Consider the following 227,759-nt stretch of genomic DNA (forward strand, 5'->3'; position numbering starts at 1 on the left):
TGCATAGCACAGGGAATTATATTCAATATCCTGTGATAAACCATAATGGAAAAGAATATGAAAAGGAATATATATATATATATGTATAACTGAACCATTTTGTTGTACAGCAGAAATTAATTCAACATTGTGAATCAACTGTACTTCAATAACATTTAAAAAAAATAGCCACCAGCAGTAGAAGTGCATGCATGCTCAGTCGTGTCTGACTCTTTGTGACTCCATGGAGCCCACTTGGCTCCTGTGTCCATGGAAATTTCCAGGCAAGAATACTGGAGCAGGTTGCCACTTCCTCCTCCAGTGAATCTTCCTGACCCCAGGCTTGAACCCATGTCTTCTGCACAGATTTTTTACCACTATGCCACCTGGGAAGCCCAACCACCAGCAGAAGAATGTCTAAAGAACTCTGTATGGTCACACAATGAAATACTACACAACAATGAATACAAAGCAGTTGGAACTGCACCACAATATAAACAAATCTCTAATACACTCATCAAAAGCAAGCAAATCACAGGAAGAAAAGTTAGTGTAACTCTATCACAGAATACTTTAAAACACATTAAGCAAATACATATTAGGGATAAATGCAAGTGGCAAATATATAAAAACTCATCTATATGGATACTACTCAAAGCAGTCTACAGATTCAATGCAATACCTATGAAAATACCAATGATGTTTTTTTCCTTCAGAAATGGCAATGCTAATCCTCAATGCTAATCCTATATAGAATTGCAGAGGACTCTGAATAGTCACAATAATCTTGAAAAGGAAAAATAAAGTTGGAAGACTAACATTTCCCAATTTCAAAACTTACTACAAACCAACAGTAATCAAAACACTGTGATCATAGCATAAGAGCAAACATATAGATCAATGGAATAGAAATGAGAACCCAAAATAAACCCAGATAGCTATGATCTATAGATTGACAAGGGTACCAATGCCATTCAGTGAAACAAGAACAGTCTCTTCAGCAAATGGCGCTGGGACTGGATTTTCACATGCAAAAGAATGAAATTGGCCCCTGGGTGCAGGCACGCTCAGTCATGTCTGACTCTGCAACTCCATGGACTGTAGCCTGCCAGGGATTCAAACCCACGTCTCCTGTGTCTCCTGCATTGCCAGGCAGATTCTGACCACTACCTCCACCTGGGGAGTCAAATTGGACCATACCTCACACCACGTATGAAAAGTAACTCAAAATGCATCAAAGAGGGCTTCCCTGGTGGTCTATCTTCCTGCCAAGGTAGGGAACGTGGGTTTGATCCCTGGTCCAGGAGGATTTCACATACTGCAAATCAACTAAGCCCGTGTGCCACAACTACTGAGCCCACATGCTGTAACTACCAGAGCCCAAGCACCTAGAGCCCATGCTCTGCAACAAGAAGTCACGGCCATGAGAAGTCCACAAATTGCAGTTAGAGAGTAGCCCCCACTCTCCACAACTAGAGAAAGCCCGCACTCAGCGACGAAGACTCAGTGCAGCCAAAAACAAATCAATTAGTCTTAAAGAAAATTTAATTATTAAAGAGTTAAAACTATAAAACTCTTAGAAAAACTCATCTCTAAACAAATTCTGGATAACTGTTCCCTCTGGGTAGGAATAAGGGGAACGCATTCAGCAAAAGGCACACATGTAAATCCAGCTCAATATGTGTTTTAATTTTTAACTTGGGTGTTAAGGATATAGTGTTCATTATATCACTTTTATGTATCTGAAATGAGAAAATAAGAAATCAATCCATGGGGAAAAAAAGAGATAAAGCCCCAAAGCTTTTGATTTAAAAAAAAATAAGTAAATATTCCATAATTTGATAAAGTAACTTGACAACACTGAAATTTTAGAACAAAAGTTGGCAAAAATATTTCAGGCTTTGCAGGCCAGAAGGTCTTGGTTGCAACTCCTCAGCTAACCCACTACAGCACCTAAGCAACCATAGACAAAGCACATGGGCATGGCTGTGTTTCAATAAAACTTTATTTACAAAAACAGGTAGTAAACTGGATTTGGCCCACAGGCTATAGTGAGCCAGTCTCTGCTCTAGAATCACATCCAGTGAATTCAGAAATGACACAAGGAATGTCCATGATGATAACAATCATTTCATGTAATACTAGGGACCCCAGCCAATGCAACAAGAACAAGAAATGACATACAAGTGAAAAGAAGACAAATATTTCATTATCATAAGAGATAGGACTGCCTACCAGATAACTCGAACAAATCATCTTAAACTGGCCTGTAAGTAAGAGGAAACTCCAACAAAGTGCCAGTTACAAAGCCACCATGAAAAGTCATTGGCCTATTTCTGAGGTTGGTGCGGCTCAACTAAAAACATTTTCAGCCATGAAAGGCTCTGATCCAATTTCTTATCAACTGCTCAACACTCTCATATTTAAACCTTTATGACTAGAGATTCACAAGCCAGAAGAAATGCAATTTTCCACACAAAGGAGAGGTCTGCCACTCTCTCACACTTTGCACTCGAACCTGACTCTCTCTCTCCCCCCCAACAAAGTCAGGCAGAGTTCATTTTCTTTCCTCTACCCTTTGTGAAGCCAGAGTTAGTTAGATTTCTCTCTCTGGGTTACAAATACTTGTTTGAGGGGCAGGATTTTAAAAGTCTATTTTTGTATCACTAAGATATGCACAAGTATTACCTGGCATAAGTTAGCTATGAAAATACATATTTCAGAAAAGAAAACAAGCAAAAAAGGAAGAAAATACTAAATAATAAAGTTAATGGATGAAAAAACAGGATATTTGCATAGTCTCTAAGTATCTCCATACAAGATACTTTTTAATTACAAAGGGGAAAACAGGAACTTTACCATAGAGAAACCTGGCTAGTAGGACATTAACCAAGTGATCAAGGTCAGAACCCCCACAGATGAGACATACCAACATCATTTGTCTCCTGATATATTGACTCAGAAGGACACAACATCACTTTTGTGATATTCTTGCCCCAAAATGCACCACATCTGTATAATCATGAGTAAACAGAAAAACTCAGCTTGAGGGACTTGCTACAAAATAACTGACCCATACTCTTTAAGGTACCCAAGAACATAAGAGAAAAAGAATAAGAATCTTATCTATAGGGACTTCCCTGGTGGTCCAGTGGTTAAGAAATCTGCCTGCCAATGCAGGAGCCAGGGGTTTGATTCCTGGTCCTGGAAGATCCCACTTGCCGAGAGGCAACCAAGCCTGCATGCCACAACTGGAACACGTGCTCCGCAACCAGAGAAGCCATCACAACGTGAAGCCTGCACACAACGAAGCGTAGCCCCTGCTCACCCCAACTAGACAAACCCTATGTGCAGCAATGAAGACTCGGCACAGCCAAAAAAAAATTAAATAAAAAAAAAAAACCTCTAATCCATCATTTAGGAGATGTGATGACGAAATGCAACATGGGGTCCTAGCTTGATTCTGGACCAGAAAAAGGACTTGAGAGGCAAAACTGTTTACATGTATTTAAATAAGTTCTGTAGTTAGTTGCTATTACTGTATCAGTGTTATTTCCTGGTTTCAGTAAATGTACCACAGTTGTGTAGGTGAAGCTGGATGAAGGATACACAGGAACTCTGTATTATTTTTGCAACATCTCTGTGGGTCTAAAATTATTCAAAATAAAAAGTTATAATGATGTTTCTAAAAGTCATCAGCAAGTTGTACTATCACCAAGAATGAATTAGAAATTGTAAATAAGGATTTCCCTGGTGCTACAGTGGGTAAGAATCAGCCTGCCAATGCAGGGGACACAGGTTCTATTTCTGATCCGGGAAGATTCCACATGCCCCAGAGTCACTAAGCCTGTGAGCCACAACTACTGAGCCTGAGTGCTGCAACTACTAAAGCCTGCACGCCCTAGAGTCTGTGCTCTGCTACAAGAGAAGCCACAACAGTGAGTAGCCCCTGCTAACCAGAACTAGAGAAAGCCTGCGCAAAGCAATGAAGACCCAGCACAACCAAACAAAAGTCAATTTAGAAAAGGAAATTATAATTTAAAAAGCCATCATGTCATAATGATGCTTCCCAGGGTTGGGAGGCAGAGAGGATGGGGAGTTAGTATTGAATTGGGTCAGACCTTCAGATTTCCAAGATGAACAGAGGTATGGGGATGGATGGTGGGGTTGGTTGCACAATAATGTGGATCAACACCACCAAGCTGCACGTTCTTTTTGAGCCATGCACTTAAAAATTGTTACCATAGTGGGGCTTCCCTGGCGGCCCGGTGGTTAAGACTCCAGGCTTCCGGTACAGGTTCAATCCTTGGCTGGAGAACTAAGATCCCATGTGCCACACAGCACAGTCAAAAAAAATTTTTTTTTTTTGACTTTTCTTTATTTTATTTATTTATTTTTTTAATAAATTTATTTATTTTAGTTGGGGGCTAATTACTTTACAATATTGTAATAGTTTTTGCCATACATTGACATGAATCAGCCATGGGTTTACATGTTTTTTTAGTTAAATAAAATCATTACACTGGTAAATTTCATGTTATTTTAACACAATCAAAAAAGATTATAAATGTATCCACCTCAGAAAAAAAAAGACACTAGATCTTTTCTTGGGGACACATACATGATTGTAAATACATAGGAAAGGGAGATTGGAAAGCTATATGTCTAAACTGACAACATACCTCTGGTGAAGTACAGCTGTTTTAAAACACGATCACAAAGTTTTTGACATGGAGAGGTGGGGTCAACGTCCCCTCCCCCTGAAGCTGGTTGTCACTGATTCTATAGCATATAGGGGAAGTGGTACTGGTGGTCCTCAAGGTTAGGGCATACGGGACTGTCAGCTCCCCCCGGTTCCCTAGAGACATTCACTTCTTAGAAACATCTTCTCAGGACACGCTCTTGGATCCCTGCCGTGTTGTGAGGAAGTTCAAGCCACACAGAGAGGCCACATATAGGTGCCCTGGTCTGCGGTTCCAGCCTCCAAGTTCAGGCCCCCGACATCATGTCATGGAAGGAAGTCATCGCCACCACATTTGGTCCAAATGACTGACCCACAATCACAACAAAAGGACTGGTGCTTACAACAGGAGGTCTGGGGTAGAGGTTGTGCTCAGTCATGTCCAACTCTTTTGCGACCCCATGGACTGTAGCCAGCCAGGTCCTCTGTCCATGAGATTTTCCAGACAAGAATACTGGAGTGGGTTGCCATTTCCTACTCCAGGGGAATCTTCCCAACCCAGGGATCGAACCCACATCTCCTGGCAGGCAGATTCTTTACCACTGGGGTAGAGGTTGTAAAGCAATATAAAGTAGAACAGAGGGCAAAGACCAGACCAGGATGAAAGATGAGTGAAAGAGAGCTTTAGTTCTTATAGTCATATTTCTGTTCTTATGATGGAAAATGTATTTATACAATAATTGTGATTAAAGTGAATTATAAAAAATAGAGCCCTTCCAGGGACTTTCCTGGTGGTCCAGAGGTTAAGACTCTGTGCTTCCTATGCAAGGGACAAAGGTTTAATCCCTGGTCAGGGAACTAAGATCCCACATGCCTCTTGTCAGTGCAGTCAAAAAAATTTTTTAAATAAAAAAAGAGATTAAAAATTATTTAAATAAATAAAGTCCTTCCATTCACTATCAGGTATTAGAGACTTAGCTCATTTTGAGCAGACAGCAGCATCTTGCAAGCACAAGAACACAGCTAAATTTTGTTAACTATGCCATCTTCCCCAGGGAAGCCCTGTCACACACACAAAAAATAGCTCCTGTTTATTGAGTGGTAACTGGGGTGTTTTTATACCAGTGTGATAAAGTAGAATCGTCACCTCCATTGTGCAGATGAAAAAATTGAGGCACAAGGAGATTAAGTAACTTGCCCAAGGTCACACAGCCTGAAAATGGCAGAGCCGAAAATTGAACACTTGTATGGGGAACTGGATATTTAACAGTGCACAAGACGTAGCCCCTGCCTTGGTGGGCTGGGGAGTGGGGAAGACAGACTCACAAATGGAGATTTCTATTCTCTTCTGCTGGGTGAGATACATGGGGCCAATAGGTTCATAGGTGGGAGGGTCATCAAGAATGGCTTCCCAGGCGACTTCCTTGGTGGTCCAGTGGGTAAGACTCTGTACTCCCAATACAGGGGGCCTGGGTTCAATCCCTGGTCGGGGAACTAGATCCCACAAGCCGCAACTAAAGATTCTGCATGCCACAACAACACCCTGGCGTTGCCAAATAAATACTTAAAAAAAAAAAGACTACAATACAGACACACACAGAGGGATGACCATATGAGGATACAGGGAGGAGACGGCCACCTGGAAGCCACTGAGAGAAGCCTCAGGAGGAACCAATCATGCCGACACGATCTTGGACTTCCAGCCTCCACACTGTGAGATGATAAATGTCTATTGTTTAAGCTGCCCCATCAGTGGGGCTTTGTTACAGCAGACCAAGCAAGCATGGTTTCCCAAGTTTGGGAATCAAAGCGTAGAAGAGAACTTAGACTCTACAGGAAAAGGGATGACTTTAGATGGCCCAGGGAATGCAACTAAATAACTCTGAACTGAAAATAAGGATATGCTAACACTCACTTAATTCTTCTGTTCAGCTCCAGGCAAAAAGATTTGGGTGACAGTTATTTATCAACCACCACCCACCTTTTGTTAACTTCCTCCTACCTTTTCATTTTTATTTATTTATTTTTGGCCCTGCTACACAGCGTGTGGGATCTTAGTTCCCTGACCATGCCCCCTGCAGTGGAAGGTGGATTCTGGGTTTTTTTTTTCTTTTTTTATATATAACTTATTTATTTTGGCTATGCTGGGTCTTCGTTGCTGTGCCAGCTTTCCTACAGTTGTGGAGAGCAGGGACCCCTCCCCAGTTGCTGTGTGAGGGCTTCTCACTGCGATGGCCTCTTGTTGTGGAGTACTGGCTCTAGGGCTCTCAGACTTCAGTAGTTGTAACACGTGGGCTCAGCAGCTGCCATTCCTGGGCTCTAGAGCACAGGCTCAATAGTTGTGGCACACGGGCTCAGTTGCCCTGTGGCATGTGGGATCTTTCCAGATCAGGGATCAAACCTGCATCCCCTGCATTGGCAGGTGGACTCTTTATCACTGAGCCACCAGGGAAACCTTGGAAGGCAGGTTCTTAACCATTGGACCACCAGGGAAGTCCCTCTCCTACCTTTTTAAAAAACGGAGGTTTAATTTACATGTCATCAAAGTCCAAATATGAAGTGTAAAGATGGATGAATTTTTTACATCTACCTACCCACCCAGATCAAGATAATAGAATGTTTCTGGCTTGCTATAGTCTATATGTGTCACCCCCTTTTTATGTTAAACTCTACCCCAGTGTGGTGCTACATGGAGGTGGAGCCTTTGGGAGGATCTTAGGTCATGAGGGTGGAGCCCTCATGAATGGGATTAGTGCCCTTATAAAGGAGACCCCCCAGAGAGCCCCTCACCCCTTCCCCCATATAAGGACACAGTGAGAGGATGGCATTCTATGAATCAGAAAGTAAGTTCTCACCAGACGCCAATTCAGTCACTGCCTTGATCTTGGACTTCTAGTCTTTTCTCTGGACCATGACCAGGGAATCCCATCTCTCTTGTCACCCTCATACCTAGTCCCTCACCACATCCTTCACACCATGATTCTTCATTTCCACTCCTCGCTGGGAACTGCCCTGATTCCTGTTCCCAGCCTCTACCTCCTCCCATATTTTTTACATGCAAAAAACGAAATGATCTTTTATGAACTGATCATAGGGCTTTCTAGGTGGCTCAGTGGTAAAGAATCCACCTGCCAATGCAGGAGAAATGGGTTTGATCACTGGTCTGAGAAGATCCCACATGTCTGTGGAGCAACTAAACCCGTGTACCACAACTACTGAGCCTGCACTCTAGAGCCTCAACTACTGAGCCCATACACCTAGAACCCATACTCTACAAGAGAAGCCACTGCAGTGAGAAATCCATACACCACAACTAGAGAGTAGACCCCACTCACTGCAACTAGAAAAAAGCCAGCACAGCAATCAAGACTCAGCACAGCCAAAAATAAATAATAATTAAATTAATTAATTAAAAAAACTGATCATATTTCTCTGGAATGTCAGTTTCAGGAGCGTAGGGATCTTGCTCTGATTTGATCACTGCTAGATATCAAGTGCCTGGTATATTAGTAAGTGCCTTGATCTTAGACTTCCAACCTCTAGAACTTTGAGGAATAAATGTCTGTTGTTTATAAGCCACCCAGCCTTTGGTTTTCTGCTGCAGCAGCTCAACCAGTATGGCACCAGCCCCAAGAAAGCTCCCTTGTAACCTCTCTGAGGCAATGCTCACACTCGAGGGAGAATGGCTGTTCTGATTTATATCACCATAAATTAGTCTTGCCTGTTTTTTGAGATTCATAGAAATGAAATCATGTAGCACATTCTTCTTGGGGTCTGGTTTCTGTCTCCATGTTTGTTTTAAAATAATTTTTATTTATTTATTTGGCTGTACTGGGTCTTAGTTGGCAGCATGCAAGATCTTCGAACCTTATTGCAGCATGCAAACTCTTAGTTGTGACATTTGCGTTTTAGTTCCCTGACCAGGGATCGAACCTGGGCCCCCTTGCTTTGGGACCTTGGAGTATGAACCATTGGGCCACCAGAGAAGTGGCTGGTGGACATTTTAACAATATTAACTTTGTGTCTTCAGTTTTTTTTCATCAATGGTTTAGTCTTCAGTGCACAGATCTTTCACCTCCTTGGTTCAACTTATTCCTCAGTATTTTATTCTTTTTGATGATCTTATAGATGGGATGTTCTCTTAATTTTAAAAAACAGTGCATTGTTGGTGTGCAGAAGCCAAAGTGATTTCTGTGTATTGATTATGGATCCTGCAAGTGTACTGAGTTCACTTATTAGTTCTAACAGTTTGGGGTAGAATCTTTGGAATTTTCTATATAAATGATCATGTCCTCTGCAACAGATAATTCTACTTTTTCCTCTCCGATTTAGAAGCCTTTCGTTTCTTTTTTTGCCTGATTGCTCTGGCTAGGACTTCCAGGACCATGTTGAGCAGAGATGTCTTGCTCTTCATCTTGGAGGAGGAGCTTTCAGCTTGTCAACACTGAGTCTGAAGTGACCTTATTGTTGAATTTTAAATGTTCTTTGCATATTCTGGATAACAGCACTTGATAGGCCATGCCTTTCACAAATGCGTCCTCCCATGTATTTATTTTCCTGATGGTCTGTCTCATAAACAGGTGATGCTTTAAGTATGGCTTGTGAATCAGAAGGAGACGTGAGTCAGTGGATCAAGAAAGCGCTGCCCAGACCCCTCAACTTTGGGAGAACATTGTGCCAAGTGAAGCTGAACGCAAGGACCAGCCTGGCAACAAAGAAAATCGTCCTTTTGAAAAAACATCTCAAAAGCCCGTTTTCTTCACCTGCTCTGCCCATAACTGCCGAATTCATTAAAATCCAGAAGAAAGAAGGGCAAAGAAGCTGGTGAATTCTAATTTTCTCTTTGCATTTCAATCAGGGCAAACAATGGGCGCCCGCAGCCCGAGGGCTTCAGGCGAGGGTGCCTCCCCACCCCTTCAGGCCCCCAAACTGAGAGCAGAGCTGGACCCTACAAAGGAGGAATGGAGGCCGCTCCAGCTCCGAGCTTTGTTTGTGAGCCCCAGCCTGGCCTCCTCCCTCTCTGACCCTTTTAGAAAGGGGCTCCAGCTGAATAAGCCTCCTGAATAGTGAACCTTGCTATCGTGGGGCCCTGCTAATGGTTGCCAGTCCTGAGAGGACCTGGTTGGCTTAACCCCCTCCTTCTCACCCTCACAATGGGCACTCGGCAGGAAAGCACCAGGAAGCTGGGGGCAGTTGTAAGTTTCATCCTTTTCCAGAATCTCGCTGGCTTTATTTATGTATTCATTCATTCATTCACTTACTTATCTATTTATCTAATTGTGGCATGTGGGATCTTTAGTTGCAGCACTAGAATCCTTATTTGCAACATGTGAGGTTCTAGTTCCCTGACCAGGGATCAAACCCAGGCCCCCTGTGTAGGGAGCTCGGAGTCTTAGCCACTGGACCACCAGGGAAGTCCCTTAAATCCCACCGGCTTCATTAACTAGATCTGAACTCTCTCTCTCTGCAGTGACTTCCTACCACCAGTGTCCCTCCAGCTTATAACTCATGAGAAAAGCAATGGTTTTTCTAGTAGTCATGTACAGATGTGAGTTGGACTACAAAGAAGGCTGAGCACTGAAGAACTGATGTTTTGGAATTGTGGTGCTGGAGAAGACTCTTGAGAGTCCCTTGGACTGCAAGAAGATCAAACCAGTCAGTCCTAAGGGAAATCAATGCTGAACATTCATTGGAAAGACCAATGCTGAAGCTGAAGCTCCAATACACTGGCCACCTGATGCGAAGAGCTGACTCATTGGAAAAGACCCAGATGCTGGGAAAGACTGAAGACAGCAGGAGAAGGGGTGACAGAAGAAGAGATGATTTTGGATGGCATCACCAACTAAATGGACATGAGTTTGGGCAAACTTCGGGAGATAGTGAAGGACAGGGAAGCCTGGCATGCTGCAGTCCATGGGGTTGCAAAGAGTTGGACACAACAGTGATTGAACAACAAAAACCAAAGTGAGTTTACCGCACAATACTTACACTAGAATGACTAACCTAATAAATAAATAAATACAATAACAAGCAGTGACAAAGACGGGGAGAAATTGGAAACTTCAAAAACTACTGGTGGGATATTTAAAAGGTGTGGCCACTTAGGAAAAGAGTTTAGAAGTTCCTCCAAAAGTTAAACATAGAATCATCATAGAATCCAACGATTTCATGCCTACGTATCTACCCAAGAGAACAGAAAATGTATGTCTGCACAAAAACTTGTATGGAAATGTGTATAGCAGCATGATTCACAATAGCCAAAAGGTGGAAATAACCCAATATCCATCAATGCCAAACAGATAAAACAAAATGAGGATAACCATAGAGATCCCCTGGAGGAGGGTACATACGGCAACCCACTCCAGTATTCTTGCCTGAAGAATCGCATGGACAGAGGAGCCTGGTGGGCTTCAGTCCATAGGGTCGCCAGGAGTGGGACACAACTGAGGCAACTGAGCATGCATGCGGACAATGCAGCATTATTCAGCTACAAAAAGGAGAGAAGCACTGATACTCGCTACCACATGGATGAACCTTGAAAACACGACGCTCAGTGAGAGAAGCCAGACATACAGGGTGTGCTTCCGTTGATGGGAAACATCCCGAACAGTCAAGTCCAGAGCCACAGAGAGTGGACGAGAGGTCGCTCGGGGCTGGGGAGGGGGAATGGGGACAGAGTTTCCTCTCAGGGAGATGAGAATGCTCTGAAATTAGACTAGTGATAGCTGCACAACTCTGACTATACTAAAAACCACTGAATTATACACTTTAAAGTAGCGAGTTTTGGGTTATGTAATTAACTCAGTTTAAAAACCTAAAAAAGACGTACCATATGATATCCCTTACATGTGAAAGCTAAAGTATGACACAAATGAACTTACCTATGAAACAGAAACGGACTCACAGACCCAGAGAACAGACTTGTGGTTGGCAAGGGTGCAAGGGGGTAGGGAGGGAAGGATTGGGAGTTTGGGATTAGCAGATGCAAACTATCATATATAGGATGGATAAACAAAAAGGTCCCACTGTATAGCACAGGGAACTGTATTCCATGTCCTGTGATAAACTATAATGGGAAAGACTATGAAAAAGAATCTGCATGTGTATAACTGAGTCACTTTGCTGTACAGCAGAAATTAATACAACATTGTACATCAACTATACTTCGATAAAACTTAAAAAAGAAAGAAAAGGAAAAGGGGAACTTCGCTGGTGGTCCAGTGGTTAAGATGCTGAGCTTCCAAAGCAAGGGGTGAGGATTTGATCCCTGGTCAGGGAACTAAGTTCCTACATGCTGTGCAGTGTGGCCAAAACAATAATTAAAAAAAAAATTGTTTTTGCCTTCAAGGCCTTCTGAGGCAAACTCCTCATACTCAGCCTACCTCCAGCCCTGTCCCACCTCTACCTGTCCCACCTCAGTGCCTTTGCCCAGGCTGTTCCCTCTGCCTGGCACACTTCTCTCTGCCCTGTTCCCCCTCAACCCATATCTCCCCTGCATCCTTCAGCTCCCAGCTCAGACTTCTTCCAGAAGTCTTCACAGATCCCCCAGACCAGGTCCATCCCCCTTCAAGCATCTTCCTAGCCCCCTGCTCCTTCCTAGAGGTGACCACAGTTGTGATTTCCTATTTCAGTGTGGGGTTATGCATTGAACATTGGTCTCCCCTCACTAGATTGTGAGGTCTCTAATGGGAGGGATCTTGTCTCTCTTGATCACTGCAGGGTCCCCAGCACCCAGCAGAGGCTTGGCACGTTATAGTTGCACATGAAGTATGTGTTCACAAACCTAGACAGTGTATTAAAAAGCAGAGATATCACTTCACCGACAAAGATCCGTCTAGTCAAAGCTATGGTTTTTCCAGTAGTCACGTACGGATGTGAGTTGGACCATAAAGAAGGCTGAGCACCAAAGAATTGATGCTTTCAAATTGTGGTGTTGGAGAAGATTCCAGAGAGTCCCCATGGACAGCAAGGAGATCAAACCAGTCAATCCTAAAGGAAATCAATTCTGAATATTCATTGGAAGGACTGATGCTTAAGTTGAAGCTCCAATACTCTGGGCACCTGATGCAAAGAGCCAAATCACTGGAAAAGACCCTGATGCTGGGAAGATTGAAGGCATGAGGAGAAGGGGACAATGGAGGATGAGATGGTTGGATGGCATCACGGACTCATTGGGCTTGAATTTGAGCGAACTCTGGGAGATAGCGGAGGACAGGGAGCCTGGCGTGCTGTAGTCCATGGGGTTGCAAAGAATCGGACACAACTTAGCAAATGAACAACAACAAGTACACGTTAAATAGGTAAATGAACTGTCACTGAAATGACTTTGGGTCTGCTCACCCACACGCAGCAAATCCAGTCTACTGGGTTTTGGTTGAAATTGAGCAGGACTCTGCAGGGCCCTCCTGAGTACACAAGCCCCTCTGTGTTCTCTTTTTCTTTGTAGATTAATTTTTATTGGAGTATAGTAGCTTTACAATGTTGTGTTAGTTTCTACTGTACAGCAAAGTGAACCAGCTATATGTATACATATATCCCCTCTTTTGGGGGATTTCCTTCCTATTTAGGCCACCACAGAGCATTGAGTAGAGTTCCCTGTGCTACACAGCAGGTTCTCACTAGTTATCTATTTTATATGTAGTATCAATACTGTTTATGTGTCAAGCCCAATCTCCCAACTCATTACACATCCCCCTCCCCTTCACCCTTGGTGTCCATAAGTTTGACCTCTACATCTGTGTCTCTCTGCTTTGCAAATAAGATCATCTATACCATTTTTCTAGATTCCACTCATATGCATTAATACACGGTATTTTCCTCTTTCCAACTTACTTCACTCTTTATGACAGACCCTAGGTCCATCTTCCCCTGCTTATTGTTTGTAGAGAAAGCTCTGGTCTCATTAACTAGGGAAGTGAGAGGGGTACAGAAACAAAGGAAGAACAGTCAAGTAAGAAAAGTCATAACAGGACATCCCTGGTGGTCCCATGGATAAGAATCCACCTGCTAATACAGGGGATTCAGGTTCCATCCCTGATCCGAGGAGATTCCACATGCTGTGGAGCAACTAAGCCTGTGTGCCACAACTACTGAAGTTCGCGTGCCCTAGAGCCCAGGAGCCACAACAAGAGAAGCCCCTGCAATGAAAAGCCCAAGCTCCGCAACTAGAGAGTAGCCGACACGTGCTGAACTAGAGAAAGCTCCTGCACAGCAACAAAGATCCAGCATAGCCAAAAATAAGGAAATTTTAAAAAAATTGTTAGTGGTTTTGATTGCACCTGTCATTGTGGCCGTGATGGGCCCACTTCTAAGGAGCAGATGTGCTGACTAGGGATTGCACACACACACCCCTTGCCACAACACTGTTTTCAAACAGGCTGTGGCAATTCCCACAGCAGAGTCATCACTGGGGACCCGAGCAGTCATGTTTAATTGCAGCTGGCTTCTGTTTCCGGGAGGCTCTCATTGCATGTAGTTTTGGGGTGTCATGATGTCCTCCTTCGATGGAGGACCTAGTCCTCCCATGACCCCATGCGAAGGGGTGTGAGAGGCCATCCTGGGTTGAGGCTGGGCCACCTTCTCCTGGGGCTTTGAAACGGTGACAAGAGGGGAGGGAGTTAGCATGAGGCCATGGAGCAAACCTGACTGCCCTCCTATTTCCATTCTGTAAACCCCCTTTGGTATCCCACTGCTCAGACCCAGCTCTTCCAAGACAGCGGAAGTGGTTTCTATCACTTGCCACCAAATAACTCTGTGAGATACAAGTCCGTCCTGACCCCAGGGCTCAGTGACAAGGAGACAGAAGCCAAGTGGACCCCAAATATTCCTGCACCGTGGGGCTGCAAGGGGCTCTGAGGGAGGCGTGTATGCATGCTGTTATGTCAGACTCTTGGTGACCCCATGGACTGTAGCCCACCAAGCTCCTCTGTCCATAGGATTTTGCAGACAAGAAAACTGGAGTAGGTTGCCATTTTCTTCTCCAGGGTATCTTCCCGACCCAGGGATTGAACCTGCATCTTCTGCATTGGCAGGTGGGTTCTTTACCACTGAGCCACCATGGAAGCCCCTGAGAGAGGTGGGGGGGGAGTCCTAAATGACCCAGAAGAAAGGACATCTCTGTCCTAAAGGACCCAGAGAAGAAAGGACATCTCTGGGGGCAGCACCAGTCCTAGTCCAGCAGGCTGGCTCAGGAAAGAACTGGACACAGTCTCCTGCTCTTATGCTACATTTTCTCATCTTGAACCCTCCTCCTTCACCTTCCTACACTTATTTTTTTTTCTAAATTGACATTACTACTACACCAGGATAAAAAAGACCCCCCAATGGCAGCCAGGTTTTTTTTAATAATCTAAATGATGTTTAGGATTTTTTTTTTTAAGTGGGAAGCAAAAACTAATTACATCTTTGAGGGAGGAAAATAGTAAATCACAGAGTTACAGTGAGAACACAGGCGACTCAGGCCAGGCCCACAAGACGGCGACAACTCCTTATCTCATTACCGTTTAATTAAGAATTATGTTGGAGCATCTTCTGTTTCATTATCATCGGGCCCAGCTGACTTCTAATCTTTTTTTTTTTTTTAACCCGGCATACAGGAGGGTCTGGTCCAAGATGCGTGCTAATGAATTTACAATTCCCTCTTTGGGGAACTTTAATAAAATTAGCCCGTGCAGAAGATGAACACAGATAGGGTAAACTTCTGGAGGGAACATTTGCTTTCAATTACAGGAGTTCTGGAATAAAGGGCCAGGGGGGTCCCCAGGGGGACCATGGAAGCAGCAGAAAAGATGCCAGTGGGCTCTGCTCTGTGATCCGAGCCACACTGCAGTCTCCTGGCAGGGGAAGGTCTGCCCTTATGAGTTCCCCTATAGATTGAGCATCTGCTGCATACCAGGCCCCAGGATGGATGCCCCAGATATGGGGGCACCTTTAGGGGAGCAGGCAGATGAGACAAACCCTAAATTGTGTACAAATAATTGTCTAAATATGGCTATGAGAATTTCTTCAAAGGTGAGCACACAGGAAGGTGTGGGAAGCTGGAACTGGGGACTTGAACTGGATGGGGGCATCAGGGAAGGCTTCCTGGAGGAGATGGTGTTAAAGTTGTAAATGATGAATAGGCGTTGGCCAGGAGAACGGAGGGGTGAAGACTGCTCCAGGGAATAGCCTGGGGAAAGGCCTGCAAGGAGGTGCAAGGGGCTTGGTGCCTTTGAGGAGTTTGGGGTTGGAGAGTGTAATGTGGAACAAGGTTCAAGAGGTGAAGGCAAGGGAGGCTGGACCTTGCAACTCATACTGAGGAGTCTGTCCTAAGAAGAATGGGGGAAGACTTCCCTGGTGGTCCAGTGGTTAAGAATACACCTGTCAATGCAGGGCACAGTGGTTCGACCACTGGTCCAGGAAGATTCCACATGCCTCAGAGCAACTAAGCCCATAAGCCATAACTACTGAGCCTGTGCTCCGCAACAAGAGAAGCCACTGCAGTAAGACGACTGAGTACCGCAACTAGTGAGTAGCTCAGGCTCCCCACAACTAGATAAAGCCTGTATACAGTAATGAAGATCCAGTGTAGCCAAAAATTAATAAATATTTTTTTTAAAAAAGAAGGAAAATGGGGTCCCTGGAAAATGTCCATGACCTTGTGCTCATCTCAACACACTGAAGGCTCCTGAATGCAAAACCCCGACTCTGCTGTAGGATTTTCCTCTGTGCAGGGTGAGCCTGGGGCTTCCCTGGTGGCTCAGTGGTCAAGAACCCACCTGCCAATGCAGGAGATGCAGGTTCAATCCCTGGGTTGGGAAGATCCCCTGGAGAAGGAAGTGGCAACCTACTCCAGGATTCTTGTCTGGGAAATCCCATGGACAGAGGAGCTTGGCGGGTTACAGTCCATAGAGTCTCAAAGAGTCAGACAAGACTTAAGAGACTAAACAGCAACAAGATGCCCCAACCTGAAGCTTGCCTCTCACTTACCCCTCACTCACAAGGACAGCAGAATTTGGGAGATCAATTCCCCAGCTCCTTCATTCTTCAGGTAGGACAACTAAGGTTGTGCTCTGGACTGTCAGCAAGAGTCCCGGTGAACTGAGCCCCAGTTATCCATAACTGTCACCTAACTTGGGTGTGCATTCTGCATTAACTTCATTCCTTCCCATCTATCTTCTCCACCCCCACCCAGGGCTTCCTGGGATCATCTCCCACATAAACTACTTGCTCCCAAATCTCTATTTCAGGGTCTCCTTCTATGGAACCCAAACTGAGTATTAGTAAATACTGGACTAATAATGGCTCAAACAAGATAAAGATGATATCTGGAGGTGAGTAATTCTGGGCTGGTTGGCACATCCATGGTCATAAGCATCCCAGGCTTCCTCTTTCTCCTCTCTCTACTCTTCTCAGACTCAACTCAGGATCCAAAGTGGCTGCCAGAGCACCAGCCATCAGTCTTACATTCCAAACAGCAGGAAGGAGAAAGGGGGAGGAGGATAAAATGATTTAGTTTCCATCTAAATCACCTTCTTTTAAAGGAGCCTCCCCAGAAATCCCAGGCAAACTTCTGCTAGGATCTCACTGGCTAGAATTTAGTCACAAAATTACATCTGGCTGTAAAGGAGGCTGATGCTTTTAGTTGATGCTTTGGTGCCCTAAATAATACCAAGATGCTGTGACCAAAGAAGATGGGAAGAGGGATGGCTATTGGGTGGCCATCCATGATCTCTGTTGTAATGGTCCTAAGTCATTTCTTCATTAAACAAGCATTTATGGAGCACCTACTGTATACCAGGGACTTGACATCCAGTAGTGATCAAATCAAAGGAAGATCATCACCCTCCTGAAGCTGAAATTCTAGCAATGGACAAACATGATCAGATTTATGTTTTGAAAAGATCATTCTGGCTTTTGCATGGAGGAAATATGGGAGGAGGTGGAAACTGGAAGCAAGAAGTGGGGGGCCAGTTCCCAGGAATGGGTGGGGATGGAGAGGGAGAGTAATGGGATGAAGGATGTGGTGAGAGACTAGATATGGGGGCAACAAGAGAGATGGGGGTCCTGATCATGGTCCAAAGGAAAGTTGGGGGCATGCCCATGAATTTGTCCCCTTCCCCCTACACTGCAGCCAAGCACAGCTGGTGCTCCATGAAGACCTAATGAAGAGTCACCAACTCTGGTCCCTCCTATGAAAAAGGCTGTCATCCAGGGTTCTTGAATCCAGCACTGGAGGGGGACTTCCCTGGCAGTCCAGCGGCTGAAACTTCATGCTCTAATGCAGGGGTCCAGGGTTCAATTCCTGGTAGGGGAACTAGCTCCTACATGCTGCAACTGAGAGCTCACATGCCACAACTAAGACCCAGCACAAACAAATAAAAATTATTATAAAATAAAACAAGATGCTTAAAAAAAAAAAAGAGGGGTTTAAAAAACAATACTGAGAAATAAAAATTAAAGCTATATAAACAAAAAGAAAAGACAACTCTCAGAATGGAAAAAAAATTTGCAAACAATGTGACCGACAAGGGTTTAATTTCCAAAACACACAAACAGTTCATACAGCTCAATATAAAAAAAAGAAAAACCAACTGAAAAATGAACCTAAATAGACATTTCTCTGAAGATGACATCCAGATGGCCAACAGGCACATAAAAAGGTGCCCACATCACTAATTATTAGAGAAATGCAAATCAAAACTATAATGATGTACTGCCTCACACAAGTCAGAATGTCCATCATCAAGAAGTCTACAAACAAATGCTGGAGAGGGTGTGGGGAATTACCATCAATGCTTTTGGTGGGAATGTAAACTGTTACAGCCACTGTAGAAAACCATATAGAGGTTCCTTAATAAACTAAAATTTGATTTACCATATGACCCAACAGTCCCACTCCTGGGCATATATTCTGAAAAAATGAAAACTAATTTGAAAAGATACATGTACCCCAATGTTCATAGAAGCATTATTTATAATAGCCAAGATACAGAAATAGCCTAAATGTCTATCGACAGAGGAATGCACAAAGAATATGTGGTATATACATACAATGGAATATTAGCCATAATAAAGAATAAAATAATGTCATTTGCAGCAACATGGATGGACCTAGAGATTTTTGTACTAAGTCAGTCAGTCAGAGAAAGACAAATATATTATGATAGCACCTATATGTGGAATCTAAAAGAATGAAACAAACATTTATGAAACAGGAATAGACTCATAGACATGGAAAACTTTTGTTTAACAAAGGGGAAAGGGGTCCCTGAAGGGATAAACTAGAAGTTTGGAATTAATAGACATACAGTATTGTATATAAAATAGATCAGCAACAAGGACTTACTGTATAGAACAAGGAACTATATTAAATATCTTGTAATAACTTATAATGGAAAAGAAATATATATATGCTGAAATATATATATATTCTGAATATATATATACTGTAAAAGTAAATATATATAATATATATATAACTGAATCACTTTGTTCTACACCAGAAACTAACAACACTGTAAATCAACTATACTTCAATTAAAATAAATTAAAGCCAATGAGATACCTCTGCATACTCACTAGAAAAAGCAGTATTTACTAGAAGTTTCTATGGTGATGGAAATGGTCTCTATCTGTCCTGTTCAATACAGTAGCTTCTAGCTACATGTGGATATTGAACACATGAAATGTGACCAGCAAAAACAAAGAGCTGGATTTTCCATTTTGTTGCATTTAAATTAATTTGAATTTAAATAGTCACGTGAGCACAGAGAATAAAGTCAATAGTTTAATAAAAACTTTGCATGGAATCACTTGGTTGACAAAGGTCCATATACTCAAAGCTATGGTTTTTCCAGTAGTCATGTTCAGATGTGAGAGTTGGACAATAAAGAAGGCTGAGCACCGAAAAATTGATGCTTTCGAATTGTGTTGCTGGAGAAGACTCTTAAGAGTCCTTTGTACTGCAAGGAGACCAAACCAGTCGATCCTAAAGGAAATGAACCCTGAATATTCATTGGAAGGACTGATGTTGAAGCTCCAATACTTTGGCCACCTGATGCAAAGAGACAGCCCACTGGAAAAGACCCTGATGCTGGGAAAGACTGAAGGCAAAAGGAAAAGGGGCAGCAGAGGATGAGATGGTTACATAGCATCACTGATGCAGTGGACATGAATTTGAGCAAACTCTGGGAGATAGTGGAGGACAGAGGAGCCTGCAGTGCTGCCGTCTGTGAGGTCAAAAAGAATTTAGACGTGACTTAGTGACTGAACAACAATGGAATATACTCTATGAAGATGTAAAATTACTATGTTGGACACCTGAAACCAATATAATCTTGTAACTCAACCATATTTCAATTAAAAGTAAATAAACAGGGACTTCCCTGGCAGATCAGTGATTATTAACACTGTGCTTGTGTTGCAAGGAGCACAGGTTCAATCTCTGGTCAGAGAACTGAGATCCCACATGCCATGTGGCATAGCCAAAAAAAACCAAAAAGGTAATCAAATAAATAATCACATGTGGGTAATAGCTACTGCGTTGGACACTGTGGCTCTGGAGTGTCTAAAATTTTAAAAGCCTGACAATGTCAAGCACTGGTGAGGCTAATGAGGCAGTTGAAATACTCAGACATCACTGGTGGGGATGCAAGATGTGGTAAAACCACTTTGGAAAATGGCTTGGTGGATATTTACAAAGTTGATTTGCTTAGTTAGGACACATACATCCTAACCCTAGGTATTTACCCAAGAGAAATGAAAACATATGTTCACACAAGAACCTATATATTAGACTTTCTTGGTGGTTCAATGGTTAAGAATCTGCCTGCCAATGCAGGGGATATGGGTTTGATCCCTGGTCTGGGAAGATCCCACATGTTTTGGAGCAACAAAGCCCATGTGCTGCAACTACTGAGCCCACACTCTAGAGCTCATGCTCTGCAACAAGAAAAGACTCTTCAAAGAGAAACCTGCATACTGTAACTAGAGAAAGCCCACTCACAGCAACAAAGATCCACCACAGCCAGAAAATAAAAATAAATAAATCTTGATAAAAACTAACCTTTAAAAAGTCTTCTCTCTCCCCCTATTTTTCTTTTCCACTTTTCAAAACCTTGATTACCTTGAGCCGACCTGTATAATCCATGAGCATCTCTGTTTTAAGGTTGGCTGACTAGCCAACTTCATTTCACCTGCAAACTTCATGTGACCTGTTGCCATGTAACCTAACATTTTTACAGATTTGGGGACTAGGATGTAGGTATCTTTGGGGGCCTTTATTTTGCATACCACCCAGATCAGATCACTGGATGCTGCCAGGAGGGAGAAAAATAGCTGAGAGAGTGAACGTGGGGGAACCTTCTGTGACCTGTTCTGGCCACGATTTTTATCTTGATCTAGGTGGTGGTTACAATACTCTACACCATTGTAAAAATTCATCAAGATATACCCTGAAGATATGTACTCTTTGCTGTGTGGAAAACCTCATTTATTTTTTGAAAAAGAGAATAATATGATACCAAAAAAAAAAGCACATGAAGAGATGTTCGGCATCATTAGCCATTAGGAAAAGGCCAACTAAAACCACAATGAGATACTATCATACCTATGAGAAGAGCAAAAAACGAAAAATGGTGAAGATACCAGATGTTGGAGAGGCTGTGCAAAAAAACTGGATCTCCCGCATGTTGCCAGTGGTGAGAAAAAATGGTAGAGTCACTGTGGATCACAGATTGGCAGTTTCTTTAAAAACCAAACATGTAACTGCCATAGAACTCAACGAAGGCATTCCTGGGCGTTTATCCCAGAGAAATGAAAACATATGTTCATGCAAAAAAGTGTACACAAATATTCATAACAGCTCCATTCATAAGAGCAAAATACTGGAGACCAAACGTCCTTCAGTGAATGAGTGGGCTGAACAAACGTTGGCCAACCAGTACCTGGAATATTACTCAGACACAAAAAGGAAAAGCTGATTGATACACATAGCAACCTGCACAGACCTCAGGGGCAGTCATGCTGAGTTGCAACAGTAGATTTCAGAAGGTTATGTGCTATCTGATTTCATTTGTACAACATTCTCAAAATGACAAGACTAAGGAGATGGAGAATTGATTAGTGGTTTCCTGGGGCAGGGGTTAATATTAAGAAAGAGCATGAGAATACGATCCAGCAACCCCACTCCTGGACATATACCCAAACAAAACTATAATTTGAAAAGATACATGCACTGCTAAGCTCATAGCAACACTATTCACAACAGCCAAGACATGGAAACAGCCTAAGTGTCCATCACTGATGAATGGATAAAGAAGATGTGGTACAAGTACATCAGGGAATACTATTCAGCCATAAAAAAAGAATGAAATTATGCCTTTCGCAGCAATATGGATGAACCCAGAGATTGTCGTAAGTCAGTCAGAAAGAGAAAGACAAATATGATATGATATCACTAATATATGGAATCTAAAATATGATGCGTATGGCAAAAACTATTACAATATTGTAAAGTAATTAGCCCCCAACTAAAAAAAAAAAATAAAAAATAAAAAAATAAAAAATAAATAAATAAATAAAAAAATAAAAAAAAATAAAATATGACGCGAATGAACTTTTCTGTGAAAGAGAAACTGACTCATAGACATAGAGAATAGACATGAGGTTGCCAAGAGGGAGGGGGAGGGACAGAGTGGGAGGTTGGAGTTAGCAGATATAAACAATTGTACACAGAATGGATAAACAGCAAAGTTCTACTGAGTAGCACAGAGAACTATATTCAATATCCTGGGATAAACCACAATGGAAAAAAAATATGAAAAAGAATGTATATATATGTATAACTGAGTCATTTTTCTGTACAGCAGAAATTAACACAACATTGTAAATCAACTATACTTCAATGAAATTAAACAAAAAAAAGAGAAATAGCACAAGAGAATTGCTTTGTGAAGGTGGAGGAGTGAAGTCCTGGATCCTGAGAGTGCTGGTGGGCACATATGTCTATCCAAGGAATAAAACTACATAGAAACAAATACACACACAAATGCAGGTTAAAAAATAATGACATCTGAATATTGTCCTCTAATTAAGAGTACTAGCCCAATGTCAGTTTCCTGGCTTTGATACTGCCCTATAGTCATAAAAAAATGTCAGCACTGGGAACTTCCCTGGAGGTCCAGTGGTTAAGAGTCCGCACTACCAGTGTAGGGGGGACACGGGTTCCATCCCTGGTTGGAGAACAAAGATCCTGCATACCGCACAGCCAAAAATGTCAGCACTGGGGGAAGCATACTTAGGACTCCATGTACTATTTTTGTAACTTCCTGTCCATCTATAATTATTTTTTTTTAAAAAAGGTTAAAAAGCAAAAGAGACAGAGCTGATTAGCAATGGGTTAAGGGCCAATGAGTTAAGGTGCTCGGCAAAAGAAAAGGAACCTCGGGGGGAGGGAGGTATGTGTGTGTGTGCGCGCTTGCACACACGTGCATAAAGCCCCCATGACTATTAGCACGATAAAATCTAAGAGGCAGAGAGAGGTGGGTGTCATTCCAGGGTGCAATTTGTTGGAAGAAAAAATATGCCCAAATTGTCCCCAACACCTGATGGTTTCTTTTTTTTAATTTGAGGATCCGCATATAGTGGCAAGACTAAACTCTATGGACCACAGGATAAAACCAATTTCATATTTTGCTTTTAAAGATTAAATCCTCAGTGAATGCCTCTGACTCTATGCTTCAAATTCTGGCATCTGCCTTGTGTGGATGTTCTGTCTGGCAGTTGGTAGAATCTTGGATTCTATAAGCTTAGGAAGCCTCAGAGCTCCAGGGGCTGTGAGCTTTCCAACTTGCCCTAGTCGGCTTGAGCTGCCATAACAAAATACCATCGACTGGGTGGCTTAAACAACAAGAATGTATTCCTTACACTTTGGGAGGCTGGAAGTCCGAGATTAGGGTGCCAGCTTGGTCGGGTTCTAGCAAGAGCCCTCTCCCTGGCTTGCAGATGGTCACTTTCTTGCTGTGTCCTCATATGCCCCAGAGAGAGAGAGAGAGACAGCGAGTGTTCTGGCCCCCTCATCCCCTTGCATGCATGCATGCTAAGTCGCTTCAGTTGTGTCTGACTCTGTGCGACACTATGGACTGTAGCCTGCCAGCTATCCATGGGATTCTCCAGGCAAGAATACTGGAGTGGGTTGCCATTTCCTTCTTCCCAACCCAGGGATTGAACCCTCATCTCTTATGCCTCCTGCATTGGCAAGTGGGTTCTTTACCACTAGCACCACTTGGGAACCCCTTATAAAGGCAGTAATCCCATCACAAGGTGCCACCCTCATGACCTATCCAAACCCAATTACTTCTAAAAGGCTCCATCTCCAAACACCATCACTCTGAGTATTAGAGCTTCAAAATCAGGATTCTGGGAGACACACAAACATTCAGTCTATGGCAGAATTCTCCCTGAAATAGAATCACAAGCTTACAAACCCACACCCCTCCCAACTTCCAAGGGCTGTCCCTGGGGCCCAGGAAACTCTCCTCCACTAAAAAAAAAAAAAAAAAACCCTGGGATGTGGGGTTTTCAGGACAAGCCTGAATGGAGATCAGAGCTGCTCTGAGTACAGAGAAACTGGATCACACGCTCTGCTGGTGAGAATGTAAAATGATACAGTCCCCCCGGGACACAGTTTGGCAGTTTCTTAAAACACTAAACACTTACCATAAGATCCAGCAATTGTACTCCTGGGCATGTATCCTAGAGAAATGAAAACTTAGTCGTTGCAAAAACCTGGACATGAGTGTTTGTCGCCGCTTTATTCGTAATAGACAAAAACCTGGAAACAACCTCGATGTCCTGTGATGAGGATTCACCTGTTAAGTACACAAGGGTCCATCCACACCAGGGAATATCACTCAGTCACGAAAAGGAACAGACCACCCATCACTCAACCATTAGGTCAATCTCAAGGGCATTCCTTCAAAAGAAAAAAGCCATCTCAAAGCACAACTGTACTGTACCATTTCCTTTCTACAACATACAGAGATACAGGAGAGATCTTTGTGGGGGTGATGGAACAGATATGCATCCAGATAATAGTTACAAGAGTCAACACGCCTGTGTGATACAATTGCATAGAATGAGACACAGTGTATTCATGTCAGTTTCCTGCTTTGAGGTGGGTTATATAAGATACAGGCTTCCCTGGTGGCTCAGTTGGTAAAGAGTCTGCCTGCAATGTGGGAGACTTGGGTTCAATCCCTGGGTCAGGAAGATCCCCTGGAGAAAGAAATGGCAACCCGCTCCAGTATTCTTGCCTGGAGAATTCCATGGACAGAGGAGCCTGATGGACTACCATACATGGGGTCACAAAGAGTCGGACACGACTGAATGAATAACACTTCACTTTCACATGTTAGATACATATACTCATATACATATATTCTCTTTGTGCTATCTTGGCAACTTTCTATAGATCTAGAAATCATTCCAAAATAAAAAGTTGGGTGTTTTCTTTTCTTTTTTACAGTTTTTTGTTTGTTTTGGCTGCACTTATTGTGAGGCATATGTAATCTTACTTCCCCAACCAGAGATGGAACCTGTGCTCCTTGCAGGGAAAGCGCAGATTCTCAACCACTGGACCACCAGATTGGAGAAGGCAATGGCAACCCACTCCAGTACTCTTGCCTGGAAAATCCCATGGATGGAGGAGCCTGGTAGGCTGCAGTCCATGGGGTCACGAAGAGTCGGACACAATTGAGCGGCTTCACTTTCACTTTTCACTTTCCTGCTTTGGAGAAGGACATGGCAACCCACTCTAGTGTTCTTGCCTGGAGAATCCCATGGAGAGAGGAGCCTGGTGGGCTGCCATCTATGGGGTCGCACAGAGTCAGACACAACTGAAGCAACTTAGTGGCGGCAGCAGCAGGACCACCAGATAAAGCCCACAGAATAAAAAGTTAAAAAAAAAAAAAGAATGGACAGGTCTGTGGTCTTATAAATGACCAATCTTCCCAGCAGCAAAGATGCAAGCTGAAATCATATGACTTCCTGGGAGACCCTAGCACAACGAGTGAGCCAGCTCTGGGACTTCTATAGAAGGCACTATACCACCTGCCCAAAAGGGGGGTGCACAGGAGTCTGAGACATTTAGCACCCAAGCTCTAGCGCCAACTTGGGGGCCTGGTGCCCCCAACCAGGTCCCAGATCAATTGTTGCTTGCCCAAGGGCACCATGAACAACATGTATGTGAACATGCCCACAAACTTCTCCATGCTTAACTGCCAGCAGGCCATCGAGATTGTGCTACATCAGGGGGAGTGCCTGCATTCCCACTTCATGGGGTACACCGTGCAGCCAGACTTGGTGCCCATGACCCCAGTGCACCCATTCTGGGATGGGCTGCAGACAAATCCAGGCCTCCTTCCCTCATACTAACAGTGACCAGAAGATGTACCCAGCAGTGATCGTGTAGCACAGAGTGTGGCTGGGGGCCTGGACCAGACAGAGGTGAGTGGAAACTGTGGACTTGGAAAGGATTCTAGCCTGGAAGTCTGCACCTGTCGGTGGTGTTTATGGCACAGTTCTGTTGGATGGTTTCATTTGCCCCCAACCTGTACGAAAACATCTTTCTCCAAATGAGCATTTCTAGATATGTTTTAAACTTCTCTTGTGGTTCAGCTGGTAAAGAATCCACCTGCAATGCAGGAGACCCCAGTTCGATTCCTGGGTTGGGAAGATCCCCTGAAGAAGGGATAGGCTACCCACTTCAGTATTCTTGGGCTTCCCTGGTGGCTCAATGGTAAAGAACCTGCCAGCAATGTGGGAGACCTGGGTTTGATCCCTGGGTTGGGAAGACACCCTGGAGGAGGACATGGCAACCCACTCCAGTATTCCAGCCTGGAGAATCCCCGGGGACAGAGGAAACTGACAGGCTACAGTCCATGGGGTCGCAAAGAATCAGACACGACTGAGCAACCAAGCACAGCACAGGTGCCTGCATTGCCCATAACCCTGGCAGAGCTGTATGGAAACAATCAGCATTACCAGCTACAACGTGAGCAGAAGCACAATCTATATCACCTGCTGATTGTTTTTTACCATGCTCCGGGCAACAGCAAGCAACCACGAGGTATGTGCATGCAGTATGATGGCAGTGCCGTTCTGGGCCCAGATGCAAGGGGGTGGGGGCGGGGACAACTCCCTGAAAAATCCATTCTGGCAAGTCCAGGCCTTTGCTCAGGCTGGTCCTTCTGCCTGATACCTGTTCTCCTATCCTGCCAAGCCTTTTCTGGCTTCCATCCTGGGCTGCAGGTTCGTCTTCCTCTAAGGATTTCAGCCTACCCCCACATAGTCCATCAACATACCCACAGGTTGAGATCTAAGCAGTGAACACAGCTGTCCTTGGCAACCAGGGCTCACAGAGAGAAAGGTACACAATCCAGCAAAATCATGGGGGCAGGGAGAGCTTCCCAGAGGAGGTGATCTCCAATTGAGAGTCAAAGGATAAACAGGAGAGAGGAAATAGGTAAAGACTGTGGAGTCCTGCCCCAAAGCCACAGAAGTGAAGCTCTTGGAGCCACAGAAGTCAGAGACAAGGTCATCTCCAGAATTGACTGAGCCCCTCTGTGACCGTTGCCCAAAGCCCCCTGATCATCACCAGCAGGCTTCCTGACCCCAAATTAGGCAAAAACACCCACCTGGCTACTCACCCGCTAGTGCCCTAACCCGTTACCTAATGCCACCCTTCCAGCAGGAAGTTTCTGTCTTGAGGCTATAAAAATTGGCTATTAACCCACAGAAAGCATCAGCTCTCCCGGACCCACTGCACTGGCAGTGCCTTCATTATCTCTGCTCCTTGCTCTTAATAAACTCTCTCCCTTCTGAAATGCTCTGTGTCTGGAAATTTCTTTTCCAACCCAAACTTGGACTGCCATGACAAAGATGAGAGGCCCAGCATCCCAGGCAGAGGGAACGGCAAGTTCAAAGGTCCAGAGGAGGTGAGTCTAGGGGCTGCGAGTCTTGCCTGGAGTATAAAAGCAGAGGCACAAGGAGGTGTTGCCAACCAGACAGGTGACCACATCTCACTCCCAACTTCGCTCCACTGTCACAGGAACAACAATGAAAAACTATTTATGGACAAGGCACCGCAGAGTACACCCTAGAATGTGCGGTTAAGGCCAAGCCTCTCTTGTGCCACAAAGGCCAAGACAGGCTGCATGGGAGCACGCCTCCCCCAGCTGGTGCAGCATTCGCTGAGGTGGTTCCCTCCGAACCTCTGGTTCCCCCAATGGGGAAAGAGAGCCCAGGGTGGACATTTAGCTCCCCCAGGGTTGTGGGTCCATTCCTGGGAACCCCCACTTTGGTCTCACCCTACGGGGAGTGCAGGAAGATCTCGGGAGCTTGATCACTAGGAATAGGACCAAGATGGAAGAGTGGGGAAGACCTTGCAATAACCAGCCCTGGGATCCCAGCAGACTGAGTTCCTACCTTCAGCGTCCTAGGAATTGTCGTTTCAGCCAGCAGCTTTGCTCATCTGCAGAGCCAGGATACTGACAGTCTGATCAGGGAACTCGGAGGGGTGCAGATCTGACTGACGGAGGCCCTCAAAAAGAGGAGCCCTGCTGGGGCCCTGGAACTGAGTCTGGCCCCCTCCTGCTCGAGCTGAGATGCTAATTCACAGTCCCGCCCACTTTTAAGAGGCACTCTGGGGCCCAGAAAGCTCGAGTGGTAACAGCTGTGGGACTGTGTAGCCCAGCGAGGCCTGAGGCCAGGGTCTGGCAGGAGGAGTTGATGGTCTGCAGAACAAAGCCAGCAGCCCCTGCACATACTTAAAAAGGAACCCCTATAACACTATAAGTGGATATTTCAACAAAACCTTTTCAAGTCAGGAGAGAATAGGATGCTAGATTCAAAATATTGAAAGAAAAAGAAATTGTCAACCAAGAATTCTGTATCCAGCAAAGCTGTCTTTCAGAAATGGAGAGATAGACTGCCCCAAATGCACAACAGCTGAGGGAGTTATCACCAGGCCATCTGCCTTACAAGAAGTATTACAAGAAGTTCTTTAACTGGCAGCAAAAGGACTCTAATTAACATTATTAAAACATAAGAAGGTAGCATGAGACTCACTGGGAATGGTTAATATATGGTCAGAGAGCCTGTGATAGAGTGAGGCTGTGTGTAATTCACATACAACTCCAATTTAAAAGTTAAAAAGCATGGGTAGTGAAAAAAATCACAACTATAATAATCTGTTATTGGATACACAATATAAAAATATTTAAACTGTAACTTGAAAGGTGAAGAAGAGGAGAGAAGTAAAAGTGAAAACTTAGGAATGCTATCCAGTTTCAGTTATTAGCAGTTTAAAAACAGGTGTTACAATTTGAAGATGTTTTATGTAAGCCTTGTGTCCTGTAGTAATAATGCAAAAGACCCAGATACAGAAATCAAAGCACATTCATACCAAGGCATCAAAACACACAAAAAGGCTGCAGGGATCAAAGTAAGACCTAAAAAAGAGTTAGAGGGCTTCCCTGGGGATCCGGGGGATGAGACTCCACATATCAAGGCAGGGAGCATGGGCTCGATCAGATCTTAAGGAACTAAGATCCCACATACTGTGCACCACGGCCAAAAGATTTTTTAAAAAATTTTTTTAAAGAACTAGAAAACAAAGAACAAAATGTCGACAGTAAGTCCTTATCTGTCAATAATGATTTTAAATGGAAACAGATTGAAAACAGAGTCAGGGCAGGGGTAGTGGGAAGGTCAGTTGGGACCAGACGCCAAAGGCCCTTGTAAGCCACATTCATGATAACTTGGACTTCATCCTGGGAGCAATGGGGAGCCACAGAAGATTATGGAGTGATGGAGGGGCACTGCCAGCTTTGTGATTTAGATGGATCTCTGTCGCTCTTGGTTGTGGTGAATCCTCTTGACAAGGGGTTTGAGATACACTTGTATCTCTGGTGGCTTCAAGCTCTGATCTCCTCACCCCACCTGGCATGGTGGGGTCTCTATCTTTCCTCCCCTCTCCCCAAAAAACTCCTGTCCTCCAAAGCCTGGCTCCATCAGCAACTCCCCAAGCAGCCTTCTGGGGTTCCCACTTCAGCCTGCTCTGGTCTCCCCAAGCTCTGACCCCAAAGGACTACAGATGTCTGGTTCTAGCTCAGTCTGTCCCCATCTGGGGCCCCAGTTCCAACCAGCACAGGAAGGACACAGGGGGACGTGGTTACATATCTGTTGCCTATTATCAAGTGTGAGCCAAGGAAGAGAACATTAGCTGTGTGACCCTGGGCTCAGCTCTTGACCTCTCTGAGCTCAGAGCCTGAAGGAGGCCTGCCCATCAGGCGTTTATAGGGCAGGGGTCAGCAAACATTTTTTTTGGTAAAGGGCCAGAAAATAAATACTTGAGGCTTGACGTGCCAGAGGGACAACTTCTCAGAAATGTCTAAGGCAGCCACAGGCAATATGCAAATGAATGGGCATGGCTGTGTTCCAATAAAACTTTATTCATGGTACAGAAATGGGAATTTTATACAATTGTTATGTGTGGTGAGATATTAGTCTTCTTTTGGTTTTTAAAGATTTTTTTTTTAATGTGGACCAGTTCTCAAGTTTTTATTGAATTTGTTACAATATTGCTTCTGTTTTTTATGTTTTGGTCTCAAAGCCTGTGAGATCTTAACTCCCTGACCTGAGACTGAACTCACACCCCATGCATTGGAAGCTGAAGCCTACACCACTGGACCACCAGGGAAGTTAGTACTCTTGGCTTTTAAAAATTCACTTAAAACATAAAAACATTCTTAGCCCATAAGCCATACAAAAACAGGCAGGGGGCTGGACCTGGCCTGTGGGTCAGGGTTTGTTAACCCCCATTCTATTTTTTGGGCTTCCCCAGTGGCTCAGCTGGTAAATAACCTGCCTGCCAATGCAGGAGATACAAGAGATGTGGGTTTGATCCCTAGGTGGGGAAGGTCCCCTGGAGAAGGAAATGGCAACCCGCTCCAGTATTCTTGCCTGGAGAATCCCACGGACAGAGGAGCCTCGAGGGCTACAGTCCATGGAGTCACAAACAGTTGGACACGACTGAGCACCTATGCATGCATTCTACTTTTTTGGGTAGCATGTCTCTCTCTATGCAAAACTGTCAAGTTGTACTCTTAAGGTTGGATCATCATTTTGTAGTTAAGTTCTAACTTGATTTGTAAGAGCAAAAGGGAAAAATAAATGCAGGTAATTCCATGCAGATTTTCTAGAAAAACAAACAAGGAACACAGCCAAACTTCATTAGAGGTGAGATTTCATCTTTGTGAAAACAGTCACTAGATAGTGAATGTACTCCCTGGAGACGCGTGGACATATGTCAACACATAGAGAATGGTATGCTGGAGGTGTCCCCAAATGCAATGGGGTCTTACCCCAAAGAGGAGGGTCGGGGCTGAGCAAAGAGGAAGGAGGTGAAGAAAGACTAAGCTTTATTTCTAGTTTCCAGTGGCAGATTTGCATTTGATGTGTGCAATTAAAAAAAAACCAAACAAACCCACAGGACTTCCCTGGTGGTCCAGTGGTTAAGAACTGGCCTTGGAATGCAGGAGACAAGGGTTCAATCCCTTGTCTGAGAAGATCCCACATGGCGTGGAGCAACTAAGCCCAATGCCCAACTAAAGAGGCCAAGTGTCACTAAAGACGCCAATCCATCACAGCCAAATCAGTCAGTCAATATTAGAAAAAAAAAAAAACTACATTAAAAATGAATACAGGACTTCCCCGGTGGTCCAGTGGTTAAGACTCTGGGCTTCCAATGTAGGGGGCAAGGGTTTGATCCCTGGCTGGGGAACGAAGGTCCCACATGCTGTGTGGTGTGGCCAAAAAAAATTAAGAAAAAATGAATACAGGGCTTCCCTTGTGGCTCAGTGGTAAAGAATCCACCTGCCAACGCAGGAGATACAGGTTTGATCCCTGATCTGGGAATATTCCACGTGCTGCAGAGCAACTAAGCCCATGCACCACAGCTACTGAGCCTGTACTCTAGAGCCCAGGAGCCACAATTACTGAAGCCAGAGCACCATAGAGCCCCTGTTCATCAACAGGAGAAGCCACTGCAATGAGAAGCCTGCGCACCTCAACTAGAGAGTAGCCCCTGTTCACTGCAACTAGAGAAAAGCCTGCACAACAACAAAGACCCAGCACAGCCAAAAATAAAAAATAAATAAAAATTTAAAAAATGAATACAGATCAAGAGAACTGAAAATATACATCCACTCACAAACTTGTCCAGAAAAAGGAGAGAAGCCCTGACACTCACTACCATGTGGATGGACCCTGAGAACACGATGCTCCGTGAGAGAAGCAGACACACAGGAGGACACACAGGGTGTGATTCCACTGATGGGAATCGTGCAGACCAGGCAGATCCACAGACACAGATTCCCGGTTGTCAGGGATTGGGGAGGGGGTAGGAGTGACTGCTCATGGGGATGGGGTTTCTTTTTTGGGGGGGGATGGCGTTTCTTTCTGGGGTGATGAGAATGTTCTGGAATTAGAGGCAACAGTTGCACAACCTTGTAAATACAATAAAAGCCACTGAACTGTACAATTTAAATGGCTGAACTTGCTGATATGTGACACATCCCCACATAAACTCTAAAAGGAAGACAGTGAAATCAGAATAAGGCTTGTGCCTGAGTTAACTGTATGATGCCAGTTTGGTTTGGATAAGGTAGACCGACTGTGTAAAATAGGATTATAGGGGAGCTTGAGTGAAGGGGATGGGGGACTTCTCTGTGCTATTTCTTGGTAAAACTTCTTGTGTCTTCAGCTATTTCAAAATAAAAAGGTAACAATAACAATTATTATTACAGAAATGGGCTTCCCAGGTGGTTCAGTGGGTAAAGAATCCCCCTGCAAGCCAGGATTGAACTTGGGTTCAATCCCTGGGACAGGAAGATCCCCTGCAGGAGGAAAATGGCAACCCACTCCAGAATTCTTGCCTGGAGAATCCTATGGACTGAGGAGCCTGGTGGGCTACAGTCCAAAAGGTTGCAAAGAGTCAGACACAACTGAAGCAACTGAGCATACACATTATGGAAATAGATCTGAGATTTGACTGTGGACCAGATTTGGCCCTGGGCAGCAAAGTGGGAACCAGAATTAAGAGAGAAAATGGCCCCCCAACCACCACCCACCCCCCTGTCACCTCGCCAACCACACCCTTTGCAAGGAACAGAGGACCCAGGACCTTACAATGGAAACACCCAGGCATGTAGCAAACACCTTTTAATTCAACAGCCCAAATGGCACGAGGAGATTATTAGTTTTCTGTAAGATTTGATTCAATTAATTAGTTCCCAAATATCAGCCTATCCAGGCAAGCAAAAGCAAACAGAGATAAATCCCAGCCTGGTCTTGCTTCATCTTTTAAAGGCAATTAACTCTTCCTTATTAGCTTTTAATTAGGGAATAATAATGGCCTCATTAATACGCTTTTTATACTTGTCACCAGGCAGCTGTTCTGAACAGATTCTATGATCAGATGGCCATGGCCCTGGTGTCAATGCATTGAATCCAGCAGAGGCAGGGGTTCGAGGGCTGTGCCCAGCCTTTCTCCAGGGGATGCAGGGCTGGCCCATTGGCTCCACCTAGTTCTATCCTTGTACCCCTTTCAGGGGGTTCACAAGGTCTCCTGACTCCTTCTCTGGGCCGATTCCCCACTCAGAATCCTCCCAGAGACCCCAGTTCTCTCCGAGCAAAGTGAACAAAGGCCAAGCTCCTCCCTGAGGCCACCTCCCACTCGCCCATCACTCAACCTGGTGGCCATGAACCGCCCCGACCTGCCCATACATTATCCTTCATTTGCTCTACAATTAGATACAAGTGAATCATTGCAACCTTCTTTTGAAGAGCTCCATGCTGGAAACCCCAGCTGGAGAAGATTCAGGAAGAAGCAATGAAAAGCTGAGATTGAAAGCCTCATGAAATACCCACAAGTGGCTGAGGGCATGAATGAATTCACCTGGTTTCACCTGCAATCACAAATGTCCATTGACTGGTGAGCACACAAAGCAAACTGTGGTCCAGCAATGTCGTGGAATACTATAAAGCTGTGAAAAAGGAACTCCATGCTGAAGCACCCAGCAAGGGTGACTCTCAAGTGCATTGTGCTGAGGGAAGGAAGCCAAATACAGATGGTACATTCCTCAGGATTCATCTGTAGAAAGTTCTACAACAGTTAACACTAACCTAGAGGAATAGAAAACAGAATAATGGTTGCCGTGTAGCTTGGAGGGAGATGAAGAAATATTGTGGAGGGAAGGAGATGCTCCATATCATGTTTTACTTGGTGGTTTTTCACGACAATGTGTTTGCCAAACTTACATAACCGCATGACTCAAGATATGTTTATAGACTGTAAATTACAGTTCAGTAAAAAAAAATTAGATGGGTGTTAAAATGTAGACCAAGTATATTTAATGATATGAAAAATGTCCACAGTGTAAGGCTAATTGAGAAACGCAGTTCAAACAGGCACAACCATACTATCCTCATTTTATGGGGAAAATATACTTTTCTGTTTGTATGCTATACTTTCATAAAAAGTTTTATAAAAATTGGATCAGTGGCTTGGAAGTGATTCATTAAAGTGTAAAAGCTATGCTAATACAAGGTAAATACCTAGAAATATGCTGTAAGCATGAGTGGGAGCTACAGATCAGCCCAAATAGGAAACAAAGAATCTGTATGTTCCAGGACTAGTCAAGCTGTGAGCGTGAGGAATTCTCACAACCACTGGAAGGAGTGTGAGTGAAAAATACAGCAATCGATTTGTATTTATCAGCTCTGTGGTCACTTGAGACCTGTTTCTGGTGAGCTAATGATTAGGAAATACTTTTGAAAGATGATGTGGGGCCCCTAGCAATCTGAGCTGTAAAAAAATATCACAGAACGTGATGATATACTTTTCAAACAAAATACACTGGCCTCTACTAAATGTTTTTATTCCGCTCCCAAACCTGAGCAAAATAATGCAATTATTGTTGTGAACTGGTTGTTAAACACAGCCATTATGAAAAATAAAATTATATAAACTTCCAATGAAATTATATTAAAACCAAAGCAATAAATATTCAAAACTTATCACTTGCTGCTTATGTTTACTAACATTTTTCTATCATCTATACTCTTGAGGTATTTTAAAATATTTATTGCATTAATATCTGTCTGATGGAAACATTATATAATGGTGGGCTACTGCGTTTCTTTTTCCAATTCTGCATTTAGTGACATCATGCTGATGGTTTGAAATCATCCATGGTAAGAGTATTTACACCCTGGAAATAAGCAAAAACTACCAACCCAATAAATGAATGAATGATGTAAAAGATATCTAAGCTTCTCTCCTGTGATAGTAAAATGGCTGCCGTGGCTCTGGCCATCATGTCCACATCCTATATGGGAGGAAGAGGTAAGAAGAAGAGCAGCACCAGCCTTGACTGTCCCTTTCATGAGGAAATAAAAAAACTTCTCCAGAATTCCTAACTCTGAGGATAAATTGGGGTTTATTAAGAACATGGAGCTTTTGCACATATGGCTCCATTACCAGAGGTCTGAGCCTTCAGTGATGATTCTTTTCCTGCTGGAGAACAAGATGATGATTCATCATGGGGGTATATTTTAAAACTATATCCCAATGCTTCAGCAGACACAAATGTGGGATTCTTTGCAGCATTAACACAACCAGAGTTGGGGTGTGGAATGTGTGGTCCTTCCCCAAGTGGCAAGGACCAGTTTTCCAGCCCGCAGTGATGGTCAGGGGTCTTTGGCGAGAGATGCCTGTATTTTCCCACTCCTAGTTTGAGCTGATACCCTGCCACCAGCCACTTGCTCTACAGTTATTTATAAGCTTGCTGTTTCTAATTTCACATAATCAAATAAAAGAAGGGTAAGCCTAGGTGCTGGAGAAGGCAATAGCACCCCACTCCAGTACTCTTGTCTGGAAAATCCCATGGACGGAGGAGCCTGGTAGGCTACAGCCCATGGGGTCGCTAAGAGTCGGACACGACTGAGCGACTTCACTTTCACTTTTCCCTTTCATGCACTGGAGAAGGAAATGGCAATCCACTCCAGTGTTCTTGCCTGGAGAATCCCAGGGACGGCGGAGCCTGGTGGGCTGCCGTCTATGGGGTCGCACAGAGTCGGACATGACTGAAGCGACTTTGCAGCAGCAGCAGCAGCAAGCCTAAGTGTGGGGCTTCCCAGAAGAACCTGCCCGCCACTAGGTTAGATCTGTGGGTCTGAAAGATGTCCTGGAGGAGGAAATGGCAACCCACTCCAGTATTTTTGCCTGGAGAATCCCATGGACAGAGGAGCCTGACGGGCTACAGTCCATAGGGTTGCAAAGAGTCAGACATGACTAAAGTGACTTAGCATGCACACACATAAGCCTAGGAGTGGCACCTATCCACAGCTCTGCCAGTGACCTGGAACTGGATGGATACAGCATGGCGAAACATCAAATGTCAAATCAACCCTATTGCTGGCAGGAAATGGTCCTAGGGGAATTTTAAATACTTTGTTTCAAGACTGTCCTGACAAAAGGCTTTTAATCATCCAAAAGAATGCTCAACCTGACTCTCTATAAGAGAAATAAATGTTAAGGTCATGATCAGATGTAGCTTTTTACCAATCCAATAGGTGGGGATCACAGGTTAGGTGGGAGCATTCACCCTAGAAGTTCTGGGGAAGAGAAACCCTCCTCCATCACACCTCGGGGTGCACAAGGAGTTTGGGGGTCACCTGACTGGAGGAATTACAAGTAAAATGACAGAAGCTTCCACCCAGCAATCCTTCCCACCCCACCCCCATTCTTAGGAATTTATTCTAGAGGAACATGCATACGTGAGTACCAGGAAAACTGCCCTGCTGTAGCATGGTTCATAGCTGGGAAAAACTGGAAATAACCTCCAGGTTCATAAATTGATTAAACAAATTAGTCTATCTGTACTAAGGAATATTACTTTTTACCAGAGAACAGGGCAATTCTGCATAAAAATGTGGACCTTTCTCTAACCTGGCACTCATGCCCCTGCTCTACCCTAACTGTCCCCTTTCAGGGTCTGCAGGGACCTCTACACTGCTCAACCCCGAGAATGGTCACTCTGATTCCACCTGGTCCAGCCCCCAACATCACCCATCTGGACAAGCTCAGTTGCCTCCACTGGGGTTCCAGGCTCCTGTCCTGGTCACACACTGTCTGTCCTCCCCACCACAGCCATCAGGGTGTGCCCGTGAACACCTGAGTCAGGGCCCGGTCCTCCTCTGCCCACAGCCCTCCAGGCTCCCACCTCCTTGGGGTAAAAGCCCCAGTGCTCCCTCTGGTGCACAAGGTCCTACAGGATCTGCCCCATCCCCTCCCTGCCCTCCCTTCCACCCTCTCTCCTCCTTGCACACTCCGCTTCAGACACAAGGAGCCACCAGGAGCTCTTTTTTAAATGTACACCTGATTTGTTCCCTAACTTCCTTCAGGTCTTTGCTCAAATGTCACCTTCTCGATGAGACTCTGAACATCCTATATAATAGAACAGTATCAACTCTCTGCCCTCATCTCTCCTCCCTTTGTTTCCATGTAGTATCTACAGTCTTCTAATCTGTTCCACAGTTTGGTTGTTCATCCTGTCTGCCTCTCCTGAGAGGCTGTGAGCGACCATGGACTAAAATGTTCTGTTTTGTTTGGCCTATTTTCTTCCCCTGTGTTCCCTAAGCTCCTGAAATGGAATCAGACAGCAATGGCCCTCTGTCAGAGTTCACTGAGTGACTGAATGTAGACAGTCTGAATGTAAACTTTCACCCCTACACCAATGAATCAGGATTCATCTGTAAGGAAGAGCTGTCCCTTCTCCCTCGGTCCATTTATGTATTAATTCAATTATTTATAGCAGTTTGGATATTTTACTCTATTACATTGTAACCTAATACTACCATTTTTATTATTCAAATTCTTCTAGTGTTGGTTATTGCGAGTGGCTTTGGTTTGGGCTCTGTTTGTGTATACAAATATACACACACACACACATATATCTCCTTACTTTCTGGCAACACAAGATGCTCCAGATTTATCTTGTTTCCCCTGCTCCATGCAGCATAAAGTTAATGATTTCTCCAAGAAGCTCTCGCTCCTTTTATTGGAGAATGGTACTTAGAAACCAAATTGCAGGTGCCAGGCGTGCTCACTGCTGCAAGAGAATCAGACTATCCATGCATACAGACACCTATATTTACTTCCATGTCTACCTGTACTATCTTACTATATCTATCTATCTAATCTTTCTCTATTTATCGAGGACCATGAATTAATACTGGGACTTCTGGTTCCAGCCCAGCACATGGTTTGTTCTAGCTTCCCACCTTCTTGACTTACTTATAATTTCTTTCTCTGACTGAGAGGAACCCGGCTCTCATCACCTACAATTTATTGACTTATTTGTCCAACCCCAGGATTCACATAGGTCTTCCTTGGTAGCTCAGCTGGTAAAGAATCACCTGCAATGCAGGAGACCCTGGTTCAATTCCTGGGTTGGGAAGATCCGCTGAGAAGGGATAGGCTACCCACTCCAGTATTCTTGGGCTTCCCTGGTGGCTCAGCTGGTAAAGAATCCATCTGCAATGTGGGAGACCGGGGTTTGATCCCTGGGTTGGGAAGATCCCCTGGAGGAGTATTCTGGCCTGGAAAATTCCATGGACTATATAGTCCATGGGATTGCAAAGAGTCAGACACAACTGAGCGACTTTCACTATAAGGGAGCTAGGCAGCTTGGCTTACTTGGGAGAACCAGGGTTTCTACTGGAGAACAGGATTGGTGTATAGGTATTTTTGTTTCTAGCCTAACAGTAGCCACTCAAGATACTATTTCGAAAGTTACTTCGATCAGCTCCTTTCTCTCTCCCTCCTTTTCATTTACAGCACAGTTGGGTTCATGTGTTACTGTTTTCCATTTTGGGGTTCCCACCACATTCTGGTTGATTTTAATTAGTTATTGTTTGGGACATGTGAAATAAAGACTGTGATCGTAAGAGTCAGAGCTATTTCAGAAGATATACTCAGAGTGGGTCACCCCCTCTTCACTCCAGATACTGTGTTCCCCCTCTCCCCTAATTATACCCCATCCCACCAGCCCTTGTAGGTCACCAACCTCCTTAAGCTCTCCAGGACCCATCTGCCTGTCAGGCTCTAGGCTGAGCGTGGGGGGTGCCGATGGGGCCAAGACTGTGTCTTTATGCTCACAGGGTTCACAATCATGTAGGGGGTCACTGGGGCTGTGGTGAGGGGAGGAATCTGGAGTGGCTTGCCTGGGGGCTCCCTGCAAAACACGATCATGACCTACTTCCCCTAACTTGTGACTGTGACCCTATTTGGAAAAAGTGTCTCTGCAGCTGTGACTAAGTCAAAGGTTTTGAGATGACGAGCAGGTCCTGGATGATCCAGGTGGGGCCCTAAATCCAATCACTGGTGTCCCTGTACCAGAGAGAGGCTGAGGGATACTGGAGACAGAGGGAAGACAGAGACACACAAAGAGATGGCGTGTGAAGACAGAGACAGAGGGTGGAGGGACGCCTGGGGCCACCAGAAGCTGGAAGAGACAGGAAGCGTTCTCCCTTGGAGTACAGCCTTGTGACACCTCGGTCTCAAGCTTCCGGCCTCCAGGATAGGCAAGGAATGAATGTCTGGTGTTCTAAGCCACCGGTTAATGGGGACTTGAAACTAATATGGGAGCAACAGAGCAGTAAGTGTTCTGGGGCCAGTGGAGGCCACCTAGAAAAGGGGGGAAGGAGGCTGTCTTGGCCTGGAAGGACCCCTGTCCCCTCCCCCAGGAAGCTGCTGGGAAAAGAGCCATCTGTCCCTGTCACCCAGCAGGATGGATGCTGCACCAGGGAGACGCCAGGCACCCAGACACTCATCCCTCCCGGCCTCGCCTCCGCCAGCCGCTGTGTGTCACCCCTTGCGCTGCCTGTGGCAGCAAGTAATTCTTATTTTCTCCATTAAGGGAGCAAAAGTGCTCCGGAAATCTAATCCATAAATAACACTCCCTGGCAATGGTCCCCCAGCCTGGCTGAGAGCCGCAGGGCTCTCTGAGCCTGGCCTCTGGGCCTCTTAGGGTCTGTCTTGGGGAATATTTCTCCCTGTGGTGATCTCGGGACTATGGTTCTATGTCCCTGAGCAGCCTCTCTGGGGTGTGGGTCAGGGCAGCCTGGATGGGTGGCCAGTCGAGGAGGCGGGACAGTTGGTGGTGGGGAGTGGGCACACAAAGATTTCGGCACCAGCATAAAAGCTGTGGCTTCCCTGGTAGCTCAGCTGGTAAAGAACCTGCCTGCAATGCAGTAGACTTTGGTTTGATTCCTGGGTTAGGAAGATCCCCTGGAGAAGGGAATGGCTACCCACTCCAGTATTCTGGCCTGGAGAATTCCATGGACTGTATGGTCCATGAGGTTGCAGAGTCAGACACGACTTTCACTTTCATAAAAGCTGTGAATCATGACAGTGGGGCTTAGAGCCAGGATTTGTGGACCACAGAGGCCAACAGAGGCCCAAACCCACTGTCCCTCTCTGCACTGGCCAAAGGGGGTGACTTGGGGAGGTGGGGGCAGCCCAATGGGTTGGACATGGGGCGTGTTTGGGCTTCCCTTCATCAATCAGCAGGATGAGCAGGGATGCTCCAAATGTGGAGGGTGGAGCCCTCGGTAGATGAATGACAAATGGATGGAGGGGCCCCAGCCAAAGTCTTTCTCTTTCCACCAAGCTCTTTGCAGGGGTGGTCTGGGGTGGATGCCATGGACAGTGAGCCTAATCAGGGGCCTCTGGGAAGCAAGGCAGGTCTGGGCATTGAGGGATGTCCCACAGGAAAGTGATTCTGTCAGAGGCATAGAGCAAGTGTATAGAGGCTACCATTTCTCACTTGCTCTAGGTCTAAAGTGAGCACAACTTTTTCTGTAAAGGGCCAGACAGTGTATGTCTAGCTCTTGGGGCACCAGGCGGTCTCTGCTGCTACCACTCAGCCCTCCCTCGTAGAGCAAAGGCCGCCACAGATGGTACTCAATGAATGGGTGTGCCTATGTGCCAACAAAATTTTATTTATAAAAACCAGAGGAGAGCCGGATTTGACTTGAGGGCTGTAGGTTGCAGGGACCTTGACCTGAGGCTGGGGTATTCAATACCATGTACCACATCCCCCGCCTGAATCTGACCTCCCTTGAGGGATCAGATCTAAATATCACCTCTTTAGGATCCTGACAGGTCTCTGTGACCATGGCTTATCTTCCATCTCTGCTCCCTTTCTTGTCCTTTAGGGCACATGTCAAAGCTGTGTTTATGGTGCCTTATGTTTTCATCACTTGCCTGCTTTCCTGAACTCTATAAAACTCCAGAGAAGCAGTGACCTTGCCCCCCTCTTCCTCAGCCACCTCCCAGGTCCTGGCACAGGGCAGCTGACATTTGCCACCTGATAAATTTATCAGACTCCAGCACTGGGCCCAGTGCCTGGATGCCACAGATCCTGTAGGCTCCATGCGGCTGCACAGTCATGGAGTCAGCCTGGTATCTTGGCCCTGGCCTCAGTCCACGATGGCCTGTCCCAAATTACCTCCCCATTTTACGATGTTTCGGAGAGCATAGAGAACAGAGAGCCATCTGCAACCGTGCTGGACCACCTGGGTCAGCCATTCACGCTGCTGCTGTCTGTGGCCCCCTCCTCACCACTGAGGACCGACCACATCCACCAGGCCCTGGGCAAGGTCAGAGGATGCTGACTCACCTGGTCAGTGTTGCAGAATCCCCTGTAGCAGATGGGGAAACTGAGTCCTAGGGGCTTTGTTGAGGGTGCCGGAGGCAGCATCTCTACAAAGGGGTCTGAGAAGCAGGCTGAGGGTGGCAGTGGCTGGGTGGATACTTCATTGGAGGAAATTTGCTCAGGACACAGCACCCTTAAGGATGCCCGTTCTGCAGAAGAAAAACTCAGGCCCTGAGGGGCGCCCTGTCCACGGCCCCCAGGCCCATCTGCTGATGTCTCCTAAATGCCTTCTATCAGCCCTTGGCCCCATGTCCAGCCATGATAGCCCAGCTCACGTCAAAAGCCATCTTTCAAGATGCTCAGTGTTTCCATTCTGCCCTGGTCCCCAGGCTCCCACCTCACCCCATGGTCTGTCCTCCAATCAGGGGTCAGAGGGCACCAGTGAGCAGAGGTGGAGTCAGGCCCCACCTCTTCTCTGCCCACAACTCTCCCAGGCTCCCACTTCCCTGAGGTAAAGGCTCAAGTCTTCCTGCAGCCCACAAGGCCCTGCATGACCTGTCCCATCCCCTCCCTGCCCTCGTCTCCTCCCTCTCTCTCCCTCCCTCCCTCCCCCTTGATCTGTACTCACATGGGGCCACTCAACTGTTCCTCCAAAATACCAGGCATGGGTACTTCCCTGGTGGTCCAGTGGTTAAGACTTGGTGTTTCCATTGCCAGGGGTCACAGGTTTGATCCCTGGTTGGGGAACTAAGATCCCACAAGCTGTGCAGGAGACGAAAGCCAGGCATGGTACTGCCCCAGGGCCTTTGCACTGACTGTGCCCCAAGATGTCCCCATGCCTCACCTTCTCTTCTCCCTCAGGACCTCCTGTTCTTTACCTGACAACTGACATCCCACTTTACATACCGTCTACCTCTCCCACTGCTGTCACACCTGGGTACTGGCTGAATGAGTGACACATTCATGAATACTGGAGGGGGGACAGCCTCACCCCACGTGGACCCTGCTGTCTCACATATGCCCAATGGCTGCCCACCACAAAATACGATCCTTGGCTCAGGTGTCACAAGAACTGGGAAGAGGCTGGAGGGCAGGGGTAGAGGGGCTCGCCCCAGGGAGACCTGAAAGCCTCGGGGACCAGACGTTTGTGTGGACACAAGCTTCAGATGTCCAGCTCTGTAAGGAAACTTCTTCCATCCTGGAGGCAGAAAGCAGGGGCCGTGGGACCAGGCCATGTGTCACCCTTTGGGGAGGAACCATGCCTGTTCCCTCCTGGAGGGGGCACACAGAGCCCACCCCAGCCTGGAGACCGCTGCCCGCCTCCCTGGCACCCACTCAGAAAAGAAGACAAAAGAAGACGCTGCAACCACCTAGAGCTGTAATTCGCAGTGCTCACGAGCCTTTAATTCATTATGAACCTAGAGGCAGGGGAATTAGGCAAAAATACAGCGCATCCTTAATCTCAGGTGGAAAAAAATCAGGGTGGGTGGGGGTTTTTGTTTCTTGCTTTCACACATAGACATAGATATACCTTCATGGGGAAAGCGCGCTCCCCCTTTGCTGCGCCAATGCCTGTCTGCACAAGTGGTCCAGGAACCCACCATGGATGGGGTGGAACCCAGAGGGACTGGCCATGGGGGTGGCCCACCTGCCCGACCCGGAGCCACAGGGGCGTCTGCCTGCTTCTTTTTATTCTCTTTACAATATAAATAGCATTTTCAAACTACATATGAACACAGGGACAGCGCCCCGGGGCAGGGGCCTGCTGCATGCAGAGGGAACCCCCACATTCCGCTGACTCCCCGCACCTCCCGCCGCCCCGCCCGCCCCTGCAGGGCACCTGCCCTTCCCCCCACCAAGGAAGTTTCTCTCCACTTTCCTTACTTGGTTCTCTCTGGCCTGGCAACTGTTAGACCCTCCTTTTTAAACTTAGAAAATCTTTATACAAGCAAATGACGCTTTCAACCCCTCTGCAGGGGACCAGGGGGTGGCTGAGATGTGGTGGGGGGCACCGTTCCTCCCCTAGACCAGGATGAGGAACATGTTTTTCTGCCTGGTAATTCAGCCCACAAGCCTTCCGGGGCAGATTTCCTCCGAGCTGAAAGCCGTGATTCCCTCTTGAGAGCTTTCTCCCCCAGACACACAAATCCACACGTCACAGAGATCATACAGGATGTACCAGCCCCTCGGGGTTGGGAAAGACCCCCTGTACATGAGTGAGCCGCAGCCAGACCCCTGAGGGCCCCCCCCCACGGTCTCAGCTGGGAGATGGTTCTTCCCAGGGGAAGAAGCAAAAGATGGAGCCACCAGAAGAGAGAGCATTTATTTTGCAAAAGGCCACGCAGAGAAGGGGGAGGCCACCAAAGGAGCTGCCAGCCTCCTCCCACTGGGTGCTGACCGCACGGTGCCAGCCGCCCAGACCTTCTCGAACTCACGACTGGGACAGAGTGAGTGACCTGGCACCACCATCAGGGATGCCCAGGCATCCTGCCCTCACCTCCCAGTGCCCCCAGGCCTCACCGCCGCTACAGCGCATCCCCACCGCTCACAGCGAGCGAGACCAGAAAACACGACAAACAAAAAGCTGAGCTGCTTTTATCTTGGGCAGCTCACCGGGTTCTGAGAAAAAAAGACGTTTTGTTTCATTTTGTTTTGTTTTTAAAGCCACAAATCTAGAAAACAACTTTGGGGTGTGATTTTTCCTTTTCTTTCCTTTTTTTTTTCTTGCATTTTTTTTTTTAAACAATAGGTATTTATAGAAAGAACCTCACAAAGGTGATGTATGTACAGAAGTCACAATCTCCACGGCTGCTCAGGAGGCAGGCAATGCAGTAGCACCTTTTACGAGAAGAAGAGCTTACGTGGTTTACGAATCTGGGTCAAGGGGGTGGCGCGTGCACCCCCGCCAGCCCCCCAGAGCCCGCGTGGCCCTGCTCCCTGAGTCCGGGGGTGCGTGTGGCGTCCTGCTCGCTCCTGTCGCCGAGGTAGCCTCTCGGGCTGGGAGGCGAGGACAGGGATTCACAGCAAGCAAACGCCAGGGCCCGCCGCGCCTGCCTTGCTGGGCCGAGGGCTCATGGGTGGCCGGCGGTCCTAGTAGGGGGTTCCGGGCCAGCACTGCGCCTGCAGCAGGCTCTCCATGAAGGCCGGGTAGTCCGCGTTCCGCCCTGAGTCCTCTGCGGCGCGAGGGGTGCCCACCCGAGGGCGCTTGGCGGCCTTCACCTCCTCTCCAGAGAAGACGCTCTCCTGCGGGGCCCCTGTGCTGACCGACTACAGGGGAGCAGACGGTGTGGGGGTTAGTAGGAAAGGGTACGGTGGGCGGAGATCTGTGTCCCCCAAGGTCCAGTCCTATGCTGAAGTCCCGCCCCACCACAGCACGATGGTGTCAGGGGTGATGAGGTCATGAGAGAGCAGCCCTTGAGAACAGGATCAGTGCCCTTATAAAGGGACCGCTGAGAGCGCCCTCTCTCTCTCCACCACGTGAGGACACAGAAGGCAGGTGTCTGTAAACCAGGGTCTGCCCTCACCAGACCCTGAACCTGCTGGTGCCTTGATCTTGGACTTCCAGCTTCCAGAATCCTGCGAGATTGTTTAAGTTGTCCAGCGTGGTATAGCAGCCAGAATGGACTGAAATACAGGCTGTGCTTGGGGGCCTGGCTGGAAGGCCAATGCCCTTGCTGCCCTGCTGGAGGCCAGTGGTCCTTGGCTGCTGGGGAGGGCCCCTCCTGCCTCTGCCTGAACCCCCATCCTGCAAGTGATTCCCCATGCAGGCAGGGTAGGGGCCTAGCCTCCCAGCCACTGGCCCCCTAGCAGGGTGGGAGCCCTGCCCTCCACAGAACGTGGGAGGCAAGGCCTGGCTGCACACAGGCCGTTGGTCTGCCTGGCAGTTCCTGTTCGTCCCCCAGGGAACCTTGCATCTGGGACCCCCAAAAGCTCTGACTCGGCTCTTCCACCCACAGCCACAGCCACTGATCCTCAAAAGTCTGCCTCTGGGTTAAACCCGAAAGAAAGAAGATGGCGAAAAGTCGTGAGAAAAGGCCAGTTTCTCTTGTTCCCTTTTGCATTGCAACGTGCAGCTGCGATCCACGCTCAGGAGCTGCTGTCTCCTCCTCACTGGCCGGGCCGACCCTCCCACTGCCCCACCTGCCTCAAAACCAGTCAAGGCCAAGGTGGGACGTCAAGGTCGCCTGGACAGGTCACTCCCCAAGGCAGCTGGGCCCCCACCCCCACCCCAACTCTTGGCCACTTACCAGCCGGGACCGGACCCTCTTGGGGAGCTCCTCGTCCAGGGTGAAGATGTCACCACGCTTCACCGTCAGCTGGGACCCGTCCTCGAACTCCACCTGCCAAGGGGATGCAGTTCAGCTCGTGGCCCACCCGGCCCAGCCCCATACCCACCCACTCACGGTCAGCTTGCAGGGTGACCACTGGGTAAACAGCACAGGGTCACCTGCCATTGTCTTTGTCGCTGGGATAGGGGGTGATTTTTCTTCTAAGATTTCACACGTCAATAACTTTTCTTCCACGATCATGAGAAAAAACTCACAACCAACTTGATTGTTTTTAAAAAATCCAGGGCACTGAATTGTACATTTAAAAAATGATGAAAGCAGTAAATTTCGTTAAGTATATTCTACCACACACACACAAAATCGAGAAGACATCTCCAAGGGGGAAAATATGGGACAGTTAGAAGGCCTTCCCGCCTGCACTGACCTCAGAGGCTAACTCCACAGTCCCCAAAGGACCCTGCTGAGGGCCCCACCCCAGCCCATAGCCGGCAAACAGGACCCCCTCACCTGGTAGATGTGACTGGTCACAGAAGAAATGAATTTGGCCCTGTAGAGGTTGCCATCAGTCCACCGGAGCTCCACGAACTCGCCCTCGGGTGGCGGGCCCAACCGGGCACAGTCTCTACTCTGTGGAGGGAAGGATGGGATGGGGTGAGGTGCGCCCTTGGCCTCGGTCACCACGCTGGCCTGGGCTAAGAAAGGTCCCATTTGGTAGAAAGGTCCCAACCAGAAGAAGGCGGTGCTCTCAGCTTAAACTGTCAGGGCGAGCTGTGGGTGGGTGCCCAGGGGTCTGCTGCCACCCTTGCCCTGGGGCCCACCCTCCTGCAGGCAGAACTTTCCAGCAGGAGATTCCCGTGAGGAACTGGGCCACCCCCCAGCATCCTAAGGGCAATGCCTGCCCGGCGCCTGTGCCGCCCCCTGCCCCGCCCCTCACTGCTCACAGTGATGCTCTCTGGATACAGGTTGTCGCTATAGGACCCGTCATCAAAGTTCACTTCATAGAAGGTCTGCGTGGTGGTGCCGATGACGCGGCACCGGTAGTAAAGCCCATTGCGGTTCTTGGTGATGACCACCTGGCCTAAGGACACGGCCCTCATGACCTGGACCTGAGGGTGGAGGGGATGTCAGAACACAGCGGGACAGAGGGGCAGGGGAACAGACTGGGGGGGGCAGGTGGGCACTCACGTTGTGGCCCCCTGACTTGTGCTTGAAGCAGGTGATGGAGACGACGTAGGGCCAGTCGTCCGGCTCCATGAGGACACCGGCGGCATGGGCGCAGGTCACATGGAAGGAGGTGGAGCAGTGCTCGCAGGAGCACTGGATGCAGGCGCCCGACACCTTCTTCATCCGTTTCCGGCAGTACACACATTTCTGTGGGGACACGACAGTGGGAATGGGGCTCTGGCTGGTACCTCTGCCCCCTGGGGCTGGGAGCCCCTGCACTACTGGGCCCCTAGGTCTATCTCCTGGGAGTGACTCTGAAACCTGAAGCTGAAGTGCAGTGGCCTGGCCCCATGGAGGGGTCATCCTGGGAGAGTCTTGACCACCCCAGGCCCACCAACCCAGCCTGCAGCTGGCCCCCAGGAGCATCTTTAGACCTCTTTTCCACCAGCTCCTCCACATAGCTGCCTGAACAGGCACCTTGCTACCACTTAGAGGGACCCTGAAAACGGGACGCTCAGTGAGAGAAGCAGACACAGAAAGACAGTGTGTGATTCCACTGATGGGAAACATCCAGAATAGGCCAATCCACAGAGACAGGCAGTGGGGTTACGGGTTTTCAGGGGCTGGGGAGGGGTTGGCAGTCACCCAATGCAGGGGGGTTTCTTTCTGTGGTGATGGAATGTTCTGGAACTAGCTAGAGATGATGGTTATCTAAATCTGTGAATGTAGTTAAAGCCACTGAAATGGGGATAAAAAAAACACAAAAACATAATGGGAGATTTTATCTTAATTTTGAATGAAAGATGCTGCAGTGTAGCCCTTCATAAGGAGAGGCAGGGAGCCCACACTGTGGGAACACCCGTCTGGGCGACCTGCTCTGCTGGGCATCAGCTCCCAAGCCATCGACACTGTGCCCAGGCCCACACCCTGCCGCCACTCAGCAGCCACCTGCCGATGACTCTGGGCATTTAATAAGCCGGCCTTTATCGCTCTGTAAACCATGTTCAAAAGCCAGAGAAGCCCCACAGCAAGGGTGCTGCAGGAGTTTAGCCCGGTGCCGATCGATGGCAATGAGATCTCATTATTAAACTGTCGATCCCTGATTCTCCAGCTGGCCTGTGGCGGGGGGAGGGAGACACATGACATGGCCCTTGAGAACTGGGCTCCGCACCAGAAGGCAGAAACCCCACAGCCAAGGCCCGGGAGAAATCTGACAGTGTGGCCGGTGGTGGCAGCTCGTTACTCTGAGTCTCCACGTCATGAGGAAAGTGGGCTAGGCCCCCATGGGGCCGTCTGCCAGGGGGTGAACTCAGGGCTGCCTTAAGGGTGAGTCCTGTGTCTGGATCTCCCTCATTGGAGGCTGTGAGGTGGGGGCAGGAGATGGGGGGTGAGGGGATGGTACAGGATGGACCGTGGGAGAAGGCTGAGGGCCACAGCTGGTGTGTCATCAGCCATAGAGGCCGCAAGGCACAGTCTTACGTCTCGGGCCTTTCCCCCCTCAAGCCATTCCTCACCGCCCCTTGCCTTTCTGCCAATTTTGGCAGACATCCACCTTCCCTCCCATCAAGATGTGACACCTCAAGGCACAGCGGAGGAGAAGGACAGAGCTGGTTTGAGCACCTGCCCTGACAGCCTCATTTCTACTGCCCCCTAAGCTAATCTGGGCTGGTGAGGGGGTGAGCCCCAGGCTCAGGCTACCAGCCGGCTGGGGCAGCCACCACTCACCAGGACTAGCAGCCAGAGAATCCTGGGGACAGAAAGATGGGCGGATGACCAGGCGTGACTGTTCCCTAAGCCTGCGGCTGGCATGTGGCCCCAGAAAAGCAGGTGGGCGGCCGGGCAAGCAGGAGTTAACTGCCGGCTTCCTTGTGAGGCTCCATTAGGCAGTACAAGCAAGCTCTCGTGTAAAAAGATTTTTAATTCATCGTTACAAGTGCCGGTAATGAAGAGGCTGCAAGCTGGAAATGTCAGATGATCCATAAAGCGTCTGGGAGGGAGGATCTATCTGGCGCCATGCACCACGCCATCACTCCACCTGAATAATGAGGCCTCTGCCGCCCGCGTTCCTGGAGGAATTACTGCCGCTGTGGCCTCTTCCTAACACCCATCCTAACCAGGCAGCGCTGGCACTGGCCTGAGCCCAGTGTTTCCTGACCAGGCCCCTTCCCCTCCCACATGGCTCCCGCCGGCCACCTACTCTGCCCTGCCCGGAGGCCCCGCACCTAGGGGCTCCAGGGTGGTGCCTCTGAGCCTTCACTTGGGCCTCCTCACCAAGCTCACCAATTGCAGCCCTGTTTCTCTGCCTCCTGCCCGCTGGAGGCCTGGAAGAACCTCTGTACCCAGGCCCTGTCCTAGGCAGCTGGGAAATAAATCAGGCAAGAAGAACAGCCAGAATGCTGTCCATACCCCTGGCCAATGACCCATCTCCTGGGCCATAAGACACATCCCACTCCCCACGTGTCCCCCACAAGGCCACCCTGCAGACTCATAGGTGGTGATGACCTGAGAGCAGGCACTGGTGCTCAGATGGCATGATCAGCACTTCCCGCTGTGGCCCAGTTCATGCTCCCCATGCAGGGATTGTTAGCAGCCCCATTTTATGGAGAAGAAGACTGAGCATGGAGAGGTCAAGGAATCTTTCTGGAGTCACACAGCTGGCTGGTAGCAGAGCTGAGAATGAAAGCCAGTGTTTGCTTACTGACTATGGCCCACTGCCCCAAAGACTCCCCCAGATCAGGGGAGGGTGGGGAGACATCAGCAAGAGCCGGAAGAGTGAAACTTGCAAGACCACTCCTGCCCAAGGATGGCTGTGCTCCTTAGAGGAGCCAGAGACAGTGTTCCCACAGCTCAGGAGCAAAAAAACGCAAAAAAGCCCAGTTTAAAAATGGGCAAAGGATTTGCCTAGACATTTCTCTAAGAAAACATACAGATAGCCAACAGGTATGTAAACAGATGTCAACATCAGTAATTATCTAGGAAGTGCAAACCAAAACCACCTGTTAGAATGGCCACCATCAAGAAGACACGAGATAACAAGTATTGGCAAGGGCAGAGAGAAAAGGGAACCCTCACGCACTGTTGGTCAGAACCCACACTGGTGTAGCTGCTATGGAACAAAGTATGGTGGTTCCTCAAAAAGTTAAAAACAGAACTACCATATGATCTGGCAATTCCACTCATGGGTCTTTTGCTGAAGGAAACAAGGTCACTATCTTGAAAAGATATCTGCACCCCCATGTTCACTGCAGCACCGGTTACAACAGACATGACCTGGAGACAACCTAAGCATCCGTGGAGAGACAACGGATGAAGAAGGCGTAGTGTAGAAACACAATGGAATGTTACTCGGCCATGAAGAAGAAGGAAATCCTGCCATCTGCAGCAACACAGATGGTCACTGAGGACATTATGCTCAGTGAAATAAGCGAGTCACCTGCTGCGAATCTCCATGTCCATGAGGAAGCGAAAACAAACTTACAGAAGCAGAGAGGAGAGGTGGTTTCTGGGGCTGAGGGAGGGGAAACTGGCAGCTGCTATTTAACGTGCGTGAATTTTCAGTTATGCCTGATGAAGACCTTCTTGGCTATTATGTTCTTAAAATTCTATTTGGCCACTGATTGCAAGTTAAGCAAGAAAGAACTGCTCCTTTTCCGGTAAGTGGCCTGAGGTGACCCCTAAAAATGGTGCACTATTCACTCGACCCAGAAAACCCCACAAAATCATGCAAATCAAGAGGTTCAAATCTTCGTGTTCACTTTAAGAACACTCGTGAAACTGCCCAGGCCATAAAGGGTATGCATATCCGAAAAGCCACCAAGTATCTGAAGGATGTCACTTTAAAGAAGCAATGTGTGCCATTCCGTCGTTACAACGGTGGAGTTGGTAGGTGTGCACAGGCCAAACAGTGGGGCTGGACACAGGGTCGGTGGCCCAAAAAGAGTGCTGAATTTTTACTACACATGCTCAAAAATGCAGAGAGTAATGCTGAACTTAAGGGCTTAGATGTAGATTCTCTGGTCATTGAGCACATCCAAGTGAACAAAGCCCCCAAGATGCGGTGCAGGACTTACAGAGCTCACGATCGGATCAACCCCTACATGAGCTCTCCCTGTCACATTGAGATGATCCTTACTGAAAAAGAACAGATTGTTCCTAAACCAGAAGAGGAGGTTGCACAGAAGAAAAAGATATCCCAGAAGAAACTGAAGAAACAAAAACTTATGGCCCAGGAATAAATGGCCGCAAAAAATAAATGCAAATAAAAGTAAAAAAAGAAAAGAAAGAAAGAAAGAACTGGGCAGAGCGCCGGTGGCTTTCTCTGTGTAAAAATAGTAAATGGAGCCACGGAGAGGCACCCCCTGCCTACTCAAAGAGTAACTTGCTGGCCACACTGAAACCGCCTCCTGGCCCCGCGGCAGCTACCCCAACACCCTGGGGGCAGCACTCAAGGGCCCCTACCAGCTTCCACCGCTGCTCGGGAATGCCGCTGATGTCCACGGGGTGGCGCTCCATCACGTTCAGGAACCGCACTTCTGGGACGGCGATGGCGCAGATCACGTGGACCCACCTGGGGGAGGAGCGGAAGGGGTCAGGGGTCACGGGTGCGCCCTGTCCCCTCTAGGGTCATCTCAAAGCCAGGGGCACGGGCCTGCCAAGCTGACAGGACCTCATCTGCTCCTGCCGGTCCTGCCTCTGCCCCGAGTCGCCCCTCAGGTACCCCCGTCCCCTAGAATAAGAGGCCATTCCACCCACCTCCGGTCGGTTGTCATCTGCAGGGCGCCTCCCCGGAGGTTGCACAGGCAGCACTCCTGCGGGGACCAGACAACTCGTTGAGGGGTGTGCAGGGCGGGACCGCCCGCCTGCTGCTCCGGAATCTGCTCCGGCCCCCGCCAGCGGTCCTTACATTTCACTAGCGGCCACCGAAGCGATGGGCTCCACCCGAGACCCAAGGAGGTGAGGCAGCCAGCCCAAGGTCTCCCCGCGGGATCGGGCGAGCCCGGGGCCCAGGCCCGGCTCCCCCACGGGCCGCGCCGGCTTTCAGAGCACCACCCCAGCTGCAGGGGCGAGTTACCGCAGTCCAGGCGTGGGCCGTGCACCGGGAACACGTCCAGCCTTCGTTGACCAGCTCCGGGCGGATGCCGTAACAACCTAGAAGACAGGGCAAGCGCGTCTGTTACCAGGGCTGCGGGCAGGCTGTCAAAGCCCGGCGGGGGAAGGGCGGGGGGGTTCTGGATACAGTAACTGTGCTCACCACCTGCTCGGCCTCAATCCGGACCACTAAACACAGAGCCCCAGAAAGTCTGGAAAGGGATGGGGAAGCACAGCGGGCTCCCCGCCACCCCTGCCGCCAGAGCTCCTCCAGGTTTGGAGGCTCTGCCTGGCCCTTGCCCCCTACCCCGGTCTGGGAGGAGCTGAGAGGGCAGCAAGGGGGCCTTGGGAGTAGGCAGTTCAGAACCCATTGCTTCTGAAAGCACAGTGAGAGGCTCTGGAGTTACCCAGGGAGTTGGCTGTGGGATGTGGCTGGGTTCACAGATAGGGAGGGGGAATGGAGGAGGGGTGGAGGGCCATGCCCCAGGGCCCTGCCTCATCAGCACTGCCACCCAGCAATACTGCAGGGACCCTCAAGCAGCTGGGGCTTGTTGCCCACCAAACAGGGGCTCTGAAGTCTGAAGGGGCCATCAACCAGTACCAACGGGTCCCCAGGGAAACTCCAGGAGAGAGCAGGACAGCAGGAAGGGGGCTCTGTGTCCTCACCGAGGCCCTGAGGGCCAGCAAGGCACCCGACAGGCCCCTGCTCTGTCCCCTGGGCCCTCAGCCGAGGTCAGACCCGGGGTGTGGTCTCAGGTCCTGGAGGAAGTGGGGGCTCCCCCTCTGTCCAGTGCCAGGTCCCAAAGGAGACACCTGTGCTGAGCCTTCTGTCTCCTAAGCCTTCTCTCCACTGACGTAGCTGGGCAGGGCCCCTCGAGGGAAGCAGGGTGGTGGGCTCTGCTGCTGCCACCCGCTGTTGCCCCCCCCAACACCCAGGGAGCATGTCTTATAGCCATACCCCAGCCAGGAGACAAAGCCAGCTCTGGGCAGGCCTTGGCAGGGGCAGGCGCCAGACAGAGATGTATGGCCAGCTTCCTCCACAGGCCACACCAAAATCAAGCATCTCCAGGAAGCTTTCTCCCCATCCTGTACCACAATCTGATGTTCGCCACCCTCTTCCACCCAAGAAGGGAACAGACATCCATCTTCCTGTCTCTGGTAGGTCGGGCTTTCAGGATTTGTGGGGGAGGTGGTGGTGGTGGGGGATCACCGACAGCAGAGATAAATCAGACCCCTGGACCTCTGCAGAATCTCAGCTTTGCCATCAATTCCAGCCTCAGCCCCAAGGCACAGCATTTAAAAGCATCACAGCCCCTGACGGGGACCCAATCTGCTGCCCCCTCAGACCCTGGGAGGGGAGGGCAGGCCACAGTGGAACCTTCCAGAAGGAAGTGTTAGGCAGGCCTACCTTGACTGGGGGGCAGCAGGACGTCTGCCCCCCAAGGCTGGAGACCCTGATCCCATGACACCAGGTCCTGCCATATGCCGGAAGCAGCAGCCAGAGGGAGGGGCGGCCCTGCCCCGCAGACACTCTGCCCCCTGCAGCCCCCCAGGTGTGGCCCAGCACTCACTGGCGTGGACCTGCAGGCAGCACTTGGCACAGGCGATCAGCGGGCTGGTCCCGTCGTCGCCGATGTAGGAGTTAGCGGGGAGTGGCTCCGTGTTCTCCCCGCTGGCCGTAAAACACATCTCGGGGATCAGCGGCCGTGTCTTCAGGCCACTTCTGGAAGGTGGTATGGCCGAGGGGCCCTCCCCGGGGGCGGCCTGGGGAGCCTCCTTCTCAGTCTGCAGGGACTGCAGGAAGGGACGCCTTCAGCAGAGAACCCAGCCTGGGGCAGGCAGGACCTCCAGCCCCAGCGCAGTCCTACCAGGACACCTGTGGCTGCCCCACCACAAGTTTCCCCAGCCCCCAGCCCTGCTTCAGAAGCCCCCTGAGAGATCCTCTTCTAGACGGGCAGATCCTGTCCCACCCACCCGCAAGCTCTCCCACTTAGAGTTATGTCCAGACCCAGCACAGACGCCACCCTGCAGTCCTTGACCGGCTTGCCCCCACTGCCCTGGGCTTGCTCTGCTCCAGCCACAGGGGCCTCCTCGCTGTCCCTCCCCAACACCCCAAATGCCAGGCTGGGTCCTGCCCCAGGGCCTTTGCACGTGCAGTTCCCACTGCCTGGGGTGCTCATCCCTCGCTCACGTGACCAGCAGTCCCCAAGCCTTTGCCCACTGTCAGCCTTGTGGTCCTGACCATCACCTGATGCCATGTTACCTGTGTATCTAAACTTATGACTTGCAGGCCATGACAGCTGTACCCCAGTCCCCCAAGCCCCCTAGATCCAATCAGATGAAGAGCCTGTAATGAAAAATCCAGCAACACTGGGCCTGTCACAGGATGGCAGGGCTCCCAGACGAGCCTCCCCAGCACCCCCAGAGTGAGGGGAAGACTCTGCCCACCTCAAGAAGAAGGAAAGTGGTCACCAGGACCACTGGTCTGATGCACTGTATGTGCGTGTATGGCGGGGGTGAGCCCACCTTGGATGAGGGGACTGGCTAGTTTCCAAACAGGCACAACATCCAGCCACAGCTCTTCCCATGACATGGGACGAGCAGATCCTGGCCCTGATGCTGAGGGCTGTGGCCATGGAGGCCTGCCAGAACCGTGGGCATGATTAAGTTCAGTCACGATGCTTCACTTAGCCACTGGAATTAAGGAGATGCACCTCTTAAGTGGACGTTCCCAGCGCTGATGCTAGCAGCACCGAGGAGGTCACGCCTGGAGAAGATGTCCGATGGTACATCTTACTTGTTTCCACCAGGTGTTGAATCGCTTAGGGATGGCAGGTTCCGGCCGCTCAGAGCAGCAGGGCCCTGGAGACAGGCATGCCACCCCAGCATGGTGCACAGACCTCAGTCAGCCCAACTAATGCATGGAAAACATCTGGCACTAGGCTAGGAGCTGGGGATCACAAAGCAAGTGAGATCTGATTCTGTCCTCCAGGGCTGATAAACAGAGGGCAGGAGCAAAAGCAGAGGTGGGCCCGAGTCAGCCAGGGACAACAGATCCAGGAAGGCTTCCTGGAAGAGATGGCAAGTGGGATGGAACCAAAGAATGTACAGAAATCCATCTGGCCAGGCAGGGGGCTGGGTGGGTACGTGGGAGATGCTGGGGGACGGCACAGGGCATGCTATGTGGGGGTGGGGGCAGATGTCACAGGAGAGGATGGCTGTGGGGCACATGGAGAGGCCGAGGACTGGGCATTTCCATCTGGGCCGTGCGTAGCTGTGGTGAGATGCTAACAGGAAGGGCAGGAGGCAGGCAACAGTCAGGGCCAGGGAGGGACCCAGGGCAGGAAACAGGTGAAGAAGGAAACCTGGCAGCAGAGGGTTCAGGGCAGAATGTGGGGGGAGGCCAGGTTCACGACTTGGGAACTCAGGACAGAGTGGGGGCTATGACTGGGCCAGGCCACACGGGGAGTCTGCCTGGCTCCAGCCCACCGTCACCAGTGCCATGCTGCTCGGGCTTCCAGACCCCTGCTCACCACACAGGCCCTTTCCTGGCTCCACTCCTGGGCCCTGGGGTCAGGCTGAGGGCCTCTCAGAGAACAGCACTCCCTGCATGCGAATCCTCTTTGATGCCTGTGAGTAAGCTGCCTTCTAGTGAAACTCAGACCCCAGACTGTCCCCGTAGCCCTTACTGGGGCTTTAGCTTCACGTCCCGCCAGCCAGACTGTCCCCTGAGCCCACTGTGGCCCCCAAAGCAATGGGTTCTTGGTCCCCAACACCCTCTCTTCAGAGGGCAAGGGCTGGCTTCCGGCGGAGCGCCCACGGGAGCAGGGGGACACTCCTGGCTTGCTGTGGACCTGGGGTCCCACGGTGCCAGCCCACCTGGCTGTACGGGTAGAAAAGAGTGCAGATGGCGCAGTAGGGCTCTGTCAGGGCAGCTGCCGTGTTGAACTTCCTCTCGGCCTGGAAGTTGGATGCCTTGTTCTTCCACTGCAGTGACAGCAACGACCTCAAGGCCTCAGGGTCACCCACGTCCTCGTCCCCAGAGAAAGGGAAGGCTTCTGGAGTAAAGGGGGGTGGGGAGGGGCGTCAGCACTGAGAACCCCACCCTGCCCAGTGGGGACAGGACGCAGGGTGGTAGGACCGTGGCAGGGGGCACCAACCCCTGGAAGTCGAGTGGGGACACCGTCGCCCCCACGTCTTTTAAGACGGAGGCCACCAACAGACGCCCATCCTGCTCAGCCTGCTGTCTGTCCCAGGCAGGCCTCTGCTGGCCGTAGGTCCCGGCTGGCTGTCCCCAAGCCCCCAGGGCCACTCCTGCGTTCCCTGAGGACACTGGGCCACCGTCTACCCTGGTCTGTGTTGGTGGTCCCCAGGGACCCGCCCAAGAAGCAAGGTGCTCATGTATGGGGCCTGGGAGCTGTAGAATAGGCAGGGGACACTTCAGCCCTGAGGCATTTGGGGAGAGGGTCTGATGCTGCGCGGGGCACTGGGGTGGGAATGAGCAGGCTGGATGGGCGGGTGGCAGAGGAAGGCGGGGCAGGGACCCAACAGAGCCAGGGACACCCTCACTCACCCTCGTCACTCGAGGCCTCCTGCTTGACCACGGACAGCGGGGACCGGGTGGGCGGCCTGCCCAGGGGGTGGCGCCGGCTCTTCTTGATCTCCATTTTCAACTTGGAAAAGGTGGACGGATTCTAAAATAGCACAGGAGGGCTCTGAGGGGGCAGCTCTGTGGCCAGAAGCAGGGACTGCTCACTGGGGCTGGAGCCCGGTTCCAAAGGACCCCAGAGTCCCAGCGGGGGCAGGAGACCCCAGAAAAGTGCAGCCCAGATCCGTGGTGGTTGCTAAACCACATCTGTGTCACTGGCCTCCAGGATGGGAACCACAGGGCCCATTTGGGACAAGCGAGGCCATGGTTGGCACAAGGGGGTGGGGGACCCCCCCGGCCAGTATCCACTGCCCCTTTACCTGCCCCTCACTGGCTCTGCTCTCCTCCTCGGGCCCCGTCAGCTCCATGGGAGTGGCCTGTTCCTTCCAGGTGGGGCCTTTCTGGGCAAAGTGCTCTGAGGCCTGCTGGCAGGACACGCGGCCCTTGTTGCCGCTAGGGCCAGGCCGAGGTACCACATACAGCATGGGGATGACAGGGCGCGGCTTTGCCTCTGGCTCCTCGCCGGGGGCCTTGGGGGGCACCACATTGAGGGGTGGTGGCAGGGGGCTCTCCTCGGGGGCCGATCCCGGGATCTGCAGCAAGGGCGCCTCCTCAGTGAACTGGGTGGACAGGGGCGGCGGCAGCAGCGGGTGGAGGGGGTGCGGGGAGCCGTAGCTCTTCTTCTTCCGGTCACTCTTGGCCTTGGCCAGCCGCAGCTTGCCCCTTCCATCCTCTGTGGGGACAGGAGAGAGATGAGTCAAGAGGCAGGGACGGGGAGCATGCCAGGGGTCAGTGGCCAGGAGCCCCCTTCCAGCCCCCTTGCCTGAGACAGGCCACCCTCCCCAACCCTGCCCAAGGAACCTGGGCTTTGGGCAGCCCCACCTGCAACCAGGTCCCCTGCCAGGCAGCCTAGCCGGAAGCAGCGGCACCCTAGCCATGGAGTTCTGCCCCGGGCCCAGGGAACCTTCTGGAAGAGCACCGTGTGGGGTCCTCACACGGGGCACCGAGTCGAGCTGTCGGCGAGTAGCTGGGGAAAGACCCACTCTAAAGGTCCTTCCAAAGGGGAGGGGGCAGAAGCAGGATACGTTTTTTCTATACCTGGGTTTTCCCTATTTCTATGACTAACGCACACAGCTGGTAGAATTTTTTAAAAGCAAAACTTTAAACAAGTGGTTCCATGTGTGGGGGACAGTAGTGTCCTCAGGGCCCAGAACACCCTTTGGCCCCTGAGGGCCAGCACTGGGAGGGCTTCCTGACAGGTGACAGGGTGGGGAGGGAGGTGGGCAGGCAGTGTCTTCAGCAGCATTTTAATTCGGGGCCACAATGGGTATGCAGCTCCTCAAATAAACGGAGCTGAACGGTGTGGTCGGAGGAGTCACAGCCCCCAAGAACACCCACACCATAGCCCCAGGACCTGAGGACGTGGAACCAGACACTGGCAGTGGGGACTCTACAGACACGGTGAGCCGAGGATCCCGAGGTGGACCCCACCTACTAACAGGGATCCTCAAAAGCAGAGGATCCCGCTGTGCTCAAGGAGATGCTGGGCTGCTGGCTGTGAGGATGGAGGGAGAGGCTGTGAGCCAGGGAGGCGGCGTCTCTGGAAAAGGCAGGAGCCGTGCTCCCTGGAGCCTCCGGAGGGACTAGCCCTGCCCACGCCCGGATCTCAGCCCAGTCGGATCCATGTGGGACTCCTGACCCTTAGAAATGTCAGACAAAAAGAGAGTTGCTTCCAGGCACCAAGTCCCTGGTCATATCATCACACAGTCACTGGGGACATGTGCAGGTGGGGGTCTCCACAAGGCCTGCACAGCCTCAGGGACCCCTGCCCACAAGGATCAGCGGCCCCAGCACAGCCCTTGGGCCCCGCCTGCCCACCTGGAGAATGGGCACTGAGTTCAGGCCCTCCCTGCCTGGCCTGTGTCCCCATGGTCTCACGACATTGCATGAGGTGTGACAGCGGTTGATGCCCAGAGGACAAGTTGGTCGTCCTGCTGCTGGTACCTGTGAGCTGTCAGTGCCAACGTGTCACCATCTGGGCCCCCACAAACCAGGCTGGGGAAGTAAGGACTGCTCGAGGGGAAGCACTGGTCTTTCTTCCTGCTAAACCTGTGACCACGGGGTGTGTGACAGGGTCTGGTCAGCCACACGGCATCCACGTTGACCTCATGCTATAAAAACCTGTCCAAATGTTACCCCTGTCCCCAGGCCAAACACGATGGCACAGGTGGGACGATGTTCCCGAGGGCAAGGCCATCATTTAGTCCTTGACCAGCCCGACCCGAGAAGGGGTCAAACAAGAATCTTCTCTCCCTTCCTCCAGGCAGACCCCTGGCCTGAGCACTGGGAGGGAGCCAACTCCCACCAGCGGCCCCCACCAGGTGAGCTCAGAGCCAGCCTGGCCCGCAGTGATGGCAGCCCCTCCGGCCACTGCTCACCACAACCCCGCAGTGATGGTGGGCCAACCCGCAGGTCCTGGGCAGGCAGCCACACTTTTTTAAGAGATGCTCAGAGGAGGGAATGCTCGCCAGTCCCCATGCCCTCTGGCACTGAACCTTCCAAGGGCAAGGACACCAGCAGGATCCCTCATGCCTTCGCCTACCCAGAGGGATCCAAACCACCAGCATCCCAGGAACAGTGATCTGGCCAAGGAACCTGCTTCTCTCAGACAGATGCTGGACTTGGAAGGTCCTGGCAACAGAAGGTCACCCCCCTGTCCCTGGAGATGGGGAGCGTGAGACATGGGGGAGCACTACTTATAGAGCTTGGTGACAGTGGTCGGCCCCAGGAGGCGACGAAGGCTGAGGAGACTGCTGCTGCTGCTGCTAAGTTGCTTCAGTCGTGTTCGACTCTGTGCGACCCCATAGGCGGCAGCCCACCAGGCTCCTCCATGGGATTTTCCAGGCAAGAGTTCTGGAGGGGGGTGCCATCGCCTTCTCCGCTGAGGAGACTGCTGACTTATAAAAATGGCACTGGGGCTGCCTGGACATGCAGCAGGGGCTGTCAGGTGAATGGCTTTGTTTTCTGAGGAAACCACTGTCCCCTCTGTCTCTCAGACAGCGTAGGCACACGGATGTTAGTCTGATGACGGCTCCCACGGCCTCAGGGTAGCAGAGGAGGGGGCACACCCAGAGGACTCTGTGAGGGAACAAAACAAGGCCAAGAGGGACACCACAGGGGGCGGGCTCCGTCCTTACGCCATGGGGACCACTGCAGGCCAAGGGGAGCCGCATGTGGAAAGCCCCTCAGCTGGCCTGCCTGACAGAGCTGGGATGGTGGCTCCAGCACACAATCCCTCTCACGTCCCTGGGTGTTGCAGGAGCAGAATGTAAGGGACCCCTCTGCCGGCAGAGGCGCGGAGGCCCTTCTGGCACTTCTTTTTTTTGCAGGGAGGCACAGGCAGGATCCCCCTGCTGATGGATCCTGCCAGTGTCCAGGGCTCCTGTAACTCCTCTCCCATTGACGTTCTCCCAGGGGAGAGCAGGGGCATGGGGCTGCTACCTGGTTTAGGGGCCCTGCCCCACCTGGCCAGCGCCGTGTCCCTCCTGAGCAGAGCCCAGGCCAAGGTGGCTGCACTGGGTGGAGCTACTGGGCAGCACGTGGTCTGAGTGTGAACGCTCACCCTGCCTGCTGCTCACGGCAGGGCACAGCTGCCTTGGGGTCCTTCCTAAAGCCATCACAGGCTGTTGGGCCTGGAGGAAGGGAAGTGATCCAGGATGGCTGCATGCCCCCTCCCCAGCCCCTGGGCAGGATTCTGCCTGGGAGACAGGACAGCACTGTGGGGGACGGGCAGGGGGGCGGGGCACTACGAGCTCTGGGACCAGCCCTCCTGGAGTCCTGGTGCTGCTCCTGCCACCCCCAGCTCTAGAGCTGCGAGAAGGGACAACGGCCATGCCTGGCCAGAGCTGGCCACACAGCCAGGCAAGAGGAGGGAGCCCGCGTGGTCCCATCAGGCCTGGTGGACACAGGCTGCCTTTCTGCCTTCTGCTCTGGGCTTGGCCCAGGGTCCAGGCTGGGGGCAGAGGAAGCTGATGGAACAGGGTGGGGACACGGGGCAACCAGGAGGGGAAGCAGCCCCCATCCCCAGGCCCAGCAACACACATCAGCCAGCCCGGCTTCTCTTGTCCCATGGTATCCAGGCTCCTCCATCCTGCCCATCCCCTGCCTCCTCTGTCAGGCACCCTCCTGGGTGTGTGTGGCATGCGCTGTCCCGATGCAAACATAGAACAAAGACTATCTTCATGCCCAAGGTGACTGTTACACTCATAGCTTTGGGGGACATTAAGCTGGCATGAAAGGAAGTCTAGAAACCACTTTAAAGTCTTCCACTCATTCCTGGACATGTTTGCTGACACCCCCAGCTGCGAACACTTATTTATCTGATGCGTTCAGAGTGATCTTCCACCAAGGGCTTGAGGGACAGCCACTGATCACAGTGCAGTTCCCAGCTGTGGGAGCCTCCTGCTGTACCCTGAAGGGACCCCTTCCTCTCTCAAGGGGCCTGTGTTTCAGGAGATGCCCCGAAAGTCCAGCTCCTTCTGTTTGGGGACCAGGCTCTGGGTTGGAACAGGGACGGGGTGATGAGTTGGGGAGCAGGGCTGCCTCCCTGGGAATATCCCCACTCTTCTTGGGTCCACAGCCACACAACACAGAGCTCACCAAAGAACGTGGACCCTGAAGCCCTTTGGAGAAGCCCTGGGGCCCTGTGCTGGGGCCCTGGAAGTAGAACAGAGGGAGCACAGAAGCCACGGAGGCGGGCACGCATCCTGCACGGTCCTGTCTACAGCATGTTTTACTCTCAAAGGACACAGAGCCCACCCGCCACATCTCCCACTGTTTAGGTGGCAATCTGCTTAGAACAGGGAAAACCAGAGAGGAACCAGAGTCTCCTCGTGAAAGAGGCCTTGGTGAGCATGGGCATAAGGCCAGCTCTCGGGATCCTGAGACACTGAGGCTGGGGCAGTGTTGCTGCAAGGGGCTGGGGAGGGGGGTGTCCCTTAACAGTCGATGTGATGAATTACTAAGATGAGGTCATCATCAGGGTGGGCCCTCTGCCAGCGTGACCAGTGTCCTTGTGAACGGGCAAGACAGAGACGGGCTCACTGTGTGAGTGTGAAGCTGGCTGTCTCCTAGCCGAGGAGCGAGGCCAGAACAGACCATCCCCCTCGTCCTCAGCAGGAGCAGCCCCGCAGCCACCCTGACCTTGGACTTCCTGCTTCCAGACCGGAGACACTGCGCTGTGGTTCCTGAAGCCCCGACTTGGGGCCTGGGTCAGGGTGGCCGAGCAGACTCGGATGCTCCTTAAACATCCAATGTCTGCCCGGCCTGTTTTCAGAACTTTAAGTAAACTGGGATATGGGCGCGAGTGTTACATACAAGGCTGTGTGTGAAGATCGGCGGCCCTGAGGAGGAGCAGTGGTCTTCACTGGGACAGCTCCTGCCTCCAGTCTTGCAGCCCTGATCTCTCCAGACCTCTCTTCCCTGGGCCTCCATCCCTCTGGCTGCAGTGAAATCAACATCCTCAACCCCTAAGCCGGGGATCCACCTTCACCACCAGGCGTCCTCCTAACATGCGCAGCCCCATTTGTGTTTGGTTCCTCCTTGTCTCTCAAAAATATCTCTGGTTTCCCCCATAAAGGTCTTATTTCTGGAGAGATTTGCTCCAGGCTGCATCACTCTCTGGTTGCTTTTATCACGAGGGATCTTTGTGAAAACCACCTGTTCTGTAAACAAGTGTGATGCGGCTCTGGGTCTATTTCTATGGGGTGATCTCGCCTGCACCCAGATGGTGCCGACGTGCGCTTCCCTCCCCCTGGGCTGCCTGCCTCCCCAGGCTGTCCAGACCCTCCTGGGTGGAGCCGGACTGTTTCACGATGCCCACTGGGTGGGCGGCACACCAGGCTATCTGGGGACATGCACCAGTGCGTCATTTCCCAGGAAACTTTCCAATCTCTCCTATCTCCAACTCAGGAGGCCCCTTGCAGGGACACAACCCCTTCCAGCCAGTGGGAACATCTGGGGTTCATACCTGCCACACACAGAGCCTCGTGGACAGTCACCTCAAACACCATATCATCTGTGACACCAGCCACAGGACCCCGAGGAGAGCCTGACCCCAAGCTGGGCAGAGACCACGCTGGGCTCATAAGCAGCAAGACACAGTCCTGAGGACAAGATGGAGGGCCTGAGTGGAACCCTCCAGCACCCTACAGCCTGTGATGGGGGCCTGAGACAGGGCTGCCTGGAGATCTGCCACCAGCCCCCAGCCTCACCCGGCCCCTTCTTCACACCTGGGGTGGGGGGCAGCTGCTACGTGCAAATGTGAGCAGCTGAATCTGAAAATGAGGAAAATGAAACCAGCTGTGGAAAAGCAAAGCAGCACATAAAATGTGCTTATACATTCAAGGAGTAAAACTCCATGACTAACAGCCTCCAGACGTGTAAAGGGCACAGTTCTGAGACACCCCACCACGGCGCCCAGATACACTTTTCTGTTCAACACCAGCAGGGAGGTGGGGCGGCCCCACCACAGGCACGTCCAGCTAGCAGCAGGCCGCCCTCTTTCCTGACTGTTGGACAGATGACACCTGTTATGGACTCAATGTCTGTCTCCCCAAGTTCACATTGAACTCTATGTCTGAGCGTCACGGGGCTGGGAGGTGACTAAGTCATGAGGGTGGGACCCTGGCGAAGCATCAGGGACCTTAGAGACCAGAAGGCTGAGGACACAGCGACAGAGGGTCACGTGCACACCAGCAGGTAGGCCCTCACCAGCACTGGGCCAGGCCGGCACCCTGAGCTCCAGCCTCCAGGGAGAAAAGCCTATGAATTTGAGCTGCTGGCCTGTGGATTCTGTTCCAGCCACCAGACGGACTAGGACAGCCTCTTTTTGGTTTCTGGGAGGGGAGGGACTTTCCGGAGGCCCCCCAACCCCAGAATGTGCATTTTGAGAAAGCACTGTTCTGCCCATGAGGCACACAAATTGGAGTGTAAGAGCGTGGGGCCTCTAGCGTGGCCAGCGCAGGCAGCCAAGTGGGACTGACCTTCTGAGCCCTCGGCCTCCCGGCCCTGTGGCAGCAGCTGGGCTTCCTCCTCCTCCTCCTCTGGGTCAGCCTCTGGCGCCGCCTCCTCTTTCGCACTGCTTCCTGCCTCCTCCAGGAGGGCTGCCCCGGCTGCCCCCTCTCCAGGAGACCTGGGGTCGTCGGGCTTGGGCTTCTTGGGCTGGCTCCGTTTCCGGTGAGACCTGGAGAGGCAGACGCATCAGAGGGGAGGTGAAATGGTGCAAGGGAGAAACCCTGGGCTGTGCGCTCCGCCCAGAGAGAGACCCCAGACGAGCGCCCCCCCAGGAGGGCAGGGTAAGTGGAGCCCTGGGTGGGGTTGGCTCCTGGGGCCAGGGGCGGTGGAGGGAGAGAGGCCTGGGGGAGGGGAGGATGATGGCGAGGGTGGGCAGTATCAAGCGGGTGCGATGGCAGCTAGCGATGGGATGCAGGGATGGACGACTCTAAGAGCCTCTGTGTGGAGGGCGCGGGGGAGACAGGAGTGTGAACCGGATGGAAATAGCGGCTGGTGGAAAATGCCTGCATGATGGACAAACGGTGCACTTACGAGAGCCCCGGCCTCCTGGTCTGCTCTTTCTTCCTCTCTAGACTGGGTTTTCTTTCCTCCTCAGTCTTTTTCCAGTGTCTGTTTTCCTTCAGACTAATTTGTCTAGAATGTAAACGTCAGGGGGTTTTTCTCTAGGGCTCGTGTTAACCCCAGATGGCTCACTGCAGGGCCTGGCCCCGCCCGGGCTTTCCCTGCGTCTTCTCCACCCATAGGAGCTCTGCGCCCAGAGCCTGCAGTGACCCCTCGACCCCTCATCTAAGCTGCACCCGGTCCCCAACCCCTGCCCCTGCCTCCAGGGACTGAGGGAGGTCCTCGGGCCCCAAGTGAGCATCCCAGATAAGGCTGGGCTGCAGCTTCTTAGTGAAAACCAGGGGGATCAGAGTTAAAAAGAAGAAAGGAAAGCGATAAGGGGGAGCGGGCTGCAGGTTAGTGGCCAGGGCACCTCTGCCGGGCTCGGGGCTGGGGGATGTCCCTGCCAGTTCCCAGAACCTTCAGGGAGGGGACAGAGCAGTTTAGAGACCACGGGAGGTGTGTGACTGGCCCAGGAGTTGGGGCAGAGGTGGGGCGGGGAGAGGCCCTGCCTGAGGCAGGGACAATGGGCCAGCCCAGGCTGTAGGTTAGGGCTTCCCACCTGGGGGAGCGTTCCAGGTGCCCTGGCGGGCTCAGACACCAAGACCTTCCAGGAGTGCCTCTGCACTAACAAGGACCAAGTGCTCACTGAGGAGCCATCTGACTGGGGCTGGGCGGGCGGGGCCCCAAGGGCTCCAGATGCCAGGACCCCCACCTCCTCCTGGGGCATCTGCAGTGGCCCAGCCCTTGACTCTGGCTCCCAGAATGCCTCCTTGTAACTGTCCCCTGATGCTAATCATTGACCACTGCTGGTCCTTTGCTGCTCGCTGCCTGACCCGCAGACCCCTACCCTTGGCTGGCAGCTGCTCTGTGCCCTGAGCCCAGGCATGGCCCAGCATACAACAAGCCCTACTTGATGTTGGCAGCATGGACCACCCCAATGACCACAGGCAGGAGTGGGGAGCATTCCAGGGCGGGTGCGTCATGGGCAGAGCATGGCATCACACACAGCATGGCGTGCAGGGGTGCACGGTGATGGGGAGGGGTGTGGGAGGACAGGCAGGCAAGGGAGGGTGGGAGGGAGCACAAGAGACTCAGGCCCACCGGGGGACACTCTCCACACTGGGTGAAGCCCAGACTCAGAGACAGGCGGGAAGCTGCGGGCTTTTCACTCGCGGTCACCTGGAGGCTTCTCTCAGGGTCTGGGGACGATCCAGGGCCGGGTGCCCAAGCGAACCCCTACCCTGGCCACCACACCCAGAAGGGTGTCCTCCTCCTGCCAACTCACCTGGTCTCTGTGTCCTGAAGCACCTCTGCCCTCCCCCCCAGCACTTCCCCTCCCCCCACCTGGAACTGGTCCCAGAGGCCACTTCTGACCCTGCCCTGCCCACTTTCAAGGTCCCTAGGGAGCCCAGACTCTCCTCAGCCCCCAACCCATCACTGAGGGGCTTCCCCAGTGGCTCAGCGGTAAAGAATTCACCTGCCAATGCAAGAGACACAGATTCAATCCCTGATCTGGGAAGATCTCATATGCCTTGGGGCAACTAAGACTGTGCGCCCCAACCACTGAAGCCCATGCACCCTAAAGCCTGTGCTCCACAAGAGAAGCAACCACAATGAGAAGCCCACGTACCGCAACTGGATAGTAGCCCCTGATTGTTGTAACTAGAGAAAGCCTGAGTAGCAATGAAGACCCAACACAGCCACAAATATATAAATATATAAAATTAGAAAACACACCACTGGGCTCAGAGCTCTGTCCCTAGCACCAACCCCCCCAGCAGCTACTGGGCCTCACTAGTTCGAGGACTCCCCAAGATAAGTGAAACTAGGCACAAAGGTGGAGGCAAAGGGCCGTGCCCTCCTGCAAAGGGAACAGCAAAGTGAACATCGCATGCAAAGAAGAATCTGTTTCATGAGAACATAAGCTGGGAACAGCACTGGGAGGATCTGGGGCTACCTTTCTGATGGCTGGAGGAGGTATGTCACCTCACACACCCTAATCACTGTCTGGCTGCAACAGGATCCCCGGGGCCACCTCCATATTATGTCTTTCTGATCCCATAAATATAGTTCGTCCGTGAACAGCAGATCTGCTTGCGCTGCATTCTTTGCTTTCTCCTCCTGGAGTCAGTAACTGGCCTCCTATCCCTGATGCTTAGTGTTCTTAGTTATCTCCAAGTTCTTGGTGTGGCCTCCTGGGCAGGGGTCACTTGCTTCTAAATGAGAATCCGGGGCCATCCCCTTATCTGAGGCTGCCTTGGACTCTCTTGGATTGGATCCAGTTTCCTCGATCATATGTCTTTCTTGGTTGATGCCCTTGTTTAGCTGGAGCACATCCTCCAGCAGCTTTCTCAGGTAGGAGGGGAAACCTGGGACTTGCTCCCTTCCCACACGTGGTTGGTAATTTGGCTGGGTCCATACTTCTGAGCTGAAATAACTGCTCTCCTGACCTTTGAGGCCCTTGTCCTTTGTCTATCAGCTTGCAGCATCACAATCGCCAAGTTCGATTCCGTTTGGACCCCGTGTTCTTTCTGTTGACCTGTTTATTCGTTACAGAGGCTTAGGTGTCTTCTGTTTAACCCATGTTGTGAAGTGTCTCCCAATCTACCTCTTATAACTCTTTTCTCTCTTAAATGCCCAAGTGCCATCTCTTCTAAAAGTCTTTTTTTTACACAGCAGGTTCTTCCATAAATGTCAAGTCACCCACTCTCTCGGAGAAGAAGTAAGTTTTCTTCTGCTCATTGTCGGCCTCTTCTGTGGGGTCCTGCTTTTTGTTTTTGAGACCCTTTTGCACTGAGTTTCCTCAGAGGTTTAGGGGGCAGCCCATGGTCATGGCCCCTTCTGAGAGGCCAGGAGGTGATGGTAGGGGGAGGGCTCAGGAGCATGGCAGGGTCAGGGTGGCCGGTGGGAGCAAACTGGAGGCACAGTGGTGTACAGTCTGGCCAGGGGATCAGGCGCAGGGAGGAGGGGAGAACAGGCCAGCCCCTCACAGGTCTAGGGGAGGCAGAGGGGGCAGGGATGTCCTCTCTGACTCCTTCTTGTTTCCATGATGAGTGAGGATGGTAGGTAGAGAGGAGGTGGGTGGGAGCTTCAGGGCTGGGTAAGTGAAGTTGGCGGGCTCTTGCCTCCTATGGGGGCAGCTGGAGGTCCCACCAGGGGCAGCAGCAGAGGCTGGGGAGGGACGAGGACCATGTACTCAGAGACGAGCACGCCCCCCCCCCTCCGACCAAGCCTGGCTGCTCAGATGCTCTGTGTGGGGTGCACATGAGGGGCCGGAGGAACATATACCTGCGGCAACATGTGGGCGACACAGCTCTCATTGGAAATAATCAGGAGCCGAGAAGAAAAGACTGTCTACATATGGAGAAGGGCTGCTCAGGCAGGAGTGGGGGCGGGGGAGTGTGGCCAAGACACCAGCTGGGCAGGGCACCAGCAAGGACAAGGTCACGGGTTATGGGTCCTGTTTGTCACAGGGTAGGGTCGGTTCACTAGACAAGATTTAGGCATTAGAAGTAAATCCACGGAGAGCGTCATTTTCTCCCAAAGGGGCCAACACCAGACTGCTCTGCGGTGACATCTGGGGTGTGGTACTGGGAGAGGGGGCAGGAAGGCTGGGCCCTCGGGGGTGGGAGGTGCTGGATGAGCCATCTGAGCAAGGACCGAGGAGCCACTGCAGTGACCCAGAGGAGGTGACAAGGGTACACAGGGACGTGGGGGGCAGGGGGGCCCATAGACAGCAGGTGAGGAGCCCACCCCAATGGGGACGTGTGTGGCTATCACACTGGCGGGGGGCGCGGTGCTCCTGGCATAGAGTGGGTGGAGCCAAGGATGTTGCTCCACCCCTAAAAGAGCCTGGATGGTCCCCTCAGAGGATGTCAGCAGGCCTGGAGGGAGACCCTGGTCTAGGGATAGACCCAGGTTTGTCCCCCTAAATCTGGCCCAAGACAAGGATATTCGGGTGGTACCCCCCACCCCCCCAACCAGCTCTCCAACAAGGGAGGCTCGGGGAGCCAGTGGCCCTGGAGGCCAGGCACAGCTGGGCGAGGGCAGGGCGGCCATGCGGCCAGCAGGGAAGCTCACAAGGGCCTCTGCTGCTAGCGGGGGCCTCAGCACCCAGCTGGGGCTTGGGGCTCCACACCTGAGCCCTTCATCAGTCAACCTCTTCAGAGAATGCCCCCCACCAAGTGGGAGACTCGGCCTTATCTTACATACTAAATGTATCCTTGGGAACATGACCTAATTGGTCATTGAGTCCCAGGCTGGCACACAGAGAGAGAAGGTGGGAAGGAGCCCTGTGCTGTGGGACACATTGGCGGGGGAGGGGGGGCAGGGACGGAGTTCCTCCTCTGGGCAGGCTCCTCTCACAGCCCCTCATCCCTTTCCTCCCTGGAGTGAGCCCTGAGTCGCTCCACTGACCAGTTAGCCTGAGCCACTACCAGCCAACCATCCTGCAACGCTGGATTGGGTTGGGAGCCGGCAGCTAGACAGTCAGCAGGCTCACTTCCCGCTCTTGGGAGAGATGAGCAGCCATCCCGAGGCAGTGGTCTCGGGGAGGAACACACAGGAGAGCGGGAAATCAAAGGGAGAGACAACAGAAGAGATCAGAAGAGAGCCTCCCCTCCACTCAGGCTGTCAGGAGTAGCAGGGAGCGCTGAGACAACGTTCTCAGAGAAGGGGTGAGGGTGGAAACACATGGATGAGAGCACACAGAAAGGAGACCAGCCCCATGGGAGAGAAGGTGCCAGGTGGGTGTGATCACTCAGCCAGGACGATTTCTCCCAGTGTCAGCAGAGTGTGGGGGCGCCACCAAGGAAGCACTGCCCAAGGAATGAAGTGGCCGAGCCCCCCACCCCTCAGGGACCAGGCTCTGGGGAGGCACCATCCATGGCCAGTGGGGACAAGATCTGCCAGCAGTGACCGAGGGCCACAGATGGAAGCCTCGCGGAGGCCCGGATCTGCTCACTTGTCTGTTTTGGTGTCGCCCGTAAACTGGGAATGGTGTTCATGTTTTTTAGTGGTTCAAAAGTTAAAGGATAATAACATTCTGTGCCATGTGGAAATGGTATGAAATTCCCACTCCAGTGTCCGTAAATAAAATTTTATTGAGACACTCCATGCTCACTGTTGATAGACCGTCTACAATCCAGGGTGACCTCCATGGAGCTGAGAGGTCACAGGAGACCCCGCTGGGCATCAAAGCCCAGACACAGACACGTGTGATGCTCTGGGCTGCCCCACCTGCTCTAGCCATGCCCCAAGCCCAATGAGGACCCACTGACCGTTCCTTGGGCACCAGAAAGGAATCTGTTTCAACTCTGTCCACGGGCAGCTCAGGCCCGGAGAGCTGGGATATTCCCTAGAGAAAGAGCACGATGGAGATGGACACTTCTGAGGCTGCACGATGCTGTCTTTCCCTGCCACCCACAACCCCCGGCCAGATGCCAAGCACAGATCCCAGGAGCGGATGGCCACTGTGCCCTCTCCTTCCCCACCTGACACCAGGCAGGAGCAGGGCAGGGACACACATACTGGGTGGAAGGAGGGCTGGGAGGAGGCCTCTGAGGTGGAATGGGGGGTGGAGAGCGTCCAGGGGACAGGTCTGTGTGACCACCCCCGTAACCACGGATGCAAGGAACACATTTCCCGAGGCACCAGAACAAGCAGCCACAGACACGCTGGGGAGGAGTGAGGCTCCCATCAGGGTAAGGGGAGGCCTTAGGCCCACAGCTCCTGTCCTCACTCAAGAGTCAAGAAGGGTCCCGCAGCCCCAAAGCAGAAATGGGGCTCTCGCACCCAAGACAGTGAACCAAAAGCCTGAGACAGACAGTGTGTGGGGCCCTGAGAGGGCAGACAAGGAGTGAGAGGGAGCCCGAGACCTCAACAACAGCGCTGGCAGTGATGCTCTAAGAGTTGGAGGAAGAAGTCAGCCTGAGAATACACTTTGCTTCTGAAGCAGGAGAAATGGTGGAGGAGGGAAGTGGGGGCGGGGGGTAGGAGGAGGAAAGATGAGAAGAGGGAGAATGGGGGACCGCCTGCCTGGAGGAGCAGCAGCTGGGGCGGCCGGGCAGCTCACCTGCGCAGGAGCTTGGCTTTGAGGGAGGCCCGGGAGGCACTCCAGGTACTCAGCTCTGGGCTGCTCAGGGCCGTGGGCCGCGTGTGGTCCAGCACCGTCAGGTCTTTGCCCTGCTTCCACAGCTCGTAGCGCTCCGGCTGCAGAATGCGCACGAAGACGTCCATGGAGATCTTGACCATGTCCTTCCGGCACGTGCACTGCGTTGGGGGGGGAGGAGAGAGACAGCTGAGCCTGAGGGCCTGCAACCCCACACCACCAGAGCGCACTGAGCCCACCCTGTCCTCCCAAGAAGTTCTCTCACAAGACAGGAAAGGGTGTCTTTTCATCCGGATGGGGAGGAGGAGGGGAGGCTGCTGCATGCCCTAGTGGGTGCCTCTGGCCCAACCCCTGGAGTCACACTCCATCTGCACATGGTCCACTGTGGTGCCCAGACCCACTCAGGAGCCCAGAGGCCACGCGGTTTGAGCTTTGGCCACCTGAAGTCACTTCAAACCAAAACCTCCCCCCAGTAAGACGCACGTGCCCCTGACCATGTAAAACGCTCATGCAATGTTTTATAACAGCGGTGATTACAAAGGCTAGGAAGAGGGGAAAGCTGTCATCTCCATGGGGCAAACAAAGAAGTGAAGATGATGTGGAGAAGGTGCTCACATGGCCCAGAGTCCCCGCCGCCGGCTTCAGGGGAGGAAGCTGAGAGTCTGGGAGGCTTGGCACTGGACCCCAGGCGGGCAGGGCTAGCCACAATGCCGGCCTGGCCAGGGGAGCCCCTCGTGCCTGGGCGTGGCAAGCAAGGGGCAAAGAAGCCTGAGGAGGACGGGCTGAGATGGGGCACTTCCGCCCCCTCCTCTGCTGTGTAGACTCTCAACACCCCAACACACACACACCATGTGTTCTGGGAGACTCTCCCTTGTATCGCATTGTCAGAAGTGCCCCGGAACTAGGCCCCAGGCAGGAGGCACTGTGGATGTCTCAGGGAGCTGGGGGCTGGAGAAGCCCTGCAAGGACTGCGGAAGCTGGGCTCAGGACAGTGAGCCTTCAGTCAAGGGAAGGAAGCCAGGCAGCTCTGGTCTCCCACTTACCTGTGGGCCGAGGCCATGGGCAAGATGGTAGGAGGGACAGAGGGGACCACTGGTTTAGGGCAGGGCTGGTGACCTGCCTACAGAGAGTAGAAAGGACCAAAGAGTGGAAGCTTCCAGCCCCATGGGTTACTGAGCTCTGTGACAACCTCTCAGCTCTGTCGTCACTTGGGAAGCAGCAAGACCAACTTATAAACACATGGGGGTAGGCGAGTGCCAATAAAACTACTGCCAAAAAAGGCAGAGGGCTGGATGTGGCACAGGCCATGGTTTGCTCCAGGTGTAGACTCCAGGGCAGGGATCCCCAACCCAATACCGGTCCACAGCTTGTTATGAGCTGCGCAGCCCAGCAGGAGGGGACCAGGAGGCAAAACGGAAACCACCCCCCTTCCCAGGTCCGTGGAAAAATTTCGTCTTCCATGAAACTGGTCCACAGTGCCAAAAAGGTTGGGGACCACTGCTGGAGAGGAAAGGGCAGCTTCAGGGAGAGGCACTTCCTCGGGGCAGACTTGACCTGGGGGGCTGTGCTCGCCTTCCTCTGAAGGGGCACGGTCCTAGCCTCCTTAGGGGGCCATGCCTGTCCCGAGAGTTGCAACAGGAGGCCACGGGGCGGCTGCCCCTGGGGGCACCTGCACTACAGCCTCTGCAGCTCTGCTCCAATGCCCGCCTGTCAGATGAACAAGCACAGGAGATGCTTGTTCCCAAAACCACAGTTTACAAATGTCTCAGGATTTATATTTTCCAGGTTGAGTGTGTGTACACACGACCCCACAGGTATATGCAAGTGTGTGTATGGATGTGTGTATGTACAAATCATTTAGAATTAAATATGCACTTATTTTTCATCCCATACAATTTCAAAAGATGTTATGAATGCGTTTCCATGTTAAATGCGCGTCTTGCCTCCGAGTACAACCGTCTCCATGTACAACCACCTCCGTTACTGCCACTTTCTCAATGGAAATGAAGAGAGCAGAAGGAAAAGACTTAATTGAATGCAGCGATTATGTACCTACCCCGACAAGTCCTTCCCAACCTCCCTCAGCTGGCTCAGAAACAGTGAGATATTTACAACCCGGTAGTCTGAGGATGCTGGGCAGGGAGGTGGGGGGCAAACGTAGCATTTCTTGCAGCCCCTGCTCCCCGACCCTGCCCGCTCCCAGGCCAGATCTGGGAGCTCAGCATGGGGATAGCAATAAGCCAACCACACCAAGTGGGAGGGAATACTTACGACCCAGCGATTTCCAGCAAACTCAATTCATTTAATGAAAAATTGCACAAGAGAGAGAGGCTGGCAGTACAATCTGGCTGCAGAGTGGCAGGGGTCCAGATGGCGCTCGGGTTCCGGGATCCTGGCAGGCTGTGGCCTGGCCGGCGTGGCCACCAGGGATTTGCATCGAGTGGCCATGCAATTGCTTTTCCTTAAGTAATTAATAAAAGCACCTGTGTGCGCCCTCGAGGGGACGGAGCGGACCTGGGGCGTGTCACCATAGCCTATAGCCCGACCAGGGTCAGCGGTGGGAGGAGCAGCCCTCACGTCTCCCTGTGGTCCTTGGTGGGGCAGGGCGGGGCTGGTTGCTGGTGGGCATGGTGGTGTGGGGAGCATGGGCACTGGGGAGGAAGCAGTGGAATGGACAGAGGCAAGGCCCCCACGGGTCCTGGGGGACAGGAGGGACACCTCTGGTTTAGGACAGGGCAACAGTCACCTCCGTGGGCAGAGCAGCTGAGCCCAGGGTTGCAGACACCCATCGTCTTGTTTCAGCTCACAGTTTGGCAGAGGAATCTGCTAAGACCAGTGAAGAGAACTTGCAGGGCTGAGCACGCCAGAGCCCCTCCTCGCCCCCACAGCCCCTACCCCTGCCGTCTCCTCATTTATGACCCCCGCACAGTGGAACTGCCTGCAGCGCTGTTTCATTTGGGCCTGTAAAAAAGGATGGGGCCATGAGCTGCAGGGCTGGCCTAGCAAGGGGGCTCAGGCCACGACCCTCAGGGCAGCCCATCTGCCTCCCAGCCAATCCTGAGGCCCTGCCAGAGCCACTAAAGCTGACTGCATCTTCTACTGTCCCTCCAGTGCCTGTGCGCAGCAGCCCTGTCAGCTAGGACCAGCCAGAGAGCATTCTCCCCGGGTGCCTGCCAGCCATTAGTTCTGATGGAGAGAAGGGCTAGAAGGGGAGGAGGATCGCTGGCCCCCTGTAGCCTGAGTGTACCCCAGGGGCCTCTGTACCTTAAAGACTTGGCCACCAGAGCTGCAGGGCGGGGCTCCTGTTTTGGAGCATCCTGCACCATGCAGCACTTGGGGCAAGGGGACATCTGCAGACAGCAGGAGCAAAGGAAGAGACTGGGACTGGGGTGGACACATGCTGCATTGGGCCTGGGTCCCACGGCCAGGATACAAGACAGGCTGCATTGGCTGTAGGTCCCTGCCTGCCTCCAGGGTGGGCCTGTCCACAGGGGGCTCTGGGCCCCCACTGACTGGGCCCCACCCCAAAATTCTAGGCCTGGAACTGTGGCCTCCCCCCATGTTGAAAGCAGAGGGAGGCAGTGCCCCAACACTCAGAACAAAACAGGCTCAGACGCAGCCTCTCATCAAGGGGGTCTGACAGCCCCACAAAAGCGCAGCTCAGAGAGCCCTTGACCAGCCAAGTTAATTAACCAGCGGGACGCAGAAGGAACAGAGCTGTTTAAAGTGACAGCACAGAGGAGACACAAGGCCTCTGCCCCCACATTCCCCCACCAGAGGAGGAGGGACAAGATGACCCCCCACCTGCCCTGGCAGCAGACACTGGCTACCTACAGAGCGGAAGGCTGGCAACAGTGAGAGTGAGGGCGCAGCTCTGACCAGCTGGAGATGAGGCCTTCCCCCTCCCAGGGATCACACCCAAGGATGTGAAACCCAAAGACTGTCTGCTGCATCACAAAGAGAAAAACGCACACACCAGGTGCACATAAACACACTGTGTGCACACACACACACCACATGTACATACCTCAGGACAACTCTAACCACACCACTCTACACCCGTGGACCAACTGGATAGGTGCGGAGCCGGCAGACAGCCCTGCGGGGGCTGGTGACTAGCCCTGAACACCAGTTCAACTACAGAAATGGTCTCAGGAGGGGTCTGCTGTCATAAGAAATACAGCATGCACAATCACAATTACAGTACAGTCCCAGTTACAACCAAAAATCTTCAGAGAAAGCCAAGGGCATTCGTCAAACCCCAACCACAGTTCTTTTGATGAGAGAATGGGGATTAAATGATTTTGTGGCTTTTTTTATTTCCAAATCTCTTTATTGAGCAGGTACATCATTTAAGCTGGTTGAGAGTTGGCCAGATTATGGAATCTGGCCTGCCACATGTTTTTGTAAATAAAGTTTTATTGGCACATGGCCCTGGCCACAGTCACATTAATACTGATACCAAAGAGTCAAGCAGTCACACAGAGACCAGAAGGCCCCCAAATCCACAAATATTCACTATCTCATCCTTTACAGAAAGTTTGAAAAACCTTGATTGAAGTCACAGAATCCCTTTTACAAGGTATCCTGAAGCCCTGACCCCCTCAATGTGTCTGTACCTACAGAGAAAGAATTAGGAGGTGAAGAAGGTTAAATGAGGTCAAGAGGCTGCGGCCCTAACTCTATAGAAACAGTGTCCTTATAAGAAGAACAGGCTAGACAAACAGGACTCCTGCCCCTGCCACCCCCAGGTGAGGACACAGCAGGAAGCTGGCAGTCCACGTACCAGGATCGGAGTCCCCACCAGGAAGCCAACCCCAGTGGCACCCTGGTCTCAGGCTCCCGGCCTCAGGAAGTGTGAGGGATAAATACCTGCAGTTCAGCCACCCAGTTTTCAGTACCGCGATCCGGCAGCCTGAGTTGATGGAAGACAAGTGTCTATGTGGAAACCTACTACGGGCCCGGTGTTCACTGAGGAGAGTGAGCTGCACACTCCCCACCACCTGCTGCCAGGATCCGGTGCTCACAAGTGCCAGGAAGCACCTAGAACCTGGCATGTGGAGGCCCAGCCCTGGAATCACCTCCTCCAGGCTGCACCTGCCTTCATACCAGCAGCCCGAGCCAGCTGCTCTTGGGAGAACACGCCCCCCCCCACCCCCCAGAGCCCATTGGGACCTTGGTGGGCCTGGGCCAGTGGCGCACACCCCCTAGCTGGGCCTAGACCCCACCCCAAAGGGGACCCAGAGGCTGGACAAAGGGACCGGCCCCATGTAGTCTGGGGGCACCAAGTCTCCTTCTTACAGAGGTGCTAGCTCCTAACCTCAAGCCACAGATCTCACACATTCTGCCAGGCCAGCCCGAGGTTTTCTGCCTTAACAACACCAATGTTCACAAGTGGAGAAACACAGGAATCAAGGTCCCTGAATAACACCTAAAGAATGAAGGGGTCAGACCCTCTGTCACCTCGCCAGGGCCTCTGGCAGAAGACACAAAAGGGTCAGTCTTGGGGATGAGTTTTATTCTATTTCTCATGCTGGTGGGTGTGCAGGTGAGGCCTCTTTTCTTACTGAATCCACCCTAATACACTGCAACCACCAGCAGTCACGTTCTGTTCACACCTCAGAGATGTATCTAAGACAAGGCCCAAGGTCCAGGCTTGGCTCCCTCTCACCTCAAGAGTAGGACGGATACGAACCTTCCTGGAGCTTCAGAACAGTCTGACAAGCACATTCCAAGGCTTCAGTTTCCCGAGGTTTGGATGTTTAAAAAGACAGGCTCTGATCTAAATTAGATTTGGCAGTTGAAGCCGTAAAGTCCCAGAGCCAAGTGGTTTCCCACTTTGAGCTCCCACGCTGGAACTGTCACGCCCTCCTTACTACTCAGACTAAATGGCTGTGGCCCCTCGGCCCAGCGACAGGCCTGGCCCTGCAGCAGCTTCCAAGGAGATGGAGAGAAACTTCCTTAAATACTTGCAGAGGGGGGAAGGAACTCAGGGCCAAGAAGGGCCACATCCCCTGAGGTCCACCTCAGCTACCCCCTTGGCTGCCAGGACCAAGAGCCCACTGTGTGCTCTTCCAGTCCGGCCCCTCCAGTTCTGGGCACTCTGCCCTTTCAAGGCCCTGGCAGGGGGTAGGGGGGCTCCTCCTGTCTCCTCACCCTGCCTAGTTACTGAGCCCCAGGGACTCGCCAGGGTCCCCAAGGACCCCAGTGTACATGTGGCCGGCCTGCTTCAGTTCTGCAGAAGCAAGGGGTTCAGAGAGAGAAGGGGGTGAATGGGGGGAGGGGAGAGGACAGAGGGGCTGGGAGGGAAGGAGGCAGGGAGGATTCAGGGCCATCAAGGCTTCCACACTGGGCAGCACCCTGGCTGCTGGGGCCTGGGCTGTTCCCCACACAGGGTGCCCCCAACAGGGCGCCTCCCACCATGTAAGCACCCACCTGCGTGAACCCCCTACCCCACGCTTGATTCCATCACAGCCTCGTACAAAAGGCTGAGTCTTGCCAACACCCGCCAGAGGCTCAACAAGACGCACAGCTGTCACTTCCAGATGACAAATGGTGGAGAGTTACGACCATGGAGTTCAGGGGCCCTGGGCCTGATCCAAGTGCCCAGCTGGGGGCAGAGGGATTGTCACCCGCGTCGGAAGACTGACACATCAAAGCAGTGACACACGTGCCTGGGGCTCACGGGACCTGCAGCTGAGTTTGAAGAAAATGAGAAAACAGGGTAGGGCAGAGGTTTGCCTCTGGTTATCAGAGCAGGGGAGCCATGCAGGACAAATCGATTTTTTTTTCCTCTCCATAGCTTGAAAAAACAGAAATGAGAATTGTTGTGTGGATCAGAGAGGATGGCCCCTGGGGTCCAGCAGCACTTGGCATGAGCTGTCCAGACAGAGAAGGAGGGGTGCCCCACATGGAGGGTGTGGAGCAGTGGTGCCTCCTGGGGACTCCTGGTTCCTCTGGGGAAGAAAGCTTAGTCTCTGAGCTGCAGGGCCCAAGTAAAGCCAGGCCTCAGTGGGGAGAGGGGAGTGGGGGCCCCCAGCTCCATTCCTCCATCCACCCTCACTCATCTCTGGCCTTGATCCTTGACAAGGTCCAGCTCCACCTGCTGACCCTTCCAGGCCCATGACGTTCTCCCTTGAGCCATCCCACACCCACGGCTGCCGGGCAGGAGGAGGATGCTGGGAGGACAGGCCAGTACCATGACCGATGGTTGGGGTCTAAATGAGCCATTTCCTGCTCTCCTGAAACCACAGCTAAGGGACTCATAAGACAGGTGCACCTGGGGCCGCACGGTGTACCAAAAAAAAGGGATAACTAAAAAATTAAAAGATAAAAGGACTAGACAAAGCACAAAAGAAGTAAGAAAGTATAAAGAAACAAGATCACACAACCTGAAAGTCGACCTGAATAAGAGAGTTTGAAACAAAGAAAACAGATGGAAAACAAAGCCATCAATGAAATAACTGAGGAAAATTTCCCAGAATCATTAGTTTCTAGACCGAAAGGGCCGAAGGAGTGTCAGGTGGCTAAAATCAGACTCACACCAAGGATGTAATAAAGAAACTTCAGAACGCAAAGAAGATTCAAGAAGTTTCTAGAAGGGAGAAACACCTGCCACCCACCCAGGATGCGGGACGGGAAGAGCAGCTGGCTTTCTGCCACAGTAGAGAATAAAAACCACGCGTGAGTCAGACCTCCAAGTTCTGGAGGAAACCATCGCCCACAGAGACTCCACACACAGCCAAACCGTCAGCCCTGTCCTCAGCAGCAACTCCTGGGAGAGCACCTCAGATGCCAGGGTCAGCCTTTCCACTGCGCTGTTTTTCTGCCCTTTTGTTTGCTCCTATTTCCAGAGGCAGAAAGTCTCAGAAAACGTTACTGCTCTGCTCCTTTCTCCGAAGCCCCCAGAGGATGCCTACTTCCAGTGTAAGGTCAGAGCAGGGTGTCTACAGAGAAAGGGAGTAAGGGTTCCTTCCAGCACCCCGGCATCCTACCCTTCCCCAAGGCTTCCCAGGACATGCCTAGCCACTGACAGTGCTGGGGTGGGTCCCACTGAATCCTCAGCAAGCATTTTGTTAAATGTAAAGAAGGCATCAGAAAGCAACATGCCACAAGCTCCGATATGCGCCCTGCACCTTCCTTGGGAGGGTGGCACTGGCTTGCCTTGGAGACAAGGATCTTGTTTTAGGATCATGACGCCCCAGTACTGGGAGCTTTGCTTGTGTGATCTCATTTCCAACCGTGACGGCACGAGGCTGCATATCCTCTCCTCCGCCTCATGCCGTCAGGTTGGAAATGGGATCACGTAAGCAATGTTCCCAGTAGTGGGGCATCCTGATCCTAAAACAAGACCCCTCCAACCCTCCCTCCTCTTCCTCTGGCCCCCTCCCCTCCGGGCCCCCTTCCTCCCATTCATCTGTACCGTGAAAGGCATCTGGGCTGCTCTCTGTCTGGTTCCCCAGCCTGCTACTGCATTCTCAATGCCTAAGGAATCACGCTTTACAAACTGTAATAATCCCCAGCAAAACTGAAATCATATAAAACGATGTGCTTTGGGAAAGTGTAATGAAAGATCAAATGAAAAACCTACTGAAAGCCAGACCTTCCTTTAACACCTCAGCACCAAAGGCAACTCTCCCTCATGTCAAGCCCCACGGCTGGGAGAGGGGTTTCCGCTGACCCTGCTCTCATGTGAGACACCCCCTGACCCCAGCCTGTTCCTGGTGACCCTGAGGGACCCCGTCTGTGGGTCTCCCTGGTCAGGACTTCAGACAAGACCCCCTGAAGGCACTGCCAGGGGCTCTGTATTCATCTCAAGCCGGGGGCTTCTTTGGGGAACACACACACAAAAGCCATCCGTGAAGCCACGGGTTAGACCCAACCATTTGGGCCCTCAGGCCTGAGAGCTAAAGAATGTAGGGGCCCAGGATTCAGGGGGATCCTCACTAGAGGAGAGTGAGGGCTCCCGTCTCCTGGCAGGTGTTCACCAATGCGCCCCTCCCAGGCCCTGTCCCCACACGGAGAGCCCCGAGCTGCACAGAGACGCAGCTCAGGACGGACTAGGGGAACAGCCAGGCCCTCACAGGGTGCAGAGTCTGAGGAACAGAGGGCAGCAGACACTCAGCCCCCCTCCGCTCCCCCACCCCACTCCATCCCCAACCCCGCAGTTCCCACTCCCTCCTTTCAGGCTATCCCCTGCATCCCCACACAAGACAGAGGCATCTTGTCCTCCCAGAGAAGACTCACCCATCACCGTTCCCACATGCCTCCCCCTGGAATCATCACCGTTCCCACATGCCTCCCCCTGGAATGCATGGAGCATGTAACCTGCCCCTCATTCCTCTCAGGGTGCACAGTGTTTCGGTACCTGGATGGACGGCCCATCCACACGTGGGCATCAGGCCGTCTCCAGTCTCCTGCCACATGGTTCAGAACCCACAGGTACTGAGTTAACACAGCCCTGGCCATGGTGACGATTAACTTCTCTCACTTGGCGGACTCTTTGCTAACGGCAACCATCTCCTTGTCTCCTGATGGATGTGACCTGTTTTTTCCTTTCCGTTCTACTTTCTTTACCCCACGTGTTAAGTCCACAGTCTTCAAAGCCCTGATTCTGATAGAAAACCCCCCTTCATGTCCCTACAGCTCTCCCCACATCGGGGTGTCTGCCCTCAGTTCAGGGTTCCCTCGGCCTCTCAGCTGCAGGAGGCATCGCAAAGGGAGAGGAACCTGGGCAGTCACTAACAATCATAGTCACCCCGGACTCCAGGTACACAAATGCCCCAACTCACAGAGGCAGAGGACGAGGTCTGGGGTGGCAGCAGAGGAAAGAAGCCAGAGCTCCCCCACTGAGGGTAAGACCCCTCTGTGCTGTAGGAAGCAGGCAGGAAGGACCCCGGGGGCACTCTGTGAAGAGTCACTGTACCCCCTACAAAAAGCTTGTGAGGGGCACCTGCCCCACCTCCTCCACCAGGGGCCAGAGGCTAGGGAACTGGGGGCCCACTGGAACCTGATCCCTAGGAATGCACACATCCTGCAGCATCTCTGCTGGAGGTGACTGGCCCTCCAGCCCTTGTTGGAGAAGCCCTGCTCCACTCTGAGCAGGGCCAGCAGCATCCTCGGAGGACTCAGGTCACATCACTGCTCCTCTGGTGGATGGAAGCGGTCAAGACTCTGGCGTATTCATGTCACAGAGTGCCATCAACAGGATACAGGGCCTGAAAACCATAGGATGTTGTCCCCGCCCAGCCCTGGAAGCCAGAAATCTGAGATGCAGGTGTGACAGGGCCAGGGTCTTGAACTGTCTCTCCTCCAGAAGCCCCCACTGGCTGATGCTGCCTGTCCCCCACATCGTGCCTTTTGTGGTCTCCCGGAGTCTGAGCATCCCAGGCGTCCAGCCCCCTGTCCGTGTCCCCCTCTGCGCAGCTTCTTTCTGTCTCCCGGCATTTGCAGGGTGACTGCTGCTGAGCAGATGCAGACGGGAGCGACACACATGCTTCCGAGGGAACAATCCCAGGGTGGGGGCAAGGGGCACGTCAGCCCACAAAGCATTAAACACCCAGGGACGGGGGAAGAGCCCCCACTGAGGAGCCGGCATCTGCCAGGCCAGCTCACAGCCTGGCCCCCTGTTTCTGATGTAATCACCCGCATGCTGCAGCAGGAGACTTGATAACAAACCAGTTCATTAGGAAATCCACTGGAAGCCCTCAGAAGCGCTTCATAAACAAAGCCATTAGATGCAGGGCTCCCAACTGGGAAGGCTGCTTCCTGGGGGCTGGGCAAGGTCACAGGTCGAACCTTTGACCCCCAGGATGCTATCCCCACCCCAAGGTCACTCTCTTTCCTCCTCCACACAGAAAAGCCTCATCCGTGTAGCACTGTGGCTGCAGCCCGGCAGCTGAGCTGATCCTCATGTGAGGGTCCCCACCCCTCTCCCCTTCTCAGTTCAGTTCAGTCATTCAGTCATGTCCGACTCTTTGCAACCCCACGGACTGCAGCATGCCAGGCCTCCTTGTCCATCACCAACTACCAGAGGTTGCTCAAACTCATGTCCATGGAGTCAGTAATGCCATACAACCATCTCATCCTCTGTCATTCCCTTCTTCTGCCTTCAATCTTTCCCAGCATCAGGATCTTTTCTAGTGAGTCAGCTCTTCACATCAGGTGGCCAAAGTATTGGAGTTTCAGCTTTAACATCAGTCCTTCCAATGAATATTCAGGACTGATTTCCTTTAGGATTGACTGGTTTGATCTCCTTGCAGTTCAAGGTACACTCAAGAGTCTTCTCCAGCATCACAGTTCAAAAGCATCAATTCTTTGGTACTCATTTTTTTCTATGGTCCAATTCTCACATCTATACTCAACTACTGGAAAAACCATAGCTTTGACTAGATGGACCTTTGTTGGCAAAGGAATGTCTCTGCTTTTTAATATGCTGTCTAGGTTTGTCATAGCTTTCCTTCCTCCCCCTCTACCCAGATGCTAATAAACCAGGCGCTCTGGGCCATGCTTCCCAATGGCGTTCTGCCTGAGGACCCCCCTAGCCTCTCAGCTCTTCCATCACCGCAGCCCTTTACCCACAGCCCCTCTGGTGACCAGGACACCCGGTGGACTTGTCTCCCCCTGTTCTCCAGGCTCCAAGGGGAGCCAGCCCATCTGCCCTCTGTAGAAGCCTCACCATCCCAAGTCGCAGTGTTGACCATGGCCAAGAACCAAATTCTGTCCACAGCAGGACACTAGAAAGGTCCAGGTGCTGGTGTGCCCATGAAGTCCCCTGACCCAGACCACAGCCTGACCTAAGAAAGGCCTCCATGCTTTCCCTGGGCCAGACGCGGCCACTTTTCCCGGAGCAGACCCTCCGGCAGCATCTCTGGGCAACACGGGCTGGATACCTCGGCAGGGCCAAGATGCCCCCCTGAGGAGTCCTGCTGGCCCAGCGCTCTCACACGGGGGATCCAACTGCCCTAGGGGACACTGGGCGGTATCTGGGATGCCTGTGGTTGTCACACTGGGGGGCTCCTGGCGCTGAGTGGGTGAAGGCAGGGGAGGGACGGCCCACAGATGGTGCAGTCCCGTGATTCACAGTGCTGAGGAGCAGAAACTCTGGTCTGTGGATCTGAATCACAAGCTCCCAGTCTTCATGGGAAAACGCAGCAAAGCCACGAGGATGAGGGGCAGCAGGCCCAGTAGGGTGAGCAAGCCTGCAGCGGCCAGCACCTGGGCCAGAGCTGTGTGATCGTGTGCCTGCTGGTGGGGACCACCCAGCGCTGGCAACCCACCAGGGGAACAGTCGGCTGAAGTGGCACTGTGAGGAGCGGGCAGCCCCCAGAGAGACCAGTGCAAGAGTACTCAGTGTGTGTCTCTAGGGCCATCCTCTGAGGGGTGAGCCTGAACACAGCTGCTTGTAACCCAGGCGACAACCCCAGACAGCTGGGCAGGGGGTGGAGGTGGGGGGGTGACGGCGGACAGGAGTGGAAGACAACAGGAGTGGGGGAGGGGGGCTCTGGGTTGCTGGGCGCCAGAATGAACACAAGCCAGGGGAGCAGAGGGGATGCAACAGACTGGTGTGCTCCCTGGGGGAGGGGCTGCAGCTACAATGCATTTGTGATTCTTTGCAACGACTTCCTGAGAAGACAAACAGAAGGCTTCTCAGCTGCAAAGCTGTCTTGGAGGGCCTTGGGGCATGTACGTCCACCAGCCCCCCAGACACAGTAGCAGGGAGTGGGGCAGGGGTGACAGGTGGGTTCTGAAACCTGGGCTGGTGAAGTCCTGCTTGCATATGAGCTGGTAGGGGTGTCTCTTTCTGCCTCCAAGGCTGCTACCCAGACCCGTCATTGGGGGCACACAGTCCTCATGGGGCACACAGTCCCCAGGGGAGAAGACCCCCTCTCAGGGGCAGAAAGGCTTCCCTCTCTGAAAAGATGTGCGGTGTACCCACAGTCAGAACCTCATGGCAGGCACAGAGGACAAAAGTGTCCAAATGGTCTACGGGGGTGGGGTGGTGACAATGGAAAAGATGGCAGAAGAACTGCCCCCGACCCTCCCTCCAGACCAGGCTCTCATCCCTGCCCAGGGGACATCAGGTCACGACCGAGCGGAGGAGGGAGCTCCCGCCCACCCAAGGTCACAGTGACCTAGGGAGACTCTGCCTCAGACCCCCTCCTTCCAAATCAGGTAGCAACTGTTCTAGATGGTCAGAGTTAAAGCCAAAGCCAAAGCGAGCAGGGAGGCAGAGAGGGGGCCGCGCTCTCCGCTCCGTCCTTCCCCACACTGCTGTGTGCATCCTGAGTTCCCAGGGCGGGATATGGCGGGGGACAGGCTTCAAGCTGCTGCAGGGACAGAGTGACAGGAAGCCTAGGGGAGGCTAAGGGGGAGGGAAGCATATTTTATACAGCAATTGACTGCAAACCCTGAGCACTGGCCACCACAGCTCCATAAATCAGGGAGCCAGGGAGGCACAGTGGTGCCCAGGCCGGCACCTCGGATGTGGGTGGGCCAGAGAAGCATCTGTCCGTCTGGGTGGGACAGCCGTGGCTCTGTCCCTAGGCCCTCCTCTGCCCGCCCCCACCTCCCCCTATTCTGTCACCTCCCCTGGTGGGGAGGGGCTCTGGATTAATCACCAAGAGCAAGCCCAGTGTCACCAAACAGAAGGCAGGCGTCCTCAGAGCAGCGGGGACAATTTGGTTCACATTTCACAGCAGTGAAGTTAGAGGTAGCCCAGGTGGGGGGTTTCAGGGGAGGCCCCCCACCTAGATCCAGAAGTGGGGGGATGTGGTCTTCCCGCCCTCCACGCTCAGCAGACACCTTGCCGGGGAGCAAACTTGCCTGGAGGCTGAGCGCTGCCAGGCGGCGGCCCAGACAGCAGACAGAAAACCAGCTAAGCGTGCAGGGCTCCCAGCATTCAAGCTGGGTTCTAAATCTCTCTTGCTCTGTTTAATCCGAAGTCAACTCCTGTGCCTTGTGGGGCGCCCTCGGTGGAGGCAGGAGGCCCTTGTCAGGCTTCACCCAGTGCCACCTACCGCGGGAGCAGCAAGGCCACGCAGCTAATCCAACGTGGTGTGCAGCCTTGTAGGACTAATTCGAGCTCAGACCTAAAAGGCTGATGTGTGCACACTTCATTTTCTGCAGTGAAGACGGAGCAGCCCTCTCATCTTCCCGGTTGGTAATCCCACTACAACGCCTGCCTGGGAAATTCTGTTCTTGGAAATGGGGCACAGGTCTGTGGAGGTGGCCCCTGCAGCCCCAGGCAAGCCCTGGACACCTGCCTGAAGGGGGCAGCCAGCCTGGGAGACACGGAGGTGGGGAAGGTGTCTCCTGGAACGCCGGCAGGCCCAGTCATGAGGCCCAGAGTCAGAGCTTGATGCAGGCAAGATTCATCAGGAAAGCTGGAAAGAGAGATGGGGCTGCAGGAGGGGGGTTGCAGAGCTTGGGGAGGAGGTCAAGGGAAAGGGATAGCTCAAAACCAAAGCAGCAGCACGTAACCTGAGGCAGGACTGGCCGCTGCTGGCTCTGGTCTCAGGCCCTGATGAGTCCTCAAATTCTACCTCGTGGAGGTAACATCGATCAACATTTGGTAAATCTACCCCCCCACCCAACACACACACATGATGGGATTACATATTCATGATCCAAAACCTAGTTTTTCCACACAAAATGCCATGCCCATTTTTCCACGTCAGTAAAGTGAACCATTTTTGTGGCTGCATAATATTCCACAGTCCACCCAATCCCCAAGTCATAGGTATAAATTTTCCTTGGTTAAAATCAATGAGGCAGCAGCTGGGGGCCAACGTGCTGGAGGGAATAGCGCCTCTGATGCTACAGACCCTGGGGGCTGTGGAGGAAAGAGTGAGAGGGACCCTTCAGCCCTGACTGCCTGGAGCCAGGGTGTACACAAAATCGATTCTTTAGACCAGGGGCTGCAAACTCCTGACAAGAGCCAACAGCAAATATTTTCCACTTTGCAGGTGAGATGGTCCTGTTACGACTATTCAGCTCCACACCCGAATGCAAGCAGCCCCTGCACGGCATGTCAATGAGTGGGTGTGCCTGTGCCAATAAAACCTTATTTATCAGGACTTCCCTGGTGGTCCAGTGGTTGAGACTCTGAGCTCCCAATGCAGGGGGCCTGGGTTTGATCCCTAGTCAGGGAACATCCTGCAACTAAGACCTAGCACAGCCAAATACACAAATTAATTAAAAAAAACTTTATCAATGTGAAATGTGAGTTTCATCTAGTTGCCACATGTCACATATAACTTCTTTTGATTTTTTTTCCCCCCAGCTCTTTAAAAACCTAACACTCGGCACTCCCCTGGCGTCCAGTGGTTGAGACTCTGAGCTTCCACTGCAGAGGGTGCAGGTTCAATCCCTGGTTTGGGAAACTAAGATCCCACATGCCATGTGACATGGCCAGAAAAACAAAAACATCTAAGCATCACTCTGTTTGCAGACAGTACCAAAAACAGTCAACCAGCCAGGTTTCATCTATGGGCCCTGTTTGCTGACCCTGATCTGGAAGAAAGAACAGGCACACCTAAAGTTCACACAGGCTGGCGAGCCTGGGCATTTAGCATTTCATGTGTCAACAGAGAGAATGACAGAAATGGGTCGATGTGGGGAGTGTGGGGCTCACTGGGCACCTGAGAAACTAATGAACCAGCAAGTAAAAGGGTCTCTAGAACCTGGGAAGTGAAGTGAACGTTCTCCCCCTTGGCTGTGTCTGAGGAATGTGCTAGAAGGGGAGACAGATGGGGGGGGGGCAGGCACTCAGGCTGCAGGGAGAGGCCCCAGCTCAGTGGGAAGGGGGCTCTGGTTGCCCTTCCACCCCACCCACTCCCTCCCTTTAATCCATAGCCCTAGCACCACAGAACCTGAACAGTCCCCTGCCCCTGATACCTCAGCTTGTTGTCTGCAAGGCCAAGTGCCCAGGCTGCCTCTCCAGCCCGGACTAGTTACAGGGCAGCGGAGTTCGGAGGGTCACCACTAAACAGCCCAGGAGCTGACATCAGGTGGCCATGGATGGGCACCCCAGGGCCAGTGGCCACTCCCGCAGGGGCCCTACCCCAGCTGCCAGGCCCCTGGAACCCCGGGCCGGCACAGAGCACCACACTGACTGGTTCAGTAATTTCATGCTATGCTGCCCAGCAATGTTAAGCGTGCAGCCCCATCTCAGGCTGCACCTCCCAGATGTCACTTGTTTGTGAACACATGGCTGAACCCAAAATTGCTTTTAATATCCGGGTGGTCCCCACTGGCTCCGCGGCAGGGTTGGCTCCGGCAGTGCCTCCAGGAGAAGCCCCCACCTGGCTGACAACTCAATCCAGCACCCGCTGCAGCCAGGCAGCACCGCACACATGGAACTCTCAATGACAACGAGAACACGCCCCGGGAGGTGTAATTATTCCTCTGGATCTAAGCAGACAATCCTGACGTCCCCATCTCTCCTCTTTTAGCCAAGTCAGACTCTCTGCCAAAGACACTCTCACCACGATTTTCTGAATTAAGTCTAAAAGCCCAACGCTTCACATCCCGGGGCGCCTCTCCAGTCTTCCTGGCTGCAAAGCCCGTTTCCTTTTCTCAACTGCACTGACACAGCAAAGTTAGAGAGAGAGATCATTAGAAAAACAGAGATGAGCCAACCCGTCTAGACCGCCAACCCATCTAGACCGCGAACCCGTCTAGATCGCGCTGTGTAGCAGAGATGTGCCACAAGGCCACCCCCAGAGCTTAATTTTCTTAGTCTTTCACCCTCTTCCCCAATAGCTCAGTGGGTAAAGAATCCACCTGCAATGCAGGAGACACAGGAGACGCAGGTTTGACCCTGGGTTGGGAAGATCCCCTGGAGGAGAAAATGGCAACCCACTCCAGGTTTCTTGCCTGGAGAATCCCATGGACAGAGGAGCCTGGAAGGCTATAGTCCATGGGGTTGCAGTGCTGGGCACTACTGAGCAACTAAGCACATACAACCTTTCACCCCATTCAAACATGAAACGAAACAGGAGATGTTCCCTTTCAGAATGGATCTCATTTAACCCTGTCTACTCCCAAGCTCCAGTCTGCGAGCACCCTGAGAACCCTCAGTCTGGGCCTTCCTGCTCTTTGCCACATGCTGCACCTGGATGCCAACTCCCCTCCACATGGGGCCATAGCTCTAGGCCATGATGCCCAATCGTTACAGCCTAGACCCTCTTCTGCAAAGATCTGGGGTCGGGGTGGGCTGACCAAACCAGGATCTGGGCTCGGGGTCCTCCTGGTCCACACCACCCCCACTTCCGTGTCTGGGAGAAACCCACCATGCTCCCTAACCCTAGGCCCTGAGTCTGAACAGCTGAGTGATTCCATGAAAGACCCTCAGGGCTCTGCTGAGGAGGCTGGTAGGAGGCACCCCAGCTTCACTGAACAGGCCCACGCAGGAGGGGCCTCTCCTGTTCCTTGTGCTCAGCGCCAGAGTGAGACATGTGCATGGCTGGGCCCCTTTCTGCGCTGGACAGAAAAAGTTAAAGCAGCTGAAGCCTGAGAGCCGGTGCCGCTGGGCCAGAGCCCAGCCGGATGGGTAGAGCTCACTGGCTTCCTCAGGGCAGTCATGATGCCAGTCCTGGGAGGAAGGTCACTGGTCCCAGCTGCCAAGGAAGGGCTGGGCCTACTGCACACTCAACAGCCCTCCTAGCGGCCTCCCCCTCCCAGACACCTGCCCACTATCCAGCTGCTCCCTGGACACGTCACTGTGGGGCCTCGAGCCCCACTGAGCTGCCCATCAGAACCACAGATGGGTGCATGCAGGGGAAAAAGAAGTTGAGAACAAGAACTCAGTTCAAGCGTCAGGCCTGCGGGCTGATTTTTGTCCCTCTGGGAGCAGGTCAGCAAATTACTGAGGAAAACAAATGAGTCTTCTGGGCTCTGAGTGACCACTGTAGATGACAAGGCAGCAGGAAGCCCTTGGGTTCGAGCACAGAGCCTGCCCTGCCAGGGTTCTGCTCTCTCTTACACACACACACACACACACACACACACACACAAGCCCTTGGCCTTGAGCGCAGGGCCTGCCCTGCCAAGGCGCTGCTCTCTCTTGCAAGCACGCTCACACGCATGTGCACACACACACACTGTAGACTGGTAAAGACAGGCTCTGGGGCCGGAGCAGACCCCACACCTGACCAAGAGGCCCCCTAAGAGTCAACTAACAAGGAACAAATCTTCCCTGGTCCCCAGATGGTAGGAGCATACCTGGGCCTGCCAGGACAGAGGGAGCCCTGAGCAGGCCTGGCCAGGCCCAGGCTGCTGCATACCACCTTATCTGCCCACGCCCTCTTCCCTCCAAGTGAGGAATGAGCTGAGGACATGTTTGCTGAAGATCCATAAAAAGACCTTGATGGAGAGTCTGAGCCCCAGGCTAAATATAAGTGGCTGTCACCTAGGCTCTGGGCTGGGGAAGCAGGTGGGGAGCTAGCACGCACTCACCTGGGTGGCCACCTTGCCGTAATCGATCCACCGCAGTGTGGCAAAGTTGGTAGACTCGGCGCAGTTGAATCCGTGGTTGAAGCCAGCGTGGTAGCCGTAGGGGAACGTGATCATGAACTCCCCCGCCTCCTGTGTGATCTGAGGAGGAAGGGGTGACAGGTGAGGGATGAGGCCCGGCCAGAAGAAACGTCCAACACGGGGCATCACAGGCTGGCAGCAAAGCCACCAGGAGCTACCGAGGGACCCAGCAGGGAGATGTGGGCTCTAGGACATCCCACCAAGTGCGGGGACCTGACTTCAGGAGCCAATGGAGTTGGCCAGGTGAAAGGCCAAGGTTCTACAGGCTGCAGCCTGGTTCTCATGGGGCTAGTAGAGCAGGTGAAGCGAGCAGCTGGGGTGGCTACAACCACCCCCACTGCTCACAGAAGCCCCACCGGGCCCAAGGGGACAGTCTGGACTCTCAGACAGGTGAGTTGCAGCGCTAGGATTCTAGGTGCTTTCTGTTTGGGGCGGGGGGCGGCTTCTGCTTCGGAGGCAGGTGGCCATCACACCTCCTGTCCACTGTGAGATGTTCCCACACAGCACCCGGGCTGGCAAGGTGGGCCAGTCAGCTCTGGGGAAGCTTGGAGCCCTGGGAGCTGAGGACAGGTGTGAGCCTGCAGCACGGCGTCCAGTCCTCGTGCAAGGAAGGAGTAGGCCCACCCATGAAACGGCCCTGGATACTGGCCTGAGTCACCCCACCACTGTGAGCAGGGAGCCTACCCACTAGATCCCAAGACGTGGGTCCTTCCACGTGAGGGTAGAGCGATTGAAGTGACGTATTGGCGGGCTGGGAGGAAGCGTGTCAAGGTCAGAACCCCGCAGGAAGAGCTGATGTTTCTAGGCCTATTCAAAATGGTCCGGCCAGCCAGACTCTGATCCGGCCTCTGCATCAAAGACGCCAAACCCAGGAGCTGGGCATGAGGGATGAGGGACGACAACACCACACAGAGGCGTCCAGTACTGTCGCTTTAAGACTTGGAGGAGGAGGTGGGGACTGCAGCCTTCTCCCCAGGGCCCTCCCCACTGACCACCCCAGCCATCAGCAGTCGTTCCAACAGTAGACTGTTCTGAAAGAGATGAGAAGTAACAGCAGCCAGCATGCCCACTCATGGTGTCCTGCGACGCAAGGTAGGGCTGTTGGAACAGAGGCCATGTGCAGGAGTGACCTCTGGGGTCGGGAGGGCCATCATTTCCTGGATTGAGCTTGGAGCATAGATTAGCTTGTCCAGAATTCCAGGGACTGTGGCCCCAAACACCCCCCCATCCCATCCTCCACGTCTCTCTAGGGTTTCACAGACACTGACCGCACCGTCTGTACTCTGGGTCTGGCCTCTTCCGCTTGGCACATCCTCAGGGTTTATCCATCCCAGTGGGCACTCCGCTGTCTCCTTTTTGTTCCTACAGGGCCTCCTGTCACGAGGACGTGTCCTAGTTGCTCATCTGGCCTACTGCTGACAGGCCTGCGGCTGTTCCCCGGTCGCGACACAGCGAGCAGAGCGCCGGGGCCCGTGGAACCACTTCTCCAGATGGTGCTGGTGCTTCTCCAGAGTAAACAGACACGGAGGGGGAACCAGGGGGCCCCAGGAAACTGCCCGGCGGCTTTCCATGCAGCTGCCCATTTTGCACCAACATGGTGGTGAGGGCGAGACCCCCTGCCCCGTTGGCAGTGTCAGGGGTGTTCGCAGCCCAGGTGGGGGGTACAAGCCCTGCCCCTAGGTTGGTAGGTGCCACCCACCACATCTGGTCCTGGTGTGTCTGGACCCGCCATTGCAGGTGCGTGCCTCCTTTTGCCAAATGTGTCTGTTCAATTCTCCTGTCCCACTTGGAGGCCGTTCACTGCTTTGTCACTGACTGTGGTTCTGTGCCCTGCTAATAACCCCAGAGAGACGAGTAGAAATTGCTGGATTTATCTAAGGAACTGACGAGCAGTCAAACCTCGGCAGGGGAAGGGGAGCGGTGGGAGGTGGTAGGGGGTGAGATGTCCAGAAACCAACCACAGAGTCAAAAATCAATCAAAACTGATGTAGCCTGGAGGAAAGCCAGTCCTTAAGAACACGCTGATATTTTTCTTTTCAAATAATGAATTGCACCAATCAAGGGAAGTCATTGTGCATTAAGTCATATTTTTAAATTCCAGTCCAAGTGACAGCTGTGTGCAGAGATGAAGTGACGGTAGGAGAGAGGTGGGGATGGGGAACATCCCCAGGATCAGTGGCCAGCATCCTCGGTCCTCAGGCAGGGCCCCCTGGGTCAGCTTCTGTCGCAGGACTCAGGAGCTCATGAAACGGTAAATAAACTCGGGTTTGGGGATAGCCCGTTAAACCCAGTTACTGATTTTCTCATTCTACTTGAGCTGATCCTAGAGAGCGCTGTCTCACTCTTCCTCCGATGCCTCTGAGCACGGTTGGTCTGCTCGAGCCTCGGGGAGGCAGTGGGGTCCCTGTCACGGAGCCAGAGCCCCCCACCAGACCCCTCCCATAAATCAAGGCCCAGAAGGGAAGGTGTGCTCATTTGGAATGACAAGAAGATTATGTTCCCGTCAGAAAATCTACATCTCGGTGGCTCCACCTCGGGCCCACGGAAGCTGTCCTCCATGTCGCCGCCATCAACGTTAGACCGACAATAAATAAGAAGGCGTCGGGGATGATGGATCGGCCTTGAGGCGGAGCAGTCGGGAGAGGAGGGAGCGCGGGCCCCGCACGCCAGTCACAGAGGAAGCCCGGAGCTCGGCTGCCCCTCGAGCTCTCGAAGAATGAATGAGGAAGTCTGTGGCAGATCCCAGAAACACACACTTTTAATTATTAAAAAGCTCCACTATTGATCTGCTTTTTCTTCCAGAAGTAAATACCATTACAGAGATTTATAAGTAGAGTGTGGAGTGACTCTTTTACCAGGAATTCAGATGAGGGGCTACACGTGGAGCCCTAAGAGAGGTATCCATCCCTGACTCTGCGGGGCCTGGAGCCTGGTCCCCAGGCCTGCAGCCCATGGAGGGCTCTCTGCTGCCGGACAAGGGCCTGGGTCCCACAGCCTCAGGGTGAAGCTCTGTCCTGGCCCCTGTGGGAGCTGGTGTGGCCGCTGAGCCCAGCCTCTCCTGGGTCACCAGCAGGAGGCCACTGCCTGTGGGTCATGTTAAGATATTTCACATATGAGCTGCAGGACCACACTGGCACCAACCTGGGAGGATGGACAGTGCCCACCAGCCGACTCCCACGACCAGCATCCCTCTCCAGGATGCAGGGCTGTGGAGAATGTTCTTGATAATGCGATGGGAAACAAAGACCTCTCAGTCCCGTGAGCAATGCTGTGATCTGTCTGCAAGGTTCCTGGTAACGAACAACGTTCCAACCAGAAGACAGAGGGAGCAGAGAGAAGAACAGGGACAGCGGCTACCTGAAGAGCATGAGTGGTGGGGGTGGCCCTGGCAGGAAGGCCACACCCCCATCCGCGTGGTGATGCTGCGGCTGCGTGCCTGAAACATCAGAACCAGTTTTCGACTTGCCGATACCCGGGGCCAGAGGCAGGCATGGAAGTCTGCTCGCAGAGCTCACTCTGTGCCTGACAGATCACTCTCTGGGGAGACCTGCAGGAGCTGGGCTGCCTCTGCCCTCAGGGCCATGGCCCACATGCCTTCCAGAAAGTTCCAGGCATGTGCCACTCGCCTGAACCCTTGTGTCCAGGAGGCCTGTCTGTGGGAAGGGACTGGCCTGGTGTGACAACGGCTGGGCCCACTCCCGGGACAGAGGCGCCCAGCCCCAGAACTCAGTCCCTGCTGCCCACCCCACTCTCCCAGGTGGTGGGGTCCCTGCCAACTTAGCCCCCAGTGCAGCCTAACTCTTCACAACCCCATGTGGACACCTTACAGGAAACTGCATGAGATCACAGCTTTCATGCTACGGGAGAGTCAGATGCTTAATTTCTAAACAGGTATTCACTCCCTCTGGAATGAGGCCGTCTGCCCTGGGCATGGGTGGGGTGGGCAGGGGGCTCCCACAAAGGGGGGCCCAGCTCCTCAGCTCTTCTTGTACGGTCGTCAGGAGCTGCCCCAGCCACCCATTCCCCAGTCCGACCCCAGGGCCAGTAGATATTCGGGTCTGGGTTGGGAGGGACCAGGAGGGAAGGCCCTCCTGATACCCACCTCCACCCTCACCACCACTGTGGAGGAGCTGACTGTCCAGCAGTACAGCCCGACCCCAGCCTGCGGCCCTTCTCCAGCGTGAAGACGCTAGTTTCCTGGGGCGCTCATGGTCAGGAGGGCCCGGGCCCAGAAGCCCGTCCACTGGCAGGCTACATACCCGCCCCTACATACCCGGCTGAACGGGATCCCGTACTTCTTGAGGATAATGGGCGAGATGAGGGTCATCTTGTGCCGAAGGAAGGCATCGCAGCCCTGGGAGCTTCCGGGGAAGAAGCCTGGAGCAGACGAGACAGTGTCAGCCGGACGGGGCGGGGTGGCCAGGTGGCCTTGTCCTCCTGTGGCCCCGCAGGAATGAAACACACAGGGGCCCGCCGGGTGGAGTGTACCCACGCACAGCACCACATTCGTGAGTACAGACAAGGTGTGCAGTGGGGGCACAGCTGCCCATAGACTGCCCCCCACTCCGAGTTCCCCTCAAACGAAACCCACTGGGGCCTCCACACGGTCACTCAGCCACGTGAGAGAACAGCCAAGAGACCGGACAGAGGAGCTGCTCTCTAGAGCCTGAAGAGTCATGGGGTGAGGAGTGAGTGGGGCCTCCGCCCCCCCCAACACACACACTGACCAAGTCCACAACAAAGAGGGGGGCTGCCTGAGAGGGTGAGGGCTCTCTACCCACGTGGTCCCGTGATCCACCTGCCTGTGGCCCAGACCCACAGGACATGGGGGAAGAGTGGGCCACCCAGGCCTGCGCCTCTATCTGTGCTCACAGCCCCTCTGCTTTCTGCCCCAGAGTGCGCCATGTAGCTAATTTAAAAGATGATCCATGAGTCCACGGGAGGCCCAGACACCTAGACCCAGACAGCAGGCTTCACCAGCACAGCTCAGCACTGTTCCCACATCACATGTTGGCTGAAACTCAAGTCACTAACAGGCCAGTCTCGTGGTTAAGGAAAAGCCAACCTCAGGTTCTGCCCATGGTGGCTGAGCTTCTCACCCCAAACCGCACAGTGGGCACAGGAGGGCCGCACGGCTCCTCGAGGTGTCCCCAAGGCAGCAGCGTGCACCCCCAAGTGTCCACCTCCCTCCAGGGCTCACCCCCAGGCCCGGGTGGCCCCAGGGCCCTTCCAGTAAGACCAGCCAGCACACACCCTCAATGGGCACGTGTGCACGTGCATGTGTGCATGTGTTTGCATGCGTGCGTGTGTCCGTGTGCAGACATGGCCCCACCCACACGCAGAGGCTGGAGGAGGCTCCTGACGGCAAGGACCCAGTGTGGAGGTTCTGGAAAGAGCCAGGACAACTGAATCCCACACTCTGCTCTGCACTAAAAGCATTTCCATTAGAGTTACGGCTGCTTGCCGCCCGGCCCGCCGGCCTCTCTGCAGTTCCTCTTTTTAATGCACAGTTTAAGTGGCTCTCATTAAAGCTCTAATAAAGGCGCACATTTTAAGTGATTAGCACCAATAATGCGCCAACACATTAACGCTCTCCCCGTGGGCTGCACAACCCTCCCAGCGAGCCCATTCAGAGCGCAGCTATTCATTTTCCGTATTAATTGCAACCCCCTTCCACCCATCTCAACAAAGCCGCCCGGGAGGCATGCCCCCAAAAAGTTTGGAAGGGATGCCCAGGAGGGCAGTGAGTCACCAGCCATGGAGCCTCCTCAGTCTTTCCTCTGAGGGGAGATCAGCCCAAGTGAGGGGCTGTAGAGGAACCATGAGGTCCCCCACCCCTCCTCCGGAGCTGTCGGCCCCTTCCCTGAATTCCAGGTGCGGCCTGACTTCACAAGGGCCGCCTTCCTGCCTGCCCACCCACCCATCCTCTCCCAGCCCTGGCCACTGAACCAAGCCCTCCACAGATGCCCAGGCATCGAGCCAGCATCCAGGTCCAGGCATCAGAAAGGCCCCGGCAGCAGTTCTGGCCGCCTCCAGCTTCTCTAGTTGGCACTCAGATCATCCCACACTTTTCTAGTAGAGAAAGCACATTGAGGGAGAACAGCCAGGGGTGGCTAGCTGCAAACACCCTTGGCCTCCCCACCAAACAGTAAGAGCAGAGATGCTGAAGACAAGGCCCAGGGTCCCCAGAGAGAGAGCACCTGCGCTGATGTTCCTGGCTCTGCAGGTGGGGGACTGAACTGTGGCTCCCCCAAGATGTCCACACCCCGATCCCCGCAGCCCATGTAAGGTCCCCTCCTTGGAGAAAGGGGCTCTGAAGATGCGATCAAGTGCAGGCCCCTGAGATAAGATGGGCCTGGACCCCTGGGGGGGGGGCTGTAACATTCTGAAGGTCCTTCTAAGACAGGGGCAGGGGAGACCTAACCATAGCAGCGGAAGCCATGGGCCAGGGAGACAGAATGAGAGTGACGTGGCCCCGAGTCCAGGATGGGGCGCCCCCAGAAGTCAGAGAAGCCAGAAGTTGGGTTCTGCCCCACCCCACCCCACCAAGGGGGCCTCAGGAAGGAGCCAGCCTGCTGATGCCTGGACCTCGGCCCCAAGAGGCTTGCTGTAGACTTCTGACCTCCACAAGCGTGAGAACACAAATCTGTGGGGGTTTAATTAGGACTTTTTTTTAAAGCGTAGTTTAAGGTTCACAGCAAAATTGAGGGGATCTGTGTTGTTTTAAGCCACTGAATTTGTGATGCATGCGTGCTAAGTTGTGTCTGACTCTTTGTGACACCAAGGACTGTAGCCCGCCAGGCTCCTCTGACCATGGGATTCTCCAGGCAAGAATACTGGAGTGGGTTGCCATTTCTTCTCCAGGGGATCTTCCCCTTCCCCACCCGGATTGAACCCGGGTCTCTTATGTGTCCTGCACTGGCAGGCAGGTTCTTTACCACTAGTGCCCCCTGGGAGTTTGTGGTAATTTTTTACATCAACCAGAAGCTAATACAACAGGAAAAGACATTTTTAATCGGCATTTTAAAAAGTCAGATAATGGGAAAACAATCTAATTTGGCTTTCCCTTTAGATCTTAGGAAGTAAGTGCAATTGGCCTTTGTCAGGACAGCCTGTCCTGGAGTTTCTACCAGGAGAAACATGCTCCCCAGAGTGGGAATGGCACGGAGGCCGGTGGCGGGCCATCAGGGAGCCTTGCCAACACCAAGCCATGGCTTTGGAAGGTTCCACAGCCTGAGGGTACCGGCTGCCTGCTGCTGCCACAGAGGTCAGGGTGGCCAGAGGCCCAGCGCTGTCTGAGAGGCAGACCCCCACCCTCACCTGGATGCAGCCTGTGAAGGAGGGGCCGCTCTTGGGTGTGGAGCAAGGGCTGATGGCTGGGCCAGTCGTCTGTTAACGTCTGTCCAGCACTGACAGCCATCCACCCTCATGACACAAAAGCCTCCGTGGGGACAGGGCAGGGGTATGATGACAGTGACTCAGGGCCATGGCCTGGCCCTCCGTTGGGGCACACAGAGGCCTCAGGGCCTCCCAGCCGGAGTGTATGCTTGTCTCGAAGGATTCTATGCCCTGAGGGCCTTCCTATACCCAAGTGGTCAGTGGCCCCCCATCCAGACACAGCCCAGGACCCTCTCTGAAAAATCCCGTCAGCCCAAGAGGCCCCACCTAGGGCCTCAATCTAGATAGTGGGACATTTGCCGAGGAAGCCTGGGTGATCCAATCCTGCATGGACAGCAGACGGCCCCACAGCCCCCACTTGGCCATGCAGCAGTGTGAGGATCTCCGAACTGAACTTCTCATGTTCAAGACTGAGCAAAGTTCCACAAAGACAAAGGAGTGCGGGATGGAGCCCCAGGAGCTGGGGGGTGGGGGGCGAGAACACTGGCTGCCTCCAGCCTGCAAAGCCTGGGGTCACATCCCAAACTCCGTGCCAAGAGTCTGGAAAACGAGAGTGCTGAAGCACTGACATTCGTGCAGCTTGCGTCAAGTGACAGACCCACAGTGGAGGGACCACGGCCTGACCCAGAGGGAAGGAAGTGGACACCGACACCCAGACAATAGCGGGAAGCCGGGGAGGGTGGGGCTGCCAGCCCGCCGCCCACCCAGCCCCAGGGGGCCCCGGGCACCTACCAATGGCCAGCCGCTCCAGGCGCTTGCCGTGCTCCGGGGGGATGGCATACCTACGAGAGAAGGCAGGCATGTCAGAGTTGAGAGGGTGTGGCCAGGTGGATACCTCCACTTTCAAACAAATGTAGGGTGTGTGGGGACCTTTGTCCAAAGGCGGGGGGGAGGATGGTAAAGGGTCCAACTACAGTTATCAGACCATCTGCCTCCAGACCTGTTGGGAGAAACTCCAGACAGTGGCTCTCAAGCCAAGCGATCCTCCTCCCAGGGGACACCAGGCCAGGTCTGAGACATTTCCAGTTGTCACCACTGGGGGGCGGGGGGAATCCTGGCAGCGAGGGAGTGGGGGCAGGGATACTGCTCCATGCCCCACCCCCACTGAAAGTGGCCTGCCCAAGACCGCAGTGCGGAGGGGGTCTATGCTCCTGAATAAGGGCAACACCTGAAACTCTAGAACAAGACCCTATGAGGGTGCATCCCCCCCGACCCCCCCACCCCCAGAGCAGGAAGCCAAATGGGGGACCACAGGGAACACTGAAGATCGCCCAGACGTGGTAGCCAACTGAACCCACCCCAATGGAGAGGCTTATCACTGCTTTTAATAAAATAAAAGGGGGCGACGGAGGAGATAGGTGAACACTGTGCCGTCTTGTTTATCCAACAGGATAAAAACAATTTCCGAGCATGCTCGGGGCCCTGGAGGCAGTGGCTGTGGCACCTTTAATTCTGCTGTCGTCAGAGAATTTCCCATTATCTGGACAAAGAAGAGGTGACTCTTTTTTTAAATGGCCTTTTATCGCTTACATAAAGATGATCAAAGTTAATCCCAATCCAAGGCACCTTGGTGGGATTAACATCACCCCCCAACAAACAGCAGAATGAAACATTCCATCCCTTCTGGGAAGATGCCCAGGGCCGGGAAGGAACTAATTTACGGCTCCAAGGCTGTGATGATTAATGCAATATCAACGGTCTACAATGCTGCTTTCACTTAATTACCGCCTGTAATTGGGAGTTGTAAAGATAAGATTAATTGAATCTGGTGGATGTTAAAAGTTGAATATGTTGGCATGTGGCTCCTCTGTTATCAGAAAGTACAGACTGCAGGACGCGGGCTGAGTGTTCAGAGGGCAGCCCCTGGAGAAAGGAGAAAGGACTCGTGGACGGAAGCCAGTGGCCATGGGGACGTCTGGACTCTGACAGCCGAGAGCACGCGGCACCTGCCACAGCCAGCAACCACCGGGCAACCCCCTTGGGGTGCTGAGAGGCCCCAGAGTTACTCCCACCCGCCTCCAGGGACCCTGCAGGATGAAAACCTCTGTCTTCAGGGGAGGGCGGGGTGTTAGTCCTGACTACATAAGTGCTGAGCGTGGACCATCCATACAAGGGAGGCAGGGAGGGTGGTTCAGGCTTCATCAGTGCAGCTGTGAAGGCTCCTGGAATTCCACTGGCTGTGGCAATGTAGGTACCCACCGAGCCCCCACCCAGCCACAGCCTTCCCCTCTGGGGCCCCCGAGCAAGGCCCAGGTGAGTGGGCCACAGGACTGGCCTCCCTGCCGAGTAGATATTCACCACTCGGTTTGGAGGAAAGTCCCCAAACCGAGGGGCTTTCGTGGCAGAGCCTCATGGGATCTCCAGCCAGGGCCTGGGTCATGTTAAATCATCACAGCCCCACCCAGTGCCACACCACCAGGTCAGGCTCAACTCTGGGAGGAGAAAAAAGAAAGGAAGAAGGCAGAGAGGGGCGCCTTGGGTTGAGGCGGGCTGCTTACTCACCCTGGAGGTGGCAAGCATCTGTCTGGCTATTAAAGAGCAGGTTCTGGAGCCATAAAACAGAGTCAGCTTTATTGGTCACCAATATGGGGGCAGTCTGTCCTGCTCCCCAGGAACTCTGTCCCCAACACAAGGTCAAACCTCATGGCCAAAATCAATCTGCTCTGCCCGCCTGTGATCCCAGGCAGCTGCTCTCTGGACGTGGCAGCCCTGGTCACCTGGGTGGCAAAGGATGCTTGCCTATTTCGATGGACAAATGGTCTGCCCGGGACCACATCCATCTCACGACTGGGCTGGTGTGAGGTGTCCCAGCTGGCAGGTGGCCCTGTCCCAGCCCACACACAGTCCCCCTGGTTCCCCCATCCTGCTCTCTGCCAGCATAGGCACCCCTCTCCAGCAAGGCTGGTTTCCTGCACGTCTTGCTACACTACAGCCATCTCCCTGGTCCAACAGCCCCTCTCTCCTCCCGGGGGTAGGGTCCAGTCCCAGACGGCCCAGTCACGGCAGAAGAGCCTGGACAGGCCAGATAGGATCAGGCAGCGCCACTCCCAGAATCTGGGGACCACTGGGAGGGAAAACAGACTGGGAGTTTGGGGGCCAGAGTCGAAAATGGGGGAGCTCCATGGAGAAGGCTGCAGAGGGACAGGCCACCCGCAGAGGGGGTCACACTGGTTCCTCCACCCACAGCACAGGGAGCCTCAGTCCTGAGGCCGGCCAGGCAGGTCCCTCTGGACCTTCTCCACATGTTTTCCCAGCCCTTCCTATGCACCCCTCTTCCTCCGCCCTTTCTCTCTGGTGGTGACAGTTCTTACACAAAGTACTTCTGGCCAACACTCAACCAGAAAGTTGTGGAAAATTCAGCGCTCTTGGCTTGGTGGCCCTGGCAACCACGGGCATGGGACCCCGCGAGGCTGCAGCAGGACCAGACAAGCTCCATAACTCCGGGTTTAATGTTGTGGAATAGCCGAGGAGGCTGAGAGAGACGAATTCGGGCATTGTTTGCCAGACGCCTTTTTCAAAAAGGCAGCCGTCTGTAAGTATCAAGGGCTTCAGTGAGAAAATAAAATGTTTTTTGATCGGCTATACAGCTATGGAGGTGATGGGAAAGACCATGCCAGGTCTCTCTGGAGCTGGCTCCCAGATGGGGACACAAGACGTGTGCAAAGCCACATGATAGTGAAGAGACAAGCCCAATCCAGCAGTTTCACTGTTCAAGTGACCAGCTGATGAGGAGAGATGTTTCCGGGAACAATGGTGATCATGGCCTGGATGTTATAATCTAGAAGGAAGTGGCCCCCTGGTCTGGGGAGAGACAGGCAGGCTGCACCACAAGGCGGGTATCTGCCAGCCTCTCCTCCAGGTTCCTCTTTTACAATTGAGGCCTGGAGGAGTGGATACATGCCCCCTGCCCCCAATCACAGCCACTCCCAAAAAGGCAATGCAGAAAGCACACACCTGGTATAGGGTGAGAGGGAGGCCTGGGGCCATGGCTGCCAGCAATCATGTCTGAGACCCACATCCTGACATGGGTGTGGGGGTTTGACGTGCTTACAGGGGGCCAGGGACACACTGAGGCTGGACGCCAGAGGTGGGCATCCCATGGGCCCTGCTGAAACCAGGCCGGAGTCCAGTAAGGGAGCTGGGGCTCCTGGGTGCTGGTGGACAGAGGCCTCAGTCCAGCAGGAGGGTGGCTCTTGAGCCCAGGAACACAGGGCAGTCGAAAGGAAATGCCCTCTGCGGGCAGCTCTCACCTCGGGCCAGGGATGGGCCGCCTGCATTCCTGCCGAGACAGCAGGCCAGGAGTCTTCCCGTCCGCAGCAGAGGATGCTATTAACAGTGTCATTTTCTTGGTGTTTTGTTTATTCCCCTGGAATGGCTTGATGGATGTGAATAATTATCAGACTATAAAAGCCAGCAAATGTGCTATTTTCTATCGCTCTAAATCATCAAACAAATAAAGTGTGAAACAGCATTTTTGAATATAATTTTCCCCTCTAATGGCTTAGAATTATTATCAAGAACAATGAAAATAAATAAGCAAATGCCTTGTGAGTTAAAAATTAAATGAGTGTGTCAGGAAGAGGAGCATGGGCTGTCACGGAGAGTAGGGACCTGTTCAGGGGCCATCGGTTCTGCCGACAGAACAAGTGGCTTCAGGCCACAAGGGTACCCGGGCCTCTCTGGGTGCGGACTCCCACCACCTGGTGCCCTCTGGCCCAGGAGTGGGTGCCTGGGACCACCTCCCAGGAGGGAGGGCTGCACTGGCAGGTGTGCACCACAGTACCTGTGTCCAGCTGACCCCCGGAAGGTCCAGGGAGTCGTGTGCCACTGCCCTGGGATGGCCACATGAGACCTCAGAAGACGAGGCAAGTAGGGGGCTGGCCTCTGCCCCTCCCTCTTCCGGGCCATGGACAGACAATGCCAGGTAGGTACTGCCTCTCAGACCAGCAGGAAAACCTGAGGTCCTGGGACAAATTCTCAGGACAAGGACCGCCCACACCAGTGGAGACAGTGTACCCCCACAGGGCCCACTGGCTCAGCTGGCCGCCCACCCTGGACTGCAGGGCCCGGCAGAGAGGATCGAGTTCCCTGCAAGCAGGGCGTGTTTCCATGGTAACGAGCTAATTCCCACATGCTCCTGCCAGCTGCCAGGGTAACGAGACTTGAGGGGGCCTGCTTCTCATACCCTGTCGCCCATTCCCGAGGCCCCTGGCCTCTGCCCAGGCCTGCAGGACCGTCCTGCTCGGAGCCAGGGTGGAAGCACCGCGACACAGACGGTATCTGTTCCCGGAGATGTGTGCGACTTCACTGGTGACAACAGTGCTTGGGATTTCTTCCATCATTGGCCTGACAGCTCCCCCCAGCATGAGGCTCAACTTCCCCCTTCCTCTCTACCGAGGAACGATAGCCAAGAGCAGGGGTCCAGCCAGGAGCCCTTTGGAAATGTCAGTTCAGCCCAACGCGAGTCAGAGGGCGAGGAAGTTAATTTCACAGTGTATGCACAAGGCCGGGGCAGACAGGCCCCTCGCCGTTTAACAGGCTGTAATTACGGGAACAGAAACAAGACAGCAGAGTCCAGGGAAGTGCCGAGACCACACGTCACACTGCAGGCCACCTGGCACGAGCAAGCCACCCACACGGGCCCTGGGAGACCCCGGCAGCTCCCAACGCCAGCAGCCCCAGAGCCCCATGTTCTGGCCAGACAGAAGAGTTGTGTTTACTGTAATCCTCAAGCACAAAGCCCATCGTGGCCCACATCCTCTCCAGCCACACATCAATGGGACAGTCCCAGCTCGCTGCCCCGTGGTCTGGGTGGGCCAAGCAGAAGAACCTGGTCACAGAGCAGACTTCCCCTCGCACTCCCAGCTGCCCAGCCACCATCTCCACGCTGGTTAGAGATGAGCCCGGCCAGAGCAGCCGCGCTCCACTCCTCTGCAGTGCAGAGTCAAAGGGCCAGAGCAAAAACACAGTTACCCCAAATGTGATTGCCACGGAGACGAGCCATAGAGACTTGCTCTACTGACCCGTTCCTGCGCTTCAGATGACTTTCATTTACGTAAAATTCCAAACCATCCAGTACAAAAAATTCTTAGCTATCTAGAACTAGAAGGGACCTTCCCACGGTCACACTTCACTGGGGTGAGGCAGGAGAGGCACCCCAGAAAGTCGGGGCAAAGTGGTCCACAGTACTGCACTGAAGACGCTGCCAGGTGAAAAGTCAACAAAAAGATATAAGGGGAATAACGGTCAACAGGGAAGAGACAAACTTCTCACATAAAGTAATATAACCTTCTACCTGGGGAAACTAAGAGAACGAGCTGGGAAATTAAGAACTGAATAGTCCAAGGACTTCCCTGGTGTGTCAGTGGTTAAGAATCCGCCTGTTAATGCAGGGGACACAGGTTTGATCCCTGCTCTGGAAGACCTCACATGGCGTGGAGCAACGAAGCCCTGAAGCCACAACTACTGAAGCCAGAGTGCCCTAGAGTCTGTGCTCCATAACAAGAGAAGCCACTGCAGTGAGAAGCCTGTGTACCACAATGAAGAGTAGCCCCTGCCCGCCGCAACTAGAGAAAGCCTCCTTGCAGTAAGAAGACCCAGCACAGCCAAAAAGTAAAGAAAAAAAAATTGAAAATTAAATAAAACATTAAAAAAAAAAAAAAAAAACCTAAACAGTTAAATGAGGGTACAAAATTTTTTAAAAAAAATCAGTGCACAGATAGCCAGGCTTCGTCTGTACCTTCCCAGAAGACTATAAAAACCACTAAGGTAAACCCTCTCCCTTGTCTGGGGCCCAGAAGCAGGAATTCTTGACCACAAACGAGGGCAAACAGAAACCTGGGCAGGTCCCAGCCACTCACAGAATCACCAGTCTGGTCCAGGAGATTGACAAGCTCTCAGCGAGGCCGGCAATGAGCCACGTGGTGTCCCTGCCCGGAGCAGGACAGGGCAACACACACACAGGCAGAGATCAGAGATCTGGCAGGCTTAGTTCCAGGCCACCACGATAAAGTGAACCACGTGAGATTTTGGTTTCCCAGTGCATAAGAAAAGGTACATTTAAACTGTACCCTTCCCGTAGTCTATTAAGTGTGCAGTAAGAGCATTATATCTAAAAAAATACTGCACATACCTTAATTTTAAAATGCTCTCTTACTCTAAAGTGCCAACCATCACTGGACAACACACAGTTGCCACAAACCATCAATCTGTAAAATATCGAAGCATCTACGAAGCACAATAAAACAACGAGAGCCTGTACCACAAAACGCCCCCATGCCCCCAACCTTGTCCTTCAGTAAAGGAGGTATTAACGGATGTGATCATAGCAATAATGACTCCAGAATGCACACAAAGCAGGCTAGTTTGTCAGGTACGAGTGGGGCGGCCGCATTATGATGGTTCAAATGTGAAAGATGCGTTACTAGCAGTCACACTGACAGCAGGGTTAAAGGGGGACAAACGATCACCAGGCACCAGGCAGGAGAAATAAAAGATGTTAGAAAAAGCCGACAGGCTCGCTCGCCCTTGAAACATGAGGGAGTGGGTCTGAAGGCTGGGCAGACGGACAGCCACAGGACTACCGAGATGCCCGGGGTCCCCTGCCTTCCTGGGAGGGGAGGGCAGAAGAGTTGTCACCAACCCCATCTGCCTGGGCAGGTGGGGAGAGCTCCTGCTGGCATGGGGAGCAGGGGACTGAGCCCCTTTCTAAACACTCAGGAGAGCAAGGGAAGTGCACCTCCAGGTCAGGCTCCAGCCCAGGTCGGGGGGGGGTCCCCCCCAGGTCGGGGGGGTCCCCCCCAAGGGACCCCCCTCCTCCCCTACTAGAGCACCACTGTGCAGTCACTAGGCCTGGCGGAGTGGCTCCCTGAGAGTGACTGAAACTGCCTGACAGCGAAAGGAAAGGATGGCGGCCCTGCTTCTATCAGGAGCTCCCATCTCGGACTCTGAGGTGCAGCCTGCACAAGGAGGCCACCCCCCTCATTTGTCCCGAAACTGAGGCCCTTTATGTGACAGATACAGACACTTGCTGGGGAGATAGGATCAGCCAAAGACCTAGGACGATTGTCCCCAAGACAGAACCTTATTGAGCTGCGGGCGGTTTTATCTTTAATGGATCGTTTTACGGGACAATAGACGATGGAATTTGGTATCTCACACCAGCAGTGTCGGTGATTTCAAATAATGACATTTTTATTGAGACAGGCACGAGATAAACAGAGTCCTGGGAGCATCTGCTCAGAGAAAATGGGGAGTCTCAGGTGGGGATGCCAGCCAGGGGGGACGCTCTGCAGGCGGAGGGGCCGCCTAGGCCTCTCAGGGCGCAGGTAGATGGCGCCCTGGCCTCCACACTCACCCTGTGAGCTGCCCCCACCCACCCCCAGGTTCCCAGGGAAACTGGGGGTGAGTCAGCACCTGAATGACCCCCATCTCCAGGGCCCAGTTCACAAGAGCCAGTCACCCACCTTTATTAAGGAGCAGGCTTTACAAGGCAAGTGGTAAAGGCAACTAAACGCTGAATTGGAGGCATCTGATCTCCAGCCCTGGTCTATTTCAGATCTTTGAATTATTTTTGTTAGACAACAGGACCAAAAATGCCGAGTCACATGCAAGCTGGGTTTCGACGTTGCTTTTGAAGCTGTGGGGGCCCTTCTCAGGTGAGGTTTTAAAGGCGAGCCGATCAGTACAGCCTCAGGTCAGAGTGGGGAGAGGGCCTCATGCTGCCAGTGATGGGGGGTCAATTTGTGGGAATACAGTGCCAGTGAGCACCCGATGCCACTGGAAAAGCCACCGCCATCTCCCCCTCAAACTGGCCTCAATTTCTGATCATAAAACCAAGAGGCAGACTGTCAGTGTGCTGGGGCCCATGGCCTCCGCTCCAGTGGGGGACACCCCTCCCTCCTCGATTTATTTCTGCAGAAACACACAGGAAGGTGTGAATAGGAAAGAACAGAGGGAGGTCCACAGAGCGCATGAGCATCCGCAGGGCAGAACTTGGACATCACAGGCCAGGCCAGGTTGTGGGGGGAGCTGGGGGAGTTGGAGATGGTGCCCAGGGGTCCAGGTCTGTCCTCGGGCTGCAAGAGCCAGGGTGGCCTCAACGCAGAGCAGCTCTGGGCCTGTTCATGTGTGAGGACCCTGGTGCTTTGGGAGAGTTAAGGTGGGGAGAGCATACAGACCGAGAGGAGCCGCAGAGAGAGCACCTTCAACTCGTCTCACGCCAGCCACATGCGCCTGCCAGTTGCACAGCCCTGCTCCCGTCTCCTGCTGCTGTGCCACGTGAGGGGAAATTCGTCCTCAGCCAGGTTCGGAAGCAAAGCTAACGAAGACGCCCTCAGCTCAGATTCGCAGGAATCTCCCTTCCGGGGAGCTGAAAGCGGCCAACAGCAGAGAAGTTTGCCATGGAAACGAGACCCAGCACACAGAGCCGGATCTACAGGATGGGTGGGAGGGTGAGCGACTCCTGGGGCCAAGACCCCCGAGGCTTGAATCAACCCCTAATCCAAACACTGCTGGTGGGGGCATCTCAAGATGGACAGATGCCCAGTGACAACACTTCTCTAGAAACAACGGTTTCTTAGGGCAACTAGCCTGGTGCCCCACCCTGGAGTTCTGGGCGCGTGGGGTTGGCCCCTGCTACCCTAAAGCAAAAGCGCAGCGATCACTCAAGCAGCCTGAGCCAGCGCAGCCTTGGCCGTTCCAACCCCAAAACGCCCACTCTGAACAAAAGACTCCAAAATGAAGGGCCATCTGCTCCTGCCAGACCAAGCCAGCAGGCTGTGCGATGGGCCAGCCACGCCTACGGCCATGAGTGACAGACAGATAGGAGATGGCTGTGCCCACAGAGGCAGGCCGGCCTGCCCAGGCAGCAAAGGCTACCCTGACCTGCCAGACCAACCCCCAGGCCCAGGCTCCCAGCCCTCCCTTCCACAGCTAGCATCCCCCTGGCCAGAGGGCTCTTTCTGGAACCGTGGGGTAACTCCCTACTCAGGGCCCTTCCATCTCCCTGCTCCTGGTCTGGCTGCCCGCCCTCCATCAGGGCCCTTCCATGGGCTTCCCAGTGGCCTCTCCTCCCACAAGCCTCAGCCCAGCGGCCTTCCTGCCTCCATCTTGGTGGTCCCAGCTCCTGCCTGCCTCCTGCCTAGCCCTCTATGCCCCACTGGGGGTGGGGGTGGGGGACAGTGGGGCTACACATACAAGCTCCTGCCCTGACAGATGGCATCTGCCCTGGTGTGGTTCACGCTCAGCCCAGAGTGAGCACCTCGTCAGGGCCTGAGCTGATCCATCTCCTCTATAACCTCAAAACCACCTTCGTCCAGCACCCACAGGCGGCAAAGCTATGGCTCACCTGCCCTTTTCCCTCCCTGCACTCCCAACACGCGGTCAGACCATGGCTCCAGGCTCCAGTGCTGGAAGGTGTGGCCCCATGACCCAGCACTGGCCAATGAGATGTGGGCAGAAGCCAGGTACTGACTCCCTAGCCCGCCCATCACCATTTCAGGAACACACATCCCCACAGGAATGACCCCAGGGTGACCTCAGAAGCCATGTGTTTAAGGTGGCAGAGCCTCTGCTGGCCTGGGTCCCAAAGCCCCTGTAGCCTCTCCATCTCTCACAAGGATCCGCAGGCTTTGATTTCAGCTCAGCAGGCCGGATTCAGTGATGTCTGGGGGATTCTGTAAGAAAAGGATCCACTCTCTCCCACACCTCAGAGTTTGGGCCACCTCTGCCAACTGGGACACATCCTGTCCCCATGGGAGCACCTGCCTGGTTTGCAGGATGATGCTTCAAGGGGCAGGGTGGAGCAGTGGTTAGGAATGTGGGCTCACCCCACAGCCTGGGCCCGGCCCCAGCCCCAGCCCTACCACTCCCCAGCCATGGTCTCACCAATCCGGTCCTGTCTGTAAAGGAGCTGCAGGTAAGACAACATGGCTACTACTGTCTCTATTTCTTGTCATGTCACATCGTCACGTACAGTGACTGACTTCTTTACGAGCAGCAGGTAAAAGGTAACACGAAGTTTGGCCAGGCCCCAAACTGGAAACAACCCAAATGTCCACCCACAAGGGAACAGACACACAGATGGAGGCGCGGTCACATGACAGAAAACGTTGCAGCCATGAAAATGGATAGTGTTACCACACGTGGCAGGACACACCCTCACAGACTCAGAGAAGAGACGCACGAGACAAATCAGTCCATGAGGCGGGTGGGGAGGGTTTCAAACCCAGCCAGCACGCAGCCGTGTCCCCCAGGGACTCAGACACATATGGAAAACAGCCCAGAGAAGCAGTGACAAGAAGGCCACCAGAATCGGGAGGATGATCTCAGCTCTGGGGGTGGGGGTGGGGCCGCAAAGGAAGGTGGCCCGGGACAGGGAATGAGGGAGTTCATTTTCCAACATCGTCCTTCCTGGGGGCTTACACAGAGGTGGACAGGGGAGCCATCTGATAAACTGCATGTAATTATCTTTCCTTGGACAAGTACGTATTCCATATGATTTTCTGTTCTGTGTTACGTCTCATGATAAAAACATCCACCGAGAAGGGAACGCACCATGACAGGCACCATTCTCCGGTGCCCCTGCACTCGGTCATTCCGACATCCTTCTCAGTGCTGCTGGGAGGGGACTTGGCTATTACAACTGAGGCCCCAAATCAGCAGATCCTAAAATAGGGAGGTGACCCTGGGTGGGCCTGACCTAATCAGGTGAGCCCTGGAAAGGCACTGGGTCCACCCTAAGTCAGAAGGTCCAAGGGTGAGAGGACCCACAGTGCCAAGTGGACCTTCTCCAGAGCCCCAGGTAGGGGCTTGGCCCACCACCACTTGACTCTGCCTCAGGCCCTGAACTGAGGCCCCGGCAGGCCTGCTCCTGGGTGCCATGAGATGTCCATCTGCGGGATCAGCTATGGAGCAGCGGGGAACGGAGACCGCCCAGCGGGAGGGAGGAAGATAGAGATGAAAGACGTCCAACTGAAGGATGCCCAATCGGCCACATCTGTGCAATCTGGGTATCAGACACTAGGCTGTTCTGTTCATTTTTCTCTTTTCTTTTCTGAAATTTGAGGTATTGAAGAAAAAAAAAAGTAGATTCCAAAGGGAGACAGCATGGGAAGAAGGGAGGAGTGACTCTATAGTGGAGACACCTGGCCAGCATGACCTCAGCCCGGGGACCCAGGTCGACCTCAGCCTGGGGACCCAGGTCAACCCCAGCAGGGAAGAGGCATACTGACGGCAGTCACCCCAAGATGAAGGATGAGAAGGCCCCTCACCTGTGTCCTCTTCCCCACACCCAGCACCCCAGTGCCACCGTGAGAGAAACACCAGACAAACTCCCACAGAGGGAAGTTATACAAAATCTCTGACCCCAGTCCTCCTCAAAATCAAAAGGGCATCAACAACAAGGAAAGTCTGGGAATCCTTCCCCACTGTTAGTGGGAATGCGAGCTGGTGCAGCCACTGTGAAGAACAGCATAAGGGTTCCCCCAAAAAACTACAAATGAGTTAACACAAGACCCAGCAACCTCGCTCCTGGGCGTACATCCAAAGAAAACTATACTTCGAAATGATATATGCACCCCGGTGTTCATTGCAGCACTATTCCAGGACATGGAAACAACCTAACTGTCCATCCACAGATGAATGGATAAAGAAGATATGGTTTATATATACAATGGGATATTACTCAGCCAGTAAAAAGAATGAAATAATGCCATTTGTGGCAACATGGATGAACCTACAGAGGATCGTGCTACATGAAGTAAATCAAACAGAAGGACAAATCCCATATGATAGCACTTAAACAGAATCTAAAATATGACACAAATGAAATTATCTATGAAAAATAAACAGACTCACAGACAGAGAGCAGACTTATGGTTGCCAAGGGGAGAAGGGTAGAGTGGGAGTTTGGGATGAGAAGATGCAAACTATTATGTATAGGATGGATAAACAACAAGGTCCCACTGTAGAGCAGAGGGAGCTATATTCAATACCCTATGGTAAGCCATACCGGAAAAGAGTATGAAAAGTGTGTGTGTGTGTATAATATATATATATATACAACTAAATCCCTCTGCTGTACATACTTCAATAAAATAAATTCCTAAAAAATAAAAAAGAGCAAGGAAAGTCACAAGGACTGTCACAGCCCAGAGGGTCCTGAGGAGACAGGACGTTTGAACGTCACGGGGGTCCTGGGACAGAACAGGACACCAGGGAGACACGAGGCAAGCTGGATGAAGCTGGACTCCAATCAACAAGAATAGCTCCATAAGGTTCATTAACTGCAACAAATGTTCCAGCCTCGTGTAAACTAAGAAGGAGCTGGGTGGTGGGTGCATAGGACTCTGAGCTAGCTTCTCAGTTTTTCTGCAAATCTGAAACAGTTCTGAAAAACAAACTCTTTTAGAAAGAGAGAGGGAGGGAGTATGCCACCAAGACAGTGGGTAAACAGACAAGCTTGTGGCAAACACGGAAGGAACAAGGAAAACAGCCTCTCAGTGGATCGCGAACCACCTGTGCAGGGTACCCTGCGTCACGAGCCCTCATACCCCTGCTCACCAAGAAGCCAATTCCCCAGACCCATGGGCTGGAGTGCCGCCTGGCGGCCCAGGCTCACCACAAGGCATCAGGTCATCGGGAACCTCAGCGGATCGCCCCCCTCAGCCTCACTGGCTCCAGAGGAGAGCATATGGTGAGATTTTCCTCCGCAGAAGGCTGACCTAACTCTGCCTAGCATGATGTGAAAACCACTTTGCATCCCCTGAACAAACACCAACTGTGCCTGTCCCCCCAGCACTGTGAGATTCCAGGAAGCAGCCTCCAGGCTGGATCCCACTGCCAAGCAGGCAGTGGGCGGGCACAGGCCCCCGGGTGCCCAATCCACCCCGAGGTTCCCGCAGCATGGGTTGTCAACTGACACAACTGTCCAGCTCTGCAAGGGTAGCATCAGGCTTCCACAGGGTCAGTGCAAGCAAGGCTGGCAAGCAGTCCCATAACCGGGCTGATCTGTGATTCAAACCATGCTGAGCCACACCACACAAAACCTCTGAAGTTGCTTGCTGTCTCACCCGCCAGCGTTAAGTAGTGATGCCATCCTACCCTTGCAGCCTGATGACACTAGATGCCCTGGTTTGAGACTGGAAGGGCTCTCCAACTTCAGGAGTTAACTTTCTAATGCCAAGGCCAGCTTTTGGTTTTAGAGTTCTGACACAATCCTGACAAGCAGAAAGGCGGGGCTGGCGGCATCAGGGAAGACAGCGTGGTCCGGACAAGAAGGGGCCTAGGGCTTTATGCAGGGAGGAGAAGCGGTTCCGGGGTGAAGGTGGGTAATACAGCTGTGCTTCCCATAAGCCCCGGGGGCTCAGCCCTCCTGGGGTCCTGTTAAACCGCTTCTCCCAGCCCTGTGCCAGCATCCTGTATCTTCGGGGGGCTGCTTAGGGTCTCTCTGCTTGGCTCCACCCAGCATCAGAATTCCCAGTTCTGCCACCGGGGACAACAAAGCCAAGGCCCTCACAGCGGGCCTGGCACTGTGGTCCAGCAGTGCCACCTGCAGGCGGAGCGGGAGCCTGCAGCCTGTGGCCAGGGAGGGAGGCAGGGTGGGGGATGCGCTGGTCCCCTGGAACAGGAGGCGCAGCTGAGCACTGGGCTGCTGCTGCCTGGGCTGGGCCTGCTGGAGGGTCCCCAGGGGCCAGCAGGGCACCCGTCAAGGGGGAGGGAGCAGCCCAGCAGCCTCCTGCCCCCAAATACCGATAGACTTGAGCCCAACTCACAGCTTTTTCCCCAAGCTGCAGCCAGAGGGCAGGGAACACCAGTTGGCCTCCTCCCTGGGCCCCAAGGCAGCGAGTACACACCTTCAAATGTGCCTGTGCACACACAAGCACACCCATGCCCACACATGCACACACACGCACACTCTCACACACACACACACACACTTCCAGAGTACCAAGTGCAGGCTCAGCTGATTGCCTGCTTGGCGTCACATTTCCCAGCAGCAAAAGAAAGCCTGCCTGATCCCTCTCCTGCAGAACTCCCCTGAGCAAAGATGCCAAAGAAAAACTGCAGGTGCCAAAGAGTCAAAAGGAGAAATTCTCACCGTGCCTAGAGCAGCGCTCAGGCTCCTTAAAGGTCAGGGAGAGGGCCAGGCTCCCCACTCCCAGGCTCTGCCACCTGCACCCCCCTTCCACCAACTGTCTGCGGCAATCCGCCCATCACACCCCAAGACTGAGCACAACATGAGACCCTCTCCCCCGTGCCCTAACTCGGGACAGCCTGATGCCCCAGCAAACACAAGCAGCTGGGGAAAACCAACCGCAGAGTCCAAAGTCACGGCCTGGACAATCCCCACAGGGAACACAGTCGGTCCTGCCCTGTCCCCCCACCCCTGCGTGTGGATACATAGCCCTATGTCTGGGCAACAAGCACAGGCAGGTGTGTAACACATTCATCTACGGTTTCTGGCGGCGTGCTGCCCAGGGAGGCTAGGCAGACAGATGGACCCTGAGACACTGACCCGGCACCACCTGCATCCAGGCCCAGCCCAACAGGAGGGGTCCCCGAATCACACAGAACTGCAACGCCCGCCTCCCGCCACCCACGACCTCCTAGCCTTGCTGCCCGACGTCCAGGCTGCGGGAAGGTGAGGTCTATTTTAAATCCTGTCTCTAAAAGGATCTGGAGCCTCAGACCTGCAGGTATTCTTAGCCTCGCTGCCTGAATGAGGCACAGTGCAGGCCTCGCAGAGTAAATTCCACGCCTTTATCGACACCAGGCTGTTCACATCACGCTGACACTCAAATCACACTGCCAAAGTAACAACAGGCTGAGAAAGGCTCAGGAAGACATGCAACCTGAGTAAGCCGACACTTAAAAAAGAGTGCTGCCACTGTAACACTGAAATAGTTGCAATTAAGCTCCTGCAGACACAAGAGCGTGGTGTGATCAGGGAGACAGATGTGGGCGCGCAATCCACTGGGGAACACTCCTCAGGGCTCAGGGGAAGGGCGGGCAGCAGGGCACCGCCCTCCCAGAATCCTGGGTGGCTCCTGAATCCCCAGCCCAGGGACAAGAGGACACCTCGGCAGCCCCTGCCAGCCTGCCCCCAAGGTGATGTCCATGTCGGCCCAGGAGGGAATGTGACCTCCACACGCCATGAACCTTCATGCCCGTGGTGCTCCCAGCTCTCCTGGGAGTCAGAGCCCTCCCCCTCCCATGCAAGGCTGCTGGGGATGGGGACTCAGCGGGGACTGAAGGCCCTGACTCCATAGGGTCCATGTCTGGCAGGGAAAGACTGACACCTGCATCACACACGGCCAGCATGTGGTCACTGAAGGATGAGCATGGGCTGCCATGCCAGCATCTGGGGCCCCCACCCTGTCCAGCTGAACTGGCCACACTAGGCAGCATGAGGGACCCCACGTGCACTCCCATCCCCTCTGAACCAGAAGCCAAGATTCAGGTCCAGTGCCTCCCAGAATGTTCTTTCTTCAGGGAACCAGCGCTGTGGTCAGCACACCCCTCTGCTGCTTCTTAGCACTCAGGAATCAGGCTGGTGGGGGCAGGTGGAGGTGCGGGGGAGACCGCAGAGGCCACCCTGAGCAAACCAGGGGTGCAGCACAGGGGGCAAGATGCTGGGGGCTGTCCTGGGGGACAGGGTGTGTGCGGAGCCAGACACCACCCTGCCCCATCACCCAGGGCTGCTGCCCCTCATGTCCCCAGTGTCCCCTCTCTCAGGGACCTCCCTCGAATCCAGTCCCACTGCCTTCCAACTGCCCTGGACCCCAGTGTACCCGCTCACTCCTCTTGAGGGGTGCCCTCCCTGCTCTGCCCCCCAGCCGCATGTCCCCAGAGAACACACCAGGGCCCCAGTATCCAGGGGTCACCCCCGTCCCCAGGCAGGCCCATGTCTGAAAGCTCCACCTCCCATTCCGAGCACATGCTAGGACCTAGCAGTGGCGGCTTGCTTTTCCTTCTTTCTTTTCTTTTTTTATAAGGAAGAGGTGGGTTTTCTTCCCTTAGGACCCCTCTGGTGAGAGACCCCAACCAAACCCGGGGCTGAGCAGAGCTGAGCGGTCCCACTGCCAGGAGGAAGAGACTCTCCTCCTGCCATTGTTCCCAGGGGGCTGTGGGGGTGAAAGATTGCTGCCCCTACCAGGCAAGGAGTCTAGAAAAAGATGAAAGAACGTGGGAGATTTCCACCGCTGTGCCCGGAGCCACGGCCAGGAGGGAAGGGTAAGAGCGCCATCTAGTGGTCCTTGGGGAGCAGCGTCGGGGCAGGACTGGACAGGTCAGTTCAGTTCAGTTCAGTCGTATACAACTCTTTGCGACCCCATGGAGTGCAGTACGCCAGGCTTCCCTGTCCATCGCCGACTCCCAGAGTTTACTCAAACTCACGTCCATTGAGTCAGTGATGCCATCCAACCATCTCATCCTCTGTCGTCCCCTTCTCCTCCTGCCTTCAATCTTTCCCAGTTATCAGGGTGCTATCAAATGAGTCAGCTCTTCACATCAGGTGGCCAAAGTATTGGAGCTTCAGCTTCAACATCAGTCCTTTCAATGAATATTCAGGACTGATTTCCTTTAGGATGGACTGGTTGGATTTCCCTGCAGTTCAAGGGACCCTCAAGAGTATTCTCCAACACCACAGTTCAAAAGCATCAATTCTTCAGCGCTCAGCTTTCTTTACAGTCCAACTCTCACATCCATACGTGACTACTGGAAAAATCATAGCTTTGACTAGACGGACCTTTGTTGGTAAAGTAATGTCTCTGCTTTTTAATAAGATGTCTAGGTTGGTCATAACTTTTCTTCCAAGGAATAAGCGTCTTTTAATTTCATTTAATTAAAAGGACTGGACACAGCCACTCAAGAGACCCTGGTGGCTGTTCCTCCCTCCACTGACCAGGCCAGGGAGCTGGACCCAGCAGCACACACACAATATACACACACACACAAGTACCTGATACACAGATACACACACACACTTACACTATATATACAGATACCTGACGAACACATACACACATACACCCATGTGTATATGTTCACACTCACACACATATACTCATATACACTAACACACTCATTTGTATACACACAAACACAAATACGCACACAAATACTCACATACATATGTATTCACATATACAGACACACACTCACATGCACACATGCAGCCCCAGCCTGGGTATCTGTCCGCACTCTGCCCACCAGGCCCATGGGGAGCACACTGCCTGTGGGAAATGGCACCAGAACCCCCCTCATCCCCCGAGAAGTGGGCCTGGGCACAACAGGGGCCCCTCCCACCAGGCAGTCCCAGCCCAGTGTTACTGTACAGGGAGTTGTGCTGTCAGGGGGCCTTGGGGGCAGATCTGGGCAGCACCCAGACCAGGAAGACCCCCTGCTCTGTGCAGAGGACCACACCACGGGCGCGAGACTCAGGCCACCATCGTCAACCCCACCAATTTCTCTCCAAATCTCTCCCAAAAACAAATACCCCCAGTGCCTGGAGGCTTCGATGATCGTGGGCTCATGGAAAGCCACAGAAAGGCACACGAGAAGAGACACAGATCGAAGACAGGAAGCCTGTGGAACTGTAACAAGATCCCAGCAACCCACAATGTTGTACAACTGCAAGACCAGAGAGCCCATGGCCAGCAGAAAAACGGCCCTAAAGATGGCCATGGCCTAGTCCCGAGATCTGACGACGTGTCACCTCTCACGGCAGAGGGGATTCTGCAGGAGAGGTTAAGTAGAGGCCCCTGAGATGGGGACGACTCTGCATTCCTAGGGCCCCAGTGTCATCACAGGGTCCTTATAAGAGGGAGGGGGAGGGTCAGAGGCAGAGAGAGACAGGAGATGCTGAGCTTATGGCTGTGAGGATCGACGGAAGGGCCGCAAGCCAGGGATGTGGCGCTTCTAGAATCTAGAAAAGGCAGGAGCTGGTGCTCCCTGGAGCCTTTGAAGGGACCAGCCCTACCCATGCCTGGATTTAGCCCTATGAGGTCCAGGTCAGCCTCCTAACTCCAGAACTCTCAGAGAATGAATGTGCAGGGAGGTAAAGCCACCAGACCTGTAATCCTTGTCACAGCAGCCCTGGGAAACTCACACGTCCCCAGCCTCCCCTGCCTGACTAAGCAGGAACCATGGCCAGACTGGGGGGGCGGGGGTTTCACCCTGTCCACGGCAGAGGCAAGGAGAGGTGGTCACAAGCCAGTGGCCAACAGGGGGGCCTGGCTTTGGGGCCCTCTTCTCAGAGGGCCTGCTCCCCGCCCCTCAGCAAATGGCCCAGGATGTCCTCATGACTTAGGAGTGGGGGATAACCTTCCTCTCAGGGCTCAGTTCCCTGCTGGGATAAGGCAGGGCACCTGGGCCAGGGTCCACCTGGGTCCCTGCTGCCCTTCAACAAAGGCGAGCACAGCTCTCCAGCTGAGCTCCTGAGTGTCTGCCTCTGCTCCCCAGCTCTCGTCCCCCTCTGAGCTGCAACTACTGTGACAACAGAACCAACCTCCTAACAGCTGGGGAGAGGCGAGGAGACGCAGCAGCCCCAGCTCAGGAGTCTCTGCAGGAAACGCAGGGAGCACTGACAGCCGCTCGCCATCCTACCAGCAGAAGCCATGTGTCAGGGGAGTGCTCAGCTTGGAGCTACCAGACCACTGCACTGGACATCTGGCCCAGCCTGTGGGGCCCGGCACTCAAGGAGTGCCTTTCAGGGGCCTGCATGCCCGCCCCTACACTGCAAACAGCAGGTGGATCCTACCCCTCAGAAATCAGGAGGGGCAATACTAACCCCACTCCAACTTGGAGGCCAAGAGGGAGGTACAGGGAGGCTGAAACCCATGGTTCCACGAGCCCCAAGACAACAGCCTCACACAACCCCACGATGCACTATCGGAAGCCTGGCCGCGGGCACATTCAGTGTGAGGCTCTCCGGGTGAAACCACAACCTCTGGGGATCTGGAGCTTGTTTCTGGGGGGCTTGCATGCCCTCGTCTAGTGGGGGCTGGGCTGGCAGAGCCCCACCCAGCACCACAGCCACCTCCCCCCAGCCTGGGGAGCCCCTCGCATCTCCCTGCCTGCCCTCACCAGGACTTGGGCTCCCCGAAGTGCAGGTAATTGATGCTGTACAGGTCCATGTCCTCCGTGTGCCAGGCGAAGGTGGTCTTCCACATGCCGAAGTACAGGTAGGGGGTGTTAACACCCTCGATGATGGTGCCACACTCACGCTCCACCATGTCCAGGATGGTCCGCAGGTTCCCGATGTTCCACTGGGCCACGTCCTGCAGGGCGAGCACACAGTCAGCCCACTGGCCACCCCTGGGCACCCAGCTCCACTGACTCCCGTCCCCAGACGCCGGCAGTGAGACACCCACGTCACTCCCTCTGAGCCCCCCGTGGCAGTGTGACCCCCGCACAGGGACCGAGAGGCAGCAACCGGCCCCACACCCGCCCACTTCACAGCCTCACCCACGCTGGTGTCCAAAACCCACTCTGGGCCGTGCACAGCCCCCGCCCTGGGCCAGATGGTCAGACGCAGCTTCCCCCAATCCCGCACTGAGCTGTGCGTGGTTGTGTGGGAATCGCGGGCAGTGAAGGCCATGCTGCAGAGGCCACGGCAACTGAGGAATCATTCACGTGCCTTGAGCTCACTGACACAGAGGGAGGAAGGACACATCAAGCGGGGCCTCACAGTCATGTGCCAGACAGGCCTTCCTGCACCTTCCCGCCGCAGAGGTGGGGACGATGCTCAGAGCCAGGCAAACGCAGGAGGATCCCCGCCAACCAGGTTCATCCATTCCTAATGCCACAAGCAAACAAGCCCTGTCTTGTCATGAGAGCTCGTAAAACACGCTTCCATCGACTCCCAGTCCTTGGGGAAGCCTCAGGGAGATGCTGAGATGCTGAGCACACAGCAGTGTTCCTTCACGCCCCAGATCCAACCCTGCCACCCGCCGCATCCATGTTCCAGGCCCTGACTTCACAGGGCAGGTGGTAGGTCTCTACAAGGTGAGCTGTGGCTGGAGCCCAGGATGCAGGGGAAGGCCAGGATCAGACCCCCACCATAAGCATGAGAAGCCTGGGGTCACTTCCAGTAGAAGCTGCCTGAGGTCAGGGGGCACTAGCAACCGGTCACCTCCCCAAAGTCCTATGCATTCACCCTGCTGTCAGGCCTACACATCTACAATGTGACTCCCAGGTGGCTCAGCAGTAAAGAATCTGCCTGCCAATGTATGAGATGCAGGTTTGATCCCTGGGTCAGGAAGATCCCCTGGAGAAGGAAAGAGCAACCCACTCTAGTATTCTTGCCTGGAAAATCCCATGGACAGAGGAGCCTGGTGGCCTATACAGTCCATGGGGTCGCAAAGAGTCGGACACAACTGAGCAACTAAACAGTAGCAAACATCTGTTTTAAACGGGTCGTTTGTATGGTATGTGAATTATATCTTAATAATGTTTAAAAAAGCACTGACTCAAATACTCAACAAATAAAGCAACCCAACTGGCACTAACATTCCAAAACTCTATGTGGAAAATGACGGGTCATTTGACCAACATGCGTACAACTCTACACCCACCCTGTACTCAAGCTCATGAACTTCCGTTCTGTCCCATCAGGCTGCTGGGGTCAAATTCCCCTCCAAGAAGTCACGATCCATAAACTGAGCAGCAGAGCAGCAAGCTGGGGCCAGGCTGTTGGGGCGGGGCAGGGAGGCTAACACTGACCACCCGACCCCCACACAGAGGTGCACACCACGGCCAAGTCAGGATGGCAGCTGGCTGGAGGTGCAGAGCACAGGCAGCTGGGGCCACTAGCCAGCCGGCCTGGATTTTAACACTAGCTTGGGACTGGACACAGAGTGGGATGCAGCAAGGTTCCCAGCCATGGAGCCGCAACGTCCCCACTCATAGCTGGGGAATCTCCTGTAAAGACTAAGCGTCCTAAGGGAAAGGGTGCTAGTTACAGAACGGAGGCTCTGTCCTGCCCGGGGAAATCGCCCTCTTTGTGTTTAGAGACCAGACGCGGCCCCAGGGATGCCCACCGCGGTGCTCTGCCAGAGCTGCTCACAGGAGGAGCCATGAACACGATGAAACCAGAGAGAGTTGGGGGAGCCCAGCCCTGATCCTGGCCTCTACAGAGGGTGGCTCAGGGCCTCAGTGGCCTGATGTGGGAAATGGGGGCCTGGAGGTGAAGCCCCTCTCCCTGGGTCCAGAGGCCCTTGAGGTAAGCAGAGAAGCAGGGGCAGCAGTGAATGGACCCCGAGGAGCCCCAGGAAGTGCAAGGCACATGGCCCCACTAGCCCCCCATCAATCTGACACCGGAACCTCTGCACTGGCCCAAGGCCGACCTGGCTGGTGGTACAAAAACACACTGGTGTAACTGCAAAGCTCGCCATCAACAAGGTGACCAATCCTGGTGTTCAGAGGTGCACAGCCAGGAGATGGGGCAAGGTGCATGGGAGGTGCACAGGGCAGGGATATGTGAGGGGGCAGGCATGTGGCGCGGGGGCAGTCACGGGCCTGGGCAGCAGTGCATGCGACAGGGCATCTGTGACCCTGTCCTCCGAGTAGGTACTGCCCTGCTCCCAGAAGCTGTGTGCTTGTCTGGAGGAGGGCTGGACTTGTGGGTCATCTGACTCTGGGGTCAAGGCCAAGAGGACAAGCTTAGGGTCTGGGATACCCCCAATGAGGGGCTCCTTGCACTTGCTGTGCCCCACTTTATTGATGGGGAAACCAAGGCCCAGGAAGGAGGAAGCAGGGGTGAAGGGCAAATTCGGTACTGGACCCAGGATGAGGGTGTCTCCCTGGGTTCTAAGGGACATGGGTGAGCTCACTTGAAGCCTGACCCACGCCTCCCAGGTAACAAACTAATGCCCTTGCCGCCTTGCACCACAAGGCAAACCCGCTAGCAGAAGAGGGAAAAGCCGCAGCAGGTCAGATGGGCTCTGTGAAGCCAAAACACCAGCAGCGACTCAGCTCGGGACCCAAGCAAGGTCACATGTTTCCCATGCTTCTTGGGAAACACAAGCCGCCGGTTCTAACAAGCTCCTCTCCTGGGCGCCGGGGAGGGTCCTGACCCTTCTCTCAGGAGGGACTTTATTCCCACCCTTACCTCCTGACCCGAGACCAGGTGGCCAGCCAGCCGCCCTTAGGGGACCAGGGCTGAGTGGACAAGAGTGTTCTCAGCAGACAGCCTTCAGAGGGACAGAGTGGGGGGCACGCAGGGGGCAGAGGGGGAGTGGAGAGGCCTGGATCCTACCAGTGCAGAACACCTAGGAGAGAGTCAGGCTTCGGAGCCCTGAAATGAACCCCATTAGGTACATCCCAGGGTTATCCGAGGTCCTATAAATATTTATAAACCATCTCCCCAAATATTCGAGGTCCTGTAAATATTTACAAACCATCCCCCCAAAACATGGTCCCACTCTGCTCGACACCAGCCCTGCCCGAGGCCTTGACATCAAGCCTCAGTCAGGGGAGCGGTCTGGTCTCACCCCTTGGACAGGCCTCGGGCAGCACAAGGACTGGACGTGATGCAGCCAGGGGCAGCTCAGCTGGCTGGGAACTCAGCTCCCAGGTCTCCAGGAAGATGGAGTGACAGAAACTCGAGAAGAAAAGCACTCAAATGAGAATTGACAGAGGCCCTGGGAGAAGGTCAAGCCTGAGAACCCTGGCGCAGGCTGCAGTCTGTGGGGTTGCCCGAGTTAGACACGACTGAGAGACTAAACAACAACTGGGACAAGGGATGGAATGCTGGCTCTCGTCTTTTTAAAACTGCCCTGCGGTCAGGCTGCAGGTCAGCGGCCGAGCATGGCATCCGGGCAGGGCTGCGCTCTGACCTGGCAGGAAAGATTCTACAGACTCCAGCCTCCTTCTCTCATCCTGAGCTCGGCACCCACCTATAAGTAGAGCCCCAACAGAAGCCCAGCGGAGCGTCCTGCGTCATCCCTGCCCTGACCATCCAGGAGGGAGCCCACTCGCCCTTCGCCCTCACTGTCCACCCAGACGCCGGGTGGCCTCGGTACTTACATCATCATACAAGGAGCCGCTGATGTCTGCCCCGTAGATGGGTGACACGAATGTCAGGTTCTTCCAGTACTTGCGCTCCAGGTCGTCAAAGTCCTGGTGCCGGGGGGTGCAGTACCTGGGGACAGACCAGGTGTGAGGGGCTCAGCGCACCTACTGGATGAACCAGGGGAGAAGCTCTGCTCAAGCACAGGCCACCCTCGTGTGGGCACAGTCCTGGAGCACGAGGATGAGGTGTGATGACCGTCAGGGGAGGTGGATGCACAGGCGGGCAGTCCAGCCTGGAACAGTGCCCAGTGGTCCCGTCTCACCAGCTCTCTGGGCCCAGGACCCCCAAATAAGACCACAGGCCAGGGGCATGGGAGCTGGAGGAGGCACCTGGGCTCTGACAGTTCTTGTAAGACTACTCCTTGAAGATATAGACGGTATCAATGATGGGCCGGGCACCATGGGGTGGGGGCAGATAATGCCTGCCTCACAGGATGCTTGTTTGAAAGCAAATAAGCAAACACACTGCCAGCAATGCACCAATGGTTTCAGGGAGGCTGGGAGCGCCACAGAAAGGGAGAGTGCCCACATGCCATGAATGCCCACGGATGCGCCCACAAGCTCCTGGAGTGTGCGCCCACGTGGGCCCTGCTGAACCAGGAGCTTGGAGAGACCCTCCCGAGGAGCCTCCCTCTGAGGAAGTGCCGCAGAGCTGAGACATCCCAGGAGGGGCATGCGGGGCGGCACTCCAGGGCCGGGGGACATGGGTGGGCCCTGAAAGGCTGGCCTTCAGCAGTCGGTGTTGAGGGCAACACAGGTGCATGGCGTGGCCCTGGGTCAGGTGAGGGTCCAGATTTCGCTCCCCAAGAACCTGGGGGCTGAGAGCCCAGGCTGCTGAGGCCCACCCGGGGCACACGGGCAGGCTCTGTGGACACTGTGCCTGCGCCACCCCCCACACCAACCCAGCATGCGTACTTCTCACTGTTGGCCAGGCGCCGGTACTCGCCGACCGTCATGGCCTTCTTCTGAATGTTGTACTGTGTGAAGAGGCCCGACTGGCCTGTCACCACCTGCTGGATGGGTGCTGGGATGACCACGTCATCAATGTCGTCGTACGTCTGCCGTGGCTTCCACTCCTTTGGGGGGATAATCTGCAAGACCAGGACAGTGGTCAGCGGCCCCTCCCTGGGCTCAGCCGCTCAGGACCAGGTGCCAGTTGGAGAGAGACCGGGGCACTGGGCACCCCCCCATCCACATCACCGAGCTCCCTGGAGCCCCAGGGCCAGGCCAACCTGGGCACCACCAGCTTGGGCAGTGGGGGGACTGTGCGCAGCTGCCCAGGATCTGTGGGATCACACAGTGAGCAGCCGTGGGCAGGGTGGTCTATGGGTGTTGCCTGGCACAGTGTGCACTCGCTGCGTCCCGGGGGCTCCACTATCATACCCTCTGGCCACCGCGTGCCCAGTTCAGGACTCTGCGTGGATGAGGCCCCAGAACAGAGACGGGGATGCTGCAGTGCACACCCATTCCAGGAGCCCCACTTCAGGGACACCTCCTGAGAAGAGATCACACAGCCCAGGGAACAGGGACATGGGACGAAGGCCAAGCTGGGAGTACAGCTGGGGAGTGGGCAGCTGGGGTACATGTGGAAGGGACCCTGTGAGACTCAAGGGAGGGACCAGCCTCTGCTCCTGGGAACCAGCAGAATCCCAAGCCGTCCTGAAGGTGGCAGGCCTGGTGCTCAGAGGAGCCAGGCCCCACCTGACTCAGGGATGCACTGAGGGCCCTGACCACCCTTAACCTCGGCCCTAGGACCTCAGGCCGTGCCCCCTCCTGACTCCTTCCCCCTCGGCCCTTCCCCAGCAGCCTGAGGGAAGGACCCCAGCTGGGCAGTGGCCCAGAGCACAAGAACAGCTGAGGAATGTGGCTGGTCACCCCGAAAGTCCTACACATACCCAGAGTCCCGCACCCCCAGAGCTCCAGCCCCCCATTCACACTGAGTGCTCACCCCACCCCCACCCAGCTGCCCTGAGCCCAACAGAGCTTTTGTTTGGGTGGGGGTGGGGGTCATCAAACATAGCTTTGATGGAAAAGGAAACCCCAACACCACACACACACCCCAACCCCAGAAGGGCAGTCAAGGCTGGTGAGACTAGAGCGAAGGGGACCTGGCGTCTGCAGAGCTCGCTCAGGCCAGCAAAACACCCAGTCCCTTCTCCAAGGAGGCTGGCAGGGCTGAGGGTTGCATGGGGAAGAAGTGATACGTGGCGTGGCGAGGGGGAGAAGAGGGATGTGGCGGGGTGCCTCCCTGGACCCCCCTGTCCCTGCAGAGGTAGGGAGACCGCTGAGGGCCAGAGGCACCAGCATGCCTTCCCTGAAGATGAGGGCAGGGAGGGCGCACATGCAAGCGTGTGTGTCGGCATAACTGTCCCCACAGCATCTCTCAGTGACAGCAGGGGAGTTCTCCCAGCGGCCATGCCTGCCCCCACCCTGCCCTTTCAGAGAGACCTGCCCGCACCACAGCAAACAGCACAGAAAACACCACCTAAGAGGAGTGGAAAGGAACCTTCAAACAAAGGGCCGAGAGAAAATGCGCCTGAAAACATCTGACGCACAAAAATATCCAGGCTGAGTGGTTTCCCATCGATTTAAGTAAGCTGGCAAAAAGTGGGTCCAGCAGCCTGAAGAGCTAGCTTAGAGCAGAGATGCAGGGCCCAGAGGATGTAGGCTGGCGAGGTCGTGTGCGGAGACTCAGTCACAGCACACAAGGCTGCACCCCAAGTGGCCCCGCGACAGAAAATACTGGAAACAGCCAGAAGTGGGAGCGGGAGGTGACAGCAGAGGACAGAGAGGAGAGGCTGGGGGGAGCGCCAGGTGCTGCCGGCAGAACATTCCATGATGTTAACAAGATTCCTGGCAGAAAGGACGACTGGAATCCAAAAACAGAACTGGAGCCGCATCCCAGCAGACGCGGAACGAGGTCAGGGACAGAAGATATGCCAGATAAAGGGAGGCCCCAGGCCTCAGGAGACCCCCTCCACCCCAGACAGACAGGGCACCTGGGGGAAAGGGGCCCAACAACTGCCACCAGCCAATCTCTCAGCCCCAAACAGAGGCTCTGAACCTAAAAGAACCAGGCCAGGGGCTTCCAGAGCCAGGGACCTTGATGAGAACGTTCTGCTGAGTCTGTGCCATGGAGAGGGGGGTAGGGTGCAAGGAACAGAGATCAAGGAGGGGACTCCCGCAGGCCCACGGCGCTCCTCTCGTTCTCCATGCAGCTGAGACGAAAAGCATGGGTGTGACACAGCCAGCCAAAGCCAGGTGAGGATGAGGGGGCCAGCACACCTGCCCCCTCGCTGCAGACACTGCCTGGGGGACAGACCACCAGGGCCCATGGTCCAGGACCACCCACGACCTGCTTCTGTCCAGCCAGCAAGCTGACGCCGTGTTCTTTTTTTCATTTTTAAATGGTTAGGGGAAAATGACAAAGAAGACTTATTTCAGAACGGGTGAAAATTCTATGAAACCTTCACTTTGATGTCTATACATCAGGTTTTATGGGCACACAGCCAGGCCTGTGGGGATGCGAGTCAACCACAGCTGCAGAGCTGAGAGGTGGTGACAGACAGTCCAGCCCAAGAATCTGAAAATATTTCCTATCTCACCTTTGCAGAAAAGGCTGGGCAACCCCCAGCATCGCTAACAGAGGACTGGGTGTGAGACACAATGACAGGCATATGGGAAGCAACTCGAAGAACCCCAAACAGGTGATGAATCTCCCAGATTATGTGCTGGGCAGAACCATGTATACACAGGCTCACGTGTACACCAAGGAGCTCTCCGAGACCTGTCCCCTGCACAGAGAAGTGTGGGCAGCCATCTATGGCGCACATGCATGCTCACATCCGTGTGTGAAAGGCATGGGAAGAGACACAGGAATTGGTGCCCCACTGCTCCAGGCAGAGGGGCTTGGGTCAGAGGGGGCACTTGTTCTCCCCCTGGACCCCATCACAATGTTTGAACTTGCCCATGTACATGACAGTCTCCCAAAAAACGTGTTTAAGGAGGAATACGAAGGCAGCAAGTCAGCCCTGTTCAGCAGCAACTCCGCGAAGCCCCAGGGAGGTGAGGCGGCTGCGGGTCCCATCGCGATGCGCTGAGTCCCACCCTGCGTCCACACCCTTGGGGATCCCAGTGGCCAAAACAGTGCTGGGCTTGGGGAAAGAACGTACGAGTGTCCTTAATAAATAAGGGGCTCAAGGAGCGGATTAATGGGTGCCTCATGGGCCCCAAATCCCAGGGGAGTATAGGGCAGCAGCCGTGGAAAGTGACTACAGGGCCGGGGGTCACTCACCTTGGCCAGGCCCGCCCTGTGGGCCCCCTGGGACTCGATGTAGGCCACATATTTGTTGAAGTCCTTGAACTCCTCCATGGTTGGGCGGAACGTCATGATCTTACAGCTTGGGTTCTGGGCCCCATGATCCTCAGACCCCATGGCTGCAGCGGAGGGATGGCCACACCTGCAAGGAGACAGAGAACGTCAGCACCACCACTGCCAGCCGGTCCCCTGCCCCCCACAAGGGCCCAAAGCACCCCACCCAAGGACAGAAGCTGTGCAGCTGAATGCGGCCCAGGGAAGCCAGGGCTGCTTCATCTCCCACACAAAAGACCAAATGACTTCAATTAATTACAAAGAGAGTTGGCCTCGTCCTAAGAGCCCCTGCACTGCTGGAGGCCTGAGCCCCCATTTCAAACAAGAGGCCTTGGAAATAAAAATCTTTTCATATCAGGATCACATCCAGATTCACTGACACTGATCGTGGAGCTGGAATCCAGGGGCAGCAGCACGGCACAGGCTGGAAAAGGGAGTAAGGTCATATATGTGTGTGTGTTTCCTGAACAGGAAAGCCCTCCTCGGGCACGGCCACCACAGGCGGGCGGGCGGGCAGGCGAGCAGCGCCTGGGTCCCTCCAGCACTGGGCCGGCTGCTGTCAGTGAACCCAGGCCCCAGCGACCCACAGGAGTGACCCACGGGCTGCCCAAGGCACAACCCGAAATGAGGAGAGCAGAGCCCCATCACCCTGGGCTACAGCCAAGCCTGGACCACACGGCACAGAGGGGGAGAGTCGGTGGAGGAGGACCTCCTCCAGGTGATGAGGCTGCAGGCTAGAGAGGCCTCTCCTGTTCTGAGAGTCACAGAGACCAGCAGGGAGGCTGTGGCCCATCCTAGTCAGGGAGACACTTGAGGGACACACACTGGGGAAGGGTCCCTGTTGGCAGATTAAATTCTCCAAACAAGAGAAAACCAGACTCGCTCCAGGATGTGCACAAGGTCGGAACCCCAGAGCACACGCACCCAGCACTCAGAGGAAAATTCACCAAGTCCACACCCTCGCACAAAGTGAGCGGGGGCGGGGGAGTGGCGGGGGTGAGACGGGCAGGACTCCCGCCAGTCTGGGAAGTGGGGGTGCGGTGTCCATTCACCAAGTCACAGCCACTAGCTCTCCAAAAACACTCCCCGCAGTGGGCACTAGAGGGCAGCACAAGCCCAGGAACAGCCGCCGAGCCGGGCAGCTCCCTGGGACAGACCTGGAGGCCAGGCGCCGGAACCAGGCCCTGCCCTGGGCCACCCCATGCCACACTTGGGCGCACAGGGCAGGGGCGGGGGCAGCAGGCAAGGCCCCACTGTGAAGGTCACACTCACGGATGGCAGGACTGGTACAGACTCTGGGGGTCCTGGCATACACGGGGTCACCTCTGCATCCCCAAGTGGGGAGCCCACCCTTCCTCAGGGACTGCCCCCCATCCCCGCCCCACATTGTTGGTAGGAGATGAGCCCAAGCAGGACACCTGTCTCCCCCCAAGACCAGCCTGTCCTGCGCAGGGTGGGATGGCCCCAGGGTCCTGCCCACCCAAGCACCCTCCGCTTTCACATCGAGAGGTGGGGATGCAAGCAGGTGGAGCTTCCTACAGCTGCACCTGGCAAGAGACCCGGCTTCTCCACCCACCACCGCCATGCAGGTTCAGCTCAGCAGGGAAACGGGTGTGAGGTTTTTCCTCTTATTCGTGCCCTTTGCAATGAAGCTTTCAGTAAGTAAATATGAAGAAGAAAATTAAAACGGTTTATAATCCCAATACACCATAACCCCTGACATGTTTCTTTGAAGGAGGGCAAATGAAAATCATACACGTGCATACTTTAAAAGATAACAAAAGGAATCTGACTGAAATCCAGCCCTGGGCCAACCTTCTGGGAACACAAGGGGACCGAGGATCCCCCATGAGGGAACTCACAGAACAGTCCAGAAAGACGGACACACTCTTGACCAGACCATGCCGTGCCACGACAAGCGGGGTTCTAACAACTCAGTCGTGAACAGACAAATAGCGCAATTAAACAGTGGGCAAAGGACTCGAACAGACATTTTTCCAAAGAGACACGAATGGCCAATAAGCGCATGAAAAGATGCTCGAGGCAGTCAGCCACCAAGGAAAAGCAAATGGAAACCACAGTGAGACACACCTTGCCCACAACAACCAGAGTGAAAAAGCAGATAATGACAAGGGCAGGTGAGGAGGTGGAGAAACAGGAACCCTGACTCCCAGCTGGAAGGAACACAAAATGGCGCCGCCACTGTGGAAAACAGCCCGGCAGTTCCCCCAAAAGTTAAATGTGGCATTGACCACACAAGTCAGCAATCCTACTACTAAATATACACCCAAGAGAAACATATGTCCACACAAAAACTTATACACAGATGTCCACAGCAGCATGATTCACAGCAGCCAAAAGGTGGAATCACCTCAAGTGTCCATCAACAAATGAAGGTACACAAACCAGCCCCTCCACTCAGCAGCACGTCGGGAGTGTCACTCAGCCACAGAATGAAAGGAAGCCTTGACCCTTGCCACAGCGGGATGGACCTCGAAAATGTGATGCTTGGTGAGAGAAGCAGACCCAGAAGGACCCCAGAGGCTAAGGTCAGGTTTCCTTAGGGAGCGATGGAAATGTTCCCCAGTCAACTGTGGGGATGGCTGCAGGACTCTGAACACACACATCAAAATTATGTCTTTTAAATGGAAGAACTGGCTGGTAGGTGGAGTCAATCTCAATAAAGCTGCTACCCCCACCAAAAAAGAAACAGAGGTTGCTGTGGGGGAGAAGAAAAGAAGAAAGTTCTGCACTTGCAAAAATAAATATAACCTCTGGAGCCTGGCAAGATAGGCGACTAGAGCCCTCATCTCTTCAGCCCACAGGAGGGCTCCCCCAAACCTGAGCCCTCACCGCATGAAAGATGGAGGACACCCCCTGGGTCAGCCATGGAGGAGGTGTCTACAGGAGGTGTGAACTCCAGAGACGCTTGGTGGGTCCCCCCACCCCACCCCAGCTCTCAAAGCCCCTAGTAGGAAAGACTGTGCCCCTCTCTCCCCACTCCTCATCCTGAGGCTACGGGCAGAGCATCCATACAGGCCACAACCAGGGAGTTTAACACAAGCTAAATGCATAAACTGTCTGCTCTGTGAATTACTTCTCAATAAAGTGATTATCTCTTTTTAAAGTCATGTGTTCAGGAGACTCTGCATGACTCTACCTTCCTGAGGCCCCCCAGGCCCCCTGCAGCCCACCACCTGGGACGGAGGAGCAGGACCACACAGGAAGGGCATTTCCCGGCCGTCCTGGGCGGCTCCTCCTCACCAAGACACATCTGACAAGAGGGGGCACTGAGTCAGGTTGAAAGGGGATCCCCCACTCTCTAGGTCCCAGTGAGTCCAGCCCAGAGGGGCCCTCCTGTGCTGGCACCTCCCCCCAGTGGCCCTCAAACTTGGGGACTCATGGGCTGGGCCGTGGGGGTACTCTGGCTGCCCCCCATGAAGGTTGCCACCTCACTTGTGCTGCACCGCCCCTCCCAGGAGCAAAAGGCTCTCTGGATCTGGACCCCGGCCTGGGATAGGCACCCCCAGGAGCCCGGGTCAGTAGTGCGCGCTGAGCCTGAGCGCCTCAGGAAGGAGAGAGTGGGTGAGAGACACCCCAAGGGGTGGGCCTCCTGCAGCCAGGCACACTCTGTCCATCTGAGACCCAGGATTCGGACAAGAGATGATTGGCAGAGACGCCGCCTCCCCAGGAGACAGTCTAGTCTTTCTGACCCAGTGGGCCCTGGACTAAGGGTTTCTGAGGCTGATGGCAGATGTTGTCCAGGAACTGGACATTGGGAACCTGCAATTCTGGGCTTTGACAAAAATACAATACTCAGTGTGCGGGAAGGTACGTCCTCTGGAGAAAACGTAACCTCACAACACAGCTAAACCTTGAGGACTGCACTGTCTTTGAAAAAGATTCCGGGGCTCTCTGAGCACAATATGCCCCCACCCCGGAGGTGTCTCTCCCCCAGATCTCTCCCCTCTGCCCCTCCCTCTACCTGCTCCACCTGCTGCCAGGTAAAGCCCCAGCCTTCCTGGGACTTCTGGCCAGCCCTGGGCCTGCCCCCATCTCGGCTCAGCTCCTGCCACCAAAGCCCAGTTCTCAACAGGGGATGACAACCAGGGGCCCCTGAGCAGACTTGGGCCCAGGAGGAATGGCTGCCCCTCCAACAGGAGTCAAGACAAAACCCACCACGGAGGCAGAGCGTTATACTCCCAGCCCTGTTCCGACCCCCAATGGCCCACTGAGTGGGCCTGGCACTCTGTCATGTGTCCCTCGAACCTGCATACAGTTTCCCACTTCAACCTTCTCTGCCTGGAGCACCGACTACCACCTGGGTTCCCTGCACACCAGGCGTGCTCCCTGATCACACAGAGCCTGAAGTCCAGGGGGCACTCGGGGCCACTACCTGCTGCCCTTCCACATCCCCAGCCCATGTCAGAGAAACCTTTGCCCCCTCTGCTCCCTGGCCTGTGCAGCTGGATTGGGGGCGCAGGGTGCCGCCTCCATGCAGCAGGAGCACTAAGATGGGGGAGCACAGGCACCAGGGGCCCCTCAGAGGATGCAAGGACATGGCCTCAACCTGAATCCACCCCATGAAACTAGACTGAACCTGCTACAGGGCTGAGATGGACAAAGCGAGCAGAGCCCAGAGGCAGGAAGGTGGGAGGCCAAGGCCAGACGGGACTTGTGTGGGGACAGGGTGGGGGCGGGGGCCCCGAGCGCCAGGTTGGGTCCATCCTGACATTTATCTGAACGACGTCAAAACTGAAAGGCACAAAGGAAGAATGGCCCACAGCTCTGTGCATGCATTTCTGTCAGCTACCAAACAATCTCCACAAACCTAGGGGCTCCAACAGCGCAAATGTCCCTCCGAGTTGTGAGGGCCAGGAGTCCTGTGCAGATCTCTCATGAGCTGTGTGCCTTCTAGGGGGCTCCTGACTCTCCCAGCTTCTAGAGGCACCACCTCCCTGGCTTGGGCCCCTCCCTCCATCTTCACAGCCAGCAGTGCAGCATCCCCCGTCTCTCAGACTCTTTTCTCTGACCTCTGCCTCCATCACCAGGTCTCCTTCTCTGAACCCATCTCCCTCTTAGAAGGACTCCTGTGATGACGTCAGACAGCTCAGATAACCAGGGCTGAGCACCCATCTCCTGATCTTTAACATCGTCCCAGCCGCTGAGATCCTCTCACTATGTCAAGGAGCATCTTCACAGGTCCCATGGTTATGGCCTGGGCATCTTGGGGGGCACTATTCCATCTCCCTCAAACACCACAAGAAAAATCCATCACATAGGGCTTCCTTGGTAGGTCAGTGGCTAAGAATCTGCCTCGTGATGCAGGCAACACGGGTTGGATCCCTGGTCCTGGAAGATTCCACATGCTTCTGGACAGCTAAGCCCCATGAGACGCAACTACTGAAGTCCATGCACCCACACTCTATGCTCCGCAATGTGAAGCCCACGCTCTGCATCAAAGAGTAGCTCCCGCTCGCCGCAACTAGAGAAAACCATGCGCTCAGCAACCAAGACCCAGCGGGGCCAAAAATAAATTTTTTAAAAAGAGTATTAAAAAAAAATCTATCACAGAAAGAAATAAGTAACAGTCATCACACACCTGCCACCTGGGACTGCGGCTGTGAGGGACGACCTGGAAGGACAAGCACCTCTGCCCACTCGCTCAGACAAAAATTTCTAGAAAACCAGGAAGAGGACCAAGCAATACTCAGTGGTCTGCAATGCCGCACCCCCACCCCCGCTGTCCTCCCAGCACGCAGACACAGACAGCACCCCGGGCACAGAGCCTGGAGTCTCTCTCTGGCTGCAGAGCTGACTCACGGGCACAGCCTGAGGCCCCAGAAAGCCTTGGGAGCTGCTTCCAGCCACTCGTCCCCCACCCAGGTGACCTTGGCCTGCATCTTCACATTGGTACCAGTGCTCCTGCAGGCTGACTCACAGGGTACAAGGTTGTCACCTCATCAGTCCCCCTGCCACTCGGCTGAGCTGTGGGGAGGACTCAGGAAGTGTGAACCATAAGCTGGGCTGTGTGACACCCCAGGCAGAGGTCCTGCCCTGGAGCTCTATCCCCAGGAGGCCAGAGCGAGGGCAGTGCAGCTCTTGGGATCCCTGGTGGCCAGCCTCGGCCCGTCCTCCACGTTCCCAGAGCCCCTTGGCTGATCCCAGACCAAGCATGTACCACCCGGGAACAGCGAGGATCAGGCCCACACACTCAGAAGATGCTGTGGGGCCAGCAGCACTGGTCCACGGAAACCTCAATAAGCCATGTGGGGCAAAGCCCCGTGGATGGCGTGGTCGTGGTCACAACCTTGGGCAACTCAGGCAATAAGGGTGTCCTGGTTCAACACCCAGTCTTTCCACTTAAGCAACCCCCCATAAACTGCAGGCAGCAGGCAAATCAACAGTCACGTGTACCCTGGGGTCGGGGCCTTTGCTCAAAACGACAGGAGCAAACAAGAAACATTTATCTCATTTCTCCACTGAAAAACTTGGGCTAAGACCATCTTCTGCTCCTGATCTTCAGTATCTGTTTGAACTCTGAAAAAAAAAGCTCTCCTTGTCACGACCCTCTCAAGAGGATGTGCCCATCATGAGGCACCATTCAATCCCACCACCGTGAGAAGGGAGACATCAAAGAACAGATGCAGCTATGCACCAATAAAACCTTATTTACAAGAACAGACAGTGGGCCAAGGGGTCCTCAGGCCATACCCCAGACCCAGAGGCCTGACAGCTACCCTTTAAGGAGCAAAGCCTGCACGCCACCCCAAGGAGAGGGGAACCCGAGCTCCAGGGCCCAACTCCTGAGTTCCTAAATCATGGTAGAACACACAAGGCCATGTTCCAGTCCATGCTGGGCCCTCATCAGCCACGAGGCCTTGGTAGGAGCCCCCGGATAAGGTCAACACTGAACACGAGCCTTCCTCACTGTGGTCTGGAGCATGGGGCCACTCGTCCCACCCTGAGTCCTCCCCCCCCGTGGGTGCTGACCACAAGACGCTCAGGCTGCACCCTCTCCTGTCACCTGTGATACCCTCGGGCCACCTTCAGAGGCCACCCTCTGTGAACCCTCTGTCCCTGGTTAACTAGAAAAGTCCGGGAAAAGGTAGAAACCCTGGAGCTGAAACTCAGAAGCAGCTGGGCCACAGGATTCTTTTCAAAGCATTCAAAAAATTATCCTTCATTTTTAGAGACCCTCCCCTCCCCATGACTGGGGTGGGGTGAATATGCTCCTCGGTGAAGCCAGATATGGCATCCCGCCCAGGGACACGACACAGACAAGGCTGCTCGTCCTGAGCAAGCCTGGTGATGTCCCCTGAAACGCATGAGGCTTCTCAGGGCTTCTAGAAGTGAGGGGCCAACGTGCAGACACGGAGCCCATAGATGAACAGACCCACCCAGCAGAACCACCCTGAGGGGTCCGGGCTCCTCTTGGGGCATCAGATCCCTGGACACCCCAGGAACTCAGAACCAAGCAGGGCTGCCTTCTCCACCAGCAGCCCTGGGGACAGAACCACACACCACTTACTTCACGGTTTCTGGTCGGTCGTGGGTAGCGAGGCCACAGAGACAAACAGTCCAGTAAGTGGCTTCTCTTAGGGTTTCTGTTGGGTTTCAGCAATGGCGATGGTTTCTAAAACGCACAGAATAAAAGCACAGTGAACGAAACTGATGGCTGCTGGATCTCAACTCCAAATTATGCACCTCGCAGCTGCGTGTAGCCCGGGCATGCCTGCCTCTGTTTAGACGTTTCCAGGGACATGAAAATCCACAACCATGAGCACCTTCCCCCCAAGCCTCCCAAAAATGGCCCAGTCTACACTCAGCTCCTAAACATCAGCTGAGGACGTGAGGGGCTCCATGAACAATCACATCAGACCCAAGAAGCTTCTGGAAGCCTTAGGGTACAGGTACTCCTGGGAGATGTACACAAAGTCCTGCCTCCTCGGGAACCCCAAAGGCAGGGAAGGTGCCCCAGAAGGAGGACAGTTGTATGGGAACTGTCACGCGGTGACTGCCATCTACACCCCCAGGGGCAGCCGTTGTGCAGCTGAGACCCTCACGGAGCGCAGGGTCCCAATCACAGCACTCACAGCCGGGCTCAGGGACACTTGCTGAATGGACACAGAACAAGACTCCAAACGCGGGGTGTGGCCCCAGGGCCCCCAACAGTCTGGCCTCCCCGCCCCCACTTTCCAGACACCTGGGCTTGGGATCTGCCAGATCCTCCCTGCCACAGTGCCATTGCACATGTTGCCCAAGGCTGGACTGGTCGCTGGGGGCTGACCTTCTGGGCTGGGCAGCTAGGTTCTAGGGCCCTGGGGTCCTGGCTGCATGGAACTAGGTCCCCCGTACTTTCCTCAACTCAGCGGTAGCTTTAAATAGCATGAGTCCCACAAACACCATTTCAATAGACAATGCCTGTTGACGTTTTCTTATTTTAATTGGGTTACTAAAATTATTGGGCACAACCCACTAAATTGATTTCATGGTCTTCTGTATCTTTTTTTCTTGGCTGAGCCACGTGGCATGTAGAATCTTTGTTCCCTAACCAGGGAATGAAACCATGCCCCCTGCACTGGAAGTGTGGAGTCTTAACCACTGGCCTACCAGGGAAGTCCTAATTTAACTGCCTTCTAACAGGTCCCACCTCCGGGGCTGAAAGGCCACACCAAGCTGTGGAATTACCAGCCTCGGGTGCTTGCCGCCTCCTCTGAACCTGCTAAGCCGCCCATGGCAACATGAGATCCCAAGGGCTCCCTGGCCTCTCCTACTTGCCTGGCTGCCACCTGCCCCGCCAGCAACAAGAGCTGGTGTCTGGGGATTCAGTTACTCTGGCATCCCCCTCCCCGCCCCAACGCGGCTGTGCCTGGCGGAACAATGGCCCCCAAGCACACCCCATCCTGGTCCCCGGGAGCTGTGACTGTGCTCTCTTCAGTGGCAACAGACCGCAGACAGGATTAAGCATCTTGACATGGCAGATGCTCCTGGGTTATCGGGGGCCCAGTGTCACCCAAGAGTCCTTCGTAGAGGGAAGTGAGAGGGTCAGAGTCAGCAGAGGTCAGAGCGATGCGCTCTGAAGACAAGGGCCCACCAGCCGAGGATGTGGCGCCTCTTGAAGTTAGAAATGGAGAGGAACCGATTCACCCCTGGGGCCTCCAGGAGGAACACAGCCCTGCCTAGGCCTTGGTCTCAACCCAGTGAGACCCAGGTCAGACTTCCGGCCTCCAGGGAAGTGAGATGACAGACTCGTGTTGTGTTAAGCCACTGTGTCTGTGGTCATTTGTTAGAGCAGCAAAGAGAAACTGACCCGGCGGCTTCCATACACAGCCCCCTGACGATGGAGGAGGGGCCCTTTCACTCCCAGTGCCCACAGGCACCCCCCCCTTCACTCATGTCTAATGGACCATGTGTCTCCCCTGTCACTTGTCACTGTCTCTTGGCACTCTCTCCCCAGAGGACGATGACGACCCAGCAGCACGTTGGCAGTTAGGCAGAGACCACCTGAGCCTGTGGTCCTCGGCTTGACAGACCCCAGTCTATTGCTGCCTATGGCTGCAGGGTCACCGAGACCACGGGTCCTCCTGCCCTCATGCTCTAGGGGATGACAGCATTGACCCCAGGAGAGGAGGCTGGAAGCTCTGGGGCTGAGGACAAGGCTCAGTTCTCAGGCCACAGGCAAGGCAAGGCCTCTGTCCACCTGGACCTCTGTCCACACAGGGCTAGGCTCACCCACCCCTCTTGCTCCTACAATGGCTGAGGACACCGTGGCCAGCCTGTCACCACCAGGGGCTTGGCCTCCTTCCTGGCCACAGCCAACCTGGCAAAGGGGAGCCAGGGCTAAGGGATCAGAGGGGGCTTAAGTGTCGGCTGGGCATGGTGACTTCCTTCCAAAGGGACAGCACGGGAAGAGGGGAGGAGTGACTCTATAGTGGAGACACCTGGCCAGCATGACCTCAGCCCAGGGACCCAGGTCAACCCCAGCAGGAAGAAGCATATTGACGGAAGTCACCCCAAGATGAAGGATGAAACGGCCCCTCACCTGTGTCCTCCTCCCCACACCCAGCGCCCCAGTGTCACCGTGAGAGAAACACCAGACAAACTCCCACAGAGGGAAGTTATACAAAATCTCTGACCCCAGTCCTCCTCAGAGCTGTCAAGGGCATCAACAACAAGGAAAGACTGAGGACCACCAGAGCCCAGAGGAGCCTGAGGAGACGGGACATCTGAACATCGCAGGGGTCCTGATCAGGGTCCTGGGACAGAAGAGGACGCCAGGGAGACACGAGGCAAGCTGGATGAAGCAGGACCCTAGTCAACAAGAAAGTCTCCATAAGGTTCATGGATTGCCACAAACGTACTCACCTCATGTAATACAGGGTAACTGGAGACTGGGTGTTGGGGTCAAGGGTACGGGGAACTCGCCCTACCAGCCTCAATTTCTCTATAAATCTACAACTGTTTAAAAATTAAAGTCTAAGTAATGAAAAACAGAACAGAAAGGCCTGGTGTCTCCCGCTGCACAGGCTGGCAGGGCCAGAAAGCCTGTGCTGAAGACAGAACTCTGGGTAGACGGGGGTGTCCGGTAGGCGGGGGTAAGCAGCAAGGTGACGGGCTAGGCGGCGACCCCAGGCCTCAGACACCACCAGCTCGAAGAGGTGCGATCTGACCATTTCTCCTTTAAAAAGCGTCGTGCGGCGATTAGATGATGTTACTGTTGGAGGCACCCACCAAAGCCCCAGATGCTGATGGCTCCTCCTTCACCTCCTCCTCGCCCTCCGCACACGGCAGGCAGGTGGGGCCGGGAAGAAGCAGCAGCCCAGCTGTCCCTACGGGACCGGAACTGCCGCCGGCTGCTGGCATCTCTGGAGACCCCACAGGGGTACCTGGGCCCCTGGGCCTATACCAACTCTGGGCCACCCAGGGCTGGCCCTCAGGTGGAGCCACCCACACCACCCACATGACCTTGGAGCTGGGCCCAGGGTCTGAGAGACGACAAACGGACCAGCGTCTGTTGCCCAGAAAGGCAGGAACCCTGCGCCTCTGTGTTACCTGACCCAGGAGGGCTCAGGGCCCGATTCAGCCTGCTCCGCCCTCGGCCATGAGCCCTGAGAAGCTCTCAAAAGAGGTCTGGAGCTTCCTGTCACTCAGCCTGGCCTGCAGGGGCTCTGTGTGCCTATCACGGGGCAAGGAGGCCACCCAGAGCCTCCATCATCAAAGCAGCATGAACTCAAGGGCTTTTGAAAAATATACACAGAAAGATACAGAAATAAGCACAGATGTCCCCTATGCAGAGATTCATATTCACAGTTCTAGGCTGTGTGGACCCAAGGGCCCGGGAAGCCATGCCACCCACAGCACTGAACACATCAGCACCTAGATGTCGGCTTTTAAACACCCTCCCGTATAGCAGGAACCAGGGCTCCCTGGAGAAACAGTCAAGTGCAGGGCGGGGGCAGGGAAAATACAGGGTGAGCTAGAGCCCCTTGTGGGGGCAGGGAGGGTGCAAACACTCCTAAAAGATGGGGGCCCCCAACAACAAAAGTGAGGACAAGATGAACAGCTAGCATCCTAGACTGTAACCCACAGGATACTGTAAACACATGCCCATCTTTAGGTATGAAATTCAAAACGTAATGCAAAGGGGAAGAAGGGACAGCTGTCTTCTACAGAAGAATTCTAGTTCATAGGAACTGGAACCTGGTGGTCCAGTGGCTAAGACTCCAGGCTCCCAATCCAGGTGGGCTGGGTTTGATCCCTGGTCAGGGAACTACATCCCACATGCCGCAACTAAAGATCCTGCATGCCACAAGGACAATCGAAAATCTCAAGGGCTGCAACTAAGACCTGGCACAGCCAAGTCAATAAATATTAAAGGAAAAAAAAAGGTGTTCTAGCTCATAAATGCAGAAGGAATGCAGGCAACATAAACGCAATGCACCGTGGGATCCACACAGTGACCACTGCTGCCAGGAAAGTCCACGACGGACGCTGAAGTCGACATGCAAACATTGGATAAGAGACAGGTGCGCTGTCTCGAGGTCCCGGCAGGAAAACCTGAAACTGCACATCAGAGAATCCCGGCCAGGGACACCTTATCCAGGGGGAGAAGGCTGACCCCACAGGCAAGGAGACACATCAGCACATCACCCCAGGGCTGCTGCTGCTAAGTCGCGTCAGTCGTGTCCGACTCTGTGTGCCTCCCGCAAATGCACAACTTTCGTGTAACTGTGAGAAACCAAGCCAAGGTAAGGGATGCTACAAAACCCCCAAGCAGTGCTCTCCGGAAGTGTCAAGGTCACGACAGACAAGCAGACCGAGAAACAGCCTTGGCCCTGAGGAGTCTAAGGAGTCTGACACCTGTACTGCAGGGTCCCGGCTAGGGTCCTGAGCAGAAATGGGGCTGAGAGGTCAAGCCTTGGGATCCTAATCAAATCTGAAGTTATTATTATCACTTCTTCCGGTCATCTTTCTGCTGTTATGTCAGGTGTTAACATCCGGGAAGGGTGGCTGAAAGGAACACAGGGAACTCTCCGTACTGTCTTTGTAACATTTCAATGCCTCTCAAATTATTTCAAAATAAAGTATCAAAAGCACACACACAAAAAAACTTTAAAAACACAACCACCTCTATCTCCTTCCTCTGAAGCTCACTGCACAGCGGGTCTTAGCTGGAAGAGGAGAGCCTGGCTGTCAAAAGATCCAAACCTCTAAGAAAAGCAGAAGCCAGCTGACACCAGCCTGCAGTCCAGTTTCAGGGCCGATTAAAGACCGAACCTGCTGAACACGAGTTTCTGGTGCTTCCTGTTTGACAGACCTGAAAAGCTAGCATTTACATCAGCCTTCACATCCTGGGAAAAGAGCCTCTCATGTACAGATATCTCACCAGATCCTCTGTGTCCTTATGGACAACAAAATGCCCCTGCAGAAGTGGCGATGTCTTAGAGAGGAGGTGGGTCCCCTGGGTTGTCTGGATCCCCACTAGGGAGGCTCTCATCTCATCACCCGGAGGCATAAGAACTGTATTGTTTCTCTTTAACGTCCACCCTTGAGACTAGATGTAAAATAATTTGGGGGATTTCCCTGGTGGTCCAGTGGGCTAAGACTCCACACTCCCAAAGCACCCTGGGCAGCCAAATAAATTAATGATAAAATAAAATAACTTGGGGTGACAATGCCAGCAAATCCGGAAAACTCAGCAGTGGCCACAGGACTGGAAAAGGTCAGTTTTCATTCCAATCCCAAAGAAAGGCAATGCCAAAGAATGCTCAAACTACTGCACAATTGCACTCATCTCACACGCTAGTAAAGTAATGCTCAAAATTCTCCAAGCCAGGCTTCAGCAATACATGAACTGTGAACTTCCAAATGTTCAAGCTGGTTTTAGAAAAGGCAGAGGAACCAGAGATCAAATTGCCAACATCCGCTGGATCATCGAAAAAGCAAGAGAGTTCCAGAAAAACATCTATTTCTGCTTTATTGACTACGCCAAAGCCTTTGACTGTGTAGATCACAATAAACTGTGGAAAATTCTGAAAGAGATAGGAATACCAGACCATCTGATCTGTCTCTTGAGAAACCTGTATGCAGGTCAGGAAGCAACAGTTAGAACTGGACATGGAACAACAGACTGGTTCCAAATAGGAAAAGGAGTACGTCAAGGCTGTATATTATCACCCTGCTTATTTAACTTTTATGCAGAGTACATCAAGAGAAACGCTGGGCTGGAAGAAGCACAAGCTGGAATCAAGATTGCTGGAAGAAATATCAATAACCTCAGATATGCAGATGACACCACACTTATGGCAGAAAGTGAAGAAGAACTAAAGAGCCTCTTGATGAAAGTGAAAGAGGAGAGTCAAAAAGTTGGCTTAAGGCTCAATGTTCAGAAAAATAAGATCATGGCATCTGGTCCCATCACTTCATGGGAAATAGATGGGGAAACAGTGGAAACAGTGTCAGACTTTATTTTTTGGGGCTCCAAAATCACTGCTGATGGTGACTGCAGCCACGAAATTAAAAGACGCTGACTCCTTGGAAGGAAGGTTATGACCAACCTAGATAGCTTATTTAAAAGCAGAGACATTACTTTGCCAACAAAGGTCCGTCTAGTCAAGGCTATGGTTTTTCCAGTGGTCATGTATGGATGTGAGAGTTGGATGGTGAAGAAAGCTGAGCACCAAAGAATTGATGCTTTTGAACTGAGGTGTTGGAGAAGACTCTTGAGAGTCCTTTGGACTGCAAGGAGATCCAACCAGTCCATCCTAAAGGAGATCAGTCCTGGGTGTTCATTGGAAGGACTGATATTGAAGCTGAAACTCCAATACTTTGGCCACCTCATGCAAAGAGTTGACTCATTGGAAAAGACCCTAATGCTGGGAAGGATTGGGGGCAGGAGGAGAAGGGGACAAGAGAGGATGAGATGGTTGGATGGCATCACTAACTCGATGGACATGGGTTTGGGTAAACTCCGAGAGTTGGTGATGGACAGGGAGGCCTGGCATGCTGCGATTCATGGGGTCGCAAAGAGTCGGACACGACTGAGCGACTGAACTGAACTGAACTGGGGTGACAAAGCCACAGTGATTAAGACAATGTGGTCCCAGCCTCAGAATGGACAGAGAACTCAGTGGACGAGAGTGGACAGTCCAAAAATAAACATGTCAAGTTAGCTGGTTTTCAATGAGTTTGCCAAGACTGTCCAAGGGGTGAAGAGCAGTCTTTTCCACGACAGTGCTGGGACAAGTGGATGTCCACGTGCCAAAGAATGAAGCTGGACCCCTACCTCATACCACAGACAGAAACTAACTCAAAATTAACTCACAGGTTTAAATGTTAGCGTGAAAACTCTGAGAAGAAAACACATGAATTAATCTTTGTGACCTGGGATTAGACAATGGTGTCTAGATATAACAGCAAAAGCTGCTGCTAACTGCTGCTAAGTCGCTTCAGTCGTGTCCGACCCTGTGCGACCCCATGGACTGTAGCCTACCAGGCTCCTCCGTCCATGGGATTTTCCAAGCAAGAGTACTGGAGTGGGGTGCCATTGCCTTCTCCGAACAGCAAAAGCACAAGTGACTAAAGAAAAAAATTAACAAACTGACTTTGTGCTTCAAAGGACATAATCAAGGTGAAAACAACCCACAGGAGAGGTGAAGATATCTGCAAACCTTAGATCTCAAAAGGAACTTGCTTGCATCCAGAATATATAAAGCGCTCTTACAGTTCAACAACAAAGACAAATAATCTGATTCACAAGCAGGTAAAGGACTTAAATGGACCCTTCCTGGAAGGAGATCTACAAGCAGCCAACAAGGACCTGAGAAGACGCTAGATGCTACAGCAATGGAGCCAAGGACAAAAAGAAGCTACACCCCAGAGGCGGCCTCTGGAGCCCACTCCTGGGTGGCAGAGCTTCACACAGTTTCACAATCACACTTCCCATGGTACATCCTTCCCTACTCTCTAGAGACCACAGCGGGGCTCTGGGGACCAGCACAGATCCCCAGAGGCCTGGTCCCAACCCATCACATCACCTGGAGCGAGTTCCTAATCCTAAGCTTCAGATTCCTTGTCTCTCAAGTGGGGCACCACGGCCTGCTCATGGTGTTGACCACAGACAGAGGCACCCGAGAATCCTGGCGCAAGGTACACTCTCGTAAATGGCAGCTGTCCTGGGCCATGTCACCTAGGAGCCTCAGCAGGACCAGGAAGGCAGATCCGATGACATGCCCCCAGGACCTCTCCCAAGGGCAGTCTGGCAACATCTCTTTTTTAAAAAAAAATACCCCCACCCTCCTTCCAGCAGGCTGCCCTCAGGCCTTCATGACCTGGACACACGGCCTCCCTGTCCACCCTGGCTCCTCTGCAGGACCGGCCCCAGGAGGGCTGGGAGCTCAAGGGCCTGGTGACTGGGGGTGGGGAGGGTGTTAAAAAACAGACTTCTAAGCGAGCACCAGAGAAGGCAATGGCACCCCACTCCAGTACTCTTGCCTGGAAAATCCCATGGACGGAGGAGCCTGGTAGGCTGCAGTCCATGGGGTCTGAAGAGTCGGACACGACTGAGCGACTTCACTTTCACTTTTCACTTTTGTGCATTGGAGAAGGAAATGGCAACCCACTCCAGTGTTCTTGCCTGGAGAATCCCAGGGATGGAGGAGCCTGGTGGGCTGCTGTCTATGGGGTTGCACAGAATCGGACATGACTAAAGCGACTTAGCAGCAGCAGCAAGCGAGCACCAGGCCCGGATTTCGTGGGCCCAAAACACAGGGAAGTGACCCACCAAGTCCTGAGGGACACACAGCACGTGTGCTGCAGGCCGCAAAGGGAGGTACGTGCAGCTTTCTAGAGGGTGACCTCCTCCGGGGACTAGGGGTGAGGTCACAGGTCAGGTGGCGGGGGAGGCAGGGTGGCATCTCAAAGCACTGGGGAAGGATGGAATTTAAACAATGGGGCTGGGACGGGGGCCCACCACTGGGAAAAGGGTCAAGTCAGATCCACAAGGAATGAGGATCCACACAAGCATGGACAGAAAACACGGAGGAAACCTCACGGAGGAAAAGGCCTTCCAACAACAGCTCAAAATCCAGAGGCAATAGAAGAAAAGATTCAGGTGCCTCCCTGGCAGTCCAATGGTTAAGACTGCACTTCCAATGCAGGGGGCGCGAGTTCAATCCCTGGCTGGGGACCTAAGATCCCACACACCACTCAGTGCAGCCAAAAGAAAAAACAAAAGATTCGTAAATTTTACTATCTCAAAAAAAATTTAAACCACTATTAAAAAGTCAAAATGCACCCAGGAAACTGAGATTACATGTTTGTAATACATGCTACAAAGGGCTAAGACATATTATTACTAAGTTTACAAACTTAGGGGGAAAGGGCACAAATCCAACTGAAAACTGAGTGAAAAGCATCAATAGACTATTCACAGAAAAGATATCAAACTGGCTTTTCACACATTAGGTGATGCTCAACCTCACTCCTCATTTTTGGAAATGCCAATTGAAACTACACGGAGACTCTGGTACTGACGGCTCAGGACAGGTCTGTTCTAAACAGAACAGAGCCCCCTGCTGGTGAGGCTGAGGCCCAGACCCTCTCAGTGCTGCGGGAGGAACAAACCCATCAGCCCTCCTGGGAGGGACCCTGGTGGATGCTAACACCTGTGCTTATCTTTTGACCCAGAGAACCCACTGTGGCACTTTTCATGAATGAGAAAATATACATGGGACTTCCCTGGAGGTCCAATGGTTAGGACTCTGCACTTCCACTGCTGAGGGAGTAGGCTCAATCCCTAGTCAGAGAACTAAGATCCCGCAAGCCATGCTGCATAGCCAAAAAAAAAAAAAAAAAATGTCTGCTCTTCTGAGACATAAGCTAATGAAATGGTTCCTGAGGAGGGAGGGGGGCTGACATCTCTCCAGACACCTTTCTGCACAGTTCTGACTTTGAACCATGCTATGTCTCACATACTGAATGAAAGAGGGAATGAATGAAATCAACAAGAACTGGGGTGGACAGGAATCCTACAGTGAAATACAAACAGAAGAAAATCAAACTGAATTTCAAGCAAATAACACAACCACAAGGATAAGGAAAAGGGATAACTGGCCCATGTGGCTTTTAAACATGGCTTTGGAGCTATATGCCCCTGAGATCAAGATAAAACAAATACTGACTTACTCCAGAGGCTTCTTTTACTCTGGGTGACACAGGGTTCTCAGCAACAGAGTCAGGGGTTATAGAACAGGAAAGGGGAGGTTGGCATGCAGCCTGCACGGATGGCTGGAAGTGCAGGTGTCGGCGTGAACTCATGCGCACTAGTGTGTGTGTGCCAAAGCAGAAATGGATGTGTATATGGCAGAAATGGTATATATACACAGATACACTATGCACGTGTATATTTATTTATATGTGTATTTCCCAGGCGAGAGGGCCCAGAAGCAGAGACATCCCTTTGGCAGTGAGCACCCTAAACACCCAGGTCTTGGTTTCTAAATGCACCACCCACAAGAAGAACCAGGGCTCCTTGGAGAAGCGGTCAAGCCCGGAGCTGAGGCTCCAGAGCAGGGAAGTAAGTGCCCAGAGGCTGTGGGCACCTGCCAGAAGGACACAAGGAGCCACAAGGTGATGAGGCCCTCCCTCTGGGTGGATCTGGGACCACCGAAACCAAGCACAGCCACGGGTTACAACCCACTGAGTCAGGTGAGGATGCACACGGCCTCGCTGATACCAACGAACAAGTCGGGATGAAGAGACAGCTGCTCTTCCCAGGAGAAAGCCGACTAACAAGTGCGGAAGGAAGTGGTGAAATGAGACGACCCCCTACTTTGCAAGAATCAGCTATGACTGCAACTTCCCCAGTGGCTAAGACTCCACACACCCAATGCAAGGGGCTCGGGTTCAAGCGCCCGTCAGGGAACCTGATCCCACATACCACAACTAAGACCCACTAAGACCCGGTGCAGCCCAATTAATAAATTAATTTTTTAAAAAAAGAATCAATGATGGCTACCCAAACAAACAGTGATTGTTCGGGGAACAACAGCGTGTTTACGTGGTCCCCGAGGACCTGCCGCAAGAAACTTATCAATTATAAATGATAAAATTGTGGCTTCATGGTGGGGAAACCTGGCAGACACGCCCTTACCCTAGTGGGCCAGGCTGACGTCAACAGAAGTGGGCTCCAGACACCAAGGACTCCATACCGCTTCCAGGACATTCCTGACAGATGTGTGGGAACCACCAGACACACCCACACTGAGCAATGCCCCACAGGACAACAGGCCTGAACTCTCCCAACGCCCAAGCCATGAGCTTGAAGGGCAGACTTGGAAACTGACCCAGATGAACAGAAATGAAAGCAACGTGACAGATGAAATGCAGTGTGTGAACCTAGACTCTCCTCTGAGAATTCACTTTCTGATTTTGATAATGTGATTAAGAGCATCCCTTGTTCAGAAGAGATGAACACTGAAATGTTCAGAGGTAAAGAGGCGTGTATCTGGAACAGTTCAGGAAAAAAATGTGCAGAGAGAGAGAGACCAAAAAAAAAAAAAAAAAGGAACAATAGCCAACAAATTGAAAGGCGAACTCGTAAAGAACTAGAGAACAGGGTGAAAGGCATCTGGGAATTCTTTGTGCCATTCTTGTGACTTTTCTGAAAAACTGAAATCACATCCCCAAATAATTTGATTCAGAAAAAAAGAGAGAGAGAGAGAAAGAAAGCACTTGGCTTGGAAAGATAAAAATAAAAGGAAGCACGTGGGCAAAAGGCCAGCGAGCCCCAGAGGCAGCCAGCACCTGCTTTCGGGACGTCGTGGACAAGAACACGGCCTACCGGCCCACCTACGTCTTCACTGGGCTCAGGGGGTCAGGGAGGCAGCCTGGGTGAAGGCCACCTGTCCCCCTGGCCCAGAGCCCGGGCAAGGGGCAGGCGCCACACAGAGAGAGGGGTGGATGCCAGCGCCCTGGGAGGGGGCACCCCAGCAAGCCTGCCTGGCCAGAAGGCCACACCTGGCAGATGCTCAAAACACCAGCCCATTCTCTATTTGTGTGTGTAGGTCTTAGACGCTCCATGACTAATCACTTAAACAGTAATCGTTAAGAGAATCATCTTCCTATTTCTCTGCAAATGTGCCTCTAATCTTGTGGGCATTTGTGTAGGCGTGGGGTGAGGCCAGAGGATGAACGTGTACACATGTTCCATGCCCAGAGAGGCCCCTGCCCATCATCCACGACCTCAGGCAAGGACCCTGGATGGGCTCCCTGACCTCCTGAACATCGCTGTCCTTCTACAGTTTGCCTGGGGCTTCCCTCGGAGCTGGTGTGAGGGTCAGGGATAACCAGGAGAGATGAAAAGGCCAACGATGGGGACCCGGGTCACCAGGCACAGGCCAGCTCTAAGCACCAGTCATGTCCAAGCAGCCCCCAAGATCTTCAGAAGCAAGTACTGCTGTCACTGCCCATTTCACAGATGAGCAAGCTGAGGCACGGGGCAGCTGGCATCACACAGCCAGCACCAGGGGAGCCAGCTCGAGATCCCAGTCCTAACAGTGAGCCTCACCAGCCTGCACAGACCAGCCCAGCCAGGAGCCACATGGAAAAATACGCAGCTTAGGCCCCACCTGGTGCCTCCAGACCAGATCCTTCTAAAACCAGAAAAATGGAGGAGAAAAAATGTGTACCAATGTTGTGGTAATCTTAAGGAAGGGAAGACATCTCTGGGTTGGTCACAAGACCAGGCGCTTTAAAGGAAAGGACAAATTTGGCAATAAACTTTAAAATATTCTATGTAACAACACATCAAAAATAAAGTTGGAAGAGAAATGAGAAACTGACAAAAAGTGTATAACACAAAAGATGCTAATGGCCCTAATATAGAAAGGGCCAAAACAGAACACTGGTTCTCAGCCAGAGGCGACCGTCCCCCAGGGGACATTGGTGACATCCAGGGACATCTGTGGTTGTCACGACTGGGGGAGGGAAGAGGCTCCTGGTATGGAGGAGCTGGGGGTCAGGGACGCTGCTCAACACCCCCCAGTGCCCAGAGCAGCCCCCACAGAAGGATCCGGCTTAGACATATCGACGGTGCTGAGGCTGAACATCCCAGTTGTAAGTCAAAACACAGATACCCCAATTTAATATGTGGGTGATGGCTATGAACTGGCAACTCTAAAACAGTTTGAGTTTGACTAGGAGGTGACAGATTAGAAGGAGGGACAAAAGCTGGGGCTGTCACCAGGATGACGAGAGCCCCCAGCTGTTGCAGGAGTGTCCATGTAGACCAGCTTTCTGGGGACAACTGAGAAACACTGTTCAAGGCAGAAAAGGAGCCTGAGCAACAATGCTCATGGAAGTCTACCTCGAGGAGACAGCAGCCAAGGTGTTCACTGCAGTGTTCGAGAGAAAAAACAGAAATAATCTCAGTGCAAGTTAAGAGGAGAAGCAGTGGGACTTCCCTGGTGGTCCAGTGGTTACGACTCTGCACTTCCCGTGCAGGGGGTGCAGGTTCGATCCCTGGTCGGGGAACTAAAATCACGCATACCTTGAGATGCAACCCAAAAAAATTATTAAAAAAAAAAAAGAGAAGAAACAGTAAGACAATCATACCCACTCACACAAAATGAAGGAATGCTGAGTTGATGAACTAGAAAGACGTTTACCAGACACAGAGTGATGACCAGACAGTCGACACCAAGAACAGGTCTCTCTGGGGGGCAGGACCTGGGGACATGTGTAATTCACACAGGCTTCTGTGTCTCTACTGACAACACTTCTGTGTCGCTTCTAAAAAACAAAGACGACTCAGAGCCACCTGGAGGGCTGTGCCAGGGTCCCGTCCCTCCAGCAGCTCCCTGGCTGGTCCATCTGGGTGGACAGGAGCTGACCTCAGGGTAAAGATGCAGAGTGTCTGGGAATAAACCATCACCAAAATGATCATGGTCCCCAACCTAATTCAGATTTAAAACACCAAGCCACACTGGAACCCTCGTCTATGGCTGGTAGGACTGGACCGGGGTGCAGCTGTTTAGGAAGACATTTTGGCAGTTTCTTAAAGCCTCAAACACAGTTTCCATCTGACCCGGCAATTCCACTCCTAGGTGTCTACCCAAGAGAAATCAAACTTGTGTCCACACAGAAACTGGCACATGAATGTATGATGCATCGCAGGCATTATGCACAACAGCCAAACGAAGTGGAAACAGCCCGAATGTTCATCAGTGCGTGAACAGATAAACAAAATGTGGTCTGTTTGTACAGTGGAACATTACGTAGCCAGGAAAGCAGAGAAGCACCGACACTCACTACAACGCAGATCCTCTGAGAACACGAGGCTCAAGAGAGAGAAGCCAGACACCAAAGGCCACACAGCATGTGATTATCTTTATGTAGAGCACCCATAACAGGCTAATTCACAGACAGATAGATCTGTTGGGGGACTCTGTGATTACACAGATGGGAAACGTCCAAAAGAGGCTGATCCAAGGAGATATACAGTGGGTTCATGCTTGCCAGGAAGAGGGGGGAATGGAGAGGGACTGTTTAACAGGTACGGAGTTTCCTTCTGGAGTGATGATCACATTCTAGAATTCGAGGGTGGTGATTGTCACACATCCCTGTATATAAACTAATAACCACTGAACTGCACACTTTAAAAGGGTGGATTGTGTGGATGTGAATAATACTTAATAACCTGCTATTAAACAAAATACCAAAGGACTTCCCTGATGATCCAGTGGTTAACAATCTACTTTGCAGTGCAGAGGACATGGGTTTGATACCTGGTCACAGAACTAAGATGCCACATGCAGCTGGTCAACTAAGCCCATGAGATGCAACAACTGAGCCTGCACAACACTAGACAGTTGCAGCACGGCAACAAAGATCCCGAGGGTACATCGAAGACTCAAATAAATATTTTTTAAAAATGAATAAAAATTAAATTTTAAAAACACCAAGCCAGGAAAAAAAAAAAAAGAAGAAGAAGCGTGAGAGCTCCCCAACATTCTGATCAAAACTCTGATGCTATTATGAAGCTTTAACTGAATGTATCCAGAACTTCGTGGCCGCCCATGATGTCAGTGACCAGAGGTGCCCACTCTATCTGCCCCTGGTTCTCTGCCCAGAGCCATCCTGACCACCACCCGCCAAGCTGCCCACCTGGACTCTCACAGAAAGAGCCACAGTTAACATCCAAGTCACAGCCCTGCCAGCTCGCTGGCCTGCCACAAATTTATCTCGAGGCTGACCTGGGACTCCTTGCACCGGGCACTCCTTAACCCCCAAGATCCACCTACACGTGGGTGTGATACACTGACCCAGATGTGGAATCCCAAGGCAGAATTAGGGCCACAGACCCGTCAGCTTCTATGGGCAGCTTGCCCTGGAGCAATGACTGAGCCCGCATACGACGGAGCCTGTGCCACAACTAGAGAGTCTGTGCGCTGCGATGGGAGATCCCACGTGACGCAACGTAGATTCTGCATGCTGCAACTAAGACTCGACGCACCCAAATACATAAATATTTTTCAAAAAATACTATGAGGTGAATGAAAACAAGGACACAACAAACCAGAACTTATACAGCGCAGCTAAAAGCAGAACTGGGAGGGAAATTTATAGCTGTCATTTGAAGAAAAGACGAAAGCTCTCAAATCAATAATCTAAACTTCTGCCTTAAGGCATTGGAAAGAGAAGAGCAAACTGTACCTAAAGCAAGCAGAAGGAAGGAAATAACAAAGATCAGAGCAGAAATCAACAAAACAGAAATAGAAAACTGAGAAAATGAACTAAACCAAAAGTTGGTTCTTTGAAAAGATCAACAAAACTGACAAATCTTTAGGTAGAAAGATCAAGAGAAAGAAGAGAGAAGACTCAAATTGCCAAAGTCAGGAATGTCAGATGGGACATCACTACTACCACCTACCTTACAGAAATAAAAAGAAAGATAAAAAAATATTGGAGGGGCTTCCCAGGTAGTCCAGTGGTTATGGATCCACCTTCCAATGCAGCGGAAGTGGGTTTGATCCCTGGTCAGGCAATGAAGCCCACATCCTACAATGAAGAACCTACAGCCAAGACCCAACACAGCCAAGTATACAAACAATAAATATTTTTAAAATAATAATACTCGATAATTAGAGTGCTACCGAGCAATGAAAAAGGAATGGAATGTGGTTACACACAACAACTCAGATGGATCTTATATGAAAAAAAGCAATCCCAAAAGGTTACCTACAATTCCCTAAATCTCTTACAGACCTGGAGAACAGACCTGTGGTTGCTGAGGGCTGAGGGTGGGAACTGGGTGGGGAGGTGCTTTAAGGAAGGCGCAAGAGGGAGTTGATCTGTGTTGATAAGACAGCTCTGTAGCTTTTTTTTTTTGACAGCTCTGTATTTTGATTGTGATGATGGCTACACAAATCCACTCAGGTGGTGGTATCACACAGAAACACACAAAAATGAGTTCATGCTAAAATGAGTGAAATCTGAGTAAGGTCTGTAAGTGTTCTGTACCGATGCCAGTTCCTGGGTTTTGACAGTGGATTCTGGTCATGCAAAATGTCACCACCAGGGGGAAAGTACATGAGACCCACCCTGTTCTATGTTTTGCAACTTCTTGGGAGTCTACAATTCTTTTTTTCTTTTTTTGATGCAGACCATTTTTAAAGTCTTTATTGAATTTCTTACAATATTGCTTCTGTTTATGGCTTGGTTTTTTGGTCAGGAGACATGTGGGATCTTATCTTAGCTCCCCAACCAGGGATTGAACCCACACCTCCTGCATTAGAAGGCAAAGTTTTAACCACTGGATCGCCAGGGAAGTCCCCATAATTCTTTAAAAACGAAATGTTTTGGGACTTCCCTGGTGGTCCAGTGGTTAGGACTCTGAGCTTCCACTGCAGGGGGGCATGGTTTCCCTCCCTGGCCGGGGAACTGCTGCTGCTACTGCTGCTAAGTCGCTTCAGTAGTGTCCGACTCTGTGCGACCCCATAGACGGCAGCCCACCAGGCTCCGCCGTCCCTGGGATTCTCCAGGCAAGAACACTGGAGTGGGTTGCCATTTCCTTCTCCAATGCATGAAAGTGAAAAGTGAAAGTGAAGTCGCTCAGTCGTGTCCGACTCTTAGCGACCCTATGGACTGAAGCCTACCAGGCTCCTCCATCCATGGGATTTTCCAGGCAAGAGGACTGGAGTGGAGTGCCATTGCCGGGGAACTAAGATCCCACAATCTGCACGGCACGGTCTAAATACATTTTTTTAAATGTTAAAATAAAAAAATACAGGGGGCTAATCCATCATGGATAGGAGGGCAGGTTGCCACGCAGGTTGATGGTCTGGGGTTGGAGATGAGTGCTCCGGGTTATCTGATTCTATGCACCTTTCTGTGTGTTCAAATTCCTCATAATAAAAAGTCTCAAAAAATAAAACAAAGGGAGCCATAACAACGTTGACCCCTTCCCCATTCAGATTCACGAATCTCCTTCAGAGATGTCCCACCATCAGGACTGCTGCCATCTCATCTGATGTCTTCCCTGAAACACCTACCAGAGTATTTTCACAACATAGATTATAATGAGACACAGGACCGCCATGAAGCACTGCCAGGAAGAACGATAGTGTTAAAAACAGCATCTGAGATGGCGGGAGGGAGCGCCCCGGGTTCTACAAAGGTTTCTCCATTTCAAAATCCCTGCTTCCAGGTAGAAATGATCTGCTCAATAGCAAGGTCTCAATTCTCCCCAAATGAGAAGATTTAAAAGGGAGAACAACAAAGGGACAGCCGGCTGACTCAACCAACAGGACAAGCTAATGTGGCCCAGGAGCCAGTACTGCCCCTGGGCCAGGCACGCTGACCACACCTCGACCTCCCAGGGGAGCTGAGCTTGACACTCCACATGCACTCACTCACTCCCATTCATAGCAGCCTCCCTGGCATTTCCACCTCAGGACCTTTGCACACACTCTGTGCTTCCATGCGGAACTTCCTGTCCCTTCAAGTCATTCAATCTCTGTCCAAATGTTACCTGGGAGGGGCCTTCCCGGTGCACCATGAAGGAAGCACCACCCACAGCTTTAGTGACTAGACCTCTCCCTGGTGCCCATCACACACAGGGCCACTGCTCCCTGCCGGCTCCTGGGGTCCTGGCCTGCAGTACGGATGCGGAGCCAGCCGGCTGACAGCAGAGCCCAGGCCACGGGGACTGTGGGTGCCTGCTGTCCCCTCCACCATAGCCCCCATAAAGTGAAGCTGCAACCAGGGGTGAAAACCAGCACTTATTAATGCACACAACCCGTTTACAGCTCACTATCACCTAACAAGGAGAGCATGTGAGGACACCGGGACCCCAAGTTGGTGGCAGTGACCGGGTTTAGGAGCTCAGGTCACTTTCTGAGCTGCAGCTCAAGACTCCAAACCAAGCACTACCTGGGCCTAAGGCCCAAGAGACCCCTGGAGAAGCTGGTCCCCCCCCCCACAAAGTCCCCTGGCCCTCCTGAGAGCCTGGACAGCTAGGGGGTCTCTGTACAGAGGGGCACTAGGGGACGCCAGCACAGCCCCACTTTCCAAGGAAGACTATTTACAAAGCCCCATCATTCGGGCCATCACTGCCCGCACCCTACCCCCGGCCAAGCTCATCTGAGAGCCACAAGGGAGTGAGCACCCCAGGGTACCACAGCAGCATTTAGGGGACGCTAGCAAGGGCTCTTTACCCCAGCAGAAGGCTGGGGGGCTGCTCTGTGCCCAGGGAGAAAACCCTGGATGCAGATCTACGGGACCAGACAGACGAGGGTTCTGGTAGGTTCCAGAGAGGGCCACTCTCTCCACTCAGGCCCATCTCCATGGCCCTGATCCAAGTTCACGGGAGCCCAGTGAGGCTCAGATGAAACCACAGGTCTGGGGGACAAACATTCTCAGCTAACACTACAGGCAGAAGGGGAGCATGGGTCCAGGCTCTCTCCCCTGTGTGGTGAGTGGGGGGTAGGTCACTTAGCAATGCCCACTCCCTGCCCCTTGACTGGTCCGGAGCACGCTGGGGTCAGGAGCCAAGCCTGTATGCCAAGACCCCTGCCTATCGGTCCCAGGGCCATATCACAGGCCCCACAAGGGGGTCCCTGCCTCCCCAACCACTGCCTGAGCCTCTCGGGGTCACAAGAATATCCTGTCACCCCCCAAGCCAACCACTGGATCCCGGCAACACACAGAGACCCTCAATTCCACACCGCCCCCTGGACACACATCAGGGACTCAGCAGGGACCAAGGGAAGCCTTCACAGACTTGGTTTTACCTCACTGTAACTGCTGATGCCTACATGGGGGAGACAACTATTTTTACAATGACTATCTCTCTTGCAGGCTTATTAGAAAAAGAGCCACTCTGGCTTGGTCAGTCCAAAGTTCTCAGGCCTTCTCTTGGCTAAAGGCTAAACTAACCAACACGGGGAGACCTGGCGCCTCAGGAGCAGGTGCTGGAACCCGAAGCAACAGCTCCAAGTCCCCATCTTGGCAGCCACACCAAGGACGCCTGACCCAGTCCTCCTCCTCACCCGGAGCCCATCTGCAAACCCCACCGTCCAGCCCAGGGGGACACCACTCACCCAGGACCCCCGTCCTCAGCCCAGTGGACCACAGCAAACTCCAAGTCACCAGATGAGGCGTGCAGGACAGGCCAAGGGGCTCTGAGCTCTGGACTGGCTACCTCCAGTCTAGCTGCCCAACGACCACCACCCCAGCTTCCCAGTCCAGAACACCCCAGCCAAACCCTCTCATCCACCCCTTTAACATAAAGAAGTTCCAGGAAGAGAAGAAACCAGCTTGTTTTCAAGGTGTCTTTGAGTAATCTCCGTTGTTCCTGAACTTTCTTCCCTGCACGAATATGGAACAGCAGTGTGAAAACATGGGCTATTCCATTATGGAAAGTGATTTTAGAAACTTCTCTTGCAACGCCTTGAGTCACAGTCAGGGAAAGGCAGAGGCCCAGAGGAAAATCGCTGTTGTCATCTCTGAAGGCTCTCTCTGGGCAAGAGACAGTGGCATCAGAGCCGGTCACTGTCCATGGGGGTCACCCTGGGCCCTAGGGGGCACTGAGCAGTCTTCCTGGCCTTCACCCACTCAATGCCAGAAGCCTATTAGTCATGACAACCCCAGATGTTCCCAGACATCACCCAGTGTCCTTTGGGGACAGGACGGCCCCCAGGGTGGGAACTACTTCACTGAAGGATTTCCATGGATTAACTCAGTTAAATCTCATCCACCCTTGAAGCAGAGCTCTCCACTGTCACCCTCACTTTGGTGATAAGGGCACACACCCAGCAGAGGCGGGATCCAAGCCCAGGCAAGCCAGGCATGTGGGTACCAGCCTCCAGTGGCCGATCCCACTGGCCGTCCTACCTTGAGACCTCAGGACACTTAAGACTATCTGGAGCTCTGGGATGTGACTGCCAAACTCTGCTTGTACATGGGTCTCAGCTTTGCCACAGCCAAAGCAGCACCCCAAGTCCCTACAGTTCTCTTCACAGAACTACCCCAAGCCCCAAGTTGAAAGCCCCCAGGACAGCCAGCACCCATGCCACACACGCACTGCCTTGAACTCTGACCTGGGTGGGACCAGGTTAAAGAGGAGAGGCTGTGTACAACGGTCCATGGGAAGGATCCAGGCCAAGGCCAGGCCACCCTGCCCATGGGGATCGGCCCTCCAGCCGACATCCTACGGGCCAGGCAGCTGCACTCACCCCTAGCTGCTTTCTCCTGGGTCTCTCTGGTCTTCCCAGCTAGAAGCTAACAGATCCAGAACTTCTGACGGACTGAGCAGGCAGGTGGGAATGGGGTGGGGGATGGCCACCCCCATATATAGCATCCCCACCACCCCAGCGCTCAGCTTGCCCAGGGCCAGCGGGAGATGTGAAATGTACACATCTCATGTTGAAAACAGCACCACAAGAAAAGGAGAGGAAAACAGCTCGTTAACAATTTTTATAATGATCACACGTTGGAATGGTAATATTCTGGGGTATACTGGGTTCGATAAAATACATTATTGAAATTAATTTCTCCTGCTTCCCTTCACCTTCGAGAAAACTTTAAAGGACACATGGGGCTCGCTCTGCATCTTTACTGGGTAGCGATGCCTCAGAAAAGCCACTGTTTACACTTTCACCTGTTCCTCTTCTGAGGTTCTGTCATTTCAGTTCTCACATTCAAGCCTGTTTCGGTGCCTGGCGGGGGGCACAGTACAGTCTGCTGTTTCACCCAGTGACATCCCATCAGCGTCCACGCATGTCTCCCACAGGGTCCTCCCGGTGCCACGAGCAGCTAGCTCCTTGGCACTCGGGACCCCCCAGGTCTCCTATATCCTCTGCTGGGGGGGTGGGGGACAGCAAGTCTCTCATACACACGTCACTGTCCCTGTGACTGGTGGGAGGACCGAAGCTAGCTGGCTGGCTGTGCTGTGCGCATCTATGAAGCCACACCCCGTCCAGCCCCTTGCGGTCCCTGGAGAAGCCAGCTGCATTTCCGAATCACCCAGCATGGTGACGGCGCTTTCCCTGGAGGCAAGAGAGCCTGGGCAGGACTCTGCTCGGAGGCTAGTGGGCTTCACGGGGCTCTGTGGGGGCGGTGGGGATATTTACAACCCAGGAGACTGCCTTCTAAGACCCAACCCACAACCCTTTCCCACAACCCTTTCATGGCTGGGGCGAGCAGACCAGGAAAGGGAAGTGGCCCAGGAAGCAGCTTGTGTTCAAACCCACTGGCCATACATGCACAAGATGGGGGGGAACGGGGCGCAGAATCCTGGAAAGGATCGTGCGGGGGGCGGGGGGGCAGAGCACTGGGTGAGCATTCTGAATGCCCAGCCCTGAAACTCTGGAACTCTGAGATAGTTCAGAAAATAAGGGGCAGGAAAAAGTAGAAACTACTAGCTCCCCACAGCAGGTAGTAAACATGCAACGTGTCCACCCACACATGGGAGCATCACCACGCCACAGAGAGGAGAGAAGCCCTGAGACTCACTACCATGTTAATGGACCCTGAGAACATGATGCTCAGTGAGAGAAGCAGACACAAAAGGACACATAGGGTGTGATTCCACTGATGGGAAACATCCAGACCAGGCAGGTCCACAGACACAGAGAGTGGGTTCCTGGTTGCCAAGGAGGAGAGGAACATGGGGAGTGACTATCTAACAAGTATGAGATTTTCTTTTCAGGTGAGGAAAATGTTCTGGAATTGGCTAAAGGTGACGGTTTACAACTCTGTAAATGTTCTAAAAACCACTGAATTGTCCCCTTTAAAAGGACAAATTTCACGGATGAATATCACAATTAAAAACAAATTTTTAAAAAGGCAGGGCAGGTGCATTTGCGGAGTGGCTGTCCTGGAAAACTCGAGGTCTGGTCAGCACACCAGAGCCAGTCACCAGGCAGCCGTCCGTGGCTCGCTCTGTGGCCCCACGTGACTCAAACAACTCCGGTCTGGCCTCACTGACTAGACTCTATGCTCCCTGAGGGCAGACTGCTGCCTCCTCCCTTTAATCCTCGGAACCTGGCATGGGGAGTCCCCAAAGATGCCTAAGGGGCTGGAAGGCTCCCCGCTTCCCTGGCCTCCTCTGGCGGGTCTCACGGGTAGAGCCCCGAGTGCCCCCTCCAAGTCCTCCACCTGGTGCCACTTCGCCCACAACAACAAGGCTCAGCCCAGGTGGCAACTCTTCTGCCACCCGCTGGCCACCACCCTAGCAGCATATGCCGCCCCGGCCCTGTGCTCAGTTTGCATCTGTCTCAGCCACTCTGCATCCCCGGTCCCTGCTGTCCCCGATGATCCCAAGAGCCCAGCTCCAGGCTTCCACTGTGGGCCATGACCCCCATGGGCAGGAGAGAGATGCAGTTTGCCTGGCCATGAGCACACGGGCTGGACCACCGGCTGGGTGACAGCCAAGATGCGGATGGACCCAGGCTCAGCGCACGCCCATTGGCTGTGGGTCTGCTGTAAAGTCAGGCCTGTCGGATCAAGAAATCAAGCTGCTGACCACCAGGCTGAGACCACGTGAAAGGGCTGCTGCGGGGTCCAATTTCGTGTCTTCACCCCGAGGTTGAAGAACAGCACAGCTGGATATTTGCAGAGGCCACTAGGGCCCCGCTCCCCACCCCAGTCAGCCTAGACCTGCCTGTGCCCGCCCCCTCAAGCTCGTCCACCGGCCTTCGGACCACTCTTCCTTCGTGGGGCCCAGCCTGGGGGTCTAGACGTGCTGAGGAGCCCATTTCTCCAGAATGACGCTGCCCCTTGGTCTCCAGCTCAGCCTGGGCTCAGGCCACCAGTGGAGCAGCCAGGAAGCCAAGAGACGAGACGCCTTCCTTCCCAGGAGTGTGTCAGAGCTCGCTTTCCTTGCCGCTCCCTCCTCTTCTTTGGGGAAAGGAGCTGGAGCAGAGCAGTGAATCAGGAGTTTCAGCTCCAGGGCCTTTGCTCACATGCAAGCTGGAGACCAGCAAGGCTCTCTCCTGACTCGTGACCGAGATAATCAGATCCATGCAGGGTAAGGAGCTGGTTGGCGGAGGCCGACCTTTCTGCTGGAGGGGGTTGTAAAGGACAGATGGGGTGAAGAGCAGAGGTCTAAAGATTCTAGGAGCAAGTCCCGGTCCAGCTGCCCAGCCAGGGTCCTCCAGACACCCTGGGGGCAGCTCCCAGGCTGCCGCCTCGCCAGACAGGCTGCCCAGACAGGCTAGGGTCCTGAGCTCTGGCCGCACACACAGCCCCTCTCCAGCCCACTCAAAAGCCCACTGGCTGCTTCAGGCTGGCTCCTGCTCAAAGGAGGCCCCCCAGATCCCTGCTCTCCTTCTGCACAAAGCACCATTCCAGGTCCCCAGCCAGCTCATCCTCCGCGAATCACTTCTCTCCATGTTCTCTCCCCTGAGACCGGGGCCAGCAGCCACGAAACCATCAGCAGCCACGAAACCATGAAAGTGGACCCACCTCCACCCCTACCTGCCCAGAAGGAGCCCTCGCTTGGGTCCAATAGCAAACACAGAAAGGAAGTGGGCCTGGGGACAAACCCTGCCTGCCTACCCCCAGATCGACTCTTCACAGTCCACCCTCCAGGCTTGTCTGAGACCTGGAGCTCCCATCACCAGTGCTGGCAGCTGGGGCCAAACACATTACCTCTGGCTCCGTGCAGCAACCCTCAGAGCCTTGCTTTCTGATTCTTACTCTTTGTCCACTAATCAAACACACACAAGGCCCAGAGGGATCTTGGTTGACCACTGGGAGAACCAGGGGCCGCCCTCGAGGCAAAGACAGCAAGGCAAACTTTTCATCAATGCCCTCGGGGCCACGGGAGCCACAGGAAAAGAAAAGAGAGGCAGGAAGGAAGAAGGAAGAGGGAGATGGTGGAGGGGCAGAGAAAGACATAGACAAGCAGGAAAAAAAGCAACTTTGGGAAGCCAAGAAGTTCTGAGTAACACTCTCCAGGTTGTTTATTTCAATCAGCTGGAGAAGGCATGACCGTAAATTAACGGTATGCTTCCTTGACAAGTCAGAACACTCCTGGGACAGACCCAGATCTAAGCCGCTAATGATCTGTCCGGCTTGGAAATCACTTGTCAGCCTGTCTCCGCTCCCAAAAGTCGTGGTGGGGGAGCAAGGCCATGGGCACTCAACAGATTCAATTCTTCTCCACAGCCATCTCTCGTCTACTTACCCCACAAAGTTCAATTCTCACACTCATAAGCGTCCCCGGGCAGGCGGGCAGCTGGGTGGCTGCAGCCTAGGATCACGTTGTCCTTTCTGAAGGGGCAAGATGTTGGTAAAGAGGGTGGGTCATGTGTGTGTGCTAAGTCGCTTCAGTTGTGTCTGACTCTTTGCAACCTTATGGACTGTAGCCCACCAGGCTCCTCTGTCCCTGGGATTCTCCAGGCAAAAATACTGGAGTGGGTTTCCATGATCTCCTTCAGGGGATTTTCCCAACCCAGGGATCAAAGCCACATCTCCTGCACTGCAGTCAGATTCTTTATCACTGAGCCATCGAGGAAGGCCAAAGGAGGGTGGGTCAAATGCTTACAAAATGATTAGGAAAGAGCCTCTTTCTTTTAAACCCTCAGCCTCTGCGGATCAAAACAGACAGCTTAGGCCAGGTACACTCCTCCCAATCTTCTGCTGAGGGGCTGCAAAAGAAAGGGGACACCCTGGAGAGGTCGGCAAGGCCAACCATGAAATATTAATATTTGCCTTCGTTTACATCCACTTTTTTTTTTTTGGTTGTGCCTTGCGCATGCGGGATCTTAGTTCCCTGACCAGGGATCACACCTGCACCCCCTGCAGTGGAAGCTCAGAGCCCTAACCACTGGACCACCAGAGAAGTCCCTATATCTACTCTTCTCAATTTTGAGATTGTTTTGGTGGATGGGGCCAGAACATTTTCTTATATTCCCTGCTCTTTAAATTTCCTCAAAACCACCCAAGACCCATTTTTAACACATAGAGTACAACTATACTTTGTTGGAGCTTCCCTGGTGGCTTAGATGGTAAAACGTCTGCCTGCAATGCAGGAGACCTGGGTTCAATCCCTGGGTTGGGAAGATTCCCCTGGAGAAGGAAATAGCAACCCACTCCAGTATTCTTGCTTGGAAAGTCCCATGGTCAGAGGAGCCTGATAGGTTACAGCCCATGGGGTCGCAAAGAGTCGGACACGACTAAGCGACTTCACTTTCACTTACATACTTTGTTGTAGGAAAGATGGAAACTTATTCATCCAACAAATGAATGCTTACTGAACACCCACTGTGGGCAGGAACTGTCCAAGATGCTGGGGGTACACACGGTAACCAAGACAGATGTCGTCCCCACAGTGGGAACCTCGCATCCTACTGTGAGTGTGCCTAATCTATGGCCCACAGGTCAAATCCACCCCACCTCTTGTTTCTGTATGGCCCACAAGCCCCAAATGGTTTTAACGGTTTTTTAATGGTTGGGTGGGTGGCAGGATCAACAGAAGAAAGATAGTTCATCATATGTGAGATGTATGTAAAAGTCACATTTCCATGACCACAAATAAAGTTTTATTGCAACAAAGCCACAATCACTGGTTTCTGTACTTTGTATTACAAGGGCAGAGAGGAGCTGTCAGAACGGAGACTGTCCAGCCTGCAAGGCAGAAAATCATTACTCTGCAACCCTTTACAGGAAAAACTTAGGCCCTAGTGGATGAGACAGACAATAAATATGTAAACAGACTGATATGCATCTCTGGTAGTGCTGAATACAAAGAAGGAAAGGCAGGATGGAGAGAAAGGTGGACAAAGGGTGAACTTGGGCAGCGGTGTCAGGGATGGCCTCTCTGACTGAGTCCTGAATGACCAGGAGCCAGCTGGGTAGAGACCTGAGGGAATAGCATCCTGGCAGAGGGAACAGCAAGTGCAAAGGCCCTGAGGCAGGAAGAGAAGGTAGTTAAGGTGGTTTCAACCGAAAGGAGAAGGCATGGGGGCTGGGTGGGAAGTGGAGGGCCCCTCAGAGAGTCTGCAACTTTTTCCAAGGACAACAAGAAGCACTTGGAGGGTCCTGAGCAAAGAAAGATGGTTTTTCAAGTTTATAAAAGCTCTTTGAGGGAGCCGGAGTGGGAACTGACAGATTAGTTGGGACGCCTTGTCCAGCCCACGAGACGCTCCCCGAACACATCAAAACCGGGAGTAAACTCAAAACCAATCCCTCCAACCACACGGTCGATTCACGGATCCCTCAGGCCTTGAGGCGGCACAGAGCTTTGTAAGTAAGTATGGTAGTTCAGTTCATTGTGCAGAAAGCACCTGCAGCTGGCACAGTAACAGTCTCAAAACCACGGGCATCACCCTCAGGAAAAGAGATGACAGGAGTGACTCACCTCAGAGCTGACCTGAAGAAAACAGTCAAAGCCAACAGACAGGTAGGGGTCACACAGCTCTAAACCTGCCCCCTCCCACACACTTCCAGATCCCATGAGTGGGTGGAAGCCTGGGCGGGGGCCCTGTGGGGGTCAGAATACCCCCACTTCACACCTGGCCAGCCCCCTGGTGGGTGCATCTGCAGGCGAGCTCCTCTCCTCTAGGGGGCGAGTCCGCAGAGTGTGGGCGGGACACACTTTGCACATAGGAGCGCCTCCTTTTTGGATGGGGGTAGGGAAGAAAGGGACAAAGGGACTCAGAACTTGAGGTTGATCAGGATCAAGGTTAAGTATTTTGTATGTATCAAGCTGCTGTGAGGTTGAAGATTAAGTGAAAGGGGATCACTTGAGGGGGGCAACTGCGCCCCCTAGAGGGCACTCACCCACGTCTGGGGACATCTGTGGTTGTCACAACTGGGAGGGAGTACTCCTAGTATCACCAGGATGGGGGCCATGGATGCTGCTCAATACCCCAGTGTCCGGGACAGGACCCCTCCCACAAGAGAACCCAGCCCTGAACATGGACAGGGCAGAGCAGGGAGGGACCTAAGGGCATTAAGAAACCAGCGCTGGATTCAGAGCACCCTGGTGCCCTGTGAAGCCCTTCCCTGACTCTCATCCCCTTTGATCCCTGGCATGGGCTCTTATTATACCCATTTTACAGATGAGGAAAGCCAGGCCCAGAGTGATGAAGGGACCTGCCCCAGAGGAGGGCGCTGAACCCAGGTCTTTTAGACTCTGGGCAATGGAGATCAGGGCAGAAATCCAGGAACACCGAAGAGAACACAAGTCAGGAGGGAGTCCAGGGTCAAGCCCTCTGGTGGGTCAGAGCTCTGAGGATAAGGCCCCACTGAGCCTGGGAGCAGGTCTTTGGAACGCAGCCAGGAACCCCGGGGGGAGATGCGAGGGGTGGGGGGACCTCACAGTCCTGCAGTCTGCCCACAGTTCCTTTGTTTTCCACCCCACTCACCATCCCTAACCAGCAGGTTTGGGAAGGTTGGATGACCACCCCTCAGCTTTGTTCTTGAGCAAGTGACCTGTGCAAGGTCTCACAACTCTGAAACTGCCACCTCCCACACACTTCTAGATCCCCAGAAGAGAGTCACCCAGAAATGGTTGTTTGACCATTTCTCAGCCCTCAGCCCTCTCACCCTGTCCTGCCCACTCCTGAGCCGGCGAGGGGTGGGGGTGGGGGGGCAGCGGTGGGCAGTATGCCCACACCTCTGCACATTCTCCCGCCAGACCCAGCACCCCCTGAAGTTAGGGACCCAAGCAACCTGCCCTAGAGCTCAAAACACAACATGCACAGGCCAGGTGAGTGTCAGATGGAACCAAGGAACAGATGGGTTCCCTGGAGCTAAGGTTCTGATGGGCCAGGAAGAGGCGGAGCACAGGAAGGCAGGGGCAAAAAAATGCATAGGAAGTGGGGAAATTCGAGGTCAAGTACAGCAGAGAGGCCAGCGTGGGAGAGATGGGCATGGAGGGCCCCCAACATCACCCCACAGGGACTAGTCTCCACTAGGAGACAGAAAAGTACAACAAAGGCAGGGCGGGGTCCGGGATGACCGATTATCCTATACCTTTAAGCTCTTAACACCTCCTTAGCAGCCCACTCCCCAGAGAGGCAAGAATTAGAAAAGGTGAGAAAACCAATCGTAAGACCTGCATACCTATCATCTTAGTAGCTACACGCACACTCGCTCGCACACACACGCACACGCAGCGCGTGACACAGTATCTGCTTGAATCGCTGCAAAACCTGGAAGCATTTCTCCAACTGCACCTCCGCTCCCCTCGGGGTGACCTCCTCTCAGTGACCTCTCCCCGGGGCGGGGCAGTCTGACCGTGGAAGTGCCCCCTGCACCAGAGGGGAGAGCCAACGTTTGCCAAGCGTCCAATCAGAAACACGGAAAGAGGGCCGGCGAGTTTCAGAACCCCTCCCCTCAGATCATCGCAAGTTGACTCCAGACTCTTACACTCCATCCTTTCGGGGTTCCAAAGAGCAAACTGCAGGACGAAAAGAGGCTGCCCGCTGCTTCTGCAAGGGTGGCGAGGAAAGGCTGACCCGGGAGTTGACAAACCCTCCCGATGCCTCATAAGGAAGCTATTATTTCAGAATTAGGGGAGCCATCAGCTCTTGCACGGCAGCGAGTAAAGCCCAGAGGACTCCTGTAATGAGCCCCTCTTAGGGCTTTCCTCCAGCCTGGGGACATTTGGAGAAATGGCTGCAGAGAGCTGGGGAGAGTAATCTCCGACCCTAAGACAGTGCTGGCACCCAGTGGGACCCGAAGGAGCTTCTGAATCGATGCCGCGGACACAAACACATGGAAAAGGACACACACTACGTATTTACAGGATCGTTCGGCTCCACTTAACAGAACCTTCTCACTAGTTTCATAACTGGGGAAACAGTTCCCAGGTTCACCTGAATTATTAAAACAAGAGATCCTCCCCGGACCAAACAGATGGGACACGCCAGGGCGCAGTCCACGTCTCCCCCGCCCCCGGGGGGAAAAAATCTTTAGTAGAACCTTCCACCTTGGCCTCCGTGGACCTGCACACCATTCTGCCTGGTGTCATCGCGCCCACTGGGTGGAGACCCAGGCCCTGGAAGATCTGGGGCAGGTCCCTTTGGGCAGGAATCCGTCCCCCAGCTCCCAAGGGGCGGCAAAGGGAAGCCCAGGGGGTCCCCGTGAGAGCGACTCCGGGATTTACCTCTACAGAGAAGGGGGTCTTTGAGATGGCGATCGGGCAGAAATGGGTAGGCCCTGGGGGAACGCGTCTGGAAACTGTTCTGTGCATAGCAAGTGGATACATTTTTTTAAATGAGAAATCCAGACTGCATGCTTATTTTAGGGGAAGCTCAGGGAAATGGGGTGAGAGTTTGGAAGCCGCGATGGCACCGCGGATTGACTCGGGCAGTATGGTGAGATGCAATGATGGGACATTTCGGGGGACACCACTGGGAAGCGCCCCGTTTACCCCACCGGTTCCCAAAGGGCCGGAAATGCAGGCGGGTTGATCCCAGGGCCTGGGATCTCTCTCTCTTTATTATTATTTTTTTAATTATTAGGATTCTTGTGAATAATGGAAGAGGAGGGCCCCGCCATGCAGGGCCAGCCGGGCCGGGCCACCCACGCTGTCATCTTTTGTGCGGGGCCGGCGGGGACGCCCCGGCCCAGCCCCCGCACGCCCCCGACCCAGGGAGGGCGCCCCCGCCTCCCGCCCCTGGCCCCGCCATTGTCCAGCCGCACCGCCCCCGCCCGAGGCCAGACGGGCGCCCAGGGCCGGGCGGTTAACGCCCCCAACCGCCTCGCGGGCCCGGACAAAGCGCGGCGGCCGCGGCCCGAGCAGGCCGCGCCCGAGGCCTGGGCCTAGAGTCCCGGGCGCCCGCCCGCAGCCCCGGGCGCGGCGCGGGGGCGGCGGCGGCGGTGGGGCCCGCGCTCGGACGCGGCGGCCGCCTCCCCGCGGGCTCACCTGAGGCGGCGCGCGCGGCTCGGTCCGGAGCAGCGGCGCGCGCTCCCCCGCCCTCGGCGTCGCACCCCCAGGCCCCACTCGGGCCGGGCCCCGCTCGGTCGCTGGCGGCCGAGCCCTCCGCGAGCGCCCCGGGCGGGGCTTATAAGGCCGCGCGCCAGCTCCGCCCCGGCTACCATTGGCCCCCGAGCCCACGCCCGCGCGCCTATTGGCTGTCGCTGACAGCTCCGCCCCTCCCCTCCACCGGGCCCATCAACACTGCACGGCCCGCCCCCCGCGCGCCTCGATTGGGCGGGCGCAGCCACCGGTCTCGCCTCGCCATTGGCCGCCCTTCAGGGACACTCCGGCGCCTACCCACGTGCCCGGTGACCGGCTCGGTTCTCATTGCAGGCTGCGCACGCCAGCTAAGAGGCTGCGACCAACCCGACGGCGCTAGGCCTCGGATTGACAAGGGCGCCTCGGGGACCGCCCAACGACCGCAAGGGGGCAAGAAAGTATTGGCTTATGGGATCAGCCCCAGGCGCGGACTGGCAGGGGCGGGTGCCAATCACGGCCCGAATCCCGCCCCGGTTATCAGGCTGCAGCTGAGTACGTGAGACTCAGCACAGCATCAGCACCGCGCCTGAGAGCTTCGGAGAGGGGGTTCGAGACCCAGAGCCGGAAACGGGGCTCAGCGTTCTCCAATTCGCACAGTCAGGAGGTAGCAAAGATAACTCCAACGGACCAAACAGTCCAGTGGACTTTTACTTCTCCAGTGAGAAAAGAACTGAGAGAACTGGAGAAGTAAAAGTCAAACAGCAAGCGCTCTGCCTCCATTTCTCCTTTCTCCCTCACCACGCAAAAATTCCAAGTTCATTTCCGTCACAATCCACAAAACTTTCCAAAGGCTTTCGGATAAAGCTAGGTGACCTTCCGCGAGATCCCTAAAACGTAAGAGAGGCGAGGGGTTTGGTGCCTCCTGACTTAAGTTCAAAGCTCAGCTGGGCCCACAAGCCTCACGGTGGTCGGCCCCCAGCGAAGTAACCTCGTTGGGCCTCGTTTCCCCTGTGAAATAGATATAAGAGCGATGGAATCTCTCACCGTGTGCCCCTCTCTTGGAAAGTTTAAGTCAAGTGAGAGGAGGCAGGTAAATCGTTTGATGTGACTTAGCAAAGTGAGCGTGTAATTAAGGTTTGCCAGTCATCATCATGATGGTTATTAATTGCATGCCAGGCAGTAGCTGGCCACGCCCCCTTTTAGCTGGCAGAGTATAAATCGGACAACTGGACGTTTCCTAATAACGTGGCTAGGGCATCTACGCTCTATGTCTGGAGGTCCTGGACTCTGAAAAAGGGTGCGGAGTTTGGAGCTTGCCTAGTTAAAGGCTGCTGCTGCAGTTCTGTACTCATTTGTTTCCAGTGTTGTGCTCTAAATATCCACATGTAGATTAGATAAATAACTAATTTTGGAATACTTTTAACTATGTAGCCATTAAAAAGGGGGTAGATTTACATGTACGCGTCAAGGAGTGACTCCCCCCACACCTGTGTGGACAGCTGCAGGATGGTGCAGAGCTCAATACCTTATGGAGAGGAACGCAGGGCTGTGTGGTTTCTAAGGGCCACCTGCCTGTGGCCCCGCGCAGAACAAGGCCTTCCCCAAACTGAGAAAAGTAAATCTTCCGGAGAGGAGGGATCCAGGTTGGTTAAAAAAGGGTAGCTGGGGAGGAGGTTAATCTGCTCTAGGGTGTTTTGTAGCCTCATGGGGGCTATATTCAGATATTACCTTGTGCAGTTAAAATTTAACTTAACAAACAGGAAATAGTAACTGCTCCCAAGGAACTCCCTAACCCGTGGGAAAGACAGAAATATAACCTGGTAGCCTTAATAGGGCCTCAAAAATGCAATCCTAACGGGATTCTCCCCTTCCCACCTGAAGTCTTTTTTTTTTCCTTAGTTTTTTACCCCTTATGACAGTGAATTCCAGGTGTTTGGATTTCACAGACTGATTTTTTTTAAATCGGGGTAACTAAATAGGTTGTCAGCTTTCCAATTTTGCTTAGGGGTACTTAAATTTTTTCTCAAGTTCCTTTTTTTAAAAAAAATTCTAGTGTAGTTGACTTACAATACTGGGTTAGTTTCTGGTGTACAGCAAAGGGATTCAGTTTTTATGTATATTTATCACTTCCTCCACCACCTTTCCCCTTTGGTAACCATGTTTGTTTTCTAAATCTGAGTCTATTTCTGTTTTGTAAATAACTTCGTTTGTATCATATTTGAGATTTCACATGTAAGTGATATGTTGTTTGTCTTTGTCTGGCTTACTTAGTATGAGAATCTCTAGGTCCATCCATGTTGCTGCAAATAGCATGATTTGGTTCTTTTTTATGACTAAGTAATATTCCATTGTGGGCTTCCCAGATGGTTCAGTGGTAAAGAATCCGCCTGCCAGTGCAGGAGTCACAGGTTTGATCCCTGGGTTGGGAAGATCTCCTGGAGAAGGGAATAGCTACCCACTCCAGTACTCCTAACTGGAGAATCCCATGGACAGAGGAGCCTGGCAGGGTACAGTCTATAGGGTTGCAAAAGAGTTGGACATGACTAAGCGACTAAACAATATTACATTGTATGTGTGTAGCACATCTTCTTTATCCATTCCTCTGATGATGGACATTTAGGTTGCTTCCATGCCTAGGCTATTGCAAATAGTGCTTCTGTGAACACTGGGGTGCACATATCTTTTCAAATTAGAGTTTTCTGCAGATATATGTGTAGGAGTGAGATTGCTGGATCATATGGCAACTCTATTTTTAGGTTTTTAAGGAACCTCCATATTGTTCTCCATAGTGGCTGCACCAATTCACAAATTTACATTCCATCAACATCGTAGGAGGGTTCTTAAGGGAACTTTTTAAAATGCCATCTATGTGTCAAAAAAACTCCACAATTGTAGGATCCACACAGGAAGTATATTTGAGAGTTCACCATACAGTCTTTTCAACTTTTCTACATGTGAAAGTTTTCATAACAAAATGTAAGAAAAAGAAAAAAACTATAATCACTGTCCTTTAAGTAAAAGTGTCCTATGCCAAGGAGGAAGGACACAGTCTCAGAATTTTCAAATGGATAAGTTAACTTGGCAACAACTCATAAATCATATTCAAGTCTTTGCAGACAAGTGCGGATCTCACCAAAGGCTAGGTCTGAGAATCACTGGTATGTGTCCCTAAGAAAGGCCAGGAGGCCCTCCAAGTACCGGCCTTCAGATGATGCAAGGCCAGCTCGTTTCTAACTGTTCTTCACCTTCCTCTGCTTTCCCCAAACTCCCCTCCAGCTTCTGCTTATGGGCTGGTTTGATACATAATAGAGATGGATGGAAAAATAGATCACCTTCCTCTGCTTTCCCCAAACTCCCCTCCAACTTCTGCTTATGGGCTAGTTTGATACATAATAGAGATGGATGGAAAAATAGATCCTCTTTTTTTTTGGTTGCACCACAGGGCTTGCAAAATCTTACCTCCCTGACCAGGGATTGAACCCAGGCCCCCTGCATTGGGAGTTCGAAGTCTTTTTTTTTTTTTTTTAAGATTTATTTACTTTTGGTTTTGCTGGGTCTGCGATGCTGCACGTGGACTTTCTAGTTGCTGCAAGCAGGGGGCTACTCTCTGGCTGTGGCTGGAGGGCTCTAGAGTACAGGCTCAGTAGTTGTGGTGCACAGGCTTCGTTGCTCTGAGGCATGTGGGCTCTTCCTGGACCAGGAATCGAGGTCCCCTGCATTGGCAGGCGAATTCCTTACCTCTGAACCACCAGTGAAGCCTGTGAGTTCAGAGTCTTAACCACTGAACCATCAGGGGTGTCCCTGCTGCTGCTGCTGCTGCTAAGTCGCTTCAGTCGTGTCCGACCCTGTGCGACCCCATAGACGGCAGCCCACCAGGCTCCCCCGTCCCTGGGATTCTCCAGGCAAGAACACTGGAGTGGGTTGCCATTTCCTTCTCCAAAGCGTGAAAGTGAAAAGTGAAAGTGAAGTCGCTCAGTCGTATCCGACTCTTCGAGACCCCATGGACTGTAGCCTACCAGGCTCCTCCATCCATGGGATTTTCCAGGCAAGAGTACAGAACCATCAGGGGTGTCCCTAGATTCTCCTATATCTTTAAAATACAAATTTTTAGAAATACATTTGGTGGGGTGGGGGGCCCTCCCTGGTGGTCTAGTGGCTGACTCCGGACTCCCAGAGCAGGAAGCCTGGGTTAGATCCCTGGTCAGGGAACTAGACTCCGTATGCCACAACTAAGACCTGGTGCAGCCAAATAAATAAAAGTAAATATTAAAAGAATAATAAATTTAAAAATAAAAAGCTTTAAAAAACAATGAAAGAAATACATTTGAGGGGTAGAGCCCTGGCAGTCCAGTGGTTAGGATTCAGCACTTTCATTGCCCAGGTTCAATCCCTGGTTGGGACACTAAGATCTTGCAAGCCACACAGTGGGGCCAAAATTTTTAAAAATAAAAATTAAAACAAAATGTTTTTTTCATGTTTAATGAAAAATACATTCGGGGTTGAAATTCTAACATTCCATTTCACACCAAGTATGTATCACTAGACAAACATATAGGATACATCTTTTATGAGCAGATATGCAAATAATGCAAACACCAGACCACACAACGGCTCACGTGGTCGTTTAGGTGCTGGATAAAGTGGCTGCCCCATCAACAGGCACAAGAAAGTACATACACTACTGTCCTAATGTTACTCTTTAAATTTGTATATAAAACAAAGACACAGAGAAACATCTAGAAACAAGTATGTACCCTGGCTTGCCATGTCCTCAGGTAAGTCACTTAACCTGTCTGTCTATGCCTCAGGTGTTCTGAGGTTGAATGTTGCCATACCAATACACATGTACAAATGAAGTCTAAAAACAGTAACCCTCTGGGGGGCAGGATCATATAATTGGCTTTTTCTTCATCTTCAATTTACAAATGTTCTAAAGGATTATTGTTGTTCAGTCACTTAGTCATGTCCGACCCTTTGTGACCCCATGGACTGCAACACAACAGGTTTCCATGTCCTTCACCATCTCTGGGAGTTTGCTCAAACTCATGTCCATTGAGTCGGTGATGCCATACAACCATCTTATCCTCCATCAGCCCCTTCTCCTCCTGCCTTCAATCTTTCCCAGCATCAGGGTCTTTTCCAGTAAGTTAGCTATTCACATCAGGTGGCCCAAGTATTGGAGCTTCAGCTTCAACATCAGTCCTTCCAGTTAATATTCAGAGTTGATTTCCTTTAGGATTGACTGGTTTGATCTCCCTGCAGTCCAAGGGACTCTCAAGAGTCTTCTCCAACACCACAGTTCAAAGGCATCAATTCTTTGGCACTCAACCTTTTTCAAGGGTTATTAATTTTATAGCATGGAGTGGAGGGAGAAAAGGAAGCTTTACATTAAAAAAAGAAAAAAGCAACCACATGAATTTTAAAGGTGGTCCAACCGCAAACTGGAGTATCACCCAGCCATGAAGAGTGAAGCCGACACTTGCTACAGTGTGGATGGGCCTTGAGAACACGATGCTCAGTGAGATGCCAGACACAAAAAACTATGTCTTATGAATTTAATTACATGAAATATCAAGAGCAGGCAAATTGGCAGACAGAAAGTGGGTTGATGGTTGCCAGGGGCTGGGGGAGGGGTGGGAAGTGACTGCCAATAGGGACTGGGTATCTTTGGGGGGAAATGAAATTCTGGAACTAGATAGAGATGATTACACAACTGTGCAAATATACTAAAACCCACTGTATACTTTAAGTGGGTGTTATGGCATGGGCAATATATCTTAATAAAACTTCTATAAAATTAAAACTACCAAAAGCCTACCAGGAAATCAATACACCTAATATTGGAATTATTTTCTGCATAGCAGTTCACATACAGTTTTCTGGGGTTTGCTCATTCTTTAGGCATTTTTAAATAATATTTTTTAAAATATTTATTTGGCTACATTGGGTCTTAGTTGCAGCACATGGGATCTAGCTCCCTTGCACTGGAAGCACAAAGTCTTAGCCACTGGTCAACCAGGGAAGTCCATGGGGTTTGCTCACTTCTAACAATGATCTTTCTTAACTTTTGAGAAACAAAAAATATTCTACAATCTTGACAACGTACCTCGGTGTACCCTGCTCTCATGTGTGGCCCCCTGCATATACGTAAGCCCACTTGGGGACATTATTTCTTGGCTCCTCATAGGAGGGCCTCTTTCTTATTTTTATTTCATGTTCACACTTTGACTTGAGATATAACTCACATACCACACAATTCAAAGGATTTTAATGCATTCACAGGTATTGCAATCATCACCAAATTTAGGACATTTTTATCACCTACCTGCAAAAGAAGCCTGCACCCTTTAGCTCCTCACCTCCTCTATCCCTCGCCACGTCCTGTCGTCACTACACGAATCTGCCTTCTGTCTCTATAGATCCCTGTGTTTGGCATTTCATATGAATGAGAAAATATATGATCATTTGTAACTAGATCCCCTGGAGAAGGACATGGCAACTGACTCCAGTATTCTTGCCTGGAAAAGTCCATGGACAGAAGAGCCTGGGGGACTGTAGTCCATGGGGTCACAAAGAGTTGGACACTGCTAGGCACCACTAGCACTACTTTTACTTAGCATGTTTTCAAGGACGCACTTGAAGGTCCCAAAGAGGCAGAGCTTTATTACTGCTTACATCCACCCACGGCATTATAGAACCATCAGTACAAGGTGCCAGTGGTAGGCTGGCATCTGCAGAACTCGCCACTGTTAACTTCCCTGGAACTGTTAAACTTGCCTCATTGTTGGGGAATTCCCTGGCGGTCCAGTGGTTAGGATTCCGTCCTTCTATTGCAGGGGGCATGGTTTCAATCCCTGGTGGGGGAACTAAGATCCTGGAAGCCAAGCCATGAAGGCACAGCCAAAAACAGGAGAAAACCTGCAAAATGTGCCTCATCCTTGGACTCTTGACTCCCTCTGGAAACAGCATTTCAGGTCATCTGTCTCCACACCCCATGTGCACCCATCCCCCCAGGCCTGCAGAGGGCCCTCCAGGGTAAAGCAGTTCCCTAGCTGATGGTCCAGGCTGCTGACGCCCACTTAAAGCAGGGCCAGTCTCCTCACGGAGGTCCCCACTTAAAGCAGGGCCAGTCTCCTCGCGGAGGTCCCATGACAGCCTCTGTTTCTTCAAGTGTAGGACAGTGCCACCCCCCTTAGTGACACGAAGTGACCTCTGGTTCCAAGCTGGAAGGCCCAGTTTGGCCCCTCTGGACCACTACCCATCACTTGGATCTTCTGGGCCTCAGTTTTCTCACCTGCAAAGCGTTAATGATGCTACTTGTCTAGCATCCTGGGTTTTTCTGGAGAGATAAAACATGTTACAAGTTACAGAAGTGCCAAGTAGGCTATAGGGCAATTTGCAAACAGAAGACACAACCAAATGCATCTGTAAAAGGCATTTATTCTGAGAATCTAAAACCTGGACAGAGAATATTGAACTTTGTAAAAAAAAAAAAAAAAGCCTACATAGGATTTCGGTGTTTATTCCTAATACATTAAACCACCTAATAATGAAGAAAAAAAGAGAAACTTTTAAAACAGTATTGCTCCAGTTTGTCTGCAGTTATGTGACTTAAAAATATCCCTGTTCTGTTGAGGTATAAGCTGCAAACTTTGGTAAAGTTAGAAACATTAAGAATCATTCCCCAAATACAAAACTCCCCCGACAAAAAAAAAAAAAAACACAACCAAACCCTAAAGTTATTAGCTTCCTTGGTACATATACAGTAACTACAAAAAAAAAAATTTCATTTGGAAAAGGTGTTTATTCATTTTAAAAGGTTTCCCTCTTGTAATTCCCAATTGGTGAGTTGAAAATTCAATTTTGAGGATCCACAAAACCCTGATCATCCCCACTCGCTCACCTGGGGTCCCCAGGGAGGCACTGGAGGACCCCAGTTTGAGAATCCAGTTGGCATTGTCAATAATTCAGTGCTGAGAAAGAGCCTCGGGTTGAAAAGGAAGGAGGGACCAAAGGCACTTGAATGTGGCCCCGGGCGTGGCTTCCATGGCGTCAGGTTGGGAGGGCGCTGGGCCGCGCATCGGCCCCCACGGAGGGGAGGGTCCGGTGGAGGTAGCTTCGGTGTGGCCCCAGGCTTCTGCTGGGGAGGCCGGTGGTCTCTGTGTGCGGTGGGGACGCGGAGGCAGCCCGGTGGGGGATGGCTTGGAGGTGAGGGTTTCAACTGGCCCCAGTGGGACTTCCCCACTTTTCCTTGGAACAGTTTCCTGCTGGTGATGAGGGGCCAACACCTGGGTGTGGCGACACCCAGGACCACAGCCTCGCTGGGTCTTAGGCGGTGGAACTTCACCTCTGGGAGCCCGACCCACCAACCTTGAAAAGATTGTTCTAGGCAGCCCGGTGCCTTCTTGCGAGTCGGTGGCGGGGATGGCTGAGAACTCAACCCTGGGAACTTAAGCAGCCTTCACACCAACTCGTTTCTAATCCCATCCTCAGAAGAAAAACCATTTTTTGAAAAACTTTTTTGTTTTGGGTTTTTTTTTTTTGCTGATAAAATTGCAGGCTTTTTGTTAAAAACCAAAATAAAAACACTGAGAAGTCCAACTGTGCTCCTTCCTTTGAGCCATAATACAAATTCCTGAAAAAATTCATAGATTAAAATAAAAAAAAAACAAAAACGGGAAGACGAGGCAGTTTTAGGGAGTGGAGGAAAAAACTACATGTTTAAGTTAAGCCCACTAAAAACGAAACGGGGGCCACAGACCCCTCTGATAACGTTTTTTGTTTTTTTTTAAAAAATACTCGGCGAGAAGTGCTTGAGGATCACCGCCCGCTGCCATAGCCGGGGAAGAGCTGGCTGAGGACGGCCTGCAGCGGCTGGTTCACGGTCATGGTGTAGCTCCGGCCCAGGTCATAGCGACAGGCTGGGCAGCTGAACACCTGGGCCTTGAAGGACCTGTCCAGGCAGTCCTGCGGGAGAGTGGGGCAGGTGAGAGGTGATCCTGGCCACCCATGGTCCCCTGGGGCAGCACCAGGCACCCAGAGGCCCCTCCTGACCCTCAGTCTCATTTTCCACTGCTGGCAGCCCACGACCAGCCCGGCTGCCCCAGGCTCATCAAAGACACCAAGGTCGGAACTTCCCAGCAGTCCAGTGGTCACGACTCTGCGTTCTTACTGCCAAGGGCCCACGTTCGACCTCTGGTCAGGGAGCTAAGATCCTACAAGCTGATCAATCAGTGTGGCCAAAGAAAAAAAGACTCCCAGGTCATCCTGGCTGCCAGGCTCCTGCACCTGGAGGTCACACCACCTGACAGGTCTACCCTGGCTCTCTCGTCACTGGTGCTGGAGTCCCCTGCTCAGAGGACCCTTCCCCAAGGCACCCTGTAACATCAGGATGGCCCCGCCTCACCACACCCTGTCTGCTTCCTCCTTCTGGAACTGTCTGGCGGATTGATGTGCTTGTGTGTTAACGGAGCAGACGCTCCCCACAGTTAGGGGCTGTGTCTCCCTGATGTTCCCCACACCGAGCATAGAACCCAGCATAGAGCAGAGGCTCAATAGAGACATGTCGGTGAGAAGACAGGAGGAAAGGGGGGAAGGATGGAGTTTAGATTTTGAGCCAGACTTCTGGGTTCAAACCCAGCTGTCAACCAAATAATGTGGGGGGCAGTGTGGGGAGGAAGAGTCAGGTGGAGATCGAGCTGCAAGCCTGAGGGGCCCTAGAGAGCTGAACTCTCCATGAGAGGCACAGGCCAGAGATGATGCCCACAGGGGCACAGATACCTGCACAGGTATGCCCACCTGAAGGATGGCACCGGGTGGCTGGGTGAGGGGCAACGTCAAGCAGGTGAAAACCTGCTGCCGCTAGAGGAGGGCAGTAGCTTTTGCTTCCTATATTTAAAAATCCCCACATTCTTTTCCAGTATAAAGTCTATAGCTGATCGCAGACACAAGAGATAGTAACTTTGTGCTCAATGTGCTGACTCAGGTTCAAAATCAGGTGCTGGACCGCTGCAAGATTCACAGTGGCCAAGAGGTGGAAACACCTAGAACTCACTCACAGATGATGGATCAACACAACGTGGTCTATCTGCATGCTGTGTGACTTAGTCTTCACACGGAAGAAGACTCTCACCCAGGGAACAACACAGGTGAGCCCTGAACCTGACGGTCCGGGAGAGAAGCCAGACCCAGAAGGACACACACTGTCTGATGCCAGTCACAGGAGTTCCCTGAGGAGTCAGATCCACAGAGACAGTAAGTATCAGAAGAGGGTGGGGTCAGGGGCTGGGAATCAGTGCTCAACGGGGACAGAGTTTGAGTTTGAGAAGATGGGAAAGATCTGGTTATGGGGCTTCTTAAAGTCACACAGCCAGAAAGGAGAGAGTTGGAGGTCAAACCCAGGCAGCTGATCCCAAAGATGTGCTCTCTATGCCACTCTACCAAGCCTCTGAATCCCCTTGGGCCCCACGTGGCCTGGGCACCGGGAGGTATCTTTCCTAGCCTCCACCAGGCCACATGGCACATGAGTACTGCCTGAATGCTCCACGTTCTCAGGGTCCCTCCCCTGGTCTGACAACTGACCCAATGCCCTGGATGCAGCTTGGAGACCCAGAGTGAGCAGGTGGCAGGGACAGTCCCTTCTGAGCTGCCTGCATGCACTGCCTGTAAGTTCCTACACACTGACTCTGGCCAGAAGGCATGGCAAAGATGCCGTGCATGCAGCCCAGTGCTTCCCAACTCAAGGGACCCCTGGGACCAAATAGGTGGGGCCAGGGATGCTGCTCAGCTCCCAGGACACACCCATGATAGAGAACGATCCAGCCCCAAAGCGGGGAGAGACCCTGGTCAGGGACCCATCTCAGCCTCTCCCAATCTCTCTTTCAAAAGCATCAGATTGGAAACTGCTTCCCTCCTAAGACTGACTGCTGGCTGGAGGCTCCAGTCCCACTCACCAGCCCTCATCCCCCACAGGCCCTGGTTACTCCCCTGTGCCTGCCTGATCCTGCCTACCAGAGATGCTGCTCGAGGCCCCTCTCAGGGGGCAGGTTAGTGCCACCTCATCCTCCAGGAAGCCTTCCTCCCGGCTCCTCTAGGTGATAAGTGCCTCACACCTCTCCAACCCTCCCTGAGGCCCACTTAAATCATTTAGTACGACCAGACGGCAGGAGCAGGACAACAGCCCATCCTCTCCCACCCTGGACCCCCAGGCAGTAAGATGCTGGAGAAGACCAGTGTGTGACCCCCAAGGAAGGTAGGCACGCACCGGCCTGTTGAGGGTACAGCAGAGGGCCAGTGTGGCTGGAGGCTCAGGGTGGTGGCAGGGCAATGGGCACCTGTGATGAAGGCTGGTGGGGGAAGGGAGAGCAACTGTAACCCAGGCAACTCGGGAAACAGACCCTGAAGCCCCTGGAGGGGCAAGGGGCAGGGGGTACGAGTGAAGCCAACAAGCACAGGGTGGCGGCAGGGGTCAGAGCACCCTTTGGGACCTCCCGCCGGCTCCCGCAGCGCCCCCTCACCTTGCACACATTGTGCTGGCATACGGTCGTGATCGGGCGGAACACCAGCTCCTGGCAGCAAATGCACTGGAACGTTTCCTCCACTTTGCTCAGAAATTTCTGCAAGAGGGAGAGCAGGTGTGTGAGTCCGGCAAAGGCTCGGTTCCCCAGAATGAAGGAGCACGACAGGTCTCCAGATGCTCTGCTCGGCCCTTGCCCCCAGGTCTTGAATCTCATCTTCCTGCCCCTGCCCTGAGCGGACAGGAGTCGCTGTGACCCTGTCTGAGGCCCAGAAGACACAGGGCCTGGAGGCAGGCGGAGTGCATGTAGGTTCGAGGTCAAGAGCATGCTCCGTCAGTGCTTGTCTCGGTGCAGAGCCCAGCCCTGCGACACGCAGCGCCACCTGCCCGCTGCTCAGACACCCAAGTCCAGCAGGGGGCAAAATGGAGAAACACTTGCTTTCTTGGAGCCTGGGGCCCAGTGGGGAAGATTGAAGATAGGCAGGTGGAAGACAAAAACACAGCAGTGCTGGGGGACAGCAGGGAGCAAGGAGGGGCTGCCCCAGAAGGACAGGGCAGGGGGGCACCGAGAGCCTCCCACGGAGAAGCTGACCTGTCAACAGAGAGACCTGAAGGACTGAACCTCAGCCTCCTGAGGCCTCATGTCTGAATCTTGGGACCTGCGGACCTGTAGCCCACCACACACAGCAGAGGGGACTTGGCAAGAGGGATTAAGTTAAGGCCTCTGAGATGGGGATGACCCTGGATTCCCAGTGTCATCACAGGGTCCTTATAAGAGGGAAGGGGAGGGTCAGAGGCAGAGAGACAGAAGATGCTCAGCTGCTGGCTTGAGGATGGAAGGAGGGGCCACGAACCAGGGATGCGGCGCCTCTAGAAGCTGGAAGAGTCAGGAGTCGAAACTCCCCAGGAGCCTCCGGGGGGCCACACTTGCCCAGGCCTGGGTTTTACCCCTAAAGGTGCATTTGTTAGGGCAGCCACAGTGATTTCACACAGGAGAGAGGTTGAGCCAGGAAGGCTGTGGGGGAAGGGACTCTGGGCAGAGAAACCCATGAGAGAGAAGATTGTGAGACAGGATGACAGGGAGGAAGAGACCAGAAGCAGAGGACGTCAGCAGTAACAGGCAGCTGGCCCAGGGCTCAGGAAGGTTTGGGTTAGATCCTGACTGTCAGCCAAGGAGAGGTGGTCCCCACCAGGCAAGGACAGAGGACGCCAAGGCCAAGACAATCGCCTGCGGTGACCCATCAATGTCACTCTACCCACTAAGGCAGGAGGATCAAAAAAAAAAAAAAACAGACAGACCTGGTTTGGCGGTTTCTGGGAAATTTGAAGACAGAATGACCCTAGGATCCAGCAATCCCACTTCTAGGTTTATACCCAAGAGAACTGAAGGCAGGGTCCTAGAGTCACCTGCCCACCCATGTTCACAGCAGCCCCTTCGTAACAGCCAAAGCTGGAAGCACCCCAAGTGTCCAATGAGAGACAATGGGTAAGCAAATTCCATTCATGTGGTGGAATATTACTCAGCCATAGAAAGGAAGGAGGTTCCAACATGGATGGACCTTGAGAACATGATGCTCAGAGAGAGAAGCCAGACCCAGAAGGACACACACTGTCCAATCCCACTCACAGGAGGTCCCTGGAGGAGTCAGATCCACAGACAAGAAGTAGATGGTGGGGCCAGGGACTAGGGGAGAGGATGGGGAGTCAGTGTTTCACAGGTACAGTTTCAGTTTAGGGAGATGAGAAAGTTCTGGAGATGATGGTGGGGATAGTTATATCACAATGTGAATGTGCTCAATGCCACTGAGCTGTGCAGTTTAAAGAGTGAAGATGGTCAGTTTCACATCATCTCCATCTTATGACAATGAAAAGGAGGCGGCCCTGGCCAGGTGGGAGAGCTCACCGGCCCGTCCTTGAGCGACTTCAGGATCTCGGTCCACAGCTTCATGTTGCTCTTGTCCTCCTTGATGAGGCTGCTCTGCTGGGTGGTGAGGCTGTAGGGCTCCACCTTGGTCTTCTTGGGCGTCCCTCGCGAGGACCCATCACCTCCTGGGGCAGAGTGGGGGGCGGGGTGAGGATGGAGAGTGGGAGGGGGACCCCGCCCCTGGGCACGAGGGTGGCCGCGGAGACACCCACCGGCTGACTTGCTCTTCCGCTTGCCCTTCCTGGGGGATGTGAAGCCCTCCTCCCCATCCTCCTCCTCCTTCTCCAGGGCTGCCCGCTTGCTGTTCTCCTTCTCCTTTCTGGCCAGGGCCTCCAGGTAGCCCTCTGGGTACTGCGAGTGGGAAAAGACAGGACAGTCACCCCGACCCAGTCCGGCCCCAGAGATAGACTCTGTGCTCACTCAGCCTCAACCCAGAGGTCTCCACCGACCGAACTCGGGAGCAGTGACTGAGCACAGAGACTCACGGGGGCAAACACACAGACACACAACCTGCACCTCGGGGAGGGAGTGGCAGGGGAGGAGGTAGAGTGAGATCCCGCACATTAGAGGCAGCAAAAGTGACAGTCTTGCGTTGTTGCTGTTTTTGTTTAGGCTGTGAACACACACAGCATGGGGGATCTTAAGTTTCCCAACCACGGACTGAACCCGAGGCCTCAGCAGTGAAAGCCCTGAGTCCTAACCACTGAACTGTAGGGAATTCCCAAGATAGCCTTTATTAATTTATTTATTTTGCCGCATACCCTGAGGCTTGTGGGATCTTCTTCCCGACCAGGGATTAAACTAGGGCCCTCGGCAGTGAAAGCTCAGAATCTTAACCATTGGACCACCAGGGAACTTCCCCAAATAGTTTTCCATTTCTAAGAGAAGTAGGCAAACTTTTTCCAGCCAGGGGCCAGGCAGTAAGAATTGCAGGCTCTGTACTACCAAGAGCCAGCCCAACCCCCGTGGGGATGATGGGCATGGCTGGCCCCCAAGATGACCTCATTTACCAACCGCCAGCCCCAGGCCTTAGCTCCACAACCCTATTCTGATGGGTCTTGCGTTCCTCCAAGCCCCAGAGGAATTATTAGAACCCTATTTCTTTTTTGTTTCAGTTTGGCCTGAGAGGCATGTAGGATCTAAGTTCCCTGACCAAGGATTGAACCCGCGCCCCCTGCAGTGGAAGTTCGGAGTCGTAACCACTGGATCGCCAGGGAAGCCCCTAGAACCCCATCTAAGGCACCTACAATCACGTCCAATTCTCCAATGTTCCACCAACAAATCCTCAAGCTTTTCTAGCAACGTGAACGTACAGTGAAGACTTAAGTCCTAAATAAAAATCTTCCTCCCACTAAACAGTTCCTGACCCTCGGCTATCTGCCTCCGCTTCTGAATTCCCTGTGGTATAAACACTGCTTCAAAAGACAACTCTCTATGGCCCCCCCAAGGGGGTAGGCGCTATCAGACTCTCAATAGCAATTAAGATTCCTGAAATAGTCCCACCAAGACATATCAGCTGTAAAGGAACAGAAAACACCATAATTATAGTGCAAAAAGGCAGTGTTCCCCAGGCACTGGATGAACTCTTGGAAAAGAAGATTCTACAGCCATAGAGGTGAGCAATTGGTCCAGAGGAGTGGTCCACCTTATCTTTACATTTAGACTGCAGTGAGAGGACCAGGCATCACAGAGAAGAGTAGCCCCCACTTGCTGCAACTAGAGAAAGCCTGAGTGCAGCAACGAAGACCCAGCACAGCCAAAAGATAATAAATAAATCTTTAAAAACACAATTGTTTTTTAAAAAAAAGGGCAAAGCCGTGTGCACACCTGAGCCACCACCCCCTCAACATCCTCTGGTTGAAGGACGAGGAGGGGAAAGCCAGGGAGGTACCACCTGTTCGCAACCTGGAAAGTATCCAGGATGAGAGAAACCCTGGACAGCAGGGCCCTGCCGGCCAGACGCTCCCTGCCTGGGGCCCCGGCTGGCTCTGGTCTGGCCGTGAGTGCTGGTCTGGACGCACCTGCATGGTCAGCCCCAGTTTCTTGATCCGGTCCTTGCCCTCCTTGGTCCAGGGCCCTGGCTCCACATCGTCTCGACGTAGGAGGAAGCGCCACACCAGGAAGCCGGACTTGCCCTTCTCGGGCCAGTACCTGACAACCTATGGAGGGAGTGGAGCGGGGGTCAGAGGGGATCATGCTAGCGTGGGGGGGAGGGGCAGGCAGGTGCAGGCACAGGAGCCCCGCTCACCTTGTAGATGCCATCGTACCGGTTGCCCTCGATGGGCGCGTACTTGCTGTGCTTGCGGCCCTTGACATTCCGTACCACACGGACTGGCTTCCCCGACCGCCAGTCCTTGGCCTCAGCCCCTTTGAGGTCGTTGATGGGGGCAAAGCAGTTGAGAGCCAGGGCCCTGCAGGGCAAGGCGGGCCCATGCTCTGGACAGTGTCCCCCTGAGAGAGGGGGCAGATCACGTCCCAAGCCCCCAATCACATGAACACGTGACCTTCTTTTGAAAGAGGGTGCTCGTGGATGCGGTCAAGTTTGGCAGCGGTCAAAAAGGACTAGGGTGGGCCCTGAATCCAATGACCTTGTAAGGAAAGGAAAACTGAGGGACTTCCCTGGTTGTCCAGTGGTTAGGACTCCGCACTCCCACTGTTCAGGGGATCCCACATGCCATAACTAAGAGTTCACATGCCTCAAATTAAAAACAGACAATAAAACATGCATTTCCCATGCCACAACTAAAGACCCAGCAGAGACAAACTGGAAAAAAAAAAAATCACAAATGTGGGCCAGGCCAACAGGCCTGTCCCAACGGAGGGCACAGAGGCCTGGGAACAGGGGGATCAGAGGTCAGCTTGGCTGTCCTCTTTTCTTAAACAAAGATATTTAGGCAAAGAGCTTTCTGGAAAGCAAGAAATACCAATTTAGATTTCTACTAACAATAGAATGCTAGCCTATGCCTTGGCCTTTCTCAACACTGGAGAATTAGGGCAGCTTTATAGGATAAATAAACAGGAACTCATCATTGCTTCAATGTGTATTTCTTTGCTCACTAAAGATGAATAAATTTTCATGGTCATTGGGGATCTCATTACATTGCTGAACTATTTGCACATCATTTGCTTTATTCTATTAGTTTTTGTTGCTGATCTGCAACAGCTCTTTACATAGAAAGGCATAACCATCAGGTATCCTGTTTATGGCAGACTTTTCCCCCAAGAGTCAATTGTCTTTTCTGCACACTTATGACTTTTGTGTGATTTATAATATTTAAAGGTCATCAGATCTCTTATCTTTTCCTTTGTGCTCTATGTTTATGCTTTATCCCATCCTGTAATCGGGGCTCAGGAAACTCCTGCCCACCTAGTGGTGTTGCAAATAAAGTTTTATTGGAACAGAGCCACGCATACCCTCTTCCATGGGCTCTGTGGCTGCTTATGTGCTGTAAGAGCAGAGTTGAGTGGCTGCCACAGAGACCATGCAGCATGCAAAGCCAAATATGTTTATTATCTGGCCTTCTGTGGGAAAGTTTGCTTCACTGTGACTAAATGACTCACAAGTGGACAGAGCAGGGAAGAGATGAACCCTGTGTACCACCGCATTGTTTTTTGGCCATGATATGTGGCATGTGGGATCTTAGTTCCCCGACCAGGGATGAAAATCGTGTGTACTGCAGTGGGAGGGCAGAGTCTTAACCATTGGAGCGATAGGAAGGTCCCACCACCACACTCTTAATGGGAATCTAACTTCCTGCATGTAATGCCTCCAAAACAGAACACAGCCCCTCCCCTGTGTAGCCACCCAAGGATGAGGCAGACATGCGCTTGAGAAACTGTAACACTCTACTCTGCAAACCTGTTGGTGTTGGTGAGTTTCTGATCACAAGACTGTTCTGCAGTCCGCTTGTTTCCAGAAAGGTCTCGTCCACCGCTACCTGTGTACGTGAATGAGTTCCCATGGTCCTGAAAATGATACAGAGGGCAGGCTAAACCCTGCATGCACGGAAAGGATAGACACCCTCAAAATGAACCCACACATGCCCATGAGGATGCCAACTGTCAAAGAACCAAGGTGTCAGGACCAGCGACCAAAGAAACAGATAACACCAAGAGTTGGTGAGGATGTGGAGATGCTGAACCCGTGTGTGTGGCTGGTGAGGATGGAAACTGGTATGGCCGCTGTGGAAAACGGTATGGGCATTCCTCACAAATTAAAAACAGAATCACCGTCGGCTAGCAATCCCATTTCTGAGTTTATACCCAAAAGAACTGAAAACAGAGACATGAAGAGATCTGTGCAGACCCAGGTTCATAGCAGCATTATTCACAGGGGCTAGAATGTGGAAACAACCCAGGCATCCACAGATGGATGACTGGATAAACAAATGTGCTCCAGCCACACACTGGAATATTACCCAGTCTTTAAAAAGGAAGCATATTCTGACACCTGTTACAGCGTGGATGAACTCTTAAGGACAAGATGCTCAGGGAGATAACCCAGACACAGAAGGATAAATATATGATTCTACTTACATGTCAGATCCATAGAGACAGAAAGCAGATGGTAGAGGTCAGAAGCTGGGGGAGGGGATGGGGACTCAAGTGTTTAGTGGGGACAGAGTCTTGGTTTCGAAAGATGGAAAAGTTTCTGTGGATGGATGGTAGTGATAGTCGCACGACAGTGTGAATATGCTTAATGCCACCGAGCGGTACACTTAAAAATAGTTAGGATGGTTAAGTTTTCTGTCACATGTATTTGCCACAGTTACCCACAAATGAAACCAGCTCCCCATACTCACCACATCGTCCTCATACCCTCCAGCCAGGACCAAGGAGTAGGCCCCATGGTTGCTCCGGCCATGGATACCCGCCACGTGAGGTCGATGGACCCCCGACTCGCTGACCTGTGAACAAACCGAGAGGTAAGTGGCACCCTGTGGACCAAACACTACAGAAAAGCTCAACTGCCCTTTTCGCTCCCACCTTCAGAGACAGAGTCTGACCCTTCAATCCAAATGCATCACTCCTGTTAAGAGAACCCTCAGCCCCTGAAGGCCAGAGTCTGAGCCATACCAGGGAAGGACCTGGTATGAATCCCAGCCTAGCCTCCTGCCCTTGGGGCAGCCCTCCCCGGCAGAGGAGCTGCTGGAAGGCCAGCGCCTGCTGGCTGAGCCACAGAGCCCGACATCCGCATGTACCTGGACTCGGAACCTCCACATGGTGCCCACGGGGATGCCCGGGATGGGGCCAAAGTGGTTGGATGGCACGATGGTGCACTCCTTGGTGCGGCCCACGCACGCCATGCCCTGTCCATTGCGAAACAGAGGGGAGAGCAGCATGAGTGGCCACGGGAGGGCGGAGGGCAGCGGGGCCCTCCAGGAGCCCAGGGCCCCCTCACCTTGCCCCAGTCCCGCTGCGAGGACGATGTGGCTGACGCCATCTTCGCCTTCTTCTTACTCTCCTTCAGCTTCTCGCCCGCCTGCACCACCTCGCTGGAGTCGATCCGGCAGTCGGGGCAGTACCTGTGACCATAGGGACGTCACCCCCTGCCCAAGGCTGTGTGCCCGGCCCCCTGCCTTCCTGCACAGCCAAGACTGTGCAGAAGTGGGGAGGCGAGGAACGGCTTCAATTTAAATTCACAAACTCGACATGAGAAATCCACTCCCTCGGTCCCACGGGCCACATCGGAAGAGCACGGTTGCCACATGGGGGGTGTGGTGCCCTTGGTGGGCAGCACACCTGACCCTTCCCACTGGGAACAGCAGTGCCCCCCACAGTGAAGCCAAGACCAGTCCCCGCGCAGCCAACATGAAGGGCAGTTCAAGGGCACCTACTTACTGCCCAGGACTCAGTTCCCTGTCTCCACCAGGAGGGCAGGGGCAGGGCAAACAACAGCCACCTCTGTTAGTACTCCCAGGTTCTCAAACCAGAGCTGAGCATCAAGACTCTCCCACTGCAGGCCTGAGACACCTGGTCCCGCTTCTGGCCCACGGCGCCTCCCTGCCCCCAGTGAGCCAGGGCCAGGCCACACGGGAAGGATCCCACATCCCCGTCGCCTCGGCCACCCGGGGGCACTCACCACTCCTCCTCAGGGGGCACGCTGCTGAGCGGTGGGTGCAGGCAATAGATGTGGAAGGCCATATCGCACTCGTCACACATCAGCTGCTTGTCAGGGTCCTGCTTGCCCCCGCACACGTGACAGGCGCACACGCGGCACAGCTTCCGCTCATCGTCCTTACAGTGTTTGCAGGAGGGCCCGCTCTTCCCTGCACCCCGGGAAGCGAGGGGATGGGGTTAGCTCCGGCAGGGCCCCCCCCCGCCCGCCCTACACCCCGTCACACACTCAGCACGGAGGGGTTGGATCAGAACTCACTTCTCATCGGGTTTTCCACCATGGGGTTCCCCTCGCCCGGACGCTCGATCTTGAAAACTTCGTCCACGAAGACAATCCGACAGTCGTTGAGAGAATCACCCCTACAGGAGAACGGGCCTGTTAGGATGACCAGCGGGCTGGTCCCACCAAAGACCCCAAAAGACTCAGCCACCTGGACATGTTGTCAGAGCCTGTGAACAGCTCTGATTCTAATCAGATCAGAGAAGAGGCTTTCGCAGAGCCCTGTGAACTCGCCTAGCTACTACCCTCGCAAATTCAAGTCCTACCAAATCAGGAACAAGGTGAAAACAACAAATAAGTCAGAATTTCATTATGTGATACATTTGAGAGAATAATTTTTAACCTTTGGGAGGTAAGGCCCACTAAACAAGGCTCAATAGGCAAAAACTATAAAGCAAGTTCTGATCAAAATACGAAAATTTTTTAAAAATTACAAAACTCTTCTAGGTTAAAATGACCCCAGGGGTCTTCTCACTGCTTCCATCAGATCATCTGACTGCCTCCATCAGATCACCCCACCACTACATCGACAACCTTCTAGGGAAAGCAAATGTGAGTCGTGTATAATTTCACACTTTACGAGAACCACATTTAAACAGTAAAAAGTAGATGGCATCAATTTGAATGTGCTCCTTGGTAGGAAACCTATGACAAACCAAGACATGGTATTTAAAAGCAGAGACATCACTTTGCCGACAGAGGTCCATATAGTCAAAGCGATGGTTTTTCCAGCAGTCATGTACAAATGTGAGAGCTGGATCTCAAAGAAGGTTGAGCACCGAAGAATTGATGCTTTCGAATTGTGCTGGAGAAGACTCTTGAGAGTCCCTTGGACTGCAAGGAGATCAAACCAGTCAATTCTAAAGGAAATCAACCCTGAATATTCACTGGAAGGACTGATGCTGAAGCTCCAATACTTTGAACACCTGTTGCAAAGACCTGACTCTGGAAAAGACCCTGATGCTGGGAAAGACCGAAGGCAAAAGGAGAAGAGGGCAGCAGAAGATGAGATGGTTAGATAGTATCACTGACTCAATGGACATGAGTTTGAGAAAACTCCAGAAGATAGTGAAGGACAGATGAGCCTGGTATGCTGCAGTGGCAGTAGCAACTGAACAACAACAAATGTAACCCAATGTATACAAAATACCATTTCAATGTGTAATGAATGTTAAGGAATGATTAACAATCGCTAGTTTACACTCTTTTTCAGCACTAAGTTTTTGAAATCCACGGTATATTTTACCCTCACAGCATATCTCAATGTGTCCTGGCCACATTTCAAGCGCTTGGCAGCATGTGACTCGTGACTGCAAGACTAGATGGCACATGTCCAGATCTACCCACCAGTTCATGGGGAACATGGGGACAGAGGAACAGAGGAAATGACACCAGGAGGATGCTGGTGGGGAATCCAGACTGTGTAGATCTTATGGGACAAACAACCCAGCGTCCCCAACACACAAGGAAAAGGAGGGAAAAACAAAAGGACAGGAAACCTAAGATAAAGGAGACTTAAAAAAAAAGATCTACTGCAGATTTCCCTGGTGGTCCAGTGACTAAGACTCCAAGCTCCCAATGCAGGGGGGCCAGGTTCCATCCATGGTCAGGGAACTAGATTTCAGACACCGCAACTAAAGATCCCGCGTGCTGCAACTAAGACTTCACGTGCCACAACTATGGCCTGGCACAGCCAAAGAAATAAGTAAATACAAATATTTTTAAAAGAGACAGATCTACCAACTTAACTGGAATCTGTAGATTTACTTAGTTTTTTACTTAGTAATTTATTTACATTACTTAGATCTTAAACAAACAAATTATTTTTTTCTAAATGTGAGCCAACTGGCAGACAGAACAATGACTGGATAGATGTTAAGAAATTAAATTTTCTGTTGTAATAATAGCATTAAAACTGTTTCTGTAAAAGAGTCATTTTAAAGAAATATACTCAAAAGTATTAACAGATACAATGATTCGATGCTTGGGAATTACTTCAATTTAACGGGGTGGTTACATTCTCAGATGAAGAAAAATTAAAAGAATGTTGCTAGTTGATACTCCTTCATAGAATAACGGAGGAAAGTTCTTCAAGTAGACAGAAAATTAAAAAGGAAGGCATCTGGGAGGAAAAAGGAAGAGAGACAACAGAAAGGGCAGAAACATGGGTATGTACAGTAGATTATGTTCCTTATGCATTTTCTAAGTCATACATGACAATAGAAATCAAAACACCATCTGACACTCAAGACAGTGAGTGTAAAGGAATGTAAATGCATGAAAGATTTCTACACCTCCCTCAAAGTGGTAAAAGAGATACTGGTATGTCACAGGCTTATATGACAGAATCCAGAGAAACCACTAAGAAAACTATGCAAAGCAATACATTCCAAAAGACCATCAATAAATCAAGATAGAATCCTAAAAAATGCTTACATAACCCATAGGAAGGACAGAATAAGAGAAACAGGAACAAGAAAATGGGGAGACAAACAGAAAACAAGAAACAAAATGGCAGGCTCAAGCTCTGATGACTCAGTGGTAAAGAATCTGCCTGCAGTGCAGGACACACCGAAATCCCTGGGTTGGGAAGATCCCCTGGAGAAATGGCAACCATTCCAGTGTTCTTGCCTAGGAAATCCCATGGACAGAGGAGCCTGGTGGACTACAGTCCATGGAGTCGGACACGACTGAGAAGCACACAAGCCCTAACATACCAAGAATCACCTTAAATGTGTGACGGTCAAGATACTGTTGATCCTTGGCCAACATGAACTTGAACTTCATGAATCCAGTTATAGGTGGATTTTTTTCCAATAATAAATGCTACAGTACCATACAATCCCCAGTTGGTTGAATCCTCAGATGAGGAACCACAAATACGATGGAACCACAGAGATGGGAGGATGGACTGTAAGTTATGCTTGGATTCTCAACTGCACAGAGGTTGGTGCCTCTAACCCCCCAGTTGTTCAAGGCTCAATAATGTATGCCAAGTGGTGGACTTCCCTGGGGGTGCAGAGGTTAAGAGTCCAAACTTCCACTGCAGGGGGCATGAGTCTGATCCCTAGTTGGGGAACTAAGATCCTCCCACATGCTGTGTGTTGCAGCCAAAAACATATTTAAATAATGGCCAGAAAACATCGGAGAAGGAAATGGCAACCCACTCCAGTACTCTTGCCTGGAAAATCCTATGGACAGAGGAGCCTGGTAGGCTGCAGTCCATGGGGTCGCTAAGGGTCGGACATGACTGAGCGACTTCACTTTCACGCGTTGGAGAAGGAAATGGCAACCCACTCCAGTGTTCTTGCCTGGAGAATCCCAGGGACGGGGGAGCCTGGTGGGCTGCCATCTAATGGGGTCGCACAGAGTCGGGCACGACTGAAGTGACTTAGCAGCAGAAAACATAACACATGCCAAGGGAAATGCAGAGTTGACGAAGTGGATTAAAAAAAAAATGACCCGACTATATATGGTTTATGAGAAACTCCAAATTCAACCATAGTGGTAGAGATACACCACGCATATTCATTCATTCACTTATGGCCATTCTGTGTGGTTTGTAGGATCTTAGTTCCCTAACCAACGGAGAAGGCAATGGCACCCCACTCCAGTACTCTTGCCTGGAAAATCCCATGGACGGAGAAGCCTGGTAGGCTACAGTCCATGGGGTCGCTAAGAGTCGGACACGACTGAGCGACTTCACTTTCACTTTTCCCTTTCATGCACTGGAGAAGGAAATGGCAACCCACTCCAGTATTCTTGCCTAGAGAATCCCAGGGACGGCGGAGCCTGGTGGGCTGCCGTCTATGGGGTCGCACAGAGTCGGACACGACTGAAGCGACTTAGCAGCAGCAGTTCCCTAACCAGGGATCAAACCCAGGCCCCCTGCAGTAGAAACAAGAGTCATAACCCCTGGACCGCCAGGGAACTCCTCATTTACTTCTTTTTTTTTTTTAAAGTGTGTCAATTCACATATACATATCTCAGATAAAGTAGACTTCAAAGCAAAGGAAATTACTGGAGACAAAGAGAGACATTACATAAGGAACAGAAAGACGTAACACACATGAGTATGTCCACATCAAACAACAGATCCTCATGATTCTGAAGCTGACAGGAGAAACAGACAAATCCAGTTACAGCTGAACACCAGGACACTCCCTCAGCACATGGCAGAAGTACTAGACTGAACATCAGCAGGAATTAGAAGATGTGAACAACACAATCAGCCAACACAATCTAACTGATATAAACAGAACATTTGCCCCAACAACAGAATATACTTTTTTTTTTTTTAAACAACTGTGCAATATTCGCCAAGACAGACCCCACTCTGAACCATAAAACAAACCTCGACAAGGACTGGAATCATATAGTGTATGTTCCTTGACCATAACAAAGTCAAACTGGAAATCAACAACAGAAAGACAATGCAAAAATCTCTATAAACACTTGAGAGTTAAACTCCATATTTCTCAATAAGCCAGGAGCCAAAGAGGAAGTGTCAAAGGAAATTGTAAAAACAGAGATAACTGAATAAAAAGAAAAACAACATAGCAAAATATGTGGAAATCAGGTAAGGCAGCTCTTAGAGGGAAATTTACAGCACTAAAATGCTTACATTAGACTTACAATAATCTAAGTTGCTACCTCAAAAAGACTAGAAAAAGAAGAACAAAATCAACTCAAAAAAAAGGAGAAAATGATAAAGATGACAGCAGGGAATTCCCTAGGAGGGGTTAAGACTTCAAGCTTCCACTGCAGGGGGCATAGGTTCAATCCCTGGTCAGGGAACTAATATGTCACCTATCTCAGCCATAACTAACTAACTAAATATATACTTTTTTAAAAGATGAAAGCAGAAATCAAAGAAATAGAAAACAAGAAAACAACATTCTAAGCAAGGAAACAAAAAGCAGGTTATTTTTTTTTTTTACCAATCACATCACTGCGCCAGGGCTGATGCCTGGACCTTGCCCCCATCAGCCTCCTCCCTGGTCTCCCTGCTGCCACGCTGCCCCCTGCATTCAATTCCCAGCTCAGATGCCTGAGCGATGATTCTAATTACAGGTGGTGTCTATGCTCTTTTGTGGTGGCTCAGATAGTAAAGAGTTGGCCTGCAATGAAGGAGACCTGGGTTCGATTGCTGGGTCAGGAAGGTCCCCTGGACGAGGGAATGGCAAGCCACTCCAGTATTTCTGCCTGCAGAATTTCATGGACAGAAGAGCCTGGCGGGTTATGGTCCATGGGGTCGCAGAGTTGGACACAACTGAGCAACTGACACTCAACACTTACTCTGTGCTCTCAGGCTCCAAGGGCTGCCAGCAACAGAGAATACACACCAGCTATGCACCCCTCCCAGCCATGTCCTGAACTCTTCCCCTCCCTCTCTCCCCTCTAGCCACTGGCCTCCTCAAGAGGCCACAAAGACACCAAGAATGGTCCTGGCCCAGGGCCTCTGCACTCGCTGTGCCTGTGCTCAAGACACTTGCCCAGATACTCATGTCTTGTATACAATATATACAGTGGAGTATTATTCAGCCACCAAAAAAGGTTCAGCGTGCAACATGTATGGACCTTGCGAAAAAAGCCAGACACAGAAAGACACATAGTGTATGATTCCACTTACATGAGGTCCCTAGGAGTCAGATTCACAGACACTGAAAGTAGGTGGTGGGGGCCAGTGGTAGGGGAGGGGCTGGGGAGTTCAGTGTTTCAAGGGGACCGAGTTTCAGTTTGGGAAGATGAGAAAGTTCTGGAGATGGATGATGGTGGGGATGGGGATGGTTGCCCCAACAATATGAATATGCTTAATGCCACTGAGCTGTGTACTTTAAAATGGTTAAGGTGGTAAGTACTTCCCTGGTGGGCCAGTGGTTAAGGATACACCTGTCAATGTAGGGAACATGGGTTTGATCCCTGGTCCAGAAAGATCCCACATGCTGCGGGACAACTAAGTCTGTGCACCACGACTACTGGAAGTTCGCACACTCTAGAGCCTGTGCTCCGCAACAAGAGAAGCCACCGCTATGAGAAGCCCACGCAATGCAACTCCCCCCCACCCCCCCAACCACTCGCTGCAACCAGAGAAAGTCCACACACAGCAACAAAGACCCAGTGAGGCCAAATAAGAAAATATATTTAAAAAAAATAAAAGACATATTAAAATGGTAAAGATGTTAAGCTTTCTACACACACACAGAGAAGCCTGGTAGACAGGGTTCAACAAATATGTTCTGCAAAGGGCCTGGCAGTAAACATTTTCAGCTTTGTGGGCAGCCATCCAGCTCTCTTCTGGGTGCCCTCTTAACATGGAGCAGCCACAGTGAACAGATGGGCGTGGCTTGGTGCCAATAAAACTTTATTTGCCTGTCAGAGCTGGGGGCCAGCTCTGGCCTATGGCCAACAGCCTGATGACCCCCGATGTGAAGGGCACCCCGTGTAGGAGTGTGTGGTTCTGGGTATGTTCTTGCTTGTCTGTGCACACACATGTGGCCCCGGAAGGTGCTGGGATCAGCCATGTCTCCGGACAGGAGAACTGGGTGACCAGGGAACAGAAGAAGGGAGAATATTAAGTGTGGCCTTCAGTACTTGCTGGACTTGGCCACATTTTTTCACCTGTTTGTCAAATTCAAAACGACAAGCATACAAGAACAAGGAAGCTTGAAATCTCTGCCAGGGTCCCAGAGACAGTTCCGCAGGTGGGGCGTAGAGGGCCCGGGGAGAAGGCGGAGGCCGGGCAGACTCACCCGATCCTGACGTTGGCATGCAGCTCCCGCACCGTCCTGGTCTCGCGTTTCCGCAGGATCTCGGCATCGTACCAGAAGCCGCGGTCCTTGGGGAGGTCTGGGTTGTAGTTGACCATGACCACCTGGCCCACCTGCAGGTCCTCCCACTTGATGGTGTGTCGGGCTCGAGCTCGGACGTTCTGTGAGGTCATCTGGACCACTCCGTTCTCTGGGTAGCTGGAGGGGAGAGCCCTGAGCTCAGACCTCAGGCGCCAGCAGGCCTCACTCCATCACCGGGAGAGAGAAGCCGGGCGGAGAGGGCCGCCTGGTGTGCGGGTTTGAGTTACGCTCGTCACAGCAGTCCAGAAAGGCCCCTCCCCGAGAGCTCATCTGTTGGCGTTAATAACACACAGGCACAGTGACATGTTCCAATTACAGCGGCCCCCAGCCTTTGCAGCATCAGGGACTGGTTTCATGGAAGAGTTTTTTCACGGACCAGGAAGGCAGGGATGGTTTGGGGATGATTCAAGTGCATTACATTTACTGTGCACTTTATTTCTATTCTTATTAAAGCAGCTCTACCTCAGCTTATCAGGCATTAGAGCCAGGGGGTTGAGGACCCTGGCTCTAAAAAGCTACGTTGGGATCCTAACACCTGGCACCCTGCCAAGTGGTGCTTATTGGCACCTAATCTGGAAATAGGGGTTTCCAAGGTGGTACTAGCAGTTAAGACCCCACCTGCCAATGCAGGAGACATAAGAGATGAGGGTTCGATTCCTGGGTCAGGAAGATCCCCTGGAGAAGGAACTGCCAACCCACTCCAGTATTCTTGCCTGGAGAATCCCATGGACAGAGGAGTCTGATGGGCTACAGTCCATGGGGTTGTAGAGAGTTGGACACGACTGAAGTGGCTTAGCATGCCACACACCCTGCTCATTTAGGGACACTGCTCAATCTGGAAATAGGATTGTTGCAGACAGGAGAAGTTAAGATCAGGTCCCGATAGAGAAGAACGGTCCTAAACCTAGTGATTGATGGATGAGAGGCAGACAGAGGAGAGCAATGCAGGAAGAGGAGGCAGACGCAGGAGGGAGGAACACAGCCACGAGCCAGGATAGCCTGTCCTGCTGGAAGAGGTAGAAAGGATTCTCCCCTCCAGGTTCTAGAAGGTCTCAGCCTTGTCATCACCTTGGTTTTGGACTTACAGCCTCCAGGACCGTGAGAGGATAGACTATTTCAGCAATAGCAGTAATACTTTGTAGAGCAGCCATCGGAAACTAAGACAGAAGGAAATGCGGGGAGGGAAAACTTTTTTCCATACATGTGTGTTGACGTTGACTTTTGTAGAGGAATAGACATTATATTAAAAAAAGATAGGAAGTCATTATTCTGGATATGCAGGAATTCCAAGTGGCCTCAAAAAAGGCATAAGACAATTGGCTAAAGGTAGCATATTCTAAGTAACATCGTAAAGGAACCAAACACCAATAAAAATTAACAAAAGATAAATAAGCAAAAATGTTTAAAAAACCTAACATTGTAAAGCAACTATACTCTAGTAACAGCTATTTAAAAATAAATTAAATTTAAAAAAATAATAATAAAAGTATATCCTATTAGCAACAAAGTTTAGCCTCAGCCTAGAGCAGGGACTATCCCAACTCTACTGTGATGAGCTGGTTAGCCTGGTGTTATTTTTGCTAATAAAGCGCCAAGAACAAGGGTTGTCCAGGTGGTGCTAATGGTAAAGAACCTGCCTGCCAATGCAAGAGACATAAGAGACACAGGTTTGACCCCTGGGTGGGGAAAATCCCCTGGAGAAGGAAATGGCAACCCACTCTAGTACTTTTGTCTGGGGAAATCCCATGGACAGAGGAGCCTGGAGAGCTGCAGTCTATAGGGTTGCAAGGAGCTGGACACGACTGAAGCGACTTAGTATGCACAACAAGGGTTGCCAAGGACCAGATAGTCAATACTTACAGCTTCGTGAGCTGCAAGGTATCTGCTGTGAACACTCAACTCAGCTATTAACACAAGAGCAGTCCCAGACAAGATATAAACGAATGGGTGCTGGTGTGTTTCAATAAAGCTTTATCGTCAAAAACAGGATGCAGGCCAGACCTGGTCTGAGGGTGGAAGTTTGTGAACCCTGACCAAGACGATGGGAATCTGGCACCTACTGCCATTCGCTCATCCAATTACTCCAGTAATTTTTAGAGCTAAGCTTAGGATGTGCCAGAAACTGGTGTGGGCAATAGGAGACTCTGCAGGGACACAGATGAAGCCCGAGTGCCCTCATACAACATGAGCTTCCTATAGGCAGGTAGGCTTGCCCTCTGTTATGAACTGTATCCCCCACATACACATTCTGAAGTCCTAACACACACTGTGACTGTATCTGGAGACAGCACCCTTAGAGGTTGTTATTGTTTAGTCACTAAGTCGTGTCCAATTCTTTGTGACCCCATGGACTGTAGCCTGCCAGGCTCCTCTGTCCACAGGATTCTCCAGGCAAGAATACTGGAGTGGGTTGCCATTCCCTTCTCCAAGGGATCTTCCCAACCCAGGGGATCAAACTCAGGTCTCCCACATTGCAGGCAGATTCTTGACCATCTGAGCCACCAGGGAAGCCCAGGCTGTAATCAGAGTTAAATGAGCTCATAAGGACAGGGCTCTAATCTAATAGGACTGGTGTCCTTATTAGAGAAGACACCAGAGCTCACTCTCTGTCTCTCTCTCTCTCCAAACTCACAGGAAAGGCCAAGTGAGGATGCAGTGAGAAGATGGCTGTGTCCAAGCCAGGAGGAGAGCCCTCACCAGGAGCTGACCCTGCCAGCAGACTGAGCTCGGACTTCCAGCCTCCAGGACCATGAGAAGATCCATGCCTGATGCTGAAGTCGCCCAGCCTGCGGCATATGGTTATGGCCAGCCAAGCCAACTCAGAGGCCCTCTGTGTTCACAGACGGGAATTTCCCGGGCCCATCACAGGGCTTGCCACATGCTAAGTGCACCATAAACACTCTGAATTCCTATGACGGAAGGAAGGGACATCACCACCCAGGCAGCTCCAAACACCAGGTCCTCGGAATCGCTGCTATCCCGGACCCACCCTGAGAATACTCACTCATCGTATTTCACGTGATAGATGATGTCGTCCTCTGGCTTTGAGCTGGAGCTGCTGGGCTGGTCGTGAGCCCGAGCCTTCCTTGTCACCCTGATGACCTTGGCCTCGAACCACGCGCCCATATTCGTGTCCCTCGCGTCCACGTACTCACCGACCTGCCAGGGAAAGAAGCTCTCATTCAGCCCTGGGGAAATCTGTGAAGGGTCATGGTCTTAAGAGGAGGAGGGCAGCGGATCAGAACTTAGACGGCTCCTGCGAGGACCACAGGGAAGACACCTGCAGGTCCGGTTACGGGGTTCTGCTTTAGGGGCAGAGAAGGAAACCCTGAGCACTGATGTTTCCACCAAGGCACTGTGATGACACAGAGCAGGACAGGGGGTTGTCCAGCCACGGAGATCGGGGGCTGCGTGGGGATACCAATGCAGGAGCCCCACCTTGTAGAGGCCCAGCTCCGTCTCGTCACACTCGTCCTCGTCTGCCTTCCCTTCTGGCTCGTTGGCGGCCTCGCCGCTGTTGGAGGACTTGTCCGACTCGCTCTGGGCCAGGCCGCAGCCGGAGTCTGTGTCCGAGAGCTCAGAGTCCCTCTCCTTGCTGCCTCCGCTGCTGCTGGGAACAGGGACGGGCAGCACAAGGCTCTGCCGGACCAGGAGCTGGATGGTGTCATTCAGGCGGACGTCGTAGTCAAACAGCGTGTGGCCGTCCTCCATCTGCAGGGACGCAGGCCAAGGTCACCAGGCAAGGGAGCTCACTGGGAGGATGGGGGGGGTGATGGACCACACCGCCCTGGTGGAGGCCTGCCAGCTCCTGGGGACAAGGTCCTCTCCAATGAGGACGCCTGCTGCCACACAGGGGGCGTCCCCGGAAGCAAGTGGCCTAACCCCGCTGAACCATGGCCACACACTCAGGTGTCGGGGGAGGTTTTAATACTTTATGTGCTTTGGAACTTTCGTTACAGTAAACAAGCATTGCCTGAACCCCTGGCTCTCAGGGAGAGTGACCTGCCCCTGAGGCGATGCTGTAGGGACATTTCTGGTTGTCTTGACAAGGTGGGGGGTGCTGGGAATGCCCGGGACGGCCCCCAGAGAGAACATCTTTCTGTCATTTCCACCCACACTAGGCATTCACTGATGGGGAGGCTAGGGGCCAGCAGGGCTCTGTGACCCATTGGCATCGGGTAACTCACCAGGTATGTGAAGGGGTTTGGCTTCGGAGCACGTCCCTAGGGCACAAAAGTCTTTGTGCTAGGAGTTACCTTTCCATGGGCAACTGCCCCAGGGCACCCCCACCGACACCCAACAAGGACCCTCAGCCCTCGGGATCCATAACACCCTGAGGCAGGCTCTGCTGATCTCTGATCGCTCTCTGGGGGCAGGGGTGGGGGGGTGGGCAGGGGGCTATAATGGACACCACAGGAGCAGCAGCCCTGCCCTCCACCCTCTGGATGCTGGGAGCACCCCAGTTGTGACAACCATGGATGGCCTCCAACATCACCCAGTGTCCCCTGGTTCAAAAGCAGTGCCCTCAAGAAAGGAAGGAAAGGACCTCCCTGGCGGCTCAGTGATAAAGAATCCACCTGCCAACGCAGGGTTCAATCCCTGGTCTGGGAAGATTCCACGTGCCTCGGAGCAACTAAGCCCGTGGGCCACAACTACTGAGCCCTCATTCCTAAAGCCCTGCTCCTCAAGAGAAGCCACAGCAATGGGAAGCCAGGACACCGCAACTAGAGTAGCTCCCCCTCACCCCAAATAGAGAAAAGCCAGTGCAGCAATGAAGACCCAGCACAGCCAAAACAAATAAATTTAAAAGAAAGAAAGAAAAGGAAGAACATACAAAAAAAGGTCAACTTTCTCTCCTTCCCAATTTTTAACAGGAAGCTGCTGGTTCAAAGGGCTGATTGCCATTAATATGCAAACAGCACCTGGGGTCATGGGAAGGGCACGTCCCAGGTAGTGGTTGTTAATCCTTATTCATCACAAACCTGAGAACAGAATGGCTGAGAATCCCTCTCCCCCAGAAAGGCACATGTGAACACACTTGCTGCAGAGGCCACCAGGGGCCCCCCTAAGCCCACCCTCCACAGCCGGGCCCATGCTGCCTGCTCACCCAAAGCCCAGCAAGAGCCTCTGATGTGTCCTGCCCTGCCTGGCTGCCATAGGGGATCAGAGAGTGAGACAGTGCCAAGCCTTCCTACACAGGGCCGACATAGGACAGCGGTGACAGCCGGGAGAGGGGACACACACGTGTGGTCACAGCCCAGGGCCCAAAGACTGACGGACAAATCAACAACACACTGAGGTCATCCTCACGCTGGGATGTTACTCATCCCTAAAAGGGAGAGAAGGGACGTCCCTGGAGGTCCAGTGGTTAAGACTCTGTGTTTTCACTGCAGGGGGCACAGGTTCAATTCCTGGTCGGTGAACTAAGATCCCCAAGCCACATGGCAAGGCCAAAATAGAAAAGTCAACATAGGTTTCTCAGTTATACCAAATGCGCTATCTGGCAGGAGACAGGTGGAGCGGGCACAGGGTATATGAGAAATTTCTGTACCTTCCTCTTAAATCTGTGAACCTAAAACTGCTCCAAAGACTAAAGTTTATTAGTTTAAAAAAATGGTGGAGAAACAAGTGTCCCCAGCATCATTATGACAAGGAAACCAGCAGAACGTCATTAAAATGTCATTAAAAAGGATGATGACAAGAGGCAGGCATCTGGTGCTCAGCACCTACACAGTTAGGCAGACACCCCTCAGCACTGTGGACACCTAAGCACCCCTACCCTAATCATTCTCTTTGTGGGGGCCATCCTGGGCACTGTGGGGAGGTGGAGCAGAATCCCTGCTCCCCCAACTTGATAACCCCCCGAGTTGTGACAACTGATGTCTCCAGACACTGCCCAGAGCCCTAGCAGGACCAAACAGTCCCCAGGGAGAACCACTGAGCTAGAGACAGGTAGCCTGGTGCCTACCATGCTCAGGGAAGCATCATTTGCCAGCCAAGCAGCAGCTCATTCCTACAAAGACATAGGACACAGCTGCGCATGACAGCTAAATGCAGGAGAGTAGAGGCGTTTCCCCGGAGAAGGCAATGGCACCCCACTCCAGTACTCTTGCCTGGAAAATCCCATGGATGGAGGAGCCTGGTAGGCTACAGTCCATGGGGTCGCTAAGAGTCAGACACGACTGAGTGACTTCACTTTCACTTTTCACTTTCATGCATTGGAGAAGGAAATGGCAACCCACTCCAGTATTCTTGCCTGGAGAATCCCAGGGATGGCGGAGCCTGGTGGGCTGCCGTCTATGGGGTCGCACAGAATCGGACACGACTGAAGCGACTTAGCAGTAGCAGAGGCGTTTCCCACACACGTCAGGGGAAGCAAAGATGGTTTCAGAGGATGAGAAATAATAAACCGAAGCACCAGGACAGGGGGGAGGCAGTGGGAGAGAGTCAGGGCCAGGAGGGGGCACGTGGTCGGACTTTTGTTTTACAAGGAGCGCCGGGATGGAGGCCCAGCCGGAGCCAGGGTGGCAGAGCTGGGGGCAGGGGCAGAAAGGCAGCTGGGGGTGTGCAGGACAAGGGGCTTGGGGGGGGGAGATCAGGACCTGGCTGAGGGCTGTAGCTAAAGGTGGCAGGAGGAATATTGATGGGGCCATCTGTGATGGGTCAGGAAGCTAGGTGAATGGGAGGGGCCCACACACACAAATGCAGACACACACACACACTCCCCTCCTTGTGCAAGAGTGCAGCAGGCAGAGGTGCAAGCAGGTGGGCTGGGCCTCCAGGCTGGGCACTAAGGAGGCCACATGCTGGGCCAGGCTAGCCTGGGGCTCCACCTCCAGGATGGAATGCAGACTGGTCTGACGGCTTCAGAGGACCACTTCTGGAAGGTTCCGGAAGGGCCCCGCAGTGGGCAGGAAGGAGCTTGCACAACCACTTGCTATGACGAAAGGGTGTGTGTCGGATGCCCCCCTCCCCAACCCTGCTAGCCTCAAGTTGTACACAGCAGGGAGGGGGGCTGGACGCAGTGAGGATATGGACATGCCGAGCCTGAGCCCGGAGTTTCTTCTAAGATCCTAAAACTCCAACTGAGGCTAACAGCATTGATAAAAGCTATACGAGAGACTGCCCTGCCTGTGCTGTGGTTAAGACGCCAAGCTTCCAACACAGAAAGCATGGGTTCAGTCCCTGGTGGGGGAACTAAGATTCCATATGCCACACTGCAAGAAGTTAAAAAAAAAAAAAAGGTGAAATTAACCTATGCAGTTTAAATCCCCAGTGGCTCAGATGGTAAAGACTCTGCCTGCAATGCAGGAGACTCAGGTTTAATCTGGAGAAGGCAATGGCACCCCACTCCAGTACTCTTGCCTGAAAATCCCATGAACGGAGGAGCCTGGCGAGCTGCAGTCCATGGGGTCACTGAGTCGGACACGACTGAGCAACTCCACTTTCACTTTTCACTTTTATGCCCTGGAGAAGGAAATGGCAACCCACTCCAGTACTCTTGCCTGGAGAATCCCAGGGACGGGGGAGCCTGGTGGGCTGCCGTCTATGGGGTCGCACAGAGTCGGACACGACTGACGTGACTTAGCAGCAGGTTTAATCCCTGGGTTAGGAAAATCCCCTGAAGAAGGAAATGGCCACCCACTCCAATTACTTTTTCCTGGGAAATTCCATGGACAGAGGAGTCTGGCGGGCTGCAGTTCGTGGGGTCGCAAACAGTTGGACAGGACTGAACGACTGACATTTCAACATAACGTTGTAGCAACACTGTAAATCAACTATACTTGAGTAAAATAATTTTTTAGAAAATTCAAAAAATAAAAGCTATTCAAACTGAATGGCAAGCTGGATCTTAGGTTGCAGATTCTCATGTTAAAAATTAAACATGCAGTTAGAATCCTGTACAACCAGAATTGCAGGTGAAAATCCCTTAAGCTGCCTGGGGTGGTAGTTTAGTCACTCAGTTGTGTCCAACTGTGTGCAACCCCATGGACTGCAGCCCGCCAGGCTCCTCTGTCCATGGGATTTCCGAGGCAAGAACAGTGGAATGGGTTGCTATTTCCTTCTCCAGGGGATCTTCCTGACCTAGGGATCAAACCCAAGTCTCCTGCATTGTAGGTGGGTTCTTTACCACTGAGCCACCAGGGATTTAAACTGCCTGTAGTAAAACACAAGACACGTGGTTTGGGGCACATTCAGGTGTAAAGGCCAAGCTGCCGGCGGCGTTTAGATCACATCCCTCTTTTAAACCAGAAGCTTCCTGGACTTGGGGAATTCTGGGCATGCACATGGCAGTAAATGAAATAAACACAGAGACCATCTGACAACAGAGCTTCCTCCCAGAAGCCTAATTCACAGCCGCCCACTTTCTGCCCCCTTGGGTTACTGGGGGGGACACTTTTGAGGTGTGAGTGCTGCTCAGAGCACAGGAAATAAATGACCCTGGGTCTGGCAAGGGGTGGTTCTCCTGGATTGGGAAGAGGTGGAGAGGTCATAAACCAGATCAGGGCGTGTGAGCCTCTGGTCAAGAGGGACCTCCGGCAGGAAGAGGCTAGGAGCCTCTATAATAGACCCTTCCTGTGGCTGCAGTCCCAGCCACCACACTCCCGTCTAAGACTCCAGGCCTCCCCAGCAACGTGGGGTTCAGGCCAGACAGACAGATGGACAGACAGAGATGGGGGAAGGAATAAAAGGTATGATTCAGGCCGTGGCAGAGGGACATGCTTCCCACTGCGGGGGGAGAGGTGGGTGTACAGGCATGAGCCAGCCTATCCACCGATCAGCCCTGACAAGTGAACTCTGCCCTATGACCCCGCCAGGCCACAGCCCAGGTCATGCCCTGGAGTGGCATTTCCATTTCGGGGGTCTGTGAGGCCTAGGCTACCTACCCTGTCATGACACTGTGATGTCACTGGCCAGCCTCATGACCTCGCAGGGGCACGGAGCCTGTGTGGTGTGGGCTGACGCCACCATTCCAACGCCTAAAGAAACATACATGTGTGTTTTCTCTTGCTCCATGGAGTTGCACAGAGTTGGACACGACTGAGCAACTGAATAACAAATTTTTCTCCACTTTCGAATTCTAATAGGACAAAAAATGACAGACATGATCCAGGTCCACAATGCTCTCTGGGGTCCTCCATCGCTTTGAGGGGTGGAAGCAGTGCTGAGTTCAAACAGTGTGACACCCATGCCCTGGAGGGACACCTGCAATGCCTACCATGCCCTGGGTCCTCGGTCCAGCACATCCCACAGTACAACCCGGATCTGCCACCCCGGGAGGAAGCCTGCATGTAACTGCCACACCTCAGCCAGCGGGACAGTTCCCACTGACCGTTTAGTAAATAAAGTTATACCAGGACTCAAATCAGGACATGCCCACTCCTTTGGGCTCTGGATCTATTCCTGGCTTTCAATGGCAGAGGTGAGTGGACAGACTGCCCAGCCGCAAACAGTTTCCACTGGGTCCTTAACAGAAAGAGTTTGCTAACCCCCGACCTAAAGGGCATGTCTCCAGCTGGGGGGAGGGTGTCTGGGGAGAAGGAAGGAAGGGACCCTCCCTCCTGTAGCCAGAAAGACAGGTCTCAGCAAGGGGCTGTCTGATGCTTTTACCGCGTGACTCTGTCCTTTGGGAAAAGGGGCATACGTCCAAAGAAGGCCCAGCAGGGCAGAGCCATCTGGTGGGGCACTGTGACATGAATGACCCTCGGAAGGCCACTCCCAGGATGCCATTTCACCTGATCCTTCGGACAGCTCTCCTACAGTAAATCACCCACTAAATAATTAGTTCTCTTCTCAGCTGGGAACAACTTTGCCCGCAGAGGGCACTTGGCAATGTCTGGGGACCCTGTGGACCTTATGACTGGGGGGGGTAAGGGGGTGCTCCTGGCATCAAGTGAGCGGGACCGAGATGCTGCTCCACACCCCATAGCGCTGGGGGATGAAGTCCCCATGGAGGACGATCAGGCCCTGGCGTCAGCAGTGCCCAAGGGGAGGCCCTGCACTAAATGATTTATCGCCCCTTTACTGTGAACCAGGAGGGAAGCTCAGCCCCCAGCCCGAATCCGTGACCTCACTGAATCCCACCAAGTACACGTGGTGGGCCCACAATTAGCCCCATCTGACTGCAAAGCACAGACTGTTCCCGGCCACAAACACTCGGCAGGGCACTTGGGACGATTAGGCCCAAGCATTGCACCTGAGCACCGTTACCAGCACCACCAGTGACACCTATTGTGATTTTTCTGGGCAGCCAAAAAAAAGACAAAGAAAGAAGCACCAGACGCCTCTCACCCTTGCCCAGGCTGGGCCAGCCGCCCAGGGTCCCTTCCCCCATCCAGCTCCCTGCATTTCCGCCAATCAAACGACATAACCGCCAACCTATTCAGCCTAAGCTAGCTAGCTCCCCGTGGGACCCTCCCATATCCTGAAGACAGACTCTGCTCGGTTCTGCTTTACTGGCTCGGGTGACCTCACCGCAGACCTGGGACTGCACGCGATGCCCTGTTTCTTTAAAAAAAAAGGGGGGGGGGGAGAAGGAATCTCGAACACTCTCTAGAATGTTCTATGAAAACAACAGCTCTTTCGCACCCGCTGGAGGCTGCACGGCCTCCTACGGTGATTAGCCCAGTCTGTTTGCAGACCTGACTTGCTTCAAGGTGCCTTTGTCCCCAGCTCGCCTGGCACTGTCCACACCTCCCCAAGGCCGGGCCACTTCCTGGTCGCGCAACCTTGGGGAAATTGCATCACGCTGAGGCCTGGCTTCCTCACCCGGAAGACAGAACCGACTACTACGCATTGGCCCAGTTGAGCATGGGGAAGGGGATGAACAGCGGTTAGAGGAGGTGACTCAGGAACAAGGAACCTTCTGAGATCTTCAGAAGCTGCACTGCGAGAAGACAGACAGACAAACCTAAGGATTAAAGGCACGCTGCTTACCATCAGGCTTTACAACTTACACAGGTAATACCAAGACTTTGGTATGGATCAGCTGCCATGTTGCCCACGCCGGAAGAGAGGGGTTTTGGTTACACGAATGTACGCATTTGTCAACATGCCAAACCATCTGCTTAAGACGTGTTTCTCACTCTATGCAAATTTCCTCAGAAGAAACAAGAGCTACAAACAAACACTGTACTCTAGTTAAGGACTGGCCGGCTGGAGGGTCTACTGGTGATGTGAACTGGAACTTTCTCTGCAATGCATCTCCCAAAATAAGATGGGCTGGTGGACGGATAGAGGCAGAGACAGCTGCGTGATGTCAGTGATAAAAGCCACGGGTAGGTGTTTAGGAGTTCATGGCTCTTTCAACTTCTCTGCGTGTTTTTGAATGTAAAAATTAAAGTGCATGGCGCCCAATCCCACAGCAGGCATTCAGAAAGTCACTGCATTGAATGTAAGGATTTGATCCAACCTGCCTTTGCATGATGCCACAAACTGTTTAGCCCGTGCCCATGGGAGGTCTTCGGAAATTCAGCAGAAGGACCTTTTGCTGAACACAAAGACTGGGGGGCAAACTGAAATCAGTATGGACGTCCCCCAAAATGAGCCTCTGTTGGAAGTGGCAGGAAAGAGGCTCTGCTCCCCAGAGACCGCATCCCAGGGGAGCGCCACTCCCAGCCCTGCCTTTTCTCCAGCCGCACAGCGCACATGACCACAGTGAGTGAGTTCCCCAGTTTCCCTTCCCCAGGCGGGGTGCATTAACACAGATTCTTAAGACATTCAAGTCCCCGGATCTCCCACAGGAAGGAGGCGAGAGGTCTCGGAGGGTGCCTTGAGCCCAAGAAATTAATCATCAGGTCTCATTTCCAGGAGGCAGGCAGGATCCTCCCAGCCTCTAAAAAAAAAAAAAAAAAACTCCTGGCCAGGCGGACAGCATATATTTTTCAATTTAGACACCAGATGGCGGCAGCACCCAGTTTAAGACCTGACAACAACAAAGTCAGAGCCCAAAGGAACACTTTTAATCCTGGGTAGTCTCTATACCGAGGTTGCCGAGGTCCCTATAGACCACTCGCCTTCCAGGGTGGCCCCAGCAGACAGGAAGGACACTTTCCGGGGGACCATCTTCTCCCACTCAGCGACGTCCCCTCTAAAGATACCAACAAGAATGAAAACTCGCAGGGGTGTCACTGGAGAAAGCGTCTCCAAAGTGGGCAGCTGATAAAGCCAAGGGGTGGGGGGCATTTTCAAGGGCTACAGGGGCTGTGGTGGGGAATCTCGAAGAAAGGAAACAGGGCCAGCTGAGCCCACGCAAAGCACAAACCCCGCTCAGGGGCAGCCCCGCCGCCTCCGCCAGAGAGGAGGCCCAGGAGTGGCGGAAATTCCTGATTAACAAGCACCGTCTCTGACTCTGAATAAGCTGATCCCAATTTCTAGAAAACCCCGTGGGGGTCGGAAAATAGTAAGGTGCAGACCAACGACCGTAGACCTTTGGTGTGTGTTTCAAAGAAAAATCTGGTCTCTTCCTTCCCAGTGTCTGAGTACTGTTTCTAGCCTCTTCCTTGAAATTCATCAGCCCTCCAATGGCCAGCTCCAATCTCTTTTTTCTAGAAATTATTTTGAGGGGAGCATCCACAAAGGGGAGGGCTGGGAGTTTAAAAGACCTCCAAACGCAACAGATTCGAGTTCCCGGCTGCCCGCCTGGAGTGTCAGTCTAGGAGTCGAGCCTTTGTTCCTCGCTCAGGCACTGGAGGTTTCTGTGGAGAAGCAGACCGGACGAGGTGGGGCGGGGGGGGGGGAGTGTGTGTGTGCCCTGCCTGGATGAGGCAAGAACAAAGGTGCTGGGCAGGCAGGCAGGCGGGCAGCCTGCAGGACGGGTTTACCTGCTTGCCCCGGTAGAAAAGCCTCTGCAGGCCTGGCTCCACATGGAATAGCTCCTGGATCTTCTTTCTCAGCTCCTCCACCTTGGTCAGTCTGGACAAGGAGTCCACGGTGTGGGTCACCTTCCCGTCCATGGTGCGAACCTGGATCCACATGGTGCCTGCTGATGCTGCGAGGATGAGGGAGCGAGACCCCTGGTCAGTTCTGCCGTCAGTACCACCACCATGACCATGCCATATTCGTGTCATCCTTACTTTTGTCCAGACTGTGGACACCAGGTAACTCCTGGAATGCCCTCCCAGCCCCTTATTCCCTATAGCCTGCCACAGCTGGCTCAGGCCCCAGGCCCTGAATTAAGAGATAATGCATTAATGAGTAGCACTGGTGGAGGATTGAGGAGGGATGGGAAATTAGGGGAGAGTAAAAGGCACCTTGGGCTACTCAGTCAACCAACCCTGCCTTTCACAGGGAGGGGGAAAAAAACACACCAGGATTCAGAGATTCACAGTCAAACGGTGAAGGGTCGAGTTTGTTTGTTTGTTCATTCATTCATTCATTCATTCCTTGGATGAACACTGACGCGAGAGGGAAACCCAAAAGTCCCGCTCGGGTTGGAACTTCCGAAGTCCCAGGGAACTCAACTAAGTGGGACCGAAGAGGAAGGAACCCACTCGAGACCCGGGAGCTCGGGACCCCGGGTGCCAGCGGACCCCCACCGCACCCCCCGCCGCGCGCGCGCGCTTGCGCGACGCGGCCGGCCCCGCTGTGGCCATGGCAACCGGCCGCCCCGTCCTGGCCACCCCCGCGCGGGCAGCGCTACTCACTTCTGCCCCACGGCCGCCCGGAGCTCCAGCCTGCGTTTCCCGGACCCCGACGCACGGCCCCGTAGCCCCTCTTGTTCTCTCGCTCGCCCGCGCGGGCCACGCCAGCGAGCCCACGCCCACCCCCACCGCCGGGACGGCAAAGGGGCCCGCGCGCCAGGTCCCGCCCCCGTCACTTGAGCCGCCCCACTGATTGGCTCTGCCACCGTCGGCCGCCCCGCCCCGCTCGCTCCTCATTGGCCCAGACGCGCCCGGGGAACTAAGGGCGCGCGAAATCGGGCTCGGGCGCGACAATTGAATCGCGGGGCGCCCCGCGCGCAGGCGCGGAGCCTGACATCCTCCCCCGCGGCTCGCCGGGCCCTCCCCCACCGAGCCGGCGCGACCCCCGCGGGGCGCCTGGGATGTTCAGCTCGCCCCTGCCAGAGCCTGGGCTTCCGGGGCGACTTCTAAGGGCCGGCAGGGTCGGGGGCAAAGCCGGAGACCGCATGTAGGGCAGCCCTGGCTTGGGGGAAATGTACTCCCGTGCTGGCAGAGCGTCCCGGAAAGTTTTGCAAAGTCAAGGCGCCCGGTGCGCCGAGTCCTGCCCGCCTCCCCCCCGTCCGCGCCCTGGCCCGGGCTGGCACCCCAATCGGCCTGACCGCTCACGATCCACTCGCCTGCTTGCGTGCTGGCCCTTCTGAGGATGGCAGAGGAGCCGCGTGTGTGGCCAGGACCCTGCGCAGACGTGCGTGCGATCCCGAGCGCCCGGACGGTCACCACTGCCCGCTGTGCTGCCAGCTGCTCTGATTTTTTTCCCGCGAAAACTTGGCGTTTGGGAGTTGCGGGGCCACAGGAGGCCGCGCCGGGGGCGGGCGCCTGCCTGGTGATTGGCCGCCTCAGTGGCGGGAAGCGAGAAAGGGGGTGGGGGGCGCCCCCGCCTCTGTCCACCTCCCCCTCCGCCCAGCGGGCCACGGCCCCGCCCAGCCCTGCGCGCTCTGCTGGGCGCGCCCAGCGTGCAATGGGGCCGGTGGCGGGACCTGGGCCCCCTCATCATGGGTGCTCTCCATGAGCCCTAAGGATCACCCCCAGGGCAGAGACCCCAGGGTAGACACCCCTGACCTAAGTCTGTTCCTTCAGCCCCTCTTACCAGGCATGCACTGACCAGTTGGGCAGGAAGACCGGAATCAATGTCTAAATTCTGCAGGAGAATTTGGGGGATCCCCCCAGGAGACCACCTGCACCCCCTGACAGGCCTGATCGCCCCAGCTCGGTTTCCTTGCTCCAGGGCCCGCCAGCGCTCCCACCCTACCCACCCGCAGGGCTTGTTTGCTGGTTTTTCCCGCCTCGTTTTCCCGCCTTCTCCTGGCTGTCCAGGCGGGCAGAGCTGCCCAACCCCCTCCGCCCTGCCTGCTCCGCTCTGACCAGTACTGGCGGGCACACAGTGACCCATTCTGGGCACCAACAAAATGCCTGAACAGGGTGTTGAGAGCTGGGGGCCCAAAAGTGGGCAAGGCCCACCCTGTTGGTGGTCTCCGAGAGGTTAAATTCTTATCTGGGGAGACCAGAAAGAAATGAATCAATAACGCAAATCATTTCCGATATCACACGTGCCATGAAGACAGGACAAGAGCTGGAGAGTGACCAGCGGCCATGTGGGAGGGCAAGGAGAGGAGGCACTCTGGTTGAGGTGGAGAGGTGGGCCTCTCTGGGCAGATGACATTTGAGCTGAGATCTGAGATGAGAAACCAAGGACAGACAGATCAAGGCGGAAGGAGCAAATGCAGAGGCCGGAAAAGGCTTAGAGATGGACAGAGAGCCGGGCAGATGCAGTGAAAGGGAGGGCGGGCGGGAACGGATGAGGTCAGAGGGGTGTCATGTAAGACCTCACAGGCCACCAGGAGGACTTTGGTCTTTCTCTGGAGAGCAGCGGATAGGGTGGGAGGGCTGTGAGCTGAAAACCGATGAGCTCCAATGTGTGTTTTCACAAGGTTTCTCTGGCCACACGTAGAGTTCCTTCTATCTGCTTTTACTTCTCCCAGCGGTAGACAGATGAATGGCCCCCAAAGATGTCCACATCTTAATCCCTGGGGTCTGTGAATATCATACCTTCCATGGCAAAAGGGACTTGGCAGATGGGATTAAACTAAAGATTGTCAGATGGGGAGATTATCCTAGATTATCTGGGCTGGCCCAGTGTCATCATGAGGGTCCTAGTAAATGAAAAAGAGTGGCGAGAGGGTCAAGTCAGAGAAGTGACAAGGATATGGGAAACCTCTAGAAACTGGAAAAGACAAGGGACAAATTCTTTCCTAGAATTCTAGAACATAATCCTGCCAACACCTCGACTTTAGCTCCATTTCACGCTTCGGACCTCTAGAACTGTAAGAGAACTCAGTTGTCATGTTTGAAAGCATGGAATTTGTGAACATTTGTTACAGCAGCCATAGGAATGAATACACTCCAATCACAAAGTCGAAATGCTCTTATTAATTTCCCCCCACCTTCAGGACTTCGCCAACACAACTGATCGTGTTTATCGAAGCTAAGCCATCAGCTACATGGCGACCATGTTGCAAATGTGAGCAGGTAGCCAGGCCTCCCCAACCTTGTGAGGCAGATGAGGTCTTCCATACTGACAACATCTCTGACAGGAACCCAGCCCATTCCTGGCAAGAGCGTAGCATCTCTTTGTGCCTGCTGTTGTCAAAACTCAGCATGGCTGAAAAAGAAATAGACCCTATATTCCTTGTGTACATTTGGTGCAGGGCACACAGTCCAGCCTCCTTGGATATCTGAAGTTAAGCAACACAGAAAGAGGTGTCTGGTTTTCCCTGCAGAAAAGACCTTGAGCAATGGTGATGAAGGGCCCCACCCAATCTCTCTACTCATTTCAAGAAAGTCAGAGGGGTTGCTTGGGTTAATTAACAACCATGAACAAGAAACTATGCCAAGCATCTTTAAAAGAAGCTTACCAACCAGTTGGAAAAGCAAAATGTTGATGTCCGCAAAAGACATCACATCAAATACAGCAAGATATGACATAGTCATGAGTCCTGCCAGAGCCTGGAGAACAGACACTTCCTAGAGCTTCTTCTGCTTTGCTGTCCTTCCTACTTAGGCACCGGCCCACGTGCAGATCAGGCACCAGGAATAACCATGGGGGTGCAAAGGGCTTCAGTTTCCTTTTTGCAAAATGATATGCACTTGACAATCATTAAGTCATTAGTGCTGCTAAGTCGCTTCAGTCGTGTCCGACTCTGTGTGACCCCATAGACGGCAGCCCATCAGGCTCCCCTGTCCCTGGGATTCTCCAGGCAAGAACACTGGAGTGGGTTGCCATTTCCTTCTCCAATGAAGTCATTGAACAGACTTTAATTGCCCTCCCTTGTCTGCACCAGGCCCTGGGTCCAGCAAACAAAGTCCCACCCTATAGGAGGAAAGACAGCCATCAGTTGTGCAGGGAGATGGTGCTTTGTGATGGTGTCCATGATCACATAGAGCCCACAGTGCTCTGAGCATCTCCAAGACACAGCAAATCCCATGTCCTAGCTATCGCTATCATTTTCCTTCTAATTAATAGAAATAGAAACAATAGAAATAGAGTGCTATTAAAGAGAAAATGATTGGGACTTTCCTGGCGGTCCAGTGGTTAAGACTCCACACTGTCACTGCTGAGGTCACAGGTTCAATCCCTGGTCAGGGAACTAAGATCCCACAAGCTGCACGGTGTAGCCAAAAAAAAAAAAAGTGAAAATTATTATCTGCATAGGACCCAGCATCCATGTGTGAACCCTGAGGAGGGTGCACATGCCACATCTGGGGGCCATCCGATGGAGCGGAAGATACCTCTGGGCTCATCCCCTCTCCATCTGTAAATGAAGCTTATGATGCATGTCTCACCAGAGAGCCTGGGAGAATTCTTCCCACCCAGGCCCCAGACATCTGGCAAGATGACGGGTGTTCCCTGTCTGCCAGGAGTGTTGCTATCTTGTGGTTTTCTTATTTGTTTGTTATTTCCTAGAAAAAAGAGATCAGGCTACCATTTCATCAACCAGTGAGGACTTTGGGATTCCCAAACTGCCGCCCACCCCCAACAACCTTGCCCCCACTAATCCTGGCCATTGGGAATCCCTTCCTGGAACCCTGGCTGGCTGATGTCACAGACAGATGACCTCACTGCAGCCGAGGATCTCCGTGACATCGGGGAGGGGGAAGGATGTTTCTCCGTCACCCCAACCCCCCATGTCTGTGGTGAAGTCGATCGAATTAGTGCTGCCCAAGGATGCAGTCTACCTGGCCGGCTGCATCATCGAAGGACAGGTGGTCCTAACTCTGAACAGCACCCTGGTGGACCCCATCGTGAAGGTGGAGCTCATGGGACGAGGTTACGTGGAATGGAATGAAGAAACTGGGCCATCTCGCGATTATAGCCGAGATGTTATTTGCAACAACAAGGCTGACTACGTGCACAAGACAAAGACATTCCCAGTGGAGGGTAAGGACCGGTATGACTGCCAACATTAGCCAGGATAGGAAACCAGGTTCTGGAAGATAAACATATCTGTCAGTCAATCAACAAACCCCCAGGAATATGAGGAATGGGCAGAGGCCTGGCTCCTGTGGTCACAGGGACAGAGAAAGGAGGGAGAGGACTAGGAGAGATCCTCGAGGGAAGCACTGACGAGCCCCCAGCTCTGCCAGATTCAGATCTAAAGTCTGGACAGACCTCAGGGAGCCTGGGCTGCCAGGGAACTATAGGTCCTTTCCAAAATGAGTGTTTCCAGGTAGTCCACGGTCAATCAGAACGCTTGGCCAATGCTTGGTTGAACAAAGTTTCATTTCAGACTTTTAAAAAAAATTTTAGATAGGGTAGCCTGGGAAGGTGTCACCAAAAGACTATGGAGCTCAGATCTAGTGATGGAAGGGGTCTCTGCCTTGCAGATACCCAGATATTGTTTGCAAAATTAGTTGCTCAGTTGTGTCTGACTCTTTGTGATCCCATGGACTTTAGCCCACTAGGCTCCTCTGTCCATGGGATTTCCCAGGCAAGAATACTGGAGTGAGTAGCCATTCCCTTCTCCAGGGGATCTTCCTGACCCAGGGATTGAACCCGGGTCTCCCACATTACAGGCAGATTCTTGACCATCTGGGCCACCAGGGAAACCCATCCAGATACTGCTGGACCTTAATACTCAAAAATCATGCCGCCTCTCTCTGTCCCAGTTAACCCACCTGGAAAATGGGAAGAGAAAGAAGTCCTGCCTCCTGAGATTGTCTTGAGGACTTGATGACTTAATGGCATGTCTCAGGCTCAGAATAGCAGGGGTTATATAGTAAGTGCTAAATAGGTGTTAGTTCTTTCAACCAAAACAATTCTTCAGCCTCTCAACCCCCACAGCATTGGGTACCACCCTTCTCCATTTCCAAAGGAAGCATTGTTTCCCCTCAGGAGCATCAGCCTCAATTCATTTAGTCCACAAACAAACATGTATTAAGCACCTACTGTGCACAACAACCATGCCAGGTATAAGGGATGCAGCAGCAAAGAAAACAGAAAAGGTTCCTGGCATCCCTGGGGTTGCGGTCAGACTGGGAAGACACACTCATAAGAGGGTTTGGGGGAAATGTAAGAAAAAATAAAACAGGGAGGTCACAGAGATGAGAGGGCGATGTGAGTCCCTCACTGGCCCACCATCAGTCAGTCAATCTGCTGTATGCTGTGCAGTGAAGGCCAGCCTCTGCCAGGGCAGGGAGATTTGCTTGCCTCGGGCCCCAAGATGTGTTTGTTGAATAAATGTGTGATCGATCCTGCAGGCCAGACCTCCAGTTTCCCAGGCCCAGAGCAGGGGTGAGCAAGTCCCAGTGGGTAGTTTGGGGTGACCACCACCCACCCAGAGCTTCCATCTCCAGCCCAGCTGAGGTCTAATATTTATGAGCCTTGGCTTTTTCAATCCCTAAAACTCAGAGCTAGCTCAGGGACAGAGAGGCCAGATCCAGAAAAAGGTCACTGTCAAAACAATAAAGAAAGAGAAGCGGGGGAAAAAGATTCTAGAATCTTCTGATGGCATTGGTGTGTTTTGCTTTCAGATAATTGGTTAAGTGCAGGCAGCCACACCTTTGACTTCCATTTCAACTTACCTCCCAGGCTCCCTTCCACCTTCACCAGCAAAATCGGCAACGTCTTTTACTTCGTGCAGGCCTCCTGCATGGGTCGGGAGCACATTCTAGCCAAGAAGAGAATATACTTGATGGTTCAAGGCACTTCCTCGATTTTCCACGCAGAAAAATCATTGCAGGTAGTGGGGAGCAAGGGGGAGCAGGGGTAGGGCTTGGCTTCTAAGTTCCCCAGAGGTAGGGGGTGGGGCAGGAGCAGCCAGGGGACAGGGAAGGCCCCAACCCGGAAAAAGAAGGAAAGGTGTTGGCCGCTCCTCCAGCTCAGGAGTTTTGCAAAAAGGGGAATCGGAAGCCAGGGCAGGAACTAAGCCATGGCTCTCAACCCTCTCAACTGAGGTGATTCTGTCGCTGCAGGGGACACTGAGCAATGATGTCTGATGACATGTGTGATTATTGCAACTGGAGAGGGGGATGAGTGCCATCGAGGGGGAGGGGGCCAAGGAAGCTGCTCAACACCCCACAGTGCCCCTCACAGAGAATGACCTGGCCTCCGAATGTCCTTGACCCCAGGGTAGGTAGATCAAGAGTGAGCAGATGCCCCGCTCTGACCCCCTGACCGAGTGTCCCACGTGCTCAGTGACTCTCTGGGAACGGATAATGGAGATTGTACCCTCTCCCCACCAAGAAGCATAGCGAGGGGTGCCCTCCAACCAGGAAAGGAAGGGTCTGGTAACGTCAGTCACCTGAGCAGAGGAGGTTTCTGTATGGCTTCTGGAAGCCAGGTGCAGAGGCGGAAGTGAGGGAGGGTGGAGTTATGTTGGCCAAAGTCACTTCACCTCCCTGGGGGCTCCTTTGTCATCAGAGCATGGTGGCTGAGAGTGCCGGCATTTTAGTTCTCAAGGTCCAAGTTAAAATCCCAGTGTCCCCACCTACCTGCTGTGTGACCCTCTGCAAGTGATGTGGCCTCTCTGTGCCATTTCCTCATCTGTCACATGGACACAGAGAGGGTGCCTGTCCCCTAGGTCAGTCAGTGGACTTCCTGCAGGTTCAGGGCCTGAAATGGTGCTCGGCACTGGTGTCCAGGGAAGCCTCAGAATATTTATGCGCCATCAGTCCGTCCTTTTTTAAGATTTTTTTTTAATGTAGACCATTTAAAAATTCTTTATTGAATTTGTTATAATATTGTTTCTGTTTTATGTTTTGTTTTTTTCTGGCCTTGAGGCATGTGGCATCTTAGTTCCCCAACCAGGGATTGAACCCCAGCCCCCTGCATTGGAAGCACAGATTCTTAACCACTGGCCCACCAGAGAAGTCCCAGGTGTAGTCTTATCTGTACAGTAGGGAATCATCTCTAGCCTGGCCAACCTCAGGGGGGGAGGATTCCAGGGCAGGTAGATGCTTAGAGGGGGGACCAGAGGTGAGCAGATCTGAGCTCAAGGCCAGTTTGGCCACCTGCTTTCTGGGTGACCTTGAGCAGACTCTAGCCCTCCCTTGAGAGCTAATCTAGAGTGCAGGGTGCACAAAGCAGAAATTGGAGCAAAATGCTGGTGTGGGGCCAGACCTAGATTGAGGTCTCTGCTGCCGGATGCTTCATTAGCAAATGGCCTTGGGCAATTAACAGCACCTCCTAGAACCTCAATTGTCCTGATCTGTATGATGGGTGTAATGAAAATAACACTTTCCTCGATCGTGAGGGTCATGAAGCACCCAGCACGATGGGTACACATCGAGGACTCCTGGTACGTGGGAAGAGCTCAAATCGCTACTACAGCAACAAAGGGAGTTATTGCAGATCCATTTTGAGAGTATGAAAATATTGTGTTTTTTCAACTACTCAGTACTGTTTTAAAAGGATTGGAGAGGGCAGGGTGAGGGCAGGAGCTGATGGACCAGGGCAGAGGCTACTGCTATGGTCCAAGTAGGGGCAGAGACCTGACCCCCACAGTCTGTCCTTCTCAGATCAGCTGAAAGGAGTCAGGTGATGACCCTCCTCTGTCTTCCAGGGCTCCCTCCTCCCTCGGAGTAAAAGCCCATGACCTCCCCCTGGCCCACAAGGCCCTGCACGACCTGCCCCATCCCCTCCCTGCCTTCCCCCTCCTCCCTCTCTCCCCCGCTCACTCTGCTCCAGCCACATGGGCCTCCTCGCTGTTCCTCCAGCATTGTGCCGCCCCAGGTCCTTTGCATGTTGGATGCCCGCTGCCCAGAACCCTGCGATAGGATCTTCCAACCCCTCCTCTTCCCCCTTTAGATCTTTGCTCGGAAACGACATCTTCAGTCACCTGCTTTGATGATGGCCGGACGAACTGCCACAACCCCCACAAAGGGCAATTTAGCCATATCTATCCAAATGAAAAGGAACACGCACTTTGCCCCAGCCATTTCATTTCCCTTCTAGAAAATTCTCCTACCACTGTCATTTCATTTGTGTGATAGGACCTCTCCATGCATTGCCTGGGAGGCCAGAAACTGGTAACCACTTAAACGTTTGTTGCAAAGGGAATTAAAGTAACAGTTCAGAGTCAAAGGTCAACTCTATAGATAGAGCCTTAAAGAGAGAGAGAGAGCAAGACACAGCCAGAGACAAAAGAATGAGGCAGCTCTCGGAATCAGCACCTCCAAGTTACTGGGTTGGACACATAAAGCAAAGTTCAGAACAGCGTGTCTAGCCTGCACCGTTGGTGGTAAAAATAAGAAATGCACAGAACTTCCTTGCAGGTGTAACAAACTGTCTTTTTCCAGAGACCAGAGAAATGCAACAGATGGCTGCTGGCTGCCTCCTGGGAGGGGAGCAGGGCGAGAAGCAAAATTTTTCTCCTTCCACTTTTTTTTTTAACATCTTGATTGAGATACAATTCACATACCTTATTATTCTTCCCTTTAAAGTGTCCAAATCCATGGCTTTTCATGCATTCACAGAGTTGTACAGCCATCACCACTATCAGTGTTAGAACACTTTAATGCATCCCCTCCCCCACCATAAAGAAGAAGGCTGAGCGCTGAAGAAGTGATGCTTTCAAACTGCGGTGCTGGAGAAGACTCGAGAGTCTGTTGGACGGCAAGAAGATCAAACCAGTCAATCCTAAAGGAAACCAACCCTGAATATTCATTGGAAGGACTGATGTTGAAGCTGAAGCTCCAATACTTGGGCCACCTAATGCGAAGAGCTGACTCATTGGAAAAGACCCTGATGCTGGGAAAGATTGAAGGCAGGAGGAGAAGGGGTCGATAGAGGATGAGATGGTTGGATGGCATCACCAACTCAATGGACATGAGATTGAGCAAGATCTGGAAGATAGTGAAGGACAGGGAAGCCTGGCGTGCAGCAGTCTATGGCGTTGCAAAGAGTCAGACATAGCTGAGGAGTGACTGAACAATAAACAAAGAAGTCTGGCATCCATTACCTGTTACCCTCAAACCTGCCTTTCCCCTCCCCCAGCCACCACTACATTCACTCTCTGTCTCCAGGGATTTGTCTGTTATGGACACTTCCTGTTTTAATAAATGGAATCAGACACTATGTGGCCTTTTTGTGTCTGACTTATTTGAACATAGTGTTTTCAAGGTTCATCCAGGGACTTCCCTGGGGGTCCAGTGGTTATGATTCCACCTTCCAATGCAGGGGGTATGGGTTCAATCCCTGGTCAGGGAACTAAAGTCCCACCTGCCATGGGGTACAGCTGAAAAACTTCTTTTTAATGTTCATCCATATTGTAGTGTGTGTGTCAGTGCTTGCTTCCTCCTCAAGGGTGAATCATCTTTCCATGGCATGGAGGGACCACCTTTTATATATCTCTTCATCACCTGATGGACATCGGGTTGTTTCCATGTCTTGCCTATTAGGGACCATGCTGCTGCTAACATAGGTATCCACGTTTTTACGTGGATGTGTTTTCATTTCTCTCAGGTAGCCATCTAGCAGTGGAATTGCTGGGGCAGATGGTAATTCTACGTCTTACCTTTTGAGGAGCAGACTCTTTTCCACAGCGGCTGCTCCATTTTACATTCCCACCAGCCATGCACAAGGGTTTCAGTTTTTCTACACCCTCTCTGTGTACCTTTAGAATTTTGAAAGACATGACCCATTGTCTCTTGGAACAAGCAGTCCCGTTGGGTAGAACACTTGCTCCCAAGACATCTCTCTCCTAACCATCAAGTCTGAGGGAGACTCCCTTTACCTTAGCCCCTTGCCATAGCCTCATAACTTATCTTAATCAGAAACCTACCATTAAAGGACTTCCCTGGTGGTCTGGTGGTTGAGACTTTGCCTTCCAAAGCAGGGGGTGCAGGTTCGATCCCTGGTCGGGAAGCTACGATCCCACATGTCTTGCAGCCAAAAAAACCAAAAAAAAACATAAAACAGAAGCAATACTGTAACAAATTCAATAAACCTCTAAAAATGGTCCACATTTTTAAAAAAAGAACTTAAAAAATGTACCATTAAAAAAAAAGTGTGCCATGTTTATATCCATCTTTCCAATCAGAGCAGGGACAGGACTGGTCTTCACTGCTGTGGGTTTTCCTTGAACTTGGCACCAAGTTGATACAAATGGTACTGCTTGAATGAATGAATCCCCCCAAAGTTTCACATATGCCAAAGAAAGAGGGAGATCCGAAAAAACTCCCAGGTATGGAAGATCAATGTTGAGTTTGTACCCTAATGTTCTTGGAATTCTGGGCTCTTGGGCCACCCACCTGGCCTGGCAAGGGAATCTCCCCTTGGCCACCACTGATGTCTCTTGGCACCTCCTTCAGGACCAGGACAGAACTGCTGGCTTGGTCTTGAGTTAGGGCAGCCAGTCCTTTCACTCCTGTAGGGTCCTAACTCATGCAACGAATTTTCGAATAAGACTGGAGGAGCTTAGAATGAAATGGCCTGCAATTAGCCTTGCAAGAGGAGAGAAAGCATGGGAAGTCTGAAGATAGGCAAAGGCCAGAGGCAGAAGGCAGGAGGTGAGGCTGAAGGGGTCAAGGGTCAGCCTGAGGTCTCTGAGACAAAGAGTATTGGATCTAGAACACGGTCGTGCAAACCTTTGGTCATGATCCGTTAGTGGAGTATGAAATCCATTTAGCAAGTTGCAAGGCGTATTTCTACAAAATGAAAGAGCAGGCAAGCCCAAAATAAAAAAATGTTTTTTTAAAAATATCAACTTTGTAGGTTGCAAATGTTGTTTTCTGAAAACAGTACTAAAGGATACTGTTTTCCTATTTTATAGGAAAACAACAAAAATATATTACCCATATGGAAAATAGATAGCCAATGGGAGGTTTAATGTATGAGACTGGGAACCCAAAGTCAGGGCTCTGTGACAACCCAGAAGGGTGAGAGGGGGAGGGAGGTGGGAGCAGAGTTCAAGAGGTGGGGGACATATGTACAACTAATGCTGATTCATGTTGATGTATGGCAAAAACCATCACAATATTGTAAAGCAGTTGCCCTCTAATTAAAAAAATATTAAAAAGAAAACAATACAGAGAATAAAATAAGTAGAATAGAAAATATCAGAAAAAATCCATTTGTTGGGCTGCCAACAAATGGCAACAAATTTATACTTTTAAAATGAAAGAACAGAATAGAAGAGATAGGAAAATATAAAATTTGCTGGGTTGCAACAAACTTTGTTTTTATAAAATCAATGTGTAGGACTGAAAATAATAGTATTAAATAAGTAAAATAGGATAGAATGTACCAGAAAAAAATCCATTTGATGGCTTACAACATTTTTGTTTTATATAAAACAAAACAACAGCATAGCATAAGTAGACTAGAAATAACAGAAAAATCAGTTCAGAGGGTCCAACCAACATTTTTTTCAGCTGTACCATGCACTGCTTGGGACCTTAGTTCCCTGGCCAGGGATCGAACCCACATCCCCTGCAGTGAAAGCATAGAATCTCAACCATCGCACCACCAGGGGAGTTTTTTTTTCTCTGGATATATACCCAGGAGTGGAATGACTGGATCTATGGTAGCTCTGTTGTTAGTTTTTTGAGGAACCTCCATACTGTTCTCCATAGTGGCTGCACCAATTTACATTCCCACCAACAATGTGCAAGGGTTCCTTTTCTCCACATCCCCATCAGTGTCTGTTATTTGTAGACTTTTTGATGATGGCCATTCTGACAGGTGTGAAGTGCTATCTGGCTGTGACTGTGATTTGCATTTCTCTGATGATCAGCAACGTTGAGCATTTTTTCCTGTGCCTATTGGCCATCTGTATATCATCTCAACTCCTGGGTCAGGGAGATTCCCTGGAGAAGGGATAGCGTACCTTCTCAAGTATTCCTGGGCTTCCCTGGTGGCTCAGATGGTAAAGAATCCACCTGCAATGTGGAAGATCCAGGTTCGATCCCTGATTTTGGAAGACCCCCTTGAGGAGGGCGTGGCAACCCACTCCAGTATTCCTGCCTGGAGAATCCCATGGACAGAGGAGCCTGGTGGGCTGCAGTCCAGGGGGTTGCCAAGAGTCGAACACAAGTGAGCACTTAAGCATAGCACAGAGCAACTCTTTCCGGTATGTGAGCCCAAGAAGTGTTTTCACCATGCTCCTTCTAGCTGTTTTATGATATCAAAGACATAACAACAATATAAATGTCCATCATGGAGGGGGGATGGGTGAATAAGCTATTTTGCAACACACTTCATTGCTGTTGTGAAAATGAATGAATCAGAATGACAGCCACCAACGTGAATGCCTTTCAAAACACAGAATGTAAAGCTAGGAAGGCAAGTTGCTGGAAAACATATGAGGATTGATTTAGACAAAGCATTCAAATATGTAAAACAATGCTGTACAATCCAACCACAAATAAATGTATTCCTAAACAATGCAAACATCTGCATGAGAATAACAAATGCCACACAGACACACAAACACACATGCATACACACATTTGTAAAAGTATTGAGTTCGTCTAGAAGAAGACACAGGAAGCCAGCAAAACTGGAGGGTAACTCATTGTAAGCACACCCCACATCACATCAAATCTTTTTAACTTTATTTATTTTTAATAAAAAAATTTATTTTGTCACACTGCAAGGCTTACAAGATCTTAGTTGTCTGACTAGGGGTGGAACCTGGGCCCTGGCAGTGAAAGTCCTGAGTCCTAGCCATTGGACTGCCAGGGAATTCCCTCAAATCTTTTAAAGTAGTATCCACTAATAAAAAGTAAAGTGTTACCCAAAGTGTTCATCGCTCAGTCATGTTCTACCCTTTGCGACCCCATGAACTGTAGCCCACCAGGCTCCTCTGTCCATAGAATTCTCCAGGCAAGAGTTCTGGAGTGAGTTGCCGTTTCCTCCTCCGCGGAATCTTCCCAACCCAAGGATTGAACCTGGGTCTCTTGTAGGTGGATTCTTTACCATCTGACCCACCAGGGAAACACTAAGAAAGGGTAAAATGTTACCCAAGCCACACATTAAATATAATGTATATATGACTTTATTTGCAATCTAGCAGCTAACCAGTTGATATAAAGACTGCATTTTGGAGTTTTTATTTAAACATGTTACATAATTTCAGTTCTACAGTTTTCATGATACAGAGCCCATTAAGGAAGTCTGAACTACTTGGGTAAGCCCTAGGTCTTGGGCTATTGACTATAAGACATTCCCTGTCTTCCAGAAAACTAGGGTTCAGAGAAGTCAAGGCACTTGTTCAAGGTCACACAGCAAGTGAGTTATGGATGTAAAGATAAAACCAGGGGCTTATGAATTTCTTAGGTTTATGTTACAGACAAGGAAATTGACACTCAGAATGGAAAAGGGCTTTGATTGTTTATTTTTCTAAATTGAAGTATAGTATAGTTGATTTACAATTGTGTGCCAATTTCGGCTGTACGGCAAAGTGACTCAGTTACACACACATATTGTTGTTGTTTGGTCATTAAGTCATGTCCATCTCTTTGCTACCCATGGACTGTAGCCCTCCAGGCCCCTCTGCCCATGGGATTTCCCTGGCAACAATACTGGAGTGGGTTGACATTTCCTTCTCCAGGGGACCTTCCTGACCCAGGGATCAAAACCGCATCTCCTCCATTAGCAGGTGAATTCTTTACAACTGAGCCACCAGAGAAGTCCATACACATACATACATTCTTTCTTTAAATATTCTTTTCCATTATGGTTTATCACAGGATTTTGAATATATTCCCTGTTCTATACATTAGGACCTTGTTGTTTATCCATTCTAAATTTAATAGTTTTTATCTACCAACCTCAAACTCCCAATCCATTCCTCCCCACCCCCCTTGGCAACCACAAGTCTGTTCTCTATGTCTATGAGTCTGTTTCGGTTTTGTAGATAGGTTCATTTGTGCTGTATTTCTAGATTCCACATATAAGTGACATCACATGGTATTTGTCTTCCTCTTTCTGACTTGCTTCACTCAGTATGGTAATCTCTAATTGCGTGCTTATTGCTGCAAATGGCCTTTATCTCATTCCTCTTTATGGCTGAGTAATATTCCACTGTGTATGTGTTCCACATCTTCTTTGTCCATTCATCGATCCATGGACATTTAGGTTGTTTCCATGTCTTGGCTGTTGTAAACAGTGTTGCTATGAGCATAGAGATGTGTGTATCTTTTTGAATTAGAGTTTTGTCCAGGTATATTCCCAGGAGAGGGATTGCTAGTCCATATTCTATTTTTAGTTTTCTGAGGAACCTTCAGACTCTTTTCCCATAGTGGCTGCACCAGTTAACATTTCCATCAACAATGTAGGAGAGTTCAAAGGGCTTTGGAGAGTCCCAAAGGCTCAAGACCAGGTGGACTGTTAAGGGAGCAAGCAGACTTTGTGGCCTTAATCCCTCACAGTTGTCCCTCCCCGCCCCCACTTCTTCTAGAACCCTCTGTTCGTGGAGGCTGAGAAGAACGTGTCTTACAACTGCTGCAGCCAGGGCACCATCTGCCTGCAGATCCAGATGGAAAAGAATACCTTCACGCCGGGGGAGAGGGTCATTTTCACCACGGAAATCAACAACCAGACCAGCAAGTGCATTAAGACGGTCATCTTCGCCCTCTACGCCCACGTGCACTACGAGGGCTTCACGCCCAACGCGGAGCGCCGCTCCAGGGTGGATAGCAGTGAGCTGCTCAGGCAGGAGGCCAACACCCACATCACGGCCTTCAACACCACCAAGATTGTCAGCACTTTCCATCTCCCGCCAGTGCTGTCTGTGAGTGGTAGCGGCTCACAGGACAGCGAGATCATGAACACCCGGTACGAGCTGGTCAGCACCGTCCACCTGCCCTGGTCCCTGACCAACATCAAGGCCAAGGTGCCCATTATTATCACTAGCCACCCCATGGACTCAAACCAGACAGCTGCGGGCTGCCGGACCAGGGCGGTGTTACCTGTGAGCCCAGATCGACAGAATTAAATGCCCAAACGTCTAAATATTAAAAGTTTTATCAGACTCTAAGGCAGATCTTTCCTTCACCTCGCACAAATGGCCTTTGGATGAGTCTGTCTGTGGGCAGCATGTGACCCAAACCTTGCCAAGCTCCAGCCATGCGGGCATCCACTTCTCCCATCCCAAGAAAGATCTGTAAATGACAGGAGAGGCCAAAGCCTTCCAGCCTGACAAAATCTTCCAGGACTTGCCCCAGTTAGCACCCCAGACCCATCTCCTTGCTTACTCTTATACTACCTAGATGAGGGATCCCCCACTGGGACTGACCCTGCCCTCCAGAGGATATTGGCAAAGTCTGGTTGTATTGGTTGTCCCGACTAAGAAGAGCAGGGTGTGCTCCTGGCATCCACTGGGTGGGGGCCAGGGATGCTGCTCCACAGTGCCCAGGACAGCCCCCTATGGAGGATGGTCATCGCTCAGTCGTGTCCAACTCTTTGCAATCCCATGAACTGTAGCCTGCCAGGCTCCTCTGCCCATGGAATCCTCCAGGTAAGAATACTGCAGTGGATTGCCTTTCCCTTCTCCAGATGATCTTCCCAACCCAGGGATCAAACCTGGGTCTCCCACATTGCAGGCAGATTCTATACCATCTAGCCACGGAAGCCCATAGCGATGACCCGGCTCCAAACGTCAGCAGTGCCTAGGGACAGACACCCAGGCTGGGGCCATGCCTGGGGACAGATGGTTGCTGAGTCCACAGGTTGGGTTTGTGAGCCTCTTACCCATGTAAGAGGCTCCTCTCTCACAGCTGCTCCCCTGGGGCTCCCCCACATCAATCAGGGTAAAAGCCCAAGTCTTCTAGGTTCATCCACCCACATCTCATCCATCACCAAACCACAGAGGCACTTCTCCAACCCCCACCACGGGACCCCCTGTTTCTCTCCCCTCCTCCGGCTCCCATCCTTCACCTGGGCCACCTGTACCTGGGTCTCACGACTCCTAACCTGGTCCCTCACATTCTGTCCTTCCTGAGAATAAAAATCCAGGATACCCGGGTTAATTAAACTTGAACTTCAGAAGAATAATTGTTTTAGCATAAGTATGTTCCCCACCATATTTGGGGTCTCCTGATGCTTTTTAAAAATCATTCATGAATCACTCGTCGTGTATCTGATGTGCCAGTTTAACTGAGCATCCTGAATTTTACCTGGGATGGGATTCCCCAAGCAACTAAAAGACACTGCACACAAATCAAGCCATGAAAATCTTTAAACGTCTGACGGCGCTAGTGGTAAAGAACCTTCCAGGGTCAGGTTCGATCCCTGGGTCAGAAAGATCCCCTTGGAGGAGGAAATGGTAACCTACTCCAGTATTCTTGCCTGGGAAATCCCGTGGACAGAGGAGCCTGCTGGGCTGCAGTCCATGGGGTCGCAAAGAGTCGGAGATGACTTAGCGACTGAGCACAGATGAGCTCAAGCTCAGGGCTGAGCACAAGCACAGCTCTGTCAGGTCCCCAAAGCACAGGCCAGGTCCCGCACAGTCAGGAATGAAGGATTGGGCTAGACTGCTTCTTCTGGGCTAAGGACTCTGAAAAATTTCTCCCGGAGCGCCCACAGGCTAGGAAATACCCACACCTGCCGCACCCTTGCCGCAGGCCCTCTGTCAGCAGACAGGAGGCATAGACACTTGAATCGCCAGCCTGCGGCAACTCATTCGGAGATGCTGTTTTAGATCTAACTCTTTTGAGGAGTGGCAGTGGAGATAGAATGCACAGATTTCGTTCTTTTGTGATTCTGTCTTTACAAATTTTTTTCATGGGAGAGAGCTCTCACTTTCATACACTTTTTTTTTTTTGAATATTTACTATTTGGCTGCTCCAGGTCCCAGTTGCAGTATGTGAACTCTTAGTTACAGCATGTGGGATCTAGTTCCCTGACTAGGGATTGAACCCGGGACCCCTGCATTGGGAGCGTGGAGTCTTAGCCACTGGACTACCAGGGAAGTCCCTTGAGGCACTTTTATAAGCAGTCTCCAAAAGAGCTTGAGTGGTGGTCCTGGCTCCCTGGAGGCGGGTCACTGCTGGGTCAGGATGGGGATGTGATCTACTGATCTACCCTGCTGATTTGGGTATGTGATCTACCCTTTGCATTGGATAAAGGGATCCAAGTCTGGGGTGGCATCCTCCAGCTGCTGGCTTCCCCCAAATTCAAAAAGGCTTATTTTAGGGATGACTGGGATGATCTTGCTTGCCTTCGTGTCTTTGGCCCTGACCTGAGCATCCTTGAGGCTCTGAAGGCCAGGTCTGGGCCATCCCCACATCTCCAGAACTAGGTCCAGAAAGACTGTGTTCTTCAAAGCTGCAGAGCCAATGCCTCCTCCTCCTGGAAGCCTTCCAGTCATGCCTCTTGCCCTCCACTGGGTTCCCCCATAGCAGTCTCTTCCTCCATCTGGTCCTGACCACTGCAAAGGCCTTTGCCCAGCTTCATCCCATGTGTGGGGGAAATTAAGGTGGGGGTACCACGGCAGAGTCCTCCTCAGGGCCCCCTGCACTGTGCCAATCCCCAAGTGGTAGTTAAATATATAACAAGTGGTTGTTAATATATAATAACAATCTTTGGGACTCCACTCATCCTGGATGGTTGGACAAAGTGTTTTAAGAATGCCAGAGATGGATCATAAGATAGCTGGTGAGTGCCCTTCACACCTGGGGTTTCATCAGACTGGAGGAAGGTGCCGGTGAATCACGGGACAGGGGGTCAGATTCTTTCCCATCTCACTGTATTATCCTTGCATGTTTGTGTGCTAAGTCACTTCAGTTGTGTCCAACCCCATGGACTGTAGCCCACCAGGCTCTGCTGTCCATGAGGATTCTCCAGGCAAGAATACTGGAGTCGATGGCCATTCCCTGCTCCAGGGGATCTTCCCGACCCAAGGATTGAACCCATATCTCTTATGTCTCTTGCACTGGAAGTCAGGTTATTTACCACTAGTGCCAACTGGGAAGCCCACATTATGCTTACTTCATTCTATTTGGGACAAGGGACTTCTCCTCTCTGGGCCTCAGTTTCCCCATCTGTAAAATGGGAAGAACAATAGTGTTCACCCCTAGAGTTTGGAGAAGATTAAAAGGACCAGTACATGCACCCCTTTAGAACTTCTGGAACACAGCAAGTGCCGGCTGGATGTCAGTTATGAGTTTTAGGATTTATTTCCCTTCCATGGGCTTCTCCAACTCCAACAGCTCACCTATCAGGTCTCAGTGACCTCTGGGTAATTGGACTAATGGCCACCTCACTTCCTGGTCCTCCTTTTACTGTCTTAGGCTTTTTACTTGGAAAAATTCCAATTCCTATGGAAAAGGCTTGAAAGAATGATACAATGAATCATCCACCTCAAGCCTCTAGGTGTTGATTTGGGCCATGTTTGCTTGTTTCCTCTTTCCCAGATTGTTTTGCAGTAAACTGTAGCATCACAGTGCTGGGTCACTATACTTCGCATTTCATCCTGTAGTTTTACCAATCTTCACCATTTTTATTTTACTTTTTTTAAAACAATGTATTTACTTATTTTGTTGTACTGAGTCTTCACTGTGGCATGAGGGATCTTCAGTTGCAGTATGCGAACTCTTAGTTGTGTCATGTGGGATCTTGTTCCCAGACCAGGTATGGAACCTGGGCCCCTTAATTGGGAGCATGGTGTTTTAGCTGCTGGACCACCAGGGAAGTCCCCTTATCATTCTCACATGTACAGTTCAGCGGCTCTAAGCACATTCACATTATTGTGGAACCATCCCCACCATCCAGAGCTTTGCCACCCTCCCAAACTGAAACTCTGGCTGTTGCCATTAACCATCAATTCCCCATTCCTTTCATCCCCATCCCCTCTTTTTAAAAAAGGCTGAATAATATTCTATCACCCATGTATTTCACTTTTTTTTTTTCTCCATTCATCCATTGGTGGGCATTTGTTTCCATCTTCAGGCTACTATGAAAGATGCTGCAACTTCCTTGGTGGCTAAGACTCTGTGCTTCCAATGCAGGGGGTTCAGGTTTGATCCCTGGCCAGGGAACTAGATCCCACATGGGACAACTAAGAGCCCTCATGCCATGATAAATATCCTGTACTCTGCAATGAAGATCCCGTGTGCTGCGGCTAAGACCCACCGCAACCAAAGCAACAGCAACAGCAAAAAAGAACTATTCAGGTTGTACATTTTGAGCAGTGAGATTGCAGAGAAGGTATCGAGCAGCACGTAATGTCGGTGTGTCCCCTCACGGGTGACGATGTGAACCTTGATCACTTCCTTCTGGTGATACACATGACAGGTGCCTTTTCCCCTTTGTAACTGACAAGCATTCTATGTGAAAGATAATCCTAGATTATGCAACCACCTTGCCTCTTATAAGTTTTCACCCAATGGTTTTTATATCCGGGGATGCTCCCAGCTTGAATCAGTTACTACGCTCATGGTTGCAAAATGGTAATTTTTCTAATCCTGAGGACTCCTATAGGATTTCCCAGGTGGTCCAGTGGTTGAGAATCCACCTGCCAATGTAGGGAACATGGGTTCGATCCCTGGTCTGGGAGGATTCCTCATGTCTTGGGGCAACTAAGCCCATGAGCCGGAACTTCTGAGTCTGCGCTCTAGAGGCTGTGCTCTGCAACAGGCGAAGCCAACACAATGAGGAGCCGGTGAATGTCAGCCAGAGAGTAGCCCCCGCTTGCCTCAACTAGAGAAAGCCTGTGTGCAGCAATGAAGACCCAATGCAGCCAAAAATAAATAAATAAAATTTATTTTAAAAGATTCCTGTATTTGCTACCTGAGCTGTAGCAAAGAGGGACTTTCCCTACTTCACTCCCTCACCCTGGATATCTCTCTAATCTCTCGTCAGCATTTCTTGTAGCTGACCATTTCCTCTTTAATCATATATCCTTTCCCCTTGACTTCCCTGATTCCACACCCTTCTCACCCTTCTCCAGCTTCTTGGATTTTGGATTTGGGGCTTCTGCTTTCTTCAAAGTCATAGCATCCATTTCTCCTCTTCCAGGAAGCCTTCTAGTGCCTCTCAACCCTCCTCTACCAGGTCCTGAAACATGGATGACCTTTAGGGTTCATTTCTGCAGGCATACATATTCTACTGCTTGGTCAACATTTTGTACTTTGGAACACTAGGCCAAGGGCATTGGACTTGATCCTCTGGCTGAGGCAGAATTGATTGGAGTGCTTTTCTTAGAGGGGGCTAGAGAGCAAGGATTTGAGAGAGGAGATTTGAAAAATCACTAGAGTTGAAAAAGAATGCAAGAGTAGCAATACATTCAGGAAGCTGCTAGGTCTGAATAATAACAGAAATAATGAGGACAATAATAATACTGTGGCACAAAGTGGCTGTTTTTCCATCAGACTGTTTCCTTCTTCTGCCTAGGCACATGGCTGGACTACATTTCCCAGCATCGCTTACACTTAGGCAGGCCCATGTCACTGATCTGGCCAATAGGGTATAAGAGGAGGTGGCTTAAGTCTCTTTCATCCTGAGTCTTTAAAAATTTCCCACCTGTGGCTTGTTAGGCTTTCACCTTTTGCTAGCTGTTTGGGGATAGTTATTTGGAGGAGAGCTGCTCAGGAAACTTGATCTGTACTTGACTGTTGCATATTCAAAAAATAATACTTAAAAAAAAATGAAATAAAACCTTACTGAATAACCGACCTCCGCTGAAGTTGGGATTTTCTTATTCTGGCCATTTGTTTATCCAAGAATTTCTCCAATTCGGTACCACTGAAATTTGGGGTCAGATAAATCTTTAAAGGAGATCAGTCCTGGGTGTTCATTGGAACGACTGATGTTGAAGCTGAAACTCCAATACTTTGGCCACCTGATGTGAAGAGCTGACTCATTTGAAAAGACCCTCATTTGGGAAAGATTGAGGGCAGAAGGAGAAGGGGAGGACAGAGGATGAGATGGCTGGATGGCATCACCAAGTCAATGGACATGAGTTTGGGTAAACTCCGGGAGTTGGTGATGGACAGGGAGGCCTGGCGTGCTGCAGTCCATGGGGTCGCAAAGAGTCAGACACGACTAAGTGACTGAACTGAACTGAAATCTTTTTATAGGCTACAGTCCTGTGAATTGTAGGATGCTAAGCAGCATCTCCAGCTTTTATCCACTAGATGCTAGGAGTATCCTGCTCCCCTGCCCCTGTGCGCCCCTCCCACCACAGTTGTGACAACAGAAATTTCCCCAAACATTGTCAAATGTCCCTGGGTGGGCTGAATCACCCCCAGTGAAGAGTCTCTTTTTTTTTTGTTTTGGTTCAGTCGTGTCTGACTCTTTGCAACCCCATGGACTGCAGCACTGTCAGGCTTCCCTGTCCTTCACCATCTCCTGGAGCTTGCTCAAACTGATGTCCATTGAGTCGGTGATGCCATCCAACCATCTCATCCTCTGTTGTCCCCTTCTTCTCCTGCCTTCAATCTTTCCCAACATCAAGATCTTTTCTAATGAGTCAACTCTTTGCATAAGGTGGCCAAAGTATTGGAGCTTCAGCATCAGTCCTTCCAGTGAATACTCAGGGTTGATTTCCTTTAGGATTGACTGGTTTGATCTCCTTGCAGTCCAAGGGACTCTCAAGAGTCTTCTCCAACATCACAGTTAAAAAGCATCAATTCTTCAGCACCCAGCCTTCTTTATGGTCCAACTCTCACATCTATACAGTCTATTCTTATTAAACAAGTAGATACATTTAGGGAGACCCTTGAACATTTTGAGAACAGGGACTCAATGTGGCTACAACTAAACTCACCATGTCATCCTCCCCCATCCCCACCTCCGCCTACTCCTCCCTCAGCTTTCCATTTCAATGAAGAGCCCACCTTAGGATCATCACTGACATTTTCTTCTCCCAAGTCCTGTTTGTCTTACTTCTTGAATAGCTATTAAATCCGTCCATCTTGGAGAAGGAAATGGCAACCCACTCCAGTATTCTTGGAAAAGTCCATGGACAGAGGAGCCTGGTGGGCTGCAGTCCATGGGGTTACATGACTGAGCACGCGTGCATGAGGGTGGAGGGAGATGGGTTGGTAGCAATAAACTGATAGAACTAAAAAAAAAAAAAAATCCGTCCATCTAATTCTTTCCATCTCCATCCACGCTTGGTTGCCTGGACTGATGCAGTAGCCACTTCCCGGGGGGCCCTGCTCTCACTCCTGCCCTCTACAGTCCATTCAGCACACAGCAGTCAGTGAGACAGCTTTTCAAAATGCAGTTGTGGACTTCTCTAGTGGTCCAGTGGTTATGATTGCACTTCCATTGCAGGGGGCACAGGTTTGACCCATGGTGGGGGAATTAAGATCACGCATGCCAGTGGACAAAACAAACAAACAAAGCAAAATGTAGTTGTGATTATAGGCTCAGCTGGGGCTGGGGCAGCTGCTCCCAGGAAAACTCCTTCACATGACTATTGGTGGGAGGCGTCAGTTCCTTGCTAAGTGGGCTTCCTGGGCCTCCTCACAACATGGCACCTGGCTTCCCCTGAAGCTAGTGACAAGAGTGGGATGGGGAAGGCTACGGTGCCTTCTATGATCTGGTTTCAGAAGCCTCGTAGGTATCAGACACAATCAGTTCTGCCATATTTTGTTAGAAATAAGTCACTAAATTCAGCCCATAGTCATAAGGAAGAGAATTAAGCTCCATCTTTTATTTTAGTTTTTTTTTAATTGATGCGGCATTGTTATTCTTTCTATTTTTTATTTTGGCCACTCTACATGGCATGCAGGATCTTCGTTCCCCTCAGTTCAGTTCAGTTCAGTCGCTCAGTCGTGTCCGACTCTTTGCAACCCCATGAATGGCAGCACGCCAGGCCTCCCTGTCCATCACCAACTCCCGGAGTTTACCCAAACCCATGTCCATCGAGTCAGTGATGCCATCCAACCATCTCATCCTCTGTCGTCCCCTTCTCCTCCTGCCCCCAATCCTTCCCAGCACTAGGGTCTTTTCCAGTGAGTCAACTCTTCGCATCAGGTGGCCAAAGTACTGGAGTTTCAGCTTCAACATCAGTCCTTCCAATGAACACCCAGGATTGATCTCCTTTAGGATGGATTGATTGGATCTCCTTGCAGTCCAAGGGACTCTCAGGAGTCTTCTCCAACACAGCAGTTCAAAAGCATCAATTCTTCGGTGCTCAGCTTTCTTCACCGTCCAACTCTCACATCCATACATGACCACTGGAAAAACCATAGCCTTGACTAGACGGACCTTTGTTGGCAAAGTAATGTCTCTGCTTGTAAATATGCTATCTAGGTTGGTCATAACCTTCCTTCCAAGGAGTAAGCGTCTTTTAATTTCATGGCTGCAATCACCATCAGCAGTGATTTTGGAGCCCCCCAAAATAAAGTCTGACACTGTTTCCACTGTTTCCCCATCTGTTTCCCATGAAGTGACGGGACCAGATGCCATGATCTTAGTTTTCTGAACGTTGAGCTTTAAGCCAACTTTTTGACTCTTGTCTTTCACTTTCATCAAGAGGCTCTTTAGTTCTTCTTCGCTTTCTGCCATAAGGGTGGTGTCATCTGCATATCTGAGGTTATTGATATTTCTCCCAGCAATCTTGATTCCAGCTTGTGCTTCTTCCAGCCCAGCGTTTCTCATGATGTACTCTGCATATAAGTTAAATAAGCAGGGTGACAATATACAGCCTTGACGTACTCCTTTTCCTATTTGGAACCAGTCTGTTGTTCCATGTCCAGTTCTAACTGTTGCTTCCTGCCCCTACCAGGGATCAAACTCGTGTCCTGTTAGTGGAAATGGGTCCTAACCACTGGACCACCAGGGGAGTCCCAGGTTTCACCTTTTTAAAGCAATGTCCAAAATGTGTGGACATAATTTTAAAAATCACATTTCCCAGCCAATTCCTTGGCAAATTCTGCTGAATCCACTTTCAAAAATCCTTCTAGATAATTACCCTTTCCCTTATCACTATCCTGGTTCAGCAACCCAAGTGTCCATCAAAGGATGAACAAATACACAAATGTGGTCCATCTGTACAGGAATATAATTCAACTTTAAAAAGGAAGGAGATTCTGACACCAGCTACAAAACGGATAATCCTTGAGACTATCATGCTCAGTGAAATAAGCCAGACACAAATGGACAAATGCTGTCTGATTCCACTCATAGGTGGACCCTAGAGTAGTCAGAACTATGGGACAGAAAGTAGGATGATGGGGGTCAGAGGCTGGGGGATGGGGAGTCAGGGTTTCATGGACACAGAGTTTCAGTTTGGGAAAGTGA

General features: G+C 52.4%; 3 protein-coding genes across 18 annotated transcripts; 1 reads left to right on the forward strand and 2 right to left on the reverse strand.

Moving 5' to 3' along the window:
• Window positions 1–42,801: 42,801 nt before the first annotated feature.
• Window positions 42,802–162,782, reverse strand: KDM4B (lysine demethylase 4B). Of its 8 annotated transcripts, XM_081499624.1 has the most exons (24): window positions 162,667–162,782; window positions 132,313–132,417; window positions 124,704–124,869; window positions 121,325–121,500; window positions 120,365–120,479; window positions 116,423–116,616; window positions 97,067–97,116; window positions 93,210–93,313; window positions 88,859–88,996; window positions 70,364–70,560; window positions 64,219–64,320; window positions 63,657–63,856; window positions 56,934–57,346; window positions 56,539–56,659; window positions 55,845–56,023; window positions 53,537–53,759; window positions 51,949–52,025; window positions 51,630–51,685; window positions 51,336–51,444; window positions 46,899–47,084; window positions 46,655–46,819; window positions 46,221–46,340; window positions 45,672–45,764; window positions 42,802–44,691 (listed from the first exon to the last, which is right to left on the reverse strand). In XM_081499624.1, the coding sequence occupies exons 3-24, from the start codon at window positions 124,842–124,844 to the stop codon at window positions 44,515–44,517; spliced, it is 3,336 nt and encodes a 1,111-aa protein (XP_081355750.1). In that variant the 5' UTR covers window positions 124,845–124,869; window positions 132,313–132,417; window positions 162,667–162,782; the 3' UTR covers window positions 42,802–44,514. The 8 variants fall into 8 exon arrangements, with proteins under 8 accessions (XP_081355750.1, XP_081355751.1, XP_081355752.1 ...); XM_081499625.1 differs by lacking the exon at window positions 132,313–132,417; XM_081499626.1 differs by lacking the exon at window positions 64,219–64,320.
• A 7,337-nt stretch (window positions 162,783–170,119) lies between these two features.
• UHRF1 (ubiquitin like with PHD and ring finger domains 1) lies at window positions 170,120–203,813 on the reverse strand. Of its 8 annotated transcripts, none has more exons than XM_081499636.1 (17): window positions 203,686–203,813; window positions 202,211–202,377; window positions 192,825–193,097; window positions 192,391–192,545; window positions 189,288–189,503; window positions 182,515–182,615; window positions 182,221–182,407; window positions 181,540–181,663; window positions 181,340–181,447; window positions 180,941–181,045; window positions 179,998–180,104; window positions 178,387–178,549; window positions 178,160–178,297; window positions 176,351–176,489; window positions 176,118–176,263; window positions 174,216–174,314; window positions 170,120–171,666 (listed from the first exon to the last, which is right to left on the reverse strand). In XM_081499636.1, exons 2-17 carry the CDS (start codon window positions 202,361–202,363, stop codon window positions 171,520–171,522), a joined length of 2,361 nt encoding a protein of 786 aa, XP_081355762.1. In that variant the 5' UTR covers window positions 202,364–202,377; window positions 203,686–203,813; the 3' UTR covers window positions 170,120–171,519. The 8 variants fall into 8 exon arrangements, with proteins under 8 accessions (XP_081355762.1, XP_081355761.1, XP_081355759.1 ...); XM_081499635.1 differs by lacking the exon at window positions 203,686–203,813 and adding an exon at window positions 203,033–203,170; XM_081499633.1 differs by lacking the exon at window positions 203,686–203,813 and adding an exon at window positions 203,033–203,170 and having other exon boundaries at window positions 170,120–171,698; window positions 174,151–174,314.
• ARRDC5 (arrestin domain containing 5) lies at window positions 200,149–218,544 on the forward strand. Of its 2 annotated transcripts, XM_081499641.1 has the most exons (5): window positions 200,149–201,044; window positions 202,283–202,405; window positions 207,030–207,503; window positions 209,096–209,304; window positions 217,966–218,544. In XM_081499641.1, exons 3-5 carry the CDS (start codon window positions 207,176–207,178, stop codon window positions 218,500–218,502), a joined length of 1,074 nt encoding a protein of 357 aa, XP_081355767.1. In that variant the 5' UTR covers window positions 200,149–201,044; window positions 202,283–202,405; window positions 207,030–207,175; the 3' UTR covers window positions 218,503–218,544. The 2 variants fall into 2 exon arrangements, with proteins under 2 accessions (XP_081355767.1, XP_081355768.1); XM_081499642.1 differs by lacking the exons at window positions 200,149–201,044; window positions 202,283–202,405 and having other exon boundaries at window positions 207,184–207,503.
• The last annotated feature ends 9,215 nt before the right edge of the window (window positions 218,545–227,759 follow it).

The sequence above is a fragment of the Giraffa tippelskirchi genome, chromosome 6 (genome assembly GCF_054371585.1).
Source record: "Giraffa tippelskirchi isolate mGirTip1 chromosome 6, T2T-mGirTip1v1.2.pri, whole genome shotgun sequence".
NCBI lineage: Eukaryota > Metazoa > Chordata > Mammalia > Artiodactyla > Giraffidae > Giraffa > Giraffa tippelskirchi.

Excerpts from the sequence above, each read along its gene's own strand:
- KDM4B (XM_081499625.1), bottom strand. The coding sequence starts at position 124,844 with ATGGGGTCTGAGGATCATGGGGCCCAGAACCCAAGCTGTAAGATCATG. Across the intron at positions 88,997-93,209 it reads ACGGGATCCCGTTCAGCCGG|ATCACACAGGAGGCGGGGGA; the intron begins GTATGTAGGGGC and ends CTTCCTCCTCAG. Across the intron at positions 45,765-46,220 it reads TGACCAGTCACATCTACCAG|GTGGAGTTCGAGGACGGGTC; the intron begins GTGAGGGGGTCC and ends TCCCCTTGGCAG.
- UHRF1 (XM_081499632.1), bottom strand. The coding sequence starts at position 202,757 with ATGAATGAACAAACAAACAAACTCGACCCTTCACCGTTTGACTGTGAA. Across the intron at positions 181,664-182,220 it reads GTGCCCCCTGAGGAGGAGTG|GTACTGCCCCGACTGCCGGA; the intron begins GTGAGTGCCCCC and ends CTATGGTCACAG. Across the intron at positions 181,448-181,539 it reads CGCAGCGGGACTGGGGCAAG|GGCATGGCGTGCGTGGGCCG; the intron begins GTGAGGGGGCCC and ends CGCAATGGACAG.
- ARRDC5 (XM_081499641.1), top strand. The coding sequence starts at position 207,176 with ATGACCTCACTGCAGCCGAGGATCTCCGTGACATCGGGGAGGGGGAAG. Across the intron at positions 207,504-209,095 it reads AAAGACATTCCCAGTGGAGG|ATAATTGGTTAAGTGCAGGC; the intron begins GTAAGGACCGGT and ends TTTTGCTTTCAG. Across the intron at positions 209,305-217,965 it reads ACGCAGAAAAATCATTGCAG|AACCCTCTGTTCGTGGAGGC; the intron begins GTAGTGGGGAGC and ends CACTTCTTCTAG.